General features: G+C 41.9%; 2 protein-coding genes and 1 long non-coding RNA gene across 11 annotated transcripts; 2 read left to right on the forward strand and 1 right to left on the reverse strand.

Annotated features, from left to right (window-relative positions):
- Positions 1 to 3,817: 3,817 nt before the first annotated feature.
- BAHCC1 (BAH domain and coiled-coil containing 1) lies at positions 3,818 to 131,139 on the reverse strand. Of its 7 annotated transcripts, none has more exons than XM_039346481.1 (29): positions 114,382 to 114,619; positions 112,452 to 113,006; positions 110,004 to 110,379; positions 53,092 to 53,271; positions 48,636 to 48,758; positions 46,544 to 48,226; positions 45,549 to 45,654; positions 44,972 to 45,180; positions 42,886 to 43,044; positions 42,539 to 42,747; positions 40,237 to 40,552; positions 37,650 to 38,333; positions 32,991 to 33,190; positions 31,250 to 31,386; positions 30,814 to 30,939; positions 20,766 to 20,880; positions 19,271 to 19,535; positions 17,774 to 17,965; positions 16,971 to 17,278; positions 16,600 to 16,701; positions 15,930 to 16,062; positions 15,432 to 15,546; positions 13,792 to 13,867; positions 11,726 to 11,834; positions 11,326 to 11,445; positions 10,244 to 10,411; positions 7,906 to 8,987; positions 6,174 to 6,410; positions 3,818 to 4,373 (listed from the first exon to the last, which is right to left on the reverse strand). In XM_039346481.1, exons 3-29 carry the CDS (start codon positions 110,167 to 110,169, stop codon positions 4,167 to 4,169), a joined length of 7,527 nt encoding a protein of 2,508 aa, XP_039202415.1. In that variant the 5' UTR covers positions 110,170 to 110,379; positions 112,452 to 113,006; positions 114,382 to 114,619; the 3' UTR covers positions 3,818 to 4,166. The 7 variants fall into 7 exon arrangements, with proteins under 7 accessions (XP_039202415.1, XP_039202406.1, XP_039202431.1 ...); XM_039346472.1 differs by having other exon boundaries at positions 110,004 to 112,218; XM_039346497.1 differs by lacking the exons at positions 112,452 to 113,006; positions 114,382 to 114,619 and adding an exon at positions 130,972 to 131,139.
- Positions 131,140 to 131,428: 289 nt separating this feature from the next.
- LOC120309368 lies at positions 131,429 to 138,529 on the forward strand. Of its 3 annotated transcripts, none has more exons than XM_039346538.1 (2): positions 131,429 to 131,557; positions 132,782 to 138,529. In XM_039346538.1, the coding sequence occupies exon 2, from the start codon at positions 136,255 to 136,257 to the stop codon at positions 137,455 to 137,457; it is 1,203 nt and encodes a 400-aa protein (XP_039202472.1). In that variant the 5' UTR covers positions 131,429 to 131,557; positions 132,782 to 136,254; the 3' UTR covers positions 137,458 to 138,529. The 3 variants fall into 3 exon arrangements, with proteins under 3 accessions (XP_039202472.1, XP_039202463.1, XP_039202479.1); XM_039346529.1 differs by lacking the exon at positions 131,429 to 131,557 and having other exon boundaries at positions 131,857 to 132,932; positions 134,221 to 138,529; XM_039346545.1 differs by lacking the exon at positions 131,429 to 131,557 and adding an exon at positions 131,857 to 132,137.
- Positions 138,530 to 149,097: 10,568 nt separating this feature from the next.
- Positions 149,098 to 194,595, forward strand: LOC120309385. The gene is made up of 3 exons (XR_005557075.1): positions 149,098 to 150,550; positions 190,082 to 190,140; positions 193,665 to 194,595. It is a non-coding gene; the product is annotated as an uncharacterized LOC120309385 (long non-coding RNA).
- Positions 194,596 to 288,358: the final 93,763 nt, after the last annotated feature.

The raw sequence follows: 288,358 nt of genomic DNA on the forward strand, positions 1-288,358 counted from the left end.
TTCGAAGTGGAAGAGGTGAAATGAATGTCAGGATGTGATTGAGGAGATAAGAGCAGTTTTTTTCATGATGACTTTAAGAAATTTGTGCATTTTGGCCTCTATCTCCGTGAATATAGCGTCCTGGTGAGTAATTTTTAAAACGGACAGAGCGGATTAAAGGATTTTCTTTTTACAGTTTAGGGCTTTATTTCTTTTTTTTTTAGTTAGGTTTTGGTTATTTCTCCTTTGTTCTTTTTTTTTTTTTGGTACGGAGAGAGGAATTAAGATGGCGTTTTGAAAGTGTCGGAGTTTCTTTTTTTCCCTCTTTAGTTTTTCTTTATTTTTAAAGGACTGGATTTTAATGATTTTGCTTTTGATATTTTTGCTTTTGGTACTGGATTTTTCCTTTGGCTTTTTTCTCTTTCTCTTTTTTGGATTTTTTTAAGGATTATGTTGGTGCTGTTTTTACGGATGCTACCTATTATCATATTTGGTGGTCGTGTAGAGAGATAAAAGCATTTTGGATTAAGATATGGTGGAATATCCAGAGAATTTTTAGAAGGAGGGTAAAATTTACTCCGCAATTATTTTTATTGGGTATAGTTACTGACTGTGATACAAAGGAGGTTATATTGATGTTAAATTTGATTACAGCTGCGAGGCTGTTAGTAGGACAATATTGGAAGAAGGAATCTTTGCCTACATTGCAGGAATGGTTTCTTAAAGTGTCTTATTTGGCGGAAATGGCAAAGATTTCGGCTTTTTTAAAGGAACAAACGCAAGAGAAATTTCTTGCTGTTTGGGATAAATGGATAAAATTTATACAATTTAAATTGGATATAAAAAAATATCATATAGCTTTTTCATAATTTTTATTTTTATATATATATATATATATGTTAATGCTATATTTTTTTTTCTTTTTCTTTCTTTTTTTCTATAAATATAATTTCTTAACTGTTTTTTTAATTAAGCCTATATCCTGCTTTGGGAAGCTCAGGGGGGGGAAGGGGGGGTGTTTGGGTGGGGGTTGGGGGAGGGGGTTTTTGTTGTATAATGTTTAGTTTTTTTTCTTTTTGTATATGTGGTTTTTTGTTATTGTATTGTTATGTTTTTCTTTGTAAAATTTATAAAACTTTTTAATAATAAAAAAAAGAAATTTGTGCATTTTGGAAGAATGTAGCGAATGGTGGTGATTATGTAGAGCAGTAAATACAGGTAGCAAAAGAGCTCACTTCAAAAATTATTTTTCTGTTTCTTATTAAAAGAGCTCTAAACTAAAATCATGAAGATGGAGGCATTTTCAGTCAATCCTCTAATGATTCTGTTTCAGGAGGATCCTGATGTGTTATGAATGCAGATCACTTTTTTTTCCCCGACAGCACGAGTCACAAGAATCTGTTGTTTACTGAATTGCAGTTGGGATGTGATGGTATGTGGAAGTGACCTTGGGAGATAGGAAGAAGCTCTTGTACAGAATTGTATTTCAGGGAGAGCTAAAATGGCTTACTTTACCAATGGATATCTTTAGCTGTGCAATCAACAGCATCAATTGATGAGCAGTTACTAAGAGTTTTATGAAATAAAAATTCATTCCAAGAGAATGAGAAAGGAGGGCAGGGGCAGAAATGAGATTATAAAAGCATCTACACTATGGGGGGGCAGAAGAGGATTCCTAATAGCGCATTTTAACTGCTGTAGAGCATACGGAATTTCAACAAGTAAATCTTTTGAGAAAAGGAATTGGTGGTTTTTTGCTTTGATTAAACGCAAATTTGATGAGAGAGAATAAACTCCTCCAGAAAGATTGAACAAATGGTCTGAATAACTTAACTGCAGTTAGAGCATAATAGTAAAGCTTGTCATGTAGCTAGAATAATCCAGAAATGGGTTAGAGAAAACTACTTTCTCTCTGCTCTTTTTTTTTTTTTTTTAAATGGATTTACTTTTGGGTACTCCTCACCTTAATCCAAGGGGTATTTTAAAGGATAAGGTGGACCTTAAGAAAACTTACTCAAGTACAGCGGTCCCCAACTTTTGTGGCTTGGTTGCTCAATGGGGGGGGGGGAACCGGGTTGCGCAAGAGGTGGGCTGGCATGCACATGCACACTGTTCAACTTGCGCAAGCGGTGGGCCGGCACACACACACATGCATGCACAGCTTGACTTATGCAAGTTGATCTGGGCACACACGTGTGTGTGTGTGTGTGTGTGTGTGTGTGTGTGTGTGCTGGCCCACTGCTCGCATGGGCCAGTTGCAAATAGGCCATGGCCTGGTAATGGGCTGTGGCCCATGGGTTGGGGACCCCTCCTCTAGTACATTTGTTTGCTAGTTTTCTAGTACATTTCACTTGCTGTTCAAAAGTAATAGTTCAGCTTGCAGTTTCTCATGAATCCATGTACAGTATAGGGATGAGTTACATATTTGTAGAGGAACAGAATAATTTGATCTGGATTTAGTGGAATATTTTTAAAGTCCAACCCACAAATAGGAAAATTATTAAAGCATAATGAGTTATGCATTCATCAAATTTACTAATCCAATATGCTGCAAGGAACGCTCATAATGAACTTTTCTGTGATTTATCTATGACCTGAACCTTATTCTGTATTATTAGAAAGGACACTGTGTGTGGCCTCCTGAATATTATTGGACCACAGAGCTCCTGTCAATCTTTATAACTCATCTTGCCAGCTAAGATGATGGGAATTGGAGTTCAATATCTGGAGAATCATATTGCTCACCTTTATCATACAGTTTGCTTAACACAAACCCTAAGCGTTTACAGCTACTGTCTCCTCCCCCTGAAACTACTGATCCATGATTGTCTAGAGTTATGTCATCCAAATGCCAGAGACTGACTACATCAGACATTCCGGTTACAGGTGCCACAACTTGTATTCAGGCAAGCTTAATTCTGAACCAACTTCGAACAGATGACTTGCCTGGAGTGGGAGAAAACCAGTTGTCACAAATAAGTGCATTTGCACTCAGCCTCATAATGTAGGATGGCATCTATATTTGTTGTATGTACATTCTGCTCCCACAGGGAGATAGTGTCAGGTAAACCAATGTGTAATAGCCACATTCTAACGGGGGGGGGAACTCATACATAACTCCCATTGAAATAAATTATAGAGTTGCTCACGCTAGTAGTTGATATTTGTGAGGATGTCTATTTCCCATTCAGACACCCCAGCAGGGCCTGCACAGAAAAGATCCTTTAATTAAATTGTATTTTATGTGACAGGTCAAGTGGTTTCTGCCCATAGAAGATAGGAAGTTTGCTTGTATTGAGTCAGAGACCATCGGGCCATCTCACTCAGCGTTGCTGACATAAGGTAGTGGCTTTCCAGGTTTTCAGTCAAAGTCAGAAATGCTATAGATCGAACTGAGATTTTTCTGCATGTATCGCGTGATCTGCGTCACTGAACTATGGCCATAAATCAAGCTAAATCTATTTCCCATCCCCAGATGGAGACCAGAATGCAAGATCCTGATTTTATAATAATATATATAATCTTCTCTTTAACAGGAGCATATTAACATCCGCAGACATAGTCAGAATATTTATCATTAGAATAACAATAATTAATAATAACAATAATAATAATAATAATAAAAAATGGTAGGAGAGAAAGAGTGAGGCAAGTCTATAGTACACAGTCCTGTGAGGACAGCATAGCCTTTTGGAGACTCCACTGCCGCATCGTTCAAGTGCCCCCTTCTATATTTACACACTTGCCTGGCGTCCACACCCCCAGCTAAGCTGGAGGGAAAACAGTGCATTGAACACAAAATTAAACCCATCGACCCTCACCTCCCACCCACCCCCTCCCCAAACCTGCCTTTATGGAAGTTTCCATAAAACTTCCCACCAGAAATACATTATTTACACATAAAATAAATAGAGCGGTAACCTGATTTGTGTTTGGCCTGCGGCAAACAGTCAGAGGTACTAGGGAAAGTATGGCTTGGATTCAACTCTGTACAGAACCATGTGGGGAGCCGGGATCAGCCTGCAACCCCGGCATGGCAAAGCCGGGCACCTTGCATATTTTCGGGCCTTGCATGCAACTGCCAGGAAGTCATATAAGGAGACTGGCCCCTTCCACTGTCCCTTGGCCCTTCTGCCCTCCCCTCTAGCCATTTTCTGGCCCTAGAGCAGTGGTCGTGTCCCACAGTTTCAGCACAGGACAGGCACGCCGTCTGCAGTCACAAGCCGGCCTGTAGTGGGGTCGTAACTTCCTGCCAGGTAGTAGAGATCTTGCCGATCCTGGTATTTCTTGCTCCGGGTCAGCTGCTCGTAGTGTTCACGTTCAACTACCTGGCACTTGTGAGAGATGGTCTGGACATCATTCTCGTCCTCATGGCACGACTGGTACAGCGCATTCTGCAGAAACCAGAAAGAGGCATGAAGGACTAAAAGGATAACGTGGCTTCCACTTTTAAGGGACAAAAATTCTCTACAAAGACAGCAATTCCCCAGCATAATGGAAATTCTCTACACAAATAGAATAGCAGACTTGTTGGATAAGGTCTGTTAAATCTCACAGTGGCCAATTAGGTACCTACTGGTAATTTGGCTATAGAGCATGAAGGGCTCTTGTTCCCTCAAAACTGGTCTTCAAAGCAAGCTGCCTCTATACTGCTGGACTAGCATGGCCAGTAGACACTGATAGTCTCTGTTATTTGGTTTTTCACCTCAAGTAGTGTCTGTCACATTATCTTATAGCGGTAATTTTTATCATTTGCCCATGCATTCTGTAAAGAATAAGGAACAGATATTGCAGGACTCTTACCAGAGGTTCCTTATTTTGAACTGTATTTGAAGGAGGCGGGTGGCTGAGGGCTGAACCTGCCACTATTTTTATTTTGTAGGATAATAGAGGAAAACTTCTCTTTCTCCCCTGTTTCCACGCCAAGCACAATCATATTCTCGGCTCATTTCCTCCTCCAATTTGTTTTCGTTTATAACATTCCAAACACTGAACATTTCCCTTATAAAAGAATTTGCAGAGTGATATGAAAATGGTTCCCATCCTACAAATCTTTTCTTGGTTGTGTCCCAGTTGAAAGCACTGACCAAATAAGCCAGGAAAACCAATCGGTTTGGGGTGTGTATTGATGTGCGCCTGTGGAGCTGGGGGAGTTTACCAATCTTGTCAAAGAATGCTGATGTTTTCTGGCTCCTGGCTTTTCCCTTGTAACATTATAATGTTGCGGTGTACAAAACAAAGGTAATGTAAGGAACAAAGGGAAAGGCAATAAATCCTGAAGTACTACCATGTTTCCCCGAAAATAAGACTCAACCGGAAAATAAGTCCTAGTATGATTTTTCAGGATGCTCGAAATATCAGCCCCGCCTAGCGGTGGGATTCAGCTGGTTCGCACCACTTTGGCAGAACCGGTAGCTAATTTTTTGTTGCCCAGGCCCAGGACGGACTTCCGGAAGCGGTATCCACACAGAGAACCGGTTGTTCACATATTTGAATGCCACCACTGGCCCCACCCCCAAAATAAGTTAAGATCGTCAGCCAGACGGCGAAAATAAGCCCTAACCGAAAAATAAGCCCTAGTGCGTCTTGTGGAGCAAACATTAATATAAGACCCGGTCTTATTTTCAGGGAAACATGGTAGCTCTATATACTTAGTTCCAACTGAATTTAAAATGAGTTACTCTCAGATGTACACAACTATAGGCTGAGTACAGTAAACTTAGAGATGCTGCTACCGAGGAAGAGATGACAGGTTCATTCCCCCTTAAGAGGTGTTTTCTATAGCTCCTTTTTGCACTTCTGTAACCTAGAGTTACAGAAGCTACTTCCTTTTTACAGGTGCCACAAAATCAACCAAGCAAACCCCAAAGAAACAAACAAACAAAACAAAACAAAAAACTGTGGCCAAGGCAAATGACTAATTCCACTAACTAAGCAGATCAAGGGATGATTTACTAATGAAAGCAGAGGTGTCCCTCTGAATTGTTATGGATCAACCACATCATCTGAGAGGAAGATTCAATAGTTGTTGTAGTCATTAAAGAAAGCCTGGTTAATTACTGCAAATCAGCCCGTGATCTCTCTACAGGTCCTGATTTCTGTTCTGCTCCAGCTCATTATGCCTTCTGATCCAGCACCAGGAGGACATTCCTGTTTGGCCACCCTCTGCCCCATTTGTTGGTCTCTTCCCTCACCTTGCCATCACTATGTCGCTTGCCCAGCTTCGTCTCCTCAGGATGGTAGAACCATTTTACTTTGACAACCATGTTGCTGCCCCAGGATTCCCACATGCTTTCAATGCGGCCAATGTAGGGCAGATGGGGTCGGCCAGCTGACAGGAAAACCGCACAGTCGCCAATGCGCAGCATCTCCTTGCCCCGTACAATTGCTTTGTAGAACAACTTCCGTGCTTTCCCCTTCATGCCACGGCGCTGTAGGACAGGGACAGAGCATGCAGAAGCAGAATAAGCAGTGGCCTGCGTGACACCCGGGATGCCCCTGCCTCTTGGCTGTAAGGCCTTTGGAAGAGATCCTCCAGGGAGTCTGTGGGTTGCCATGGAAACAAAGCTCTCCCAAGGAGAGCCTCGAGACAGCAATTGAGCTTAACTACAGCAAAACCAGCCTCTGCTACCAAGAGAGACCCCAATGCTTTTGCCTGAGGAGGCCCGAGAGAGGATAACCAAGGAAACACAAATGGGGTTGGCAAATGCCTTATACATCCTGTACTGCTGTCCTAAGGGGATTTACTGACATGGAGTGCAGCCCAGGAATAAGAATAAGCCTCCTAGAGCGTGTCTGGCACCTCACAGGAAATGGCCATGCTTTGGCTGTCCGAAAGACCCCGAAGGGGAGCCCACTGCATCTGCCCCAGCCAGGTACAGCTGCAACAAACAGCCTCCACTCTGGAGAAAAATGATTCAGGGGAGGCTGTTAGTTGGGAAAAAATAACCCTTTCCCATCCTACACTGGTAGCACATTTGCAGAATGTGGCCAGTATTAGAAATATCCTATTTAAAACAGGGAAGGCTACTGACTGTCAGCTGCTAAGCCACAGATCTTGTTAGAACAGTGGCTGCTTGGTTAAATATGTCAAAATAGGAACACCCCTCCCCCTTGCTCTCCTGCACATAGCTTTATTCCTTTTTGCATGCAATGAGTGAACAGACAAGCCTGGAAGTGCCAATTAACTATGATTTCCTTTTTGAAGGCTTCAGGACAAGCCATAAAATCATGGTCTGAAGATGTTTTCTCCAGCTCTGTAAAGGTTTCCATGAATAGGAGATTATAGCTGAAGGAAGAACGTCTTGGTTTGTTTTCTGCTCAAAAAGAGGTACAGAACAACTGATGCAGATATTCATTTGTATCTTGGACGCTCAGCAATTCTGGGGAACTGTGCAGCTGCTTTAAAGGCATGTGGATATGAGCACTTAAGTGCCTTCTTGCATATGTGCTCAGCACAATGCACAGCCCAAATATTCATAGAATAAGCAGGTTTGCTTGTTTTGACTGGGACATCCTGAACAAGTATGCTGAAGACTGCGGCATTAGCATTTCAACTAGTCAGCCTTAAAACAATGTGAAAACAGGAATTTACAGTTCTTTTGTCAACAACTAGAGAAAGGGAAATTGGTCTTTCCTTTCTGATCACCAACAGGAAGATAGTCTGAAGCTGGGAGGAAGCTTCCCAAGTTTAGCCTCCCCTCCTTTCAGAAATCACCGAGTGACTGGGATCAATAACCAAACGCATGAATCACTTCCTTCCAGCATTTCCTCCTAGCTCTGTCCCAAGAGTTCAGGCCAAAAACCTTCCAGAACTACCTTCAATAGTATCGTTTTCATTAGCAGACAGAGCAAATTCAAGCCATTTCCCCCAGCTTGCATTATATAGTCCAGACTCATCACACAGAATCCTGACATTTTCCATACCTGAGTGGGGTTCCCAGACCATTTCCAGAGCTGGCGGGCTGGCAGAAAAGCAGAGATCTTTGGCCGGTTTTCCACCGAGGGCAGCCGTTGCCGGCGGGAGAACTCTTTGGCTTTTGAGAAGCTCAGAGTTTCTTTGCGCCTGAGCTTGCTCTTGGCCCCAGCGCCAAAACACCTCTGCAAGGTGCTGCTCTTTGAGCGTAGGGCTTCAGACTGAGCCAGCAAGGCTGGAACTGGGTGTGTGAGACAGGTCTGCACAAGGAGCGTGGAGTCCTCGTCATCAGAGCTGTATGAAGAGTCCTCATTGTCGGATGAGCAGAGGCTAGAAGTGGAGCCAGAGCCAGAACTGGAGGAGGTGGATGATCCAGAAGATGAAGACGAGACTGAAAGCCGTGTCAGAAAGCGGGAGGGGACACTGCCTGCCAGATCATCCACCTCATCTTCGTCCATGTCTGAGTAAGAGCTGTGACAATCACTGTCGCAGTGCAGCCCATACTCAGTTTGACCAGTGTATTTGCGCAACGCCAGCCCCATAGGCAGTGTGCTCTTCTTCTCTTTGATCCCCAAGGCTGGGTGAACATAGCCATGGCCAGACAGGGACCCAAAGTCCTTGTCGCTCATCAGTAAGGCTTTGCAGTTTTTGTTTTTGGGTGACGTCACTCCCTCATGATCCAGCTTGACAAGATACTCACCACCAACTTTCCTACGCCCGGCCTTGCCCAGCTCAGTGTCCAACCGTTCAACCTTCTTGGCACGCAAAAGCTTCTGAGCACAGGGCAGAATCAGGCCAGAGCTTCCAAAAGCAGAGTAGGAGTTGGCAATGCGGCTGAAAGAGTCGGAGCCAAAGCCATTACCAAATATGGGGGCAGCAACACTGTGCACAGGGAAGAGCACCTCTTTGGCCCGCAGCTTTTTACTGCTCCCGTTGAGCTGGAAGAGGTTTTGCCGCATGGCTGTGCCTTTGCTGGATGTCTTGCGCTTGTTCTGGGTCACAGCCGTCCAACTTAGCAGAGAGTTGCTACGACGACTCAAGAACTGGTCTCCAGGCTGGGCTTTTGAACTTGAATGCAGCATATCAGATTTACCTGCAGGGAAAGGACAGTGTTATAAAAGTACCGGTGGAAACTGTCACCTGTGCTACGGAACTGGTTGAAATCTGTATATGGCCTTTCCTAAACAACTTCCTTCATTTCTTGTGGTTTGGAACTAGAAAAAACAGATTGCAGAAGAGGGAACCCAGAAGTTCTTAGGTCTGATCCTCACTTTTTCTCTCAGATCAAGCCCTGGATGTCCCTGATCTTTCAAATTCCATTTGAAACAAAAGATGTTACATTTCTGGAGGAAGAGTGAGTGTGCATGTGTGTATATATGTGACATAGAGAGAGAGAGAGACAGACAGACCTAGGTAGTAAAGTAACTATTTAAACCAAGAATTCTACATTCTACTGCAGATCATTCCAACTCCTTAGGATGTCTTAAATGGCCAACACAGGATGTATTACTTTCACCTTAAATGGATTTCATTTTCTCTTAATGATATGAGCTAAGGCTGACTGGTGCACCGATATATTATCAAATCTAGTACATGATCCCTGAATCCAGGCTGAAATTAGTGAAAATGTATAGAAAAGCAGCTGCTGAAGTAGCCATTATCAGAGGGCAAAGGAATGGTTTTGAACTGTTATGAAAAGAGGTTGGTTCAAGGCAGTTGTAATTTGAAAAACAGAGAGATGCTAGTGAACGGTTTATAGGGACTTGCATACATATTTTTCCTTGTAATTGATTATTTTCTCTTAAATGTGATCTAGACCATTTTTAATTATAGCTTTAATTTCCTTGCCTACGTTTTTTTTAGACATTTCCCATCAAGTTCTTGTGGCATAGTGAACAGAATCTTAAACCTGAGAGACACCTACGTTTGTATATTTTGTAATGCTGTAGGTTATTATGACTTTTCTATTTCATTGTTATAAAAAAATTATGTTTTTGCTAATGTTCAATTTTGTTTATTTAGTGATATTGTAATTTAGGGCTGTGGTCTTGTCTTTTTTGTTTGTTTTAATCAATATAGAGTATTATAAAAATGCATACGTAATGGAATGTTGAATTTTGCCTGACAATCCATTTTTACATTATATTTTTCACTTCCCTTCTTTTTAAATGAATGAGGATTTATTTTGAATCAGAGATGTATTTTTTGTCATCTCTGTAGGTTGGCAACTGAATATAGACATTTAAAAGACAATACCCAAATTTAAAATAAATATAAAATTCAGTCTCTGACCAGCCACGATTCTCAGTATAATCTTGAAAAAAAAAAATGCAAAAGAAACTAACTTACCAGTCTTTTCTTTGCTGATCATCTTTTTACTTGTGCTTGACTCAGAGACTTCACATCCCTCAGCACAAAGGCTTGGTGCTGATTCACTGGAATGGGGAACATCACTGGAAGACCTTCTGTTACGACGGCAGGAGGTGGAGACTAATAACGCAGGAGAAGGCTCTGTGCCTATGGAAGGATTAAGGTAGAAGTGTCATGGGCAGATTCAGATGAAAGATCACTATCTCATCTCATTTAGATTTCACTTTCCTCTGACTTCTGCTTTCAAGCATCTGCTTCTCTCCAGCTTAGAGTATGACGAAACTTTCTATGAGGCCACAAAAGATTAATGCTATAATAACTATATTGGTCAGTTATTAAGCTGCTCCTTGAGTTCTCCTGCTGCGCCCGATAAATACCAATATTGCTCTTGAAACTGCTCTTGACTCTCTTCGCCTCCCAAGCCTTCTACAGGTAGTCCTTGACTTACAACCATTTGTGTAGTGACTGTTCGAAGTTATGATGACACTTAAAAAGAGGGCACGATTAGTTCTTGCACTTATGACCATCGCAGCGTCCCTGCAATTATGTGATTGCAATCTGGATACCTGGCAGCCAGTTCAAATTTATAACGATTGCCTTGTCCTAGGATCACATTATCACCTTTTGCGATCTTCCCACCTGGCTTTTGACAAGCAAAGTCAAGGGGGAAAGGCAGCGGGGAAGGCCATAAGTCTGCTGTAGCAAAAAAGGTCATAAAATCACTTAACACGATGCCTCACTTAACATCCAGGCTTGGTTAATAATAAAACTTTGCGATCCCAGTTGTGGTTGTAAGTCAAGGACTGCCTGTACTTTGTCGATATCCACATTAGATTTCCCCACCTGAGATAGGCGAGGTCCTCCCCACCCCACTGCACAGAAAGTCAAGACACATTTTGTGCCCAAAGAATGGCTCTTAGAATCTTAGGTAATATTTCAATTTAATTTTTGAAGGCCCCCAGCAAAACAGTATCAACTGGAATCACTGGCAGATGGGTTCATGAGGGCTAGGAAACCCTGCTAACTATAATTCTAGCATTAATCCATTCAAGCACACTCACACTGGATTTTGAAGTCGGGTGGCAACATGCGGATATTAGACAACGAAATGTGGCCAGTGTCTCCATCATCAAATTCTACCAACACTGACTCCGCGTCTTCCTCTTCGTCACTTGAAGACCCTGTGGACAGAAGCCATGTTACCTTCCAGGCCAGTTTCACTGTAGGCCAGTGTTTCTCAACCTTGACCATTTTAAGGCATGTGGACTTCAACTCCCAGAATTCCACAGCCAGCAATGCTGGCTGTGGAATTCTGGGAGTTGAAGTCCACATGCCTTAAAATGGTCAAGGTTGAGAAACACTGCTGTAGGCACAGAAGAAGTCTGACCCCGTGATCTGGTTGCTTACAGTATACTTTTGCTTATTCCCCGTTACGAGGTTATTATTTACCAGCTTGCTCACCTCGGATGACATTGCCTGGGTAGAGGCAGCGAGACTTCTGGCTCCAATAAGCACAGACCCGTGTGCCAGGTGGAAGACTGCGACTTGACTGTGGCTGTACATCTAGAACCTGGAGATAAACAAAGGGCACGATTGGCATATACAGTAGAGCACCACCTTCTCAGACACTAAAGTATCAACCTTAGCTTATTTTATTTCATCACGCAATTATGGTTACAATTAAGCTTGAGCTCAACCAAGAAAAATTGCAGATTGCAATGGTTTTGTGCCTTCTTTTGGCATCTGCTCTTTTCTCATGGTCACCAAACAACTACTTTCACTTTTGCCTTTCCTGTTTTTCCAGCAAGAAGGCTTCTTGTTCTTCAAACCTAATGTTTTCCAAATATTTTATTGGGATAAATATGAATTAAGAGTATTTGACTTTTCTGTAACGGTATACAGTCTTGATTTTTATGTTTTATTTTGTGCCATGGCTTGATGTGCTCTGCGTAGGAACTTCTTGGCATTTGACTATATCTGACTGTAGAATTGTCTTCCGAAAGGCTGCATCTAGGAAATGAGAGGCCTGCATGTCCCTTTATACTTATATGCACAGTATGATTCACAAACGAATACACAGAAGTGTCCATGAATATCCTGCCCTCCAGAAACTCTGGCATGCCCCAAAAGTGCTTTTTCAAAAGGCAACTGGACTGTCTTGGTTTTTTTTTTTCCCCTTTGAAAACATTTTGCTTCTCATCCCAAAAGTTTCTTCAGTTCTGAGAAGTAAAACGTTTTCAAGGAAAAAAACAACAACGAAGAAAGTCCACTTGCCTTTTGGAAAAACACCTTTGGGACAACCATCATCTGGAGCAGTGTTTCCCAAACTTTACAATTTTAAGGCATGGGGACTTCAACTCCCAGAATTCCACACCAGCAACGCTGGCTGTGGAATTCTGGGAGTTGAAGTCCACATGCCTTAAAATTGTCAAGTTTGGGAAACACTGATCTGGAGGATTGAGAATCGCCACAGACATTCAAGGCACTGGAGGTAATTGCAACTCACATAGGCCCCATGATTGCTCCCACCAGCTGTGAGGTGCTGAAGGATCCATTCTAGAAGACAGGTCAATTAGTGCAACTTGATTCATTCACCTAAATATCGTTGTATTCTTCTCAGAATGTGTTCTTTTTTTTTTTTTCAACCTACCTAAATCTCTATTATCCGGAAGCCATGACCATTCCAAACTCTCTCTTTACAGGCAGTCCTCACTTCACGACCATTTATTTAGGCACCATTTGAAGTTACAATGCACAGGACAAAAGGCAGTAAAGTTCAGCCCTTAGTTAAGGCCGCTGCAGTGCCCTGTGTTCAAATTTGAGCGTTTGGCAGACTACTCACATTTATGACTACCGTGTGCCCTTCAACTCCTCTCAGACCCACCTATCTCTCTACATTTCTGCCCTTTTGGTTACCATGCACCCCACTGCTTACCCTGATACCCCCTGCTGCCCCCAACCGACCTTCACCATTTTCTGTATTTTTTGAAGAGATACAATCAGCCGTGAGGCATTGCAAAAGGCCAGCATCGGCCTTGGTCGAAATCAGATGGGGGCTGCAGATGACAGTGGTGGAGGATGGACAAAAGGGCAGAGATGGGGGGTAAATAGGCAGGTGGGGGAGCTGGAGTCAACCACAGCAGGGTGGTGGAACCTTGTCTGCTGAAGGGAACTCTCTGGGTCAAGCCAGAGAGAAAGCAAGGATGGAGCTGGCACTTCATGCAAGACAGAAGTGTGAAGTTCTTGCCTGACAGAACAAGGATTAACGCTACTAAGCAGTGCAGTCACATGATGTTTCACTTGGCCTAGTCCTGGAAATTCTGGTCCCAATTATAGTCATTAAATCAGGAGCAAGAAATACCTGGTGTAGTAAATCCATGCACATTTGCAAAAGAAAATTACACTTTCTGCCCCCTATCCCTCAAGTAAGTCTTGTAGGTATTACTCTTGGGAGTCCAGCTTCTCTCCCCCTGCCCATACCCACAGTCAGCCTGATTAATCACAGGCTCTAGTTTCCTGAGACTTACCGCCTCCTGCAACAGCTGCTCTTGGGAATAGATTCTCTGCCTATTCCCTCGCTCTCCCTCAATGACAATGCTGTAGCTGTGGAACAAATAAGAGACAAGCATTTATACAGATGATGATCTGAAGAGATAGAGGAGAAGCTAACTTGTTTAATTTTGATAGTTATTTAATGAGAAGCTCAATTCTTGGTGGGCAGGAGATAGTCTGTTGATCCTCCCTTTTGAACTAGCACAATACAAGAAGCAACAGGTGGAAACTAATCAAGGAGAGAAGCAACCTAGAACTAAGGAGAAACTTCCTTACAGTGAGAACAATTAATCAGTGGAACAGCCTGCCTCCAGAAGCAGTAAATGCTCCAACACTGGAAGTTTTTAAGAAGAGACTGGACAGCCATTTGTCCGAAATGGTGTAGGGTTTCCTGCCCGAGCAGGGGGTTGGACTAGATGACCTCCAAGGTCCCTTCCAACTTTACTATTACTAATTACTAAAAAAAAGTGCATGGTGCTGACTATTTAGTTCCCAGATTAGTAAGAGTGTTAGTATGTAAGTGTTTAAAAATTAAGAAGAAAGAAGTGTTACACCGCTCTACTCTCCAACGTGCTGAATAGTAACTCCCACTTCCCACCCTATAACTAAGAACACTAAATAATTTCATATATATATTTACTCATGCTTTTTGCCCCCAAGTTTCACAGAATTCAATAGGATTTATTTACAGGTAATACCCCCCCCAGTGTTTGAATATTTCCCATGAATCATACTTTCGATCAGAGGTCTCCAACCTTTCTTGGTTGGTGGACCGGAGGGAAAGGGATGGTAAGCATATTATGCACACATGCACATGCATACAAATGGGGCAGTGCTAGCGTCCGCATGACACTTGCTAGCACCACCCTGTTTTTGCCGTACAGCACCCCGTTTTTGCTGCGCGGCACCATTTTCCTACCAGCAGTGGCGCTAGTGTGAGTGGGGGTGCGCGCACTGGCCAGCCTGTTCTGTGGCCCGGTGACCAGCAGGCCACAGCCCTGTAGTGGGCTGCGGCCCACAGGCTGGGGACTCCTGCTTTAGATCCAGCAAAATGCTTTGACTTCCATGCATACTAGTTTCTTTTGATGAAGAAGAGTAATAGTTTCCTTAAGATCTTACAAGAAACTCATAAGGAAGAGGAATCAGGTTGCAAGACTTGGATTAATTACTGTAAGAAGAAAGTACCTGGGTTTCTTGTGATCAGTTACTGCAGTTCTTTATAAGCATTATAAAGATGTGGGAGAATAAGGGATAGAAGAGAAGGTCTTGGAATGCAAAAAAAGGAAATGCCTACAGTCCTAAGTGATAGATGCATTATACCAGTGGTTCTCAACCTTTCTAATGCCGCGACCCCATAATACAGTTCCCCATGTTGTGGTGACCCCCAACCACTTATACATCACCGGGTGCCAGGGGCGTGGCCAAAGGGGGGGAAAATGGCGGACAGCCTTGTTTGGCGACCCCCGTGAAATGGTCGTTCGACCCCAAATGGGGTCCCGACCCACAGATTGAGAATCACTGCATTATACAGTATCAACAGCAATGGAGCCAACTGAGCTTGAAAAATCTCTACGGTATCCTTTGCTATATTTATGCTTAGGCATCAGGTCCTTACATGTCAGGTGGCTGCAGACTCTTTACACTGCCAGCGTAGAGCAGACTGTCCTCTTTGGGGATAAGCACACGCAGTCCATCCTGAAGATCTTCTTTGAGGATGGTACAGGACTGGGCTGCAACCATAAGACAAAGCATGAATCTATGGTTAATTCTCTTCCTCATTTGTTTATATTTGGAAACTTCAGGCAGAGGTCAAAGCTTGAAGAATTCAAGCCTGAAGTAGGGACTACACGGCACCATCCAGGTTTGATCTGCACAACCCACTTCAATTTTCTGAGCTACCTTTATCTTGCCTTCAGAGTTCGCTTTAGGAGCTATACAATCCCACCATATTCCATCTGTAATGCTTCTTCTCATCATTATCCTTGTTTATTTTTGTTCTTGACCACTGCATTAAATGGCTAATAGTAGTTCTTTCACCTGGACCATACTAGGCCTTGTTAACTGCTCCCCCCCCCAAGGGTACTCTTTGGTCACGGTGTGTGCGGTGACTTACCAGAGGTCATATCTTCCTCCGTACCAGTGGGTGGCATCTCCTCCTCTTCAGAGAAGCTGCTATTGTCATCAAACTCAAAATGATCCTCAATGGCAAAACTTTCCATCAGCCGACTGACTGCCCGGCCTTTGCACTGCACAGCAAAGCAAAATATATTTCCTTGTTTTACAAAGGCATGCCTCTTATGCACAAGACGAAGGTTAAATTGGCTAGGCCAAGAATGGATTAAACAAGAATTGTTCTAGCCTCAATTCATTCTTAATCCACAGCATCACTCTGGTTTTTGACTGAAGGGCTTAGCTTGGAATAAAAGGAGCAGGATGCTATGCCAGCAATCTGTTCACATTGACGGTGGAGGGCCCCATGCACATGTATATTCTTATCTGAAAACTTCTACAAATGGGCTATTATTTTACACAGCCACACCCACACACCACATAAAGAACCCACTAGTAGAAGTTTTCAGATAAGAGAATTGAAATCTCATGAGATTTCAGGGATGAAATTGCTAAAATTTCGCAGACTATCTTAATACCGCTTTTCAAGGTACAATGGTGCCTGAAAAGTGCCCTGACCATCTGCTTGCCTTCTTTATTCTGGATAATAAAAGGTCAGCTGTATCTGACCTATCCAAGACCTGCACTACTGCAGGCATTTTCACATTTCCTACCTGCTTGCTGACCACCTTGTTCTTAACCTTAGACAGCTTCTTGCCCTTGCTGAGGATGGCCTTGGCATTGCGAGGAGAGAGGGTCAGTGCTCCATTTTTTCTCTGCCGAAAGAAAATGAGGATAAAATAATCAAATACAGCACTGCAGTGGACAAATGTTTAGCATACTGCCATGTAGCTAAGTTGTCGGTTACATCTGGAAAAAGACCCTTTCCTCTTCCTTAGTGGCCCTTTATGATATCATTTAAGTTCAGCCAAAAGATGGTTCTGTTGAGGAAGGTCTGCTGTTACCCGATGTACCCCTTGACTCCTCCCAAAACAGATCCTCACAATCCTTCTTACATTGAGGACCCCTTACTGCCCCGGCTTACTCTGAGGGCCGATTGCAGGACTTTGCTCTTGCGTGTGGCTTTCTTGAGGCGTTCGCTGCTGAGTTTTCCTGCATCGTCACGATTTGCAAATGAGCGGGCCTGGCTGCTGGAGAAGAGCCCCTCACCGGTGCTTGATGTTCCGGGTCCACAGTGAAATTCCTTGGCTTTGCTCTTTAGTTTTTTCTTGCTCGAATTCTCACAAGATCCCGCTCGGCATACCGGCACTTTTTCCAACCTCCCTAAGCCTGGCTTCACTGCCCGCCTCTTTATTTTCACTTGGCCTTCAGGACTGGGGATTCGACAGGGCCCTAGGAAGATCCAGAGATTATAGCAATGAAAAAAATTAGGCAAAGCAGAACAGTGCATAAGCCAATGCTTCTCTTTGCTTATGCAGATTGCACTTCAGGCAAACGTGACACAATTTAAGCTGATTTTGGGTAGAATCTTATCAATTAGCAATTTGTGAGATTGGCCAATGCTATCATTTTTTTTTAAAGAATTGTGGCTCAGCATGTAATAGCAGAATCTGCTTTTTAAAGAATCTAAATGCCCCTTGAGCTTAAAAGAAGGATGCAGTGTAACATAGAAACAGTTGGTTCCAGGAAGATCTTTCACTGCCATCTTGCTGTGCATATACCCTCAAACATAAATCAAACAAAATATTATGACAGGAGGTAGAAGGGCTGGATATAATTTCAGCCATTTCTTCATGACGTTCAGGAAGCTTCATTGCCCTTCCCTTCATCAGCTTGGATAGATTCAGCAATTCACCAAGAGAGCTTTCTTTCCATTCATTTCATTACCTAGCAATCCTTGCCTCTCCTTTTTCTTCTTGGCTTTCTGATTTGCCTCCATTTTCACCACAGAGGAAGGAGAAGGGCCAATTACAGGAGGGTTCACTGTTACATGGATGGGGGAGCTGTTGTCACTCAAGTTATCATCCCCACCACCATCACCACCACCGTCACTTTGATAGTCTCTGTGGTGATTGTCATCTGTAAATGAGAAGAAGAGTCAAGACAAATTGAGGCAAGAGGAAAAAAGAGGCCACTTCAAGAGGAGAAGAAGAGGATTCTGATACTTTGCTTCACCATTCTAACGTTATAAACCACTTATTTCTACCGTCAAAGTAAAACCAAGGCCGTCGCTGCATTCTTTCTAAGGTTAATATCTTAACACAGAGCTATCAAAAGGATTGAGGCTTTTCAAATCTCTCTCTGCTGGTAGTGTGACCCTCATATCAATGCACCACTTAGGACTCACTGGCTTTGGTTATTGCTGCAAGGCCTGGGGTGTAAGGATTTGGTAAAATTGTATTGGTATAGTGAGTAAAAATAACGGAGTAAAGGTTATTAAAAAAAAAATCCAGCCAACAATCCAAGAACTCTGAATATGTTTTGGCTGAGCTATTCCCTCCTTCGACGTCAGCCTCCCAACTGAACTGGCTATAAACCCCCCTTTCAATCCTGGCTTTTATATCCTGATTCTTGCCCCTTTGACAATGAGTCTTTGTTCTTTTGGCTTTGGGGAGTGGAAGCAGGATTTCTGTCTCAGCATTGCTTTCCTGATAAGATGCCCCAGGAGCTTCAGGGGAAGCCATAAGCCTGCAGTCAAACGAGAGCGGACATTGGCCCCATTAGAGGACATCATGTGCAGCTATTTTTAAATTCCAGCGTTTCCTCTGCTTGCCAGCAGGAAATATGCTATGTGGCAAGCTCCTCACCAGAGCTGAAGATAAGAGCTTTGTAGAAGGGTGGATTCGCCTGGGAACGGGCCTGGGAGAAGCTAATTGTACTTGCACTTCCTCAGTAGCACGGTGGAGAGACGAATACTTGGGAGGCCTGTTAAATGGTCTGGAGCTCAGAAAATATCCACTGGACACTAATCCCCTTTTTGCTATGCAGGTAAACATCATTTGTCCCAAGGCCCAAGTCCTTTTTCAGCAGCAACAGACAGAACATGCTCACAACTGCAGGGTTGCGAATAGCATTCTCTTGTTTCCCCATTATCATCTTTCCTTCCCAGGTGCCAAGTGATGCTCCCCTTCAATCTGAATGCCCGAAAGGTGCTTTTCTGAAAGTCAGCTGGACTTTCTTGGTTTTTCTTCCTTTGCTTTTCATCCAAGAAGCTTCTCCAGTTCAAGTAGCTTCTTCTTCTTGGATGGGAAATGAAACATTTTCAAGGGAGAAAAAAAACAAACAAACCAAGAAAGCTCAGTTGCCTTCTTGGAAAAGCACCTCTGATTCAACCGTGATCTGGAGGATTGAGATCTCCATAGACCTCCAGTCTTGAGTCTCTACCTGCTTCAGCATTTCCTGTGCTAGGCTTGGCCTCTGAGGGAGTGAGATCCTGCTGTGGGTATTTGGGAGGTGCTGCTTTGGAGCTCTTGGCTCGAGAAAGTTTCTTCTGGATACGGGTGCAAGGGATCGGCTCTTTCCGTCGGAAGGGACCAATGCTCGTGGGCAAGACTTTGCTTTTGACTTTCTGCTTGAGATGAGAGGCCTTGTGTACTACCGTGGAAGCCAACTTGCTCTGTGAACTGCTCTTCTTGCAACGCACTTTCTCCTGCAAAAAAAAAAGCAAAAAAGTAAAAACGTTACCGCTAGTAAAAAAAAAAGGCACAGTATACTTATTGCCTTTTATTTCTCTCTTGCTCAAGGAGGGAAATCTATGTTAGAATTGGGAACTTGGAAAGAATTGACTTTCTTGGTTTTTCTTATCTGACTCTTATCACCAATAGTGAGGATACTGGATACTACCTATAACAGTGGTGGCGAACCTATGGCACGGGTGCCAGAGGCGGCACTCAGAGCCCTCTCCGTGGGCACACCCATCGTCGCCCCAGTGCTAGGCCTTCAGCTGGGTTTTATAACACCTTTTTGCTTTAGGCCTCCAGAGCCGTGTGCAAAAAAAAAAAAAAAAAGTTCAATCAGTCAGTCAATTTCAACTTCTTGTGGGAAAAAAAATCTTGCAAAGTTGGAATTGATTGATTGAATTTTTTAGTCCCACCTAGTCTTCCATTACCATCGCAACCATGCCCACCCAATTGGCCACACCCACCCGGCAACCGACGATGCATAAGTGGGTTTTGGGTTGCAGTTTGGGCACTCGGTCTCTAAAAGGTTTGCCATCACTGACCTATAACTAATGGATAAAAATGGATACCTAATACAAAAAAACTCCACAAAAATAAAAATGGCTAACTAATAGATAAAATGGATACTACCTGTAACTGAATCTTGTTTAATGTTATCTCAATGAGATTCTGAAACTTACACCAACTGCTCTGTTGGCAAGAAAATTCTACCCTTATGGTCTTATTTGCATGCACCTGGTTTCTATTTTGTTTGCTGACAAGTAATGTTCATCTTTTTTTTTCTTTTTAAGGTAATAAAAGACTTGAAAACAATGACCAATGCTCCCTAAGCCTCGTGAGAAACTTAAGATCAAATGTTATTTTTATACTTCTACTTGTTTATTAATTGGGCTCCGCAAATTCTGAAGCCAGGTAAATAAGCATAACTCATTCTAGTAAACAGCAGGGGAGAGATGTGCCATAAAATGTAAGATGTAAAAGATGTGAATATTCCTCTCACATCTGTCAAAAGAGCATCTGCCCATCCAGCTTGGTTCATCTTAGGGCCCTAAATTCTCATAGCTGATGTGAATATCACCGTCTAATTGGTTTTAAAACCATGGAAAGAATATGGCTGTCTTGGTTTTCTAAAGGCAGCAAGTTATTTTGTCTCCAAATGCAGTGTAGACAGAAAGAGAAAGATATTAAGGTTTACTCACCTGGGAACTTTTGATGCCGCTGTAAGTTGTTTCTGATATTTTCCGTTTTTTCTTCTTGGGCTCCCCCTCAGCCCTCAGCTCTGTACACAGTACGGATAGGCTAGTTTTTACAGACCTGTGAATGAAAAAAGAACAGACAAGTTGGAGAAAGAAAGTTCATTTCAGATAGATGAGCAATAGAGAAGCCATACAGGCCCAGGATCTAAGCATTTTTGATAGAAACAGCCTCCAACAAACATACAGCATACCTGTAAAAAGACCTGATCTCTTTTAGTTCCATTTATCTAAACTTGTATATTTTAGGCTGCTAGATCATTATTTACAGCCAACCATGGCAAGCTGATAGATATGTTATGGGTATACATTAGATATTTACTCACACATCTTCTGGACCCAGGTTTCATTGTTGTGGGGGTCATATATCATGATTATTATTATTATGGTGATCTTTTACCTCCAACTAGATATATTTCCCCTTGTCTATGCATAGACTGATCATTCCTGAGATATCACTTCACATAAAGAAACACAAACCTCCCTGAGTATCAACATCCAAAGTCTAATGTTCATACAATAAAGCAGATCCAGACTACAAAATACAAATCCCCAAAAGTGGGATAACATGTTTTCAGCATAACAGTACAGTCGGCATAAACACTTCCTATATGGTATAAATCATGACTTTTATTTTGTAACTAATCCATTCTCTCTTTCTACTCTAATGAACTTTACAAATGGCTCAAATAGCCCTTCTTCAGAAATAAATAAATGCATCTGTTTGACTTGCCCTTTTTTCCATTTTCAGTTAGGCCTTGGAAAATGTTGCCATGTTTGACTCCTCCATTCTTCATTTACTGGCTTAACTCACAGTGAAGAGTGTTGTAAGTTCTGAATGAAGAAAGACTATTCAAACATGACAGCTCTTTCCAGGCCTAATTGTAAAAATGGAGACAGTAGCAATTAAACATGTGCATTAATTTATTTCTGAAGTTGGGTATTTGAAGCAAATTAGAAACCTGAGTGGTTTCTAAAAGTTCAGCAAACAAAGATGTTATATTTTATTTTAGAAGAAAATGAAACAATTAATATGAAGGAAGTAAGTTATGGTTATTGTTAGTGTGAAAACACACTATTCCATCTTATTTAAGAATTGGATATTGTATCTGCTTTACTATTCTTCACTGTAAAGTGTAATATCATTTGTAATAATTGTTTACATCTCCCTTGCATTGTTACTCTACAAGACTGTGATTTTTTGTTGTGAAAATACAAGGTATAAAAAGCTCAAGAAATATATTCCAACTCTACTATCGATACATCCGAGTGTACACTAAACACTAAGCTTTTGGTGAGTGCTAGACACTCACAAGATTTGGAAATCAAAGTATACTGTTACAGAAAAATGAAAAATATTTCCATAAATATTACCAAGTACTGTATGAGTTATAACTTGGCCTAATACTGTATTTCCTCCTCTTGGTAACGGAGATGTAGTTGGGCCCGTCCTGGATATCCTACGTAGACCTGAATCTCCTAGACTTTCTCTTTATACCAGAACACTACATAGGACAACATTTTGGAGGAAGATTACTATGGATGGGCACCCTACAATCAGTTCCTCAGTGATGATGACATTCTTTAGGTCAGGGATGGGGAACTATGGCCCTTTTATGACTTGTGGACTTCAATTCCCAGAATTCCTGAGCCAGCCATGCTGGCTCAGGAATTCAGGAAGTTGAAGTCCACAAGTCATAATTCCCCACCTCTGCTCTAGGTAAACTGTCAGAGGCAATATGCTACCTAAAAATCACTTTTGTAGGTAGTAATATTTCTGGCCCACTTGCCCATCTAGGCATCCTGCTTGCCTCTCATTTACTTTCTGGATGCATTCTCGAGCTGCTTCTCACTTACCCTTACATCTTTCACATACATCAACAGCCCATATATTTTTGGTCAGGAGGATACATTTGGCTTTAACAAGTTTACATGACCACCCCCAAATTATGTTAACATGTATTCACCTTGCACAGTGCACTGTAAGATGAAATTTGGAAGTTGCCTGATAAGAGCCAGCCCAAGAGAAGTTATCACCTGAGGCAAAAGTTAACAGAATAAGCCAAACACATTCCAATTGCACAGATGGGACTGGACGGGTACATACCGAACTGGTATTTCCTATCACACCTGAAGTTCCAGATCAATTGAAAAGTTCAAGGCAGGTGTTAGGGCATATTCTGTTCCATGCCTCAACAAGGGGAGGCTCCAGAGAGCTTAACTCTGCTAGCAGTAGGGCAAACTCTGGCCTTGATCCTCAGGAACGGAGAGTTTCTTTGTTGTAAACAAGGCTTACTGCATCAATATTCCCTGAAGGTTGTAGCACAGTATATGAAGGGAACAAGTTGGCAGGTGTAACTTTTTATGGCCTGGCGCCTTTCCCTTGAAGCCGCTGTCTTAAGGCTTGGTATTCATAAAGGTTCTTACTTCTTCTGACTTTCAAACACAGAACTCGACCCCTCTTCCTCCCATCTCTCAGGAGCAAGAGGGCACAGCAGGAATGCGCTGCCAAAACATCTGGCTTCTATTGAATTTTACTGCTTCCTCAGGAAGCAGCTTGGATGAAGATGGATTTGTGATAGCTGTGAAAAAAAAGGGAGAACAAATTTCTCCCCACACATATAAGAATAGCCAGAGTTACTAAACACTTATGCACAGGAATACATTTACTCCTTGCTTAATCAAGGCCCACAAGGCAGCTTGCCCATTTGTTTTGGAGAAAATTGGACATAAAAATTGGAGGGCACTAAAAAAAAAAAACCATAAAAAGCAGAGAGCATTGTATCATGCTGTATCCCAACCCTTTATATGAAGTACAAATAGATTTCCAGGATTTCCTGTGGCACATGGAGACTCAAACTAAACTGGACCACTGCTCTGTAATGGTAGATCCTTACCCGGATGACTGGTAAATTAAACTATCTTTTGAGAAGGAATCTAAAGCATATCCTCTTTATAGAGGCATATGCAGGCTCACACGGAGAAGATATTTCTAGGGGGACAGCCACACAGTGGTGAATTCTCTTGCTTGGAAGAGGCTAAACAGATCACAGAACATTGAACAAACCCTCCTTTACATATTTCTCTGTGGGGGAGGAGGAGAATATAGCATAATTATTGTGTATCCCTCCCACATGTCCCGTGGCTGCTCTACGAGAGGGAGGAGACATTCCTAGATTTCTCATGCCTTCCAGCAACTTTCTGGCTGCTGCTTTTGCTGCAACTCATTACTTCACTAGCTTCAGAGGGGGCTTTGGGACAATCACCTCTTTTAGCTGGGCTCATTGCATTTTACTTGAAAAGAGATTGCCACAAGAAGTGCAGGGCAGCGCTTGCTCAGACCACTCAAGTCACAACAGCAGAAGTATTGCTATATTTGGGGAAAGATGAATTTCCACTGAGGTGGTTGGAGAAGGGTGGTTTTTAGTGCTTAGAGCAAGGATGTCAAACTCGCAACGTCGAGTGACGTGTCGCAACGCATCGCGACTTTTTTTCCATTGCCGGCAATGGAGTGGGCGCAGTTTCACCATGATGCATCCGGCCCACTGGGCCGGCAGTTTGATACTCCTGGCTTAGAGGAATCAAGATTGTAGAAGCAGCACTGGAATGTGTGTGTTGCTTTAGATATGCAGTCTGGTATTGTGGATTGAAAATTTCCCCTAGTTTCATAGCACTGAAATCCATTAATTGATGAATAAGTACATGATACTCATTGGGCTATTTACTTCCTTCTCTTCTCTGAATACTATACATTTTTTTCTACAGAAAATGTGATGGGAAAGAATTGTAGAGAATTCTGGAAAAATAAGGAGCAGAGTAGGTTGTTGAAGAGAAGGAGGGTAGGCAGTTACAGCAAAGAGAATTATTACTGTGAGAAACAGTAAGTTATCTCATCTTGACCACTCAAAGCCATGTCTTTTTTCTTCGTTTTATACTGAACTTCTTTTGCAGATTACATGTGATATGAGTAGGAAGTCAGAGAACCCGATAGTTTTTCAGCATATATATTCCACACATACTGTATGTATATAGACAGTAGCTTGAATCTGGTTTGGTGCACTGTGCATTAATGAAGTGAAAAATTGTGCACTACAGAATCCAGTGACCTATATAAATCATGCAAATTGACCGTGTTTGTGTGATCTTATGCTGTATAATTTATTGAGGGGATATTGTTATTTTACGTAGATTTTCCGGTTTTGCTGGTCACGGGGAAGGGTGCAGAGCTATATAGCACACAGAAATCCAGTTTCTATAATCACTGCAAATCTTGTTTCTGGGATCACATGGTTTCAAGTCTATCTTTGCAACTTTAAGTACCAGAAAGTTGTTTGTGTACGTCAGGGGTGTCAAACTCGCAAAGTTACGTGAAGTGTCGTGGCATATCGCGACTTTTTTGCCATTGCCGGCAATGGGGTGGGAGTGGTTTCGCTATGATGCTTCCGGCTCAAGATATGAAAAATAAGATTTTGCCCTTCTGTGCTTTTACTGAGTCACAACGTACTCAAAGTTGTGTTCTTATTGGCAGCTGCCACATAGGCTCCTCATACCTGAAAAGGTCCAACATTCTCATTACTAGTACCTGCCTATGATTCCAGTTCCAAACTCTTCCTCTTTCTTCAGGGTCATTGTGTAGCCAGACCAGACTGGCTTGGTGGGATAAGATAGGAGTAAAATTAATCCCATCTGGAACATTGAAAGGAAAATGAAGGGATATGTGGCTTGATACTGAGAGAAAGAAAAGAAAAAAAGATCTCTAGGCAGCCACAGCTGATTGTACTAAGTTGCAATCAGTCCAGATAAGAAAGGGGAAGTAAAGAGAGGTAACTACTCCCAATGACAATAATTACGAGGAATTAATTTGGGACCTATGTGGGCTGAGTCACCTTCTGACATCTACTAAATGACTGACTTCACATTACTTTTGGCATCGCTCTCATAGGTGTCTTCCTGGCAGAGTAAATAGGAAGTGAATTAGCACTCTGAAGGCTTTGTCCCAGCTGCCATGACTGGCCGGCTGCCCATTCTGATCTCCAATCCTCCTCAACCCTAACTGCTCCACTCTAGCACCCAGGTTCCTAAGAAGTAGCCTCTTGTTTGCTCCAGCATGGGAATGCAGCCCAGGACTTGAAGCTGCACAAGCCCCGTCTTCCCAAGGCAACCTCTCTTGGGCCTTGACCCTGTACCCTCCACCTTTTGGCCCAGTCTTGACCTCAGAGCTGGTGCCAAATTCCAATTTGGCAGCCATCACAGGAAAGGAAGGAGGGAATTCCCTGGTTAAGCAAAGGCAGGGAGCGGAGCACCCCAAGGGCCATGGAGGGGAAAGAAAAAAATGGGCTGTCTTAGGAACAGCAAGCTATCCATAATGCCAAGCCCCCAGCCTTTGCACTTCAGCCTACTCTAAAGTAGGGAATTACCATGGCTCAAGGCCACAGCTCTGTTCTGGGGAGTGACTGGAGGGAGGCAAGCTTGGCAGATATCACTGCCTAGCGTGGGAAGTTCAAGAAACAGGAATGTTCTCGATAGGAAGGAGGCCAAGGGACCAGGCTTGCAGCTGCTCTGGAAACATGTGTTGCTTCAGTGAGGCCAAAAGCCTCCGCCCGACACAGGGTAGGGATGCCATGATGGCTAGGAGCCCTGCCTTGGCACTGGATCAAGGAATCCTGTGCCGTAGCTGTTTGCTCGGGCAGGTTTACAGGGCAGACATACAAATGTGCAAACGTAAAAGAGCAGAACAGGAAGCGGAGAGGATTACCACTCAGGTGAAGATTGAAGTCTCAAAGCAGTATACCTATGCCACTTGTTTTTTGGGAGCTATATGATTAAGGGACTTTTCTGTGATCTCTGACAAAGGGTCAGCTTGACAAGTGCTCACATGTGAGCATTCAGAGAAATGGCTGCATGAAGGTGTGCTTGCTTTATTGCCTTTTGGAAGGGCATTTTTTTGTGCTGAGCCCATTTAAAGCTGAGAGACTTTTGAAAAGAACAGAGGAGGTGATGCTTCAGACAGGCATAATCTCACTTGCAATTAATGCATGCAAAATAATCCGTAAGTCAAATTTTCTGAAAATTTTAAAAATAGGCTAAACAAATTGACTGGAGACCACAGCAGTGTGCAACACGTAATCCTATGCCCATCAGATGAATTGGACTACACTTCTCAGACAGGAGTACAGCCTTAAGGCTCATCTACATATCCCATTTTCCCTTGCTAACTGTTGGTGGAGGATACTTTTATATAGATTTAGATTTAAGGGTTGTTTTTTTAATCCTACCTTTATTATTTTTATAAATAACTCAAGGCAGAGAGCATACCTCTTTCTTCCTCCTATTTTGTCCACAATAACCACCTCAATAAGTGAGTTGGGCTGAGAGACAGTGACTGGCCTACCCAGCTGACTTCATGCCCAAGGTGGGACTGAAATCCAAGTCTCTTTTTTTAATGTGTGTGTACCTTCTTCTCAACCTTTCCTCAGCCTACCCCAAAGGCAGTTTTTGCTCAGTCTTTCTGTGCTCTCCTTCCAAACTTACTTTTTCTACTTCTGTGCAAGTCATGCCAAGCGGTCAGCCTGCTGTGAATTGTCAGGACTCTTCCTACTGTCAAACAACCATCTCTCCACTTCTCTTGCCAGCTCGCAGATGGCAGGCAAAGCAGGAAGAGAAGGAGGGAACACAGGTGTTTTTGGGGCGCCAATTCTTCTGGCATGAGAAACATTCACTTATCCTCACCCAAGAGAGAAGAGGAGGAAGTGTGTTGACTACTATCAGTTTCTATAAGAAAAGATTGGACAGCCATTTGTCCAGAATAGTATAAGATCTCCTCCATGGGCAGGGGGTTGGCCTAGAAGATCCCCAAGGTCCCCCCCCCCAACTCTGTTATTCTGTATTCAGTTCTCTGAACTTTGTGAGATCAGGAAATCACAGCAAAGAAACTGTTCTCCCTCACAACGTTTCACTTACAGTACTTCCCATTGCCCTGCCTCCTGGTGCCAAAAAGACATGCTCCCACCATGGAATGTCTGCTTTACCACAGAGATATCCCCTGCAGAATCACTTCTTCTTACACCTTCTTACACTTGCCCTGCTGCATAGCTTAGATGCCAGAGTTCCATAAGTGTGGGGAGTCGTGTTTTAACCAAATGTCCGGTGGCCTTTTGGAATTTTGTTAGGCAGACATCACTCTGATGTCCCGGTGCTCTACCATGACATTGGTTAAAATGATCCTTTTGTAGCCTCAACATTGCTGGCCCAAGCTCTCCAGAGGGTTACTGGCTGTACCCCGTGGGTGCCCTGTTCTATGATTCAGCAGCTCCTCTCCCCTACTTCAATATTACAGTGGTGAACGGGAGGGGAAGGGCACATTTTAAACATGTGTGCAGTGATACTTTTGAAGGCAAAGGGGAAAGCAGAGCTGTTATTCCCAACCACTGGGAATAGCTGCTTTGTCACCTGCCTGGGATGATAGGATGAGAAGTTCCACTTCTTGTCCTTCTTACCTCCACTCGGACTCTCACCCATGACATTTTATGGAAGATAGAAACAGGGACAGGTCTCTCTTCTCCAGCACTGCTTTTCTCACCATGGGCAAAAGGAGAAGTACGGATAGATAGGATGAAAGTGCGGGAAAGTTGCAGGAGAGAATGGGTTATTTGGTGTCAATGCCACCCATGGGATCAGAAAATAGATATCAGGAGACGCATAGGTCTTGTACAACCAGTAACTGGCATTAGAGGACATTGAGATAGTCCTTGTTTAGCAACTGCAGTGGGGGCCAGCAACTCGATTGTGAAGTGAAACATCACAACATTACAATTTTATTCAGCTTTCTTTCATTTTACAGACCTATGAAGGGGATAAGTGTGAGGAAGGTCGTAAAGTTACTTCATCCTAGCTGCAAATGGTCACTAAACGAGGTGATTGTTAAACGAGTACTAGCTACATTCCACATCTCACACCTTGAATCTCTCTTGTGGACACAACCCCTATTCCCCTTCACTCCTGAGGCAGAATTGGGTCCAAATGTGGTCAGCACTTCTTACAACCAGCATATTTTTGTGTTGGCTCCCATCCTAGATAATGGCACTTTAGTGCCGCTATACTAAACAGCGCTTGGAATGCTGTTCTGGAATCACAGAATCTCCTCTTTCAGCTTTTAAAGATTTGCTGGCAAATCCATCCTGGTGGGATGATTTTTTGGCTCGTACAGAAGTGGGGTTAAAATGCAAGGGAAAGGAAGCTTAGGGGAGCCAAAGCTGGGATCGTCTTCCCAATAAGCTAAAGAATGGATTTCCTTCTTATGTTTAATTTTGCATGAATCCGCACAGCTTTTCAAGGTTTGGAGCGAGAACAGGGATTCTCCTACTTTCCCCCCCCAGGATAATTCTACGTAAAGGACTGGGGTGGAGAGGAATGGGAGAAGGCACGCAAGTTCTCTAGTGAGTCCTGGAAGGTTTCCATGAGCCATATGGTGGAGCCATGTTGCAACCCAAAGCCAACACTAACTGCTTTTTTTCCCCCTGTAACCTTCACTACATTTGCTAATGTTTTGTGACATAAAACCTAGAGATTAATTTTTTTCTTCTGTCTTAATTGAAGGAACCATTTAGTACAGATTTAACTATTATTACCAAATCATCAGGATTGATGCAGCGCACACACGCGTGCTCCAATCATGTTTGGACTAGCTTGGAGGATTTATGCAAATGGGCCTGCCGGGAGAGGCAATTTGTAGCAGAGAAGGACAATTATACAGGGCCCGTGAGTGCGGGAATGACTGTGCCGGGCGGCTAATGGATAATCATAAAGCGCCAGCAGCAATGAACACCACTGCAGCGTGACCAATGACTTTATACAGCACAGATAAAGAGGCTTTTATGCAACACTGCCTTCCTTTTCAAAGAGGGGCAATTCTTCCCCCAGAGCAGTGCAGGAGGCAAGATAGACAGGAGGCAGGGGAGCACAGAGGAACAGGCATCTCTTTAGCCCTCTTATTCTTCCAGATCTGATGGCCACTATGATGGGTAAGGCCTTCCTCGTGTTTAGTGCTAAAGTGCAGTCACCTCTAGGGTGAAGGCAACAGTAATAGCCCAAAACAACAAGCAATGCTTTGATCACCACATATTCACTGAACATCACCACCACCACTTTTTCTCATGCCTCTACCCAGTGTGGTCTGTAATTACTATGCTACAAACAGAGATCTGGGAGGAAGAGTTCGCTTTTTATAGTGTACAAATACAAGAAAGCAGTATAAAGAAACATGCTATACAGCCTGTTTGATGTAAAAAAAAAAATAGGCTGAGGAAGAGAAAGAAAGAAAGAAAGAAAGAAAGAAAGAAAGAAAGAAGGAAGGAAGGAAGGAAGGAAGGAAGGAAGGAAGGAAGGAAGGAAGGAAGGAAGGAAGGAAGGAAGGAAGGGCTTCATTATGTGAAGTTTCCCTTTGCACATATTATGCTTCCCCAAAATTTAATTACAGATCCCCAGTGACATACATATACAAATGCAAACAGATTCACACTTTGTCTCATTCATACTGTCTAGCCTGGTAAATATATACAGAGCAAACACCTGTAAAGTGGATGGAGAGGAAATTTCTAAAAAGAAAATGAAGGATAGAAACAGGTGGCTAAAATCTTTCCTATCAAGACCCTTTTATCGTTGATGCCTCTCATTCCAGCTAATAATTCCAGATTTTGGGGCAGGGGAGAGAATCCCATGGTATTAGGATGAAAGGGAAGAGGGAATGAGGAGAACAGCGTTTGCTGCAACAAAAGTTCTACCTTTCTCCCATCCTGCTAATGGCCCGATAGTCCCATCTGTAGATTTATCCCTGCAGAAATGCACACAGAAGCACTTCCACTCATTATAACAACCACACAGACAGACCCTGCTTACAGCATCCACTGGATCCCTCAAGCTTTCAAGCAGACAAGCAATGTTGTACACATGTGCTTTCCCCAACCCCAAGCACCATAAATCATGCTAGATCACTCACTTGATCTTCCTGCTGTCACTCTTGCCCATGGAAACCTGTCGCAATGAACCGAGTGTGCTGGAGTGCTTGCGTTTCCTAGGCCGCCCCGGTCCCCGTCGAGCTGGACTCCGGGAACTCTCCTCTCGCCTATAGGTAATAACCATGTTGAACACAGAACAGAAGGGCAGGAATAGCCCTGCTCCCGTGTATGTTAAGGGTTTCTTTGGATGTGGGCACCAGTCTAATTTAGAGGACAGGGGAGGTTTGACTGAGGGGATCGTTTGGCCTTCAGATGCTACAGTAAACAGACCAAACCGTAGATTCAAAGTTATTTCACCCCCTTACCACTGACATTATTCCTGGCACCATTTTGCTTTACCCATATTCCTTTCTGGCAAGTAACTCAGGTGCTTATCCTAGAAGCCTACTGTGAAAACTAAAGAAAACAGACACTCACTCATGGTCATGCCGCCTCTGCAGTTTGGCCAATTCCCGCTGCTTCTCTTTGTAGCATCGCTGCAGTTCCGCTAGGCGCATGCGCATCTCCACTTCCTGTGTGTCCAAATTCTCAATTGCTGCTTTCAGAGGGCAAACCTTTGGGGAGAGAGAAAAGGCCATCTTAGCCACAGAGGAAAGCAAGAGGTGACAGGGCACATAACATGTTTTATTCACGTTGGTTATATGCCCTGAGACTTATCTGCACTCTTGAACTGAGGAAGCAAATTTAAAAGGCCAATTGGTTCTACTTATGTACTTGTAGGATGACGTTTAAGGTATTTTTGTGATCTTCACTCATATTCCAAGTGGGAGCCATTTTGGCCACCCAACATCTTCAACTACTAAGAAATGTAATTAAGACAAATTAATTTGAGGGGATTTCTGGAATTCAAAACAGAATTGTAACAAGAATATTTCCTGTTGAAATTTCTTCTTCCTCTTTTTTTTCCCTATAGTTGCTTAACTTTGATAATGATCTATCTCCTTGCTGCACATACCAAAAATACAGAGATCTTTAGAGATTTCCCATTCTCTTAAAGGACATTCTTATCATTTAGGAACTCAAGCAGAAGCAGTCCACAAAATACTGATGAACTGTATTCAGTTTTCAGAGTGCAAGTGGTCCTCGACTTATAACCTGGTTGCTTTATGATGGACCATCAAAAGCTACTTATGACCTCTTTTCATTGTTACAATGGGCACAAACTATCGCCCCACCCCTCCGCAGTTACACAATCACATTTTGAGCACTTTGCAGTTTACTTACTTTTCGGCAGTTTGCACCATTTTTTGCAACATTTTTTTTTACCAGTTTCTACTGTTTACTTCTGGTTTTTGGCAAAAAAAAAAAAAAAAAACTCCCATCAGGGGAAACTGATTTGGTTAATAACTGCGGCGTTCACTTAATAACTGCGGTGTTTGCATAACGACTACCGCAAAAACTGTCAAAAAAGTCAGGTCCACTCATATGATGCCTCAAGTTACAACTGCAACAATTTATGACCATAATTCACAGCTCAATTATTGTCATAAGGACTCTCTGTACCCAATCAGAAGCCTAGCATTCTAACCTCCATACACTCTACCTAGCCAACCTTCCCTATAAATATGATTATTAAAATTGGAGAGGCTGATACAGCAAAGGCTATCCTACAGAGTTGATTAAGATGAGCCTTAATAACTGTCCCTTAACCAAACAAATAAATAAAAACAGGAATAAAAAAATGCGCTCCAAGGTTTCAAAATCTTCTGCACGCAGTTTTGCTTGTAGAATACAGCAGTCTTGTTTAATTCTGTTGTCTCATCCAGAGGTTTCCAGAGCAAGCCACGCTTTTGTTAAGAATGATGAAACATGCATTGCAATGTCACTATAATGAATGTACAAAAGGGGAGGGATTTGCACTGTGCCATCATAATGAACATTTCACTGTTTCTCACCTTGCTACCTCCTCCCAAGAATGAGTCCTAAGAGACAAACTATGGCAGGCATGTCAAACTCGCAACGTCACATGACGTTGCGCAACGTTATCAGGCCGGATTTGTCATTGCTGGCAATGGGGTGGGCACGGCTTCCACGTGACTCGTTCAGCCCATGGGCCACCAGTTTGACACTCCTGAACTATGGCTACAGAAGTGGAATGCTCGCCGGTAATCTTTCAGTCTATCAGCTTTGTCATTCATTTGGAAGACAAGAGACTTACAGGCTTGGTTTTAGGGGTCCAGATGTATTTCCGTCGGGAGACCCGCATGCGAGGGCGCAGATTCACACATGGTGCGGCATCTGCCAGACTGAGAAGGTCAGGTGGGCTGCTCTCGAAGCCAGCAGCTTCAACAAGAGCCCAGGCAGCAGCAAGAGTAGCTAGACTTTGCAAATTGAAGGCTGCCAAGTCTTCATCCAGCACTGTGGAAAACAGAAAGATACAGTGGGAGACGATCAATTCTCATTCATAGAATAGGTTATTAATAAGTTATGAGCTTACATTTCCCACCTAGGGCTCTCAATCTTGTCACATAAAAGGAGCCATCGTATTCAGAGCTTCCAGACTAAATTTGCCTTCTTGGCCTGCTTCTACATACCTCCTCTATCTATCATATAACATTACTTAGTTACGGCCCCTTTTGCTGCTTAGCAGATCCTCGGATAGGAAGGAAAAAGGGCTCCTTTTCCCTTCCTATCCAAAGATGGGGCTCCGGCATGAGTCCGTAAGTTTGGAAGAGAAAACCTCTGGTCCCAGTGACCGGCCCAGATCGGATCCTGCAACATCATCCTGGGACACGTATATTCACCTTCATTTGTAGGAAGGAAAAAGGCAGAAATAGAAGAGGGAAAACTGAGAAGGGTGCAAACGAATAGGCCCCGTAGTAAAGAGGACCCTCAAAATATTTCAGCTGTATAATAAATACTTCATGTTGTAACATCTCTGAATTCTGGTGACTGGATGAAGGTATGTGTCTTGGGCTTCTTCTGTGTATATTTGGTGGCATCTCACAATCTAGCCCATCTCGTGAAAAGACTCTATCTTTCCTGGGAAGAAACACCAAGCTGCTTCCCCCCCCTTCCGTTATGAAGGCCTGAAAGAGAGCCATGATGTAGAAAAAGTTGGCTTGCAAGCTATGGTTATTTTAGAAAAGCACAAAGCTCCTCCCAAACCATAGCTTAAAACCACTGGGTCCCTATTTGTATCATTTATTTGCGGAACACATCTGACGTCCTTTCACACAGAGGGAAAGTTGTTACCGTAGGACAGTGGTGGCGAACCTATGGCACAGGTGCCAGAAGCGGCACTCAGAGCCCTCTCTGTGGGCACGCGCGCCGTCGCCCCAGTCCTAGGTCTTCAGCTGGGTTTTATAAAACCTTTTTGCTTTAGGCCTCTGCCGCCATGTGCAAAAAAAAAAAAAAAAGGTTCAATCAGTCAATTTCAACTTCTCGCAGGGAAAAAAAAGATCTTGCAAAGTTGGAATTGATTGATTGATTGAACTTTTTAGTCCCACCTAGTCTGCCGTTACCACTGCAGCCACGCCCAGCCCATGGGCCACACCCAGCCAATGGGCTACACCCACCCGGCACTCGACGATGCATAAGTGGGTTTTGGGTTGCAGTTTGGGCACTCAGTCTCTAAAAGGTTGGCCATCACTGCCATAGGATGTCACTTGTCCAAGCAGAAGGCCTGAGAAGCCCATTTGGGGCAACGAGCAAAATCTAGCATTGCCAGAATTTAAGGAAAAGGGGGCCTAATGGAAATAGCCTCAAAAGTAGAAGACATGTTCAGGATAGGGATAGCTGAAAGGGCCAGCCTGTGCATGAAGATATATAAGTGGAAAAAGGGTAACCGTGGACATGTATGTGTGTATTTTTTAAAAAAACACAACCTTGCAGTATGCATGTGCGGGTGTATCTCTTTAAAGACTCATTCAGTCATATACCTCTCCCACATGGGCTGTTGCTCTTTGTATACAAGTGCATCTGCTTGTGAAAGTGCCTGCACACACATATGAGAAGGTGCATAGGGGAGTCCTTGTATGCGGTTTTCCGTTCCACTGTGGGCAAGAACGGTTTTGGTGTGTGAGCAATAACCGTTGGTGTACAGATGAAAAGCACAGACGTCGCTTAGCCACAGGGGATGATAACCATCTGCATATGTGGGTTGGTGTAAACCTCGCCACTGGGGAGGCAGGAAGTAGGAGGCGTCTAACAGCAGCCGAAAGGTGTAGGGACAAAAAAGAAGGACTTTCACTACTCAAATGATATTGGAGGGTTGTGATTATTATTAGCATTGGCAAAACCCATTATTATTCATAAGCAGGGAATGTGAGATACTTCTCGAGAGTTGAGACATTCTGAAAACAGGAGACATCAAAATAAATCTGGTAACAGACCAGCCAAATATGCTATTCTCCAGCTTTCCAAGCATGCAAGGCCTCATAGTAATAGGCCAGCCTAGGATGCTTGTAATAGGCAAGCCCTCATCCCAAATTAATTCACAGTTCAAAATCCAACAAGGGAAATCCCCCGACCCTACTGCTTTCTATATTCAATATACAGTAATGAAGTCCAAGGCTCTTGCTTTCTAAGCTTTCAAAAGTAAGAGGCATGCTGATCATCAGCAAGGCCCAATCAAGTGCAACAATTCTAATACCTGCCCCGATTTCATTTGGTTGTTGGGCAATCCTCCAAATTCAGCCTCTAAGTGGGAATTTACTAGATTCCCTAATGCTGGTCTTAAGTAGCCTGATGAGCAATTCTCTCCTTGCTGGTGAATATTTTGAGAGGTGCACGCTTCCTCTATTGATTTGTGATACTTTCAAAGTTGTACGCATTTCGAAGAGTTTATACTGCCTTAACATGGTATATCTAAAACAATGATCTACATGGATTTATGTGCCATTTTTGTTTACATGCACTAATTCACAGCATTCAGTTATTCATAATGCCAGAGATTATGCAAGTGCTGGCTTGTAAGCCCAGCTGTGCTCAAAAGTCAGAGTGGGATAATAGTGTATCAGGGTGCACGATTCTAAGGAAGAATACAGTTCCTCTAAATCTAAAAAAAGTAGGGGATATTGAAGAGGAATAGCTCATGTCTGAATAGTTCACTTTATCTCCTAACCAATCTGGGACCTGATCATGATTAGGACAGGTGTGACACAATCTTTGGTCTATTTTTCTAAAAAGAGAAAGAGGAGATTCCTTCCTAACCAGTTATATACCTGAGAGCGATCTGCGATGAACAGATGTCTAATGAAGGGATCTAGAAACTATAGTTGTAGTAGAAGAAATACTTCATCAATGATGGATTGAGCTAGGTGACCTTTTGAGGACTTCCAATAAGAACTCATAGTGAACTGTCATCCCTAAAGGAGCGGGATGGCATGGCAGCAGACTGGTGGCCAGATAGCAGAACTGTGGCTGACAAAGTCTCTCTGGAGAAAGGAGAGGTAGTGAGATTGTCCACATGTATTCCAGACACCTGCTCCTTGTGAGTAGACTACAGGAGCCAAGGTTTTTATGGTTAGCTTGTGAATCAAGCAGCTGGGAGTTGAAGGATTTCAACCAAGCTCATAGCTATAATGTAGCCTATATGGACATATAGTTTTCCAGGCCTGATGTCTTTTGGAAATATTTCTTAATTGTTTTTCAATTATTAGGAACCTATTTATTTATTTATTTATTTTTATTGAAAATTTTTAAAATTTTACAAAAAAGTTCCCTTCCCCAAACCCTCCCAACCCACCCCAACCCTCCCCCAACCTTCCCAGAGCTGAATACAGGCTTAATTAAAATTCAAAAGAAAAAGTTTTAAACACAAAAAAATGAAAAACAATATGCAAAATTTTATCACAGGGTGAGTTTCCTTCAAATCTTAATATAAATTTAAGGATTTTTTTTTAAAAAACATTTTTGAATAAACAGCAGAAAGATTATTAGAATGTTGATTTTGGAAAGTTAGCGATGGACTAAGGGTCCAAATTTGAAATAAGATTTTGAAATTATTTATAAGAAATCTTCCTGTGAAAAAAATGCTGTTATTTTGAATTATTAAAAAACATGATAAGGTTGAATACTAGAGGAATCAGAAGGAACTATTTATTACAGCTATATTACAATTAAAGGAGAATAGTTTTCTCACTTCTCTTTCTTTTCTATTTTTATTTTTTTTTTACTTTTATGTTTCATTTGTATTGTTTGCTTTTTCAACTGTAATATTTAATAAAATTATTATTTTACAAAAAGGACTAGTGTTCTTTGTGATCCCCTCCTACTTTACAACTCTGGATGAGACTATTTGAGTGACACCTGATGAGAAGGGAGAACTATACATCATGCATGTGAATCTGGCATTTGATTAGCAGCTGGTCCATGAAACACTGAAAAGCTAATGGAAGGAAATAGGGGAATAGACCCTAGCATGTGTGCAAAACCATCTATTATATATATCCCAAGAGGACAAGCATGGACCTCTTTTTTCCAAGATCTGGGAAAAGATTCTAGAATTTCTAGCCCTGGTCCCTGGACAATCCTCACATCATGAGCAAATGTTCAACTTCCAGTTCGTTGTCATGTCTTCATACAGTATTCCTTTATCAATTCCCTGCTGACTAGTCAGGAGGCAGGATTAGGGTATGGGAAAAGGGAGCTTCTCATTCCTATGCTGACATTTGTTATTTGGCTCTGCCTTTGCCTTAGATGGGAAGTGCATTTTTTTTTTTTGGTTAAGTTGCCCTCATGAGCGGAAGAAGCCAGAAGTCTTCAGACACCAATAAAAAGAGGTGCCAAGAAAGAAGCAAATGCTGATTTTTCCACCTCCCTGCTCTGAGGTGGAGAGAAGGAATCAAGACAGGATGACCCATTGTTTCCTTACCTGAATCACAGTGCCGCTGACAGAGTTCCAGTTCAGCCAGCTCACTGAGCAGGGCAATGCCAGGAATCCCTGAGCTGCACGGAGAGGGCAAGGGAAGGGAAGCTGCAGAAGATGGGGATTCCAGGTCTGGGAGTTCACCCAAGTTGATGCCGGCAGCAATAAGGGCATCCAGGCCACACGGTGCTGCCTGTACATCAGTATGTGTGGATGGATCATCAGGTAAGATAGCATTACTCTCCACTTCCTGACAGTCAACTTCCAATGCTGCAACAGGACTCTCTTCCGTCGTCATCACTTCAGGGGAAGGTCCTGGCATGGCAGCATCTGAACTAGGCTCGTCCTGATGTTCTTTTTGGGTAGAATCCAAGTCATCTGAGCTATCCCTGACCAGCAGGGAGCAATTTGGGGTATCCTTAATCGTTTCAGTGGAGCTTGGTCTCTGGGGATGGACAAGTAGATGTGGAGGGTGAGCATGGGTGGGTTCCACTTCAGAGTCCCCAGTCCCACTGGGTGGGCTAGCTTCTGCCTCGCAGCGTGGCTCCTGCTCTGGTGGAAAGGTGCGTGACTGTTCAGGCTCAGCTGCTGTAGAAACAGTTTGCATAGTGTCAGGATCAGCTGGGTCCCGGGGAAATGGTGATGCATAGCCCAGACCAGCCACAGGGTAGGTATAACCAGGAGGAAGATCTACAAAGAGAAGAAGAATCCCGGAGTAAAGCATAGCAGGAGACTAGCTAATCCATAGCAAATATTAATAGTCTCAAATATAGAGTCCACAATGAGCAGTACCGCTTGACACAATATTCCTTTTTCTCTACGGACTGTACGATTACTCCCAAAAATTCTATATATCACACGATATATTCTGCAGAATTGTCTCCCGAAAAAGAAATGAAATGCTGAGATTGAGGGAAATTCAAGTTGAGAAAGGAAAATCCAAAAACAGGGACGAAAAGATGCTGAGGTCCTGATTATGAACAATGGAAATACTATGGTTTCTGAGCGTACAATACAAACAATATAGGCATCCTAGGTGTCCATACTCCATCTTGCAGTCATCCCCCCTATTGCTGCTCATGATCAGCTATGGGGGGAGTTTAAATATACTGCTGCTTCCTTAACATTCAACAACAGCAGGGAGCTACATGGAAGAGCAGTCTTCCATGTGTAAAAGTCCTTGTTCCTTTGCTAGTAATTGTTAGTAGCTGAAGTATATTTTGGTTCCAACTACCTTTGAAAGGTTCCATCTCCAGGTTCGAAGACTTTTATCATAGTTGTCCAACCCCCCAAACCTTCCTGTTTTCACTACATTTGTCAAGCATCTTTTTATAACAAGGGTATCAAACTCAATTTCATTGAGGGCCACATCAGCATTGTGGTTGCCCAGGGGGGGGGGTGGCCAGGGTGGGTGCGGCCTACTGGATGGGCATGGATGGAGTGGGTGTGGCCTACTGGGTGGGCATGGCCAGCTCTACATTGTTCGCATCAAGGGTGCCTTTTGGGGCCTGGGCAGGAGTGGGACAGATCTGAGGGTCTCGGGCAGAAGGGGCTGGGACCAGGGCAAGCACCAAGGCATGGTGCATTTCTTCATTCCTCACAAAGGGTGACACCTCCCCAGCATGCACCCAGGGGGTGGGGCCGACGCAGCAGGGGCTGGTTCCTCGCTGTTTCTAGACGGCCTTGTGGAGCTAAGACTGAATGAGTTTCAGCATAGATGGCCACCACAATTGTACATTGGCTCCCAGCCGGCCGCCCAGCCTCACTGTTTCCAGGATGGCTTCACAGGCCACATGAAAGCACTTAGCGGGCCACATCCGGCCCCTGGGCCTTGTGTTTGACATGTCTGCTCTATAACCACAAGAATTTGTATTTGCCCTATTTTAACAACCTGAAACAAGACAGTGCTATACTTTCCAGAATCCTTACTAGCAAGTCATCCTTTCTTCAGTGTGCTCTTAATTGAATTTAAACTGTTGGATTACAGAACTATACCAAATGTTTGCTAGACCCTTATTATTATCATTATATACAGAGCAAAGTGGAATCACCCAGCTGTCAGATCTTTAGCTGGAGTTGGTCTTCATATGCATCAACTTCTTCCCAAGAACCTAGGATGTCATAATGTATTGGCATAGCATATATGCAGATCCAAGCAGTGTGGCCTTGTACTTGTTGTGAATTGCACAGTCATCCAGAGGTTTAGTTTGGATTTAGTGTTTGTGTCCACCTGTCAATCCTTCTCAAGGACCCAGAACAGGTAGATGTTGTCATTTAATAATATTAAAGGTATTGCCTCAGGATGTAAGCTGTTTCAAGGAGAGCTGCCTTTTGCAATTGACTACTGATGATTTTGTCAATGCCAATGGTCTTCAAATCGTGCTCCAGAGGTGTATTATTAAGATTATGATTAATTTATTAGCTACCCAAATCTGATGGACTGAGTGACGTACCAAAAGTAGAAAAAAAACATGAAAACAGCTAAAGCATTCAACAGCTAGCCCAGATTAAAATAATCCAACAGATAGCAAAGCCAACAAAAAAGGGGCCATTTCTCATTCCAGTTCTCAGCCTGCCATGACTGAATCTCTACCTGGTTCCAGTGATTTAGGATAGTCCTGGGCTGGCCGCCCTTCAGGCTGCTTATCCTCAGTTTCAGGACCTGTAGAATTCTGGGAGGGCCCTGGACTTTCAGCAGGGGAGCGTGGCACCACAGCAGGGCAGACAGGTAAAGTGCAGGGACCCGGGCATTTGGGTGGATGGCAGCATGAGGAGCGCTTGACTGAGCAGGCAGCTGCTGGGGACAGGCCCTTCGGGGGAGCGTTTAAGGCAACTGCTTTGTGAGATGGTTTGAGTGGCTTTTCAGGACCCGGCAACTCTAGCTCTGGTGGAGGCTCTTCAGGCTTCCGCTATTAAGTAGATGATGGAAGAGAAAGAGATGGATAGTCAATAAGTATATCAATCAAGTACATCAATAAATAATGACACGGCAGCAATAAGCTCAATGGTTGTACTATTAGTGTGCATGTCTTAGACTTCCGTGTGGTTCCAACAACTTATGACTTCAGCATTGATTCATGGAGCATGTCACTGTGTACTCTTTCACTTTCTGTTTCTCGATATACCTTACACCAGTGGTTCTCAACCTGTGGGTCGGGACCCCATTTGGGGTCGAACGACCATTTCACGGGGGTCGCCAAACAACGCAGTCCGCCATTTTTTTCCCCTTTTCCTTAGCTGTGCTACTCCCTTTTATACTGGCCTTTGAATGGTGCTGCACCAGTTGAGTAGTCCTCGACTTACAACCGGTTGAGTAGTCCTCGACTTATGACCGGTTTTTTTTTGGGGGGGGGGGTGTCACGGCACTAAAAAGATTGAGAACCACTGCCTTACACAGTACCACAGTTGGTATCATAGACAATGTGCAATCCTATGCTTAGGCTGACTCGGTGGTCTTTTGGAGATTGTATCCCTCCAGTGCAGTAACAGGAAGAACAGTTTCAATGAGCTCAGCAGGGAATCAGATACATTTGAGAGGATGGCTAGCTTTATGTTTTCTACTCTTCTGTCTTGGACTGTGCATGCAGGAACTGAGACTGGGCTTATATGGTAAGTAAGTAGAGTTCTGCCTTAAAAGCATTCAGGTTCTGCAACAAAAAATTATGCAAATTCAATTAAGTAGGGAACTTTCTTCTCTAAAATGTTTCAATGGCTGCTACTCAAACACCTACATAGAGAGAAGAAGCCCTGTTCTCTGAACCTGGCAATTTTAATTAACCAGCTCTCTAACTAACATCCCCCATAATTTTTCAAGAATATCTTTTTGGAAATTGAATGAACCAAACATAAAATTGGATCCGAAGGGTCAACACAACATAGCCTACATTATTTTGTACTTGTTCAAAGCCTCAACACAAGGCCTTGACAGAAAGACTTTGGAGTCAGGAAGCAAGTTCTTCTTCCACATATGATGTTGGATTTCATCATTATCACAATCTCACAACTAGAAGCATGAGGAAGGTTAGCATGGATCTCTAGCCAATATCACTTCCCTTGAGATGAACTCAGGAGATTGCTTTCATTTGGGATCTGGCCAAGCACTATTGTTTGAAGCTTAGATGGGTTTTTTTCCATCACACCCAATTGGATAGAATGTAATTTCTCCATATATTCATCTTCTCTTGCACATAGGTGTTTTGTAAATGGCTAAATTACTTTAAACCAGTGGTTCTCAAACTGTGGGTCGGGACCCCATTTGGGGTCGAATGACCATTTCACGGGGGTCACCAAACCATGCTGTCAGCCATTTTTTTCCTTTTTCCCTAGCTGTCCTACTCCCTCTTATTGGTGGCCACACCCACTTGGGGGGGTCACCACAACATGGGGAACTGTATTATGGGGTCACGGCATTAGAAAGGTTGAGAATCACTGCTTTAAACAATCACCTTCCTGCAATGCATCTATGTGGGTCTGCATTATCCTGTGATCTGGACCACATGGAACAATCTATATTAAAGGAGCTTTATGATGTCTGGATTATTTTACAAAGGACAAGATTTGATCTCTGTTTGCCTATTTATTATTAATAGCTCCGGGCAGCAAACAACAAAAATCAGCAATACAAATATCAATAAAATTCAAAACGTATTACAGTTACGGCAGCACAACTGTATCAACATCCACAATGCCTAAAAATGGGCTCTCAACTTCCTAGCTGACAAAGTCCTGGGAAAAAGCCAGGTTTTGGATATCTTAAGGAAGATTGTCGGTCTAATTCCTACACCCTGATTATCCAGATGCTCATAAAGGTGGGGCAATTCGCTGTTTTTCCAACTTTCCAGTAAGAGTTACCAACAGGTGTGACATCAATAATGCCATCTTTTTCACATGCCTACCTGGCTGTGAGTGTGCCGCTGCACTTCCAAGGCCTGCGCTGCACGCTGTTGCTGTTGTTGCTGCTGCTGCTGCAAGGCATAGAGTTCTTGCTGACGCAGGAACTGAGAGCGGGAGTAGACAGGAAGTTGTCCTGTGTGCTGCAAGTGAGAACCAGGCCCCCGGCTAGGATACATGGATGGCCAGATAGTTGCCTGATCCATCACCTCAGCTGCAAAGAAGCATGAGAGATAATCAGAGGAGTAAACAAAGCCAGGAGGCACACCCATTGCCTCTTCTTACAGGAGAAGGACCTTTACCTTTAACCCAGGGAATATGCCACAGCTAATTGTCTCTGGCTTCCACTTACCCAGGGTGTGGGGGGCTCCATGGGCTGGCGGCTCTGAGGGCAGAATAACTAGCTGAGCAGGTGGCTCCTGTGACAGAGGGAAGACGGGTTGCATGGCACTGGGCATAGAAGGTGGGAAACCAGGTGGTAGGTTTTGATGCAAAGCAGGGTGCCCAATTCCTGGAATAAGTTAGGAAAGAAAACATTTTTCCTGACATGAGATAAAGTCCAATGTATTTGACCTATGTGTATAGCAATCTCACATTCTCCAGGGAAAGGAGTTTTACAAGGACACATTTTTGCTTGTTCACATTTCTCATTTAACTTTTCCTCCGTCATAGGTTGAGTGTAGATTCATCACATGGAACAACATAGATAACATATTGTTAATAGATTTTAGCGTCAGTTTCAATATGTATTTTTAACTTTTTATATTGTTTTTATTTTGACAAGCATGTTAATTGCTTTGAGTACTCACCAAAATAGGAAACAAGGTATCAAGCAATAAAGGGAGGGGTCTACGTTAAAATTGAGAATAGTTTTGCTATTTCCACCTGTCTTTCCCATGCAGTTAGCCTCTTCTTTCTTTCTTTCTTTCTTTCTTTCTTTCTTTCTTTCTTTCTTTCTTTCTTTCTTTCTTTCTTTCTTTCTCTTTCTTTCTTTCTTTCTTTCTTTCTTTCTTTCTTTCTTTCTTTCTTTCTTCGTTCCTTCCTACCTTCCTTTCCTCTCTCTCTCTCTCTCAAGATGGGCAAATATAGCAATAGTTTCTCCTATTTTGCTCCACAATTATCTACCCTGTGAAGAAATGAAGGCTATAAGACACCCAATAAGCTTCCAAAGCTAAGAGTGAACTACAGTCAGAGTCATCCCACTCCTAGTTTAACATCTTAACCATTTTACCACCCTGAGTTAAATCACTGGACAGAAATGAATACAAGAATCCAGAGGCTCATTCTGGAGTTTCTCTGCACGTTATACAATTCTATCTTGGAAATCATTTATGTCAGGTTCTTGCTGAACACTGATGGTATGGGATAAAGTATGATCCAAACATTATTGCAGATTAATTTCCATGTAGGTTTCTTGTAATACCTGGAATAGTGCAATTAGTCCAGTGGTTCTCAACCTGTGGGTCGCGACCCCATTTGGGGTCGAACGACCATTTCACGGGGGTCGCCAAACAACGTGATCCGCCATTTTTTTCTCAGCCGCCGCAGGGGGCGCTGCCGCGCATGCGTGCCATGCAGGGGCGGCGCATGGGGCGGTGCCACGCATGCGTGCTGCGCAGGGGGGGCGCCACGCATGCGTGCCACTCAGGGGGCGGCACTGCACATGCGTGCCGCACAGGGGGGGCGCCACACATGCGTGCCGCGCAGGGGGGGCGCCACACATGCGTGCCGCGCAGGGGGGGCGCCACACATGCGTGCCGCCTGCTCATGACCGGGGTCGCCGGTCTAAAAAGATTGAGAACCACTGAATTAGTCGGTCGGAATAGCAAAGTTGCCCTTGACCCCATTAGCCCTTGATCCCAATCATACCTATGTTTATAAGTTAAGGTCAATTTAGATCTCTTATTCAAGCAGAGCATGGGGAAAAGGCAGACTCGAAGCTTCTTCTTTATGGTTCCAACCCTTCATTACATTTTCGATATGTGATTGGTCAAAATCAGTGGCATGGATTTTCTCATCACAAGATACATGGAAACTTAATGTAAGATCTAAGATAGGTATAACAATAAAAGCAAAATACCTCTCACCCTCATAAAATTGGAAAATATTCAAAAATTCCAGCCCTTCCCATGTGTAACACTTGCTCTGTGCATTCTGCCCACTACAAAATGTCACCTCTGTTCTTGGCCACCTACAGATCGTTCCTCTCTGCAAAAAGGAGTAATAGGAGATTGGAAAATGTAAGGGATGGGATAGAACAAGACAGGTTTTTGAAGCAAAAAAAGGCACTAAGACTCTTTTGGGATTGAATTCTGTGGGAGGCTGGCTTAAAAGTGGTAGATCAGGAGTGAAGGACTTTCCTGATAAGTCAGAAATAAAAGAACAAGTCCATGAAGATAAAATTTCAGTTTTAGATACAGACTGTTTGCTTGACTCACCATAGGAGTGTCCACCCATCCAAAGTGAAGGGCTGCGTGTCCGTGGCAACCAATGTGCATGAGCAGGATGGGTATGGGCTGCTGGATCTCCTCCCAGTTGGCTGGTCTGCAATGAGGAACTGCCTGCAATCATCAGATGAGGGGTGAGGTCTCCAGGACAACTACTTGATGGGTGGATTCGGGCAAATTCCACAAGATCTTTGTTATCCCTGACAAGTACAGATAAAAGAAATGCAGGTCAGCTGGGATGAAGAGATCCCTTGGCCTGGCCAAGGAATTACAGTATAGACCATCGTCCAGTAATGTATAATTATCTTATAATCTTAGCCTTGGGAAATGGCTTGGATTGCAGAATAACAACAATGACAACAACAAACTGGCTCTCAGAAAGAAAGAGCCATCATTCGACAATTTTAATGCTAATTGAAAGATGGCAGTGATAGCATTTTTTTTCTGGGATGCAAGTAAGCTTTACTCAGTGCCCTTCACCAGCCTTCCCAGTCTAATTACAAATTATTACTAACCACTACCAAGACAATGTTTAATCCCCCTTCCCTTCTCCGGTAGTTGGGCTTACTGAAGCAGGAGATCTCTCCCCACAAGCCCCAAACGCTCCTCACACAGCCGGTTCCGTTCTTCCTCAGCATCTAGATCGATGACATGCATAGGCCTCGCGGCACCAGCTGTGAAAAACAGAACAGGGGAGCAGAGATTAATGTCAGATTCTGGCAAATGTTCAGGGATGGGAGTGGAAGGTTCCCCATTCTCTCCATATATATATTTGGAAGTGGCCCCTGGCAGATACCCCTCTGATTCACTGGCGTATAAGAAGGGGAAGTACAGCACTGTAACTCTTGCAAGATTCTATTACTACACCCTATCTCAATAAAAGTAATTCTAGTATTCCTGCTCTGGTTTACCCAGCAGAGCTGACAACAAAACCCAGGAAAAAGAGGAAGAAGATGCACTTGGAAATAGGCCCTACGACGTCCCTTTCACATTCATGTGTCCATTCTGCATCCAGATGGGATTTCCACAAGAGTGAAAATAGAGTCCAAGATCTAACTTCCCTTTCCAGCCAAAGTCTTTAGCTAAATTCAAGTGCTGGAGGGTTTAAATTCCAAAGTGGAAGGCCAGGAATGAGAGGGAAGGAGCTGGATATATTTAATATTTGGCTTCAGGCTGAATCCCATTTCATATGTTCACACAAAAGGGTGTTCTTGAATCAAGGGGGGCACACCACTGCCTAGTCTCACCCATGATAGGTCTCCCATTCCCCACTTCCCAATCTCCTGAAGCTAACCCCCCACCCCAGCCCTTTAATATACAAGGCAGAAGAGAGGATCCCTCTTCAATCATAAAAACCACAGAGCACTAATGGTACTTATGTTTTTTGGGGGGAGGAATAGGACAGGAAAAGGCACGCTTAAGCCAATGCTTGTGTCTCCTGTAGCAGAGAGCAGTGATAGAATTGTGAAAGGAAGCACAATGTATGTGCTTATGCCCCTCCTCCCAATCACATAGTTTTTAAGACATCAACTGCTTTTTACTTTATTCTCTAATGTTTGTTACCTTTGAGGCCCATGGCAGTCCGGCTCTGCCGACTGGAGCTAGATCCATAGGCTGGCTCTGGCCGACTTAATGTATCCTTTTGACGAGCCACAGCCACAGCAATGCCCACTGGAGGCTGACGCACCTCACCATCTCCGTGGCTGAGGTCATGGTCTCTGCTGCGGGCACAGTCTGAACGTTCCAGGTCCTGCTGTCCTTTGGTCCCCAGATGTTTGCCCCCATCCTGATGGGCACAGCTGGCCTTGAGGCTGCCCAGCCCCACATAAGGAGCCTTCTGGCCCACAATAAGTGCTTGGTTGCTGTATTTGAGCAAGTTTTTCATGGCTGACACTTCGTCAGGGGGGGTCTGCATTTCCTGCGTGAGCACAGAACCCTGGGTCATGAGTGCAGCCTGTTGGAGGCTGCTGCTAAAAGGGTCCAAGTAAGAGCCTTTTCTCTCCTCTGCCATGGACAAAGGAGGGCCCTGGCCCTGAACTGGCCACGGTGGCAAGTGGGGCCCACTGTAGCCCAGAGAGCTGAGCTCCATGGATTTGCGCTTGGATTCTGCATGAGTGCCTGCCTGCTCCATCTCTGTTTGCAAGTGCTGCTGGTGGCGGATGCGAGCTACTTTCTGGGTGCTGGAAACTGGCGGCTCCTTAGGGGCCTTGTCTAAAGTGCAGCAGGACTGGCTGAGTTTGCACAGCGTCTCTTGGGAGTTAGGTCGGGCACAATCTTGAGGTGGTATCATCTCAAAATGGCCACCCTTAGGTTGGTGAGGCAAGCTGCCAAAATGGCCGTCAGAACCAGTGCTATTCAGGTACTCCAGCCCTTTCAGGCGGGCATTGGGATTCTGGGGCCAGTCCAGCCTCCGCTCCACTTTGCCCTCAGCTTTGAGGTGAGAGAAAGGATGGTGCCCATAGGTAGGGGGGTGCTCTGGGCCCACCTCATGGGGGCGCTCTTTGCCCTCACAGGGCTCTGAAGGGACCTGAAAGGAGCGGCTCTTGTCAGTCAAGTGTCCTACCGAAGGCACAAAAGTGGCCCCGCTGATCCGTAGCTCCCGGCTCGCCTTGTCCTGCAGAGGACACATCCCATCTGGGCTGGAATGAAGCTGCAGGCAGGGGAAGCTGCCTGTTGTCGTGCTCAGGGCAGGGGGCCCAGCAGGCAGACTGGACGGGACAGTGTAGGAGACCGAATGGTGCAACATTTGTCTTCGCTCCAGGCACTCACTGTAGGACTGAGGAGGCTCATGGTGGCCCAGGTCCTTGGCACAACGGCTCTGGGCAACAGCATGGCGTGACAGAAGGCCTCCGCCACAACTGGGGAGGACAGCTTTGCCTGAATCACCATTCAGTACCTTGGAGCTCAGCAGGCACGAGGGCAGGTGTTTGGGCCGGTTGTCACAAGAGCCCCGCTGGAGAGCCCCTTCCTTGCAGTTTGTTTCTGGTGTCATAGGCATCACCAGCTTGTGCCGCTCCTTGGCCTCCTCTTCAGCCGCTCGCTCCTTGCTCTCACTCTTGGTGCCTTTCTCCTTCGACACCACACAGCGCTCATAGTCTTTGTGCCACTTCTGTCCATGCCCAACCTCCCGGTCTCGGCTGCAGGAGCCAATCGGATGCCCTGGTGCTGCCCGGGCAATGCTGGGGAAATTGTGATTGGTTGAAAGCAGTGTAGGTTGAGCCGGAAGGTTCCGCAGGTAGAAATTGTCTGCAGAAAGAGGGAAAGCGGTTAAGAAAATTCTCCCAGACAACAATGTGGCCTAGATCACAACATGCAACCATCACAGTCCTAAGAATAGCCCAGCAGCTCTAATTGCCCACGCCTTGTGGCACCAAGTCACGCTGGAAATAAAAGCTCTCCAGTTTGCAAAGGGACATTTACAAAGCAGTGACTGATCTAGTGAAATGTCAGGTGCCCACCCGCAAGTCTTAGTGGACTTGAAGCTGGCTATCAGATACACTTCAATTCCAGAAAAGTCAGTTTTGCCTCATTTCCTCTACCTTCTCTCCGCAGCTGCCCCCTAAATCTGTGTCCTTAGTAAGATAACAATTACACCATGGTTCTCCTGTCCCTTGAGGCAGAGTCAGAAATATCACATAGTCAAACCAATACTTGCCTTTCTGGCTTTCATAGAAACGATGCTGGCCATACAGGACATTGTTGTTTCCATGGTGATCCAAATGGCTCATGGGAAGAAAAGTGGATGCTAAGCTCCCAGAGAACCTCGGGTAACCTGGAGCTAAAACAAGAGGCATTGAGGAATGACAGGACCATGTCACATCACAACAGTCACAAAGCCAAGTCACTGGGCCTTAGTCTGATCTGTCTCTTTACATAGGTTGAAAGAGGATTGCTGGGGTGAATTCAAAGTCCTTTGTCAGATTATTACTTTGGCTATATTAGTCACTGCTAGGTTTCGCACAGTAGCCAGCTATGGGATGGACCATAGCTAACAGTGTTGGTACTGAACCAAAAAACTCTCTGATGCTAGTTTGACAGAAGTTTCTCACAAAGCATATCTGGCAAAAAAAAAAAAAAAAAGACGCCTGGAACAACAGCTACAAATGGAGGGAACAAAACCCATTATTCCCTGATTAAGAGCCATGGTGGCGCAGTGGTTAGAAAGCAATACTGCAGGCTAATTCTGCTGACTGCCAGCTGCCAGCAGTTCAAGTCTCATCGGCTTAAGATTGACTCAGCCTTCCATCCTTCTGAGGTTGGTAAAATGAGGACCCAGATTGTTGGGGGCAATAAGCTGACTGTGTAAAACACTTAGACAGGGCTGTAAAGGCACTGTGAAGTGGTATATAAGTCTAAGTGCTATTGCTATCATAAGAAACCCTTAATGGATATTGATCTCTGGCTTCTTTGTAAAATTGAGGAAGCAGCTCTTGAATATCAGCTCCAGGATTCTGTAGAAAATTGTGAAAGAAAAAACATAGGCCCGTGGTGACGAACCTGTGGCACAGGTGGCACAAAGAGCCCTCTCTGTGGGCACGCACGCCGTTGCCCCAGTCCTAGGCCTTCAGCTGGGTTTTATAAAACCTTTTCACTTTAGGCCTCCTACGCCGTGTGCAAAAAAAAAAAAAAAAGGTTCAATCAATCAATTTCAACTTCTCGTGGGAAAAACAAGATCTCGCAAAGTTGGAATTGATTGATTGAATTTTTTAGTCCCACCCAGTCTGCCGTTACCACCGCAGCCATGCCCACCCAATGCACCACACCCACTCAATGGGCCACGCCCACCCAGCACCCAATGATACATAAGTGGGTTTTGGGTTGCAGTTTGGGCACTCGGTCTCTAAAAGGTTCGCCATCACTGACATAGGCTAACGGGACTGGGGCTGTTATGCCGAATATATCAAAATTCTGCACCCGGATGACTAAAATTCTGCAGACACAATAATATTATGCTTAGCTATATATTTGCATCAATCTGCTGTTCTTGAAAACATCACATTCTCAAATAACCTTTTAATGCTTTGGTAAGGGTTGAAGTGAGGACAGCCTTATTAGCAAGGGTATGCACATGAGGGTGAAGAGCACCACAAGCAAAGAACAATAGAAGGACTGATGATCCTAATCTAGCCATTGCAGTTGCTGCTCTGAGTTCCTGGCATAGTCTAGAAATGGCTATGGTTAGAAAGTGGAAAGAATCTGGCTTGCATAATCTTATTCCATGCCTGGGTACTCTAGCAGAAACAGATTAAAATCTACATAACCACTGACACCACTGCCCTTATTAGAGTCTATCTTCTTGGCTTCCCACAGTCTAGTTCTAGTTCTAAGTCAAATGTTTCCAGTTTTTATTTGGAGAAAAACAAGGAATAGTAAAAAGAAAAACCTCTAAAATAGGTATTACTACAATTGCCCATTCTAGTCTCAAAAATAGGCTTTTGATCAGGGCTGTCCAGGGGAGGGGGCTTCCAAAAAAAATGTCAATATGGCAGCCTAGCTGCAACTGCACTATTAGAGCATCATCCCAGCATTAGAGGTGTGTTGTGTGTAAAGGGACTGAGACCACTCAGCCATTCCAAGACTTCCTGAGCAAGTTCAGGTCTAGTTGCTTCAGCAAAAAGAGGCAAGTCAGCTTCATACCCCAGTTTGCAAAAGTAGGGGAATTACTGATTTGCCTGGCACGGTAAAGATCAACACAACAAGGCTCATTTTAAAAAGGAACAAGCAAACAACAACAACAACAACAACCAGAACCCCTACAACCAAAAGGATAGGGAAAGGGTTGCTGCTATATCAGTTCAAAAAATGAAATTACCTCTTGCTGAACATTTTAAAAAGATACCAAATGATAGGACTGGCTTAAGAAAACAAAAAAAGAAAGAAAGGTTGATTGAGATTAGTAAAATTAAACTAGAAACAATAGAAATAATAATAATAATAATAATAATAATAATAATAAATTCCCCAAGAAACCTGTTATTTATTTCATTCATTTGAAGAACACTACATTATTGAGAGAGACTGGAAAATAGTATTACTTTTTAAAGATGCTGAATTATATTTTTTTTAAAAAAACATCACCTTGTCTTCCTAATAGTATGAAGCATGTAGAAAGAAAATGAATATATACCAAACGTGCCCAGGTGTACATGCTTGGATATGCATGTACATGCACATATATCCTCAACACAAAAAAGGTGCACTGCACAGATGAGCAATCAGACAGTGAGCATGATCCTCATCCTCTCGGAGATAGTATACTGTAGCTCAGGGGTAGTCAACCTTGGCTCTTTTATGACTCGTGGACTTCAACTCCCAGAATTCCTGAGCCAGCTAAGCTAAGCCAGCTAAGCTGGCTCAGGAATTCTGGGAATTGAAGTCCACGAGTCATAAAAGAGCCAAGGTTGACTACCCCTGCTGTAGCTGAATCCAGAGAAACAGCTCTTCCTCCCCTCACCCTCCCCTCCCATCATGACTCAGAGCTTCCCAGGCTAAAGGCCAAACAACGGCCATGAGGACAGGAGCATCAATCCAAGTCCTTCCTTCCTAGACAGGATGAAGGCAGCCTTCCCTAGCCCTGGCCTGCCGGACTAATCTCCCCAATAAGCGGGCTGCTCCCCATAGCTAGTAGCAATACTGCTCCACCCCCATTAGACCGGCTGCCCGTCAGCATCACGCTGACAGCATCGCCTGCACCCCGCCCCCAACAGACCCGACATGCCGGAAGCTAGCTGGCAGCCGTTCAAGCTAGCAGTCGGGCTGGCTGCCAGGGCACAGTGCCAGCAGCACCTTGCCGCTCACACTTTAACTTTCTGCATCTTGCAAGAAGGGAAAAGCGCTGGGGGAAGGGCACGACAAGAGGCTGCCACTGCAGGGGAGAGAAAGCACAAGTGCATTAAGAAAACTAAAAATAGTTGTGTGGCCACCAGCTCAGCACAGCGGGAAGGGCGGGAAGGGTGGGGGTTGTTGGGTGGGATTGGGGCGATCAGAAAGACCTGTGGCTTGGCAGTCCAAAGGGTGAGGGTGGGGAGGGAGGCAGGCTGCCTTAGGGATGAGTGGCATGGCTAAAGTAAATGGAGAAAAAGTTCCACTGATAAGCAGAGGGTGACATGACAACGTAACTGCATTTGGGGACAGCCTGAAGAACATTGGCTGAGCTGTGGAAAAGGAGGTTCGGGCCCAGAACAACCACAGGAAGGTTCAAGGGGGAAGTGAGGGCTGGCAACAGCGTGAGGGGTGGGGACAAGGCATCCATCTATCTATTGCATAGGTCAGACCTGCTGCACATTCATTCTCCAAGTCCAAACACTTGGCCCAAGGGTCCTCTAAGAAACAGGAGAGAGAAGAGAGAGCTTTTTGAAATACTTTCAGGGTTCCTGAAGCTAAAACAGAAAAGGAAAAAAAGAAAGTGCCTCAACAATAAAGGAGAAACTGCGGGTAATTCCCTGGATTCCCTAGCCAACCGACCCCCTCCCTCTCTGCAGTGTGCTGCCAGCATAAATCAGAAAAAACAGCTCTAAGTCCAGGCTGTGTGAAGTTAAATGGAGCTGTTTCCTGACATGACATGGTCAGGGGGATGGGGAAGAAAAGACTCCAAAATCAGAGGGTCTCTTACCCATCCACCATATCAAAATGCCTCAGGGTGCCGATTTGTCAAGTCATTTTTATTTCTACTTCAATCCACAGCTTTCCCTCATCCCGTCGTATCTTCTTCTTGCTATCTAACAACAGCCAGAATGCCAAGCAACTGAGAATTCTTACACCTGAATTCTCCTGTCTGCAGAGTCTTTTTTTCTAAGAAAACTGTAGAACAATGGGGAACTACCAGCATGCTTGTAGGGCAAATTAATGAGATCTCCTCTGCCACTGCAGATCGGGGCTATATATCTTCTATTATTCTACCTGCACAGAATATTGAAAAAGTTCAGCTGATTTAACAACTTTTAGACTGTGCCAGTGACGTGAAGACGGTCAGACAATATCTGCAGTATCAGGCATCTTAAGGTCTTGCACCTTCATACTCTGCCCATCTGTCTATTAAAGGGCACCTCTAAGAACACCCTTATTTAGAAATGATACCATCTCACCCAAGCGTCTCCACCAATCCTCCTTACCTTCATGTGAATGTGAGAACCAAATCTGAGAGGTGCCAGAGTGGGGGCCATGGAAGGGAGGTTCAGATGGGGAGGATGCCGGTCCTGAAGGATGCGGAGGTGCTGCTGAGCCCAAACTGCTGCTCAGAAAGCTGCCCATAAAGGATGAGGCAGGTGAGTTTCCCATCAACCCACTTCCTGCTGGGTGCACAAAGAAGGAAAGACAGTGTCAGCCTATAAATGGACGGATGATGCTTAGCAATCTCCTCGTAATTGTGCACATTTAATTCTGATTTTTAAAACCCTACTCCTGCAATATTTTGCAAATCAAATATATGAACATTCCTCTCTGAGCAAAAAATATATATAATAGCATCACTGATACTTTTGCTTAGAAGTCGCTGATTTCATTCGATCAAAAATTATGTTTGTTTCAGGCACTGGGTTAGCAGGAGGGGAAAAATACGTTCAGCAGATGTATAGCCCTCCTACATGCCCCCACACAGAGTCTCTAGAAGTATAAACAGTTTGCCACTCAATCTGGCAACTCTGAGGGGCACATATTATCTGGTTGCTGTTAGCTTTGGGGAAGGAGTTGGCATTAATATTAGGGCCCACTGAAGACCTCTCAGAGTCTCGAGCTGGCTAAATCTTCCAAGTGTGCCACATTCCCATTAAAGCAAAGGATAGAGGCGTCATTTTCTAGTAATAGCTGTACATACATACTTATCAGAAAACAAGTGATTGTACATATGTAAGTCCACTGAGACTAAAATGTGAGTAAGGAGCAAAGAACCCTTTAGAATACACGCCTGTAACCTTGTCAGCAATCACACTTCAACTCAACACCAGGCGTTTCAACACTAATGCATGAGTCCTGGAGGGCGGGCTAATGAGAACAACTCATGCACAAGCATATTGAGTTCTTCCACTGCCATTCCAGAATGAAAAAAAAATCAGTCCTGGGAAAATGAATTAGAGGGAACCAAGTTCTCCACAAGATATATTCAAAAATTACAAGTGCATCATAAACCTAAATGCAAAAAAAACAAACAAACACAAAGCCACAATATAAAAACTCTACATCACATACATGCCTCACAGAAATGGAGGGGGTGGTGGTGTCCCATCCTTCAATATTTTGAATTACTGAAACTCTTCACTTAAAGACAAAGAGTCTTCCAGATTTCTTGGCAAGTGGCCCTTGCCTGATTCCGTAGTTATTGTTTCAATCACTTATGTATCTTTTCAACATATTAATGAGATGCCTGACAATTAGTTCTGAAAGACAGCGGAGGCTGCAACACTATTGCTGTGCAAAGACATTTATTCTTCTGTGAGTAAGGTAAGGTGGGAACACTGAACTCATGTGAGATTGGCTAGTACCTTTGGGGAAGTGAATGAAGTTCGTGGAAAAGAATAAGTGATGTGATATACACCTGTATTACTTTACTCATGCAAGTAAACTGCCTATGAAAGGGTTTTGTTTTTTTTTCAGTTTGTGATTTTCAGAACAATCACAAACTAAGAAATATCTATAATTTACAGATGTCATCTGGGTCTCCAGCATCAATTAATCACTATTATATCTATCTTGTATAACAACAGCTGGAGGGAAAACTTTCCCCAATTTTTCTGTGCTTTCTTCACTTCTAATGTGCCATACTAGGTTAAAAACTTTCCAGACCCATAGTTATTAAAATATGTATTAAGTGTGAATGGGTATGTCCTAAGTTTGATATGGTTTCTATGACTTCAGCATCAGCACAACAAGCAGGCAGTGTTCTTTACATGCTGGGAACACCCCTAAATTTCTACTTGTCACAACGTTGTTAAAAATGTGTGACCCTGCTAAAAAGGGGGCTAAAACAGTTACCCTTGTGATTATATGAGGGGTCTTATAGAGGCTGCTAATAAAGCCCTGTACTATCTATGGCAATGGGCCTGGATTTTTAGTCATGATCCCTAGGTATTTGACGTGGGTGAGTGCCTGATGAAGCATCCAACTAAGAAGCAGGAAGTTCTCACTTTAAGCCAGCCCACGCTCCCTAGCTAATCCCACTGGGATGCCTGAGTGATGAGTATGGGGATGTGGTTTACACAGCATGGCCAAAGACACTCCCCACAGCTGGGCTGGAGATGGGAGCTTAGGCATTAGCTAGGAAAGTCCCTTTCTGGACACTATGAAGTGGTCAAGTCAAATCTGGAGGGCTCATATATGCCCAGGCTGGTGTTCCTGGAGCTCATTACCATAGGCTGAGCAAAGAGATAGTGAGAATCAAGAAGATTTCTCGGAAGCTGTAGAATCGGTTCTCTTGCAACAGCCAGCTTTTGTCAAGGAGCATTCAGACCTGAGGTCTTTACAACCCTCAAAAGAAAATGCAGCAGGCCTCCTTCATCCCAGCCCTCCTCTCCCCTTCATGTATGTAGTTCTCTATCTCTATCATTGCCTAACCTGTAAATTCCTTTATGACCTTATAATTATCTTTGTATCAATGTTCCCTCTAAAGCTGTGGCTTGAGTGCAGAGGCCGCTGCACACACTTGCATGCGGGACTTAAGTCTTCCACTCACTGTCATAGATGACACTCTAGGGCAGGGGTAGGCAACCTCGGCTCTTTTATGACTCATGGACTTCAACTCCCAGAATTCCTGAGCCAGCATAGCTGGCTCAGGAATTCTGGGAGTTGAAGTCCATGAGTCATAAAAAAGCCGAGGTTGTCTACCCCTGCTCTAGGGAAATATGTTTTTACAAATGGGTAAGCAGAGAAAGGAGAGAGAAAGGGGGAAAAAAGGCAAGGGATAGTGAGGAGAAGAAACTTCTCATCCAGCTTAGCGGAAATCTGCAGAGCCTTTGCCAACTTCCAGGCCCAAAAACGTATTGAGCAGCAGTGGGAAAGCAAAGGGGAAGAAGCAAAGGAGAAACAAAGGAGAGGGGCTTTGCCCCTGGGAGCTAGGCTGAAGCCAGCATTGCAGTAGATCCGTAATCTGTCATTTTTTAAAAGTTTTCCGTTTCAAAATAATAAATCAGGGATGAAATTGATTAAAACACAATATTAAACTCAGTTATGCCTGTTTAACTTACTTTTTAAATATCCTTTGTGCATTTTATACAACAATTAGATTTTGGGTTGAATCAAAATAGGTAACTTCATTTTTTTTTATAATTTGGAGAGCTTAAACATGCAAAGTATATAAAAACAATTAGCCGCCACCCTCTCCAGTCCAGGCTTGTTGTCTCCAACCCCCCCCCCATCCAGTCCAGGTTTGTCCAGGTCAACCCAATGGTTGCAGACAATACATCATAACTTGTACATCTGCTTCTTAGAGGAAGCATTGCTCTGGACATAGTTGACCCCTTTATATCCTGTCCCATGAAATTCAATCCACCATACATTCCCAAATCTAGTCTGCCCCTTGAAACGCAGCATTCTGTCTCTCACACACGCACACAGAGTGTAGTTTCATCCAGATATGTTGTCTATACATAGCCCAGGGGTAGGCAACCTTGGCTCTTTTATGACTTGTGGACTTCGACTCCCAGAATTCCTGAGTCAGCATGGGGAATTCTGGGAGTTGAAGTCCACAAGTCATAAAAGAGCCAAGGTTGCCTACCCCTGGCACAGCCTCTTATTCTCAAGTTGTCCAATAGCCATTGAGATATTGGTTGTGGCTCCCTTACAACCCCCCTGCACAGTACAGTACAAATAAAGGCAATGCAATTGCACCTGCACCACATGCTGGTTCTAATCCCACCTCAGTTATTAGCTACTGAGTGGTCCAGGGCAAAACAAACCTCACAACTCCCCCTACCCTGCCCTTGCAAAATTGGGCTGAAATAATGAAATAAGTGGAATTTTAAAAATACAGGAAAGGAATCAGAAAGGGCAATGGCTTTTAAGTGCCAAACACATCCTGGAAAATGGAGCATTGAATTCTCTCTCTCTCTCCCTCCCTCCCTCCCTCCCATCTCCACAACTAAGAGTGAATTTCAATTGTAAGTCATGAAAGACTTACGTTGAGGCACCCACATGACTGGACCAGATTTTATTATTGTTTTTAAAGCGGTCATTAAATGAATCATGTAGTTGTAAGTCTGAATCCATTTTTTCAATGGCTTTTTTTGGTCAGAAATCAGTAAAAAAAAAAACAGCACAAATCAACCGTCATGCGATGTCGTTAGTCGTAAATGTGAGCTGGTAGCCAAACACCCAAAATATAGTCATGTGGCTGGGGGGGGGGGGGAAGGCAGGGTGTAACATTTTACAATGGTCAGAAATGCTTTGCAAGCTATAAACCATCCCTTCTGAGGGCCAACTTCCAAGGGCCAATGGTTAAATGACTGTATGTTGAGGACAACCTGTGTCCCTATTTATTTCAGACCTACTATTCACATTCTTTACTGAAACACATTCCCCCTCTCCCCATAAGTCCTGCTGTGGTGCCTCATCACAGCTAGGTTATATGTGTTCCTGGGTAGGATGAGTATTGAATTCTGGGAGTGTATGCTATGTATGTGCTCCCAGCAGGGTCACATGAAGGCATGAAGGTCATCCCAGCTGCCCAACTAAAGCAAACAGGCCTTTATATTGGGCAGCAATGAAGCCAAAGCCAAGATCTCAGGAAGGAACTTAACAAAGAATTTCAAAAAGCTATTAGGAAAGACAAAACACAGTATTACAACAACATCTGAAAAGACACTGAAGAGGGAAACAGACATGGAAAAAAGAAGGAAGGTCTTCCAAAATTCCTCTTAACTCAGAAGGAGGTTTCAGCCTCCTATTGGTATGCTAAAGGATGCCAGTAGACATATAGTAACTAATCCCAAGGAGATCAAACGAAGATGAAAGGAATACATTGAAATTCCATACAGGAGAGATGTCAACATCCATGATACTTAAGAAGATGTTCTCTACTTACAAGTACCTCTAGTACTAGAAGATAAAGTTAGATCGGCCCTTTAACTAAGATTTAACAATCCTTCCATTCCCCACCATCCAGTCAGAGCTGAAGGAGCTTCTTGGATGAGAAGCAAAACGTCTTCAAAGAAAAACAAGAAAGTCTAGTTGCCTCTTGAAAAAGCACCTTTGGGACCCTTTAACTAATCTTTACTGAGTCAGAAGATTATAGGAATTGACGGAATACCTATAGAAATATGGTAAGCTCCAAGAAGAATCAGTAACGGTTCTAAGCAAACTATGCTAGCAAATTTGGCAAACCATAAAATGGTGAACATACTAGAAAAGGTTAATCTCCATGCCATTACCAAAGAAAAGAGAGGGAACTGGATATGCAAATTATGTTACACACACACACACACACACACACACACACACACACACACACACACGCAAAATAATACTTGGGATCATCCAACACAGATTAGAGCCCTACATGAAAAGAGAGATGCCAGATGTTTCAACTGGCTTTAGAAAAAGCTGAGGAACACAAGACATTACTGCCAATGCACAATGGGTAATTGAGAAAAACCAAAGAATACCAAAAATAAGTCAATATGTGCTTCATTGATTATAGGAAAGCTTTCAATTGGGTCATCATGAGAAAATGTGTAATGTGCTTGGAAAAAAGGGAATGTCTGAACTCCTCATTGTCCTCATATGAAAATTATACACTGGTCAGAAAGCCACAGAAAGTCTTGAAACAACCTGTTCCAGGTTATCAATGAAGTGATTCAAGGCTACATACTGTCTTCTTATTTATGAAGTTTATGTGTATAATACATATTTAGGATCATAGGACTGGATGAAAATGAGAAATTTTAAAACTGGATACAGAAACATTCATAACCCATGTTAGACTAATGACATGATTCTGGTGGGCGCCCAGAAGATGTAAATGGCCAGATCTTCATGGAGAAATTATTAGTATTACCTGGGATTATTTGAAATAATGCAGACAAACATTAACTTTAGAGTAAGCTTGATGTATTCTTATATCTGTAGCTGTACCAAAGAAAGTCAGAAATCATTCTTTCTCTTTTTTCTTCTTCTATTTCCTTCTCTGTACTTTTATTGTTTCCTGGGTCTTTTTTTTTATTTTCTATGTCTATTTGTTTATCTTTTATTTTTGTATTTTTTGAAAAATCAATAAAGTTATATAAAAAATTATTGATTTTCAAAAACACAAGGTCAAAATATAAACAGACAAGAAAAAAAGATTTGAAAAAGAAAAAAGATCAAGAGAGAGGGAAGAGGTGCAAAAAGAAAAATAGAAAAAAGAATGACTTCTGACATTCTTTGGTACAGATATGAATAAAAAAAAATGTAACAAACTCTTAAAACCTAGAATATATTTTAGAAAGTCAAGCAGATAAAATGCCATCCATAGAAAGGTAATAATGAAAGTATGTCAGAGAGGATAACAGGGCATAGGGATATGTTACAGTAATGTACTATCAAAATCCTGGCTCTTAAAAGAATAGAGAAATATCACTAAAGAAATGTTTATCTGCAGATATATTATTATTGTGTTTTTTCCCCAAACAAAAGTGGTTTCTGAGGTTTCCAGAGATGGAAGAATAGATTTGATTTGATTATAACTTCAGGAAGACACCCTGTAAAACAGGAGTGAACAAAGGATGGCTATTCCAAACTGAACATCTAGCGTAGAAACATAGCTTTAAAAAAATGCTGTAAATTAAATCTACAGCACCTGACTTATTCCACCTGAAGGCCAAAACACCAGTAAACACATACAGAGGGAGACATGCTTTTACATATGATTTAGGGAAAATGCCGTTTATGGAACTACAGCCAGATTGCAGGTTCAAGGTCAGCAGAGTAGAAATCTTCTTTCCTTACAATCTACCTGACATCTAGAGTAATGATGTAACAAACAGCAATCAAAAGCTTTCCCCATCATCTGGCTACAGAGAATATTTTTTGCATCCTCCTCTTCAAAAATCAGCTCTGTTTGCAGTCCTAATAGCCAATCAGATAATTGGCTGTCATGCAATCAGAGCTTGCCCACCCACTCGGCTCCCCAGTCTCAGACCACACAACATTCCACAGCCTACAGGTTTTTCTCTAACTGGTCAGTGTTGCTTCAGACAGCTGCAGCAGTTATTCTTTCTGTGCTGTTTCTCCCCCCCCCCCTTTTCCAGCTGTGTGGCATACTGATAATACTTGCAAGGCCAGGCTGTGTTGCTGAAAATAATCCTTCCCCCTTGCATTAGGCCTCACAAATCCTGATGCCATCTTGGGGCAGAACAGTTGCCCTTTCACGCTAATCTGCCAAGGAGACGGGATATATAGGAAGAAGGGGAACAGTTGCCGGTTCCAGACCAAGTCTATTCAAGAAGCCCGAGTGCAGCCTTTTGGCTTACATCTCCCTGAGAACTGAGCCCCGTGCCTCGTCTCTCTCACGCTTGCCAGCGTTTCCCAGCCTGTGAGTCACAAAATGCTGGCAAGCTCCTGCTCCCCTGACTCTGCAGCTGATCAGCCGCTCGCCAACTTCCCACTCCCTTCTCAAACTGCATCCTTCTTAGGCTGAGCCTCTCACACTCTACTGGAATGCTCATAAACTGGAGTCCAGATTTGGGCAACTCTATCCCCCTAATACGTTTGAGTATTCATAAGAGCAGTTCAGTTTGGGTGGGAAAATTTGTTGGTATAAATATGCTGCCCATCCTTAGGATGCCAGCTGGACCTTAGTAATGAAGTAGAATGATAGTTCTATCCATGTTGCAGGTAACAGCAGAGAGGTAGGGTAAGAAACAACTCCCTTTAGTAACAGTAACCTGCAGCAGATGAGAGCTATTTTGGTCTAGTGCAGGGGTAGGCAACCTTGGCTCTTTTATGACTCGTGGACTTCAACTCCCAGAATTCCTGAGCCAGCATGGCTCAGCTTGGAAACCTTTCCCTTTCCCCTCAGCATGGCTGGCTCAGGAATTCTGGGAGTTGAAGTCCACGAGTCATAAAAGAGCCAAGGTTGCCTACCCCTGGTCAAGTAGTTAAGGCATCAGGCTAGAAACCGAGAGACTCGGAATTCTAGTCCTGCCTTAGGTACAAAACCATCTGGGAGACTTTAGACCAGTCACTTTCTCTCAGCCCTATAAAGGAGACAATGGCAAACCACTTCTGAAACAAACTGCAGGGACTTGTCTCTCACGGGTGGTTAGTGGGCAATGCAGAAGAACCCTCTGCATTATCTTTTAATATTTGCTACTCCCAAGTTTTCAAAACTCCGCTGTCTCAAGAGGAGGAATAGGAAGGGTGATGCTGATAAGAAACAGCAACACCAAAACACAAAGGTTCTACAAATAAAGGCAATGTCTTGAATCCATTCATCCCTGAAAAAGACCTATGAAGGAGGATATGTAAAGAGGCACATGTGAAGCTCTACTGGAGATCCTATGCCCCTAATGGTACCACCATGTATGAGTGGTGATGAAGTGAATGGAGAACCTCTTCATTTATATGTACACACACACACACACACACACACACACACACACACACATGCACGCACGGACATTTCAAAGTTTCAAAAGAAAGAAAGAAAATATCTGGTTGGGTTGGCTTGCTGGGGACTCAAGTACAAATGTCCCATTTTTTTCTACATTGAGTAATGTGAATTGCTAACTGTTTGCATTCCAAACTCTTCTGGGATTCAGTACTTTAAGAAGAGAAGCACCAGTCAGTTAACAATGAGGACATTATACATTGCAATCTTTGACTATAAGGTTTGCCTGTATACTGTAGAATTTAGGTTTAGTCCTACTAAATTCACTATGCTTTATGTAGTGGATTCATTACAAGCTGTGGATAACACAGGCAGAGAGAAAGATGTCTATAAAAGAAACATGCCTTTAACTATACAAGAAAGGCTGAGAGAGCAACTATTTCCCAGGCTTCCCATTGCTTCAAAACTCTCTTGTGAGTGCCGGAAAACAGATCTCTGTGGGTTCTTCTCTTCAGGAGGTTTTACTCATCTCCGGCCACTGGAAGGCAGGAAAATTAATAATCTTGGCCTAATGAAATCCTCATAGTAGCAAACCAAGCCCCCAAATTCTTAGCAAGCAAACCATTAGGACTGGGAGCAATGCCATATAGCAGAGTCTGTGGAAAAACTGAGTTGCACTGTTTTCCTGGTCCTTCGAAGAGTAGTAGAAAATGGGAATTTCCACCTTTAAAAAGAAGAAATATCTATTTCCTTCTTTTCCCACTGGGCAGGAATTACTATAATCTCTTCCATAATGCCATTGCAGCAGCTGTCTCAAGGACAACAGAATATTTAAACCAATAGCCTCATAAAAGGAGGTCCAACTGTGTTCAACATTCTGTCCACTTTGTTGCATTTTCCTCCTCTTTGATGCACAGCATTCAGAGTTCAAGCTGAGGAGTGGAAGGGCTCTAGCTGGTTTGAAAACCCCAACTCCAAATCTAGGGTCAAACTACACATTATTTCAAAGCAAGGATGAAGAACCCTCATACTGTTCAAGTCCCAGCATCATCCCACTTTGCTGGTTCTGCTGGGAATTGTTTAGCACCAATTAGAAAGTCACAGTTTTTGCTGATTTCCCCCGCCCACCAATCTTTTTAGTGTAAAAGTAAGTGTAACAGAATCATAGGGATGCTTTGCTCCCACAAGATGATGCAATCCCAATTTAAGATGTGTGCGTGCAGTTTGCAGTGAACAATGCAGTTTGCAGTGAACAGACCACTTTTTGACATACTAAATTGCTGTGCTGCCATTGTAAGATGAGAATTAATATCTCCCTAGGCTGCACAATATGGATCAAATCCAATGCATATCATTTTGAGGGGAAAATGACAACTGGTAATTATCTTATTAAAGTAGCATATAGCTTGATCTCTATAGTTACAACTATTATGATTATTTAATGATGAAGAAAAAAAATAATTTGACAAATTTATGTTTACAGGTAGTCCTTATTAGCAACCACAATTAGGACCAGCAATTTGGGTGATATTTGGGTGATAAGTGAAGCGGTCACTAAACTGCAACTCTGTTTATAATCTTATCTCAGCTTTCCTTTGCTTTACAGACCTGCAAAGTTTGTGGGATTGGTTGTAACTGACAACAATTACTGTACAACAGCTGCTAAGCAAGGACTACCTGTGAGCGAAGCTTTCACTAGGTCCCATCAATCAATGGCATGCTTGATATCTTGTTCTTTTGAATCCTGATGTTGCAGACAGATTCCCCAAGCTAAGAAATAGCCCAGGTTACTACACAGGTTACTTACTCAAAAGCAAAACAGATGACAAAATAAAAGGAAAAACAAAGACTTATTTCATAATACAGTCAAAACCAACTTTCAAAATGGGTTCACCCTCAGTATTAAGTCATGAAGTGTTGAATAAGTCACATTGCATTAAGCCAGCCTTTCTCAATTTGGATGAGGAGTTCAGGGAACTGCAGCTGAGCAACAAGCTGGAGAAAGTTACACTAAGCTATAAACTAATGTTTTATAAACCACAATGGTTGGGTTACTATGCTAAGTTACAACCAAACAAGTCTTGGGATCCCTTAGCAGGGTGCATGACCCCACCCCTCAAGATTCCCAAGGTTACCCCCCCCTTTCTTCTTTTTGACTTGGTTTAATTGTAATACTACTCTTCATAGCAAACAACACTGAGCATTTCATGCTGCATGTGAACATGCTGTGCTGCCAAAAAGAGGTGCCCAAATCACACGAAATGTGGAATCTAGCTCAACTTTGGAAGAGGAAATTCAAATTTTCTTTTAAAAGGACCTGAAAAGACTGTAACATGAGTCATCGAGCCTGACCTGCATGTAGACAAGTTTCTATATACCAGAAGCAAAAAGCACTTTTTTTCTTTTGGATGAGAGAAAGATACCCCACCCAAGATTTAATTAAATTCACAAAGATACAAGATTGATTTCTGTTATAGGAGAGACAGGTTTTACTAACCATAAATTGTAGAGAGTCTTTTGACCCTGGAGGTTTGCAAATACACACACACACACACACACACACACACACACATACTGAGGGAGGGAGGGAAAAGATCTACAGTAAATGGAATAGAGCCAAGTGCCACTATCTGCCCACCGGTCAAGCTGGGAGCAGTTTTGTGGAATAAATACTAAGAGGGAGTGTTTCTCTTAAAAGTAGTCAAATTTAACAAAGCAACAGAACAGGACACATTCTCCCAAGAAGAAGCTGATTCAGGCAACCAGCTACACTTTGTAGCTAGCGGCCAAGGAAGAGAGCTTGCTCCCAGATATATTTTGTGTTTGGAAAAGCCCTGACTACCCAGCTTAGCAAGCCCTATGTCTGGCCTGCTTCGCTGGTTTGCAATGTATGCGTTAGGCTAACCACACCTAACAATTTCCCGTTGTGAATCAGCAGAGCCTCTATGTCAATTATAGTTAAATGAAAGCAAACAGCTCCAGATGGGATACTAGCCGGATACTTATTTCTACTCCTAGATTTTACTCTCCGGTTTCTTTCCATTTAAAACCTTTCCTACATCCCCGGATCCCAAAGTTAAGATGGGCCTTCTGTTTTTTCCCCCCCTCAAGACGTGAGACTGAAATATTCTTCCAGTCCAAAGCCACACAACCCCTTCTTCTTGAGTTGGTACTTCCTGAGTGGGGAAAATATGGGGAATGTTAAGAGAGGATCCTCTAAATAGATGAGTATGAAAAACATCTGTAACTTTGGGTGAGAAAGTGACACTACAAAGCCCTGATTCTGAGATTCAACACTCCTTTCATCAAACAACTTAGCCATCGTGTGTGAAAGGGCAGAGAACTATACCTGCCCAGGAGCCAAAGATTGTCGGTCTTTCTGTATGGCCAGATCAGTCAAGACTGAAGAATCATGGTCCAGGACTGGGCGTGGCAACTTTGGCTGACTGATCTGATTGGCCAGGAATACAGTCTCAACCCACTGCGTGGATTATCCATCTCCAGTGCTGGAGAAAGCTAGTTAATTGGCCGTGGGTTAGTGAAGCCTCTAGCAGCCAGATCCTCTTATTTTAAAGGTGCTACATCCCCATAATTCTTTACTCCATTTGCACGCGCACACACACACACACACACACACACACACACACACCTCTAGGTTGTTTACAATTGCAGATATTGTTGTTCCAGGGTCCTGTTTAGTTTGAAACTCATATATGGCAATCCTAATGAGACTTCAGAAGCAATACCACCACTGCAATTAGTGAACAAGGGGCTAAATCCAGGTTGGCCCCATTTATTCCATTTTACCAAGGCAACTAAATCGGTCCCAAGATCATCAGCTGAAGCAACATAGACCACATATTCTCCACAGAGCTGGTGTTGATTGCCATTACCACAGTAAATAATGTCTAGCATTGCTCTCCAGACCCATCAGGCTGCACAGCTCATTTTTCTGGACACCAACCTATCCATGATCCATTTTTTTTTTTTTTTTTTTAGTTCACAGCACATCTCCTTCACAAAAACGAAGTAGTAGACAACAGGTCTCCTGCTCAGACATCTGTGACTCACAGTATCTGGTGTGGGTTACATTACAACATATGGGGGAAGCAGAATGATTTCTGGATTCTTTTCAAGAATATTTAATCCTGTTCCTAGGTAGCCTAGAAAAGCTCCAATTTGACAACACATGGCAAAAGTATTACAAAATGGAAATACAAAATAAGTCATTGGGCCAACCTTTTGAGTGACAATTCATGCAGAAAAAGAACAAGAAATTCTGCTCTCTGATATTATATGGATCAAAACAGTTATTAAATGCAACTGCTGGTTTCAGACAACCCAAAAAAGCCATTCGTCTACAAGACTATGAAGTATTTACAACATATTTATGTTGTACTTTCTAAGTAATTCAAGGCAATAAACATACATAGTATTCCTTCCTCCTCCTGTTTTCCCCACAATAACCCTGAGGTGGGTTGGGCTGAGAGATGGTGGTGGGAGAGACACTGCAATGTGTAAACAAAAGCAGAAAGAACATACTGTAAAGGGGTGGAGGAAAATTTAAGACTTTTTTAAATCGCTTTAACTGTAATCTTCCTATTTTACATTATAAGTTGTCCTCTGTTATTTTGTATTTCCATGTACACATGCACAACTCACATGTCTCTAAACCAATTAAACATGAGGAACAATTTGTTTATTTGTTCACCAAAATGCAAAATGGAATGGCTATAAACAGCAAAGTTTCCATAGCTTCATTCATATTCAAAAGTGCTAAGCAAATCTTAAGGACTATTCTAAACGTTTACCCTGGCTTGAGACATCACAGTGGATCTGCAGGTTCAACGTGATAGATCTGACAAAACTCCATGGAGTTTGCATTCCAAACCAACTGTGACCTGAAAAGAAGCTGAAATAGAAGAAATCTCGAAACTTGAATAAAAGAAAGAAGATATTAGGTCCTCCTACATCCTTTTGGATCTGAAGGCAAAAAGGGACTTTGGAGTGCAAAGGAGGTGCTCCTGTAGCACTTGTCTGTAACTTCTTAAGCTCCTGTGGCTGCCTCTCTGCAGCTGTTATGCAACCTCAGGAAAAGCCATGTTTTGTTTAAAGGGTTGCAGACAGGTGCAACATGCATGCCCCTGCATGCTCTGAATTCCACAACCTTAGAAGATAGATGTGGGTGCGATGCAGGTCAGGGAGGGGGGGAGAAGACATTGCAATGTGTGAACAGAGCCAAGATGAATAAAGAAGAGGGGGTAAATGGGAAGATTTTTTTAAAAAAAAATTCTTTAGTGATAGCCCTGGTTCATGTTTACATTATAGTTTTCATCTGTCACCTCCACAAAATAACAAGAAACAGCACCGTGTATTTTCAGCAATCATGACCACAAAAAGCGCAATTAAAAGCCTCCAGCCTTGGGCCCACTGTTATGCACCCCACTTATAGAGTCAGTCCCCAAAACTACTTGGGCTTTTCCCATTCCATTGCTGGATTCATGGTTCAATATTGGAAGAAAAGAGAAGTGGTTGGAACGCGTAGTAGCATAATCCAGAATACAGATCAGAAGTTTTGCAAGGCATAACTGGAATAGCTGGGTAAGAGAGACTTCACCCAACCCCAGTCTTGGGAGTAGAGGGGAGACCTTTGCAGCTCCTCATCTGGTTTTAGTGGCGGGAGGAGGAAGATAAATTCTTAAAGATAAGCCTAGGGCCTAGGCCTACACAGCTTTGCTGGGAAAAGATGCAGCATCTAGAATAGGCTCAAAAAGAACTTCAGTCCTGGGTTCAATTGCAAAGACTCCTTCTTTGAGATTCAGGGCAGAGCCACCCTTTCTGCTTGTCCCCAGAATTGGCTACCACCACTTCTCAAGGGCAGGAATGGATAACATAACACTGACTCCCAGCACATTCTATCCATATTTTGAAGCTCCGGAGGCTGGAGCCCTTTAGAGTACCGTATATGCCGCCGTATTAGGCGACCCGGCGTATAAGACGACCCCCGTCTTTATAGCCGGGCCGCATTCCTAGAACGTCGTCTTATACGCCGGAAACTACCAGTATTTCCGGCGTATAAGACGACCCCCGTCTTTGGCGCCGATTTCAGCGCTCGCGGAAGTTGTCTTATACGCCGGCATTTATGGTAGATTATCTGAAATGTTTACTTTAGATCTAGTGTTGCCCCCCAGCTCCATTTGGTATCACCCCTGGTCCATCTTTTGCCTTCCAGCAGCTGATCACTGGCCCTTGTTGCCATTTTGTCCCAGGTTGCTGATTTTCTGCTGGATGACAGTTTGCTTTTTCATTTTTTTTGTTCACTCAGAGTTCATCCACTGATAGCTTGTTTATACCAATGATTTTTCCTCAATTACTTTTCCCATTGCCTCTAAAATCTTATCACTCCATTCAACCCTACACTGAAGTAAAAACAATCAACTAGGTCCTTCAATGGTCATACTTCAAACGGAGAAGAGAACTATCCTAGCCATATGGTCAATTTATTGCAATCCCAACCAGAATTTCTAAAGTTGGGATCGTCTATCAACTGAGAGAGAAGAAGAATTGCCATGGATTCCTAGATATTTTAATATATCAAGTCACTCCATATCTTCTCCGCCCCTCAAATTTAATAATTTATTTCTAACAGCCTGTGAACAATGCAAGCATTTCCCATGGGTTTTGTGCTTAGAGATTAAAAACATACTCCGCTTTTTCAAATACACAATTATTTCACATTTTTTTCCTGAAAATAGATTCACGGCCTAGGCCCTGGCTTACCCAGCTCATATAGGCTCTTCACTAGTTATTTATTCATTAATGTATTTAATTATTTAAATTTATATGCCACCCATCTCCCCAGAGATAGTTCTAGGTGGCTCACTATTATATTTAGTGCACATTTTTTGCCTCAAAGAAATGATGCGTGCTTGCATATCTCTTGTGTGCCCTCACAATGGCAAACTATCCACCTAAAAGCCTGTCCATGAACGTAAAACCAGAGGTGCAGCCAATTATAAATTATACCAATAATATATAAGCTAAATACATCTTACCTCTTGTAAATATATCTCATACAATCTCCTAGAAGTATATTTCAACAGTCCTCACTTTGTGATGTATTTGCTATTGTGAAATAAGCAGTTTTTTTTTTTTTTTGCATCAACTATTGGATTGCTCCAATTTTACACAATGAAGGGGACAGGCAAACTGACCCATTCACACCTAACCATCAAATGCAGAGCATGTATCAATAGAGAAGATTCACAGCTTTTTGAACACTGAAAAGTGTTCTCTCCCTGCTTCTTTAGAGAAGGGTGGCTCAGAATCAGGAATAACTTGCCACAGGGGTCTTTAATGAATTACTAGTACAGGTTCGTCTCCAGGCCTGCTTAATGAGGGCCTACGTGAAAAGGGACTACTTTTTCTCTTTTTCACAGCAAACTCTTTGGCCCCTAAGATCTGCCATAATGAGTCAGGGAATGGCTATGTAATACTGTGCTACTGGGTATAATGAAAGCAGAACTTGGCTCTAGCGTTATAGTTATTAATTTATTCTTTTTGGAGGAGATTTTAAGGAAGGAAGAGGCCCGAGAAACAGCCCTGTATTTCCAAGCAAGTAGAGAGGCCAGTTTGAAGCCAATTGCATGCTTTGAATATCAACTTTTATATATCAGAAAAATGTATCTTAAGAATGGTTAGTGCCTAAGTGCTTTTGAGTATATATGAAGTATAATTCTTTTCCCTTTGTAAAGGCAACCAGCATCAAAGTGCCTCTGAGTATTTCTTTAATTTGCATACATACACTGGAAGATTAGAATACCATTCATAGCACAATACTTTAGACTTAGGTTCACCAATCACGTTAAGCTATGTGTGTGAACCCAGCCACTGTGCTTAATAAACCATACTTTATGGCTTAGTATATTGTGTAAACCCAGCCAACTGTGCTCAGTTCAATACACCATGGTGGACTAAACTATGACTTACTACAAGCAAACCACGTCAAGGATCACATGACAGAAGTGTGTTTTGTTTCATACAATTTTGATAATGATGGAGGAGAAAAGCTAGTAAAATTCAGCCTAGTTTGTAGTCAAACCCATGAACCAGTTCTCTTAAAAAAGAGATTCATGGTTGGTTGTGAGATTTGAGAACTTAGGCATTAATTTAAAACATTTTTCTTCAACAGGAATACTTTACCTTCACAGAAAACTGCCTAAAAATAAGCATAGCTTTTGCCCTAAACATTTAATATACAAACAAAAAGGAAAAGGAAAAAGAGGTAATTATGGTGTTTAAAACTCACAACTTTAGCATTTTTAATTTAAGGTTTGACACACATTTGGGTGATTATTCAGACTTGCAATACCAAGGCATTATCTGCTTTATATATATTTAAATTGCTCCTTTCTATACTCCATGTAAAGAGTTCCTGACTTTGGGCTCAAAGGGCTGACATCCTCTGTCAAGTTCTTATATTAGCTGCATAATTAAATAAGTGATCCCAAGGCACTGGAAAATTAATTCGTGAATTCTTTGAAGACCAACTATTGCTAAATGAAAGATAGGGACAAAAGAGTGGATTACCAGTACTTTATGGAAAGTTACCAGTTTCAACTGGTAAGCGCTCGTGGTAATATGGTGCCTGTGCACACAAAAAGTAAGATCATCTCCTTCTACCAGCTGAAAAAAGGCAGGAACAAACTGGTTGATTTTCCACAATAGCATTACTTGGTAACTACTACCTCAGAAGTAAGGCATGGTTCTAGGCTTCATCTCTTGGCAAACGAGACATGTTAAAAGCTATCCAGCTTGCATTATGTATCCTTGGCATAGCTCAGCATCAGGATGCCCAAACTCTCTGCAGATACATCGCCAGCCAGCTGTGCTATGTGCCCAGTGTTGGATTGTGCAGCCAATTTCCTGCCTTCAAAGGCATGTGAGAAGTTTCTACCTTTCCAAAACAAACAAGCCATAAAGATTCCCCAGGCACCAACCTGCTCTCCCAATTGCTTTCCAATGAGACCCTTCTGTGTTTATATACCTGGCACTGTGAGAAAATACTTGAACACAATATAAACACTAACTGTCCAATTATGCCCCCTTTTCTGCTCTGGATTGGGGCTTTTGTCAGCTTCAGAACTCCTGTTTCTTTCCTTCCCAGCCTGTGAATCTCCTCTGAGAGGATGTCTTAAGCAAGATCTATAATCAATGCCCAGCTTAATAGTCGACACTGGCAAGCCTAAGAGAAAAATAGCCTCAAACTGGCCTGAATTACAGGTAATTAATTGTAATTGGATATAAACTCTCACTGAGTCTTTTCAGACTGTATACAGGTTAGTGTAGAATTTTGATGTGTGTATTTCAAAATTCCCCCCAGCCACATTAAGAGATGCGAAAGAAGTGTGACATGTTGAACCAAATCCATCAGCTCCTTCCATAACATAGGAGTACTTGGTCTTATAATAACATCACAATCCAATTTTAGAAAAGTGAATTGGCACCGGGATCAGGTTTCACACTATTGCTTCTCTAGTATCCATTTTGGTAACTCCTGCTCTGGGTCAGCATGACCTGTGGCCTGAAGTCAGTTCAAAATTGTGTAATACAAATATTCAAATTCTCCAATCTGAATAATATAAATCAATCTGAATACATTCACTGATTGGTCAAATTCTTCTTCCAGGGGTTTCCCTTTTCAGAGGATATGAAAACTATTCAACAAGAAGCTCAAGGCAGCAATGGGGGCACAGGAGAATGGAGAGAGAAAAGCACTGAAATGGCAAACAGGTAGTCAGCAAGATAAAGAGAATGATAAAAAGGGGCTCACTCTTCATACTAAGGGTGAAATTTTATTTGCTTGTTTGCAATGAAGCATATTTTGGGATCCTGACCATGTGTTTTTGTTCACTAAGCCATGGTTAAGCAAATCACAGTTTGTTGAAACGTGTCACCCCCAACCTTACAGTTAAGGAAAAGAATACTCAAACTTTGAAGTTTGGGTTTTAAACTTAGCTCAAACTTTAAAGCTTTGGCACTTGCTGACTAACTCCAGTAATTATTTTGTTTTTTGCAAATTCACCAGACACAGCCCATTAGCTACAGTATTTGCAGCAATTGCCAAAGCTAGAATTTGATTTAAGAAGATAGATAAGGCTGCTAATCCGATGGCACTTTCCTGGGTCTCTTCCACATTATACACAAAGGAGTTTGTTTTCAGGGAAGTATGTTTAGCATTGCTCAGAGTTTCTCAAGATATCAAACACAAAAGTTCACATGAACATGAGAGACGAAGGTAATCAGAATATGTGCATATTGATTGTCACTCTTTCATCCTCAGGGTTTTTGTCTCTTCAACAGCTGAAGTTTAAAAATGTAGCAGATAGTATTTTCTATCAAGGAAACACAATGGTGGTAGAAACAGTTACGAGCTGAATTTCTACCTACAACTACTGAGTTTATTAACTGGACACCCCCAAACTGGAAAAGACAGGTCAGAGTTAGCTACATTTTTTTCCCCCTCCTCCTCTCAACTTCCTGTTTCTTTAAGCATTCTCTCCTCAGGAAATTGCAAAACGTAGCATCAATACCTACACAAAATTGCACCTCAATGGGAATCTCCACTGGACTGTGGTTCCAGCTTTTCCCAAATTTTCACCCATTCCCCTGTCAGACAGCCAGAAAACTACTTCTGGACAGTCTAGCAATCCCTAGAGCAGGTTCCTCCCTCTTAAGCTAAATGTTCCCTGTAATTGAGTACAGGGGAACTGCATGGGTAAAGTAACAGTGGGGAAGAGATGACCAAGGAGGCCAAAAGGCAGAAAGGACATTATGCAAACTCACTATGAGGTGGGCCAAGGGAGCCCCAGTAGAACACTTAGCTGGAGTCTGTCTTAAAATCTCTCCCTAATTTCATAATGGATGCAAGACTGAAGCCAGCAGTAAGGTACTCCCTGCCTTATACAGGAAGTTGCTATTTGGGTAAAAGTTTGTTGTGTTGGGTGCAGACACTTGTTTTATATACGCAACACTTCTTTAATCAAACGGATGGCATCTCCAGGAATTGCTTAGAACAGGGTGAGCTCTGAAAAAAAAAAATCTAATCATTTAATGTTAGTCTGTGGTAGCAGATGCCAAGGCTATGAAAAGTTTACCGGAAAATAAAACATATTTGTCAGAATCTAGATCATTTTTAGGGCTTGGGAAAGAGATAATTTCAAATCCTAGCTCCTTCATAAAGTTTTCTGGGTAAGCCACTTTCTGACTTAGGACAGCTGACACCAGGGTTTCTAAAAACTTTGCAGTACTGCAACACTTTAAAATAGCAAATGAATTTGTGCAACATCCCCTGCGGCCCATAACCCTAAATATAAAATGAATGATTTCATTGAGGTTGTGTTTGAGCAAGAAATAAATATACTACGTACATTTAATCATTATTTTTAATCTATATATCACAAGGATTCTTCAACTTTGCAATACTGTAACTGTGGCCTTGCGCAGGCAAATTGAGTAGCAAAGCTCTCAGCAAGGTTTAACAATGCTTCTTCTTTAAGTGTGCAAGCCTGACCAGTTTTTTTTTTTTTTAAATCTGATACCTGCCTCTTTGCAACAATGGGAAAGCTTGAGGATGGAGGCTCAGAGTAGACAGGCGACAATACAGGTAGTCCTCGACTTACGATCACAACTGAGCCCAAATTTTCTGTTGCTAAGTGAGATCATTGTTAAGTGAATTTTGCCCCATTTTACGACTTTTCTTCCCACAGTTGTTAAGTGAATCAGTGCAGTTGTTAAGTTAGTAACGCCACTGTTAAATGAATCTGGCTTTCCCATTGACTTTGCTGGTCAGAAATTCGCAAAAGGTGATCCCCATGACCTCAGGACACTGCAATCCTCATAAATGTGGACTAGTTGCCAAGTTTCTGACTTTTGATCATGTGACCATGGGGATGCTGCAGTGGTCGTTAAGTGTGAAGAACGGTCATTAAATCAAGTTTTTCAGTGCCATGTAACTTCAAATATTCCCTAAATCAGTGGTTCTCAACCTGTGGGTCGGGACCCCATTTGGGGTCGAACAACCATTTCACGGGGGTCGCCAAACAACACAGTCCACCATTTTTTCCCCCTTTTCCTTAGCTGTGCTACTCCCTTTTATTCTATTGGCTTTTGAAAGCCAATAGAATAGACTCTCTTGAATAGAGTCTAATTCTATTGGCTTTCAAAAGCCAATAGGAATTGTCCAGGCTGTCTCTGCCCTGCTGAGCCCGCCAAAAGTCCCATTCTGCAAACGGTGTTGCAAGTTGTCTGCAGCGAAGGCGAGCTGTCTGGAAGTTTCCACCCCTCCCTGCTGAGCAACTACTAAAAATGTAAGTAAAAGAGGGCCAGGGGTGGGAGGTGGGAGGCCGGCGGGCACAGGGAGGGTTGTTGGCACGCGTGGGGCCCGGCGGGTGCCTTACCTCCCTTGGGCTGGGCCAGCTGGTGGCCCAGCCGGTGGTCGGCCTGCGCCATCTCTGCCGCTTGCCAGCCATGCCTCGGCTGGCGCAGGGGGCGGCACCACGCATGCGCGGCGCTCCCGGGCAAGGAAAGTCCTTGACTTACGACCGGTTGGGTAGTCCTCAACTTACGACCGGTTGGGTAGTCCTCGACTTACGACCGGTTGGGGTCGCGGCATTAAAAAGGTTGAGAACCACTGCCCTAAATGAACAGTTGTAAATCAAGGACTACCTGTACAAAGTGGGTAGAGCAAAAATGTTCTGAGTTCTTCTTTTTAGGTTGGAGAGTTAAATTCTTTGCAAATTGTTTTCGATTTCAGAGGCATTCAAGGTCTTCTCAAGGGCTATTTTAACCTTTTTGAAACTGCAAAAATGCTAAATAAGTAAAAATGTGTGCAAGGCCATCTGGGTTCAAATTTGTAATTTTAATAGAGAAAGGGTTTTACAAAAAACATTTTCCCTAATGAAGGATGCCCCTGTCTTACTTTTACCTGTCTCCTTGAAGGACCCTGACTTTACAATTCTGAGACAGCTGGCTATTTAAAAGAGCCCAGTTACCATGCAAAAATGTGGCCGCATCAGGATAAGAAGTCAGAAAATAACAAGAAGAAAGACTGGAATAATTCAGCAGAGTGGCAACAGCTGGACAGGGCTATTTGTGGCCAGAGATAGTAGAGACAGAGCATCACAAAGGACATAAACTGAACTCCACCAAGGAGCCAGAAAGTTAACCCAGGTGCTAGCAAAGGAACCAGAGCCCTGAACACTGGCAAGATTGAGCAGACCAGAGCACAAATTCATTATAACCAGCAAGATGTTCAAAAGGCCAAGATACGGGCTTCTTAGAGGCCAGGGAGATTAAATTTCAATGAAAGGCAGACCAGAGCATCTGCCACCTCTAAGAGCCATCAGAAAGGCACAAAACAGCAACTACAGCCTTCCAGGAACAGCTAAGGAGAGACAGATCCAGCTGTCTGTCCAACCTCCAGGCATTTTAGTCATGCAAATGGCTGTGACGGGGCTTGAGCAAGGGAGAGCTCAAGGATAGCATCTGCCTTGGGTTTTATCCGTATGGTATGTTGTTTTTCTTTTTTTGGTCTACTTGTTTGCTTTTTGTTTTTTCTGGACTCTGCCCAGAGTCCTTCAGGATTAGGGTAGATTGTAAGTATTGTTAAAGGAAAAAAATAAACAAATGCAGTTCCGGCAATTGAACTTTGAAAGCAGCAGAAGACAACAGCTCATAATGGAATGCACATTAATGGGATATGGACTAAGTCCTTCACCAAGTCATAGCAAGGATGAATAGCAGCCATGACCCATCTGGAGAGAGGCTATAAAAACTGGGCCAATCCTTTATATACTGTAGTTTCTAAACACACGAAAACTTAGCTTATTGCTTCAAACTGAAAGGCCACCATCCACTAGATCAGCGGTTCTCAACCTATGGGTCGCGACCCCATTTGGGGTCGAACGACCATTTTACGGGGGTCGCCAAACAATGCGATCCGCCATTTCCCCCCTCAGGGGGTGCCGCCACGCATGTGCGCCACGCATGGGGGCTGCCGCCGCGCATGTGCGCCGCGCATGGGGCGCGCCGCGCATGTGCGCTGTGCATGCGCACCACACATGGGCGCTCAGCGTGCATGCACGGCGCGCATGCGGGCGGCGGCGTGCATGCGCAGCGCGTCCGTGTGACGGGGGTCGCCGTCACACAAAGGTTGAGAACCGCTGCACTAGATATATAGAATATGCAGTGATTATTTGAGAGATATTGTAGTGTCAAAGAAGAAAACATGAAGAATATTCCAAGGAAGACTAAAATATGAAACGTACCGTACTTAGGGAAGAAAACAGATGCCTGTCCACAATACCAATCTGCCCTTATAGAGAAAGCAAGGTGAGGAGATTCAGAGTGAGCTATAATGAATTTGTCTATTGAGATGAAGTTACTGCAATGAAGAAGGACGTCTTTCAAGAGAGCAAGTAGTTAAGATAAGTGGCCATTAGATTGAAAATGTTGAAAGATAAGCATTGATAAATCCTACAATACATTTCAGGTCAGACTAGGAGTGGAGGGGAGTGGGTACATGTGGAACAAACCTTTCATAAAATGCTTCAGCAATGAGTCCAAATGTAAGATTCCTCTCTAGGAAAAGCCATATTATGGCAATGTTGTGAAGTAAGCATCTTGAGAGGGGGGAAAAAGAATGTAATAGGTATTGTAAATTGTAAGATCAAAATACTCCCACTCAGCAAAAGTGAGGAAGCAATACCATTTGGTTGCAAATGTCTTTCTCATAGAAAGTTTCCTCATCTGCAACAAAGCATTGCCTACAATACTGAAGGTGGAGATAGTCTAGCAGTGAATCATCCACACAAGGAATTTTAAAGTCTGCAGGAATCAGCTCTTTGAGGTAGGCCAGGTCAGGAAAGAGAATAACTGGAACTAAACTTACATTGATACAGGCTATCTTGAAAGCAGGGGGCACAATGGCTCAGTGATTAAAGACGCTGAGTTGTCAGTTGGAAAGCTGACAGCCCAGGTTTGAGAACTAAGCACCATGTGACGGGGCAAGCTCCCGTCCACCTACCTGTTCCCAAGCATGCAAATGCAAGTAGATAAATAGGTACCACTTAGGTAAGAAGGTAACAGCATTCTGGCACCTTTGGCATATATTGCTGCTGGCCACATGACCACAGACAACTGCTACATAGTTTCTTCAAGGTAATACCTATGACTCTCCAGAGGATGAGGGATCCAAACTTCAGCACAGAGAATACAAGTTCAAAACCACTAAAGGAGATTTGGCCTCGTATAAAGGAAATAAGGAAAAATGGTTTTGGCAAGGTATGTTACCAGAATGCCATTCATATTGTCCCTCTGGAGCTTCATGGCATCTTGGTCAGGAGGCTGAAATGGAAATTTGAAGGAGCAGGCATGCCTAACGGAAGAGGAACACATCCCTTGGATTGAACCCAGAGCCATTTTTGCTGCAGTACTGCTGCTCAGTCAGCTGTTGCTGGCCATGAAGACATTCGTAGCCAGAACACTCCACTTGCAAAAAAATATGAACCACTCATGGGAAGTGGATGACAAAGCTCAAGTAACTTCTACATGTTGTGGTCATGTTATCTTGTGGCCTTGTAGCGAAATGGGTGGCAAATAAATTTAATACATAAAAATAATGTGATCGCTATCTTTTTCAAATATACATTCATGTATGTAAGCAGATTTATGGGAAGCTTTTCAAATGTTAAAGATGCTGAGATAATGTTGAACTATATACCAAAGTTTTGGAATTTGACTGTTTATCAGGAATTATGTTTGTATCGAACCAGGGAATGACTGAAAAGAATGAATAGAAATGTGGTATTGTTCCAGATGCCAAGGGATGGTTGCCAGAAATACGTGATTTGCTTGTTTTGAAAAAGGCAATATTTTTTACTATCAAGGGATGCACAGAAATGTGCATTACTATGACAGATTTTGTGGTATCTTACAATAATATTTTGAACTGGTCATATTATAATAGTGAATTCATTAGCAAACCGGTGACTATTGACAGGTTAAAAAAAAAAGTAATTTCCAGCAGATTGCCCTTCCCAGCAAGTTGAATTACCACCAAAGGAGTTGTCCACACAGCACACCAATTCCAAAAATATTTCCTGTGATTTAACAAAGGAGTCGGTCTCCCACTATCATGATTATTGACTTATCCTGTAAGCGTAATATTTTCTGATAGTATATTCAATATAGTAGGAAATCCTTGAATGCCCGAAGTGCCTTAAATACACCCAGAAGCAAAACCTCATTGATGTGAACAACAACTCAGTAATACACCATACATCCCAAATCCAAAGGGATTGACAATGAACTTGGCAATCTGCTATAGTTGCATTGGTAGTAATCATTACGGATTGAGATGGTGAAACAATAATGGTATTCTCTCTATTGTTCATAACAGTTTGCTAAATTTTACAATGCTCTCCATCAGGTGCAGTCACCAAAGATTAATGTCAACTGGTGCCAAAAACAGGAACCATAACTGGCATAGGTACATCTAAAGGCAACTTTATTGTGGTAGCCAATATATAGCTCAGCAATTAAAAATCCCCAAATTTACCTAGCACCAAGAAAAGACCAGCTGAATTAGCATCTATCTGGATCACTAGGGTCTTATTCCAAGAAAGATAGGTTCTCTTTCTTTTGATATCTAGGTCCATGTCAATTAATTTGATATCTTGCAGAGGAGTGTAGGACTCTTGGTAGATGAATATACTGGAAGTAATATTCTCTTAAAACTTTTTTTTTCAGGATCGGCCTATAAATCTAGGCCTATCTGCAAGCCAAGAGTTCTTGATGATTCTTGGCAAAACTGTGCCTAAGATTCATAACTAGCAATCAATTAGCCAGGTAATGACATATACCATTCTATATACACTCTATAAATTAACTTTATAGGGTAAGTAACATCAGAGGGGAGAAGTTTCCTGTCATAAATGCAACCTATTGTTGTTTGATCCATTTAACAAAGAAACTGAGCAGAATGAAGGAAAGGAATTAAAAAGATCCATTAATAGACAGCATTAGAGAAAAGACATAACATGCTATTGTTGCAGTAAGTGAAAACAAAACAGGAGCTATGCTTAATGCATGCATGATAAAAAAAAAATAAGGTTTGGCTCCCACTAAATTTTGGAAACTCTGAAAATAACACAGAAGCCACAGATTTGGACTCCTTGTTCCATTCAAATTATGTGTGAATTAATAATTCATGGCCATTGTGAAAATCCTGATCCAAGTCATTTGGGGCCCAACGCATATCAAAAGCTACATATTAGATCTGGTTATAATCTCAGGCAAGTGTGACATGACCAGTTGGTGGAGGACAGGTACTGGATTCCAGAGGACGCTTGCAGTTTCTTCCTGAGAATTTGGTGTGCAGTTTGACTGAGCCCTTAGTCTCAACCTGGAATGGACACGTAACAAGGCTGTGACTGCTTCTATGCCAGTGATGGCGAACCTTTTAGAGACCGAGTGCCCAAACTGCAACCTAAAACCCACTTATGCATCGTCGGGTGCCGGGTGGCCCATTGGGTGGGTGTGGCTCATTGGGTGGGCATGGCTGTGGTGGTAACGGCAGACTGGGTGGGACTAAAAAGTTCAATCAATCAATTCCAACTTTGCAAGTTATTATTTTTCCCTGCAAGAAGTTTTAATTGATTGAACCTCTTTTTTTTTTTTTTTTTGCACATTGCGGCAGAGGCCTAAAGCGAAAAGGTTTTAGAAACCCAGCTGAAGGCCTAGGACTGGGGCGATGGCGCGCGTGCCCACAGAGAGGGCTCTGAGTGCCGCCTCTGGCACCCGTGCCATAGGTTCGCCACCACTGGACTATGCAATCTCTCTCCATGTTTGATCCCAGAAGCCTCCTTGTTTCCCCAAGTCGCTCTGAGTGATGAAATGGCAAAATAAATGGCTGGAATCTTGTTGGAGGAATATAAACAGTGATGAAAAATTGGTATCGCAATCATCATCATCACCATTGTCTATCCACTGCCGGATGAAGGCCTCTTCTGCATGTTTCCAACCAGTATGGTTTTGAGCCAGTTGGGCCTGCAATACTTGCTGATGTCATCGCTCTATCTTGTTTTAAGTCTCATTCGTGGATGCTTTTTATCAAGTGGGATCCATTCTATTACTGCCTTGGTCCATCTGCCATCAGTTCTTCTTGCTATGTGACCAGCCCATTTCCATTTCAATTCTTTTACTCTTTTGATGGCATCAAAATTGGTATAAAACTTCTTATTGGGGACTTCATTCTAGAGATGAGAAGAAGAAAACATTTCTCCCGTTTTGCTGCATCTACAGCAGTGGTTCTCAACCTTTTTAATGCCGCGACCCCCAACCGGTCATAAGTCAAGGACTACTCAACCGGTCGTAAGTTGAGGACTACTCAACTGGTGCAGCACCGTTTGCAGAATGGGACTTTTAGCGGGCTCAGCAGGGCAGAGACAGCCTGGACAATTCCTATTGGCTTTTGAAAGCCAATAGAATTAGACTCTATTCAAGAGAGTCTATTCTATTGGCTTTCAAAAGCCAATAGAATAAAAGGGAGTAGCACAGCTAAGGAAAAGGGGGAAAAAATGGCGGACTGCGTTGTTTGGCGACCCCCGTGAAATGGGGTCCCGACCCACAGGTTGAGAACCACTGATCTACAGAAAGCCATCTAGCAGCTCTTTTAGGGTGACCTGAAAAGTGTGACTTTTTATCTGCTTTCCCTCTGGAATAGCTTTCCCCCTAAAGATTCATACCACCCCTATTGTTCTCCTTCCAGCAAGGCTTGAAAAGCTGGCTTTTCCCCCAGGCCTTGGGTTAGAATGAGCAGAGGGGTCCTTAGAGAAAGCGAATACAAGAGCTTGGTTGTGGGTTGTTCCCTCCTACATTTTTTCTCTTTGATAAACTGTTTCTATATTCAGGTTTTACTGCTGTTTACTCTCTGGAGCAAGGGTGGGCAACTATGGCAACTTTATGACCTGTGGAGCCATAATGGCTCAGGAATTCTGGGAGTTGAAGTCTGCAGGTTATAAAGTTGCCATAGTTATCCACCCCTGGTCTAGAGCCTGGTGGCTTTATACATATTATTTATAGATAAATATTTTAAAATTATTATTTCAGAAATTGGATATCTTAAATAATCAGTAGCACTGACTCACAGTAACAACCTCCACCATGAGATACTACGGGATTCCGTGACCTCATTTCTGCTTTAGAATCATCATTCTGCTATACATTTTTTTATCCCTTAAGACTAAAAGCATGCATGGGTTACACTACCTTTTAATGTTATAATTAGTCTGTTGAATCATCATCCCATGACTGGGAAGAGAAAAATACATGCCTAGTCAAAAAGGGTCAACCTATTCTGAATGGATACAAGAAATTCCCCAAATCATACATATGGTGACAAGTGTATCAAAATATTTGCTTTATAAAGTTGCAGAAAGACTTGTGCTTTTAAAAATGAATTTGACATATGATTCCTATTCCCCAGGACTCAATTTCCCATCTGTAAAATCACATTAAATATACTTCGGTTGTGAGCTTTGTTGAAAAGATTAGCTCTTATGAAGGCAACTGGCTCTGTGTTACACAGCAAAGTACTGTATTTTTATTTAAACACCCGCACCACATGTTTGAATTTATGAATTTAATTCCTAAATTCAGTCATCCATATAATTAACTTGCATCAGAGATATTCCTATTTCAATTTTACAGAGAGAAAAACTGAGGCTTGCTTAGAAACAAGTCAGTCCATAGCTTCATGGACTGGAATCCAAATCTTACCAATCAAAAGTTTTGCTTAGGTAAATCCTCATGTATCTTTCCAGTAGTTTTAAACTACAATAAATGTCTCTTGAAATAGGGCAAGACACCCTTCTGGCTATACAAGATAACTTTTCAATAAGTGCAGACTTAGGGAACCAAGTGATAGGAATGCAACAGAAGGAATGGCGTCCACAAAAGAGTGGCCTTGTAGATAGAATGAACAGGTTTGAAGCCTAATTGCTGTGCTATGTTGATTCAATCTCTATATCTATGTTGGACACTCAGAAGTACAGGTAGTCCTTGACTTACAACAACTGACTCCAAAATTTCTATTGCTAAGCAGGACAGCTGCAACCTTTCTTGCCACAGCTGTTTAGTGAATCATTGCAGTTGTTAAGTTAGTAACACACTTGTTAAGTGAATCTGGCTTCCCTATTTAGTTGGGTTTATCAGAAGGTCACACAAGGTGATCACTTGACCCCGGGACACTGCAACCCTCATAGATTCGTGCCGGTGGTCAAGGGTCTGAATCTTGATCACGTGACCATGGGGATGCTGCGATGGTCATGTAAAAAATGATCATAAGTCATTTTTTTCAGTGCCGTTGTAACTTCGAACAGTCGCTAAACAAATGGCTGTAAGTCAAAGAGTATTTGTACGGTCTTTTCAACCCACATACTATGAAAATCCCAAAAGGCCGTTTTATTATTGAAAGCATGCATGGAAAACTAGACTAGAGAAAAGGAGAGAGAAGAGAAACACAGGAAATAAATGAAAAGGCCAGTGGGCTCAATTGACTGTAGATTACTTTGGATTTTTTTTTTTTTTGAAAAAAAAAAAACATAATGACTGGGGCGGGGGTGGGGAAAGGGGTGGGAACAGTATCAATGTTAGGGAATGCAGTTCATTTCCACAGCTTTCTCAAATGATAACACTATATTTTATTGAGACAATCTCTCTAAAGTTTTGGCCCTAAAAGTGTGAAATGGCCTGCAGCGACACCAGCAATCTGCCAGCTCCCTTTGCAAACAGTTTAGCAGGTGCAGTAATAGGAATGGAAAATCCAACAGTTACAAATTAGCACCCAAGTCGCATTGCAAGACAGGCTAGGAACTCTCCCCCCCCCAAACCTCCCCCAACTCATAAGATCTTCTAAAGAATTTCCTTTTAAGCAAGCCTTTACCAATGTAATCTTACCCTGTCTTGCTTAATCAATCATCCTGTCTCATAAAGTCCTTTGACAAGCTGAAATACCAGAGAAACATCCACTTCATCACTTTATGCAAATAGAAGAAATCTCACTTGGCCTCTACAAATATTGATTATGCCTCCTAATTTATAGCAAAATAATAATGACAACAATGATTACAGTGATAATAATAATGAAAAAAATAAAATTAGAAGAAACAGGGGGAGGGGACCAAGAGAGAAACAAACATGGAGCCAGGATAGCAAGGCAAAGAGAGAATGAGATAGCGAAAACAGTTGGCAACTAGAAAGTAAATTGCAACCTAATGCATACTTTTACAATAAATTATTCTCTTTTTCTAATCAAATTAGAAAAAGAGAAAAACACAAATGTGGGAAGAGAAGAGAATCTCTTTTCAGACATTTTAACTCAACAGCACCCAACCCAGTAAGGTAAAATAAGCGTTGATATACAAAGGGAAACTACTTTTCTTCTGGCTGGCCATCAGTATTCAGAAATACTGTATTCTGTACACCAGAAAGTATTCCTACTTTCTGCAAGAGCAAATTTACATAAGTGAACAAAGGTACATATAATGGGGACTAGGGCAAATCGTAACTCATAAATTGATTGTTTACTTATTCATCTGAGTAAACCAAGGCTTGGTTTCTTTTCCTTTTTTAGCTGGCAGACTTCCAAAGCACGTTCAATGGCAATCCATCACAAGATATAACTTCAGTACCTCTCTAGGAGCTGTGAAAAGAGGCATGGTATACAAACCCGCTTGTCTATATGGTGGATCTGGCCCCATGCATGTATTTATCAATATACGCAGTGCTTTTTTTCTAAAAAAAAAAAAAAAAAGGTGCAGGAACTCACACATGTCATACAACCCGCCTTGCCTACCCTACAAGGTTCCATCCAAAAAAGGTGCCGGAACTCCGTTCTGGGCGTTCTATGAGAAAAAAAAGCCCTGTCACATTCCTTTCCAATTTCAGATGTAACTTTGCAAAAAATTTAAATGGTAGATTTAAAATACAGTTTATAAATAATTGTTTCTTGTAATAGAGCTGGTCTCTCAAACTCAGAGCCAAATCCATTTTTTGCAGCTTGGAAGTCCTGTACTTTATAGGTACTGAAGATGCAGCCCAGGTGCGGAGAGCGTGTAGATATGCAGGCAGTCCAGGAAGAAAGAGACATGGCAGCTTGCATAAAATTATCTATTTTGCTAAATTTCATTATTGGTTAATTATGTGACTATTGGAGTTCTAGGTAAAGATAATTGGAGATCCTACCTGGGCTCTAATTGAGATGACATGATGTGGCAATACCTCATTAAAACTGTGGTTAGCAATATTTATTTACTACATTTCTGTACTATCAATAGCTAAAGTTCTTTTCATAAAATATCCAAGCGTATGATATCCTGTTTTAAAATGACTTGCAGAAGAAAACCAAAGTAAAATCCATTGTTTTAGAGAGCTTTAAATAGCACAGAAAGCCCTTTTCTTTTTTTCAAACTGAAAACCTAAAAGCCCTAATTTAAAACAAAATCTTCACGACTGTGGTGTCACACAATCTTTCCAGGGACTGTATTGTGAAAATAAGATGCTGTTAGTGAAAATATCCTTTCCATTTGTGAGGGGCCTATCGATACAACCCCCTGTAAAAAGTCTTTATCACACTAGGTTAAAATGCTTCGTGATGCTAGAATATAAGAATACATAATTACTATTATGGTTACAGTATAATACACAAATCTATAACCAGGAATACAGGCAATCCTTGATTTATGATCACAATTGGAACTAGAAATTCTGTTGCTAAATCAAAACAGTTAAATGAATTATGTTTGATTTTAGGATCTTTTTTTTTTTGCCACTGTTGTTCAGCAAACCACTGCAGTTGCTAAGTGAATCACATTGGTTAAGCAAATCAAGCTTCTCCCATTGGCTCGCTTGTCAAAAACCAGCTGGGAAATAGTGATCATATGGCCCCAGAATGCTGTCATAGTTCCATGCCAATTATCAAGCACCCAAATTTTGATCATATGACCATGGGGATGCTGCAATGGTCATAAATGCGAGGAACAGCATTACATCATTTTTTTTCAGTGCCATTACAACTTTGAATAGTCACTAAATGAATGCCTGTAAGTCAAGGACTACCTGTACAAATGACTGTCTTATGTTGGTTGAAACATATTTTGCTACCTGCCCAGTCCTACTCCTACCTACTCTGGCAATTGTTCTGTTCAAGCAGAGATTGTACCTATTCTCTGACTTCCGATCCTTTAAAATGGAAGTGACAGGTTGAAGCAGGCATCTTTGGCAGACAACATATGTACATCTGATCACAGAGCTGTAGTCTCTTCCCATATTGGCCAAGACTGGGAACATTTTTCAAATGACCGACTTAAAACTTTGGGAACAGCCACAAAATGCCAAAGCATAAGTCTCAAACATGGAATAGGATGGAATTATATGATGTGTTACAGCTTAAAGAGTGCTACAAGATTTGGGGGAAAGTTTAGGGGGTGAAAATGGGTACCATGGAAAGGGAAATCACAATCTGCCTATCATAATTTACCACTGTGTATCTAACCAGAAACTTCATGACAAAATCTGAAAGACCAATATAAACATAGCCCATCAGCACACCACTGATATCCCTGAATGACAAACCAATTTCTTTTTAGTAAAATATTTTAACACTGTCCCAACTACTTCCTTAGAACAGAAAAAAAATTGCTCTAAAATCCCACACCACCTACCTACCCATCTTCTTTCTCCCTCTCTTGAATCACTCCAAAACACACATAACTACTCTTATCTTCTCAATCACAGGACACTGCACCCCATTCAACCACCATGTAAACATAACCCCCTTTGTCTATCCACCCCATCCAGACTGCTCCCCAGATGCTCCTCATTAGCTTCTCCAATTGCCTGCTTAACTCCTTCTAGCTCCCCTTTGGTCTTTCCTCTAGCTCAGTGGCTCTCAACCTTTTTAATGCCGCGACCCCCCAACTGGTCATAAGTCGAGGACTACTCAACCGGTCGTAAGTCGAGGACTACTCAACTGGTGCAGCACCGTTTGCAGAATGGGACTTTTGGCGGGCTCAGCAGGGTAGAGACAGCCTGGACAATTCCTATTGGCTTTTGAAAGCCAATAGAATTAGACTCTATTCAAGAGAGTCTATTCTATTGGCTTTCAAAAGCCAATAGAATAAAAGGGAGTAGCACAGCTAAGGAAAAGGGGAAAAAAATGGCGGACTGCGTTGTTTGGTGACCCCTGTGAAATGGTCATTCGACCCCAAATGGGGTCCTGACTCACAGGTTGAGAACCACTGCTCTAGCTGCTTTACTGCTTTCCCCAGCCTTATCTATATCTGGTTTATTCAATCCCATTGTGACTTGGCCTATGGGTATCCCCAACCCTCTCCAGTTCCTCCAGATTCCCTCCATTTTCCCTAATGCTCCAAATCTCTTTCTCCAGTCTTCAATGACCCTCATCCATCAACCCTCTCCTCTTTCTTAACTTATATTATGTGGGGGCCCAGAGACACTTCAAGGGAAGCAAATGGGGGGTGTTAATGTGATGATTGGCAGGCAAAGTTTTGCTACTTCCCAGCTGCTCAGTTATTAGTTTTATTGTTGTAAAATGATTTTTTAAAATAAACTAAATCAGATAAAAAAGTATAGTAGTCTTTGGTGGGTATCCATGAAAATCACAGGTTTTCAGAAACATAATTAAACAGCTGAGTTTAATGCAACCTGTGTATTTGCAGCCCAGGCAGATAAGCTTTGCTTGGTGTCCTTGTTATACTGCTGACCTGTGCTAAGCCTTCTGTGCACAAAGTCAGACTAGCTGTGACTCTTCATCAGCAACCCTGCTTCTTCACAGGAGGATGGCAACAGAAAAGGGCACTTGATCCTTGGAGGGAAGAGAAGCCACACTGAGGAACAAGAAGTGGAGAGACCAAGCACTGACTAGATTTCACTACAGATCACCTTATTAATATGGTGACAAAGAAAACCTCTTCGCACATGTTCAGAAGAATCTCATTATTTCTTTGCATATTCCACTGAGCTTTTGCCTCAGTTTTGGTCACAAATCAAACCAAGTCCCTATTCAATTTAGATGCTGACGTAGTTGAGTGTTTTGAACCTTCCTTGCCCACATTAAAAATTCACAGTACCACAGGTTGGTATTGGCTGCAGTGAACATGCAGCAAAGGTAAAACAATTCCAGTAAAGACCCTTTTATGTCCAGAATCTTTAAGACATACAATGCCAGGAGACAGACGTTCTTATCGGTCCCAAAAAGTAGGCTATCTCACTAAAGGTTTTCAAGAAGAGATTGGACAGCCATTTGTCTGAAATAGCAATAGCGCTTGGGGTCTTATATACCGCTTGGTCTTAAATACTGTTACACTGTGCTTTACAACACTCTCTGAGCAATTTATAATTATCAGCATATTGCCCCCAACCATCTGATTCTTTATTTTACCAACCTCGTAAAGATGGAAGGCTGAGTCAATCTTGAGCCCCATCAGGATCAAACTCCTGGCAGTGGGCAGAGTCAGCCTGCAATACTGCATTCTAAACACTGCGCCACCACAGCTCTTGAAATGGTATAAGTCTCCCGTTTGAGGAGGTTGCACTAGAAGACCTCCAAGGTCCTTTCCAACTTTGTTATTCTTCCAGTTGGCCACTTGGCCCAGCACTTCAAGTTGCAATGGAGGGATTAATTCCAAGCTGCCTTCAAGATCTTTCCTGCAGGGACTCTTGTCCCCAAGGATGCATCCTCAGAGGGGGACCCACTTAGCAGCTCCTTTAATGAATGGCCTGCTACAAGTAGGGACAATGTGGGATCTTTATCATGTCAGTGACCCTTGCTGAGACCTTTGGCCTGCTCCTATTCCCAGTCTGGTTTTAGTTCCTTCCTCAGATAGTATACGGCATGACTCCGGTCCCCTCCCTTGGCAGTTCTCATCTCCAAAGAGAGCTATATCCACTTCAGCAGGGAATAGCTTCTAACAGACGTTTGGCTGTCTAGATAGATTTAAAGATTTAGACCTCTGAGGATTATTTTGATTTTCAGTATAATTACATGGGTCTAACTGGCTGCTGGCCAGCAAGGAGCAGAGGGCTCAGCCAATACCTCTCTTCTTAAAATAAACTCCCAGAGAACCTTTGGGACAGAAGGAAATGCAGACATATTCTCCTGGTGCCACTTCTAAAATCTCAGGCAAAGAAAGCCAAAGACAAAACACCAGCTTGGGTAATGTCTCATGATATTTCCTTTCAAATATGCAGCAACTGGAGATCTAATTAACTATTCCGAACTTTCCCTACCATTGCTGCAAGATACCAATGTTGCGTTTTCCCCTCAATGTTGCTGAAATCAAGAACTACACCCGATATTAAGCAAGAAGATTTCTGCTTGCTATAAGCTGGACTTTCCCTTGCTCTCTCTCCCCCCCCCCCCAAGGCTGCTGCCAAATTGTGCTGGAAAGTCCCCTGGTCCTGTCACGAAAATGGGGGAGGATACCCAAGTGGTGCAAAGAAATGTGTAAACTGTAAGTTAGAGGAAAATGGCTATAGGCCCAATAACGTTTAACCTGCAATCACGTATTTTATAGCTGTGGCCATTATAGGCATTGCTGCAGGCTTATTCTTGCTGAAATGTTATTTTTCTGTGCATGTTTCTGTGTTTATTAAAGATATTCAAAACTGTTTGCTGTGCTTAGATGCAAAATTCACTCTGTGAAACAAGCGTTAATGCCTTTGCAAACTGAAAACAGCCACTGTATGACATGGCTGTATTGTATTGCCTTGTGCATTCCCACAATACAGACCAGGAAAGTGAAATGGATTTTAAAAGTTTGTTTTTGATCTTCTTTCACTTTCATCATCAGAAGTTCTAATCCCATTTTTTTTTTAAAAAAAAATGAAATTTATTCCTCCACTTCAATCCCAAAAGTGTCTTTTATGCAGGACTGGATAAATAATTTTTCTGTTTTTTGTTTCTATTCTGTTTTCTGCTAGGACCTCCTTTTTAAACATTTAGCAAATAGGAAATAAATTCAACAGAATTCTCCCTGTATTATAATTTAAGTTTAATCCATATTGTTATGGCTCTAAATAAATGCTGTAATGTTGAAATGCAGTTCAATTTTGCTTGACAGAATGCCAGAAGCACAATTAAAATGTTATCCAATGGGTAATCACAACCTAGTCTGTACGTTATAAGTGCCACTTGCAATCTGTCGCCTTTTGACAGAGAAGGAGAGGGAATGAAGGAGCGGGAGAGAAAAAGAAAAAATGTGGTGGATATATCTAATCCATGGCAAGGGCTAAAAACCTAAAAAGTACATTGTAAACTTCAATAGGGCAGAAATTACTATTCTGTACTGAATTTGTGTAGCAATAAGCTGAACTAAATAATTGGGGTGTTTTTTTTCAAATGCTGTACCTTCTCAATGTTCATGATGACATGAAAGAAACGAAGTTGGGTAGCACTCACAGACACCTCTATCACTTCATATATATTTTTGGAGTTTTTAAAACCTGTTTCAGTTCAGTAAGTCAAAAGATCTGCTTATAAAATCAATACAGTATAGATAATAATAATAATAGTAAAGTTGGAAGGGACCTTGGAGGTCATCTAGTCCAACCCCCTGCTTAGGCAGGAAACCCTACACCATTTCAGACAAATGGCCGTCCAGTCTCTTCTTGAAAACTTCCAGTGTTGGAGCATTCACCGCTTCTGGAGGCAGGTTGTTCCACTGGTTAACTGTTCTAACTGTCAGGAAGTTTCTCCTTAGTTCTAGGTTGCTTCTCTCCTTCATTAGTTTCCATCCGTTGCTTCTTGTCCTGCCCTCAGGCGCCTTGGAAAATAGCTTGATTCCCTCTTCTTTGTGGCAGCCCCTGAGATATTGGAACACTGCTATCATGTCCCCCCTCGTCCTTCTCTTCATTGAACTAGACATACCCAATTCCAGCAACCGTTCTTTATATGTTTTAGCCTCCAGTTCCCTAATCATCTTTGTTGCTCTTCTCTGTACTCTTTCTAGAGTCTCAACATCTTTTTTACATGGTGGTGATCAAAATTGGATGCAGTATTCCAAGTGTGGCCTTACCAAGGCATTGTAAAGTGGTATTAACACTTCACGTGATCTTGATTCTATCCCTCTGTTAATGCAGCCTAGCTCTTGTGTTGGCCTTTTTGGCAGCTGCAGCACACTGCTGGCTCATATTTAGGTGATTGTCCACTAGGACTCCGAGGTCCCTCTCACAGTTACTACTATTTAAAATTGGTATAGACTTCCAACTTGAGAATCTTCAACTTAAACAATCCAAGGAGCAAGACTACCATCAATGAATTAATATGTGGGACTGTCATCAAACTAAGTCTACTTTGTGATGGATCATGTTCCTGTTTCTGCTAAATGGATGTGTAGTGCTGTGACTGAGAGGTGAAGCTGTAATCTTGAGTGGTGTCCATAAGAACATTAAGTAGTTTGGTCATCATGCAATGATGTTATCTAGTATTATTTGAAAACCTTACAATATTTGGATACAGAGAAATAATCAGCTCTCTAATTCAATTATATGAATTTTCCTAAATTAGAGGAAAGATGGTAAAGCTCTGCAATATTTCAGATCTGATTCAAAAATATTATTTGGAGCATATGGAGGCACACACGCTTTAAAGCAGCTATGTCTTTTCTTAGGATCACAAGTTATTTATGAAGGGCAGCCACATGATCTTAGATTAAGACACAGCTCCTTTAAAGAGTTGAAAACAGGGGCCCACATGAGTTTTTACACAAGCCAAAGTATTTTTTCATAGCTGTTATCAAGTGCTACATAATTAACTATACTGTAGTTATTTTTTCTATTGAAAAATAAGCAGTGTACTTAGTCCTAGATTAAGATTGAAATCAAAACAAAGTTTAACATTCCACCTCACCCATTTGTCTCCTCTAGATATATTTAGATGCCTTGTGTAACATCCTTATAGATGTGAAAAGATTTTTCTCTGTGGCATTGACTTTTAAAGATTGGTGCAATCATGGGAGTTTGCAAAACCTACCCAAAAAGTTTTAAGCTCTGTATTTATATTGCTAAACATTAATGAAAAATGTTACCAGAATAACAATATCTTTATTGTTCTTTTATTAATAATATTAATTTGACTATTAAAAGAGCGAAAGTAAAAAGGCACACAGGTATTCCTCAACTTACAACAGTTCATTTAATGACCGTTCAGAGCTACAACAGCACTGAAAAAGTGACTTATGACCATTTTTTACACTTATGACAGTTGCAGCATCCATATGGTCATGTGATCAAAATTCAGAAGCTTGGCAGCTGAGTCATATTTATGATGGTTGCAGTGTCCCGGGTTCATGTGATCTGCTTTTGTGACCTTCTGACAAGCAAAGTCAATGGGGAAGCTGGTTTCACTTAACAACCAAGTTATTAACAACTGCAGTGATTCACTTAACAACTGTGGTGAGAAAGGTCATAAATTGAGGCAAAACTCACTCAACAAATGTCTCACTTAACAGCAGAAATTTTGGGCTCAATTGTGGTTGTAAATTGAGGACTACCTGTACTTCTTTCCATTTGTTTCAATCTGATCTAATTAGATAGATGGATGGTTTGTAGTTTACAAAATAAAAAATAAATATATTTTTAGTGATACTTTGCAACCTAAATCTAAGAAAAATGGGCTTGCTATAGAATTGCAATAGAAGATATGCTGCAATCCATATGTTAGCAAAGTTATATCATCATCATCATCATCATCATCACTACTGTTATCATTGTCATTACTGTGATTATGATTATTATATGCTTTTCCTCCTAGGGGAATGAAGAGGAATTCTTTAATATCCCAGAGGCTTCTCAAAATAAAGGAAACAAACCACATCTTCAATTGAGAAATAAAACTAATTATATTAATGTTTATTCAAGAACGAGGGCAACTGATAGACAAAGCAAACATCTAAGAGACACTGCAATTATGCATGTTGAAAAATGTAAACCTTTAGAGGAAGAATATATAAATTGCCAATAGGTTTTGCAAGACCTAGAGATGGGCGGCTGAAACAGGCCATATCGGAAGATGGCTGGCAACTCATGGATCAAGAACTGGGACCCTGGGAGTCACCAGGACATTTTGAAAACTCTGGAGCCTCTACTGCTGAAAGCCAGAAAAGTGAAATTTAGCACTCTACAGAATTTTTAAAAGTTTAGTTGCTTAGATTTTTGTTTTTAATAAGGCTCATCTTGCAAACTTCAGATCATTCTCACGGCTCTTCTTTGTATAAACAAACGCAGGTTTCCAGGAATAAACTGCATGTGTGCACATACACATGTGTGCACCTGCCTTAAACAGAGCCTTTGTTTTAGCAGTCAGTTAAGCAGTGCTTAGGCTCAAATGTTTGGGTTGCATATTATAATGATAATTATGCAGCATCCAACCTTTATTTCACCTTGCAATAGGGTATCATACCTGATGAAAATAGAGGATGTTCCTCCTGTATCTATGAAGTTTTCTTATATGGGTTTCAGCTCGTGATTGTTCCCTCTTCACCCTAGGTGGTATAATTCACACTCTGCAAGGCCAAGTGTAAAGTACTGTTACTGTGATGCTGGCAAGTTTCACACCTCCTTAACAGCACTGTAAGCCAGCACAAAAAGGGAAGGCACAAGGTCCAAAATCTTTTTGACCTTCTGTCTCCATTCTTTTTGTGAGTCTACCCACCCTCCCCCCAAGAATAATTCTGAATCAAGACAGATGTTATCTTGGGTTTTAGCAAATCAGTACTACATCCATTTATTTTCATAAGTAATGGAAATGCACAAGAAAGGCGCCATCCTCAGGGGAGGATGAATGTAACCACCCATTATCGCCTACAAATTTGATCTATCTGGCAAGATATTAGGGGAAATGGAGATTGTTTACGTGACTGAAAGGGAGAGATTGCTAGGTCAAACCCATGTAGAGCCCCCTGCAGCATTTTCTCTATAAAGCATTTGGGATGTTACTAGACTTTCTGAGGGTAGGATGGTGTTCCAGTGCTATAGTCTCTCTCCCTTGCTAAGACCAGCAGAAATAAAGCCATCTATACAAAATAAACTAACCCATTAACATGGGTGTACATGCATGTACATAAAATTTGAAATCTAGCTCTTGGTGATACATTTTGGTGTCCCCATTGCCCCAACTTGGCACCTTTGAGGTGGGAGTTGCAGTTCCCAGAATTTGCAGTTAGCCTGGCCAGGGTTGTGGACCTAACAGTCACAGCTTCTAGAGCCCATTCTGTCTATGCTGTCCAGCAATTCTGGCTGATTACTCTGGAAGCTGCATTCATATCCTGGAATGGACCAGATACAGGAAGGCTACTGTTGCTAAATGCTGTCAATGGTCATATCTTCTCTTTGTTTATATTCATTGCTGCCTGCAAACTAACAGTATAAGCCAAAGATAGCCAACTGGCAACCCAAAGATGCCTGAGGAAATTTATCTCTCTCTTACGGTTCTGCTAGCATGAGAATCAAGTTATAGTCAACTGTTTCTTCCTGCCTGTTTTCATGGACAGTCAGACCACAAATTGAGAGAGAGATAATAAACATCGAGACCCCATTTTGGTAATGTGGTAGCCTTTGAAAATGTAAAAGTTGGCCACCCTCAGTAGGGACTACAAGCAAATTGGATTCTCACTATTTTATTGAGCTGTACAAGACAATTGGATAGTGTATGCCAAATGCAATTATGTTTATGTGTTTGACTCACTGTTCATTTGAAATCAAATGCCAAATTCTTCAATATTTCAGTGTCACTTTCTCATTGGGTAACTTGACATCGGGCGAACTTTCTGAGAAGCATGGGTTCTAGACTTGAAATAAACCGTGCAATTCACAGAATAACTAGCACTCCAGGAGGCTTCCAAACTTTTAAACAGAATGTCAGAGTTGGAAGGGACCTTGGAGGTCTTCTAGTCCAACCGCCTTGCTCAGGCAGGAAACCCTATACCATTTCAGACAAATGGCTGTCCAGTCTCTTCTTAAAAACTTCCAGTCTTGGAGCACCCATAATGGTGTCTGTTCCACCTCGAGTAAGGACCTCTCGGAAGCTTGAAATCAGGACACTTTTAGCAGCTGAAATCTAACCTCTGTGAAATGCTTTCAAAGAAATGGCTCATCCACAAAAGAGGTACTTAATTGCAGGGGGGGGGAAACCTTGCTTTCTCCCCTCCCACCCCCAAATCAAAGTCTCACATGGGTAAGGGAAAAAAGGGGAATGGCTATAAGGAATTACCAAAACAGACCATACGTAAAAAAACCAAATTTATAGGTGTATGCTTTCCAACCACCAGTAAGGTAAATATTGATTTTATTGTATAAATCAACTTCAACTTTAAGAAGGGAGATTCTTCATTGCTGTGTTGTTTGATTACATGCAGGTAGGTAACCAGATTTGGAACAGGGATATGTAATTGTGAAAGAATACAGATACAAATTAATTAGAAGAAAACACTGGTAATATTGAAAACAGAGGGAATAAAAAAGAAATCAGATTTTTTTTTCCCTCCTGAAATACTTAATGGTTCAGAAAAACTATATAGCCATGTGCATAATATTATGAAATCTGCTACCTGCATTTTTAGATATTTCTTTTCCTTTAGCACAGTGGTTCTCAACCTGTGGGTTGGGAACCCATTTGGGGTCGAACGACCATTTCACGGGGGTCGCCAAACAATGCAGTCCGCCTTTTTTTCCCCTTTTCCTTAGCTGTGCTACTCCCTTTTATTCTATTGCCTTTTGAAAGCCAATAGAATAGACTCTCTTGAATAGAGTCTAATTCTATTGGCTTTCAAAAGTCAATAGGAATTGTCCAAGCTGTCTCTGCCCTGCTGAGCCCGCCAAAAGTCCCATTCTGCAAACGGTGCTGCACCAGTTGAGTAGTCCTCGACTTACGACCGGTTGGGGGTCGCGGCATTAAAAAGGTTGAGAATCAGGATCAATCCTTCCTTCCTTCCTCCCTTTTTTTAACCAGTTTCCCAGATTCAACAGAATCTTGCTACAGTTGATTCAAGAAATTAACCATACTTTGAAATATAATAATGATGCTGAGTGTAGATAGGAATGGAATATGCGTAGTACAATAAGCTATAGCAGTGGTGGCAAACCTATGGCACGCGTGCCAGAGGTGGCACTCAGAGCCCTCTCTGTGGGCACACGTGCCGTTGCCCCAGCAGAGTTCACCAGAGTAGCAGGCACATGGCGTTTGGAAGCACAGGGCAGGAAGTGAGCAAGCAAGCGGCGGTGGCCTCTCAGGGATGCCCCAGAGATGGCAAGGGACTGGCCCCGGCCACCCAGTCTGCTGTGACCACTGCAGCCATGCCCACCCAGTGGGCCACGCCCCCCATCCACCCCTGAGGGCACCACAATGCTGATGCAGCCGTGGCACTTTGCGATAAATAAGTGGGTTTTGGGTTGCAGTTTGGGCACTTGGTCTCTAAAAGGTTCACCATTACTGAGCTATAGGGTAAATTTGCAATTGCTCTTAATTTGCCTTAATATGGGGACTTTTATCCTTGTTTTAAGCAGGCATATTCTTTAACATATATAGTTAGTTGCATTTTAACTTGGCACTTCTTTGAAGAGAAGGGATTACTGCAGTGATAAGGCTTAGAATGAGCAGAACTGCAAGTGGTCCTTAACATTTCTATCGCTAAGCAAGATATTTAAAGTGAGTTTTGCCCCGTTTTATGACTTTTCTTGCCACAGCTATTAAGTGAATCACTGCAGTTGTTAAGTTACTAACACAATTGTTAAGTATTGACTTTGCTTATCGGAAGGTCGCAAAAGGTGATCCCATGATACCCCTCCCCCCCAGGGCACTGCAACCCTCATAAATATGAGCCAGTTGCCAAACATCCGACTTTTGATCTCATGACTGTGGGGATGCAGAAATAGTTGTAAGTATGAAAACGGTCATAAGTAACTTTGAATAGTCATTAAACGACTGATTGAAAATTGAGGACATACACACAGAGGCACAGACAGACACAGAAAGACACACACACACACACACACACACACACACACACACACACACCTGGCTAAGATTTGAAGAGCCAAAAAGAAAAAGAATCTGGAAACACATTCCTTTTCCCTCTTCAGGGAAAAGATAGTCTTATATCTAAATAAACTGGCATATGAGTTGTTTGGGAGGAGTTTTACTTTTAAAGGTATCTAAAAATAGATAAACAAATAGTACATTTGATTTCATCATCATAACAGGCACTACAACTGAATATGCCAAATTTAGATTATGTCATGTGGATTAGCAAAAGAGAACGGCTTTTCATTTAATTTAAATACGTTTAATTTAAATAGTAAATATTATATTTATTTAAATTTACCCTGACGTTTTTTTTTTTTTGTTCTTTGCTGGGGAGAAGGAGGTGAAAGAATAAAAAGGAGCTTTTCCGTCCCAATTTTCCAGAAGCGTAACATCTTTACAAGCAGACAGAATCTCCCTATCAGCAATATCTACATGGGATGAGAGTGGTTGTTTTTCAGGTTAGACTTTTCCAATCTGGTACCTTCCAGAAATAAATTGGACCACATCCCCCATCATTCTCTCTCCAAATGGTTGTTGACTATGTACGCTGGGAATTATGGGAGATAAGAGTCCAAAAGAGAGAGTATCCGATAGGCGAATTCAAACAAAAAAATTCAGTGGAAATGTTGATTGTTTGCCTTTTAAAGGTTTATGATCCATGTTTTATATTTATTTTCTTTATTTTTGTTTTAAGGATATAACAAAGTAGGTATATATAAGTGAGGGAGGGATAATTTACCTGTTTGCTGCTGGCACATGTATGCATGTCCAAAAACTCTGATCAAGCATGTACCAAACAATTGCATCTTATATTCATTCAAAACTGAGCATGTCGTTCAAATGCTACTAAGTATGAATTAAATAATGTTTGCCTATTTCCAATTTATAAATTTAAGGAGCAACTTAAAAAAGCAGACCGTAAGTCAGTGATCTGGGCAACTTAATTTGATCCTGGTAAGCAGGCAACCTATCTCCTTGAAAATAATGCCTTTCCCTTTATGACTCTAAGCTTATGCATTTGCAAAAGATGCGAATATCAGATGCTTGCGTGTTTTGCAGAATGGAATAGGAGAAAAGCAAATAACATGCATTTTTATAAAAACAGCTAAGGAGATAAAATTAAGGTCCAGGTTTTTTTAAAGGTTCAAACAGCAGACAAAATAATCTAATCACAAACATACAATTGCACAGAATGTTATCCCTGTTTTTTTTTTCAATTTTCGTTTTATTTCAAAAGATGAATAGAAAAAAAGTAGTGTATCTGAAACTGCCCTTTAAAATATTCAAGGAAATTAGCAGCCCTTCTATGAATCTCTTTGGTTACTACAGGCCCACGTTGGATAGAAAAAATAATCTCATTTAAGGTTGTGAAACAACTTAATCTCTTCTATCTTCAATTTATACAAGACCATCCCAAGTTCAGTGAATGGTGATTTTCAAGTCTATAATGCAGTTCAAAAAAAGAGAGACGGTGAGACAGATTATGAATCTTACCCTAGAAGTCACTTCTTCTGCCTGATGTTAAGTGACTGTGCATAGGACCGAATCCTGAATCTTAGCAAGTTTTTTTATCTATATCTATATCTATCTATCTATCTATCTATAAAATATGTATATTTTATTTCACTGTTAAGATACTTGCATCAGTTTGAATGGCACTATTTCAAATACTAACTTTTGAAATTAAGCCCTGATATGGATTCAAGACCCTACAGTACTCTCAGCTCTACATTTAATTTCAGAATAATCAGAAGCTAAATTTTGGGTTATCTAAGTCTTTTCTAGCTATGGAAATGTCCTCAACTGCATTGTCCATCAAAAAAGGGCATAGGAGATTAAGAAGCTCAGTGGGCACTACTCAACTATTTTTGTGGAATTTTAGGACATAAGCTCTTCTTAATAAAATAGTCGTTTTGCTCCAACGTCTAGTTTCCTTAGGTGGCCAGCTAGGACATTGCAAATGATAATGGCATACTTCATTCTTGCTCCTAAGCAGTTGGTATCGAGAGATCTGTGCCACCAATACCACACTGGAAACCTATATGGTAAACACCAGGCATGCTCAGAAGATTTTGGAGCTTATTCTTCATTGAATGGGAACATCGTGACCATATCCTATCAAAGCCATTCCCACAGAGTATCTTTGCCATACAAGCTTTTCATTGTTGCTCAGCATGGAAGAAGGTATCTTGTGTATCCAGACATCCATCAGAGGCCTTGGCAATATACTTCAGGAACCCATTCCTCACACCTCTCCCTCTCCTTCTCTTCCCCCTCAGCACAGAAGAAAGGATCAAGGGAAATCTGCCTGCCAAAGATGAGTTCACCCGTTTTCAGGAGACAGCTGAGTCAGCCCTCACAGAAATGAGCTGTCATAAATATGCTTCTGAAAAGTACATTTTAAAAATGCTGCAATACCAGGATGTTTTAATATTTAATTAGACTATCACCACACTGCACATGGGCTCTTCTCGTTGCCTCACTGGGTGCACGGATGCATCTGTGTCTATCTTCTCACAATAACAAACAAGACCCACACAATGTGAAGTTGAATCTGAACCACACTTCAGAAGTGTTGCAGAAGGCAGATATCCCCAGTGTTTAGGCAAGACTGTTGTGTTCTGTTCTGTTCTGTCTCTCTTTTGCCAGAGCATTTATCTAACTCAGGCTTCTTCTGAGTTTTTAGTACTCAAGTAGCCTTGTAGTAGTATAAACCTCCAATCCTCGGGTTTCTTCATGTGCAAGCATAGCCCTGGGATATGGCATTGTTTTGAGAAGTTATCTATCACTGTTGCCTGTACTAGGGGAAAGAAAAAAACCCTTTGGGGTGGTGATAACTTCTTTCTGGTTCAAAGGTATGCACATGACATGGTCTGCTACTTCTCAGAGCCCAATCACAAAATCTGCCTAGAAATTAATATGATTTTTTTTTTAAAAAAGAGTCTTCCTTTTAAAGTTACTTGGCGTTTGTTCCTTTTAAAGCTATGTTCCCTTCAGTTTAACTCTGAGGTATTCTTGGTGGAATAAGTGATTTTTCAACTGCAGCTGATAAAGTTGAGTTTAAAACCTAACTTGTTAAAGCCAATATTTTGTTTCCTAAAAGCTCTGGGAAGAAGCAAAACAATTAGGAGAAATCCAGTCCTTATCTCTCATGTTTAATGTACTGGGGATACTTCCTCTGAAAGTGGCACCTCCAATTAATTATCACAGGTAATAGATAGCAATCCCTAAATCAGTCTTCATCACAACCTAGGTTGCACCAAATATTTTGGGTCTACAATTCCCATCAGCCGCCCTATGAAAGTTTAACCAATTATTAAGAGTAGTGGAAACAATTGTCTAAAACGCCTAGGGCAACTCAAGCTGAGGAAGGCTGCCTGCTATTTCCCTCAAGCATTGCTTGTTCATGTTAAATTCCTTACCTGGTTCTTATTTAGAGCAGAATGCACAGAGGATATTTGCTCATGACTTCATCACTGCCCACTTCAATTACTGTAATTTGCTCTAGTTGGGATTGGCCTTGAAGACCACCTGGAATTTTCAGCTGACTATGAAGTTACAAGCGCCTCTATGTTTTTATTTTAATGATTTAACATAATGCATTATTATGGTTCATTGCACAGTCAGCCAGATGTTCAGACTGGATTGGGCATTTTTGTCCACCCATCAAGTCCTTCCCAAGGACCTGGGATAGGCAGATGTTTATTATTATTTTAATATGTGTGAGCCACGTAGAATCCATCAGAACTGAGGCAGGGATAAACGGCACAAACAAACAAACAAACTTCCATCAGATGAATTTCAACAATTGAGATGCATGCTCTCTCCTTCCATATTTTCATCCCTTTAATCACTGCAAAGAAGCTTCCACATGCCCTACTTACATTAAGAATATGCAGCTGCAGAAATTAATAATTTTTACCCCAGAGTAATGGGAGTAACTCATCTCCCCTCATCCATCACATGTTTTTAATGAAATCGATTTGAGGTACCAAAGCTACCTTCCTTCCCTTTATTTTAACAAGCAACGGAATGTTTCAGGAGCAAGTTATACAAATACGAAAGTATCTGTTATTAAATTAACAATTGTTTATTATAAACATTTTAATAATGTATTGCTTATTCTGCTTCACTGTCTCTTTACTGTAGGCAAACATACTGCTTCAGATAATAGATAGACTCATGGAAGGGATGGGAAACATTTCGCTGGGCAAATGCTGCACTTATCATAACTTTAGGTTGCAAAGTGAGCAAGGCACATCACAGATAAAAGTAGGTTGGGGGGAGGGGACCATCTTAAAACTGAGAAGTGTCAGCTTTAGGTTTCATGGGTTTCTCCAGCTTAAAATGTTAGGGAACTGTACTTTGTTTTTTTTTTAAAAAAAAAACTGGACGCTAAGTCCATTAAGCAGATTCTGGTGCAAAAAGCATTTATCTGAATGTCTAAATCATGGTTGTCCCAAAGGTGCTTTTTCCACCAAGATAATTCCTCATCCAGAAATTTGATTCAAGTGCTTAAACCCAGTGGAGGTCATCTCTTTTCACACAAAGTTCAACACCCTGTTGTCCAAAATATTTTTCCTTTCAGCAGCATAGCATAGGATGGGAGAAGTCATTTTTAATTACTACTGTTAAACTGGGAGCCCAAACTGCTTTTCACAGCCACCCAGAGATTTACCAACAGATCCACATTTACCTTCTGCAGCCTCTATTGTAATCAAATGCAGCTGCTTGGACTTTCGTTATGATAATGACTCCATTTTGCAACCAAACCTTGATCATCTGAGCTGTCTGTTGCTAAATTAATGGCTTTTTTGGAACAAAGCCATAGGCTTTATCTTCAACCAAATTTTAGAAGATAGCAATGAGCACATAAAAAATTATTCCTACCTATCCCACTAACCTCTAGCAGAAGCAAGCAAACAGCAAAATGTCTCAGATTTAAATAATAAAACCAACAAACAGGCAAAATTACACAAGTGTAATTCTACAAGGTTTCTGTTTCTGAGTGTTCTGCTTTCCTTCAGCCTGACATGTGCCTTTCCTTCCCTCAGCCACCCTTACTCTCATCCTTTTTATAATCTTCAGAAGAAGTGCCACTAATAAGGAGAAGACAAGTAAAATCTCAAATCTGTTTTAACTTTCACACACATCTATTTTCTCTCCCTTTAGTGTGTGTGTGGGGGGGGAATGAAGTATACAATTATTTTCCAGGGGAATCTGCTCTACCACAAGAGGCAAGGAGATATCAATATGGGAAAGAAGTAGAAGAGGAGAAAAATAGACGGGTGTGTGTTTTGGGGGAAAGCTCCTGCCAGGATGATAAATAGCTAACTGAAACTCCAAGCTTGCTCCATAAACAATGATGGGTGATCATCTCACACTGCAGCTAGCTGGTTTTAACTTGGAGTGTATGCACGTTTCAGCCCATGCTTCTGTTACAGCTAAGATGAAATCTTAAAAGGATTTTTTAAAAAGTTTAAATACAGCTTACCTCAAGGTCTATTCACTCCCACCCAGAACTGCTTTTGTTTTCTTTTACCATGTTCAATGGCCTTGCATCGGAGACACAACTGCACTGCACTATAAAAGAGAGATAAAGGGATCCTACCTCCCTGAACCACCGCTTGTCTCTAGGGACAAGGACCCTCTGTTGCTGTTCAAAGTCTTCTAAAATTAAACGTCACAACTCTGCCTCTCAATATTTCAGAGCAGGATGCAATCCCACCAGTTTCAGTCTTGTCAGTTTCCCTATAACATCATCATCTCACTATCCATTTCAGGAGCTTCTAATTCTAGTCTGGAATTCAATCTATTGAAGGGGAGTCATTAGGAACTTTGGCCCTGAATGCAACCATCCAATGGGCAAAATAAATAAACAATTTACCAGAAACATTTAGCCAAAATAGTGCTGACATGATCTTCTTTTTGTCCAGCAATTTGCTTACACACGTTGAGATTGCCTGTATAAAACTCCCATTGCTTCTTATGCAAGCCTCTTCTCAGCAAAGCAATTTGCTGCTTTATCCACAAGTATTATTTATTATCAAATCGAGCAGAAAGCATTGTTGAATGTACAGAATAAGAGTACTTACTGTACATGGTATTATGTACAGAAGCATCCTATTTATCTGTGTGCTCTGGAGGACATCCAAATTTAAGGATAATAGTTTTGTTAAAATGGATAAATAGATTATAAAGGATAAAAGTTTTGTTAAAATGGAGCAATGTACCATCTATTGTGAGATTTGACAATCCTGAGTCTCAGCTTTGAAAATGGAGATGTTCTCTTTACTGCACAAATAAAAATACATAAAAGGGATAAAATTCATTTGGGCTACTTTGTACATTAAGCATCCAATTCCTAGGATTCTGCTATTACCTGGTCTTTCTTACTGATATGTTTATACAGAGCACTGAAATGACATTCTAGAGTAAAGGCAGACGCCCCTATAAGAGTATCAGAAGAAATCTATAGTAAATTTTAATTTATCCCAACTAAAGTTTAACAGCCTCAAGGCTTCTGTCTTTATATGATATCCCTCTATCTATAAGGTGATTGTGGGCTTTTTGTAATAGCCCTTTTTAGACACTTGAGAGAATTTTAATTGCTCAAAGGCTTTAGTACTAGTATGTGCTATTACTATGACATTCTAATTAGACGCATCAGCTATTTCAACTGTTTTAAAAGAATAATCAAAACTTGGCCCTGTAGATCTAGAAGCCTAAAAAGTGTCTTGTTCGCTATTTTTACAAACTTTCTGAAGGAAAAATATCAGGAGAAAAGTTATATTGGCCATAAGCGTCTCAGGAGTATACCCATTGTTATATGCTAATGTTCTCAGCATTTAAGATTACAGCTACATGCAAGCCTTGAATTTTACCTCTATCTGCAAACTCTGAAACCATGATATGCAATATTTTCATGTTTGGCTTAAATATATCTTTCATAGGGAAAATTCTTTGCTGTTTAGCCCAGAGTCCTAATGTTCATCTTTCTGGCTTGCATCCAAGTTGGTATCCCCTGATTTATAGAAGACTTTTGCACACTGGCTTTTGCAGCTGAATGGCTGCAGGGGGAATCACCCAAAAAAAAACATGCCTCTCTTCCACTGCTCTCTGCTAAATCAGAGCATTCCATCAGCAGAGGAACACTATAAATATCACCTATATACCATCCCATCTACAGGCTGTACCAGCCCAATCTACAGTATTCTCTGATAATATGATCTGAATGCATCAACATTAATGGAAATTTCTTAGGTATTACACAAATCAATAACTCACAAATTAAAGAAATTCAGTTCAAAATACTGCATGTACAGTTTACTTTTGAGTGGGGGAGAACTAGGGATTTTGATTGTAGTGGGAAATGACTGGATGAGTAAACAAATAGCATTACTGCACTAAGAATCCTTAAACTACTGTATTCAGACTTGTTTATTTTTAATGTTCTCCAAGTATGAAATAGAGCATGAAGACAACTATCTTCTTCTAAAGCAGTGGTTCTCAACCTGTGGGTCGGGACCCCATTTGGGGTCGAACGACCATTTCACGGGGGTCGCCAAACAACGCAGTCCGCCATTGTTTTTCCCCCTTTTCCTTAGCTGTGCTACTCCCTTTTATTCTATTGGCTTTTGAAAGCCAATAGAATAGACTCTCTTGAATAGAGTCTAATTCTATTGGCTTTCAAAAGCCAATAGGAATTGTCCAGGCTGTCTCTGCCCTGCTGAGCCCTCCAAAAGTCCCATTCTGCAAACGGTGCTGCACCAGTTGAGTAGTCCTCGACTTACGACTGGTTGAGTAGTCCTCGATTTACGACCGGTTGGGGGTCGCGGCATTAAAAAGGTTGAGAACCACTGTTCTAAAGGTATACAATTAAGTTGTGGGTGATTCTGACCAGTTCCTCTAATTTCACTTTGATCCAATATTCACATCTCTGGTCTGAAATCAGTTAAGTGCTTAATATTTCACAGAAACAGAAACTCACAGTTTCGCTTATACACATATCTACACACACTCAGAAGAGTTATAAATCATATGCCAATTTGCACTCCTGATTCCAATAATGTTCTATGAGTTTATGTATACAAATGTAAGGGAAAAATTGCATGGTTTGTAGTAACCCCTGAAGTACACATCAACAATGAACAAAGCTAGGAAAAGTAAGCAATTTTGCATCCTCAGGTGTCTGAGTGACTCGAAGCTCCTCTAAGTAGGTACATCTTTATTACATAAATGGAATTCTGCCAACCACAGACTTTTTCTTGTCCAAGGCAGATAGATTATTGTCTCCCATGCAGTAGTTTCAAGACTTCTTATCAAGATATTTCTCCCTCTTGCGTGTGAACACACAGAAAATTCCACGAATTACCACAAATACCTTTCTGATGTTCACCTGTAAGTCAAAACTTACCGATGGTTTTATTTTATTATTTATTGGGAATTATTGGTGTTAATTCTATCAATCTAATTTAAGTATTACGAGCCACACTTTAAATGCCAGTCTCCCTTGCACATTGCACAAACCATTTTACCAGCTTGTTTTACATACCAAAGGCAAAACATTGAAAAGAATGCAACTGTGTTACATGGTAAAACTAAAATAATAGGGAAGCAGCATTCACAACAGGACTGCCCTCTTTATCTCATGCATGCATGGATATATGCAGGCGCACACACGTGTACAACCCACACAAGGACAATCCATAGAATCAACTTAGTACATTCAATAATCTCAATACTTTTTGGTTTTAAAAGAACCCATCTTGAAAAATCTGTTCTTAAAATGGAGGAAAAGGAAAATGTTGATTCTTGGCTCTGAAACCCCTGGTTTAAAGTGCAAAGAGCATTTTTGTGAATGGGTATTGCATAGAGAAATGAAGGGTAAGGAGAGATGCTGTGCTTTCACATTATTTATGCGTGCAGTCTGCGTTAATGGCATATGCAAGTTGACAGCATACATCCTATCAACTTGCTGAAGTGTATCTTGATTGTTCAAACACACTCTTAAAGGTGTCCGATCATTTATCAAATTAAAATAACTGTGCTGTGTTCCAAAGGGCTTGGAATATCTAAATTGTACACCAGCATTCCTGGTACCCCTTACATTTCTACATTTCACAACAAATCTTACTTTCTGAAGCAATCAAGAAGCAAGGCAGATTTGTATGGCTGGAGTGAAGAAAATAGAAGAGAGGAAGGAAGGAAGGAAGGAAGGAAGGAAGGAAGGAAGGAAGGGAGACTTCCTCCCCTCACAATCATGTTGGTCCAGAAATATGCTATTTCATGATTCCGATTTGGGATTGATTTTTGTTGTTGGTATTGTTCTTCTCTATGTCACAAATTTCAATACAAATCTATTAATCCAGCATGAAATGATGGACTCCAGAAGGCTGACCAATTAAATTTAGACTTATGAAAAGTCATAAATAGCTTGGTAGCTAGTGAACTACAATTTTTATTAATCTGAACAATGTTCCTGTAAGAAGTAAGTAGAATCTTTCCCATGAATGGCCCTTATGTAATTTATTTAACTTTGTGAACCTTGGCAAAATATTTTTAGATCTTTCTGTTCTAGGATTTGGCATTTCTTTCTTCTTTAATATAAAAGGAAGTGTGACTTTCTGAAATGATATTTTTAGGCTTCTGCTTGTTATTTTAAAGTCTTCTTCGATTTGGATTTACATATGTTGAGCAGCCTCTGCGCAAGGCTAGATCTGTTTTGAAGATGCAGTCGTGTAAATTTTGCACTGGAACAATTGCTTTGCACATGGAAATACAGCTATGCCCCTAAATTAGCACACATGGATTAGTTGCTACTGTGGGGGGGGGGGAAATCTTTTATATGAATAATTAGACAACGGAGCTAATCCCAATGGAATAATGTACATTTAAAAAATGAACTTTAATTTCTGTGTTTGCACATGCATGCAGTCATTCATGTACAACCACAACTGCCTTGTGTAACCATGTGCGCCTTGCCATTCTTGTGCAAAAGATCAGCACTGGCAGTTTCTAGTTATTATCTCTGCACTGCCTTTCAGACACTTGTCGTTTATAAGCAAAGATGGTTAGAGTCTTTAGAACACACCTTTGAATATTAACTCCTTTAGTACCTATTCAGCGATGGCAACTATGTTGCAGAAACAGTGATTGGTGTCATAATGAAGTAATTATTAAATTTTGCTTTTGTTTTAAGAGATGTGGGGGCCAAGGAGGAAGAGATAATTTGGAATGGGGAGGGAGAATCCTTTTTAGACCCTCCCTCTCTTTAAAATCCCTGGTCACTCCCCCTATTCCATTTAATAATAAAACTAAATCTATTTACAATTCTAGTACTCTTTAAAGTGCCCCCTCCCAAGCCTAGAATTATTGTGTCCATTTTCATTTAAACAAAATGCCTGAGATCTTTTGCCAGGCTTACCAAACTACGTCCACCCTGAACAATTATTACTTTTTCTTCTTTTTAGTTAACTGGGATGACACTATTGTTTACATTTATAGATGGGCAAGTTATCTCAAATATTTCCTATTTAATACCAAAAAAACCCCCACCCTTAACAATGTGTATATACATAGTTGGTGAGATGGAATAGTTTTTAGATTTTCTTCTACTATCTTTCTTTGGTAAGATTCTTGCTTGCATATAAAAGAATCAACAGCAATGACAAAATCCGAACAGCTTCAGGCAGGAATAATGATGAATAATACTGCTAATATACACCCCCCCCTTTCTTTCTTTAAAATTTTCACAGCTTTGACTTTGGACCATCTGTATGGGAGATGCATGTGTGTGCACGCACTACGGCACACAAATCTAATGCACAAAAAAATAATGAGACAAAACATTTTAATTGCACCTTTTGTGACAAGGTTACTAAAACAGCACTTTACCATAAAATTTCTACAGTGGGATTATAAAACTATCAGCACTCTGCTATAAGAAAAACAATTTGCTGAACATTAAAAGCTAACTTCAAAAATTCAAGGTCTCTATGGCCACTTTTAAAACAGAAACTGTTCAGGGGTAAGGACAGGAAGGGTACAAGTTATCTCCATAAAGAGACAATTGTAGGGAGGAGGAATACATGCTTGATCAATAAAGGTATGCCTTGTGGAATTTTGTCTGAGAAGACGTAAAAATTAAGTCCTTTCTTGTAGAGCACGTTGCGTTCCAGTCTCTTCCCAGTGGATTTGCTTTATATCTGGCCTTCTGGAGCTCTGCTTTTAACATGTTTTGTTTCTTTTACTTCCTAAAAATGTTTGTTGGTATCCACAATGTAGGTTACAAATCGTTCCCAACTATTTTCTTTAACAGCTATCCTTTGCATTTTTTAATATATCATGACTCCCTTGAATCAGGGCCTTCTATGTTTCTTCATTATATTAATCTAAGTTACACAGATCGTACACATTAAGTTTAGGAGACATTCGTCAACCACTTTTTATATAACAACAAGCATAGAACAATATTTAAATATGGCTGCAATTCAGTATAACCTTAGTCTACATATTCACATATTTCAAAGTCTGGTTCTGGAGAGGACTTTCCCATATTATAATTGTGCATCAATGTCAAGATATCATCAATAATTCATTCTATTTATTGTCAGCTTGCTTCTTTGATGTAAAAGAAAAATGTGTTCAACTAAGCACACGTTCTATAAATATAAAAAAATGATCACAGTAACAATTTTAAAAATAATATTTCTAATTATGAGCCTAGTAAAATACTCATATTTAAAACACACATAGTGGAAGAAAAAATAGAAAGCATAAAAAAGATCAATAGAAGGATTTCAAATAGCTTGAAAGCACAAGGCGTGTTGAATCCAAAGTACGGAAGAAAAGCAGAGTGATTGACACAAATCATACTCTTCATCCAATTTGCCCAGGTTTGCATTTTAAAATGTCTTTCTGTTGTTGCTGAATGCAACAGGTTTCTTTAAAGATTTCACTCTAATGAGCATCTTCTCCTTTGTATGGAGTAGGTAAGTATGTAAAAGAAAGGTAGGTTAAAAAAAATTAAAACTTCTAAAACCCTACAGAATTATGATTCATTCATTTTAAATAAAGCCCAAAGTATGTGTAGCTCATTGCAATTGTTAGTTTTTAAAAAATCTCATTATGCTAAAATTAATTAATAATTTGCAGCTAGATATGCCATTTAAAAAATAATAATAAATGTCTGCACTCCTGTTTGATCATTTTTATCCATTCTGGTTTACCTCGTGCCATTCTTTTTAATCCATATACTAATTGTAATCCCATTAAAGCAGATATAATTTTATTACCATTCATAGTTTGTCAAGCTAGCAATAAGGATAGCTGCTACTGAGTTTAGAGAAAAATAAAAACTGTCACACATTTTCCTCTTCTGATGTTTAAAGGAACTTGTAAACAAAGCTTAAGTGGCTGTGTGTGGTTTTGTAAATCTAAGATTAAATCCATACTTCCATAAATATATATTCCATAAACAGTCTGTACGCTCAAATGAAGGTACATACTATATATTCAGAGCTGGCCACAACATTTGAAAAAATCAACCATATGAGAAAACTCTTAAGGACAGAAACACATATAGTGTGTGGATTAAATAGAGAAGCTAGTTAAGTTACACTAGAAACGTTACACATAAAATGTTTCTAACGTCAAATTATTTACTTCAGATAAGTCTTTTAAAAAATCAAAAACAAATGCAGCAAGCCTAGGTCAGCTTTAGTGAAAACACAATGAATGGAAGACATTCTGAAGCATAGACAGAATCTTGTAAATTTCAAAACCTCTCATTATTCAGCATCTATTACTTTTATTACAGTTTGTCCATTCCCGCTTTGGGGTGTATGGAGGGGGGGAATGACTAGTTACTATTGTTTGGATTTTTGCATACTGATATATAAACCTTATTCTAAATCGTAAATATACCATTCTGCTTTCCAAATGCCTCCTTTTGCTTCCCAAAACCTTGCTTCCAAAAAAGATCTTAAACCAGGGATGGGCAACTTGAAATCCTGAAATGCTCTAGCATATGACTGTCCCATTTTATGCATGTTCTCACTAATGTTCTGGAGCCAACACCAGCTATTTTGTACATCCTCCTTGTCCCAAACAATTAATTGATTAAAAATGGATGCCATGGATGATCTCTGAAGAACCTGGCACATACCACCTCTCCCTGATTTTTCTTGCCAAACATTGTGTCTTCAGCAAGATACCACGAGAGCACTTGTTAAAACTAACACATGCACTGCAAACCCATTCTCACCCTGACACTTCAGGGCTTTATATAGAAACAGGATTTTTTAGTCTTATACCACTAGCTCCATTAATGCTCACCCTATACATACAGCTACCCCTAGTCTGAAAGAGCAAGGGGGGGAGGGTGCTCACCTTTCCCAAGCAAATAACAAGCAGGAGTGGGGGGTGAGAGAAAGTGCCTTGTTGATGCAAAAGAATTTCGTAAGGACGTTAATGCAAAAAAGAAAAAGAAAAAAGGGGGTTCACTCCGTTCTCTTTCAGCCTTCTATTAAGGGGCATGTGTTAGAGGGAGGAAAGTGGAATAGCCTTTATTTGAGCCTTCTCCGACTAAAAAAGAAAAACTCCATCAAGAGAGGGACATTAGTATTTTGCTCCTTGCCAAAATGAAATATTCAGATTTGCCAAAAATATGATGTCGTCTTCTTCTCACACATGCCCCAAAACAAAGCTACGTGTGTCCCGGGAATTCTGGGTCAGAAAGGGTCACCTCCGTTGCACTTCTCAACACCCCATTTCGCAAAGCCCCCTGAAAAGAGTGGGGAGGCACGGTTTCCTCCTTCCCCTTCTCTCTTACCCTCCCGAGCCCAGGAAATCTCTCCAGTAGGCAGGCGAGGATCCACTCACGAGGATCCGCTAATGCAGGCCTGGGGACGAATTCTCCCCCGCATGCTGAGACTCTCAGAAATTATCTGCTAATGCATTGTCCGAGAGCGAAGAAAAAATAAATAAAATTAAATAAAATTAAAATAAAATAAAATTGAAATAAAATGACTAAGCCGTTAAAATAAGGTAGCAAAGGGGGGCATTTGGAAAGCAGAAGTAAAACCGTTCCTGTTTTTATTCCTCCCTTCGCAACAACCAATGCAAAGATCGATCTGCTGCATTCATTCTCTCTCTCTCTCTCTCTCTCTCTCTCACACACACACACACACACACACACTATCCTTTTCTTCCTGGGGGGGGGAAGGCAGCTCAATCGGGTGCCCCTCCCTCGTCCCTCCGGAGTCGGGGCGCCCGAGCTTCCCCGCAGCTCTCCAAGGCCCCCTCAGATCCCCTCCGCTCCTTTCACCGCGGCGCTCCGCGCTGACCTGTGTGCGTAGCCATGGAGATGGGCGAGGGGAAGTATTTCCCGGGCTGGAAGTGTCCTCCGTGCTGCACCGAGTTGTGCCCGGCGGAAGCGAGGCGGCTGGAGCTGTTGCGATGGCCCCTCTCGGCCAGGAGGGGAGGCGGAGGCGCGAACTCCCGGCCATCCATACCGGGGCTGCACTCCCACAACCGGAGCCCCGGCAGGAAAGGGGCTGCGAGACTGGGCCTTGCAGCGGGCGAAGATTCGCCCCCTCCCCGGGAAAGGGAAATCTGCAGGCCGCAGACGCGGGGAAGGAAGGGCTCCCCTCAACACGAGGCTAATCGTATTCCTCCAAGAGGCCTCCGCTTCTCGTGGCACCGGCGATCTGGCCTCATTCTCTGCAAGGCAAAGGGAGAAGAGAAGATCAAGCGGGTGAGGAAGGCATCGGCGCTGGACAGATTGGATTAACCGCGGGCAACAGTACCTGAGGGCGCGAAGCAGCGACCCCGTCCTAGAAGCCCCGCTGATGCGTTCCCCCCCCCCCTAAAACTGAGGCCGTGGAAACGAAACCCCCTTCCGGACGGGCGCGCCGCCTTGTTTGCCGCCTGCCTCCCTTTGTCGAACGAAGCAACTGGTTCTTATGGGTTACATGGCGACAACCAGATTTAAAACAAATACCTCGTACTCTTTTCAAAAATCTACGTGGAAAATAGAAAATGCAACATGCTGCGCTTCCAGGCCTTGTACTTTTTATTACAACGGCAGGGAAGTGGGAAGATTTTCAGATAAAGCGAGGCCAGTAAGATGAAAACAGGAGCGGTGCCTCCAGTATAATGGGGGTGGGGTGGGGGGAGGTGGCTGGAGGAGAAAAAAGCTCTAAGTTTTCTTATTTGTTGTAGTTCTGTTCAACTATGGTATTTATTATTTTGAACTGCTCAATGTTCTCCTATGATTACTTTAATCATTTCCTTGCTAGACAAACTAAATCTTCAAATTGATAGTTTTAAAAATGTTATGTTAGGATTAGGGGAGTGTCTTTCAGTTGCCCCTATGTTAAGTGTGATTACATATGTACAGGTGGAAGGAATGGGGATTATCCTTGGTTTGCTGGCTTCCCAGTTTACAAACCAGTTGCCTTGATGCAATCCAAAAGAACGTGTTCCTTGCCTTGCGTAGATCCCAGATGAGGGAAAAAGAGCTCACTGGGCTTCAATTACTCAAGCTCAGAAATAAATATTTCACTGCGGACACTTGAGTGGCAAAGTCCTGCATTCCTCTTTCAAGGGCAGGAGTTTAAATTCTACAACTGTATTCTTAGACAAAACAGTTATGTAAGGTTCTTCCTGTACATTCATTCCATTTACACATAAGGGGTTTCTGGCTTAGACCCAATGTGTGTAACATTAGGCCAAGAGGAAGGAGGGGGAATAAAAAGATCTCACTACCCCCCCTTTTCCCCCCCTTCAGACTTGTGCTGCACTGAAAGATATCGCACTAGCTTCTGGAAATAAAATATGTGCATCTCCCATATAAAAAACCTTATTGAGCTATCAATGGAGATCTAATACTTCCACAGGGGGAAAGAGGGGTACCCAAATTATTTCTTCCTTTACAGTGAGGTTCATCCTATGTATCTGTTGTTATAGAGAACAATGTCTGAAGGATCCACAACCCATTGAACCCATGCTGAATTCAACTCCATACTGAACATGCTTACTGATTAACAATCTGGGAGAAAGGGAAAACACATTTGCTTACCTTAATGTGTCATGATTGGAACAATGAAACAATATTTTTTATTTACTGAACACTATTTTAAATGGTTAGATATAAAGCTTTTAATTCTTAACATTGCTTGACTACTTGGTGTTTGATTTAATCTATAACTGAAAACAAGGTATTAAATGACTACGTATTTGCACAGCGGATAAGATTACACATGCACACATACACATGTGTGTATGTGCACACACCTACATAAAATAGAAAAAAATATATAGAGTTTTCTATTGTAAGTAAATGGAACCACTACGCACAAAAACAGAACAGTTTATTACTGGAAATTTTAATCATCTGCATATTACCAATATTTTATATTTTGCAGTTAGGGTAATTATAAGAAAAAAGTATATTCTTATCACCTTCCACCCACCCTGCTTAACATTAAAAATCTTCCCAGAGAAGCAGCAGTAAAAAAATAATGGACTGGAGGGAGGGGGTCGTGGAAGAGTTGAAGCCTGGAAGACAAAAGCGAAATTAGCAACTTCAGCAAGTTTTGAATTCGATACATCAATATGAAGGGAACATGGTTACTTTACCTCCCCTCCCCCTTATATTTTTTTATATTTGCATATTTAAGGGGGGGGAACTGTATCAGACAGAAACATAGCAGCAGATTGGAAATCCTGATTATAGGTCCAGGGAAAGTTTTAGCATCAGCGTTCCAGGAACAGCACTTGCTACCACGTACCGTGCAAAGGATTTGTTCTAAGGTCGGGTCCATTTTGGCTATTGCTAGAGCCGAAACAGGAAAAGTCAAATCAACCTTTCTCCAAACCGGTAAACGGGCTGGTGTGCAGCGGGAAGGCCTCCGGATCCAGTCATCAAAACCAGGAAGGAGATCTGCCTTCGATCTTCCTTGGCTTCCCTTCGGCGCGGCCGAAACCAAAGACGATTCTTTACAAGCAGGAGGACGCGTCGCCGAAAAGAGCGAGGTACGTTACTTTAAAATCAATAGCCGAGCTCGGACTTCCAAAGGAACAAAAGGACGGTGTAAATTTGCACGATTCGGCTCCAGCGAGCTACGCCCCCTCCCTTGTTTTGTTTTAATTGGGGCAAGGAAGGAAACGGGGGGGGGGGTGTTTGAGAGAATAGAATAATCCAGCGGTATGTTCTCTGGTCAATTGAACTGAGTCGCCGAGGTTTTGCGCGGACTAGAAATACGTTCTACTCTCCAAAGAGATGGACGAAGAAAGAAACTGAAGATCCGGCAGAGTTCAAACGCTTCGGCGCACTGCTCTCGGGCCTTGTCGGAAAAAACAAAAAGGGTGAGGAAGCTTCTGCCGTGCTAAGTCTTTCTCTAGCCCATCGAAGATCTCTCGAGAGCGGCAGCCATCAAAAGGCTCTGCCGCTGCTACAACCCGAAGGCTTCCAGCAGGCGACAGCATGCTAAAAAACCTCAGAGATCTCTCCCAAATTGTGGGATTTTTCTCTCCCACCTAAACGCATTTGGAACAATTTCATTTTGCTTAGATATTCAATTGCTTGGTTCCCCCAGAATCGTTTTTTTTTTATTTTACAAAGTAATAATGATCATTTTTATTAATGAAAAGAAAGCGAGGCTGAAGTTGTTTCGATATATTGAGCTGAGCAATAAGGCAACCACCCAAAGCATTTGGGTCATTTTAAAATCAAACGATTATCGCAACCATTGCGCACAGGCAGAGAGACTGAGAGAAAAAGGAAGGCGAGAAACAAAAGCGTGTCACTGAATTATTCAGTTTCGAGAAACCTTTTCCGTCCGTGAAAAATCAAGCACGGTTCACCGTTTTAAACTGAACCCAAACAAACAAGACGGATTTTCTTCTTTTTTTAATTTTAAAAAAAATCCTTATGAGGCATCTTAACGGCATGTTTGTCTCCACGGCAAAATACCATACTGTACGGAAGATAAGTATACATGCGCACACCCTGGCTTGTAAATAAATAAAAATGCGTATTTTCTTTGTTTTCATTTTTCGTTTAATTTAGAATCCTGAGGAATTCAAGTATTTTCTGACGCAGATAATCTTGAACATGCAGCAGGAAGGAATCAAATTCACAAAGAACTTCTATTATGATTCATTTTAAAGAAAAATGGAGGCTACAAATTTATATGAATTCCTTTTGCCACAATGCCTATTTGCCACAATGCCCATTTGTTTTCCTTGCAAAGCAACCATTTACAGTTCCATTTTTAAAAAAGAGCGGACAAACTGATTAGAATTTCAGGTAAAAAATATGGGAAAAATCATAATGTTGTTAGCACTACACGGAGCAGTGCACAAAATTTCCAGAAAATAGAAACCATTTAAAAAAAACACACCAGTATGGATATATCTCATAAGTTTGCATTTCGTTAGAAACAATATACATTTCCTTTCCCAAAGGAAGGGTTATTTTTTTGTTTAAAAAAAAAAGGTTCAATTTTGTTGAGGAATGGATACAATTGTTACATTTTTCAATCGCCAGGTATTTGCATTGCTTTATTTTATATATATATATATATATATATATATATATATATATATATATATATATAAAAGAACTGACCATTGTGAAGGTATCCATATTAACAATAAATCATAATTTATCAACAAATCATGAACGTTCAAAATGCTAAATAAATTTTAGTTACTTACTGGAGGGAGGGGTGTTCCTTTGCACAGAGGGAACGCAATACAATTAAATCAGTGAGTGGGATTTTGTTGTATTCCTATTGGTATTTGCACTGTGCTGACTGTTGCACTGTAAATGCACTGCTCCTTGCAGAAAGGAAAAAAGACCCTGTCGCGAGCTTCAGCTTCTCCAGCCTCGCATCTCAGTCCTACAAGCAACTCTCCCTGCATACTAATAAGCTCGTGCCACTCACTCAGGGTGAGCACGCTCGCTGATTGGACGCCTTGTCCTCCACGGTAATAAGCTCGTGCCACTCTCTCTGCGTAAACAGGCTTCCCAATAGGTTGGCGTGGGGCCAGGGAACTGCCAATCAGAGAACAGCAGGACTACTACTCAATCCAATGGCGCCTAATTCAAGTCCCTACAGTTGCGCAGCTCCCCTCGCGCAGCTTCCCTTTGCTTAGCTGAATGGAAATGCGTAGCAATGCGAAGCGAGAGGGAGAAGGGGGGGGAGAGAGAAAGAGAAAAATAGAGAGAGAGCGAGAGAGAGAAAAGCTTTGCAGAATGGGAAGCTAGGGAGTCCCACCAGAAAGCTGCTTCAGCTCGTAGGCAGGCACTCACGCCAATCAGCTGGGTAGCGAGGGATACTTTTTGGTACTCCTTTTGCTTTGATAAATTGGACGATGCGCTACAACTGCAAAACTGGGAAATCACAGCACTGTACAGATCAGGACGTCAGAGACTGCGTTGCCTGCCCTCCGGCAGCTTTTAAGAGTTACTTGACAAACGAAATACCAAGAGATTTAGAATGATTTAGGTCCTAAGTATGCTCTTATAGTTCATTGCGTCTTCACCGCCTGTGGATTTGTCTTTAAACAATTCGAATAGGAGAATCACTTTGCCCGCATTTTGCAAACTCAGGAAAGTCCCTTTGCTAGGTTCTTGCTCACAAACACGTGCACAACCCTTTTGTGGTTTATCAAAACTGGAGATTTGTTTGTAATCCGGTTGTTCTTTCCTTTTCCTTTTTGTCTCCCACGCTTCACATTTCCATTAAGACTCCCTGCTCACCTCTATCCCCGCCGTTTGCACCAAGATATGCTGTCTCGGTAAATTGCCACTTTTCTTGTAAATAGGTCAGTCATATACACATTTCCTACCTATATGATACCATCACTCCCAAGGCCTATTTTAATGCAGAAACCACACTACATAAAGCCTTCAAACGACTTTGTACCGGCAATTGAGAGGTTAACCGCAGAGGCATTAGTTTCTCTCCCACCCCTTTCAGTCTTTCCTTCCCCACTTCCAGGAGACGCCTTGATTGGTTGGCAGTCTCCCAGCCCGCTGTCCATCACCCAGTGTAAACAAGGCGCTGATTGGCTGCTCGCCAGTCCGCACTGGGCTGCCTGAAAAAAGCAATTACTGGCCCCGCGGTTTGCAGGGGGCCCGGGGCTGATTTGATGAAAGGAGATAAGCTGGGGACTGTTTCCAGCGCGCGCACACACTCAATGCACTCCCCCCATTCCCCGAGGCAGAGCCCACCGTCCCTTGAGCCAAAAGAAGGTCAAAGAGTGGAGAGGATCAAAAGGAGTAAAGAAAAGGGGAAACGGACTGAGTCCCCATTAGCGATTTTGAAAGTAAAGCCATTCATTCAAGCAGGTTTGGTGCATCGGTCACCGGAGGGATGGGGGGAGGGGCGAACTGATCAGCGGGAGGATTCTCGGTGGTGCAGCCACGAAGGATGGGGAGAAAAGCTAGGAAATGTCTCGCTGTTAAATGGGACAAGGAAGGGAAGGCTGCAAGAGAATGCCGAGGAAGCCGCAAGCCGACCAAGCTGCCTTCTCAGTCTGGATGGAACACGACGCTACGGAAAAGTCGATTTCATATTCCCCGATATGTGTAACCTCGGTCCAGAGCTTCACAAATTTCAGACAGAGGAGCAAACTGGATCCATCTTGAGTGTGCAAAACTCTACGCCTCCGGGAGAACCTCCCGCTTTGGCACAGGCGGAATCTATAGCGAAGCTAACCGGGAGAAATGTCAGTTCCATTGATCGAACGAGGTTGAAGGACGTGTGTGTGTGTGTGTGTGTGTGTGTGTGCGCGCGCGCGCGCCCACACAATGCCATGGCAGCGGCTCGAAGGCTCAGAATTCTCTCCAGCCCCCCCCCCCCATACTCGTGATTACGATTATTTAAAAAAAAATTAAAAAGGAGCCTAATTGATTTAAAAATGCAGAATAAATCAAAATAACCTGTAAGAGATATTAGATTACAATGGAGCTATTCATTAACCGGAGGGGTGAATTAAATTAAAAAGCAGCGAGTGAATATGTGTGTGTATACTCTGTGCTTATGTCAATGCCTCAGTTAGAGGAGAGAAAACTTGCATGATGACGATGATGGGTTTACTGAAACCATGCACCCATTGAATATCCAGAGGGGAAAAAATTATTCCAATGTCCCAACCCACTATGTGCTGATAAAATACTCAGTTTGGATCAGCATCTTCGAAGTGATGGTGAGAGTTTTTGGTTATTAACACTATTGCTGCTCTTTATAACACATTGTTAATGGATCAATTATTGTAAGTAACTTAGATGCATATAAGCATCTACAGTTTGCAGTCTTGTCCACAAGCCAGACAGAGGGTTCAAACAAGATGAAACCCCAAACATGCTAGGCCCGGTTACTTTCCAGATATTTTAGATATAAAATTTACATGGAGACCGAGAAACATAGACTTTCTGTTAATAAATATATATTCCAAAAAAGAAATTACAAGCACATAAAAACTGAATTTTAAAAAAGTAGGCAGGGGAGTATATAATTCTGAAAGGAACCCTATTTGTGGCCAGAGGGAAAGATGAGGGAGGGAGTATTTCCTTGAAATGGGAGTTGAGGCTGTTGAATTGGTCTCATAAAAAGTGAAAGCCGAGAGAGGGAAGAACTGAAAGCAAAGGCACTTTTCAACTCATCCATTCTGTGGGGAACACAAGGCCCTATCAAAAGACCTACAGGTTCAAAGCAGAGATTTGAAAGAGAAAAAGGTCCTTCTGCAGGCTGAAATTAAAATGGGGAAAAAGACTACACTTGCAGCAGCAAATCTGACACACACACACGCATGCACGCACGGACATATATATGCATAATACATACAGGAGAGAACGATAAAGCTGTGTGTCTGTGTAGGCGTGCGGTGGCCTCCGAAAGACTTCAACCTGCAGACGATCTTGCTGTTTATCTAGGCTCACCGCCAGAACATCGGCTGGTAGGCGTGGGAAGGGGTCAGAAGGGATTCAGTTGGATCTGTCTGCAAGGCAGAATGGGCCTTACCCCCCCAAAAAAAGCTGTAATGCCTGGATTACATCCCCACATTGGGACAGGATCTAAAAAAAACTGTGAAGCAACTTTCGATTCATGCAGATTCTTCTGGGGGATAGAAGCAATGGTGAGACAGAACTTGTCTGCCTAAATGATCCTAGGTCCTAAATTCTCAAATTACAAACCCAAAAGAAGAACAGGGATCGGGAGTTTTCATCTGGTCCTGCTGACTTAAAATGTTCCTTTAATATGCACTGCATTTCCATCACTGGATTGTCTTTCTGCTCCCCCTTAAATTTCTCACTCGGCAGCGAGAAATTTCTCGCTCAGATGGGCAATGGCTTCCTAGTCAAACCAGTCTCTCACACTGACCTCACCGCCATTTCCCTGGACAGAGAGCCCTTCAGTTTCCTTACATTGGCCCCACTAGGACAAGCCAGTGTGATGTGTCTGCAAGGCAGAGTGGGCCTTGGTACGAGAAATCCTTGCTGGTTTCCAGGTTTGGAGTCTTAAAAAGACTTAAGGAAGACTTGCAGTTCCATGTCTTTCCCATGCAAAAGAAGAAATACCACCTCAGGGTACTCTGTCTTTTGCAATGGAAGAAAATTAGCTCTGTTCAGACATTATAGACACAAATTGCAACACGTGAACAAGGGTGACCCTCTTGATCATAAATATATTTCCCTGGGGTAAGTAAGGCTGGCTACTTTGGTCTGGATTTATTTATTTTTATTTATTTAATAGGGATTATTAAATTATTTATTTGTAATCTTGGAAAGCTACACAACAGCAAGATCCCCATCCTATTTACCAAGAAATAAATGCTGACTGGCCAGGAATCCCTTCCCAGCATAGCAAAACTGTAGTGCCAATGTCACTCCAGAAGAAGTCACTTGTTTTAGTTAGGTTTAGGACCACAATCGTAAGAAGTCAAAATTAAGTCTAAGGTGCTTTGAAATCTAGGTAACCTTCTTCCAGGCAGATGTAGCCATGTTTGTAAAAGTGGCAATTTCCCTGTGATGGTGAAACAACAAATCCTATCGCCTTCAGTGGGTTTTCTCCATATAAAGGCTGTAGGATCAAATACTGTTCAGGCACATTCACAAAAGCCAAACCTTTAGCTTTGAAAAGGATAGATTTCTGGGCCTAGTGCACAGAACTGCTCCTCTTGGTAAACTTTCAGCAGGACCACTGTTCCAGGAGAGGATTTCCTCCACTGTTTGAGGTGTGTGTTTATTATCATTTTGTTTGTTTGTTTGTTTCAAAGTGCAGAGGGAGACAGGTGAAAGTTGAGGTGCAGGAACAAGGGTAGTTCCAGATTTATTTTGTTGTAGGTTAGGGCCAGGAGAGAAATGGTTTAGGGGGTGTTTGTTCTTTCAGGTGGTGTTTGGTTGTGAGTGCACCAGGTCTCTGCAAAAGCAGCAGTTGCCCTGCAGTGGCAAATGGATGGAAGGGTAATTAATGCAAAGTGACTGATTGCTCTTGAAGAAGGCTGGTCCAGCAAAGGGGATTGTCCCTGGTCACTGAAGCGTCCAGTGATTGACAGTCTCTTTTCCATCTCTCAGCCTAGGGCGAAGGACCTCAGTGCTGCATATTATCACTGGTTTAAGCCCAGAATGGCAAAATCTCAAGACTGTTTGAAAGCTTGCTTTTATTTTGATTTTAAGATGACTATATTCAGTCTAATTATTATTGGACTAGGGAATTAAGTATTATTTTGTTTGAAAATTAAAAACAAATGGCAAGGTCCCAAATTAAGAAATAGGAGTAGGGGAGAGAAAAAGAGAGAAACAAAGCATAGCCAAGTAAGGCAGAGGTGGACCTTGGGGCAGATGAACGCAGCTGAAGATAAAGGAAATGGGGGGAACTGGCCTTGGGTTGGTTTAATGTATAAATAAATTAGCTTAACCCTTTTAAATTTTGGATTAAAAAATATCTTTGGATATTTCCTTTTTTTAAAAAAATGAAGATTAAAAATCCCATTCCTCAATTTATTCTTCACATTAAAAAAAATGAAAGCAGACTTTAAATTCCATGGCTATTGATTATGTCCTATATTTTGAATATCAACTTCTTTTGGTTCTGCAGTCCTGTTTTTTTTTTTTTGTTAAAATGTTATTTCTTTCTTTCCTTTCTTTCTTTCCTTCTTTCTTTTTTTCTTCCTTCCTTCCTTCCTTCCTTCCTTCCTTCCTTTCTTTCTTTCTTTCTTTCTTTTCTTCCGCCAGTTGTTAAAACAAATAATTTTAGACAGGAGTGGTTTTATAAACCAAGGGTCTGTTGGCAAATTACCAGTAATTCATATTCTGCCTGCTCACTTACACAAAACTGGTGATGGGGAGGTTTCTTCCTTCCTTCCTTTTTTTTTTTTTTTTTTTTTTAAGGCAATCGTTTTGTATTCCTGAAGTGAATGGTACCACCCGGAGGGAGGGAGGCAGGCAGGGAAACTCCATCAAGCTTTTTGATAGGCCCAGAGACATTGTCAGCAAAGGTTAGATCTTTTCCCTTTCCACTATTTTTTAAAATCTGTCCGTGGGTAACAAATGTTTTTAATTTAACTGAAGCAGAGCATCAGTATCTCTATGGCTTGCTCTGTAAGAGGCAGAAGATAATGCAGTTGGAAATAAATATTTAGAGTCGCATTCATCTCCTGATTCAACTCTACCTTCCGGTGTGTGTATATGTGTATGTGTGTGCACAAATGATTTGTTCACACACACCCCTTAAGCCATGCTTGTTTAGGGGTTTGCAGTGTTTAACGGGCAGATGGGGGAAGTTAAAAATATACGGGTTCAGGGAAAAGCACTGAGAGTCCTGGATTCTAGGTCACAAAAGCTGGTCTGGGCTCTTCTTGGGGGGCTCTTCTTGCTCTGTCCTCCTACCGCGCTGCAGGAATCAGTTTTCATTTGGTCAGTGGGTGCTTACTCAGAAGTAAGGCTTGCATAAGTTTGGCTTGCAGTTTAGTCTGTCTCAGGCCTCAATTCCTAGTGCTAGTCTGAACTTTGCTTACCTCAGAGGATAAAGATCAAGAAGATTTGATTCACCTCCTACGGCTAGATTGAAAAGCCAAGCTCTCCATCTCCCCCCCCCCCAGCCCTTCTTGCTAGAATCAAGGCTCAGTCAGCAAAATCCCGTCTGTCTTTTAGAAAGTGCTTGGATTCTAGGGGGAACTAGACTAGAACTGGCTAAAGAAAAGGCTCTGCTAAACCACTGTTTTCAGCCATAACAGGCAGCCTATTAAAACAACACTCTGGAAATGGAATGGAATGGGTTATGGAGTCGTGTGAAGCACATTCCCTGAAAGGCAAAGGCGACGCAAGCTGCCTTTCAGTTCTGTTTGAATCTAGGCAACACCTATTTGCAAGATTCGGGTTTGGTCAGCAAACCATGTTCCCCCCCCCCCCAAGGAATGATTGCAGGCTTCCAAACTCCATCAGCGCCCTGGAGTATCTGGCCATTTCATCCTCAACCTACAATTTAAAATGATAATATGTAACTGCGTTGGATTTGTCCCCTGGCTAGCAACAATTCTAGTGGATGTTCTTTGGGAACAGGAATTTGCCTGCCCTCTTTGTAAGGGTATTCACTTTCCACATTATTCAGGATTAAGTTCAAGCTATATTTTCCTATTTTGGTAAATATTTACTCAGTGACCAATTTATACCTTCCATGTTGTAACTAAAAGTACAGGGAATTAGATTCACCTCAACTCCAGCTTTTAAGCAAGGTGGCCTGGAAGAAAATAACAGAATCTCTTCTTAATTTTGCTCAAAGTAGCCAACATGGAAACATTCTTTTCATGTCTAAATGAATATGCAATCATTTTAAATTCTCAGACCTCAGCTAACCTTCACACTCTAGGGAAGTGTGTTAAAATATTGCAATTTAATATTCTTCCATCTGGAAAAATGGTGTGTGTGTGTGAGAGAGAGAGAGAAAGAGAGAGAAAGAGCGCGAGAGGGGGGGGGGAAGAGGCAGCAGCAGCCAGGGCGGGAGTTTCCTCCCCCCCCATGTTAAATAAAATTATGGATTAACACAGCACGCTAAATAATTGCCTAATAAGGGCTAGGAAACGCAAATCTTTACATTTGGGTAATTGTATATTGGACGCCTCGCTTAATACAATCGTTTGGGTCGGGTTCATTGTTCCATGTGCTGTTTGGTCAAGGAGCAAATTAGAAACAATTTCTTGGCTTGGAAGAGTTACTCTTCATTCTTGTAGCACATACAACGTTCCCTGGAAATTGGGAGGAAGTGGCCAGGAGGGGGAAATCCATTCAGTCCATACTCGGGAGAAATGTCCAAAGCGAACTGTGTTCTGGCTGGTCCTAGTCTAAATTTACACGTGCCTGTACCTAGGGGAGCTTTGCGTTATAGCGAAAGAAGTGCAGGCTTGCGGCCATGCCTCCAGGCAGTTGCCGAGTCCGGCTGAGATCAGGCCAGATCTAGTCTGCTTTCCTCGTTCCATCAAGCAACAAGAAGTCGGTTAAAGCAAGGGACGACCTCGCGATCCCCTGCCCCCCCCCACGCCGCACGCCCGATACTTTTCCTAAAGGGGGAAGGGAACCGAGCACGTGCTACGTCTTTGCTGCCAACAGCGGCCGTGCAAACACGTCCTGTTTCCGACGACTACTGGACAGACAACTCCTGGCCGATACAAAAGGTGGGAAAAGAAGGGAAAACATCTCTCCTTCCCCTCCCCCGGCCCCATTTTAGCCAGATCCACTTCGATCCAAATTGCTTCGAACGGGAGCGAAGCTGGAGGGTGGGAGGGAGGGAGCGGAGCAGAGGAAAGGAGAACGAAGAGAACCGCTCTTCCCACGGCGTAGCAATAAGCTTCGCCAGGCTTTGAACCCCGCAGAGCTTGACCCACTTTCCTCGCAGACCTCGGCAAGGGTGCTTTCTGTTTTGTTTTGTAACAGGACCTTGGCGGGCTTTACCCGGAAAGGGCTCTAGTCTAGGGGATCGGAGAGGTCGCCTCACACGCCATTGGGCCTAAAGGTGATCGGCCTTCCCCGGCGTGAAAGTCCAGGCTTCTTCTTCCTTGCTTCGTTCCACGGGCCGAAAACTGCCGCTCTTTTTTTTTCCGGGAGGAGAAAAAAAAAGGGGGAGGGGGGTTGGGACTTCAAGTTAAGGGACGCTTTGTGAGCTCCCCGAGAGCAAGAAAAACTCTAATGCTGCTGTTGCGGTTAAAAAGATAAAACTCCCCTTTAGGACAGGGTGGGGACGGTTTTTCTAACAAAACACCTTTAGCTTCAGACAAGCACCTTTTTACTGACTGCACCAGTTCAGGAAATCTTTCTCTTTCCTCCTGCAGCCCCGGAACACCCTTCACCCGCCATTAAGGGTCGCTTCAGCTCCTCATCCAATTTTCCAGGGAGACTGTTAACTGGCCAGGTCTCCTTTGGGGAATTTCCTCTTGTGCAAACCAAGACAGAAAGTGGAGCTGCTGACTGTTCTTTCTTATCCTAGTTCCTCCCCCTTCCCTCAAAAAGTCCGCTTACTAACTTCCACAGAATAAATACCCAAACCATGTAGTCAGGAGCCAATTCTTTTGATTCCTGACTTTTCTTTTTATGTTTATTGAAGTTCCACCAACTTTCAGCAAAGGGAGGTTAAATTAAAAGCGTGGGTTCTCCTCCCTTGATCTCCTCCTGTAGTCTAAATTGTTCAATTGTCATTACTACGATCATCTTATTATACACTACTACTCTTATCATCATCATCTTCATCTTGCAAAGAAGGGCTGCAGGTTTTTTTTATTGCCTGAAAAACATTATTTCTCTGGCATTCCAAACTGACCTCCACGTGGGATGCCAACAGGATAGATCATTTTGTTTAATCTTGTTTCCACCCTATTATTCCCTCAAAGGAAAGCGGCAAGAGCCAAGAACCGTTCAAGAGGCTTCTGTTCCCAGTGGCTTTTTCTCCACGTTTCCCAAGTCCAGTATCAACGCAAGCAGAGAATGAAAACCTTTTTAGAATTCCTCTAAATTCTATAATAGGAATTTTATAATTAGTAATAAAATAATAATAATTGTGCGTGATCAACCTTACTACAATTATATTCCAGGATGAAATCTGAAAAAGTTAGCTGGTACACGATGGAAGTCTTAGCAGCAACAAAGAGATGTTTAAAGCAAATTTTTGTGTACCTTGATCTGGACAGTCCAATCAAAGTAATAAAGGAAGAGGAAAGATGTGAGAACCATTTTTTTCTACCAATCCAACCCAATCAAGATATTTAATTGGTTAAATTCTTATTTCTCCATCTCCCAAGACAGATGCATTTATCTTTTTGTGTTTTTTTGCAGAAAGGTATTTAGGAGGAAGCAAGATGCTTTTTGTCCTGATCAGGGAAGGGAATACTCGCCCAGATTATGTACAAAGAGTAACTGACAAATTTGTTAATCATAGAAATCTAAACATAAAAGTTTATGCTGACAAGCCAATATTGCAAAGAGTTTTACTACACATTTTATACAACAAAGAGTGATTTTCCGCAAAAAAGGGGTTTTTATTCAGACAATGACCACTGATAATTACCAAGGATTTGTTTTGCACATATCTTATGAACATATGTTTATGCCACCAGTCCTCATTACAATTTCCACTGTGATTTTTTCCCTTGAAACGTGCGCATTTATTAGTCACAAACCTAGCAGAGTTTATTAATTATACTCAGACTTTCACACACACTAGTGCACACATGCAGCACACGCACGCACATACACTTGATGGGGTGAGATGTAACCAGTGGATCTAGTGTACATTTCTCTGGCCCAGCCTTTCTCCCCCAAAACAATATTTTTTAAAAGTATCCAAGAGCTTTCAATCCCCTAAACCTTTAGTTAAAGCCCTGTTAAAAGCAGAATTGTAATTTGTAGTTAAATATATCCCAGTGTGTTCACACACTGAAAGTATAATTGAATGTGTTTGTTGTGTGAGGTTATCAAGAAACTAGCCCATCTGGGTTAAATTAAAGCAAGCTTAATAAATGGTGCCAGGCCTAGCCAAATCTCTTTCACTCTTTCTTTCCATTCTGGGGACTGGATGAAGAACATTTTTATTCCAGGCCTGGACTTTTTCTGCAAATTGGAAGTAGACTAGTATTTGGAGCAACCATTATTCGAAGGAAATTATGAACATCATTTTCAGAGGTGAAATAAGCTCCCTTTCTCAGAATTTTGGGGAACAATAGAGAACCCCTGAACCTTTTCATGAGGTGTACTGCCAATGAAATAGATATTCACACACAGACACACACACAAACTTTTCTCTGGGCTCCTCACCTGCAAATATAGAAATGTTCATACTCATCACGCTCGTCATCCACCATCCTCTTTATAGCCAAGAGACAACATAATCCAAACAAGATTTAGGAACAGGGTATGGTGTGTGTGTGTACATGTGTAGGGGGATAAATGTGTGTGTGGTGTGTGTGTGTGAATGAATGAGAGGCCCTTTTCCCACAAACATGTTGTGACATGTCAAAAGGGTGCCTGTTTTGATAAACACATAATTAGTGCCAGGATGTGTGTGCGCAGCTGGGTAGAAAGGCATAACTTAGATAATAGCCATGGCAGCACATATCCAATCGGAGCGGATTTACAAAACGGAACTTTTAAAGCGATCATTAAAGCCTCTTTGGCTGAATTGGGGGTGAGCTAGTTTGGGTAATGGGGTGGGGGGAGAGAAGCATAGAGGCAAATGTGCAGCATATGTGAGTGCTTGCACACACACAGAGAGATCGAAATGTGAAATAAGTGTAAAAATACGTGGGGAAATTTGGGTGTTTGTGCAAGGGAAAAACTAAGGGAGGGAGAAATACTTGATTTCAGGAGGTGCTGCTGGGAAGGGTAACCAGCCTTTTTCTCCCTCTGCCTTGTTCCCTTTGGGATTAACTGGGGAGGGGGAGGGGGAGGGGAAGAAGGTGGCTGTTGGTGCTTAACTACTTTTATTGTTGTGTAAAGTGAAGGCCCAGAGGTGAAACTGTGTGCTTTGTGTGTGTGTGTGTGTGTGTGTGTGTGTGAAAGAGAGGGGGGAAGGGGGGAGAGTTATGGCAAGACAACCACTTCCCCAGCCCAGCTGCTTTGCTTCTGTGTAGCAGGCAAAATCTCCACCACTTCTGGTTTTGTGGAGGATCCGGAACTTTTCCAAATCCTTCCAGTCCAGCAGTCCCTCAACCAAAGTCCCAGACCACAAAGGAATGGAACAAACTTTTAAGCTTCCTAGAACTCTCCATCCCTTTGCAAAAGGGCATCCTTTTTTTTTTTTCACCTCCATCTTTTTCCAGAGTCCAAAGTCACCAACCAAGTGGAAGAAGATGTGGTAGGTGAAGTTCCTGGAGATGGCCCTCACCCACTGCTCTGTAAAGGACTGGTCAATCTTATTCCTTGTTTGGACCCCACTCTCTGTTCCTGGCTGGGCTTGCTAAGGAACAAGGTTAACAAATGAGTTCTAACAGGTTCTAATAGGATAAGACTCAAGGAAAGGAGACCCCAGGACAGAATGTCCCGTCTCTTTTCCCCCACCCCACTCTGCTTAAATGGCAGAGTTGGGAAATATGTAGACTCAGCTCCACTTTGGAGAGATTATCTCTTATGAGGGGCCCATAAAGGAGGATCCGTCACTCAGGGCCCAGAGGAAACAGGAAGAAGCTGGCCAAGAGTTTGGACCAGACTACTACTTCTGACAACATATCTCTGCTTTTTGCTTCCCCCCCCCCCCAACCTTTTCAACCCAAGCAACTTTTAGCTGGCTTAACTTCAGGCCCCCAAAATGGGAAAAGGCCTGAAGGTTTTGCAACCAATTGCTGGTGAAAGGCAAAAAGTTCATAGAATGCAGCCCTGGTGGAACACATTACCGCTTCTCAAAGTTCTAAGCTTTTCTTATATTCTTTCTCTAAAGATCCAGAATTCAGTGGAAAGAGAGACATTTCTGAGGGCTTTGCCACATCGTGCATCTTCCCCTCCTGCTAATGAAATGTTGGTCTAGTTCTCTGACTCGCCATTCATACACCACCATTCGTACACCATTGTTATTCTAGCCATTACACTGCATCATGTAAATCTCAGTGAGGGGAGGGGATTTTTAATTTTGCACGTTTCTCTACTTCAAAAAGATCAAGACCAGGTTTTGCAAATGACTTTTCCCTATTCTCTACCCCCTTTTCCCTCCCAACCCCGAGGGAGGAGGAAAGTTATCCATAATATCCGCCTTGGCCCCCTCCCTCTTTTAAACCTCAGGTAATAAATGAATGAAATATTGCCTGTAATTAACCCAAGAGAGCCAGGTTCCATCCAATGCTTAGGACAGAGAGCGATTATGATTTTTTTAAAAAAATTCTTCTCTCTCCTCATAGATACAGAACAGAAACTACGTTTTACATCCTCCGTTTGAAGAACTCTACAGTAATGAAACGTGGAGGAAGAAGCCGTAGCAAGGGGAGTATAAGAATCAGGGAAAGAAGAAAGGCAAAATTTGATCCTTTAGGAATAGAAGGCTCCTTTTTGATTTAAGTTTCTTACGAACTTTCCTCCCTTTGCGCCCCCCCAAAAAGCTTTTTTGAGTTTCCTGTGGCAAAGGGGCGGGAAAAAAAAAAAAAGAATCCCTGCTCTCGCCGGACTCAGAAAGAGCACGAAAAGGCAGGGAAATTCGTCAGTTCCAAGGCTGGCTTTTGTGCTTTCGCTTTGGCCTCTACAGACAAAACAAATCCCCGCCTGTCTTCGCGAGGGAGTTCCTGCGGTCGAAGAACCAACCCCGCCGACTGCGACTCCCGCTCCACGCGAGGTGGAAGCCTCTCTCTCTTTCTTTCCCACGCCCCGCCAGAAACCCCCTCCGGGTGCCGCTCGGGCCTTTGACCCAGCACTTAAACCAAACGGGCGCCTCCGTTGGACCGGCCCGAAGCAAAAGAAGCCCGCTGCCTCGTTTCCCCTTGACGCAAAGGCGGCAGAGGAAGTCCGCCTGAACTCCCGGAGCGGCAGAGCCCCTCACAAGCCGGAGAGGAAGTCGCTTGCAGCGGATCCGGAGCACGTTCTCCGCCAGCCATCTTCCTTGCCTTCTTCCCGGTCCGCTCCACGCCCTCCTTTATCCGCTTAATCTCCTCCGGGAAGGGAACCCGCCTTTTCTCTTCAGCTTTTCGGGCTCGAGGCGTTCAAGGAGCAAAAGGTCCGCGGGTAGGTCGGGGAGAAGAGGAGCCAGAGCGGGCAGGCCTGCCGGGGGGGAACTTACCCAGCGCCGCCTTCCTGAATGGGAAGGGCCGTCCGTCTCAAGCGGAGAGGGATCCCTTCCCACACCCACCCACCCATCCATCGGCAGGCCTTTTCCCCATTTTGAAAAAAAGAAAAAGAACCAAAAACCGGAGAACGATCTCCTGATCGCCCTTGAGGACCACATTGTTATCAAAGCATGGGAGGGAGGGGGAAGGAGGAGACGAAGCCCTTGTCACGGTTTCTTGGGGAAAAGGCGGCGAAATGGAGCCCCCCCCCCCCAGAGGAAGAGCAGCAGGCAAGAGAGACCCTTCCTGGGTTCCCCAATATTCTCGGCGCCCTGGTTTAAGGCACCCGGGCGATCAAGGCGCTCGGGAGCGCTGGGCTGCCGCGCGGGCCATAAAGAGGCAGAATAAGAAAGGAGGGAGGGCGGCCTTCGGATCATGAGACCGACCTAGAGATCCGGGGGTCTCCCCAAAGGGCAGGAGCGGTCCGCGAAAGACGGACCAGCGGGTTGCTCTAAGGGACTCTGGGCGAGATGCTTTTCTCTTCCGGCCGCACCTAAAGCTCGAGACGAGCCAGGCTTGCTCTTTCGCTACTACCTCTTTTTGTTAACGGAAAGTCAATGCCTTTAATTAAAAAACGTTAAATAAATCCATCTCTTTACTAGCACAAATATACTTTCTGTACCGAGTTTGCAAAAGATATCGACAGAAACTCGAGCGGCAGGGTCCGGAGATAGTTTGATTTCACAGAAGGGAGGAGGGATGGGGAGCAAGAAACAATGTTTTTTTAATCGCATCTATATATCAGGTTCATTAAAAAGAGAACGACTCTCTCCTTTTAAAATAAATTTTCTTTGTATATTTTGTATTTTCATAGGGCAGTCTTAATGCATGTTTATTCAAAAACAAGACTTACTGTCTAAAATAAGGCTTAAACCAGGATCAATGTGCTATGACTTACGTGTAAAACTGCCCACTTACACAGAAGTAAATGCATTCACTCATGAGTAATCAAAATTCACAACTGTACATTGCCAATTGCTCTTCTTTCTAGTGGAAAACGAAGTAGCGATATTTAAATTAAGCAGATGAGAGTTAGCCATTTGTTTTTTGTGATTCTAGTAAACTGGCAAATGGGTTTGAAAAGATTTTTGCAGGTAGCTTAAGCGGACAATTTGAATTATAGAAAGAAAAATGCAGCTGTGGATGACTTCTTGTTTGATGCAAAGGCCATTTTTAAATATCTTTTCTGTAAGTTGCAGTGTGGCAAATTCTTTTGCATTTGAGCTGCAATTTTTATGATTTTTTCAGAAAGCAAGTAGGTTGTGTCAAATTTTATTAGAGCAATTTGAGATTTCCAGGATAAGAAGCTTTGAAAAGTAGAAAAACATGGACTCTTAAATTTGTAATTCAATTTTAAAAAAAATCCAATGCTCTATCCAGCAGTCTGAAGTTTTTTTATTTCAGAATTGAAAAAAAAAGGGTAATGCTTAATTATTTGCAAAGGACTTTGATTTGATGGAAGCCTGCAAAAATGTGGGTAAATTTTCAGCCACCAAATATTGAATATATTTACAAATGAGATGATATCCAGTAGGAAAAGATCTATGAAGTTTCATAACTTCTTTTAAAATTGCTTAAAAAGGAAAGAATTAGTACGTGGATTCTTCCTTCTCTTTAAGTACAGTGGTATTACTTAAAAGAAATAAATTTAGTTTTCTTCAGGTAGTACATTTTCAGGATAGTATTAAAGTCAAAATGGGATCTTGGAATAAATACAAAACAAACTGTGATAGTACTATATTATTCTTTTGTTTTTGTTTTCTTTATAAAACATTTTTTGCTTGGAAAGAGGAATTTAGCTAATGATGTGGGTTTTCAACGATAAAGTGCAAGAACCTTAAGTTACAGGAAAAGAGATAAATGCAAAAATCGCCCTAGGAATGGACTTGCTGTAACAAAACAGCCTGCAATGTGGGGTGGAAGGAAAAGGCGACATTTTTCCCACTTCAGAACTAAATCGGCGCAAATGGCGCCTCCTAATAAAAAGGAATATCAAGAAAGACAACACGCCAAAAGAAAAAGAGGAAGAAGAACAATTCACGCATGCAAACAACAGGCACGGGCGCCGCAAAATTACTTACAGGTCGCTGCTTTCCTGGGTCAACGTTCCGTTTAACACGCCACAGACACCAAACAATCCAAAAGAAAAACCGACCTCACGGCAAAAAAGTCAGGGCACCCAACCCGAGCCATGGGTGAAAAAAACGCCGTCTTAGGATATGGGTGAGAGAAGTACACGCGCGCGCCTACTACATTAGAAATTGGCTTTTCTTCCCTTCGGCTCCCCTTTCCCGGAGCTTCCCTTGGCCTTCTCTGCCTCTGGAAAGCGGAAATTGAGGACGGCTTTTGCATGTGTGTGCCGAGATCCCAGTTCCCCCATCCCTCCTCCTCTCCCTCCCTCCCCCGGCCGCCGGGGTGTTTGAGAATCTGGTTTTACGACGATGGCCCCGGCTCTGCCGCTATTATGAATTTCGTCTTTGGTCGGTAGTATTTTGCTCCAGCTTCAAGGTCCCCCTACCTGCCCATGTGGAGTAAATCCATTCAATTAGGGCACCAAGACGGAGCTGGAGGCTCTATAATCACAAATTTATGGCCGGATGACGTGCCTCTCTCTCTCCCACAATGGAGCCCAGTGACATTAAACAGAAAATTGATGAGAGAGAAGCGAAATCTAATCTCTTCTTCCCACTTCTTCCACGCCGATGCTGCCAGCCTGCCTTGCCCCCCACCCCACCCCCTTGTTTGCAGAGGGAAAGGCGGGGTGCTGCCGGGGATGGGGAGAAAGGCTTTTCTCTCGCTCTTGGGGGCGAGAAGGGGAGCGGGATAGTTGAGGCTTCCTCCCGACCCCAATCCCCGGCATTTCTTCCTCGCCCGTTCGCGATCCCTCCACTACACAACAGAGGCGAGCGTTGGGCTAGCTGAGATGGGGATCACCCGAGTTCCAATATTCTCTTTCTTTCCCCCCCCCCGCCCTCCCTCGGGTCGAGGCCAGCGGAGGCTCTGAGGACTTACCCGGTTGGGCTCGCGCTTTTTAGTACGGAGTTGCATTTTCTTCCCGGGCAAGAGATAGGGGAAGGGGCGTCGGGGTCGCCCGCTTTCCCAAAGCGAAAAGCCCGGGTGTCCGCGGCTAGGCCACGCTTTGGGGGGAGCCGAAAGGAAAAGGAAGCCTTCCCGGGCAAAGCAGGCAGTCGGGGGGCTGCATTTTCAGCCCGGCTGCATTCCGCCGCCTTTGAAGAGAGGAGCTCCCTCGGCGTCCAACCCGCACGCCCGGCACAGCAAGAGGGGGAAGTGGGGGGGCGGGCGGGGAGTCCTGGCAGGATCTCTTGGAATCGAGACAAAGTAACGTCCCTGTTGCAGCTGCGAACGGCGCGGGGGAGGGGAGGAAATCCCGGCTCCTCCGCGTTCCAAACCAGAGGAGGAAACCGAGATTCGCAGTGCTCGGGCCACTTCCCCAAAGTGGGGCCGCCCGCGCGGGGCTTGCTCCCAGCCCGGGTCTACTGCCGCGCCGCTGCCGCCGCAGCCTTCCGATGCAGAAGCCCTCCGGTCTGCCGCTCCGGCCGCCGGCTCCTCTCCATTGCCTCGCTCGCTAGCCCGCAATGTAAACCACCTACGACAGCGGGGGAGGTGGGCACGCCGGGAGGGAGAAGGACACTGTCCAGAGCTTTGCTATTTACTTTCAACTTTTGGGTTTTGTTTTTTTTTTTTTAGGTGTGCGTGTCTCTCTTTCTTCCCCCTCAGGCTCTTCTCCACCCCCTCCTCCACCCCCCTTTTCCCAATCTCAGCGTCCTTGTCTGGAACAAGTTTACAACTCCGCTGCTCTTCCCGCACCTCAGACATAATAGCCACCGAGATGGATCTGGCCTTCTCGCTGAGTTTGCATTTTTCAAAGGAGCTCCCGGGTCTTCCCTCCCCTCCCCCCTCCCCTTCTTTCTGTTTAAGCTTGGGAGGTCACTGACCTCACGAGGGTGGAGTGGGGGGGACAACCGGCAGGGGAGCGCGTGTAGCGTCACAATCCTGGCCTCTTTTAGATCTGCCTTTCATCTCCCTCATTCTCAACACGCGCGCGCGCGCACACGCGCTCGCGCGCTTGCTGAAGGAAAGAAATAGTTCGGTAACAGATCTTTCCCTTGCATTATACTGTATATTAAGGGCAACCTTCCCCAACGGGGGGCCCCCAGGTATGTTTGGAGGATAGCAATAAACATGCTGGCTTATGGGAAACATAGTCCTGACATATTTAGATGGCACTGGGTTGAAAAAAGCTGACTCATAACACTCTTGCCTTATGCTTTGTATTAGTCTCCTAAGCTTCTCTTTTCCACACAATGTTTTCGTGTGGAAGAGGTGACCAATACTTTCTTTGCCTTTGAAAAACCCGTATATGATACATTTTTTTTCTTCCATTCAATCATATCCGATTCTCCAAAACTGCCTGCAGTTTTCTGGGCTAGATCTTCTTCAGAAGCGACCATTGCTTTGTTCCTGGGGCAGAGAGAAAGTGACTGCCCCAAGGTCAGCTACATGGCCTTGTGCCTAAAATGGGATTAGAACTCACAGTCTCCAGGTTTCTAGCCTGGCACCTTAACCACTAGACCTTTGTTATAATGTCATGACATATGTCTGTTCTTTTCACTAGAAAAGTCCCATCATAAAGATACAATGCTACAAGTGGTAGGGAAGCCTCCACAACTAAAGGGAAAGAGTTTCAATTAAACTCAGTTCCTGGCAATTTCAAAAACATGTCCGGGCTGTCTTCTGGCACACAAGACAGAAATGGTTTGTGGTTCGTTCTTCCATGATGTTTTGCAACTTTCCAATCTAGACAACAGCTATGGAATTCACAGATGATTCCCTACATACATGGATTGGACTGCAATGGCCAAAAACCACTATTGGCAGCTGCACTTCACCATGTCTGAATTGTGCCTAGTTGCAGAAGAGAATTACAGAAAGGACCCTTCATATTGTACAGGGTAAGAAGACTCTCAACGAGGAACATCATTTAAAAAGTTGGGGTTCCTATTTGGATAACTTGCTGCTCCAGATGCATAGTGTTAAAAATTCTGACTTGGTTTATACACGGTGCTAAACCATACTTTAACCATCTTTTGTGGCAAAGAGCACCACTGGCAAGCTTCATATGACATATTAAACCAAGTTATTCATTTTTTGCTAAGGGATTGATTGGGCCTTTGAATGGAGGGCTGAAGGCCACATTCCAAAAAGGAGTGGGTGGAAACATGACAACTAAATTTGATTTGATTGAAAATTCAAAACAGCTCCTCAGATTGCTATCTAGTCATCTGTTTGATCATTTCCCTCTTCTGTCACATTCTGGAGGTCTCAAGGAGTGCACCCAAGGTTCAAGGGGGCATGTAGCTAGGGGCTTCAAATTGCCTGCTCTTTTGCTAAGTAATATACTGTGACTTTCCAACTACAATACCTTAAGTCAAAACTAGCTATAATATGGTTTAGCAGAAAATGTAAACCCAATCTGTATTTGCTTAATTTCTTAGACTGTGCTCCTGCTTGAAAAAAAGATTGATAGTTCTCTATCCCTTTTAACCTTCTCACTTCTTTTCATGCCTAGACAAAGAACTATTTATTCTTATGGGAGAAGCCCCCTACACAAAGCCTGTGGTTAGTTGGTTACCTGCTGAGAAGCCTGAGTAGACAAGGTTTATCTTTCCTTTCTTGAAAGGCCTCCTCCACTGAATTCTTTCCATACAATAGCATAACCTGGTGAACCTAGTTAGTGCCTTTAACATTCCATTACCAAGTGCTTAGGAAGGTGGGTTCAGTCTTTAGATGCTTTCCTGATTTGTTAGCTTAGCCTGTTACATCAGATGTGGAATTTTGCCCTGATTGGGCCTGGCAACAATCAATATCCTCAAAGTAGCTGGCTTACATTTATCTACCATGTTTGATCAAACTTTGGGGATAATAGGGCTCTGCAAATCTAAAAAAAGTTCTGCAGGCCTCATGTGAGCACAATCCCTCTGTTTTTAATAAAAGATTTTGTTTAGGCTTGTGTGAGAGCCTGGGAAAAGATGTGGCTGCTTTAAGAATAGTATTAATGAACTGAGTCATTAAAGCAATATCATTTTTTCCAGTAAGTAATTGTACTTGTGCAAGATGTGGAGCAGGGTGTTGTTGTTTTTTTAATTACTTTTGAAGTGTCCTCAGTCTAGAGGATATGCTTAGAATAAAGGACAAAAGAAGGAGAGCCAGTATAACGGCATTCAAATGATCTCTCTTCAGCTATCCTTCCTCCACTGAAGTCCAAGCAGATTCTGAAACCCCTGCATTGATGCAAGCAAGTATGTAATTAATTTTGGTACGCTGACTGTATTGATTTTATTTGGAACTCTCTGTAGGTGATTGTTGCATTCCTTTATTTTTTCAGTATTTTCCCTCAATGGCCTTTGGCTATCTAGAGACAGCTTCATTGGTTTAAAAAGGAACTGTTCCTAAAAAAGTTTCCCCATGTGCAGGACTACATACTTACCTAGGACCTTCAACATGGCAGTGTTAAAGAGCTATTTCCCAAGCTGCACAGGGTGGCAGGAAAGGCTGCCGTTATAAACATTTACTACTGCACTTCCAACCCTAACTTGGCCTTGGCAATGAAGCAGAATAGGGGTTCTGTCCACAACAGAAATAGGGATGTGTGTTTGTGTGAAACACTGCCTGTAGTACCAGTTTTGGGGAGCAGAAGATCCATGGGTCTTCTTCAGTTAAATCTCCAGCCTATGGAGATTGTTCCATGCAAGTTGGGAATAACATCAAATAAGCCATTCTACCCCACTTACCTCCCCCTGCTTTTCCTACCCCATGGCAAGAGGAGCATGAGGAGGAAGAAAAGGGGGAAATGGGTTTTTCTCCAGCATGATGACTGAAGAATCCACCAATGGGTTATTATTTCAGTCCTCCTGCCCAATCAGACCAAGTTGTCAAGTTGTTACGCCTCCTCATTATCTGGGACCTCCCAGTTTCATCTTGGTCTTTCGCCCATGAGGACGTGATAACTTGACTCTCAGTCGTTTGGAGCAGGTCAGACTAGATATTATTATTCCATTGGTGGATCCTTTTTTGAGATTTGGAAAAAATTAGTGGAGATTATTACCTCTCTAGAAAATCTGAATCCCTTTCCCCTTCCCTTCAGGGCTAGTGTAGCACTCCTCTCCAGGACTGGGGGGAGTGGTTTCCCTTCCCTGAATTCAGCAGTTTGCTGAACTATCCCAAAACTTTACCTAATAGAAGCGGGAGGAGTTTCCCTTCATTGTAGTGAGGGGAGGATTGAATATTCACACTCCCCTAGCAAGAGCACATGTTTCTGGCTGGTGGCTGCCATTTTGAAGCCTCATGGCTTCTTCTCTGACCGGGTCCGGTCAGGGATTCCTATAGCAGCCGCCATTTTGAATCCGTGGAGCACAGCTTTGCCGAAGTTCTTTTCAGCCGAAGCACAGCTGTTTGGCTTGATTAGAGCAAGCAACAGGGGGAATTTTGTCCGGCCTTTTTGTTTGCCCTCTGGCTGACGCTGGAGAAGAGGAAGCCTTGTTTACAGCGGCGATCTGTTTTTGTGTCTAACAGCTGTTAGGCACGATTTCCCAAACTGATCTCTTCATTACAGAAAAGCCTAGAAACTTGCTTCCTTACCTTTTGGGTACGCTTTGACTATTTTAAGAGCCTCAATTCTTCTTCTCCTCCTCCTCCCCTCCTTCCTTCCTCACGGAGCTCAGGGCGTCCGCCATTTTTAAGGCATATTCCCACAGGGAAACGCCCATTCACACGCTGGCCAGGATGCCACTTTGTGATTGTTAAACAACTTGCTGCAGTTATATTTTTGTTCTACATAGTTTCACTGGTATAATTACATAGATTTTGCATATACCTTTGCATCATTTGCATTAACTTTGTCCTTGAGCTTAAGTGTTTCAGAAATTATCATTCCTATTGAGGAAATCTATTATCAACAAGAGTGTGGAATCAGCAGAAGCAACGGTCCTTCAGGCCCTGCTTGCCATATTGCCTATATCTGCCTCTCTGCATCTAGTGGTTGCTTCAAGATCCTGACCATTGCCACTATTGTGGGACACATGTGATTTCGTCACCAACTTGATCTCAGGTCCTTTGCCGGGTGACGAGCGCTTCTGTGCCAAGCGTGAGTTCAGGTTAGCCAGTGGGCCGACTCACGCTAATCCATGTGAAGTCAGTCCCTCTTCAAGGGGGCTCCTGACGTCCTTGCAGAACGAGTCAGTCCCAGAGTCACCTCTGGGTTGCATCTCGACTGATATGGCAGAAACCACTGAGTCACAACCTTTGGACATTGACAACAACCCCATCCAAATTGAGCTGGCACCCGAGGTGCCTGGAGGTAAGGCCAAAGCCAAATCGAAGTACGGCAGGAAGACTAGCAAGGCAAGCGGTAAGCAGGCTGACCGTACACACAGAGCCCCGGAGAAGCAATTCTCCCGGGCCCAACACATGTCTGCTGAAAGAGATCATACACTGTCAAACTCTACACCACCTGACATGGGAGCGCCCCTACCATCCACATCGAGAGCTTGGTCACCTGAGAATGTGCTTCAGCAGGTCTCGACTCAGACCTTTGGTCAGGGAGGACCACCTCTGTTTGGGGAGGACCTTGATTTGCCTGGCCCGTCAACAGCACCCATCGCTGCTATCACACCATCTGCTGTGGGGTTACGGCCTCCGCTAGAGCAGTCCTTCTCTGACCACCTCCAAGTGTGGATATTACAGGCTGTGTTCCAAGCCATGGCGTCTGCAGGTCAACAGGAGGCTTCTCCCATTCCAGGGCCTTCTTCTGCACCGACCACCTTCGCACGACCTCCACTGGATTGGTCAGGTATGGTCTCCCCATCCCATTCTCCTGAATCTGACTCTTCAAATGTTTTGGATTATGAGGGAGATAGGGACGGTTGGTCGGATTGTGAGGAACCTACTCATGAATCTCAGCCCATGACGGAGCTCTTCAATGCTTCGCTGTTTCCTTCATTGCTGCACAGAGCCTGTGCAGCGGGCAAGCTTTCCTCCAATCCGGTTCCAACCCCTCAGCCTTCCTCTGATCAGGACGCTAATCCCCTGTTTGCCGTGCCTGTAGACGAACACCTACAAATTCTCTGTCCCCTATTATTCCTCAAAAATATTCAGGGGCAGTGGGAGTCACCGGCTACTCAACCGACCCAGGGAACGGCTGAGCACAAGATAGTGGATGTGGCTAAGAATTTGGCAGATTTATTGGAGGTACCAAAAGTAGATGAGTCACTAGCTCCACTTTTTTTGACTGCCAGTCTCCCGACAGATGTCTTGGACGCCCTTAAGGCGGAAGATAAAAAATCTGAGATGGCCTTACGTAAGGTCCATTTGGCATCTGCATGGGCTGCAAAGGCGGCAACTGCCACTTCTTTCTTTGCCAGGATTTCGATTACCTGGCTTCGTCAGTTGCAGGACAGGATTCCGTTGGAAGAGATCTGAATCCATCAGGATTTAACTAAGCTAATAGCCACATCCGAGTATATGGCGGATGTCTCCCTATATTCGGCCAAGCACTCAGCCCGAGCAATGGCTTCCAGCGTAGTTGCTAGGCTTCTATGGCTCAAAAACTGGAGGGCTGAGAGCAAACATAAGTGGCATGCGGCCACTGCCCCCTTCACGGGTGGCAAATTATTTGGGGAGGCCCTAACACCATATCTCATTGAAAACAAACAAAAACAAAAGGTTATTTCTCATTTGGCAAGGAGAACTAACAGACACTTCCTCCCTTACAGTCGCCGGCAGTCCTTTCAGACTGGGACCGCAACGGAGTCTTCACAATCATACCGACCCCCAACCCCTAAGATTGAGCGCTTCTTTGACAGGGCAAGCTATAGGGACAGAACCCGGTACCAACCCCAAAACAAACAGTCCTTTCGTGGCAGAGGGGGTCGCCCCTTCCATCTCTCCAAGTGACTCAGAGGGGACTCCCCCCATTGGCGGCAGACTTCTGTGAGTCTGTGACAGGTAACCATTCCTAGGGTACTAGAATATTTGATGGAGGGCATCAAAAAGGGGTTGGTGCCCAACACTATCCGCAGACAGTTAGTGGCACTTTTCTCTGTGCTCTTGTGGGACTCCTCAGAGTCCTTATGAAGGCACCCTGCCATACGGTCGTTCCTCAAGGGAGTCACTAATAGTAGACCCCCTGTGGTTCATAGATATCCTTCTTGGAACTTGCTTCCGGTTCTTCAGGCACTAACCTCACCTCCCTTTGAACCACTTAAAACGTGTTCCTTACGACACTTGTCACTCAAAGTCTCCTTCCTGATTGCAATTACTTCGTCTAGGCACATTTCGGAATTGGCTGCCTTGTCGGTCAGGAAGGATCTGTGCATGTTTCATGAGAACAGGGTGGTTCTCCGGCTAGACCCTTCATTTATTCCAAAAATAAATATAGTATTCCATAAAGCACAAGAGGTCATTCTTCCAGATTTCTGTCCTCCTCCATCACATGAATTGGAATGGCAATGGCACACCCTTGATGTAAGGAGAGCCTTACGACGTTATATCATGTGCACGGCGCCTTTTCGTAAATCTGAAACCCTGTTTGTGTCCTTTCAGCCTTCTTCAATGGGTCAAAAAGTGTCAGCTTCCACCATAGGTAGGTGGATCAGGGCCTGTATCGCAAGCGCCTACGTCTCACTTGCCTTGCCTGTTCCTCCTCATGTGACCACTCACTCCACCCGCAGTGCTGCCACAACTGTGGCGTGGGCAACCCAGGCGTCCATTGAGGACATTTGCAGGGCGGCGACTTGGTCCTCGCCATCATCTTTCATTAGACATTACCGTCTAGACAAATTTGTGTCGGCTGAGGCCGCTTTTGGTAGGCGTATTTTACAACAAGTAATCACACCATCTGGGGGTCTGGCCCCAACTGACTCCCACCCTTAGGAACTCCGGAAGTTTTGGTATGTCCCATTGGTGGATTCTTCAGTCATCATGCTGGAGAAGGAGCGTTGGCTTACCTGAACGCCTTTTCTCAGCATGATGATGAAGAATCCACGCCCTCCCTTTTAGAAGTCAGTCAGGTCTGGGTTGGGCACTTGTTATTGTAGGTTTTTTTTCCTATTACCTGCTTAAGAGTCATCACGTCTAACTGTTGTCATTGGTTATGCTGTCGATGAAACTGGAAGGTCCCAGATAATGAGGAGGTGTGACAACTTGACAACTTGGTCTGATTGGACAGGAGGACTGAAATAACCCATTGGTGGATTCTTCATCATCATGCTGAGAAAAGGCGTTCAGGTAAGCCAACGCTCCTTTTTTTAATGCCAGACCTTCCAGCACCAAAAGATGGGCTTTCTTCATGTTTACTTACAGAAAAGTCACTCTCCATCTTCACTTTGCTTCCCCAGACACTTCTCCATTTACATCTCCATAGAGTTGGATTTGAAGAAGGAATGGCTCACTCCCTCCTTAAGAAGTCATTGCTAGATGCAGTAGGATATTTTTTTATTTGGTCTTCAACTGTCCTACTTAGGGAACACTATTAAGAGGGTGGTAGGACCCAAGCGCTGAGTAACAGGATGAGCCCCAGCTCCTGCCCACCTAACAGTTTGAAAGCATGCAAATGCAAGTAGATTAATAGGTACCACTTTGATGGAAACAGCATTCCATGTGCCTTTGGTGTATAGCCACATGACCACAGAAAATGTCTTTGGACAATACTGGCTCCCTAGGTCAAAAAAAGGCGATGGGCACCACACCCTAGAGACAGACATGACTGGGCAGGCAAATCTTTTTTCTTTAAGTTTGAAGCTCCAGAAGGTCTGGAAAAGGTAGATTATCTAAATCCATTTCAACTGGTTTGCAGGCAGCATTGAGCATTGAGACAGCATTGTCTGCACTTACGAATGATTTCTGGTCAAGTCAGGATGGGAATGGTGCATCTGTCTTTGCCCCCTTCATCAATCTTTTACTGGCCTTTGATACCACTGATAATAATATCTCTCTGGACCAGGTTAGGGGGTTGGGAGTGGGGGCAGTCTTACAGTGGTTGTTCTTACTTTGAAGCCAATAATACTTGGTGTTGGTGTTACATTGCAGGATGCCTCAAGGTTTGCCTCTCTCCCAACTCATCTGGGTGAGGCCATTCATTGGCACAGTTTGAAGCATCAACAATATGCTGATGATACAAGGCTGTATATCTCAGCCCCGGGCCTTGCAAATGATGCTGGTTCCTTCCTGCTTCGGGATGGGACCAGTTTTCATTTAATCCTAGCAAGACTGAGTGGCTGGAGGTTTAGGAGTTCTCCAGAACTGAGCATTTTTCATCTCTGACTCTGGATGGGGCAGTTCTCATTTACAGTTTAGAGATCCGCTTGGATTGATCGCTCCTACTCAAGGAGTGAGTGGCAGCCATGGCCCCCGAGGCATCTGCATAAATCCATCGCATATGCCAGTTGTGCCTGTTTATGGATCAGGAGGTTCTGCTCATGATCAGCCATGCCTTATTCACCTCCCAGTTGGATTTTTGCAATGTGCTCTACACGGGGCTGCCTTTGAAGAGCTTTCAGAAGCTGCAGTTGATCCAGAATGATGTGATATGGGCAGTTTTGGGCACACCCAGTATGATCAGATAACACCACTGCTTTGTGAGATGCGCTAGTAGGCTTCCAGGTACAATTCCATGTACTGGTTGTCACCTATAAAATTCCGTGGGGCCACCTGTCTCCAATTGCCTCTGAGCCCCCATCAGATCCAGCAGGGTGTCCATGGTCTGAGTCATCTAATGGGAACCAGGAAGCCTGCTCTAGGAAGCCTCCCCCATGAGATTCAAGTGGCTGTGACCTTGTTAGCCTTTTGGAAGGCCTTGAAGCCTGGCTTTTCTCTCAAGTGTGGGGGGCAGTGTGTTAGTTGAGCCTGGTATGTATTGTGATGAGTTGTGAGACAGCTTATTAGGAGCTTTGGTGGCATTTTATTGTTTTATTTTGTATTGCTATCTTATGCTTTATGTGCTGTTGGTGGCCCACGGTCACAAGACTGAGATGGGAATCATAGACATTCTTTATACAAATACAAGGTAGCATAATTATATTATCCTGGAAACCCCTTCCAGGAAGGAAGGAAGCAAAAAGCCAGTGAGTTTTTCAATTATCCCATCTCATAATTTGTAATCAAGGCATTCTACTGATATGATCTTTTTCTATAAATGTTAAAAATAAAGTGGGATTAATAATGTAAACAGGGATGTTTCGACCAGCCTAATTTTGCAGTCAAATAAAACTTTGGAAAATTGAGTGCAATAGCTCTTGCAACCAATGCAGCACCCTTTGGTAGTCACTTGTCTTCTGCAGTTTGAATATTTTACTTCAATTGCATTTGGATCCATGTATTTCAAAAGCCCATATGGAGTTCCATTAAAATCGATTTGCCTTGAGGTCTGCTAAATCTGTGAAATTCCATAAGAATATCCCTGGCATAAGTGAATTTGATCACTGAGGCAGCTAGATCAGTACTACCAGGAATTGTTGTATGGAATCCAGCATGGCTGGCTCAGGAATTCTGGGAGTTGAAGTCCACGAGTCATAAAAGAGCCAAGGTTGCCTATCCCCTGGCCTAGTGTATGAATATATCAAACGATGAGGGACTGGACTGACATATTGAGCTAAAAATTTGATAGTTTTTTTCTTTACTCAGAAAGGCTGCTAGCCAACAACAATAAGACAAAGTTATGGCAGGCAAGCAGCCTGGTTGAGGTGGGTGCTGTCAAAGCTATACTGTGCTTATGGGATGTAGCAGTGTAACTTGATTCCCCTGCCATAGTAAGGGAATCAAAGGCAGTTTTAAAGAATAACAGAATAACAGAGTTGGAAAGGACTTTGGGGTCTTCTAGTTCAGTCCCCTGCTCAAGCAGAGAACCCTATACCATTTCCAACAAATGGCTGTCCAATCTCTTCTTGAAAACCTCCAGTGATAGAGCACCTACAACTTCTGAAGGCAACTTGTTCCACTGGTTAATTGATCTCACTGTCAAGAAATGTCTTCTTAGTTCTAGGTTGCTTCTCTCTTTGATTAGTTTCCATCCATTGCTCCTTGAGAATAGGTTGATTCCCTCTTCTTTGTGGCAGCTGCTTAGATATTGGAAGACTGCTGTCACATCACCCCTAGTCCTTCTTTTCATTAAACTAGACATACCCAATTTCTGCAACCATTCTTCATATGTTTTAATCTCCAGTCTCCTAATCATCTTTTTTGCTCTTCTCTGCACTGTTTCTAGTGTCTCAACGTTTTTTTCCTGCAAACCAAATAGCATCCAGCCATTAGATCGGTTGCCTGTTTTGGCCTGTAGAAACAGTGAGATGTTAAGTCACTGACGGACCCAAATAGATGAGTGGGGAACATCTAGAATAGAATAGAGTAGAGTAGAGTACAGTAGAGTAGAGTAGAGTAGAGTAGAGTAGAGTAGAGTAGAGTAGAGTAGAGTAGAGTAGAATAATAACTTTATTGTCACTTTGAAGGTACACTAATCGGCATACATTAAAATGAAATTTTGTTACATACAGCTTTCAAAGGGTCACCACCTCCAATGTACATTGCATAAATATGACAAAAATAAATACATACATACATAATTATGCATATACCCACATATAGACACAGAGAAACAACACAATATAGTTCAGGTTATGTATACATATACATGGTGAGAAAAATAAATCTTGCGAGTTTACCAGACGGATGGCATAGGGAACAAAGCTGTTACAGAATCTGGTCATCCTGCTAGAAATACTTCGAAACCTCCTCCCAAAGGGGAGCAACAGAAACAGACCGTGAAGTGGGTGTGTGGAGTCTCTAACAATGCTTCAAGCTCGCTTGTAAGTATCCTGAATAACAGGGAGCGAGCTTCCTATGATCTTCTCGGCTGTCCTTACCAATCTCTGTATGGACTTTCTATCTGAGGCTCTGCTGCCACCAAACCAGGCAGTGGTGCGGTTTGGTAAAATGCTTTCAATCGTGCCTTTGTAAAAAGTGGCCAGAACAGAAGGAGAGAGATGTGCTCTCCTCATCCGATACAGGAAATGCAGACTCTGGTTTGCACGCTTCACTAAAGATGAGGTGTGGAGAGACCAATTCAGATTGTTAGTTATCTGCACCCCCAGATACTTAATACTATTGACCACCTCCACAGCTGCATCCTGGATACTGAATGGAGTAAGACTATGCCAGCTCTTTCTGAAATCTACAATGATCTCCTTTGTTTTATCAACATTTAGAACCAGGTTACTTTTATTGCACCAATCCACCAGAGCCTTCACCTCTTCTCTATAAGCATCTTCATTGTCATCCAATCCCTCAGCATTGCTGATCCCTACTCCTCAGCAGTTTATACCATTTCTCATGTTGGCTGAATTCTTTGGAGGGTTGCCCATTTCCCATTCTGTTCTGATACCAAATCAGCAAATTATTTTGATCTTGACAAGTCTCAATTCACGTATGAGTCATCAGGGTTTTGTTTCCCTCCAGTTTTAAATCACAATTACATTGCTATTATCTATGCTGTGTATCTACGTCTTCTATTTTACTCCTCCCTCCCTCTCTTCTTTCCTTCCTTTTACATTTGTTCTGACCGATACAGGAACTTAAGGCAACTTACATAGGATTCTCTTCTGCTATGTTCTCCTGTCCTGCAGGGAAGGCTGAAAGAGAATGACTGGCTGAAAATCACTTAATGATCAGAAACTGGATCTTAACTGTTACACGATGGTTTGGAGCATCTAAACATTTCAAGCAAAACGAAAATGCTCCTATCACTTCCATTTGTTGATTTTCATAATGGCTAACAACATGATGATTTAATGTGGTGTAGGATTTTTGTCTTTAAAAAAAGACAAAATGTTTCATTAAGGGTTGTGATGTTAGGCAAGGAAAGATAATATCCTCTTATTTATCATCCTTTAACATCATGCCTTCTTGCATAACTTCTCTGCGATGCATTTGACAATCATTCTTGTCTTATCTTTCACATGCTATTTATGCTGCAGGACATCTTTTCTGAGTCTCCACCCAATTTTTTTTCTTTTAAAAAGCCCTTTTTGGAATTTACTTAATGCTCACCATTTCTCACATAATTCTGGGTAGCTCTTTATGGCCATTTTGGCTGAGCTGTTTACCAATCCAGTTGGACTGTGGCTAGTATGCATAATGTTTTCTGGAGCCTGAAAATGTTACACAAGTGCCACTGTTTAATCTCAGCTGAAGCTAAATCAAATTCATGTTCTGCTAAGCACAATGAGTTAAACAGCATTGAAATCACCTTATTTCCATTTAGATGTGACCTGAATTAATCCAGATAGCGCTTAAGATTAATATATGAACTTCCCAAGAAAAGGGGAAAAAAACGCTGAATCATTTATTTGAATTTCTTGTCTGGACAGTTTTTCTTTAGATACTAAGTTTCTAAGAAGATGGATTTAAGAGTTTATAACAATTCCCTACTTTCCCCCAAAATCTACAGGTGGTATGAGATGAGAGTTGTCAGGCGCAAGCAATAAGATCCATAAGTGAAAGGCTCCAGTTGACTACTTTATTGTATTGTACCTATACTACAAGAATCTCCCCAGACTGCTCACCTTTCCTTGGGGACAAACAAACAAGGTTCCATGGAGCTTGGGGGAGGGATCAGTTTCTTGTGGCCGCGCAACAACTCAAGGCTAATTCCCTGCTTGATCCTTGCCCCTTAGCTGGCTAGGAATTTCCCAACATCAGTAAAGGAACTAGAAATTTGAAAACTTCGATAGAATATTGGAAGGTAGTAGAACATTGTCCTTTTCTTTCCTCATTGCTGGGAGTCATTTACAGATCCAAGGCAGATTAAATGCAAATTTTCCTATTGCGTGCTGTTCAGATGTGTTGGGTTCCCAGAGACCATATCAACTGGGAATGTTGGAAATAGTAGTCCAGCCTTACCTGGAGGGCACTGAGTAGGAATGCTAGATAAGAATGTGCTTCATAGATTAGTGAGAACTAATTTTAAATATGCTTCTTGCATCTGATGATGTGTAGTCCATAAAAATGTATGTGATAATGAGTTTTTTAATTTTAAGGTATGACTAAATTCTTCGTTGTTTGGTTGCAAAGGGCTAAGCTGGCTATCTCTCTAAAAAAAAGTTCAAATCCTTGTTCAACTGAAAAGATTACTAGACTTGAAATAATGATCCAAATACTGGTAGCAACCAACAAAATATGTTTTGTAGAAATGCTATTGGTAAAATATTTCTAAATTGCTTTTTTTCTGAAAAATAAAGATATGGTTTACTTAAAATATACTTTTGGTTTCAAGTTAAAATCACTACTCCTAGGTTCTGTCTTAATGTTAGAGCTGGACAGGTTTCAGGTTTGTTACACTGACTATATTGTGCTTAACGAATACTAAGGTTTATCAATCAGTCAGGAGAAATAGAAATAAATTAGATTAAGCAAGCATAGCTTTGAGCGTATTCAGAGCCTTGAGATTTATTTTACCACCAGTACTGAACTGAGCTTACCTCGTAAATGTGCCTCTCTAGTTACCATAAAGTCTGTTTCAGCAGTCTAATTTGGATGTGAAGGTTATTGTATTGTGTTTATTTTCAGCTGAAAATGGCCCAACTACTACAAATCATGCAAAAATTTACAAATAAGAGTGAAATTTACTTCTCCCCACACCTTTATTCCATTATATAATTGAGTTCCTCTGAACCTACTTCTGGTAGGATCATATTCTTTTGACTTGTGGGTGAAGTGCTAGAGCAGGGGTCTTCAAATTTGGCCCTTTTATGATTTGTGGACTTCAACTCCCAGAATTCCTCAGCCAGACATACTGGCTGAGAGAAGTCCACAAATCATAAAAGGGCCAAGTTTGAAGACCCCTGTGCTAGAACATAAAGGCTTCATTGACAATCCTAAGCCTAAATTGGATCTTCTGCGTCCCAACTTTATTTCTACATATTACATACAAACAGTGGGATTAACACAGAAGGCTTGATCTATGCTGACAGAGCAGCTGGACCCTCCACTTATAATATCTCTGCCAGCATAGATCAAGCCTTCTGTGTTAATCCCACATCTTCATCTACATCAACTCCAAACTCTAGCTTGTTATACACATGTGGGTTGGTGGTGTATTTGGGGTGCCAGGATTTTTGTTGGTCGTGGTTTTCATGCATTTATTATTGTATTATTGCTTGTAAATCACATGAGGTTGAATTACATAAGATTGACGGTTTATAAATCAATGGATTCATTGATTGATTTCAATAGCGCAAAGCAATGGCTGAATGAAAATCAGAGGTAGGGTGCATAAGAAAAGATGCTTCGTTCTAAGCAGCTCTCATTTGAGAGTTGCTGCAGTAAACTCCTCCTTCCACGAGAGGCATTTTCTGATCTGCCATGGCATGTAGGGAATCTTCCCCTTGTTGCTTTGCATTTCCATCAAAGGGTGAGAAAACCAGTCCTTTTGAGAGAATCCTCCCCATGTAAGTTGTACAGAAGAGTTACAGGAGTAGGCCAACCCTGCCTTTGGTGGATGGCCAATAAAGATCTGCAGCAAGCTTCACTGGGCACCTCTCTTGATGCCCGTACAGAAAAACCTGCACAGTTCCTCAGGCTTTTAATCCATCCTCTACAAAACATGCCTGCCATTGGGGCTCATTTACAATTGTGCTGTTTTTCTACTGCTGCATTTTACAATTGTATTCTTGTGGGCTCTGAATTTTTTTTTTAAAAAAAATGCTTTAATTTTCATTGTAGATATTTATTGGCAAATTCTATCTTCATCTCAGCTTATTGTAATATTAAATATGTGAAAGTGGACAGAGAAACTTAGTGTTGGGTAGATATAACTTGTGGCCTCTGGACTGCCTTCTTTTTTTCCAAAAACCTCAAGTCCAGCTTCCAAAGACTTCCCAAACCTTATTTTACTTATTTATTACACAAATGTGCATGTCAATTAATTCTAGGCCAATATAGACTCAAAATGTAAAATTTTCTTACTTTAAAATAAACAGAAATTAAAACAACAATGAACCCAACACTGAGCAAAATGAAAACTGATCTGTGCATTCGTATTAGGTTCAGAATGAGTGATCTAACAAGGTAGCCTTTTCCACCTTCCTAACTTGTTATTCCACTGTGATTTTAATGTGGCAGAAGGAAAAATAATCAACATCTGATTGGAGAGCAATCTCCTTAACAATATTTAACTTATTGAAATATATAAATGAAATGAAATCAAATGTTCCAAAGGTGCTTTTTCAAAAGGCAACCGGACTTTGTTTGTTGTACCTTGAAGATGGTTCGCTTCTCATCCAAGAAGCTTCTTCAGTTCTGATTGAATGGTGGAGAATGGAAGGATTTATATTCCTTGCAGTCATCTGATTGTTAGCATTCTCTCTGAGAGGCATTCAGGCCACATGGAAGTGTATCTGTGCCCTCGGGGTTACCTGAATAGTGCACATGGAAGTGGAACCTTCTTGGAACTGCTGAAAGGACTGTACTGTAGATAGGTGGTGTCAGATCCTTCCCCCTCTGTTGAGAGAGGGTTGTTCAATCTACTGTCTACCAACTTCAAGGAAAAACAAAGAAAGTCCAATTGTCTTTTGAAAAACACCTTTGAGACAACCATGTCCTGAGAATCTCCATAGACAAATCAAATGTCATTTCATCTCCGGCATTTCCACTGATTTCTAGAGTGTGGTCCCAGCATATCCCTCCAGGGCTGAGCTGAGGCTTCAGTCCAGTATAAAGCCACCTGATGAATAGCTTTATTTTACACATAGCCTGTTGCCAAATTAAAATCTTTATGCAACACACTAAGGTTCATTAACTTTAGAATATTTTTCTTTTTCCTTCCTAGTTTCTCATATGGTGCAGAACACTGCTGACAACTTATTTTTATTGATAATTCTTTTATTTGCACGTTTCTTTTCTCTTTTTTAAGTGAACTCCTGCAGGTGATTCTTGCTAGAAAGATAAATGGATAGGAAGATTGCCTGTGAGTGAAAGGGCAAGGGGAGAAAGAGTCTGGTAAAGCTGGAAAAGGGATGGTGGAAATCCTATTTGACAATAGGAAGGACAAGAAAGTGGTGTTCCTGCCTTGGGAAGGACACCAGCAGTAACAGGCAAAGTCTGAAAACATGATCGTGCCCTTTGTCTCGTTCCTGTATTTCAAAACCCAAATTGTAAAAGAAGCATCCAAGCATTAAGTGAAGACAATACACTTAAAAAGGCTAAATTTGTACAGCATATTCAAGTTGCAAAATACAGTAGGTGACACTGGGGAAGTCATGCCAGTGATCAGAACCAAGCTGCCCTCTAGGCAGTAATCACCCTGTTTGTGAATTAAGCTGGTACCCTTTTCCTATTTCCTTGTCTTGTTGAACCCTTGCTGTTCAACAGGTTGGAAGGTTGTCAAAATGTGTACTTTCAGAATCTTTCTAGCAGTGGCAAGCGTAAGGCTCACAAAGATGAACAAACCTCCGGTGAGTTTTGGGACTGGCACTTTTATGCCTACATTAGATAGAAATGCCCCTTCTTCATTGTGAAACACAGCATTTCTGGAGGCAAGCTTTTAATCTTTCAAGGTTGCATTTATTCTTCTCACTTAGATATATGTCCCTGTTATTCTGATCTCTGACGAAGAATCTGATTTTCTGAAGGAAAGTTGGAACTTTTGCAGACATAATTACTGAAGGCAGGACTACTGTGTGCCCTTAATAATTTCTCCCCCACCGCCTTGCTATCCTCTTCCCACACCCTGCACTATCCAGCTGGTGTTCTCCCTTCATATTTGCTTTCAATCATCTCAGCCTTGTCATAATATTGGAATTCTGCAAATCTCTTAAACATATTAATTAGCTGGAATTAGGCAAGTCATTTCCGCACTGCTTCAATTCCTTATTTGTTAAAGTAGGAACAGATAAAAATCTAAGGATATTTTAAGGAGAAAGGACAGGACAAACTGAGCAATGCCTTACCTAAAGGCAACCTGATATATCCTTACCTAGGGGCCAGACAAGAGTTAGGAGGTAGTCAACCTTGGCTCTTTTATGACTCGTGGACTTGAACTCCCATGGCTGGCTCAGGAATTCTGGGAGTTGAAGTCCACGAGTCATAAAAGAGCCAAGGTTAACTACCCCTGGGGTAAATTGTGAGGCTATGAATCCTAAGCACATTCATAGCCTTACATACTTGAAAGTGCCTTTTGCTGAACTTAGAGGGTCTCACATCCTGATTTAGAATTGGCCCACTAATATGCTAAAATGAATGTGCTCGAAGCAACTGTGGCAATGACAGCATCTTTACTGACAGCATCTTTACCCTGCGAGAGGCTGCTTCATTCCCATTGAATCAAGCAGCCAGACTGTACCTAGATACACTGTTAGTGTTTATAACTTAATGCTGCATTTGGCCCGTCAAAACTTTCCATTGCTATGAAGATGATCCTCATGGCTGAGTTTTCCAGTCAGCCAGAGCAATTTTTCCAGGTCTCCAAGTGGTGCCCTCGCACAGTGAGGAATAAGTCCTCTTCTGCTGGGTCTTCTCTTGCATACAGCCCTAACCCTTTCCTTATCTCAGTGTTGTTCACTGTCCTTTTTAAGCGTTTCTTGCCGATACGTGCAAGCTGAGTTTGGCAGCCTCTGTGATCTGAGTTCTGGAACAAGGGTTGTGGCCCCAAATGGGGGTCAGAAGAAGAAAAAAAGAACCGACTTAACGCCTATTAGCCACTACCATTGTATCAGATGTGTTAATAATCGGGTTTGCTAATGCAATTGCTACCACGACGGGAAAATCCGACTGGAAAATGTATTAGAGCAATTATCCCTCTTACTACCTCAGCCTGGTGTAGCATTAATATTCAATTTTGATGTGGAAGTCCTATTATGTTAATGACTTTTGTGACAAAAGTCGTTAATGTAAGACTTTTTCCTGAACAGCACAGCGTTAGCTAGGTTGAATAGCAACGTGACATTGGGTAAGTCTAATAAGATAAAACAGAAACATTCCATCGGTGCCCTGCACAGTTTCTTAACGTATTCCAAAAATGCTAGCGAGAGCTGCCTTACCTTGCTGCAATGGGGAATGATATACACTACAAAGTCAATAATTCGACAAGACTCTGCCTTGTCTAGTGAGAGCTCCGGTTCCTCAAAACCACAGCCTGTTATTAGCATCTCAAATAAAAGCCTGTGGCAAAGGCAGTTTGTTGCAGCTCTATGATTATAGAAATAGCCTGTCCAGTTGTACTACAGGGCTGTTTAATTTGGTGTCCCTTGGAGCAAGGCTTGCAAGCTGCACCTCATTACAAGACATATCAAGCTGTTTCCTTCACCCCCAATTTCTGAGCCTCCTGCCTAAGTGTGCTGTTCTAAATTACAGGTGTTCCAAAAGCTGAATGAGGAAAGGAAGTCACGGAGAAGGAAACTTTGCAGATAGCTCTGAACTACATGTCAGGTTGACCTACTAGTCACGGCCCACCATTCATTTTGCACAGACCTGCCAATGGAGCCCAGCACCATGGATGGATTTTCCCCTCTCAAAAACTGCTACCGAGGTAGGTATAGGGTGGGACTAGAGCTACACTGATGGGCTTCATCATCCTGAATAGACAAAGCCAAACTCTTGAGGAAGTGGAAACTTCTCAAGATTTAAACAATGCTTCTCCAAGTATCGGAAGTCAGACTACTTTCTGAAGCAATAAGGGCTGAGAATTCTCCCAGGCTCTCTGTTTTGAGTGGAAGTGGGTTTGCATATATCAATTGCTGCAACATAGATGCAAGAGGTTGGAAAACTGAATTTGGTTCTTAATATTTAGTGATGGTGAAGACCACCTTTATGGAAACATTGGTCATCTTTCCTTCATCAGTTGTGACCCACTTGATGCCAACAGATGTTTACAATCATCAAGATCATCCAGAGTCAGTTTCATCCAGTGGTTAAGGATCAGAAATTCCGGGAGTTGGTCCACATATCTTAAAGTTGTCAAGGTTGAGAAACACTACATTACAGTGTAAGCCTTATCAGAATAAATGAGAAATATGCAAGGTGTCTCAATCATAGGGTTGTTGGGTTTTTTTTGCCTATTCTTTTGAACTAGTCTAGACTGCAGAACCTATTGGTAGAATGAAGGCCATGCTATCTGATCAGCAGGAATATTCTACTTGAACCAATTGTTACTTCAGTTTGTAATCCCAGCCTCTAAGAAACTCAGGTTTCCTTACTAGAGTTAGTTTTTGGTGATCCTATGTAGCAGCATGTGCCAACTTGGGCATTCTCTAAGTATGTTGACTTCAACCCCTAGAATTCCCAGCTATCATGATGTCTGTGGTAAGAATTCTGGAAGCTGAAGTTCATATATCTAAAGGATACCTAGGCTATGGAAGTCTGTTACACTTTGTAGTTTGGAAGCCACTTGGGAATAGCTTACTGAAAAAAAAATTCTTAAGAATTTTAATTGCAATAAAGGAAGAGAAGGTACAAGGATAGTGGAAACAGCCATTATATTTCTAGAAGCCTATGGAGATTCTCAGTCATCTAGGTCATGGTTGTCCAAAGGTGCTTTTCAAAAGGCAACTGGACTTTATTTTTCTTTGAAGATTTTTTTTGTTTTTATCATCCAAGATGTTTTTTTTTGTTGTTGTTGTTGTTCTTCTCATCCAAGAAAAAGCTTCTTGGATGAGAAGTGAAACATATTCAAGGAAAAACAAAGTCCAGTTGCCTTTTGAAAAAGCACCTTTGGGGTATATTTCTATGACCAACAACAATGCTGCCAAAATGATGCTACATGAGCAGTGATATCACCTTGCAAATGTCACCATTATATACTCATAAGAATGTCGGTCACTGCAATTGTGTCATTGTCATTTTATGATTTGTCTCCCTCACCCCCTTGAACACCCATGTGACTTTCCCTTTCAATTACTGGTCCCAATGAGAGTTAGCAGTGAGCAATCAATGCAGAACATGGCTCATAGACTCCCTTCTAGCCATTCCTTTAAATGTTGGTGGCACCAATGCTGAACAACAGTGTTGCCATTTTGCCTTTGCAGTTTATATGTGACAGCCAGCCTGCCCGGCTGGCTGGCTGAGCAGATCAAAGATCTTGTTGTCTCCTCAACATCAGAGCTACAGTCCTCATCTGATGTGCAAATGTAATGAAACAGGGAACAAATCATTGTGAAGTCTCCTGCCACCTCCCCCCACTGCCTGGCTATCTTTCCTTATAGTATGCTTCACTGTGCATCTTTCCAGACATTTTAAAGGTCAGTGTCACCCATGCAGGTCTGGGAAAGTTCTGAGCGGTGTGGTAGAGCGAGGATAATGTCCCCAATTCATTATTCTGACTCAGGCCCTTTTCACTTCAGCACTGAACCAATTTCCCCCCTCACCCCCCCAGTGCATAAGTCTCTCCTGTTCCTGCCTCTTCTTCATCTTCGGGGTTCTCCTTCCCCCACCCCCACCCCCAAGAAACAAATCAGATATGTGTAGTCGGTAAGATGAAGTGCTCTCTGCTAATGTCTACCGAGGATTCTGCCTAGAGGGCTTTGGCAAAGTGACTGCGCTGAAGATGCTCCAAAGCAAAAGAACATAAATGAGTTTAAGAGACACCTTGATTTATTTCTGGAGTGGAGCCAGAGGGTGAGCTGGGAACTGGGAACTGGGAACTTAGGCATCTGGTGGGAGCTGAAAGGGGGGGGGCATTAAAGACTGGGGAGGGACAGATGGTAGCATTTTTCTTTCTTTTTTTCAAAAGTATGTTTTCTTCATGATTGGAGTGGAGTGGGTGGGGTAGGGGTGGGGGTGGGGGGAAGCACCAGCAACAATTAGCCACAAGCCTCCTTTGACCTACTTGAGTCTCTTTATTCGCTTGTCTGGGTTTTCCCCCCAATATTATCCCAAGACGATATCCATCCAGCTGGAGGCCAACCAATTCTGCAGACCAGTCCCTGCTTTTAGCTACTGCTGGGATTGCCTGCTGCATAAAGGTCAGCCAGCCAAGTAGGCAGCCTGGGTTCTCCTGAAGGAGGGGAGAAGAATGTGGGCTAACACCAAACTAACCAGGCATGTGTTGGATCCCATTTTTCTCTCCAGTGCACCCAGAAATGCTCAGAAGAACTTTGGTTTTGTGGGGACAGAGCTCTGTCTGTCTGCCTGTCTGTCTGCCTACCTACCTACCTACCTATCACTTTTATTATTTTTACAAATAACTCAGTGTGGTGAACATATCCAGCACACCTTCCTCCTCCTATTTTCCCCACAACAACAACCCTGTGAGGTGGATTGGGCCGAAAGAGAATGACTGACCCAAGATCACACAGCTGGCTTTCATGGCTAAGATGGAACTAGAATTCTCTGTCTCCTGGTTTCTAGCCTGGTGCCTTAAGTATGAGAAACAATCGTAAATCATTTTTTTAGTGCTGTTGTAACTTTGAATGGTCACTAAATGAACTGTTGTAAGTTGAGGACTACCTGTATTGAAATTCTTGGGAAAAGGACAGTGGGTGGACATTTGGACCAGAGCCAAACAGTACTGTTTACTGGTAGCTACTGATATCCTGCCTGTTCTGGAACAGCTCTACATAATGAAAGCTAAATGAGTCAGCTGAATAACAATGAGATGCACTTGGTCTCTTGCAAGTGTGACCTCACTCTGCTTTTCCAGCCATATAAGTGGAGGCCTAACATACTTTGACATCTGGATGGTCTATTTCTCAAGCAATTGTGGGGAACACTCCATAACCTATTGCCTAGTCCTAGTACAGAAGATTGACTTAAAGAAGCAAAAGGGTTGGAAGATGTTGGCTTTTTTGGGATCTTTATCTCCAACACTGAAGTTGTAACTGAGTCATCCACTCCAATGGAACTGCTTCCTAATATTTCTTCAAATAAGCAAGGGAGGGGGGGATACAGAATTTCCATAGCTCTCTTCCTATTAGTGTGCAGATATTTTTTTTACAGTAATAGCTTGCAAACTCCTACCAGTGAACAAATGAACATCAAGAAAAGATAAATTGTACACATAAAGTCTGCATAGACCTGTTAGCAAGAGATGTTTATTGTTCTTAAAATGAACTGGTGAAATCAAACCCACCCACCCACAATTAAGCTATAAGAGGCCAAATATTTAAACTACTCTTTCCCCCCTCCTCCAATATTCAAAACAATATATAGCAAAATTGAGTTGACTCTCTGCTTTACAAAAAAGTGGGAGAGGGGGAAGGACAAAAAAGAGCCTTAGGAAGGATTGGGCAGATAATAGTACTGACATTTGGAACAAAGAATTGCACTCCTTCTTGTGAAGGAAATTTCTATAAGGGAACCACTTCTCCAAAGTGACTCCAAGAAAGGGCAGAATTTAATTTTCCTCGGTTTGTTTCATTTAGAGACAGAATTTTTAAAAAAACAATAAATATAATCTTGACATGGTAGGGAAGAATTCACCCAAGTGGGCTGCCAGCTCAAGTTGATAGGCAACTTCAACGGTCTCTTCTTTTTCCTTCTTTCTTAAATCAGATGAATAGAATAGAATAGAATAGAATAGAATAGAATAGAATAGAATAGAATAGAATAGAATAGAATAGAATAACTTTTACTTTAAATGTACACTAATCAGCATACATTAAAATGAAATTTCATCGCATTCAGCTCTCAGATTTGAACTGAACAACCCTTCACTTACAGGAATATTCTTTTTTTTTTTTTAAGGATAAATGGATTCCTTGCCTACTATTACTCCACAGAGGATGTTACACATACTGACTAATTCTTGGGATGGGATATATGAGATCTAGCGCCTCAGGTTTTCTTGACTGTGTTCAGAACCAGAATTCTGGCTGAACATTTCCCTTTCCTAACCCCATTACTGTTTCTGGATTCCAAGACCCAGCTCTTCTCATCATCAGAAGTTCACATGTTGAGAAGGCGAAAGCAAAGATGTAATATGGGTGAACAGGCAACAGGCTGGGGGAGGAGGCAGTCTTTCCAGATCTTGGCCAGACTCTCAGATGGGAGAATATTAAATCAGTTTAAGACATGGTTTTCTCTTTCACTACTAAAACCTAGGGAGGGAGGGAGGGAGGGAGCAGATGCAAATCGCTTTCCTCCTCATTCCTACCAGTCCAACTTGCTACCCTCAGGTGCACTGAGATTCTAAGTGGTTCTGAGCTCCAAGCTCTTTTGAGACAAGACATAAGACTGGGTTGCGGATACATGTAAATAGCGATATTTAACATTATGATGCTGCTGCTGAAACTGATAGTTGGAATATCTGTAAATTACCATGTTATCATAGAGTATCGACCAGTAGGATGTTTTTGCATTATAAAATAAGTTGTTTTTTTAAAAGAGCAATTATTCTATTTTTTTAAAAAAATCTTACATTCAGTGGGAAATATCTTAGGGAAATTACGGTATGTTACACTGTATGCTGTTGTAGACTAGAGTGTATTGTATTATATTATTGTACGTTATTTGTTATGTTTTATATTTTGTACACTGCCAAGAATCCCTTAGGATTGAGGCAGTCAGTAAAACTTATAAATAAGGGAAGAAGGCAAGGAAGGAAAGACTAGGCTCAGGGACCCAGATTCAAGTCTACCCTCAGAAACAAGGGCTTATTGGATGATCTTGGATCAGGCGTATGTCATAGGGTTGTTGCTTCTCTGAGTTTCTGGACAAAAGGTGAGAACGAACACATAGTTTAATCTGTTTATCTTTTATTCTAAATAAATCTAACTTAAATGCATGCATGGCAACAGGTGGATCTATAAGATTATTTCTGTTTCTTACACCAACAAGGTTGTTCTTCTCTAACATGGAAAGAATGGTGAAATATGGAAAAAGCTAGGTTCCAATTGGAATATTATAGCAATGGAGTGTATGAAATATCAGCAATTTTGATGAATTTATGCAAATGAGTATTACAACAGTAGTATAGATGGAAGTAATAACAACCAAATAAATAAGCACATTCCATATTGGTTAGTCAGTGCACTGGTGGTTGCATGTTAGATGGTTGCATGTTAGAGCAGTGGCAATGTGATCTGGAGTTGGGAGAGGTTGCCATCAGTCCCTTGTCATGGACAGATTGCTCCCTATTAACCATGGAATTTTCTGCCCAGAGGATTATCTGGGTCTTGGCAGGTGGGGTTCAGCCTTGCGTATAGCACTGAGATGGCATTGATCACGTTTGTTAATGATCTCTGGCAAGCTCTGGATGAGGTAGTATATCCATCTCTGATCTTCTGGCAGCTTTTTGTATCATCACTCATGGTATTTTTCTGGACCAGTTTAGGGGTGGGTGAGAGAAGAGGCACTGTTCTTTGTTCTTCTTTTTTCCTCTAAAGCCTGTTCCTAACAGTGTTGTTGGGGAAGAGAAGTCCAGTCCTAGGCCTCTGCTTTGCAGGGTGCCTCGGTGCTTGACTTTCTCCCTACTTCTTTTTAACATCTACTGTATATGAAACTGTTGGATGAAGTCATCCATCAACATCGAGTTAAGCCCAATCAGTACTGTATGCGGATTATAGTTAGTTTTACATCCTGGGCCCTGGACGAGTCAAGTGATGCTGCCAGGATGCCTTCCCAAGTCCTGGAGATTGTGTGGGTCTGGATAGGGAAGAAGTAGCTTTGGTTCACTCATGAATGACTGTGGGTTTTAGGGTCCCCTGGATCTAATGACTTTCCATTGTTAACCCTGAATGGAGTTACATTCCCCCACTCATGAGTTGGTGCACAATATGGGCTCATGCCTCCATCTTAAGCAGCAGTTAACAGTTGTATTTCATAGAAATGCAGCTTGTGTGTCAGTTGCTCCCATTCTTAGATCAGGAGATGCTGTTCATGGACACTCCCAACTTATTCTCCTTCTAAATGAACTATTGCAACATACTCTATTTTCAGCTGCCCTTGGAGATGTTTGGAAGCTTCAGCTGGTCCAAAATTCAGTGGCACATGCAATTAGGAATGCATTGTGGTATGCCCATGTGTCATCACTGCTATGGAGTTGCAGAGGTTTCCAGCAGACTTCCAGAAGCAATTCAAAGTGTTGGTTGTCATTTTTAAAGACCTACATGGCATGCAATCATATTACTTCTAGAACTGCCTCTGCCTATTTCTGCCCACACACCTGATCTGGCTTGCTCTATGTACCATCTACGGTGTAAACAATGCCACCTAGCAGGTCCGCAAAAGTGTGTCTTCTCTGTCATGTCATCGGATGTGTGGAATGGCCTCCTTGTTGAAGTAGGGACAGCTGTACTCTATTGGCCTTTTGTGAAGGCCTGGCTTTTTCCTCAGGCATTGTTAGTTGCTCATTTGGAAGTTATGGCATTGATATATGTGTCCAGTAGTTTGTGTTTTTATTGAGCCCACAAGAGTTTTTGTTGTTTTTTGTTTCAGTGTGATTCTCTGTTTTTGGGTGTGCATTGCCTAGAATTTCTTGGATAGATGGTCACCATATAAATTGAAATAACAAATAAAAATAAGCTGTGAATTGCATTAGAGATTAAGAATAATTGCTATCCTATATTACCAAAATTACAATGAAGAGGGGGACAGCTTATTCTCCAAAGCACCTAAAGGCAGGACAAGAAGCAATGGATGGAAACTAATCAAGGAGGAAACCAACCTAGAACCAAGGAGAAATTTCCTAACAGTGGGAACAATTAATCAGTGGAATGGCTTGCCTCCAGAAGTTGTGGCTGCTCCAACACTGGAGGTCTTTAAGAAGAGATTGGACAACCATTTGTCTGAAATGGTATAGAGTCTCCTTCTTGAGCAAGGGGTTGGACTACAAGATCTCCAAGGTCCCTTCCAACTCTGTTATTCTATAAAAATGTTTCTGCAACCATTTTAAACCAGTGTGCCCTAGCCAGCCACCATTCTATGAATGCTATGAATGTAGTTAAAACTACCTAAAGAACAATTCTCAGCATCCCTGTTTTAAAGTGTGTTGGAAGAAGAAATTATGATAGTTAAATCAGTTCCATGCTACTTTAACATGTGTTATTTTAAATTTGCAATGTAGAAGTGACCACAGTCAGGCCATGTAATGTCCATTCACCAGCATTCTCCTGGAAACAATTAGAGATAAAACAAAGCACAATCAATCAAGGAAAAATTCTCCAAGGACACCAGTTTTAAAGCTTTTGTCTTAGAAGCTCACTTTGAAATCAGAATGTTTTTAAGAACTGATTGTGAATTCCTTGAGGGCTGGGCTGTTTGTCTGAATTCCCATTGCTTTGTATCACATGCTACCCTTCACATCTGCCTCTGATCATGCTCATAAAATAAGGTTCTATAAGGAAACACAGCTGCATCATTGTATTTTGTTGCATAAGAATAAATGACAAACACTTCACAAGGAGCGGCCTAGAATCAGCGTCCTTATCTTTTAATAAGTTTGTGGAAATTACTCACTCTGATCCTTTCATGAGGTTCTGCAGAGAGACTGATTCATTGTTCTTAAGTACTCCTTGCTTAAAATGTGAAGGGATGGGCCTCCTGCATGTTTAATAAACAGCTAAAAAACCTTTTGAATTTTGAGAGTATAGTTTGGGTGCTCTTCCAAGATAGTTGCCAGGATAGTGTGGCCCATCACAGATGTCCCATCTCCTAGAAGGCAAACTGTTGAAGATGCTTCTCATGCTCCTTTCTAAAATCCAGACAACACTTCCTTCCACCCCAGATAACTTTTTTTTGTGGGGGGGGAGGAGGGTACAGGGCCCCACTCCAACCAGAACACTGGATAAAAAGCACCCACCATTTTGTTCTTTAAAAAGCCAGCGGGTCTCAATAATAAAAAAAAAGCATTCTTTCACAGCATGCCTATTATATATATTTTAAATTAATCACTTCTTGAAATAAATTAAACTAGAAAGCCCACAGAGCATCAAGGGAGGTGTCTTTGGGCATATTAGCTATTCTTGCTTTAATTATCTAGAAGGTGGGCTAAACCTAAGCTGTCGTGGCTTCTGGGACTAGTATGCTCCACCCTGACATTGAACATTGTCTGAATAGTTGTACACCCACATGTACACATGCAAAATTCAAAAAGGCAGGTTTTTCTACAGTGCAAAGAAAGCTATTTTATGTGCAACAGCAACACAAAGCCTTTTTTTAATATACTCATATCAGTAGAAATCATATTTTATACTTTGCCGGAAGCAAAAACATAATACTTTTTCCATGACAGAAAACTCAGATACAATCTCCCATTTATTACATCACCTTTCCTGCATTCAATATCAGGTATAAACACATGCAGAAACTCTTGAAGCACATAGAAACAGAATGGGTTCATCTATCATGTTAGTTTAAGAGTAGAAGCCCCAATTAACTGGTTTCACTGATTACATTAAGCAAGAAACCACAGGTGTTGAGTTACCACACCAACCTGAACAATACGTGATCTAAAAACCAACCAACCTTATGGCCTAGAACACTATGTGAAATCAGAGAGACCGTGTCCCAAAGGTGCTTTTTCCAAAAGGCAACTGGACTTTCTTGGTTTTTTTTTTTCCTTTGAAAACATTTCACTTCTCATCTAAGAAGCTTCTTCAGTTGTTGGATAAGAAGCAAAACGTTTTCAAAAAAAAAAGCAACTCAAGAAAGTCCAGTTGCCTTTTGGGAAAAGCACTTTGGGGACAACCAGGACATGAATGATTGAGGCTCTCCATAGACATTCAGAGAGACTGTTTTTCTCCCTCGGAGAGGAAGGGAGAAGATCACACAACACACCTGAGCAAGTCAGTTGGCAACCTGAATGGTGCCAGTAAAGGTTTTCTCTGCGGACTTTGGAATCCCTTAGATCAGTGGTGGTGAACTTATAGCACAGGTGCCAGAGGCGGCACTCAGAGCCTTCTCTGTGGGCACGTACGCTGTCGCCCGAGTCCTAGGCCTTCAGCTGGGTTTTATAAAACCGTTTCGCTTTAGGCCTCTGCCGCCGTGTGCAAAAAAAAAAAAAAAAAAGGTGCAATCAGTCAATTTCAACTTCTCACAGAAAAAAAAAGATCTTGCAAAGTTGGAATTGATTGATTGCACTTTTTAGTCCCATCCAGTCTGCCGTTACCATTGTAGCCACGCCCGCCCAATGGGCCACGCCCACCCGACACCCGACGATGCATAAGTGGGTTTTGGGTTGCAGTTTGGGCACTCGGTCTCTAAAAAGTTCGCCATCAATGCCTTAGACTGGGGATGTCCAACCTTGGCAACGTTAAAATCTGTGGACTTCAACTCCCAGAATTCCCCAGCCAGCGTTGCTGGGAATTGAAGTTCAGGAGTCTGAAAAGTTGCCAGAGTTAGACACCTCTGCATTAGAGAAACTACCAGGATTATGGCAAGGTATCACAGCAATTATAACTCAACATTTATTGAATGCACCAAGTTACTTATTCTTGTCTACAGGGAATTATTTAGCAGCACCATTTTTTTACAGTGAGTAAAGATCACATCCCAAAATTCTTTCTTCCACGTTTTTGCTCTAGAGCTCAGTCCTTCTCTTCCTCTATTTGCCCTGAGATCTGACCTCATCAAAACCAACTTCTTCAAGAATGAGGAGAACTACAAAGACCTCACATGGCCTGGGCCACAATAAAAGGGCATGTACCCTAAGGTACAGATTTGCAGGGCAAGATCAACCCTGGGTGGCAACTTTTAGCTAGTTCTCAAGGTGTGGAATATCTCTTCATTTCCACAGAGCTGTAAGAATCACAACTGCCTTTAGCTTATCCCCAAAGTAGCTTATATGCTACAACATGCTTTATAAGAACATCTGCAGGGCATTGAATTAGCTGGAATTTTTATACCTCCAAAGTTCACTGCTTTTCAGAAGCAGGGGATTTGGACCCAGTTTACTGCATCTTCTTCCTCCCTGTTATTGCTTTATCAGGTTTACAGAGCAAAAATGAAAAGTAAGTTTTTCTTTATTAATATTTTCCTCTTGATTACATTTAACAACCACTATTGACTAACCTCCATGAATAAAACAACCATTTCAATATGTTATCCCAGGAAAGGGTAACTAGATGTGTTCTAATGTTTTCAACTTGAATCCTGTACAAATCTCAGCTGGTATATTGTAGCCAATGGCAAGGATTGTAGAATTGTAGTCCAAACCATGCGGTGCCTGATCTGTAAGTATTATATTAATATATGCATTAATATATAATGCTTAAATTAAAAAGCGGCATTGGTGGGTGAGGGAAGAGAGAATTAAAAGGGAAAGCCTCTCGCTCTCTCTCTCCCAGAGAGAGACGTTTTGGGGTTCTATAATCTCCCAGGATTTGAAATCGACGCCTGACATTAGAAGCATCATTTTAAAAAGCACAATAAAGAATGTTCTTCCTGCGTTAACTCACAAAGTTCAGACAGCCCCAGGAGCTGTTGATACAGTTTTACAGAGGAATTATTGAGTCTGTCATTTGTACTTCTATAACTGTCTAGTTTGGTACAGCAATCAAACAGGGCAGATACAGACTCAAATGGATAGTTAAAATTGCAGAAAGAACGATTGCAACCAGTCTGCCTTCCATAAAAAACCTGTATATTGTGTGGGTCAGAAGGAGAACTGAAAATATATCTACAGTTATATATCCCTCACATCCTGGACATAAACTGTTTCAGCTCCTTCTCTCGGGACTCCACTATAGGGCATTGCATGCCAAAACAATTAGAGACAGGGACACTTTCTTCTTCCCGCATGCCATCCCTCTGCTAACACCTAATTCTACACAGGACTGTCTAATGCAGGGGTAGTCAGCCTTGGCTCTTTTATGACTCGTGGACTTCAATTCCCAGAATTCCTGAGCCAGCTTAGCTAGCTCAGGAATTCTGGGAGTTGAAGTCCACGAGTCATGAAAGAGCCAAGGTTGACTACCCCTGGTCTAATGCCTATGTATATTTACCCATTTGACTGAAGTATTATTATAAACCTTCTTCTTTACCCTTTTATTTGTATTATTATTATAAATAGTATTACTCTGTTGCTTTGCATGTAGACTGAGAGCTTCTGCACTGGAGACAAATTCCATGTGGGTCTAATCACACTTGGCCAAATAAAGCATTCTAATTCTAATTCTCTGATACCACATACAAACAAGTGAACAAAATTAAACTAGACAGCTTGAAAGTTCTTTTTTGCCTTCTCATTTTGGAAAAAAAAAAGAGTGATTGAAATTGTGGCAGAGAATATCTATCAGCCGCCTTCTTCCTTGGCTGTATCCCAGGTGCTGTGTCCATAGGTATTGATATAAGTTTAGATTCCACTTCCTGGGGAGATATCCATTCCAGTTGAGTATGTCACATGATAGGAATATGTTCACATATATGTGAGGACTTGAGCCATTCTGGATCATGGAAAGTTTTTTTTTCAGAAAATGCCCCAAAACTGTCTTCTTTAAGCAGACAGGAACATATCCCACCCCCAGGGAAGCACTGATTACCTCCCCTAACTGTGAACTCAGGAAGGGAGGGCCAGGAAGGGCAAAGAACAAGCAAGTAAATGGTAGTCATCATCTCTCAGAAAGCAATCCATATGAACAAGACAAGTGGTTGCCAAGGTTATTTCTTGTGATCTGGCTCAATATTAGAATCTGAGTGCAGGATTATCTGATCAACTATCCAGAGAATTATGAAAATGACTGACAGTAAGCTTCAACTGTTCTAAAGTGTCTTGATGGATGAAATGCTACACAGTATGGAAAAGCATCACCTGCTGGGCGGACCCAATGGAGGCAGTAAAATAACCACTTTGCTGCATCTTCTGCCACCAAGCAGGATACCAAATGGATCTTAAGATGAGCTGCCCCCTGTATTTGGTTTTACCTTGAGACTTCTTCCCCTTCTATTCCACCTGCTTCGTTGCGCTCAGCTCTCTGGAAAGCCAAGATGTCAATTTAGCTCTATTGTAGGGAAGAGAACTTGTAGGAGCATCAACATCAGTTGCCTGGCCATCTCCCTGTCCTATAAGATGGGCCAGGTTTTGACTAGTATCACTGACAAATGAGGCAAGAAACTCCCCAGGAAGCATCCAGCTCCATCAAGGCTTGGGGCTGACCATTTTAATCAGTGTACTACCCTATCAGAGATATAGAATAGCTGTTTGTCTAAAGCAGTGGTTCTCAAACTGTGGGTCGGGACCCCATTTGGGGGTCAAACGACCATTTCACGGGGGTCGCCAAACAACACAGTCCGCCATTTTTTCCCCCTTTTCCTATTCTATTGAAAGCCAATAGAATAGACTCTCTTGAATAGAGTCTAATTCTATTGGCTTTCCAAAGCCAATAGGAATTGTCCAGGCTGTCTCTGCCCTCTGAGCTCGCCAAAAGTCCCATTTTGCAAACGGTACTGCACCAGTTGAGTAGTCCTCGACTTATGACCAGTTGGGAGTCGCGGCATTAAAAAGGTTGAGAACCACTGGTCTAAAGGTCATCAATATTATTGGTGAGAAGGAGGTAACTCAGATGGAGACTGAGAAAGAAGAGTTTATAGCATTCTTGACTGTGAAACCTAAGAGTAGCATAGCACTGAGATCAACTGTCTTTTTCTCCTGTTTGCGTTGAAGATGTATCCATAAAGATGGAGTAAAGATGGATCTTTCCATAAGGAAAGATCAAAAGGGGGAGGGTGCTGTGGGAGACAGTGCTGTAGATTCCATTTATTCTAGAGTTAAAACAAGTAAATGCAAATAAATCTTATTGCAATGTAGGCTATTGAGAGGGAATGCAAGTAATAGGTGTCCTGTCCTTTCCCCTCCCCAGTTTAAGAACCTGTTGGCTATCTGAAAAATGACCTGCCTATCTCCCCTCTTCTACCAGCTTTCATATTTCCATCTCTGGGAGGTTAAGCACAGCCACTTCCTTCAGTCTTTTCTCATCAGAGCTTTTTATCACTTTTGCATCTGCCCAAGAAAGCCCTTCTAGCTTGTCAACACTCTGGAATTCTACAAGAATTGAGAGTGTCACTAGATGTATTCAGAAACACTTTATGTGAAGCAACATCCCCACACCATTTTTCCAATGAGCTGTGCCCATATCTCTGCTCTATCTGACGAGTATCCTAAGAGGAGAACCTTCCCAATGAGACTCTACTTATTTGCTGCTGAATGTCACCTTGTGCCCACTGCATGAGGCCGGCAATAAAGCAGCACTCGGATCCTGCCAGTTCTGAGAAACTCTGCTTCCATGGCACTTGTAAATCCAACTTGATTTTCATTGCTTCAGCCCACACTTAAAGGCATGTTCACCAACACTTGGCATTTTTATGGGGGAGGCTGCTTGCTATGCTCCCCTCAGTTCATCTCCCATTTCAGTAACCTTGGGAAAAACCAACAAAGACACAATGCACCCATGTTTTGCAAAATACACCAGGTGTTCATTTCTCTTTTGCTACTAAAGGAAGAAGAGTTGCTAGGGTGTGAGAGAGATGCACTAAAAATGGGCAGACCTTTGATGGTTCTGATGCAGCTATCAGTTTGAGGTTTTTGGACCATACCCTGCAGACACCCATGTTTGCTAGTTGTTTTGAGGAAGCATTAAAGATTGGGGTGGTGGTAGTTAAGGAGAGAGACAATGATCAGCCAAGCAATGTGTTTGGACACCATGGGGAAAAGGTGAGTTGACTTTGTTTCTCCCCAAATACATATTGCAAACGGAAGTGATGATGATACAACAGAGCTGTAGCTTAGGGTTGCCAACATTTACACAATGGCATTTTTTTTGCAGTCATGTTGAAATGTAATTTTAGTGTGACTTTCCAAGCAATGTATTAACTTTCTTATTTATGCTTATTTGTTATTGTCAATTACTTTCTTTGCAACCACTTTGCTTAATGATCAAATCATCAGTCCCATTTGTGGTTGCTAAACAAGGACTACCTGTAGCAACCCTGCTTGGATCCAACACCACTAAGAATCAGGGCTAGAGAGCTTCAAAGCCCAATGTGCAGGCACATTGGTAGAAAACTGGTGACGCTAGCCAATGACTGGCATAATCACAATTGGTAGGGAACTTATGGAGAAAGGCTGCAGTGGAGAACAAGTTAGAACCCCTCACATGCATCCAGACTTTCTCATCTTGTTCAGCCCCGCTCCTCCCATCTTCCTTCTACATCTGACCCTTTTGACAGAGGAACAATCAACAAATTGTAAAAGTGAAACCCGGTTCCTTTTAAACTCAAGCTTAGTGCCATGCCCAAAAAAAAAAAAAAGGTTATATTTCCTGAACTGAATCATACCAATAAAATCCAGCATCAAAGCAACTCTGACATGAGCATCTGGTTCTTTAGGGCAGGAGGAGAGTCATTCGGACAACCTTGTAGAGAAGTCCAGTATTATTTCCCCTTTTTTCTTTGACAAATTTCTCTTTAGGAGACACTTTTGCCTGTACTGTTGACTTGATTTTAGCAGCAACGTATTTGTGATATATTCATGTTAAAAGAGGGGAGGGGGGAAAGTACCGTGTTTTCCCCAAAATAAGACCCAAGAAGAAAATAAGCCCTAGCATGATTTTTCAGGACGCTCCTAATATAAGCCCCACCCCAAAAATAAGCTCCAGTTAAGATTGTCAGCCAGACAGATGCATTTAGTACCATATTTCCCCGAAAATAAGACCTAACTGGAAAATATGCTCTAATGCATCTTTTGGAGCAGAAATTAATATAAGACCCGATCTTATATTATATTTTAGTTTTTATCCCAGAGCTGTAACCATATTAAATACCACTGTATAGTGCAACATTGAAGTACAATATTAGGGGCAGCACAATGGTAAATAGAATATGAAGGATGTGTATATAATGTATGTTCTTATTTGTGGTTTTTACTTGTGTGTAGTGTGCACTGTGGACAGCACTTAATTTCGTTGTGAGTTACACAATGACAATAAAGATATTCCTATTCTATTCTATTCTATTCTATTCTATTCTATTCTATTCTATTCTATTCTATTCTATTCTATTCTATTCTATTCCATTCCATTCCATTCCATTCCATTCCATTAAACATGGGTAACAAGAGGGAAAACTGAGAATAGATACCTAACCTGTGCTGATAGCAGTGTCATAGTTATTATGAGATAAAAACAAATAGCTACAATAAATACCTTAAAATAATCTTTAAATATATTGATCTTTTTTTTAAGTAATGTGTCTAATATTTATCATGATCACAAATGGGCAATTTGGATTTTGATTGCTCTAAATATGAAATTGGGTTTGGACACTGCAGCCAACTGAAACTATTTGATTAGGATTCAAAATTAATACAGGTAGTCCTCGACTTACATCCATTCATTTAGCAACAGTTCAAAGTTACAATGGCACTGGAAAAAGTAACTTATGAGCATTTTTCACACTTGCAAACATTGCAGCGTTCCCTGTGGTCACATGACACTTGGCAACTGGTTTATATTTATGATGGTCTCAGTGTCCAGGGGTCCATGTGATCCCCTTTTGTCACCTTCTGACAAGCAAATTCAATGGGGAAGTCACTCAACAACCCAGTTACTAAGTTAACAACTTCAGTGCTTCACTTAACAACTGTGCCAAGAAAAATCATAAAAATGGGACAAAACTCACTTGTCTTGCTTAGCAACCATAATTTTGGGCTCAGCTGCGATCATAAGTTAAGGACTACCTGTGCATTAAAATCCTGCAGTAATAGCAGCTAAACCAGTTCATGAAAACAGAATTCTTTCTATAGATTAAGGCTCACATTGCAGGACTGGAGGGTTCCTGAGCCTTTAAGGGCAATGCAGATATTCAGCTGCTTAAGCTTTTCTAATATGGAAAAATCTATACAACAGGTTAGGGCAGCCTGGTTGTCTTTGACTGAGTTCCAAAGAGCTAGAGTGTTGCCAGATCTAGTTAGTTCTTGGATAAGAAACCACCAAGAAATCCTAGGATTAGAATGGACTAGAGTGGGAAGTGAAAATAAAAGAAATTCTGGAAAGAAAATAATCCAAAACTACTTCTATACTGTTGTCAAGAAAACAACATGGATTTATTTCTCCATGCAGTTAGCAGGAATTGAGGTTGTTCCAAAGGAGACTTTATTTTCTCTAGGCAAATACATAGTATACATTTATTTTGTATACTTTTGCCCCTTGTTGGTTCACACCAATAATAAAATATAATCAAATATAAAACATAATTATGGCAAAAGCTTTACCTGCTTATATCCTACCTTACTTCTTCTCTGAACAGCCTCTGTTTGGGAAGAAGGGGTGAGCCAAGGCTCCAAACACACCACATTTCCTATTCCTATCTGAAACTTGCCGGGCAAAAATATCCAAATCATAGTTATCGGTCCCCAGACCTAGGCAGAGTGCGGTAAGATGCATTGTATAGCTGTTTAAATAATATCAATTTGCATGTAGTGCAACATTATGCTAGTATTTTTGTTTCAGTTAAAGCGGATTTCTAAATTCATGTTCAGTTTACTAGGCTTGCGAAATCAGAGGGATCAATTGATGAGTGTGCAAAAAAAATATAAGAACTGCTAGGAAATACCAGGTTGAGGATTTCAGGACAGAACAATATACTTTGTGGAAGTTGCCTAAGTGTGGCAAATAAGCTGTGCTGATAGAAGTTAGTTAGAGGTTGAGCAAAAATAGCAACCAGAACAGTCAGGCTGTGGTTAGCCAGCCTGAATTTCTATGATTATTATAGGAGAAGTAGCAGCTTAGAAATTTAGCTGGTTATACCTTCTTCTAGAAGGAGAACAAGTTTCTCTCTCTCTTTCTAAGGAAGATGACAAGGGTCCAGACAATACTTGTAGAATGGATCCTTCTTCTTGGTTGGTGAAAACCCTCAGGGAGAAACAAGAGATTGGGTGAGGGTGGTGATTAATGTATCCTCAGGAGAGGGACTGGTACCACTTGTCTTAAAAGAAGTAGCTGTGTATCTCCTCCTCAAAAAGCCATCACTTTGCCCAACTATTTTGGACTCTACTGTACTCTACGGAATAAAAGCCATTTGTCAACCGTTCCTGCTTGCTGGCTTCTTTTCCTGGGCTCCAGGGAGGACGTCTTGACATCTACTAGCCCAGTGGTTCTCAACCTTTCTAATGCTGTGACCCCATAATACAGTTCCCCATGTTGTGGTGACCCCCAACCACTTATACATCACCGGGTGCCAGGGGCGTGGCCAAAGAAAAGGGGGAAAAAATGGCGGACAGCCTTGTTTGGCGACCCCCGTGAAATGGTCATTCGACCCCAAATGGGGTCCCGACCCACAGGTTGAGAACCACTGTACTAGCCAGTCTCCAACTTCCCATTTTTCAGAAAGTTGGAAGAGAAGATGGAGGGCTTGCAAAGAACACTAGATAAAGCAAATTATTTGGATTATAATGATATGAACCATAGTCTGCTTCTTCTGGCTTTCTTCAAGTGTTGGGAGTAAATGGCACTACTATTCTGGAATGGTTGTCCTCCTTCCTAAGTGGTAGTTCTGGTAGGGAAGAAAGGCTGAATCCTTGAACACTCCATTGAGGAGTGCAGTATAGCTCAACTTCTCTCCCCTTCTGTTTTGCATCTACCTAATCTGATCCATGAAATTACTTGGAGAGGAAATTCATAATTAACATGGGATTAATTATCCCCAGTTTGACTTTTTGAGAATGGTTGCACCACTATCTCTTTCAGGACAGGCGACACCATCCCTTTCCTAAATATGCATTAATTACTGCCTTATCCAGCTTCCTGTTAGATCTATGAAGTCCTTCACCAACCACGAAGGATAGTATACAATGGTGGAGCTGATGTTGCAGAAAACCCTGCCATCTTCCTCAAAAAGACAGACCCTTGTTTTCCCTTGAGAAGAAGTAAAACCAGTTAAGTGCTGAAGCTGCTTCTTCTCATACACTAATCATAGAGATTAAACTAACCACAGATTGGCCATTGTTCCCCTTTGTTATTTTTTGCTCTAGTCTTCCAGATCAGCCTCTCACTACATGAAACCACTGGGAGAGAAAATCCACTGGTATGAGATTAGGTATCATCAATATGTTGTTGTTATCCAGTTGTACATCTTGACTCCACTGAATAGGAGATGCAGCAGAGGCCCTATCCTAGTATCTGAAAGTTGTGAGATTGTGGATGGAACAAATGTAGGCTTAACCTCAGCAAGAAAGAAAGGCTGTGGGTATGGAAACTAATAACAACAACAAAAAGCTCATTAGAACAAAACAATGGTTTAGAGCAGGGGTCCCCAAGCCCCAGTCCCGTGGACTGGTACGGGGCCATGGCATGCCAGCAACCGGTCTGCACAAACAAGCAAAGCCCCATCTGCGAGATGCAGGCAGCACACAAAACCACACACCCTCCAGTCCGCGGAAAAACCTCTCTCCATGGAACTGGTCCCTGGTGCCCAAAAGGTTGGGGACCTCTGGTTTACGGGAAAGAACAAAATGCAGAACTTCTCAAAGTTCACAAACATTTGGTATATAGGTTAGCCTTTCTTTCTTAATTTAGTGGTTTTGATTGGGCCTTCTTCCTTTTCTTGCTTGCAAAATCATTAGAGAAGGAATAAAACCAGTTTCAGATATAGATTTTCCTTGCCTGCTGGAGTATCACATGGACAGTTCCTAATATTTCAACCCATCACAACTAACCTGATAGAGGAGTAAAATCTAAGTAACAGTACTAAGTACTGACAAGAAAATATGATTGAACTCAGTGGAATGTTTTCATCTGCTGTGCTGCTTCTCCAAGTCACAATTAATGCCAGATTATTCTAAAGTTGTATTTTGAAGAGCTCCAATAATTTATAGCCAGCTTTCAACTTTCAAATTTCAGTGTTCCGTAGAACAAAATAAACACATCCTGGTGGTGTGTTTTTGTATTCTCCTGCTCAAGCAGAGTATTATAGGCTCCAGGTAGACTGGCTTGACTTTCAATGGCCAAAGCCACAGAAAATTGTAGGGACAGAGAACAATCCTGAAGGGTGTTCCTTAATCCATTCCTTTAGCATTTCTCCTTGATAAAGAATGCTTATTATTCTATTTGGAAAAAGAAAGGTGGGTCCTTGGGAACACTGCCATAGCATAACTGGCCTTCCTTAATAGTAAGGACTATATAATTTACAGCCTTTTATTTTCTTTTTTCAAAACACAAATACCAGATTACACAAAGAGATATTTTGCCACTGTTATTAGAGCAGACCCAGAAGAATAGGTAGAGAGGCATTTCTTCCAGAAAGATGCAAAGCATAACTTGTGAGAGCAAGAAGAATTTTATGGTTTTTACTTTTGCTGCAAAGAAGCTAGGGAGGATTTCAAATCATGAGATTGTTTTTCTTCCACAAAGAAATAAATATGTGGTGGACATGGGTCTAGATCAGAAGTATTTAATTTTTTTATATTTATTTGAGGTTATTGCTCTCACCATTGTATTCCTTCTGGCCCTGCTGGATGATATGGATCCATCCAAAATATCTGCTAAGTGTCAGGCTGCTGATTCACAGGCTACTCCATCATTGTATCTGTAGCTGCACCTATATGTCCACTTATTTATTTAAAATATCCCACTGAATTCAATTAGCCTCCTACTTGAGCATATAAATATAGGATTGCTCTAAAATATTTTTTTAAATGAGCATAATTCCCTTAATGACTTTTAAAAACCATAGTGGACTAAGAAATGTTTTAACCAAACGATTAACCACAAAGCGTTTTAAGCAAATAGCAATTAAAAGATCAGGAGGTGAAATGCCGCTTAGTGTTAAAATGCTTGAGGACAGAGAGGTAGAATGTTTTAAAGCTCTATATTAAAGGTGGGGTGTTTTTTTTTTCATTAACCTGCTATTGTACAGGCATTTTAATAACATCAAAATACAGATAAAGAAGATATTTTGATGCAAATTAAAAGACTGATGGAATATGCTGATAAAATAGCAGACAGGTAGTCAGTTACAATGGGATGAAGGGCAGCAGATGCAATGTAACAGGCTCTGCCCCCCCACCCCACCCCCACTCCAGAGGGTCTGGCATATATCAAAACCACCTATCTTTAAAACTACAGAAAAGTGCTAAGGCTGCTCAGGCAACAGAGTCTGTGGACTGGCCTGATATTCCCACTATGCCGCAAAAATATTTTTTTCTGTTCCCCCCCACTAAAGGAAAGGAAAGGAAAGGAAAGGAAAGGAAAGGAAAAGAAACTTGATGGATATGTGATCAATGATAACCTTACCTAGATGACTTGGAAAAGGTGAACGGATAAAGTATGGCAATTCCAAAAGAGATGTCTAATGGAAGCATTCCTAGAGCTACAGGGAGTAAAGGATCTTGTGTATCCCATCAACGAGGAGGTATCCACTGGCAGGATCTAGGAGAGGGGCCTTCTCAGCCCAGAGATGAGGCAAGCCCACCCTTTTCCAGTTTTCCAAAAGAGTCTTAAATCCTGATTTTGTCAATTAGTATGAGGGTCTAAAAGTTTGATGCAGCTCTGGGGATGGCTGGTGGCCTGAGAACACTTCCACTGCCTTGTTAATCTCCTAGCCTTTGAATTTTAATCTGATTCTATTTGTAAATTTTACCTTGTTTTTAATCCTATTTTTAAGCTATGTTTTTATTTGTGTATTTATGGTTTAATTATCTTGTTCTAAACTGCCCAGAGTCACTTAAGTGAGATCAGTGAGGTAGAACTGAATGAATGAATGAATGAATGAATGAATGAATGAATGAATGAATACCACTGATCATCAGTGCTATTCCCTTTTCCCCTTACAGGGGAACAGTATGCATTGATTTCACAGGATGGTTGGCTACATACTGAATAAAAACAGCAACATAAAGCATGTGCAAGGCAATGTGTTGCAAATATCCAATACACTCTCCTCCTCCTCCTGTTTTCTCCACAACAACCCTGTGAGGTCGGTTAGGCTGAGAGAGAATGACTGGCCCAAGGTCATCCAGCTGTCTTTCATAACTATGGCCTCCCAGTCTTAATCACCAACTGGTGTATGCATGATGCAAGCACAAAAAATAGTCCTAGGGATTTATATTCCTATAGCATCCTTATCAAGCTTTACTACCTTAGGATAGGTCTGGAGTAACAGACTTCCAAGAGTTCAAGAAATGCATCTCACAATTCTAGCAAAATAGGAGATGTGAACTTAGATATTCTGTTCCCAATAGAAAGGGCTGTCCATAATTCTGTTTTAGTCCCCCCAGTCATCAACAGGAGCAAAATAAATTATACAAAATAATAAAATGCTGCAAATCTACTTAATTATGCAGAGTGCCAAAGTATACCCAAACTGGTTTTAAAGTCTCTAGATGTTGCAATATTTTTAATCTTTGAGATTCAATTGTGGGGAAAAAAATATCTGGAAATTTATATACCCGCTTTCTCCCATCTAATATCATCTCAATGTATTGGATGACAATTTCCTTTATCAGTTGCTGGGATGTCAGAAGCTGTAGACCAACATATCTGAAGGGCATGTTTAAATTACTATTATTACTCTTAGTTCTTTCAATCCATGCGTGCACGCAATCATGAGAACTTGCAGCCTAACAGAAATATGGCATATAGACCTTTCAGACAGTTTTATGATAAAAAAAAACCAAAACCCTTCTCTTGCTTGCTCCTGTGCAACTTCAGCCACACTTCCTGGAAGATTATCTTCAAAGGAACATGGAGAAGATAGGATCTGACTAAACATATAAACTTCATTTCCTTGGAAAATAAAGAAGAGCGATAACTTGTTGGTTTGGACTATCTTAATGAAAGACTTGGAGAGTAAAGTAGAGGCCAAGTAGGAAATAACTTAGAGCCAAAAAAGAGATAGTTAAGTCCTCAGGCTATAAAATGGCATGTCTCCGGAAGGGTTCTCATGAAAGGGAAATAAAGCATACAATAGAACTATGGTCTCAATATTAGAAGTGAAGCCACATTATTAGTCACGGAAAGGATTAAGAACAAAGCTGACACTTATATGTTTTGGATACATAATGTAAAGCAGTGGTTCTCAACCTGTGGGTCGGGACACCATTTGGGGTCGAACGACCATTTCACGGGCGTCGCCAAACCACGCAGTCCACCATTTTTTCCCCCTTTTCCTTAGCTGTGCTACTCCCTTTTATTCTATTGGCTTTTGAAAGCCAATAGAATAGACTCTCTTGAATAGAGTCTAATTCTATTGGCTTTCAAAAGCCAATAGGAATTATCCAGGCTGTCTCTGCCCTGCTGAGTCCGACAAAAGTCCCATTCTGCAAACGGTGCTGCACCAGTTGAGTAGTCCTTGACTTATGACCGGTTGAGTAGTCCTCGACTTACGACCGGTTGGGGGTCGCGGCATTAAAAAGGTTGAGAACCACTGATGTAAAGGCATGTATCACTGGAGAAAGGCCCTCATGTTGGGCAACTGGAAAAGGGACCACAGAACACAAAGTAGTGAGATAATCTCACTGATGACACAAGCATGAGCTCAGGAGAACTCAGACAGAAAATCCTAATGAAATAATATGCATTGGGTCATGAAAAGTCAGAAGTAATTGAGTGATGCAAGAGCAAAACTGGAACTGCTGCAGTAAGATGGATGGTCACAGATGGCAGACAACAGACAGAAAAACTTCTAATACCTTGTTGCCGTTTTGTGGATATCGGGATTTTGGTAGGCCACATTTGGTAGCTCAAATCAAAAGGGCAGGGAGCAGAGGAATGTGACTTGAGTGGTTACTCCAGTTGGTGGGATTACCCTGGGGGGGGGGAGACAAACTCCTGATCCTGCTCTCTTATTCCCCATCTGCATTTATCATCACTGCAGACATTATCTTGTCCAACATCAAAAGCTCCCCCCCATTTGTCGAGGGACTCAACAGAGGGCCTTTTCTTCTCTTTGCCATTGGGCAATTTCCTCCCTTCAGTCTCAAGGGCAGTTTTTGCCCCCCAGTGAAATACAAAAAGTGCTGACACAGGGCCTTTGTATCTCTTCTGCTTTTCAAATTGGGCTATCTTTTATTTCCATTGATTGGAGCCCTCCCCCCAACTTCTCCCCACCCCAGTCCTATGTATTGCAAGAAAAGACTACTGCAAAAGGCGAAGAAGTCCTGGTCTTGCTCTGTTCATAGGACAGAGCGGCCTGTGAGATTTAATTAAACAGAATGACACCCGAGGCCCTCTGTAAGAAGGCTTTGTTGCAACTCCAGGGAAGGGCAAGCAATGCACTGCAGTCCAGTTATTGACTGACCAAAGATATAGGAAGTGTTCTCTCCCTACAGACTGATGTTTCTGTTTCACAGCCAGCTTGGCTCCTTCATTTCTACAGCTCGAAATCCAATTCCCTTCAAATTCAAAGGACTGAGCTTTTGACTAATCTATCTACTCTCAAAAAATTGTCCTGATGGGTAGAATTCTGCTAGTTTAGTCCAGCATATTTGATAGGACATTAACAGAGAGATAGAATCTAGATGACATCAAGTGTTAGTACCACTTTATAATGCCTTAGTAAGACCACACTTGGAATACTGCATCCAGTTTTGGTCACCACGATATAAAAAAAGATGTTGAGACTCTAGAAAGAGTACAGAGAAGAGCAAAGAAGATGATTAGGAGACTGGAGACTAAAACATATGAAGAATGGGTGCAGGAATTGGTTATGTCTAGTTTAATGAAGAGAAGGATGAGGGGTGACATGATAGCAGTCTTCCATTATTTGAGGGGCTGTCACAAGGAAGAGGGGGACAACCTATACTCCAAAGCACCTGAACAAAAAGCAGTGGATGGAAACTAATCAAGGAGAAAACCAACCTAGAACTAAGGAGAAATTTCCTAACAGTGAGAACAATTAATCAGTGGAACGATTTGCCTCCAGAAGTTGTGGGTGCTCCAACACTGGAGGTCTTTAAGAAGAGATTGGACAGCTATCTGTCTGAAATTGTATAGGGTCTCCTGCTTGAGCAGAGGGTTGAACTAGAAGACCTCCAAGGTCTACTCCAACCCTCTTTTCTATTATTAGATTGGAACAGGCTCATCTACTATACAGCACTATGGCCCATGAGCTCCCTTCCTTATTTGCTTGGAAGTCAGCCTCATTAAACTCAGTGGGATTTGCTTCTCAGTAGGCACCTCTACATTTGGCAAATCATAAAGGCTTTCAGTGGCTGCAGCTCATGATGGCTCTTTGTCACTCCCAACATTGGAGGTATGGCTATTTCCTTGTTGCTGGAGAAGATAGGTGGGAGGGGTGCTTCACTCATTTGTGTTTGTGGGCATCTGGAGGCATCTGGCTGGGGAGCAGGAAATTGAATGCTGGACTAGATTGCTCTGATCCAGCAGAGCTCTTCTTTAGAATCTTCTCTGCAGAAATAAATATACTTTTCTGTGCCGCACGCTATAAGGAGATTTCAAAGGTCAGCCTGTTATATAGGGGCACAGTGGAGAAACTCACAGAATGAGAAGATTGGTGCAACCCTTGCTAGTTCATCCTCCCCTCTTGCTGTGGTAAATGGTAACTTCCTTCACAATTATTAATAATTGTTAATTATCAATCTTTTTTTCTTACAATTTATAACCTGTGTAGACAGTGGAACAGCATGCAACAATACCAAATGTCCTCAGCTCTTGTCTATAACTGACTAAAAGACATGACCAAGCACTTATAAGTAAAAAAAATTCTGCAATGCTACAGATTTAAAGATTCAAAGCTTTCTTTCTTTCTTTGTCTCATTCCAATGACTCATCTCTTTGCTAAGCATTTGCAGCAGACACCTAAAAGAGACTTAATCTAATCACCTTAGCCTATTGGTTGCCCAGCTGGAACAACTACCGTCTCTCTGGAGTTTTCCGTGAAAATACGGCTTAGTCTTCATAGTTGAAAATTGAGAGCCACTGGCCTCTGCCGCTTCTGGAATTCCAGTGGCCCCATCCAGCTGCAGCTTGCATGGCTGAGTTACGCTGAGGCTGAGTTTCTCAATAAGCCAGATCTGCTTCCTTCGTTCTGAGTTTCATTTTCTTTCAGAAAAGCAAACCACCCCTTTTGAAACAAACAAGCTCAATTCTTCAATAAATACCTTCACCTGGAAATAAGCTGGTTAAACTGTATTGCCCAAGATAAGATTGGTCTTAACTCTCATCTCCATGGCTGCTTGGTACAATATCTGCCAGGCTCTTCTTTGCCTACATGAATGCAAGATCTGCCCAAGAGGCTTTTCTGTCTCCTTAAGTGCAAATCATATGTCTGAACTATCCACCTGTTTAGACTGAGGCTGTCGTCTCACACCTGTTTTTTTATTTTTATTTATGCAAACAAAAAGATTTCTCCACCAGCACCACTGTAGTCTGACATATCCCAAGACACCAGTTTGGAGAAATCTGGGCCAATGGTTATTATCACTGAAAGATTATTGAATGCTATTTTGCAGGAGTGGAGGGAATATGGAAACGGGAACATGTTAGCTGCACATGAGTGTAGGGGATAGATAGAGGGAATAGAAGCGGGTTTCCCACATAGGCTGGACCACCTGTGGATGAGCAAGTTAAACCACTTCCGGCCCTTGGGCTAATTTTAAAACTCACTTGCAAGACGATCATATACGTGTCCTCCTTTTGCTGTCCCTTATCGGAAAGAGGAAGGGTATCACAAAGAAAGGGAAAAGGGATGTCTTAGAGCAGGGGTCTTCAAACTTGGCCGTTTTATGACTTGTGGACTTCAACTCCCAGAATTCCTCATCCAGGCACGCTGGCTGAGGAATTCTGGGAGTTCAAGTCCACAAGTCATAAAAGGGCCAAGTTTGAAGACCCCTGTCTTAGAAAGATAACGAGTGTGTCCTTCAATTGAAAAAGGGGTTCCCTTCAACTTAGAAGATCTCTCATAAGATCTCGTTGCTCACCATACTGTACACCTTTCAGAACCAGTGGTGGATTTAGAAATTATGCCCGCTTCTATACATGCACATGTGCCTACCTGCCCACACAAAACCAGGCTCTCTTTGCTTTCTAGTGTTTAAAGATGGAATGGTTGTTTTGTGAGTGTGTCTGTGTAAACTGGCAGCCTCAAATTCTAAAACATCTGAGTCTTCCACTGTAGATGAACGTTTCTTGTTTTAATGCTTTCTTATGACACAGTCTCCTATAAAGCACTGTGGATCGGGGAGACAATTGTAGTCCACAGTCATGTTTCTTGAGATGGGTGCCAAGATAAATATGATAGATGGATAGATGAGAGAGAGACATAGGCAGAGACCATAGTGTATCTCTCTTATCAGAAAGTTACATTTTTAGGTAAAAGGAATGTTCAAACATGTGATTCTCCAAATGGAGCCTCAACAAGTACAGTCCTTCCCTCCTCCTGAAAGTGTATCATTTCCTTCTGCTAAAGGTCCCAACAAAGTGCTTATCCCCAGTTCCTGAGTGATCATATTCAAAGAAAGGAATTCAATGTCAGATGCAAAATACTATGATTTTTCACACATTGCTAAGATGTGTAGTAGATACAATAGATTTCAAAATTTATTCCAGTAATGGAGTTTATCAGAATTTAATTGGAAAGAGAAAGCAAAGGAGATAAGAAAACAAATTTAGGACAAGTCCAACGACAGCTACAATGGTGGAACAGGGTAGATATTATAAATCAGGTTTGATGGGAGCAATATCATAATTGGCCTGGATATTCCATGGCTCCCCAAAGTGAAACTGATATTTTGTTACTGTCTTTTGGAAATGAAGTGTGCAAATATTCAAACAACACAAGTCTCTTTAGTTCAATGTTTCTCAACTTTGACAACTTGAAGAAGTATTGACTTCAACTCCCAGAATTCTCCAGACACCTTATCTGTCTGGGGAATTCTGTGAGTTGAAGTTCATACATCTTCAAGTTGCCAAGATTAAGAAGCACTGCTTTAGTCTGTACCACAAATTCTCTTTAAATATTGACATTGGAAAGCTTCTGTAAAATTCTTCTACAGCTGAATCTAGTTCATCAGAAATCATTTAGAATAGAATTCTTTATTGGTCAAGTGTGGTTGAATATACAAGAATTTGTCTCCAGTGCATAAGCTCTCAGTGTACATAAAGCAACAAGTGATAAATCATGATCATAATCAACATAAAAATACATTCATCATAATCATAAGATACAACACTTAATGATAATCATAGGATATTAAATAAGCAAAGAACATAAATCATACTAGGATACTAAATAAAACAATATAAATTGTAAGATACAAGCAACAGAGTTATAGTCATAAGAAGATAAGGAGATAGGTAATAGGAAAGATGAGGAGAATAATAGTAATACAGCCTTACTAAGTAGTTTGACAGAGTTGTAGGAATTAGTTGTTTAGCAGAGTGATGGCATGGGGAAAAAAACTGTCCTTATATCTAGTCATTCTGCTGTGCAATGTCCTATAGCAGGTATGTCAAACTGCCGGCCCGCAGGCTGGATGCGTCATGCCGAAACTGCGCCCACCCCATTGCTGGCAATGGGGAAAAAGTCACAATACATTGCGCGATGTCACATGACGTCGCGAGTTTGACAGCCTGCCCTATAGCGTCGTCTTGAGGGAAGAAGTTGAAACAGTTTGTCCAGGATTCGAGGGGTCTGTAGATATTTTCATAGCCCTCTTTCTGGCTCATGCAGATCCTCAGTGGAAGGTAGGCTGGTAGCAATTGTTTTTCTGCAGTTCTAACTATCTGTTGACGTTTGTGTCTGTCTTGTTTGGTTGCAGTGCCAAACCAGATGGTTATAGAGGTGCAAATGACAGACTCAGTAATTCCTTTGTAGAGCTGTATCAGCAGCTCCTTGGGCAGTCTGAGCTTTCTGAGTGGCGCAGAAAGAACATTCTTTGTTGTGCTTTTTTGATGACATTTTTGATGTTAGGTGCCATTTTAAATCTTGAGATATTATAGAACCTAGAAACTTGAAAGTCTCTATTGTTGATAGTGTGTTGTCTAGTATTGTAAGAGATGGTAGATTAGGAGGGTTTCTCCTAAAATCTACTATCATTTCTATAGTTTTGAGTGTGTTCAGTTCAAGATTCCGGCTGTACCAAAAGGCTAATTGTTCAACTTCCCATCTGTGTGCAGATTTGTAGTTGTCTCGAATGAGACCAATCACTGTTGTATCATCTGCAAACTTCAGTACTTTTAACAGAGGGATCCTTTGAGATGCAGTCATTTGTATATAGACAGAAGAGAGCACACAGCCCTGGGGGTCCCCTGTGCTAATTGTACAGGTATCTGATGTGATTTTGCCTAGCTTTACCTGCTGCTTCCTGTTAAAAAGCTTATGATCCACTTACAAGCATGGTCAGGCACGGCGAGCTGAATCAGTTTAGTTAGAAGAATATCTGGAATGATGATATTGAATGCCGAGCTGAAGTTTACAAAAAGGGCCCTTGCATAGGTCCTTGGGGATTCAACTTGTTGTAGGATGTAGTGCAGAGCTACATTAACAAATTTGTTATATTAACAAATAATGAATCATTTATCGCCACCAGTATAAGATCTGCAAGTCTTCTCTTTCAAAAGTAATTAAGATTGTGCTGATGACGGCTGCACAAAACAAGGAAACACACCACCAAGGATTTCTAAATTTCTGTATGAAAACTTGTCTAGGATGGAGGAACCACAGAAGATGGGTATGGAATGTTTTGCACATTAAATATACTCGATATATGCTGAAATATTGGAGAGTGTCAAAACCTGAAAAAAAAAATGTAAACCGCAACACATGAAGAAAAATAGAACTCCATCTCAACAGACTCCAGATAGAAAACTGGGTTTCCTGCAGTGTAATGTATAAATCGGCCCTTAATGGCTGCAAGTAGAGTGCTAAAGCTTGCAATAGCAAATAAAAGATGTGTGTGCGCGTCTGTGTGTATTTGTATGCCTTAAGATGCCTGTCATTAGCACAGCCTCTGGGAAAAATTACAGCAGGAAAGCTATTTGTCATTCTCTCTGGAGTTGTCCAGAAGCTCCTTTGGGTTCAGATTAAAGGAAGTGACCCTTATGTGGATCAGGAAGCCCCGTTCCAAGGGAAGCAAATTTCCATATATGACTGGAACTTGGCAGTGTGGAGTGGTGCTCTCTCTTTGACAAACAGACCAATCTGGAGCTCTGAAGGGGATTTGAAAAGTCAAACACAGGAGTCAGACGTCAGCTGTAATGGCAAAAATTACATTGCCCTTCACCTTTTAAAGAAAGGACTCCTTTCAAACAGCAGTAACTTCCAGGATCTGGTCTACAAAGAATTATTTCATATATTAACTTTACCGTAGACATGCTACAATGATAGGCAGGTGCATGAAATGTGCAGCTGCTCAGGGGATTTTTCCTGAGATTGTAGCATTCAGGATGTAGTGCTGTTTGCCAACAGCAGGAAAAATGTGGAAATGAATGTTCAGAAAAAGTGGAAACAAGCAGCATTTCCTCAGCTTTGAATAAACGGAAATTCATACTGGAGAGCAGCTTCATGTAGATCCCAGCCTCTTGGCCTCAAATCCCACAGGATTGGAAAGTGTTGGATGCTTTTTGGCAGGAATAGCCAACACTCCAGATGATAAGCTTAAGAGACAGACTTGAAATTGGGCGCTATATAACAAAATGCAATTCAATGGTGAAAAAAGTAAGGTTCTACATGTAGGCAAGAAAAACCAAACACACAGGTATAGTACAGGGGGTACCTTGCTCAATAGTAGTAACTGTGAGAGGGACCTCGGAGTCCTAGTGGACAATCACTTAAATATGAGCTAGCAGTGTGCTGCAGCTGCCAAAAAAGCCAACACAGTGCTAGGCTGCATTAACAGAGGGATAGAATCAAGATCATGTGAAGTGTTAATACCACTTTACAATGCCTTGGTAAGGCCACACTTGGAATACTGCATCCACTTTTGATCACCACAATGTAAAAAAGATGTTGAGACTCTAGAGAGTACAGAGAAGAGCAACAAAGATGATTAGGGGACTGGAGGCTAAAACATATAAGGAACGGTTGCTGGGATTGGGTATGTCTACTTTAATGAAGAGAAGGACGAGGGGGGACATGATAGCAGTGTTCCAATATCTCAAGGGTTACCACAAAGAAGAGGGAGTCAAGCTATTCTTCAAAGCACCTGAAGGCAGGACAAGAAGCAACAGATGGAAACTAACCAAAGAAAGAAGCAACCTAGAACTAAGGAGAAATTTCCTGACAGAACGAATAATCAATGGAACAACCTGCCTCCAGAAGTTGTGAATGCTCCAACACTGGAAGTTTTTTAAGAAGAGACTGGACAGCCATTTGTCTGAAATGATATAGGCTTTCCAGCCAGAGCAAGGGGTTGGACTAGAGGGAATCATCATCATCATCATCATCATCATCATCATCACCATCATCATCTTTTATTCATTAAATATGAACCTCAGTCAACTGAACATTCAAATTGGCTGGTGCTGATGGTTGACACGGGTTGCTACCAGCATCGTAGGTATCAACCAGGTACCTCCTTAAAATGTAAGATGTTCCGAGTAGCGCAGTTTTTTGTAGCATTGCTGGAGTTATTGCAGGAAGCTGCAGTTTCTTGATGTATTTTGCGAAGTTTTTGGACATAATTCCCAGTGCCCCGATGACAATGGGTATCACTGTTACACGTCTCATCCATAATCATGCAGTTTTGATGGTCAGGTTGCGATATTTCATAATTTTTTCCAGTTCTTTTTCTTCCACTCTGGCATCTCCTGGTACAGCAGTATCAATCAGCTGTACGCCTTGGTTCTCTACAATTGTGATATCTGGCATGCTGTGTTCCAAAAGGCGATCTGTCTGTATTTGAAAGTCCCACAAGGTCTTCACCCTCTCATTCTCAACACCTTTTCCCACCCTTTGACTCTACACTTTTTCCCATGACTTTTCAGACACATGCAATTGTGTCCGTATTTTTTACATAATGCCCAGTGGATTAATTTAGCAACTCGGTCATGTCTTAATCCATTATTAATCCATTATAATCCATTATAAACTATCATCATCATCATCATCATGCACAGTATATTAAAGTCCAGGGATGATTTAGGACATGTTCCTACTTGGATTATGACAAAGATGGTGGCTTCTTCCTGCTCCCTAAAAAGAAGACAATTGAGTCATTGGTTGAATTTTATTGCAAATCCCCATGGACCTTTTCACAGGAGTTTAGTTTGTGTACCATAGAGATGGCAAGCTGTAGAGCAGTGGTTCTTAACCTTTTTGAACAAATCGCCCCCTTGAGCCAATGAGAAAGTTGTCATCGCCCACCTTCCCCAACATAACCTCTCAATCACAACATAGGAAATAATTCTTCAATTTATGCAAACACTTTTTTTGTTTTCTTTAAAATTGTCATCAGGACATATTGATGCAAATAATTTATTTCCAGTCTTTTTCCCATATCTCCCATATTCTGGCCAATGGCGTGCCACTGTATGGGTAGAGGCTGCTGCGCAATGCGCATGAAGATAAGCGATGCATATTCACATATGTACGGCATTCTGTACTGAAGCTAGCTGGAAGAACATTTGAAAACACAATTCAATCCACTAATAGCGAGCGAATTGATGTTTTTGTACGACAGATATACAGCCATTCACTGTTCGAAAAAGTCTCAAAAGTGTCCCCAAAACTTCTCGCTCCATCGCCCCCATATCGCCCCCTTTTCATTCCTTTGCCCCCGCATCTCCCCTTTTCGTTCCATCGCCCCCCTGAAAAATGAAATCGCCCCTTGGGGGGCAATATCACCCAGGTTAAGAACCACTGCTGTAGGGTATATACAGTTTTCTTAAACTGGGGCTCAGCCTCTTCTGCCTTCTCTAATACTAAGCCCTATTACGCGCAACCTGAGAATATTCAGCTAAAGTAGGGTTTTCACCCTTAAACTTCAATGAAGCCTAGCCTAAACCCAAACCCTAATTTCATCCTTACTGTAATGGAAATATCTATATACTAACCCTTGCCCAAGGACTTAATCTCAACCACACTATTAACCCTACTGTGACCATTAAAAACTCTCCCTGAAGCAAATCCTTGAACTAAATTTAATAACAAGCCAAATGAATCTTAGCTAACCCAATATTAATAGGAATATTTACATAATCCTAGACTCAGCACACATTTCCAACTACAATCTAAATCTAATTCTATCACTAAGCATAAAATCTGTTTCCTAGGCCTAATTACAATAAATTTATCCTCGATCAAGCTTAACACTAGCTTAATGTCACCCTAATGCCAATATTCAAATATTAAGTTTAATCCTAAACAGAATTCCCTTCTAGCCATAATATAAATCTAACCCAAACTTGCCCTGGTGTCAATCAACATTAAATTAATCAATTAAACCCTTAACCAAATACTGTAACCTATCAGATTATATATTTGTATTGCTTTGAGAGTGTTCAGATGCCCTCAAAGACCTACTCTAAAATTAAGTGAAGAATTAACTTTAGAAAAAATTGTTATGGTCTGTGGTAATTTTACACTGAAGTTACAATTTGGATTAAGTGCTGGCCTAAGCATTGGGTTAACTATTAGTTCAGCATTAGAGTGAAGTTTGGGTTACAGTTAAATTTCTTTAATATCTACAGCACAGGTGTCAAACTTACGACATCATGTGACCTGTCGCGATGTATCGTGGCTTTTTTCCCATTGATGGCAATGGGGTGGGCGCGGTTTTGGCCGTTTGACACCCCTGATCTATAGCAAAATTTAGAGTGAGGGCTAGCTTTAGTCAATAATTTATGTGATTAGTAATAGCCTTAGGTTTATATTATGCTTGGGATATTTAGGAGAGGAGTCAAGATTAGGGAATATATATTTCATTTAGGTTAAGATGTCTTAACATCCATGATAAGATTTATTGTGAAGGTTACCATTAGGAAGTAACTTTTAGAGTTAGTGGAGTTCTTGGATTTGGAACAAATACTGGTATAAGGGTTGGATGAAACCTTTGCTTTGGCATAAAGCTACAGTTAGAATTAGAGTTAGGGCTATGGTTCAGCTACATTAATATTTAAGATTGTGCTTAGCGGGATGCTTAGAGTAAAGATGAACCTCAATGAAGCCTATCCATAACTTAACTTCACCTAATGCCAATAACAATATTTACTCTAGCCCTAACCCAGCATTCATTTCCAAATGTAACATAAACTCAACCATACCACTATCCATAAAATTTCACCTTCATTCTAACCATCACTCTAAATGTTAAGAGTATACCACAGTGAAGCCTAAACTAACCTTAAATTCATTATAATGGCACTACAAATATTTTTCCTAAGCCTTACCACAGGACTCGTTCCCAGATATAACACAAACCTAAGACCACAGCTAACCATAAAACTCACCTTAATGCTAATTCTTACATAAACCTTTTGCATATATATTAAGAAATTGTAGCCTGAATCCTAACTTCACTCTAATGTCAACAGAAATATATCCCCCAATCTCATTCAATGTGAACAGGAACAGAAACCTAAAACTACCACTAACCACACAGACATATACAAAAATCACCTAATGTTATTTCTCATGGTAAATTTGGATTCAGATCTCAAGGAAGCCTAACCCAATCTAAACTTGCCCTAATTTCAGTTCAAAGATGAACCTTAACCCTAACTCCAGTGCTCATTCCCAACTGTAATATAAACCTAAGCCAGTGATGGCGAACCTTTTAGAGACCGAGTGCCCAAACTGCAACCTAAAGCCTACTTATGTATTGTCGAGTGCCGAGTGGTGTGGCCCATTGGCTGGGCGTGGCCAATTGGCTGGGCGTGGCCAATTGGCTGGGCATGGCTGCAGTTGTAACGGCAGAACTGAGTGGGACTAAAAAGTTCAATCAATCAATTCCAACTTTGCGAGTTCTTTTTTTTCCCGTGAGAAGTTGAAATTGATTGATTGAACCTCTTTTTTTTTTTTGCACATGGCAGTGGAGGCCTAAAGCAAAAAGGTTTTAGAAACCCAGCTGAAGGCCTAGGACTGGGGCAATGGCGCGTGTGCCCACAGAGAGGGCTCTGAGTGCCGCCTCTGGCACCCGTGCCATAGGTTCGCCACCACTGACCTAAGCTATTCTAACCATTCAAATATACTCTCGGATACCAAAAGTTGGGTTCAGGAAATAGGGGTGCTCTGTCATTGAACTGCCTCCTTATATACCTAAAAGACGGACTGGAGTGACTGTTTTCGTGTGATCAAAGATAAATGTGGTTTGCCAAATTGTGCTGTATAATTTTTAAAAAAATATATAGCTGCTTTTTATCTTTTATTATTTGTTTTCCTTTTTTGTAACATTAAACATAACATTAAAAAAAATGCTATCCTTAATACTAGATCATACCTAAATCCACCAGGAAAGCTGTACCTAATCCTGAATTCATTCTATCACCTCCACAAATATTAAACCCACAATCTTTGCTAACTGTAACATAAATCCAAGTCACTGCTAAGCAGAAAAGTTCATTCCTAGTGGTAACCCTGACACCAATTATAGTCCTGATTTAACCTTAACACCACCTTCACCCCAAAATAGTACCCCTAACCATAATCCCATCCCTCATTCCCAATCTAAGCCTACCACAAAGCAAAAAAACTCATTCTAATACTAACCCTCACCTCATTTTTTTTATTGACCAGAAGGAAGCCTACATAAATATCTACTGTCTGGAAGATGAATCATGGCGATTGGACTTTTTTCTTGTTGGTTCGAAACTTTTCACTGCTTATCCAAGTAGTTCCTTCAGTATGAAACAGCAAAAAAAGAAGCTGAGTTGCCATGACTCAACTTCTAGACAACTCTACCTGGATGACTGAGAATCTCCATCAGCATAAATGCCTACCATTTGCCTAACAGGAGAGGATGGACTAGAAGACCTTCAAAGTCCCTTCCAACTCTATGATTCTAGAATTCTATGATTTTAATGGAAATAAAAATATATCCTAACCATCATCTCAACTAGTTTGTTTATAGTTGATGGACTACTGAATAACAGAATAACAGAATTGTCCCAACTCTGTTATTCTGTTATTCAATAGCCCATCACAGAGATTAAGATTGGCTGACCTCACAGGAATGATAGGAAAAACCTTCCTATTGTTATAGAAAACGGTGTGGGTCCAAAAATAAAATAGAGGCAGATGTTTAGTGTTGTTGGAAAGTGGGACCAAGGGCTGGATCTGGATGAGAAAGATTTTTCTTCATCATGACTGAAACATTTGAATAGGGACAAACCAGTATGAATCATCTATCACTAAAGAAAAATAAAGAAAAGCTGAATATCAGGATTGAGGATATTTGTGGAAACTTAATTTCCTGTATTCATGTAGTTCTTATCCAAATCTTATGATATTTACTAAAGCCACAAGAAAACAATATTAGAAAAGACCAAGTTGGTGAGTTGCTAGTCTACAAGCCTTTTAGAAAGAGAGCCATTTCAGTCAGAGGTAGCAAAAAACTCAAGAGAAGTCTAGCAGCACCTTTTCTGACTAACAAATGTTATTAATAGCTTTTGTGATGTTCCTCTGATAAAATAAGCTGTAACTCATGAAAGCTTATGCTTTTTAATTACATTCATTAAACGGAAAAGATGCTGCCAGATTTCTCCTGGTTTTGGGGTTCAAATGTAGAGATTGTTTGGCTTATGCATTTAAACTAGGACTTACAACACAAGGGACAGAGATTAGTGCTTCACTTGCTTTCCCAGAAACTACCAATCCGAAGATTCTTTGTGCATTGGAAGGAGAAATACGGTAGAAGGAAGACAGCTGATTGAAACTATAAAGGTCTATAATGATCAAGAATTGTTATTCCAGGGACAGTGGGAGCTAGTACTGCTGATTTACTACTCCACTATATGTCCATATATCAGTAAATGTCAAATTTATCCCCATTCCATGATGTTTATAGAAGTGTTTCTCAACCTTGGCAGCTTTTGGATGGGTGGACTTCAATTCCCAGAATTCCCCAGCCAGTCATGCATCTGAAAGCTGCCAAGGTTGAGAACACTGGCCTGAAAGTTTTTATATTATTATTTGTCCTTCCTCCAAAGCATCACCAATTCATCCCAGTGCTACTGCATCCTTGTCCCCACCAGTTATGGCTTATAAGCACTGTCAACATGGAAGTCGGATCTTTCAGCCTTGGGTTGCACTGGTGCCAACAAACTAATGAGCTACCCAACTCTTTGAAGAGTGGAAGGGTTATGCTCTACATCTAGCAGTTTGTTTATTTATTTAGTAAACATATATGCCACCTACCTCACCTAGAGTTGATTCTAGTCAGCAGTACAACCATACAAAAACAAAACAAAACCTTAGCACAAAACAATGCATAATAACACTATAACTGGTTTAAAATTAACAAGATGGGAAGGAAGGAAGCATGATGCACATAGGGAGGAAGTAGGTTCTTATCTTTAAGGTGACCAACTTTTTTACAACAAAAAGGAGGACACGAATAAATTGAAGAAAAAAATATCGTAAATAAAAGAAACATTGTATTTATTGCAACAATAATACAGAATACACTATAATACGATAAATGCATAATAAAAACCATTTGTAACAATAACGTTTTATATTGTAATTATGCTTACATGCCTATTAATTATTTAAATGAGCACTTTTCCATTGAATGAATATTTTTTGTCAATGTATCATCTTCTAACAATATATTGGAAATATCTGAACAAGAAATATCCTTCATATTGAATTTTACGGCAAGTGCTGCAGCTAGAGTATCAACATTCAATCTCGATTTCTCACTTGTCCAAAAATCTACACAGCTGGATTGCGTGGGGATGGGCGGCGGAGGCAGGTGTTGTGAGCCAGGTGCTCCAGGACAGCCATGTAGGTGCGCAGGGTGAGGTGGTGGCAGCACAGGTCAGCACTGCATAGACCACCAGCTGGTGCAGCCCATGGAAGGTCAACTGCCCGCCATGCCCCCGCCCATAACTGCCCCGCCAGCACCACTGCCTTGCCATGGAGAGGCGGCCTTGCGGCTCGCAAAGCACCAGCAGAGCCAGCTCTGGCCCTGCAGCCGCCCCCCAGCACTACTGCCCACCCTGTGCATCCCTGTAGAGCCGGCCCCATGGCTCGCAAAGGCAAAGCACCAGCCGTGCCGGCTCTGGCCCTGCAGCTACCACCCCCCAGCCGCCCCCCAGCACCACCGCCCACCCTGCACATCCCGGTAGAGCCGGCCACACAGCTTGCAAAGGCAAAGCACCAGCCGTGCCGGCTCCGGCCCTGCAGCCACCCCCCCAGCCGCCCCCCCAGTACCACTGCCCACCCTGCACATCCCCGTAGAGCCGTCCCCGCAGCTTGCAAAGCACCAGCCGTGCTGGCTCCGGCCCTGCAGCCACCCCCCAGCCGCCCCCCAGCACCACTGCCTACCCTGTGCATCCCTGTGTAGAATCGAACAGGGAAGATCAAGAGAAACTTACCGCTCCAGTCTCCTCCAGCTATCTGCAGAACTAAGTAGGAGATGGTGTAGTTGGGTAGCAGTGAGGGGTGCAAAGTTCCTGCAACTTGCACGTGCAAAGTTTGCCACCTGGGTGTTTTGGCGCACTCAGCAGCAATTCCTATTGGCTTTTGAAAGCCAATGGGGGAGTAGCACAGCTCAGGCAAAAGTTGAAAAAAAATATCAAAAAATGGTCCCGGAACGCCTTCTGAGCGTTCTATGAGGAAAAGAAAGCCCTGCAGATAAGTCTTCAAATATAGAAAAAGAGGACATTTAGGAAGACATTTTCGAGGGAGGACAGAACTCCCAAAAGGAGGACTGTCCTCCCAAAAGGAGGATGGTATATGGAAAAGGAGGACATTTAGGAGGACACTTTTTGAGGGAGGACAGAACTCCAAAAAGGAGGACTGTCCTTCCAAAAGGAGGACGGTTGGTCACCTTATTATCTTAGTTCATTAACCAACTTCAGAATGACAGGCCCCATTGGGTGAAGTTTGCTTCACTTTGTTCTCAGGAGAAAGAGTTGCTAGGAAGAGAAGCATATAGCAGGTCAGTTTGGAGAAACAAGCATGCAAACACCCCAAAACTTTGTGGTCAGGAACTGCAGGAGGATTTTTTTTTTTTTTTTTTTGCAGCAGATACCGGTAGTAACCAGTATTGTGTGAAAGTATCAAAGTGCCCAATAACAGCAAATGCAAAATTTTTCCTCAGTGTGCTTGACTGCTATAAATGCAAATCACTAAGTCAGAAGCATTGACAAGTCAAACCAAAAGAACTAAAAAAGAAAAAAAAATCTAGCCACTTTGTCTATGTAAAGTTGCAATGGGAAATTGAAGATGAAAAACATGCTAGAAGTGAACTATAATGTGAACTTATGTGTTTTTAATTGTTATTAGGAGGATGAACCAATAGGAGCGTCTGGCCTTCAAAGCTTTTCCAAGATGCATTCTAAAACTTTATAAACCAGTCAGTTGTTTAAGGGCCCCATTTTAGGCAAAGTGTTGCAGCACAATTTGTGAAATGCAAAGAAAATCTAAATTCAGGATTACAATGTGAACATTTATAACTCATGAGATTGGATTTATGGGAATGGATCATTGTATAAGTAATAGGACAGGCTATTTTTCTTCTGTTTAAGTCAGTTTTGGTTATGGATTTCTAGATGCATGGTAGTATTCCAGTTGTGCTCTGCAAATTTCTATTGGAATCCTTTAGTCTACTTGAAGCAGAAAGCTGGAGTAGATCATCAAATTTTTTTCCAGGTGCATAGATTATTAATTTGATTTCATGTAGTGGCTAGGAGCCAAAATCTGCAATCTTCAGAAAACTTTCCCCTACTATGAGTGAGATTCTTCTTTTAGTCAACTTGAGTAATTTGAGGAAATGAATGTAACAGAGTAATATATGTTTTATACAAACGTAGAAATAAAAAGAGGTATGATTGTACATCTATATTCGTGGGCTGAAATGAAAGTACAGCTTTATTTGCTCTTGCCTAATTAGCATCTTCTTTTATCCCACATTAAAGACACATATTATCAATGAGAAATCAAGAACTTGGTAAATTTAATTGCATGGAGAAGACATCAGGAATGAGAAAAGCCATTTGTAACATGAAGAAACAACTAATTTCTCTGCTTGTTTCTTAGCACTGATTAAATACAAAACTATTTCAATTATCTTCAGATACCTTCCAGATTGATGGTATGGCTGCGAATGATGGCAACTGTAGTCCTTCACATTTGGTAAGCAACAGTTAATGCATTTCAGGTATTGGATCTGTTAAGAGGCAGAATTTGATTCCAGCATGGATATAAAGTGTTTATTAGGACTACCTATTCATTTACTTTGATTGCTAATACTTTAATTTTTTTCTCCTTTGATCTCAAAGACTAGGCTCAGGTAATTTAATTGCAGCAGGAAAAAACTTGTTTTCATGCCTTGAAATTCAGTCATCCTTGGGATATTTCCTTCTAGTGGCTTCTTCATATAATTCTCTTCTTTCAATAGTAGAAGTATAACCTCCCCACCCAATATTTTAACCAGTGGACACAGTGGAATTTTGAAAGCACAAATGCGAACAATGATTGCTAGGGTGGATTGGTTGCCCACATGATACAACATGTGAAGATCAGATGAAGCAGAAAGCTCAGTGGCAGCTCAGTGAAGTCTGTATGGGCAGTTTTGGAAATATACAGCTAGCAACAGGAAAAATAGATTAAACAGAAAGGCAGCATGCTTTAAACAGAGGACCAGAGTTCTGAAGTCATTGCAACTTGCCCATGTTGCACGTGCCCACAGAAGGCCTAGGACTGGGGCAACGGCGCACGTGCCCACACGTGCCTCTGTGTGCCACCTCTGGCACCCGTGCCATAGGTTCGCCACCACTGTCATAGTGGATTCTCTAGCATGTTAAAAGATCCTTTTGCTAAATACACAAAAAAACCTGCAGCAAATCTTTGGAAAACATACATTAAACAGAGACCGACTTTGGGGACCAACTTGTCAGAGCTTACAAAGAGATGGGCTGTAGAGAATTAGAAAGTCCAATGATTCTGATGCTGAGTTTACTAAGAACCAAGGTTAAAAGACTGAATGGATAGCACAACTGGCCTAGAGGTTTGTATCTGGCACAATGCCACTGCTACCAAGTAGGATTAAACATTATTTGACCTGGCCAAATGCTGGTCTCTCCACCTACTGGAAAAGTAGCTAAAGACTAGCTGTTACTTCTCCTGGAACTGATTCGGCTTGCCCAAAACAAAGAGTCATTTTTCTTTGGTTGCTCCTGGTCAGCTTCACCCCACTTTCCATTGTGTTTACTTGGAAAAAGCAATGTTTAGTGATGCTTACAACCACTGGGTATTATATACTGCACTGTCACTTCCATGTTTACCCCAGTGTCTGCACCACTGGGCTGGCAATTGCTAGCTGACGCCAGGGCCCTAGGGCTGCAATATTTCCTTAATGACACCTTGCGAGCTTGTCGATACAGAAATGGAAATATATGTTTTTAATGAGATGCAACCTCATGCTGGGTCACAGGTCACCTCCTTTGGGGTTGACCCAGCAAAGCTGCTTTTCATTGTCAAACATGTCAGAAGAGTGTCACCAACTTAACCTCTCAAGACAAGTGGGTCAGATTTTGAGGCTCGCCACTGGGGCCTCCTTCCTTTCTGGCTGATAACAAGGTCTGCCCCATTGTGAGTTTCTCTGGTGACTAGAAGCTGCAGCATTCATTGGCAGGGTGGGACCTTTCTTTTTTCATGGACATTCATTTGTGCTTTCTATGGAAGCCTGACTACAAGAATTCATTTTCCCCCTTTCTGCCCTCGTGCCCTTACCCTATTTTCAACTTCCCAACATGCATTATGAAGAAGGCTGATGAGAACTGCCACATTTTGCCCCTCTCTCCAGTCACCCATCCTGAGACTCTAATGAAGAAGTTTGGGGTCTGAAAGAGCCCATGCTGGCAAGTGAATATTTAGTAAAATAATACCAGAAACCATTTAAATTGGGGGTTAGGTTTTAAGATTAGCTGTTGATGTTTTAAAAACTACCAAGCCTCAACTTGAGTAACTTTTGCTAGTGTTCAGCTTTTACACCCATTTCTTCTTGCCCCTTTCTGCAACCTTTTTCTATTTTTCAGATAGCATTCAAGTCTCTAAGTTGAGGCATTCATTTAAAACTGTTTAGAATTTTAAAAAAGCTGGATTAAGTCTACCTTCCTGTCAGTACATGAGTTTAGATGTGATACACTAGCAGAAAAAGTTATTCAACTTGTTGAAATGCCCGAAGCCTCTTACTAAAATGATATAAAAATGCTGTAAAACAAAATTGTTTAAGCAGCAAGTTTGGATATTTCCTGAGCAGTTTTTCATACTGCATATATACATTGAGCTAAGGCATATGTGAGTTGTTGGAATTTTGTTTTAGTATAAAATATAGACTCGGTTATTGTGGTTTGTAAATCTATTGCTTATGACTTAGCATATAACTTGGTATCTTCTTGAAGAAACTTGAAGAAACCCTGATTTAAACAAACTGCATGAAATCACCTTGTGATTAACACATTAATTAGCAAAATTAATGATGTCTTGCATGAGTTCCAGACTTACAGTACTTGAAAGTAATACTCTTATAGTCCAGTAACAGGCATCCTTTTGAGCTGATGAGCACATTTTGTGGGTGCTCTCACAAAATGGCTCCAGGCAGGGGATTTTGTGAATTCCTAAAATGATGGATAGGCATGACTAGTCACAAATATTCATTCACAAGAAGGAAAACCAGTCCAATTTTTGTACCTTTTCTTTCTTTCTGGACAGCTGGTCACAACTGGAAACAAAAGAATGAGCTGTAACTGCCCACCATTTTATTTTCTAAGAATTCCTACTGGGCGATGTGGAAACCAGAGTAATTATCATAAATAATGATGATGGAGGGTTGGCACTTTATGTTGCAACTTGCCCATTTTGCACATTATTATTTTAATTAAAAGAAACCAAAACATTAAAAAGTCAGTGGGGATAGAGCGCTTGGCAGGCACCATAGGAGACGTTTGTGACCATAGCAGCTTCCTTAGATACCGCATTTCTTATCCCTCCTATGGCACACTATTTGCATTTTCCAAGCAATCAAAATTTTAAAAGCTGAAAAACATGCAAACTGCTCTTCTTGCTAATCTGACTTCCTAATCAGAATGGCATGGGGTATTTTTTCAAATGCTCTACTGAAATCAAAATATGGTAGATCTAAAGCATTCCCGCTATTTACTAAAGAAACTATTTGGTCCATATAAGGTTAGTCTTGCAAGGCTTATTTTTAATATATCCATGTTGATTTCCAGTAATTGACATATTATTTACAAAGTATTTTCTAGTAAATCCCTGATCCCCTTCTCCAATCTTCTCCGTATGGCACCTGATCTCTGGAATTTCTTCAAAATAGCGCTTTGTCCAGACCATCACCAAATGCCTCCAATAACCCAAAGTGCTATTAATCTGTATTTGGAGATTTAAATAATTCAGGATAAATAGGCATTCTTTGACCAGATATTCTGGGACCATTCTTCTCTCATTCCAACTTCAATCTTGTCCTTTCATATTTTGCTTTTCACAATTGTCTGGGGGAACTTGGACCCCATTGTCAGAAAAGACTGAGCCAAAATGGGACTTGAATAGTTCTGCCTGTTCATTGTTAGGTCTTAGAATTTTGCCAACTTCACTAAGCAGCTGGTATAATGATTCTTTTCTCTTTCTTTTATTTTCAGTGTGAAGAAGCTCATTTTATTCTCAGCATCCACCAACCTCAGCTCATTTTGAGCATTAGCCTTTTGGATACCATCTCTATCATTCCAATTTATCTGTTTATACCACTATCCACCCTGTGTGTATTATTTTTGGTTTTTAGATTTCCACTGTGTATGTGTATGTGTAACTACATTGGCTTCTTCTGCTATCCTCTACTTTTTTCCTTATTCAAATTTCTTGTCGCTCTGTTTCTAGAATCACCTTTTCAAGGAAACTCCTACACATGGTGAGTTCCCCCCCCCCAATAGCTTCTTTTGCAATGGAAGCTTAATTAGAACTACTCCCAAGTTTATTAAAATTCACCGTCTTGAAATTCAAAATACATGTTTCATTAGCCTGAGTTTTATTTTTCCTTAAAATCAAGCACTCCAGCACTTCATAGTTAATGTACTTCTACTTCCACTTCCACAACTAAGCCTTTTGTACCACTTAAAGGTAAAGGTTTCCCCTGTCCAGTTGTGTCTGACTCTAGGGGGCAATACTCATCTCTGTTGCTTAGCCAAGGGCATTGTCCAAAGAAATTCTGTGGGTCATGTGGCCAGCATGACTATATGCCAAGGTGCACGGATTGTTGTTACCTTCCCATTGAAGTGGTACTTACTTATCTACTCTCATTTGCATGCTTTCAAACTGCTACCGTGTTTCTCTGAAAGTAAGGCTTACACCAAAAATAAGCCTAGCTTGATTTTTGGGGGTGGGCCTAATATAAGCCCTACCTCAAAAATAAGCCCTAGTTTTGGGGCGAGGAAAACACCTAAAAATCAAGCTAGGGCAGGGGGGGGGAATGGAACTGCCCCACCTGCCCCGCACCCACTTATCTTGCAGCCAAGCCTCTCCTTGTCAGCCCACTTCTTCTTCTGAGGCCTCTTCTGCAGCCATACCTGCATTTCTCAGTTACAGGGCTTTCCAGAAGGCCTGTGCAGCCAAGAACTGAGCTATGGATTCAATCCGTAGCTCGGTTCTGCAAGACCTCAGCAGCCGAGCACCAAACTATGGATTGAATCCATAGCTCAATATTCGGCTGCTTGCCTTTTGGAAAGGCCTGACTGCAAAATGCAGGCCCAAATGCAGCTGCAAAACTTCAGCCCCAGAAGAAGTGGACCGGCTGGGTAGGGCTGTCAGTGCCAGAGGTGAGGTAAGACCTAACCTGAAAAATAAGACCTGGTGCCTCTTTCGGAGGCAAAAAAAAAAAAGACCTAGTCTTATTTTCAGGGAAACATGGTAGATGGGCAGGAGCTGAGGCAAGTAGCAAAAGTTCATTTTGTCACATGGTACTCAAGTCTTGAACCCCTGGCTGTCAGTTTTCCAGCAGACAAGCTCAGTCTCTTTAACCACTGAGCGATCATGGCCTTATTGTTGTACACTCATATGGAGTCAAAAATAAATTATTTTCTTGTGCCTTCTTGTACCCTCTGAAAGAGAAATTAGTTAGCAAGACAAACCAGAAATTCTTAGAATTTCTTGGATGGAGTTTGTTTTCAGCTTTGGGATGGTTAAAGTACCCCAATATTAGATCTTGATTTCTTTATGAAAAATCTGTAGTTTGTTTTGGAAAGCATTATCCACCGCTTCCCCATAGTTAGGTGGGTGATAGTCCTACCTACTGTATTGCTTATTTTAACCTTATGTTCTCAACAATGTCTTCAAATTCATTCACCTGGATTTCTGAGCTAGTGAGAATACTTTTAATGTTCAGTGTAGTTCCCCTGGTTTTTCTTTCATTTCTGTTTCCTTTGAACAAATGTTATCCTTTGATCATGATCCTCAAACCCTGTGAGTCATCTTGTTGAGTCGCCTTTATTTATTTCATTAATTTAACAGTATTCATAAGCCATCTCAATCTCATATAAATTCTAGACTATATATATATATATATATATATATATATATATATATGTTTTCTGAGGTTTTCACGGGTGTTTGTATGTAGGTCTTTGGTTGTTCGGGTTTTCTCCCGCGTAAAATTGGAAGTCATTCATCTCATCTCCAGAACAAAACGCTTAGCTGACGAACAACACCTAAAAACCGAACTACACACTCTCACCAATGTACTAACATCCAATGGATTCCAAAGAAATAAGATTACAAACCTAATCCAAAAAGAAACCCCCACTAAAATCCAAGACGAAGAACAAGAAAACGGCAAAGCCCTCCTCCCATACATAAAAGGCACCACAGACAGAATCAGTAAGATCCTCCATAAACACAACATCAAAACAGCATTCTGCACAAAGAGAAAAATATCCACCATCCTTAGAAACCCCAAAGATAAAATTGACTTAGAAAATCAAGGAGTATATGAAATCCCATGCACTGCTTGTCCCAACACATACATCGGACAAACCAACAGAAGAATAAGTGCACGCATTGAAGAACATAAGAACTCAGTCAAAAAAGAGGAACCAACATCTTCCCTGGTCCAACACCTTAAAGCCACAGGACATGAAATTGACTTAAAAATACCAGAACCATTGCCAAAAGTGAACATTTTAATAACAGAATAATCAGAGAAGCCATCGAGATAGAAAAACACCCACACAGCATGAACAAGCGAGATGATACCTCCCGCCTACCAGCCATTTGGAAACCCGCCCTTATTGACAAACGACTCCCTAACACAAAAAATGATACCAGACCCACACTCACAAAAACCACACAGGATGTCACCACCACACATCCACGCAAAAAGCAAACCCAAAGCCACACCGATGATGAGGCACGACCACAAACCAGAAGCCAGACCACAGCTGCATCATTAGCCACTTTAAACCCCTCCAATCCATACATGAAGCAAACTGACACCCTCCATGAAGATGAGGCACGACCACGAACGCGAAGCCAAAAAATAGCAAGGCAGCCCAAAATCTTAAACCCCTCTGCAACTCAGACTAACCTGAGCACAACCAAACAGAACACTCCCCCAGCCAATCAGAGCACAGCCAAGCCCCACAGCCAGCCAATCAGAGCACAGCCACGCCCCTAACCAATCAGAACACACCTCCACCCAATCAGAACACAGCCAAGCTCCCACCCAATCAGTTCATACCCCCACTGGCAGTTAAAAGGAAGAAACAGCTAAGACCACACATTGCTGCTCGAAGCACGAAGCTGAAAACACCAGCCTGAAGATGACGAATGGGACTTCGTCGAAACGTCGCCAAGACACTTCCAATTTTACGCGGGAGAAAACCCGAACAACCAAAGACCTACATATATATATATATATATATATATATATATATATATATATATATATATATATATATATAGAGAGAGAGAGAGAGAGAGAGAGAGAGAGAGATGAGGGGGGATATACGATGAAAATCAAAACAGTTGAAATAATGATAACAATCAGCTAACTATAATTATTGCCCAAACAAAACTAAAGGCTAAAAGCTCACCGCAATAATACTAATTAATTGCTTTCTGAAAGCAAGAAGAATTGTGGGCTGTACAGGTACAAATTTTGTTTAGTTTCTGTTTTCATTTACAACAGCACTGAAAAAATTGATTTATGACCATTTTCACACTTATGACTGTTGCAACATCCCCATGGTCATGTGATCAAAATTCAGATGCTTGGCAACTACCTCATATTTATGATGGTTGCAGTTTCCTGGGGTGACGTAATCATTTTCTGACAAGCAAAGTCAATAGGGAAGCCAGATTCACTTAACAACCGTGTTACTAATTTAACAACTGCAATGGTTCACTTAGCAACTGTGGCAATAAAGATTGTAAACTGGGCCAAAACTCACAACTGTCTTGCTTACCAATAGAAATTTGGAGCTCAGTTGTGATCCTAAGTCACCGGCTACCTATATTTCAAACCATGACAAAATGTTCCATACAGTAAGGACCATTATTTTTTCCGGTCATTCTTCAGCCTGTTGAATTTTGCTGTTCGCTTACTCATAATGCCCTAGGCCAAACTTCAAAAACCCTCTGCGAGTAATTATGTTTGCTTTCTGACAAGAATTATCTGTCTTTTCCTCAGAAGTCTGAAGAGTGAGGACAAAAAGGAGAGAGAGAAAAGGAGGCTTTATAGAGAAAGGTGGTGCCTCAGTTTAACTTTAGCTCCACCTGTCAGCCACTCTGTCATCATATCCAACTGATATACAGTCCCTAATAAAAAAATCCCCCAAACAATGTGATCTTTAATTTAAATGTTACTAATATTAACATTTGAACTGTTTTTTTTTTTTTTGTTAAGTTAGGGTCTTGAAATGGAGACTAAGTGGGCAACCAAGAGTGGAACAGAGTGAAATCTCTGTTTGATTCCAACATATTCTAGATGAAGAATATTCTCAAATGCATCCTTAAGTCCCTGAGATAGCTAGATCACAAGCAGTATGGAGGTATTAAAGTGAAAGCCAGTATTTAAATTGTGCCTGAACTCAGTTGGCAACCAGTGCAGGTCTTTTAGAGTACAGAGTACAGAGAAGAGCAACAAAGATGATTAGGGGACTGAAGGCTGAAGCAAATAAGGAACGGCTGTTGGAATTGGGTATGTCTAGTTTAATGAAGAGAAGGACAAGGGGGGACATGATAGCAGTGTTCCAATATCTCAGGGGCTGCCACAAAGAAGAGGGAGTCAAGCTATTCTCCAAGGCGCCTGAAGGCAGGACAAGAAGCAATGGATGGAAACTAACCAAAGAGAGAAGCAACCTAGAACTAAGGAGAAATTTCCTGTCAGTTAGAACAATTAATCAGTGGAACAACCTGCTCCAGCACTGGAAGTTTTTAACAAGAGACTGGACAGCCATTTGTCTGAAATAATATAGGTTTCCTGCCTGAACAGGGGGTTGGACTAGATGATCTCCAAGGTCCCTTCCAACATCATCATCATCATCATCATCATTATTAGTTTGTTTATTTTAACATGGATATGCATCTTCTGTATGTAGAACTGGTGGGATGAGGTTGCAATTGTCATAAAAACACAAACATGCAGATCTTCTAAGGTTTAAGTTTTCCATACAAATACCCATGGCCAGTATTGATCTAAAGTGTGTTGTATCTGTGGGCTGTTAAACCCATTTTGGCATATATTTGTACCTTAATCTTCCTCTAGTGTTTCAGTCCTGGGTGTAAAATTACAGTAGATGGAAGATAACAGCTGCCCTACACATAGTGGGGTTTCCGGCTGAGCATGTACCTAAATCCACAGGGGTTAATTCCTACTTGTCATAGGAATTAAGGACTGGGTGGATTCTATAACCAGCTATAAAAATTTTGAAGCACAAAGTTTCATGTTGCAATCTATCTAAAATGTCTGTTGCTTTGTCATGGGACTTGGAGGAAATGTGATCTGTTGACTTGGAACCTGGCGTGGAAGCCACGCTTGAAGGCCCTCTGGCTACCAACAACTGACCTTTGTTTTCTAGAAGAGTACATCACAATGGACCATCATTCTTACTTCTAGTCAGACTGAATCTCTGTACTAGTTCTAACAGACCAGTCTTTATAGCGAAACACCTTTTTAAAAATGTCAGTGTGTGATTTCTCATAAATTAAACTGATTTAGAATTCACTGCAGTTTATAAAACACTTTCAGTTTCATTGTTACTTTGCACAAGTCAATTAATGCTGTAATCTAATGGCCATCTGGGTTGCTTTTATTCCTCCATTGCTCTGATTCACACGTTAGGCTATGATGTGTAAACTTAGCCACCATAGCTTCATTAACAGGCTACCATTACATAAAACTGCAGTTTGGCATAATGTGTGTAACCTACCCACTGAATATCCCTTGCAGCTTCTAACAATAGTTGCGTCAAGTATTATTAGTCCCCCAACTGGACAACAGACTGAGCAGACTTAAATTCTTGGCATTTAAACAAATGAGGCCCAGAAGAACTTTTAAAAAAAGATAACAAATTGTACAGATGACATATAAGTCATAGTCAAGCAGGTTAAGCATGTTTAGATGATTAACCAACTTCCTTTGTCTAATCAATCATCAATACTATTACAGTGGCATGGTAGATCTGCAGCCTTTACTGAGTAATCAATTAAGACCACAGTCCTGTGCAGACCTGCTGTACCTACAAGCCCCAATGCACCCCCACTTAAATGAATATGCAGGTAGATAACTTTCTGAGATACAGAAGGGAATGCAAGATAATTTACAATTTAATAAACAAGCCTACCACTTACTGGCGGAGGAAAAGGCCACCATCAATCTCTTCTTTTAAATTCCCTGCTACAGTATTACATCAGAGGCAAAGCAAGCCTGAGAAAATAAACAGACAAACCTTTAGCTAGTGCTCCTGTGATTATAATTGTCCTGCATTGATTAATCAAGTAAAGCTTTACTTGTGCATTCTATATAATAATTACAGCGATTAAAAACTTGCAGCACAAAGAATATCATTTCTTGCAAAGGAGAGGGATTTCTTTTCCCCCCAGCTGGTTAAAGCACTTTTTAATGATTTGTTATTTGATTCATTGTTGTGTTTGGGATTTTGTTTTGTTTTATAAATAAACTTAGTGACCTGGCCTTCTCTTTTGCCTTTCTGTCTTGGGGACTTAAATAGAGGCCGATACCACTTGCATTGTATTTCTAACATTCACCACTGCGGATGAGTCTTACTTTCTACATTCATTCAAAGTCTTTTTCCTTCTGAAATCTGCAACTGTCCTGTCCATGCGGCAGCAGCAGTGGGTTGCCGGAGGATGTGGCGTGGTTGGTTGGTTGCAAAAGTCACGGTGAGATGCAGCAGGAAGTTATGATGCTCTAGCAGGTGGCAGGTTGCCATGGCTGGGGACCGTTTGGATGTCACCGCAATTGTGGTGGCTGCTGAGGGGCGTGGTGAATTGTGGTGCCTGTGATGTGGTGTTGGCACACAGGCTGGGCTCCTGCAGAAGGCTGGGGATTGTTGCTGTGGTTGGTGGCTGCTGCTGCCACCCCTGCCTTGTTGCTTGGAGGAATATTGAAGAATCTTTCCTCACTGCCAATGGGAACAAGGCACTCGTTTCGTTTTCAGAGTGTCAGTGTCCGAGAGGATCGATGGGAACACTGTGTTACAAGTGGGGAGGAGGGGGCTGGCTGTCAACCATTGTAAATCTCTGCTCCACTTGCACAGATCGCTTGCTAGAAGGAATGACAACGCAGCATGCAGTGTGGAGAATCGATGCAGCCAAACAAGACGTCAGCGTGCATAAGTCTTGATCAGAGTTCTTTCCTAGGTGCCTTTTGAACATGCTCAGCTCTTTGGAGACATTTGTTGCCCTTTTCCTCTGGCTTTAGAAACTAGCTCTATCTGCAAGGCTTATGGAAGCCCTTGCTTTTCAGCTGGATGGCAGACAAATCAGAAAGAAAGGTTGAGATGATTCCTTTGGTGCTCATGCTTTGTTCCAACTGCCGGAGGATTTAGAAGGCTGAGTAAGCACGGCCTGGGAACAGCAGAAGACATACAAGCTAGCAATGCTAACAACAGAGGAATATCTGCCATAGCTTTGGAATCCCTTCCTCTCCAGAAAACACTTAGCAGCTAATAGCTTAGAACAGCGGCCCCCAACTTTTTGGGCACCATGGGCCGGTTCCCTGGAGAAAGATTTTTCCGGGGGCATGTTTTTTTGTGCTGCCTGCATCCCACGGATAAGGTTTTGCTAAGTTGCGCAGGCCGGTTGCTGGCATGTCACAGACCAGTTCCTATCTATGAACCAGGCGTTGGGGACCCTTGGCTTAGAACACACTGGTTAAGGCTAAAGATATATTTCAAGGTGATTTTAGATAACAGCAGCCATACTGCCCATTTATTACACTGTTTGCCACTAGTGACAGGGCCATGTCAGGCCTAGTGCAATGGCCATTTTCCATAGGGTGCAGTTCAAGACAAATATTTAACCTTCAGATTCCTACTTTGGAAGGCTGTGATACGGTAGCCCTCCTGCGGGTTTGTCTCACGGCGTGGTTAGCTGAATTCAGTGCGTGTGCCCTTTGTAAGTCATGTGGCTGCTGGATCTTTGGAGGGTCAGATTTCAAGCTTGTTGGGTTCAATTTCTTGCTGAGTTCTGGAATCCAGGAACCAGAACCCGATGCAAAGTTTGTACGCTCAGCGCTACATTATTCTGAAGCCTTTTGAATCTCAAACTGGGGAATTGCTTGGCAGTCCTTTCATACAGGAAAATGGCTTCTTTCATTTCAGCAACATAATTTACAATGGTGTAGGGGAAATAATCTTTTTCATGGTTAAACATTAGATGAGAAGCCAGACAAGTGCTGATGTAATCTACTTTCTGCCCACCTATGCAATTGCATTTTTGAGGCAGCAGGATGGGTGGGAAAATGTCAGATCCTGTAGGGAAACATGACACTTAACATAATGGAGAGTGCCGCCTCTTTTTTGTTGTTTTTGTTTTCATTTTTTTAATTTAATACCTAAGTATCAGATTATTAATAGAGGAAAGTTCTTGGGCAGGTATCTTCTTCATCTTTACTCTGCTAAAGATGAAATATAGTACAGTCAGTATATTTGCTAACAGTCCTTTCTAGAATGATTTAGCAGCCTATCTTCAATAATTGTGCAGATGAATTCATATCTAGATACAGAAGGCTCTGTTTAGGCAGAATGTTCATACCCCATAGAAGCTAGCCATTTGATCATTGGCCAGTATCATATACTTCCATGAGCTCCACAAAGTATTATAATGGGGATTACATCAGATAATCCTTGTTTAGTGACCACAGTTGGACCAGCAACTTGCTCATTAAGTAAGTAAGTGAAACTGTAACTGCTTATGATTCGACTTCAGCTTTCCTTGGCTTTACAGAACTGTTAAGGTCATAAATGTGAGGATTGGTTGTGAAGTTACTTTTTCATCACTATTGTAACTGTGAATGGTGGCTAAACAAGGTAGTCACTAAATGAGGATTACTTGTGTCTTGAAACTCCACATAGTACTTGTTGAGTCCTCGAGTCAACGGCGAATGAATACAGCACATTCTGTAATTCCAACAGCCCTTTATTTCAGTAGTTCTCTCTCCGTCACAGCTCTGAGGCTCGCAGGCCTCTCTGACTCTTTTAATAGAATCCCCGGGCAAAAAATTAACATTCTGGCGCGCTTCCACGCCTCGCGCATGCGCGCGAAGCCGGCGCCACTCACTCTGGTCCCAGGCAGCATGCAACTGCCCGGGACCGTTGCAACGTCCCGAGCCTGCCTTTGCAGGCTCGGGACACAACACCCCTTTCCCCCCGGATGAGACTTATTAACTATATAGGTAGTTATACGCGACTTCAACATGAGCGTGGTGTGCCAACCCAAGAACCTGCACATCTGTTGCAGCTGTTCACTAGCCACACCACAGAATGGTACCAGGCTATTGTTTTGGAATTAATTGCCCAATACTCACACTCCCAGTTTTCCAACAACAGCAGGCACCCTCTCACTTTCCTTGCTTTGACAGCAGGGTTACAAAGTCCTCAAGATACTTGGGAGATCTTTTTACTCTCTGTGACCTCCTCAGGTTCTGAGAACCCCCTACTTCCTCTTTTGCAGAAGATGGAGTGGAGTTGCCCCCTCTTTCAAACCCTGGTGGTCCCTGTGAACTGTGTCCAGTTGCCTGGTCTGCTTGCTTGCCCACCGGGCTCGTCAGACCAGGACTTTGCTCCCCCCTGAACCTGGTTGACCTGCCTAACTATAGGCTCTCTGGCTCCTCTGTATGCCTGCCAATGTTTGGCATTTCTGTAGAACTTTCCAAGTCCACAATGGACCTATCAAGGGAATGCATCCCTTCACTCCCAAGCCCCGTAGCAGGATTGTCTGGGGTTTCTGCAGTGTCCCAATACTCAGTTGCCCCCAATCTATGCCAGAGGTGCTAGAATCAGGATTTGCCTCTCTGACTACCTCCCTATGTGAAGACTTCCTTTTGGAAGCAGTAGCAGTACTGGGCCAGCTTGACTGTTTGTGTGCCAGTTCTCTTGCAATGTTTGGGTTATTTGGATGCTCCCAGTTATTCTCCCTGACTGGAGTGCTGAATGGTAGTTGTGAATGATGAGTATGCCCCCTGGGTGACTCCCTGGCTGGAGTAGGCACTGGTGCCTGTATTATTTTTTGTTCCCCTGAATTTCTGTTTGGAACACTTGCGGAACCCTGGAACAGATCTTCGGCCTCTCCGTTTGGCCCCGGCTGCTGCCAACACCCTTCCCTTTGCCCATAGTGGTCCCCCTCCCCCCCCCTGGAGAAAGCCCAGGAGTTGCAGAGGGTAAGTCCAGTCTCATACACAGCTGATCGATATGCCACCGAAGGACACGACCGTCGTCCAAGGAAACCTCATAGGACAATGGACCAGTGACCTTGCATACTACGGCAGGAACCCACAAGTGACCGGGCCCATAGTTCCAGGTCCATACTGGGGCACCCACTTGCAGACACCACGGTGCCCTGGGTTGGGTGACCTTACGAGGCAGTCTGTCCGGGTGCAACCTGTCAAGTTTGGTGATCAGTTTGCGCCCCCAACGGAGTTCAGCTGGGCTCTTCCCAGTGAAAGTGGAAGGTGTGGTGCAGTAAGCAAGAAAGTCTGCCAACCTGTGGTGCCAGTCCCCGTAGATCAGTTTCTTCAAAGCATCCTTGGTGATGCGAACCATCTGCTCAGCCATACCGTTGGTGGAAGGGTGGAATGGTGCAGAGGTGGCATGACGAATCATGTTGGCCTGCAAGAAAGCCTGAAACTCGAAAGAAGTGAATTGAGGACCATTGTCAGATACCAGGACATCAGGGAGCCCACGTGCAGCAAAAATCCCTCTCAGTACTTGAATGGTCTTGGCAGCAGTGGTGGAAGAGACAGGTACAACCTCAAGCCACTTTGAATAGCTGTCAACAAGGACCAAGAAGAATTGACCCTGAAAGGGCCTAGCGTAATCTACGTGCACCCTAGACCAAGGTGACTGTGTTTCCTCCCATCTATGTACAGGAGCCTGAGGCATTTCAGGGCGTGAGCGCTGACACAAGTGGCATCCATGCACTTGAGCCTCTATCTCCCTATCTAACTCTGGCCACCATAAATGGCTACGCGCAAGTGCCTTCATCCTGACAATGCCAGGATGACCCTCATGAAGAGAAGCCAAGACCCTAGGTCTCATTGAGGTAGGAATAACAACTCTGCTGCCCCACAACAGACAACCCTGAAAAGTGGATAACTCATGCTTCTTGAGCCAGAAACTCTGAAACTCAGTACCTGGACAACTCTCAGGCCATCCAGACAAAACCCAGGACAATACACGAGTGAGTGTGAGATCCGTGGCTGATTCGGCAGCCATATCCCTGGCATTTAAGGGAGACTCAGGCAACGCCTGAATGGAAAGAATGTTGATGGCAGGGGCAGGGTCAGCCTCTACCATTTGTAAAGGTAATCTACTGATGCCATCAGCATGGCCCATTTTCTTGCCAGGTTTGTGAATCAGTGAAAAGTCATAGGCTGACAGAAAGATGGACCATCTCAGCATTCTAGGGGAAATGATATGGGGAGTTTGTTTGTTTGTAGTAAACAACCCCAACAGAGGCTTATGGTCAGTATAGACCATGAAGTGTCTACCATATAGAAAATCATGGAATTTTTTAATTCCAGCAACAATGGCCAAGGCTTCTCTTACCTGATTTACTCTAAAGTAATTTTCTACTCTGGCAACATAAGACTCCCATCTTTCTGGGTGAGTGACATCGAATTCAGACAGTCTCCCTATCTTCGCCATTCTTGCTTCTATGTTAGGAAGGGGTCTATCAGCCAGCTTACCTCCAGCGACGCTGTACTGGCAGGCCAGGTGCTGAATTTAACGCCGTCTTCCTCTCTCCAGGACTCTTGGGGTAAGCTTACAATTCTTCTTTTTTGTTTTTGTAAGCCATCCCATCCTTGTCGCCAGCGTTGAGTCCTTGAGTCAACGGCGAATGAATACAGCACATTCTGTAATTCCAACAGCCCTTTATTTCAGTAGTTCTCTCTCCGTCACAGTTCTGAGGCTCGCAGGCCTCTCTTACTCCTTTAATAGAATCCCCGGGCAAAAAGGCAACATTCTGGCGCGCTTCCGCACCTCACGCATGTGCGCGAAGCCGGCGCCACTCAGTCTGGTCCTGGGCAGCTTGCAACTGCCCGGGACCATTGCAACGTCCCGAGCCTGCCTTTGCAGGCTCAGGACACAACAGTACTGGACTATCTTCTCTTAAGATAGCCTTATTATCTTAAGATAGTCTTATTATACTATATAAAATAAGCAATAGCACACTCTCTAATTTTTTATAGCGTTTGTTTTACAGATTTTCAAAGCTGTGTAAGAATTTACATTCAGTATTTTAGATGAGCAAAATTCTTTGGTGGCACCTTATAAAACACTTCCATCCGATAGTGAAAAGTTCTATTGCCTATCACTGATGTCTAATGTTAGTTTAGACATCACCACAAACTTGCAATTTGCTACTGAGAGCTAAGCCAATGAGATACGATGAAAAGAGAGTAACAGTTACCAGGGCCTCAGATAAATTGAATTTATTATGACATTATTATTTATTTTATGACATTATCCTTCTCTTCACCCATCAAAACATAGCATTTTATTTATTTATTTATTTATGAGACTTATATACCGCTTTAAGTGCAAGCACTCTCTAAGCGGTGTACACCAGTAAGCAATGTGTATGTGTATATATATATATATATATATATATATATATATATATATATATACGATTAAAAAGGTTAAAAATATGAACCCTGGGAATATTCATAGTGAAGATATAAAATGAACACCAGGGTAATAAAAACTGTAAAAGTTTTTAATAAATTAAAACTATAAAAGTTTTAAAAAGCGCCAAGCTTTCGCCGTCACCTGCCGGCATCCTCAGGGCTGGCGCGCCAGAGAATGAGAAGGTCTGTTATAGGCGTGTCAAGGTTTGCGCCCGGCTCCTTGATCTTGTTATCGGGCCTAATTGGTTCAGCCGTGTGCAATTAACCTGTACTTCTTTTCTCTTTTTGGTTGCATTTTTATCCTCATCCATTTCCAATTCTCCCAACTCCGAATTAGCTAGATGGCAATTCCAGTTATTTCGGTTGCCTTTATGTTCTGACCTCCCCTCAGGCTCAGGTAGTGCACATTCCACATTCCTTTCTCCACCGTATCTTGTCCGGTTGTTACTTATAGAATCGCATTCATTTCCGGTCTCAATACTTTCGTTTTTAATGTGTCCGTCATCCTGGTGATCTCGTAAGTTGCTAGGGGTCCGGTGCAGCGTGGGGGGGGTATTCCGCAAGGTGGAGGGATCGTCCCTTATTCGTTGTCATGCCCAGCTGTCTTGTGCGTGTCCTACTCCGAGTACTCAGTCCAGGGGGTGTGTGCACAGCAATCAAGCCGCGTCCCTCCTGGTTGCAGCGCTCTTCCTCAGTTCTCCCCTTTTTTACGCTGTTCAAAGCATTCGCGTGTGTTCCATGGGAGTCTTCAGGATCGTCGGGTAGGGGGTGTGACGGCTCGATCTCCCGCACCCTTGCAACCAAAGCAACCGGAATTGCCATCTAGCTAATCCGGAGTTGGGAGAATTGGAGATGGATGGGGATAAAAATGCAACCAAAAAGAGAAAAGAAGTACAGGTTAATTACACACGGCTGAACCAATTAGGCCCGATAACAAGATCAAGGAGCCGGGCGCAAACCTCGACACGCCTATAAAAGACCTTCTCATTCTCTGGCGCGCCAGCCCTGAGGATGCCGGCAGGTGACGGTGAAAGCTTGGCGCTTTTTAAAACTTTTATAGTTTTAATTTATTAAAAACTTTTACAGTTTTTATTACCCTGGTGTTCATTTTATATCTTCACTATATATATATATATATATATATATATATATATTCACATTGCCCCCAACAATCTGGGTCCTCATTTTACCTACCCCGGAAGGATGGAAGGCTGAGTCAACCTTAAGGCGGTGAGATTTGAACCACTGATCTGCTGAACACAGTCAGCTAAAGTGGCCTGCAGTACTACACTCTAACTGCTGTGCCACCTCGGCTCTTTTTTTTAAAGGTAATTGTTCAATTTTCAAGGAATATTTTACTGATATCCTCAAATATTTATGTGTAAAGTTAAAATTATAAGTATAGGCAATATAACACAGCCATTACAATATGGGAATGGTACTGATGGCCACAATGTTCCCTGTGTAATTCAGGAGATTCCTTGCTACTTATATAAACCCTACATAACCCAGAGCTTTAGTCAAACCCCCGTTTTGAATACTGTTTCCCGTTTTGGAGACCTCACTTAAAAAAAGATATAAGATTGAACGAGTCCAGAGATGGGCAACAAAAGTGATACACGGTCCGAGGGACAAAACATAACAGGAGAGATTGTGGGAACTGAATATGTACACCCTGGAGGACAGAAGAGAAAGGGGGGGCATGATTGAAACCTTTAAATATAATAAGGATGTGAATAAGGTTCTAGAAGGCAGCATTTTCAATATTAAACAAAAATCATAATCTCAGACCTGCAAATAGAAACAGAACGACTGTGGCAAAAGAAAGCAAAGGTAGCACCAATAGTAATAGGCTCCTTGGGTGTAATTCCAAAATAACTGAAGCACCACTTGAACTCCATCAGCACTGACAAATTCACCATTAATCAATTGCAAAAGGCAGCTTTACTCAGAGACGATACCTCTAACCACATCAAATATCCACATCTGCCTATCCCAGGTCCTTGGGAACGACTCGATAGTGGATTAAAATGCCAAACCCATTTAGCTGACTGTGCGACAGACCATAAAATAATAGATGAATAAATTAAAAAGAAAAAAATAAAACTCAAGGGGCAGACCAGATAGACCATTAAGTCTTTTTTCCGCCCTCAATTTTCTAGGTTTACTATATTTGCAATATGCCTTTCCCAGACTCAGTCTGAGAGAAGAGAATGCCCACCGACAGTCCCCACCTATTGCGAAGGGCAGCAGGAGGGGCCACTGCAACCAGCATTCTCTTTCTTCCCCCCCTTTTCTCTTTACAAACAACAAAATATAAAGTACATTTTTTCTTTTTTCTTAACAATACTATGCCCTATATCTCTTACATTTATTTACGTTACTTCTCATACTTTTTTATTCCTCAATTCTAACCAATTGTAATACATGTCCCATATCTCATAAAATTCTGTAACTTCTTTGTCCTTTATTTCTAAGGTAAGTTTGTTCATCTCAGCACAATCTAATATCTTGCGTATAATCATTGCATTTGTTGGTATGTTTTCCCTTTTCCAGCATTGCGCATATGCAATGCATGCTGCAGTTATTATATGTATAATGATGTATTGAAATTGTTTTTCCATTTTTGGATTGATTATGCCTGATAGAAATATTTCGGGTTTAAGTTCAATTTGTTGTTTTGTTATTTCCTGTATCCATCTCCTTATCTGCTCCCAATAGATCTTTGCTTTGGGGCATTGCCACCACATATGGTAAAATGTTCCTTCTTTATTTTTGCATTTCCAACAATCCGGATTCATATTTTTATATATCTTGGACAATCTCGCCAGTGCTAAATGCCATCTGTAGAACATTTTATATTGGTTTTCTTTGTATGCAGCTGACAGCGTTAGTTTGTAATTTCTATTCCATATTCTTTCCCATTCATTTAATTCTATATTTCTACCTATATTTCATGCCCATGCTATCATTGGACCCTTTACTATTTCTTCTTCCAATTCAACTTCTAATAAGAGTTTGTAGGTTTTTGTTAAAAATTTTCCTCCCTTGTTTGCCAGTATTTTGTCCAATTGCTGTGGTATCCAACTTATTCCATACTCTTCCATGTCTTTGCTATATTTTGATTGTATCTGTATATATGGCCACCAAACAATAGTTATTCCCTGTTCTTTTAATTCATCTCTTGATCTTAGCTTCCCTTGGTTATCTAATAATTCTTTGTACCTTATCATCTTTGTTTTATCCAGTGTGTTTGGGTGAATCATTGCCTCCATTGGTGAGATCCAAATTGGAATTTTCGTATAATATTTTTTTTTAACTTTTTCCCATGTCCAAATTAATGCATCCCTTATCTGATGCCGATAAAAGCATGTGTGGGATTTCTTATCTTTTCCCCATAAAAACGCATGTCATCCAGCCTGTAAATCATGACTTTCAATTGTTAAAACCCTTTTGTTTTCTAAGTTTATCCAATCGCTGATCCAAAGCAACCCCACTGCTTGGTAATAGATTTCCCATTTTGGGAGCCCAAGGCCACCTCTACTTCTACTGTCCTGTAACGCTTTAACATTTATTCATGCATTTTTACCTAACCATATAAATTTATTAATCATTTTGTTTAATTCGTCAAAAAAATTTCCCCCCAATTTTATTGGAACTGTTTGAAATAGATATAACAATTTTGGTAGGATATTCATCTAAATCACCCAAATCCTTCCTAACAATGTTAATTGTAATTTCCCCCGAATCTCTAAATCTTTTTGTATTTGTAGTATCCATTTTTTATAATTATCTTCTTTTATTGAAGAACATCTTATGGTGAGCCAAATTCCTAAATATTTAATCTTTTTTACAATTTGCAACTCCAAATTTTCTTCTAATCCCCTTTTTTGTTTTTCAGTTAAATTTTTTACTAATATTTTAGTCTTTTCTTTGTTTATTTTTAGTCCCGCTACCATTCCATATTTTTCTATTTCATTCATTAGAATATTACCTCTTTCTAATGGTTCCTCTATAAAAAACACCAAATCGTCTGCAAGTGCCTGTGTCTTGTATTCTTCTGTTTTAACCTTTAGTCCTTTTATCTCTTTGTTGTTTCTAATTTGAGTTAATAGCACTTCTAACATTAGAATAAAAAGTAGAGGTGACATTGGACATCCCTGTCTTACTCCTTTATTAATTTCTACCTTCTCTGTATTCTGTATTCCAGCAATGGAACTAAGAATGGCAGTACAAAAACAAAAAAATAATAAAGCCCTGGGGCCAGATGATCTACCAGGGGAAGTATATAAGACTCTTTATGAAGATCTGGAAATGATATTATTAGATGTATATAATGATGTATTGGAGAAAGCCAAATTACCAGACTCCTGGACAGAAGCCAACATAACTTTTATTCCAAAAGAAGATACGGATCCTAAACAAATAAAAAATTATAGATCAGTCTCGTTGTTGAATTCGGATTATAAAATTTTTACTACAATAATTGCGGAACGACTAAAAATAATACTAAATCAAATAATACATTCGGATCAAAATGGTTTTTTACCTACCAGACAAATTAGGAACAACACAAGAACGGTGTTAAATGTCCTGGAATATTATGAAGCACACCTCGAAAAACAGGCTGCATTAGTATTTTTAGATGCTCAGAAGGCATTTGATAACCTTAATTGGCAGTTTATGTTCCAACAGATAGAAGATATGAAATTTGGAGAGAAGTTTGAACAAATGATAAAGTCAATATACAAAATACAAAAGGCTAGAATAATAATAAATGGGGCAACAAGCATTCTCTGTGGGGGCTCCCCCTCCTTTGAATAGCTTGTACCATCCCCCAAAGGAAGGTCAATTTTACTTGTGATCTTCCAAAATCTCTTGAAGTCTTGGTTGTTCTGAAAAGTGTTCAGAAACTGATTGGCCCAGATATGCCAAACTTAGTTACTTTTATTTTAACAGTGGATATTTAATGAATTGTTTGTAAAAACACTTTGCAGTGATACGTTGATATGTAGAAGAGTTCGGTCCTATGTTGTTGTTGTTGTTAATTGCGAAGTCGTGTCCGACGCATCGCGACCCCATGGACAACGTTCCTCCAGGTCTTCCTGTCCTCTACCATCTTCTGGAGTCCATTTAAGTTCACACCTACTGCTTCAGTGACTCCATCCAGCCATCTCATTCTCTGTCGTCCCCTTCTTCTATTGCCCTCAATCTTTCCCAGCATTAGGCCCTTTTCCAGTGAGTCCTTCCTTCTCATTAGGTGGCCAAAGTATTTGAGTTTCAACTTCAGGATCTGGCCTTCTAAAGTGCAGTCAGGGTTGATCTCTTCTAGGACTGCAGGAGTCTTCTCCAGCACCATAGTTCAAAGGCCTCAATTCTTTGGCGCTCAGCCTTTCTTATGGTCCAACTTTCACAGCCATACATTGCAACTGGGAAAACCATGGCCTGGACTATACGCACTTTTGTTGGCAGGGTGATGTCTCTGCTTTTTAGTATGCTGTCTAGATTTGCCATAGCTTTCCTCCCCAGGAGCAAGCGTCTTTTAATTTCTTGGCTGCAGTCCCCATCTGAGGTGATCTTTGAGCCCAGAAAAATAAAATCTGTCACTACCTCCATTTCTTCCCCATCTATTTGCCAGGAATTGAGAGGGCCGGATGCCATGATTTTGGTTTTCTTAATGTTGAGTTTCAAGCCAACTTTTGCACTCTCCTTCTTCACCCGCATCAAGAGGCTCTTTAGTTCCTCTTCACTTTCTGCCATTAGAGTGGTATCATCTGCATATCTTAGGTTGTTGATATTTCTCCCGGCAATCTTAATTCCAACTTTTGATTCATCTAGCCCTGCCTTTCTCATGATGTGCTCTGCATATAAGTTAAATAGGCAGGGTGACAGTATACAGCCTTGCCGGACTCCTTTTCCAATTTTGAACCAATCAGTGGTTCCGTGTCCAGTTCTCACTGTTGCTTCTTGGCCCGCATATAAGTTTCTCAAGAGACAAATGAGATGGTCTGGTACTCCCATCTCTTTAAGAACTTGCCACAATTTGTTGTGATCCACACAATCAAAGGCTTTTGCATAGTCAATGAAGCAGAAGTAGATGTTTTTCTGGAACTCCCTAGCTTTCTCCATGATCCAGCATATGTTGGCAATTTGATCTCTAGTTCCTCTGCCTCTTCGAAATCCTGCCTGTACTTCTGGTAATTCTCGATCCACATACTGCTGGAGTCTAGCTTGTAGGATTTTAAGCATAACTTTACTAGCATGTGAAATGAGTGCAATGGTGCGATAGTTTGAACATTCTTTGGCATTGCCTTTCTTTGGAATTGGAATGTAAACTGACCTTTTCCAATCCTGTGGCCACTGTTGAGTTTTCCAAATTTGCTGGCAAATTGAGTGTAGCACTTTTACTGCATCGTCTTTTAAGATTTTGAATAGCTCAGCTGGAATACTGTCACCTCCACTAGCTTTGTTGTTGCTCAGATTTTCTAAGGCCCATTTCACTTCACATTCTAGGATGTCTGGTTCGAGGTCAGTGACCACCTCATTGTGGTTATCTGGGATGTTAAGCTCATTCTTGTATAGTTCTTCTGTGTAGTTTTGCCATCTCTTCTTAATCTCTTCTGCCTCTGTTAAGTCTCTGCCATTTTGGTCCTTTATCATGCCCATCTTTGCATGAAATGTTCCCTTCATATCTCCAATTTTCTTGAAGAGATCTCTGGTCCTCCCTATTCTGTTGTTTTCTTCTATTTCTTTGCACTGTTCATTTAAGAAGGCATTCTTATCTCTTCTAGCTATTCTCTGGAATTCTGCATTCAATTGGGTGTATCTTTCTCTTTCTCCTTTGCCTTTCGCTTCCCTTCTTTCCTCAGCTATTTGCAAAGCTTCCTCAGACAGCCATTTTGCTTTCTTGCATTTCTTTTTCTTTGGGATGGTTTTAGTTGCTACCTCTTGTACAATGTTGCGAACTTCCATCCATAGTTCTTCAGGCACTCTGTCTATCAGATCTAATTCCTTAAATCTATTTGTCACCTCTACTGTATATTCATCAGGAATATGATTTAGTTCATACCTGAGTGGCCTAGTGCTTTTCCCTACTTTTTTCAATTTAAGCCTAAATTTTGCAACGAGAAGCTCATGATCTGAGCCACAGTCAGCTCCTGGTCTTGTTTTTACTGACTGTATAGAGCTTCTCCATCTTTGGCTGCAGAGCACATAGTCAATCTGATTTCTATGTTGACCGCCTGGTGATGTCCATGTGTAGAGCCATCTCTTGGATTGTTGGAAAAGAGTGTTTGTTATGACCATCGTATTCTCTTGACAAAATTCTATTAGCCTGTGTCCTGCTTCATTTTGTACTCCAAGGCCAAACCTGCCTGTTATTCCGGTTATCTTTTGGCTTCCTACCTTAGCATTCCAATCCCCCATGATGATAAGGACATCATTTTTTGGTGTTAATTCTATAAGGTGCTGTAGGGCTTCATAAAACTGGTCAATTTCATCCTCTTCAGCACCAGTGGTTGGAGCATAGATTTGGACTATTGTGATATTGAATGGTTTGCCTTGGATTCGAATTGAGATCATTCTGTCATGTTGGGGATTGTATCCCAGTATTGCTTTTCCTATTCTTTTATTGACTATGAAGGCTACTCCATTTCTTCTGAGGGATTCTTGCCCACAGTAGTATACCTGATGGTCACCTGAGTTAAATTCACCCATTCCTGTCCATTTTAGTTCGCTGATTCCTAAGATGTCGATGTTCAGTCTTATCATCTCTTTTTTGACTATGTCTAGCTTGCCTTGATTCATGGATCTTACATTCCAGGTTCCTATGGAGAAAAAATCTTTACAGCATTGGTCCTATAGCTTAGATCAAATGTTTTCTGTAGTTTTGGAAACCCTCCAGTGTATGTGTGAACATGCCCAAGGGTACGTTTCAAGATGGAACCACTTCATGGTCTACTAATTTACATTTAATTTATGTGGGAGCATAACAATAATAATTACTGTGGAACATCCTTGTTAGCACCACAGTGATGACTAATGCTCCCCGCCATGTAAGTTTACTTGCATGTCATTCCATGTGTTTTAAGAGATGTGAGAAATCTTCAGAAAACAATGAGGAATTGGGAAATATTATTCTCTCCTTCCTCCTTTTAGAAAACAACAGATAAAAGTCTTAGCAATATCTGCTTTCTCTTCAAGTTCCAGGAACCCTGATGTCCTCCATATGTTTTGGGTACAATCCTCGCAATTCCTTCCTTTTGGTCATGCAGCCTTGGGTTTACAGGAGTCAAAAGGCACCTGGTTGCCCACTTTTCTTGTTAATACTAGTTTCCCATATGGAACAGTTAAATCTGAGATGATCAGATGGAAAAAGGGGAAAGGGCTCCCTGCAGCTTTAATATTTGCACACAACAGGGGATTTTAGCCAGCACAGCTACCCATGGGCTAAAATCTCTTCTGGTTCACAAAAATATTAAAAGTGCATGAGCCCGTCTTCTCTTTTGTTTCTGCCTTCCACCTTTTGATCCAATGTAGAAGCTATTTAAGGGCATTGTGGAATTTGTGCAAAAACACTCAATGCTAAAATAAAGTGATCTAATTTGAACGGCTGTGCTCTGCAATGGTTTCCAGGCAAATTAAGGCTGACACAGCACTTCAATGTATTCGTGTAGGGTTGCCCTCTGAGGGCTGCCAAACTTTGGATAATCATTAAGGGCTGCAAAGAGAAAGGGAAAACACTAGCCCTTGGCTGTCCCCTTATGGTCAACTGGATTGTTGCAGTCCAGACGACCTAATTTATGCCCATTAACCAGGAAAGATGAACATGGTCTGAGGTAAGTGAGGCCTGGTGAAGACCAAACGGAGCTTACAGAATTTAATAACTGAGAAATGGTAAATAAAGCAGAAAAAAGCAGATTGTATGGGATTTTAACCTGTTACCTGTCACAGAGGGGCTATCCATAATCATACATCCCCACTAAACCATAATGTGGCTTATTTGTTTTGGGTTCAGCATGCTGTATGAATGCAACAGATGTCAAAGGGATACTAAGGATCCACCACTAAGAGCTTTCTACTGGTGGGCATAGAAATCATGAATTCATGATTGCAGACAGCAACCTAGGCAGGACTGCAATGTATATCTGGGAATCAATGCTATATGATATGCAACTATTCTTAGCTATGAGGTGTTCACACCTGGAATGACACTGGAAAAGGGCAGGTTTTGCAACTTCAACTCAGTGTTGAAGGCATGAACTGGTCTCTGCAGTCTTCTTGTCAATATTTCAAAAGTGGTTTGCTGCCATTACCTTCAACCCAAGGTTGAGAGTGTCTCACCCAAGGTCACCCAGTTGGCTTTGTACCAAAGATGGGACTAGAATTCAGTCTCCTAGTTTCTAACTTGGTGCCTTAACCACAATATCAAACCTGTTCTCTGATTGGAACAGAAAGTAGCTAAATTAAAAGGTGCAGGTGAAAGTACAATAGCAATAAGTATTTTAAGGTTATAGTTTTCTCATCAGAATTCACAAACGTAGGTAAAATTGCCTTAGTATTCCAAATCCACCATTCATGTTTACCTTCCTTCTCAGGAGTACTATTTGCCCTATTTTGTCTTGTTTTTCCTTACCAAGCTGACATTTTTCCTTGCCTTTACTGTCTTCCAAATTTGGTTCAGTTGAGTGAACAAGTCTATGACATTATGGCAGAAATATCCATGATGTTCCAACATGAAAGGAACAAAAACATTGTTAACAGCTAGTGAGTCCCAGAAGCCATGATGATGTTATACAAAAAAAATTCAGAAGTTTCTATTATAAGCTATAGATTAACACAAGTATGAGCCAGGGCCAAATATTACAACACAAGTTCTCCAGTTGACTCTTCCAGCCAGTTAATCATGCTCTCTTCTGGGAATCTCTCTTCATCCACCCCAACTAACACTTAGCATTTTGTGGCTGCCACTGAGCATGCACAGAGTCCTCACTTTCTCCCAAGCTTGATGATAATTCCTTTCTTATGTGTGCCTGAGCCTTGGCTTCACAAAGCTCAAGATTCAGAGAATATACTATACTACTAGTAGCCTATAAAAAAGCTAAAATGCTTTGTTCAATACAACTTGAATTTTTATTATGAAATGGCAAAAGCTACAAGTTACATCTTACAGCTTGGATAAGGTGCTATTGGACAAATGCTGTTATCCAAGGTGGCTTCTGCAGATGGGGCAGAAATAGGATACTGACTGGTAGGTGGTCAGTTTATCTTTAGACTCTGACTGAAAACAACAATAGCTGATGTGGTTAATGATAAAGGGGTGAGGAGAGCAGCAATCAAACAATCTCCAAGATCACATTGTTGTTGTTGCTGTTAATTGCGAAGTCGTGTCTGACCCATCGGGACCCCATAGACAACGTTCCTCCAGGTCTTCCTGTCCTCTACCATCTTCTGGAGTCCATTTAAATTCACATCTACTGCTTCAGTGACTCCATCCAGCCACCTCATTCTCTGTCGTCCCTTTCTTCTATTGTCCTCAATCTTTCCCAGCATTAGGCCCTTCTCCAGTGAGTCCTTCCTTCTCATTAGGTGGCCAAAGTATTTGAGTTTCTACTTCAGGATCTGGCCTTCTAAAGAGCAGTCGGGGTGATCCTCATCTCTAAAAAAAATGCCTGGTATAAGAATCAAGGTGAATTAACCTACTAGTATTTTTGATAAAGAGTTAAATGGTCCCAGGACCAGATTTTGCACATTTGAGCCATTTCGACTGAACTTAATAAAAATACCTAAACACAAATTTTTGTATACTCTCCTTGGTTTGGGCACTTTCAGATTTACCCTTTAACTCAGAGATGCTCCAGGTCAATTTCTTCCCAGCTTCCAATGGAAACACTGGAATTTTTTTGGAACCCGGATTCAGCCTATTTCCTGCTAGCATTTTTCGGCTCTTTTCAATGGTGTGGAGACTTTGCTGCCTATGCAAATACGAACGTTAAATAAAAGCATCAGACAAAACTATCCACGGGATGGGAGCTTCGTGACGCTTTTTTCCCCTTCTTAGGAGTCAGCTAAAAACCACGCGGCCCTCCCCCGTCACCCTCCTCGGTTTTTGAGGTAGGTGTGGCGAGCAGCCCTAGGGAGGAACGGGGGAAAGGAAGCCTGGGAAGGCCTCGGCTGCAGGGACGGGAGCTGCGATGAAAAGCGCGGCAGCAATCCAATTCACACCCCCCCAATGGAAAACAACGACATGAGCGGCATATAAATTTAATAAATAACTTCCGGACTCCTGGCAGCCGCTTCCCACTCAGAGGGCAAACCCGAGGCTAAAGGCTGCTCCAGAGCGAGGGCCCTTGCATTTATTTTCTCGCTGTCCTTTGTAGAGGATGCCTCGTTAAATGGCTCTCCTCCCAGCCGCGAGTTCTCAAATATTTACACATACGGCGGACGTGCCACACCCCGCCTGGGTCTGAGCAGCTCTCGGCAGAAAGGGGACGGCGCGTTCGGGCACCTATAAAGAAAGACCGCGGTTTACCTTTCCTGGACGAACGTCTGAATTCCTTGAGAGTTTTATGTCCCCCGCCCCTCCCGCATCTAGCAGGACGAGACAAGCTGCTGCAAAGACTTTCCCCTCTCCCCTCCTCCTTTTGCCCCCCCCCCGTCTGCCGACGGACGCTCCCCGGGTGAACCTGTCCTGCGGTTACACTGACAGCCGGGCAGGAACAGGAAGCGAGCATTGTATAAACTGGGTCGCCTTTCAAGTCCTGACAAATTCCGCAAACAAACCGAGCGCTGTGCAAACACGTGGTTCGCTGGCTGGAAACTGGCTGGTTTTGCCGGCTCTTTTCTCGCATTCCCAGGCGGGCCGGTTGGCGCGGCTGTTGGGCTGCGGGCGCCCGTGGCTTTGGCGTCCAGCGCCTCCCCACAGGTGCGAAGTCGTCCCGGGAGACTCCCGCTCTCTCCGCTTCCCTAGTGGCTAACGTTGGAGCGGGGCCAAGCGGAGGGCCGATCGGGATGGTGGCGGCGGCGGCGGCAGTCTCTTGGCCGAGCCAGAGAGCCTGCAGGACGCGCCGCGGCCGACAGGAGCGGATCCGCTGCAAATGGGAAGCTGCTTTTCCCCAGACGCTCCAAATGGTTAGCCGCGGTTTACCAGCCTCCCCGCTGCGCTTTAGTGCTCCTAAAACAACGCTGAGGGAGAGAGCTTCTGTCGCTTGGTAGGCCGCTTTTGGACCGCTCGTGGGCTCCCAGCTTTTGCAGCGCTCTTATATTCGTCAGGTGAAGCTTGGTGATAGCACTATTTCTGCTTGACCAAAGAGGCCGGGGAGTGAAGGGCAGTTACTCAAGGCCCCATAATGAATGCGCGGAAGAGGTGGGGTTTGAGAGCTCAAAGTCGACTTATCCATCGGGGTGTGTGGGTGACTATTGTCTTAGGTGCAGATCATATCTGCAGAGCTTTCCAAGATGCTTCCAGACCAGGCTTTTATTTGGCAATCCACTCTTTTAGTCTTGGGATTGTGCTTAACTGCAGGAGCTGGCCCCTTCCCTCTTTTGCTTTCTTAGCAGTTCTTTTCCCCTCTTCTCCTTACCACTGAGAAACCATTAAAGAGGGAATGGCAGAATAAGCTGTACAGTGTGTCTTGACTGGTAGTGCTACGAACCATCCCTCCACCAGATCCTCAAATGGAAGCAGTCCTCAAGCCATCCATGGACCCCTTCTGCATTTCTTTGGAGGCGGACCTGGCTGTAAAACACACACACACTTCCAACTGTAAACTACCTACTTGTGAACAGTTAATGAAAAACAGAGAGCTGGACTACATGTGTTGCCTTGCTTCAGCCTTTATAACCCTTTCCTTTCCAACTGATTCCAGCTGTTCACTCACAGCTGCTGCAGCCAGACACTTTTGAATCTGACATTGCATGCTTTAGTTTTCTTCTGCAGGCCAGGATATCATTGATTGTTCCTTATGTCCTGTAACACTGCAAAGACGAGGCTTATTACTAAATTGATGAAGAAGCAAAGACTATAGGAAACATCCTTGGGAAGTCCTTAGCTAACTGGGCTGACCAAAAAATGCCAGGCCCATTGTTGTTTTATCTTAGCTTGTTTTCAGTAATTGCTGGCTTTCTAACTCTTATCCCCCCATTTACTGAAATTCATCATCTAACAGTTGATCCATCATCAGGGCCTAGCTTGTAGTAACTTGACTATATGAGACCCAACAGTTGGAGAGAAACTATTCATATGTCTTTTGTTCTTGCTGAACTTGATACAAGGTGTCATTGGAAAGACAAAACAAAACAAACAAACAAAAAACATCCTGGTTGCTTTACTGGAGAGAATCCATAGATGAAAGGCACATCAATACAGTTGTCACAGTATCTAGAGAAAAGCTAAACCTCAAATGGTGTGCCTTTTAATTTGCAAAGAACCTCTGATTGGCATGTCTGCCTTCTGTCAAATCAGAGTATTGTTCTCATACTTTATTGCTACCTTCTGAAATAAGGGAAGTGGCTTTTTTCAGGTTGGACTCTTTCCCTGCCCTACTTAGATATGTCAGAGATTGGATTGTTCTGGGATCTGCTGAATGTAAAGCTTGTCCTCTAGCATAGAGCCAACGACCTTCCTTATGTGATATGTGATTATCGAGATTCATACTCTGTTTTACAGCACTAATCAGGGCGCAAACTTCTTTTTCTGCAAGGACCTTGATCTGCATTCCTGCTGGCAACCAGAGAGTCTCAAACTTGAGCTGAAAACTCCTTCCTTAAATTTTTATTCTGCAGCTTTAATCTCTGCTTAACCTCAAGGAGAGCAGAGGCTGGTACATGTTCCTTCAGATATTGCTGTGGTGAATCAGTGCAGGCATGTTGGCAGACACACCTGTCTAGGACAAATGAAGACATAGAGGAGCAAAGCTAAAGTAAAGCCAAGTGTTAACCAAGTCAAAAGGGATGAAAAAAAAAAAGCATAATGAGGAAATGGTAACAGCTGAAATGACATCATGATTCTAGGCTAAACCATATGTACTGAAGGTTGCTAGCTGTGAAACATGAGGTATGAAACGACCAGGGTAGAATGGCTGGCTTTTATTGTGGTGTCCTGCCAGGCTATTGGCTTTAGCACTTTTGACATAAAGCAGAAATCTTGAGTGATAATTAATCCATATTCATGACCCTATGAATTTTTGCTGCACAGTGTCTTAAAGTGACAGGAATTACATTCAGTAAAGAGAGGAAGAATTTTCCTATTTCTCCTTCTTTCCTTTAGTTCCAGCCTATGTTGAATCCCCAATGCACAGAAGCAAAGGACTGCTCCTCTCCTGGCCTCGGTGCTAATCCTGAGAAAGGTCTTATTAAAAGCCAATTCAGTTTGGCCCAGCAGGCTGGCCCCTCTCAAGCTTAGTGCTTGGAAGCTGAGTGATGTCAGAGAACAGGAAGCAAAAAATATAGGGAAAAGAAGAAGAAAGACTTTCAGGGAGAAACGGAGATCTCTGTTCTTTGATTCTGTCCCTCCTTCCCCTCCTTCTGTGTGGCTGATCAAAGAGTCTGATTGTACGCAATAGCAACGGGAGAACAGCCTCATCTTGCAGCTTGTTTGGGATGGGAGGGAGGATGCAGGAAATGGGACAACACAGAAGACTGTGCAGCAGCTGAACTCGTGTGCAAAAAGTAAGGAAAAACAATTAAAGAATGAATTTATACCTTATCCATGCAGGGCCCTTATAATCATAGATATCAATTCTTTCCTGTGTCTGCTGCTAAATTATAGTGTTTTGCTTACAGCCCCTGAAAAACACTACTCCTCAGCTACCAGAGATCAAAGCACGAATCACTACTTCCTTTTATTCGTGGAGGACTGAGGCAGGGGAGTCAAGAAACAGGTCTGAGTGGAAATTCTGTCCCCAGAAGACTTGGACTATCTTCTCCACCTGGTCAGGTCTCCACCTGTGATATTCAACTTTTAAAAATCGAGGTTGGAAGGAATTCAGAAGCAAAAAATGTAGAAGAAATAGTTGAATATTTGGAATGAATTATCAGTAGACAAAACTGAAAGGAAGCTCTGGAGAACAAAAGTTTGAGATGGCACGTTATAAAAATTAATGCCTTTCCCAACTGTTCTTACTATACTATGATAATTGCAGTGCTATTATTCAATTGTAGCCAAAGCACCAGATGTTTCATTCCTAAAACAAACCATAGAGTTAAAAAGGGCATCAAATATATATTTGAGAGAGAAAACCCTTATTGCTCCAGAATATTGGGTCCCTGAAAGTTTGTAGCCAATAATCTCTGAGGAAAAAAATGTTTACCATTGTCTGACTCATTCTGTACATTGTACTATCAGAATTGGTTTCTAAATGTTTACCTAATGTTGTTTTCATTATAATTTGAACATACTGTTTCAGGTCTATCTTCTGGAACAACAGGAATAAATTTGCTTTATCTTCATGAGAGCTCTTTCAATATTTGAAGATGGCTATCTGCTGGTTTTGCTTTATCTTTTCTCCAGATTAAATATACCCATCTCCTCCCACCTTTCTTTGTAAGGCATGCCAGTTTTTTTTTCTTCTGGCATTCCTATTGTAATAGTGCATCTGTTGCTATCACAAATAGCATATGGAATATGGTTTTATAGTTATAAACATTGACAGGTTAGTAGTCATAATAAAATTATTCCATCATCAATACGTCAATTCTATTATATATATGGTTTTCAAAAGGTTCTCCACCAATATACCTCTTAGATATCATATCAGGGAACATATAAAAAAGAGGATTCTAGATGTTCGGCTTGTTATGGCCATTTGGTTGCATTAGAAATAAGATTCTAGATTAGCTGTGACTCAGCAATGAATTTTCTTGTATGGATTCAAACTTGCTGTTTCTCTGTTATCTGCCTCATTATTTAGCAAATATTTGGCTCCCCTATATTTTTAAATTTAACTTTTGAACATAGAGTTTGTCTCAGCTAAAATGCATGGTCCTAGCAGAGTAAGTGCATTGTGATGTCTGTTACCAAAAAAGAAGGGAAAAGGCATCCTCAAGAATATTTGAAGACACATATGCTGTACATTACTTACACTCTTATGGCCACGTCCTCATTTTGTGGGAAAGTTCCAAACACAGGCAGTCCTCAACTTACGACCGCAATGGAGCCCAAAAATTCCGTTGCTAAGCAGGACAGTTGTTAGTTGCCCCATTTTATGGGGCAATTATTAACTTAATACTGTTAAATTAGTGACACAGTTGTAAGTGAATGGCTTCTCCATTGACTTTACTTATCAGACAGTTGCAAAAGGTGATCACATGACCTTGGGACACTGCAACTATCATAAATACATGCCAGTTGCCAAATGTCTGAATTTTGATCACATGGCCACAGAGAGGCTGCAATGGTCCTAAGTGTGAAAAATGGCCAGAAGTCACAATTTTCATTGCTGTTGTAACTTTGAACGGTCACTAAAATAATGGTTGTAAGTTAAGGACTACCTGTATTTGTGTGTGAGAGAGAGAAATATATTAGGAATTACATCTTCCCAATTGTTCACATGTTCCCTTCTGAACAACTGTGAAGACTTAGCTATTTTATGAAGCTTTGGGCAGAGGTCCACTCTAGCTACCCCTCTGAATGACAGACCAGTTTTATTTGTATCTTGGCTATTAATTCCCAGTTTTTACACAATCACTTTTGCAAGGTGTATTTTTAATCTGTCTCATTTTAACCCAAATCAGAAATGTGGGGAGACATGAATACATCAGAGGAAGTTTGAATACCTTGTATCTGCTGTAAGTAAAATAAAGTAAATAATAAAATCATCAGTAAAGTAATTCTTATGCTCAGATTTCGGGAAAACATTGTGGTTGTTTAACTGGGAATTTTAGGAACAGGGTGGGCAACATGAAGACACATTTTGTACTCTCTTCCATACATGCTGTTTGTTATTGTTTTTGCCTCAGAAATAGGTGCCTTATAAATTAAGTAGTTGAGCAGGATATCCTTGAGGCCTATCTCTGTAGCTTGCTCTCTACAGAGAATCTGCATCAGGACTGTGTTTCCACTAGCAAACAAAACAACCTGCTACTTAAACGTAGCGTCTGAAGTAGAAAATGTAGTACCAAGCATTTTCCATTTTCATGAGCCTTTTCAGACTGTAGTTTTGTTGTGCATGGTTGGAACATATCCCACAGGAGATGCTGAGCAGCGTGCGCACACACATACACACACGGCTTTTCCAAGACTGTTTAGCCATTTGCCTTTGGTTCTAGAATGACCTGTAATGAGGAAAAAAACAACAATACAAGCAACTTGCATTGCAGGTGCATATCTGATCACGCGCAGTGAGTTTGATTTCAGAATAGATGTGTATGGATCACACTGGCTGAGAATTCTAGGACTTGGAGGCTTAGCACATCTGGATGATAAAGGCAATGCCAGCTGTAGGTAGGCCTCACCCGTAGCCTTTCATTCTGTCAGGCCGCTTGAAAGTTTAATGGAGTAGAATTGGTTTTCCTTGTAGTTGTTATAACAGCAACTGTGGACTACAAAGGGGGACCTAATTTTGTTTGTTCCCTGCAGCTGAGAAAACCAGATATTTCTTTGTTCTCTGTGTGTTGCAGAAGTAGATTGTTTTACACATCTGAAGCTGCCGGTAATCCTCAACATACCTTTTGTTTAGTGACCATTCGAAGTTACAACGGCACTGAAAAAAGTGACTTATGACCATTTTTCACATTTACCACCATTGCAGCATCCCTGTGGTTACGTGATCAAAATTCAGATGCTTGGCAACTGGCTCGTATTTATGATGGTTGCAGTGTCCGGGGTCATGTGATCTCCTTTTGCGATCTTCTGACAAGGAAGGTCAATGGGGAAGCCAGATGCACTTAACAGCTGTATTACTAACTTAATAACTGCAGTGATTCATTATGGAAAGAACAGTCGTAAAATGGAGCAAAATGTACTTAATAACTGTCTCACTGAGCAAGATATTTTAAGCTCAATTGCGGTCATAAGTTGAGGACTCCTTTACAAATTCACTTTAGACAATGAAAATGATAACCTTAAAGCACCCTGCATTTTAAAATGATGTATTTTTAGTATTCAATAAATATATGTCTTCATTTCCAGACAAATAAAAGAGTTTTGGTCTTAATTTTCCTGGTTTTAAGAAATCTAAAATGCATAGAAAATTTGCAAAAAAGACTTCCATAATGATTTTTTTTTTTAAAGGGAAAAAAGAGCACACGGTCCTTACCCTGACTGCACAGTAGCCCACGGTTGGATAAAAGCTCAGAATTTCCTTTTACTTTTGAACTGCCAATTGTCAAGACAAAAGAGGCTTGTGTGGAATATAAATGGCAGCCAAAACCTCTCAAACACCTCTGCTGAGCTGAAAGAGTTAATCCTGGCACCCACCCCATTCCTCTGCCAGGGAATAGCTCCATTAATTGAGCAGGCCTCCCCTGTGTGATCCATCACCGAAGGGGAAATATGGGACGGATGGGGGGTAATAACAACAAAGTCTCGGCTAATTTGGGAAAATTGCTCTGATTTGGGAAAATTGCAGTGTTTTCCCCCAGGTGATTGATGAGCTTTGGAGAAAGGAGGTTTTTGAGCCAGGTGCCTGTTTGTGTGGCATTCACTGCTGGCTTCCTTCCACTGCCTCTCATCATGCTGAGTTGGCAGGGCCAAGGCAAGGCTGCTCAGAAGCCAGAGAGACTTCGACATCATTTCTGGAAAAGGCTTCACGCACCGGAATTGTCTTTCAGACTTGGTTGGGCATTGCCTCTCTGGCCTCTGAGCTATTTCCAAAGTTGACAGTCCTTACCGTCTTTGAGATGTCAAGAGTTTGCCATTTGGAGCTCCTGGAAAGCAACCAGGCTTCTTGAAGGCCATAGCTCTTCACGGCCGATTTATGGCCGAGTATTTTCTATCAATATTCTGGCTGGGTCTGGAACGGTTCCCTCAGCTGTGGATTCACATACACACTGCACAGACCTACAGCTTCTCCCCTCAGCTTCTCCTCTGACTGAAGAAAACTTGGAAGCAGGCAAGAGATTATAGGTAGACTTCAACTTACAAGCATTCATTTAGTGACCATTCAAAGATACAGTGGCACTGGAAAAGTGACTTATGACCATTTTTCACACTTACAACCATTGTGGCATTCCCATGATTACATAATCAAAATTTGGACGCTTGGCAACTGACTCGTATTTATGACGGTTGCAGTGTCCTGGGGACATTTGATCACTTTTTGCCACCTTCTGACAAGCAAAGTCAATGGGGAAGCCAGATTTACATAACAACCGTGTTACTAGCTTAACAACTGCAGTGGTTCACTTAACAGCTGTGGCATGAAAGGTCATAACATGGGGCAAATCTCACTTAACAACTGTCTTGCCTAGCAGCAGAAATGTTGGGCTTTATTGTGGTTGTAAGTCAAGGACTACCTGTACCAAGCTCAGTGTTTCAAATTTCACTGAGGGAGATAGTGCAGATGTTATCTCCACCAAGATTCAGGGGCCAGTCCTTGGTCAGGTTCAGAGTTAAACTGTGAATAACCTTTGTTCAATGCATGTCTCGGATTATATATTTGTCTCTCTCTTCTCCCCCCTCCACTTAATAGCAGCTCAGCAGGAAGCTTATGAATACCATTTGAGTTGGATAAGGTACTTCAGTTGGTCAGAGCGAGAATGTGTAAATGAGCTGCACAGTGGATTTCAGGTCCACATTTCTGGCTATAATTTGTGCCCTCTTCTTGTACTCACACAGTAGGAGCTCGGAGACCATGCGGTGTAATAACCTGGGAGAGCTCCAGTCTAAATCCCAATCTTGAGTTCACTTGGTAGCCTTGAACAAGTCACTCTCAGTTCTTAATACGCCTCCATGTTTTCAGCTGTATGGATTTTTGAAGTGGTATCAATGATTGAGATGACATAGGTGAGGGGTGCTGAATTAGGGATTGGGACATTCAGAAGCAAAGTGTGGTTCACCTAAGCCTCAAAAGAAATGGGAGAGAGGGGGGGGGGGAGGGAGAGAGAGAGAGAGAGAGGGAAGCCACTTATTCACGTGGTGGTAATCATGGGGAAATCAGTGAAATATGGAGACTTCTTTATGATACACCCTTTTTTTTAATTTGCAGGATGGTAACGGAGAGGCAGTTGGCTTTTCTTCATGTTGGCAGAAATGATTTCACCACGTCATTTACTCTTTATGGGACAACAATGAAGGATAAACCAGAGAGATGAAATTAAGACCCAGAGAAAAGCAGATTGGAGCTGTAAGAGAAGATACAATACAGTCCTGGTTTAGCTCTCTGTAAGAAAAATGTTTTTGGATCACTTCCAACAGCACCTGGGCATTGAATATTATAGTCATCGAGCTTGAAATTTCGAAAAGCACATGACAACACTGTCTACCTTAGTCCCTAAAAATACCCTAGAGCAGGGGTATCAAACTGCCGGCCCGTGAGCTGGACGCATCACGCGGAAACCGCACCCACCCCATTGCCAGCAATGGCAAAACCGTCCCGGTACGTTGCATGACGTCACATGACATCGCGAGTTTGACATGTCTGCCCTAGAGCAACTGAAGTTTAAAGAAATAGTGGAGAAGGTGGAAGCCCCCGGGATGGCTCATTTCCTTTCCATTTCCATTTTGCTGTTTCTTTTAATATGGTTCTCTTAATTCTTTCATGTTACTTTATCTCACTTCCTGAACCATCTGTTGGTTTCAGCTGTTTCTCACATTGTGCTTGAAATTCTCTCCCCACAAACTTTTCTATACTTTGGGGAGAAGCACATAACGGTAGAACTAAAAAGATACAATTGAGGTCTCATAGAAGTTATCAGGCAAATATTCCTGTTCTAATCCTGGCAGAATGATGCTCCAGAAATAAAAAAGAATCATAGAATCCAAAGAATAGAATAGAATAGAATAGAATAGAATAGAATAGAATAGAATAGAATAGAATAGAATAGAATAGAATAGAATAGCTTTATTGGTCAAGTGTGACTAGACACACAAGAAATTTATCTCCTGTGCATAAGCTCAGTGAACATGCAAAATAACTGTGTAATAATAATCATAATAATGATACTAATAAGAGAAGGTAGTAGAAAAGATGAGAAGGATAATAGTAATGCAGCCATACTACATGGGTAAATTAACTATAAGACAGTACTGTGGGAAAAGTAATAAAGGAAAGTAATAATCCCCAGAACTAGTTAAATCAGTCATTTTAATCTTGTAAGAAATAGCTCCCCCCCTTTTTTTTGCACAATCGTCCCCCCAAAACAGGGGAGTTTAAACTCAGGATATTGAACCTGTTTTAAAAAAAGATGAAACCTCCCATCAACAGGCAGAACTCTAATGATAGAAAATTGGGTCTATCTCAGTAAATGTTTTCACCCTTTATAGAATGCCATCAAGTTACCAGGAAATCTTCTTAAGTCCTTGAGTATAGATAGTCTCTGACTTACAACCATTTGTTTAGCGACTGTTTATTTATTTTATTTATTTATTTTTAAAATTTATAAACCGCCCCACTCCTGCAGGACTCCGGGCGGCTAACAATAAAAACACCATATAACATGACAAAACAAACAATACAATAACAGTCATCCAGGGGTCGGATTTTATAAACCCCAGGCCTGCTGGAAAAGCCAGGTCTTAAGCAGCTTGCAGAAAACCAACAAGGTGGGAGCGGTCCTAATCTCCGGGGGGAGCTGGTTCCAAGACGTGGGCGCCATCACAGAGAAAGCCCTCCCCCGCGGCCCCGCCAAATGGCACTGCTTGGCCGACGGGACTTGAAGGAGGCCCAGCCTGTGGGATCTAACCGGACGAAGGGAACTATGAGGTAGTAGGTGGTCTTGCAAGTAGCCTGGCCCTGAGCCATATAGAGCTTTAAAGGTAATAACCAACACCTTGAATTGGACCCGGAGACCAATAGGCAACCAGTGCAGCTCATGGAGCATAGGTGTAACGTGGGTGTACCGAGGAGCAACCACTATCACTCGCACGGCTGCATTCTGGACTAACTGTAGTCTCCAAATACTTTTCAAGGGTAGCCCCATGTAGAGCGCGTTGCAGTAGTCCAGACATGAGGTGACAAGGGCATGAGTGACTGTAAGGAGAGCCTCCCAGTCCGGGTAGGGTCGCAACTGGTGCAACAGACGAACTTGTGCAAAGGTCCTCCCAGCCACAGCCGTCAAATGATGTTCCAATTTCAGCTGTGGATCAAGGAGGACACCCAAGTTGCGAACGCGCTCCGAAGGGGGTATATTTTCCCCTGCTAGAGTCAACACTGGACAGTTAATATGATCCTTGGGAGGCAACATCCAAAGCCACTCAGTCTTGTCAGGATTGAGCTTGAGTCTGTTAACCCCCATCCAGACCCTCACGGCTTCAAGGCAATGGCCCATCACATCAGCCGCTTCACTGAGAGAGCTCAGGGAAGAGATATATAGCTGGGTATCATCAGCATACTGATGAAACCTCACCCCGTGCTGTCTGATGATCTCACCCAGCGGCTTCATGTAAATGTTAAATAGGAGGGGGGAGAGGACCGACCCTTGCGGCACGCCACATTCAAGGGGCCTCGGGGTTGACCTCTGCCCCCCCACCAGTACCAATTGCGACCGGCCAGAGAGGTAGGAGGAGAACCACCTTTAAACGGTGCCTCCCACTCCCACCCCTTCAAGTCGTCGCAAAAGGATACCATGATCGATGGTATCAAAAGCTGCTGAGAGGTCAAGTAGCACCAAGACAGAGGAATAACCCGTCTCAGGCCCACCAGAGATCATCCATCAGCGCGACCAAAGCAGTTTCTGTGCTGAAGCCGGGCCTGAAGCCAGATTTTTTTTTTTATTGAAAATTTTTGAAAGTTTTTACAAATAAGGAGAAAAGAAAAAAATAAAAAATAAAAAACAAAAAAACAACCCTACCCAACCACCCCAACCCTCCCAGTCCATCCTCCCCACCTTCCCAGAGCTGAATATAGGCTTGATTAAAATTTCTAAAAATCTTTAAAAAATTTAAAAAAATATAAACCTTTAATATATCTAAATACATTACCTAAGCTTATAAGATAATTAACAATAATATATATGTAAAAAAAACATAGATATTAAAAAAGAGAAAAATATTACTTAAAAAGAAAGAGAATAAAAGAGAAAAGAAAGAAGAAAAGATATATATATATAAAAAAGAAGTAAAATAAGATGAGATAAAAATAAAAAATATAAGGAAAGAAGAAAAAAAATACAATCTATAAAATATTAAGATTTATATATAGGTTATTGAAAAACTAAGTAATATTTTTTTATATCCAACTTATATTGTATAAAATCTATCCATTTTTCCCATACCGCAAAAAACTTCTCTTGCGATTGATCCTTTAAAAAAGCCGAAATCTTTGCCATTTCCGCCAAATAAGAAACTTTAAAAAACCATTCTTGCAAGGTAGGCAAAGATTCCTTCTTCCAGTATTGCCCTACTAACAACCTTGCGGCTGTGATTAAATTTAACATCAGTATAACCTCCTTAACATCACAATCAGTAACAATACCCAACAAAAACAATTGTGGGGTAAATTTTACCCTCCTTCTAAAAATTCTTTGAATATTCCACCATATCTTAATCCAAAAAGCTTTTATATTTTTACACGACCACCAAATATGATAATAAGTAGCATCCAAACAACCACATCTCCAACATTTAGGCTGTAAGTCAGGATACATACGAGACATTTTTTGTGGATCAAGGTGCCATCTATAAAACATTTTGTAAAAATTCTCCCTTAAGTTCTGGGCTTGTGTAAATTTAACATTCCTCACCCAGATGGTTTCCCAGGTATCTAGTAGAACTGGTTCACCAAAATTTTGTGCCCATTTAATCATACATTCTTTAATTAGTTCTGGTTCTGAATCCAGTTCTACTAGCACCCCATAGATTCTCTTAATATGAGTTCGTCTTTGGTCTTTTACTTGTTTAAAAAGATTTTCATCTTCTCTAAGCAAACCCATATTACGATCTATCTTCCATCTATCCACTATTTGTCTGTACTGAAACCATGAATATGTAATATTTTCATGTGCTAAATCTTCCAAAGATTTTAAGTGCCAATTTTTACCATCCCATCTGAGTAATTGTGCATAAGAAACACTATCCATCTTAACTCCTCTCCTTATCCCCTCTATCGCATGCCAAGGTATAGCCCATAATGGTATTTTAAAATCACTTTTATAATATTTCCTCCAAACCCGAAGTAAAGAAATCCTTATAATATGAGATTTAAAAACCCGGTCAACTTTTTTATTAAAAATTAAATAGGCATGCCATCCAAAAAGTAAATCCCAACCCTCCAAGTGGAGTATTTCTACATTTGTTAAATTAACCCAGTCACTAAGTAATGTTAAAGCCACAGCATCATAATACAATTTCAAATTCGGTACCTTGAGTCCACCTCTCTCACGAATATCTTGCATAATTTTAAACTTTACTCTTGGTTTTTTCCCTGCCCAAATAAATTTATTGATACCTTTCTGCCATTCATTTAAGTTAATCTCATTCTTTAAGATAGGTATCATTTGAAATAAAAAGAGAAACTTTGGCAGGACATTCATTTTAATCACCGCAATTCTTCCCATAAGAGATAACTGCAACTTCTCCCAATTTTTCAAGTCTCTTTGTACCCTGACCCACAACCTTTCATAATTATTTTTATACAACTCTGCGTTAGAAACAGATAAAGTGACCCCCAAATATTTTATCTTATCAACAACTTCAAAATCTGTCAAGTTAACCAAAGTCTGCTTATCCAAATTAGTCATATTTTTGGGTAATATTTTAGTCTTATTATTATTGATTTTAAATCCCGAAACCCGTCCATATTGGTGAATCAATTGTAACAACTCTACTACAGAATAGGTAGGTTGAGACAAGGTAACCACCAAGTCATCTGCAAAAGCTCTTAGTTTATATTCTTTTTTATTAATTTCTATTCCTTTTATTTCCTGGGATTCTCGAACTTTAATCAACAGAATTTCCAAAGTTAAAACAAACAGTAGTGGTGACAATGGACATCCCTGTCTTGTCCCTTTTTCTATTGTGAAAACCTCTGACAAGCCCCCGTTAACTATAAGTTGTGCCGTTTGTTTTTGATATATAGCACCAAGAGCTTGTAAAAATTTTTCTCCAAAATTCATATCCTCAATTAATCTTAACATAAACTGCCAATTCAATTGGTCAAAGGCTTTTTCAGCATCTAAAAATATCAGTCCTGCGGAAACTTGGTTGTTCTTATCTAAGTATTCTAGTAAGTTAATAACGTTATTCTTCATATATCTACCAGTTATAAAACCCGTTTGGTCCTTATGTATAAGCTGGTGGAAAACCCTCATAAGCCTATTGGCTAAGATTTTTGCAAGGCCTGAAGCCAGATTGAAAAGGGTCTAGGTAATCCGCTTCATCCAGAGACCGTCAGAGCTGGAGCGCCACCACTCTCTCTACAACCTTCCCCAAAAAGGGGAGATTGGAGACTGGGCGGAAGTTATTTAAGTCAGCCGGGTCCAGGGTAGGCTTCTTGAGAAGGGGCCTCACAACCGCTTCCTTCAAGGATTGCTAAAGTTACAAAAACACTGAAAAAGTGACTTATGACCGTTACAGCATTCCTGTGGTCACATGATCAAAATCTGGATTCTTGGTTTGTATTTATGACGGCTACAATGTCCCAGGGATCACGTGATTCCCTTTTGCGACCTTCTGACAAGCAAAGTCAATGGGGAAGCCAGATTCACTTTACAACCCTGTTACTAACTTCACAACTGCAGTGATTCACTTAACAACTACGGTACGAAAGGTCATAAAATGGGGCAAAACTCACCGGTAACAACTATCTCGCCTAGCAACAGAAATGTTGGGGTCAGTTGTGGCCGTAAGTCGAGGACTACCTGCATTTTGCTTAATTGCACTAAGCAGTGGTCCTTCTTTCCAGACAGACTGTATTTCAGTTACTCTCGTCGTTCTATAAAGAATGAAGGAACAAAAAGAAGGACTTGCTAAATGATATCCAAGCAAAGACCTTCGTCTGTGCAAACAACTTTTATCTGTATGCTCTGCGCCAAGATAGTTCTCCAGCAGGCATTATGGAATTAATTTTATTGCATTTATTTTGAATTATACATATGTGAGTGACTGTTGCCTCCACTGTTTTTCCTGTATACATTTGGAACATTCTTCCTTCCTGGAGGTGAGGCTCTCCTGATTTAAAACGTCTGAAGATCTGCCGACTTGCTTGAGCCTGGCTCATAGAAGAGCATGCAATCTTAGAGCTGGTTAAGGCCTTGAAGCCCCTCCCGCCCCCCCCCACATCTTTTAAACTTTAATTATTCTGTTCCTGTTTTAACTGACTCCTAGTGGGATATAATACTTATGTGGTTTTTATTAATTTAATTGTACATGACTCAGAATCACTCTGAGTGAGATGGACAGTTTCTACATTTGATATACGCATGCATGCATGGAAGAATGAATGAATGAATGAAATATGCCCATTTCTAGTAAATGACTTCTATCTGGCAATTTTGCATCATTGGTTTAAAAAGATAAAATTTTCATCAAATGTCATGAAAGCCTTCCCCGTGTGCCTGACTGCAGTCTGCATGGCTGCATAGCTTCTTCTTGTGCTTCAGGATTAGAAACACCTTCCTTCCTATTGGACTGAAAGGAGAAGCTCTTGGTGAAGTGGCTAAGTACATCTCAGTTGCATAAACTAGGATGGTACAGGAAGCTCAGCATGGCTAGTGGCAGCCGGTAATAATTAGCTTTTATCAGGGAATCCTTGGAAGGCATAGTCCATCAGAGTCTAAATTATCCTCCTCCTAGATCATAACAGACCTATATCTAGCAGTCATCAAGTCAGCCACCAAATCTTTGCAGGGATGTAACTCTTTTTCTCTAGGGAACACAACAAAAAACAGCTGAAGATATGAAGGACATGACAGAGGTGAGCTATTCTGAGGCTGTTACGTCTAATGGGCTGTTTTCATCAATGCTGTTTTCTTCTTTGTTATCCAGGTATCTTCATCCATCTTCAGATCTGTCTCTGTTTTCATTTGCCCATCTGTCAAAGACTAATTGGATCTGCTTTTTCTCATTTAGGCTAGATCCTGCATAGTCAAGACTGCCTCTCACACTTTCCTTCACCTTTTCAAAGGATTTATGCTTCCAACATCATGTATTCAGACTTCAGCAGATGGACTGATTATGAGTGTGTGTTACTCCAGTAAGAAAATATTCAGACCACTTAAATCGCCAGGGCTCAACAAAAATTAGAGAGTTTTGGATTATTCATCATCACTGAAAAGAATAAGAGTAGGCTTTGGTTTAGTCCTAACATGGCTTCTATATGATGTTGTAGAAACTCCTCTATATTAGGAAATGCTCTTGTATCAGCCATTGTTCTGGAGCACAATTGACCTCACTGGCAATGAGAACCAAATAGGTGGTATTAAATCTGTAGGGCAGAGGAAAAGTTCTAGAGAATTCAGAAGGTTACATAGCTTTTTGTTTGTCTGTTTGTTAAATTGATGGGCTTTAATAAAGACTTCACTGCTATGGCTTTGGGATGTGTTGTACCCTTATGGGCATAAGTTTAGATGTTCTATGGAGAATCTTCTTCAAATGTCTCTGTTAAAGGCTCACAAGGGAGAGTTCATTTTTAGTTTTAGAAGCCCACTGAGGGAATGATCTCCCCAGAGACTTGTCTGGAACCCGCCCCACTATTTTTTTTAGTGAATGCCAGGCTGAGATAATTTTCCCACATATTTTTTATGATAGCAATTTACCTTTGGAATGTGTTTACATTATAGTGGGAGTGTGGTTTTAATTATATTTTGTTGTACTTTTGATGTTTTTATTACTTTGAAAAGTTTTGTGATCCAGTCTTGTTATTGGATGAATTAAAAATATGTTGCTTTTCTGCAGTGCACTATTTCAAACTGCAGATAGGAAATAAAATATTGAATGTTCACCCATGTCATAGACCCTCTAGAGTTTTGCACAATAAACATGTTAGGAGAAAAGATACTTCTCCGCGACATGTTAATTTTCTTGGCATAGGGACTGTTTTATGTGGGAAATATTCAGATTTATGAAAGTCCCGCTTGTATTCTTAAAAAATGATACAGCTAAGCAGTAGATATATGGATTGCTTTCCTGTTTTGGAACATAGGAAACTGCCATATACCATGTACCCTCTTTCATAATACTAGAACCCAGCTGTCAGCCAATAAAGTTGAATGGTGGGAAATTAAGGGCAGAAAACAGGAAATATTCTTCACACAGCATACTGTATAGTTAAAATGAGCCATTTGTTTTCATGAGATACAGTGAAGGCTGCCAACTTGGGCTTAAATGGAACTAGACAGATTAATGACAGTTAAGACTATTAATGGATACTAGTCATGTTGGCTATATATTAAATCCAGTAATGGAGTTGCTGAATTCAGTTGCCAGAGAAGATGGCTGGAAGGGTGCTGCTAAGCTCATGTCCTATTTGCAAGCTTCTCTTGCTAGATCTTACAGGTATCTGGCCATTTTAGGAACAGAATGTTGGTCTAGAGAATGTGTTCATTGGTTCCCAAGTCTTCAAACTTGGCCCTTTTATGACTTGTGGACTTCAACTCCCAGAATTCCTCAGCCAGTTTGAAGACCCCTGCTCTTATGCTTCCTGGAAAAAATTTCCCCAGAGTGCAGGTTGATAGTTTTCCACCTCAACCACTTGCTCCCAGATCATGGCAATGATATGTAAGGTATGGCTTCTCCATTGACTTAGGAGTCTGTCCATGAGGGAACATATTGGTTTTAGCTCTTCATGTGTATATGGCTCTTGTACCTGTGAAGCCAAGCTATCTGGATAACTTTGGTTCTAAAAGAGAGATCCTGACATATATTTCCTCAAAAGCAAAAAGCATTCCGAACAGGAATAGCATTCTGAATAAAGGAGCTAGTAAAACTGAGCTTAAAATGAAATCCTAGTTTCAAATATGGAAATACTTTGCACTGTTGCCACTTTATTTAATTAACTTACACATTTGAATTTTGTCCACATCCTGGCTTAGTGCTAAAGCCAGGAAATATTTAAACGGATTATTATTAAATTTACCTGTGATATATTATTTAGGTAGGAAGATAAGCTGAAGGTTCTGCTTTGATACCTGTTTCATGAAAGAATAAGGGATGACTCAGTTGTGGAGACAAAAATAACCAAGAACTGAAGTATAATATATAGTGAGTTTCGAGCTCCAAAAACTTAATCACATTGTTGCCTAGGATAATAGTAGCAACATACTATGTGCTAGAAAGTGGAAAGGTGAAGGAGATTGGAGAGCATCAAAATAGTTTCTACAAATGCAGTATTGCCCACAGTCTTGCTGGTCCTGTGTTGTGGGCTTCTAGTTTGAGCTACAAGAAAGCAAATTCGCACAGTTTCAGCCAAGGGATATTCCTTATCCTTAAGGAAAAAAAAAACAGGATCAAGCCAAGTATTTTGAAAGCATACAAATTGTATAAAGAGCTAATTTGAATTTCATAATTATTAGCTTATAAACATCAGTCCGTCTATGGGAAAAGAAGGATGCTTCCAAGTTAATGCAACTGTGTTGAATAGTAACATGCTTCAAAAATAATACTATGAAATTTACTGTAAATTTAGTAAATTTACATAAAAGTCATTGCCTACCTACTAATTATTCTGACTTTGATACAGGATTTTTTATTTCTGCAAGACCCTCTCTGGATAAGTAGGCTCCATTTCTTTTTGCTTATGTTTATCTCAGTGTTAGATGTATAACACATAGATAAATTTCTATTTCACCTTTCCTTAAGGAGTTCAAAGAGCTTATGTGATGATCTTCTTTCAGATTATCCCCACAGCAATTGTGATCTGCCCAGAGACAACCAGTGCATTTCCATGGCTAGAGATATCCTTGGGATTCTTTTTCTCCTTAGTCTGGCACCTTGACTACCATATCTATCAGCTCACTTTCTTTCCTAAATGTTTTCAATACACAAAATGAATGTGAGATATGATATTAGTAGCGAATGGGTTTGCATTGTCTTCAATAATTCCCTCAGCTGGCTAATCAAATAAGAAAATCATGAACTTTTATCAAGTGCAAGTTCCTTAGACCGCTATTTTACTTCTTCCTCGTCTGAGTACACTGAATAAGACTGCAGATTTCCATAAAGTGTCCCTAAATGTCATTCTTTTGATAGCAAGTATTTGCCTTTTCAAAAAGATCAACCCAGAGTGGCTTATTTCTGCCCTAGAAGCAAATTACTAAATTCATGGAAATGATTCAACAACTTTTTAAACAGTTTTCCCCTTAGTTCTGTTAAGTGTTGTACAGATTCACATTTTTGTAAGTCACCATGATTAAACAAATTTGGCATTGGGGATGTTGAGAAAAGGGGAAGGCATTAAGCCAGTAAGTTTCATTATGTATTTACATAAAGCTTTCCTGCAGCATGTTTTGGTGAGTGTACAATTCTGGGGATTTCAGAAAGGATATTACAGATCAAGAACTGCTATTAAAAAGGGTGACTAAAATGCCAGCGAGGGTGGGGAGGGAGACACATATCTTCTTCACAATAAAAAATGGCTGGAGTCACCAAAAAAGAAAGAAAGAAAAAAAGAAAAAAAAGAGAAAAGAAAAACACAGAAAGGACAGAGAAAAGAAGTCTGGTTTTTTTGTAATAATATTTTAGTGTGATTCCTAGCAATACACTTAGATGTTAGGCTGGGTATAATGACTTGGAATTACATGAGTTTTGCACTACAAGGAAAAGGACAAATTGGAACCAACTCTCTCTCTCTCCCCCCCCCCTCCATTCTGTGAATTTTGTATTGCTACATTCAAGCAACAGATTCCTCCAGAAGGATATCTGGGATTTGGGTGGGTGAAAATTATGGGCTCTTTCATCTCCTTATAATATGAATAGGAACCAGATTTTTATGAAATGATCCTCTTTTACAGTCGTCTAAAGCCCTCCACTATTATGTATTGCCCTTCTGTTCATACTACTTGCCAGATACTGTTGAAACATTCTTGTACCACATAAAATGACCATAGAACAACTTCTTTGTGCATTATTTAAGATTCGCTGGGGGGAAAAAAACCCTGAAAGAAGCATTAACATTGAAGTAAATGGAATAGTTGACCTTACACTATCAATAGTAATTCAGACCAGAACCTTTGAATTTGAACCAGTTTCTTCACGGTTGTATTGAGTCTGTTCAAGACAAATAATACAGAAAGCTCAAGCAATTTTCTGATTGCTATTCAGGTGCTATACAGACAGATTAAACCTACATGGTTTACCAGCATGGTGCTATAGACACAGCCTTTAATACCTGTCAGGTCCTATGCCCAAGATGATAATTTTGATTTTTTTTTTTAAAAAAAGATTGGTTTATTTATTAAAATTAATTGGCAAGCTGGCATGTTGTAAATCCAAGTACAGGCAGTCCTTGACTTACAGCAATTCGTTTAGTGACTGTTCAGAATTACAATGGCACTGAAAAAAGTAACTTATGACCGCTTTTCACATTATGACCATTGCAGCATGCCCACAGTCACATAACCAAAATTCAGATACTTGGCAATTGACTCATATTTATGACGGTTGCAGTGTCCCCGGATCAGGTGAACACCTTTTGTGACCTTCTGGAAAGCAAAGTCAATGGGGAAACCAGATTCACTTAACAACCATGTTACTGACTGAACATGTGCAGTGATTCACTTAACAACTATGGCAAGAAAGGTCACAAAATGGGGCAACACTCACTTAACAAGTCTCACTTAGCATTAGAACGTTTGGGCTGAATTGTGGTTATAAGTTGAGGACTACCTGTACAGTACCAATCTCCAGCATCATAATTATTTCTATGTATTAAAAATGAACAGTATTCTATATAGGTATTCTATGTATTGGACCCCAGATGGGCCCCGTAGTCATTTTTACAAGGAAATGATTGGGTGACTCTAGCCCAGTGTTTCTCAACCTTGACAATTTTAAGGCATGTGGACTTCAACTCCCAGAATTCCACAGCCAGCATTGCTGGCTGTGGAATTCTGGGAGTTGAAGTCCACATGCCTTAAAATTGTCAAGGTTGAGAAAACACTGCTCTAGCCCAATGCTCTGTTTGGAAGGGTGCATAACACTCACTCCCTACAAAACACATAGACAGAGTGATTGATCTGGTAGAAACTTCAAAGACAAGCTTCAAAGGACATTATTTTTGGAAAAAGGATCCTTACATATTATCTTCAAATAACCAGTGTTTTTTATAATTAACTGTTTCCACCATAGCACCCATTTGGTGAATAGGCAAATGGGCAAGATTTTCTCCTGGCATCCATTTTGTTTGAGTGTCATAGCATGCTGGTCCCAGCTGCAAAAATTAAAGGCACCTGGCTGGCTCAGGAATAATGGGAGTTGGTCCACAGGTTGTAAAGAGGCTATAGTTGCCCACACTTGGTTTAGCAGGATGTGTTTAAGTTACCCTCCCATAAAATGAGCAATTCTATTAAACCGGATGTGTGGACAGGAACAACAAAAAAAATGACTTTATTTCAGTTTATGATCTTGCCTTGCCTGCATGGTCTTACTCCCCCAAATCAGCTAAATCACCCTTGCACATCAATAGTTTGGGTTTGCTTGCTTTTGTAAAAAAAAAAAAAAGCTTTCAAATCACAAAAGAACATACGAATAACTATAATCATTAACCCTAATAGCTGCATTGATTGGCATTCTTTAGAAAGTTAAGCAGTATAGCAAGTCAGTAAGACTAAACTTTTACAAAAAAAGAAAAGGCAAATGAAAAATAATTACTATTCAGTGCAAGGTAAATTCCACAAGACAAGTATTTCAATGATACAGAAATAAAATGGAAGATGCCTTGCTCATTCTTTGAAGGTAGAGCCGCCTCATGAAGAATTCAAAAGATTATCTGAGTATCTGGACATTTTCCTTAAGGATGGAGAACTCATTTCTCCTGGTTATGGCTCCCCAACTGTTACTGATTTACATTTCTAGCAGCACCACCAGCAAGATGGATAACACAGAGTGAGGAATGCTGGGTGTCATAGTTCAGTGGCACCTGGAGGGCTACAGGTAAAGGTAAGTGCTTCTTAAGATATACAGGTCCCAGGTTGTGCAAAACTTTAAATGATAAACTCAGCTATTGTCTGCATATGGATGTAATCTACACTAGAACACCAAATGTTGGAAAATAATAACAAGGCAAAAATAGAGAACTTTTGGTCCTCCAGATGTTGCAAATCTCTGGTCAATATGGCCTGAGTGAGGGATGTTATGTAGCAAAAATATATTCCTCAGCTCTGCAAGAGGGAATAATTATCAAGATAATCTGTTTATTTCTATACTTTTCAATTTTCACCTGACTAGTAGCTGGTAGGAAACCAAATGCTGGTTTGTAAATGTTTTTTCATGTGATTGTGATTGACTCATATTTATGACGGTTGCAGTGTGTCTGGCTATCACCTTTTGCAACCTTCTGGCAAGCAAAGTCAATGGGGAAGCCAGATTCACTTAACAACCATGTTACTGACTGAATCCTCAACATTCTTAAACAAGAAAGTGGTATCCTTATGTCAAACCTGAAGTGAGCCATAGTGCACCGCTGAGTCTCTGTGTAGAGCAAGGCTCTCCAAAGTTGTCAACTTTGTGGACTTCAATTCCCAGAATTCCTCAGGAATGTAGAGCAAGACAGAGAAGGCAAGGTTGAAATTTAAAATAGGCAACATAAAGGAAAAACTAAGCCAGGAATCCTGTTGTCTTTGGGTCAAAAAGTGGGAGATAAAATCGGAGATAGGAAACTACAGGAGTTGTAAATCAACTTGAGGTTTGAGTAAGCGCCAGGAAGAGGCTAAAGATCAGGAAGGCAGCTGGAACAAAGAGCAAGACAAGGAGCCAGAGAAGAACCTGGAACTGACATGTGAAGCAAATGCTTTGTGGCTTTCACACTCTTAACCAGAAGAGTCCTAACATTATACAAACAACATTTCTTGCAGCCCAACCTCACACAATGACCTTTGGTAAAGGCATGGAGCCAATCCGGATGTTGAATCTCATGTTTGTGTTGCGACTGGCCAAAGACGAAGTCCAGCTTCTGAACATGAGTGCAAGTACAGTTGCTCGTTTCCATTAATTTGGCTGATGCAAATCTAAACAAGATTTCCCATACACTGCTGAAGTTGAATTGCTTCCAAGTATGGTCACCCTGTTGGCTGGGAATTACCATAGGAGAGTTGTGTTCCAACACATCTGGAGAGAATGCCAGGTTGAGGAAGGCTACTGTGACACATATTAACCTTTAAGCATTTTTCATTTCATTGCAACACATTCAACAAGCAGTTGGGATCCCAGCTGAGATTGAATTTAGAAATGAAAAGTCAGTACACTAAACTAATAATTTTAAAAACTTCGGTAGCAAGAGAGTGGCACATTCTGGAATCAATTACCTTTCTGCAGGAAAAGTCAGCATAATGAAATCAACCTATATATAGTAGAGGTACTTGACTTACAACCATCCACTTAGTAACCGTTTAAAGTTATAGCAGCACTAGAAAAACCGACTTATGATAGTTTTCACACATAGGAACGTTGCAGCATCCCCGTGGTCATGTGATCAAAATTCAGACGCAAGGCAACTGGCATGTACTTATGACTGTTGCAGTGTCCCGGGATCATGTGATCATCTTTTGCAACCTTCTGACAAGAAAAGTCAGTGGGGAAGCCAGATTCACTTAACAACCATGTTATTACCTTAACAACTGCAATGATTGACTTAACAACTGTGGCAAACAAGGTCATGAAATGGGGCAAAACTCACTTAACAACTATCTTGCTTAATAACGGAAAATTGGGGCTCAATTGTGGTCCTAAGTCAAGGATTACCTGTATCTAATATTTAGGATCTGCTTCTCTTATTTGAGGGAATGTGGTACCCTTCTAAGCCTTCTACCTGAAGACAAAAAGAAAGCAGGAACAACACTTTCTTTCCGGATCCCAGGGGTAGGTTCTTTGAACGAATCATGTTGGTTTCAAGGAAGACCATTCAAAAATGCATACCTATAAAACCCTTTAAATCTGAAGCAAGAACAAAGAAACTAGCTCACTTAGAGAGAAGGTAAGGAAAGCCTGGTTAGCTCTTCACTGAAGTTTAGACTCAGGTCACGCTTGATATTTTTGATATATAACTTAAGCAATCTTGTACAAAAGTGTCTCAAGGAAGTTAACACTTGCAGAGGTCAAGGATAACAATATAAGCCAGTAAGCAGCCTGAGTCGGCCATGGAGGCAGAATAAATAGCCCACCTGGGAAAGATATATGAGAAGGTGCTCCTGTTTTGGGAGACAGTGGAAGAGAATAAATACTTGGCATAGCGTGACAGGCGCCCTCTGTTTTGATGCAAGAAAAATACTTGAGCAGCGGACTGTGTGAAGAAGAAGCGTACTCCATAAAACTTGTACTGTAATGGTACTGTTAGGTGCTGGAAGACTTTTTATTGTTTTTGCTGCAATAAGCTAGGATGGTTACACCTTTGGAAAAGGTTCTCAAGATTAAGGTGTATCAAGCCAGCTTTTCCCAACAGGGTTCCTTTCAAATGCATTTCACTGTAAGAACATCCCGCAACACCTTCCTGATTATTCGTCCAGAGGGTAGCAGGCTGTAGAAAACTGTGCCTGGAGGCCAATTCAGATATCACATTATGTTTTTTTTTCCAGCAAAATATTAAAAGAACATATGGGCTTCCCTGAGACGTATTTTCTGGATTCTAGATTATAAGAGTTGTTTTATCTAACAAGGACATGTTTCCTGAAATTGGGAAATTGCTGCTACAAGCAATAGAGATCTGCCACATAATTTGTGCAACTTCTCCTTTGGGAATGGTTAAATGCCCTCTTTGCTCCAGAAGGAGAAATTATGCCTGAACCAACTGTTGAATAATCAAAATAGTTGCTACCCTGCACAATCCCAGTATTCCTGCATGAAAGATAGAGCCAGTCGTGTCCGACCCATCGCGACCCCATGGACAACGTTCCTCCAGGTCTTCCTGTCCTCTACCATCTTCTGGAGTCCATTTAAGTTCACACCTACTGCTTCAGTGACTCCATCCAGCCATCTCATTCTCTGTCGTCCCTTCTTCTATTGCCCTCAATCTTTCCCAGCATTAGGCTCTTCTCCAGTGAGTCCTTCCTTCTCATTAGGTGGCCAAAGTATTTGAGTTTCAACTTCAGGATCTGGCCTTCTAAAGAGCAGTCGGGGTTGATCTCTTCTAGGACTGACCGGTTTGAACGCCTTGCAGTCCAAGGGACTCGCAGGAGTCTTCTCCAGCACCATAGTTCAAAGGCCTCAATTCTTTTGCGCTCAGCCTTTCTTATGGTCCAACTTTCACAGCCATACATTGCAACTGGGAAAACCATGGCCTGGACTATACGCACTTTTGTTGGCAGGGTGATGTCTCTGCTTTTTAGTATGCTGTCTAGATTTGCCATAGCTTTCCTCCCCAGGAGCAAGCGTCTTTTAATTTCTTGGCTGCAGTCCCCATCTGAGGTGATCTTGGAGCCCAGAAAAATAAAATCTGTCACTACCTCCATTTCTTCCCCATCTATTTGCCAGGAATTGAGAGGGCCGGATGCCATGATTTTGGTTTTCTTAATGTTGAGTTTCAAGCCAACTTTTGCACTCTCCTTCTTCACCCGCATCAAGAGGCTCTTTAGTTCCTCTTCACTTTCTGCCATTAGAGTGGTATCATCTGCATATCTTAGGTTGTTGATATTTCTCCCGGCAATCTTAATTCCAACTTTTGATTCATCTAGCTCTGCCTTTCTCATGATGTGCTCTGCATATAAGTTAAATAGGCAGGGCGACAGTATACAGCCTTGCCGGACTCCTTTTCCAATTTTGAACCAATCAGTGGTTCCGTGTTCGGTTCTCACTGTTGCTTCTTGACCCGCATATAGGTTTCTCAGGAGACAAATGAGATGGTCTGGTACTCCCATCTCTTTAAGAACTTGCCACAATTTGTTGTGATCCACACAATCAAAGGCTTTTGCATAGTCAATGAAGCAGAAGTAGATGTTTTTCTGGAACTCCCTAGCTTTCTCCATGATCCAGCGTATGTTGGCAATTTGATCTCTAGTTCCTCTGCCTCTTCGAAATCCTGCCTGTACTTCTGGTAGTTCTCGATCCACATACTGCTGGAGTCTAGCTTGTAGGATTTTAAGCATAACTTTACTAGCATGTGAAATGAGTGCAATGGTGCGATAGTTTGAACATTCTTTGGCATTGCCTTTCTTTGGAATTGGAATGTAAACTGACCTTTTCCAATCCTGTGGCCACTGTTGAGTTTTCCAAATTTGCTGGCAAAGTGAGTGTAGCACTTTTACTGCACCGATATATATTAATATTAACATTAAAAATGAAATTACTCCAACATTAAGTAGCTGTCATAGGATTTCCCTTCCTTTTGATGTTTAATTGTCCTTATTCTAGCACTGATGGTGTTGCCTAGTTTGGGTAATGAAATGTCTGCAAGAAAACAACCAGGCTCAGAAAGCATCAAGGACCTAGATTTTTTTTTTTTTTTAAAAAAAATAGGGTTAAATGTTTTAAAAATTCTGCGTCCTTGATGCTTTCTGAGCTTGGTTGTTTTCTTGCAGACATTTCATTATCCAAACTAGATAACATCATCAGTGCTAGAATAAGGACAATTAAACATCAAATGGGGAAATCCTATAATGGCCATTTAATGTTGGCGTATTACACATGGGGGGGACTCTCAAGGGACCAGCTGGTCCCATGATTGGGTGATACTCTGTGCCCCCCCCCACTCACAGAGAAGGCCAAGAAATTGGGGGCTTTCCTCAATCTGGTGGCAGGATGTTCCACAAAGTGGTGGCAGCGACAATTAAGGCTCTCCTTCTAGACCCCGCCAGTTTCTAATTGCAATAAACTGCCAAAGGTTATGCATGTGAGATGGTCATGGGCAGCTACATCAATTGGAAAGGAGAGGAGGCAGGGATAAGTGGTAAGTTACTTTAGATAAGTGAATCTCAATGCAGGTAGTAACTTACAACCAGTTGCTTAGTGACCATTCAAAGTTACAATGGCACCGAAAAAAGGGATTTATGGCTGTTTTCCACACACAACTATGGCCGCATCCGCACAGCCATGTGATCGAAATTCGGACAGTTGGCAACTGGTTCATATTTATGACAGTTGCTGTATCCTGGGGGGGGGTCATGTGATCCCCTTTTGCGACCTTCTGACAGGCAAAGTCAATGGGGGAAGCCAGATTCATTTAACAACTGTGTTACTAACTAAGCAATGGTGGTGATTCACTTAACAGCTGTGGCAAGAAAGGTCATAAAATGGAAGAAAACACATTCAACAGCTGTCTTACATAGCAATGGATATTTTGTGCTCAATCGCCGTCATAAATCGAGGATTACCTGTATTATGAAAAGAAAGGAAAGTTTTAGATACTACCCTGTTATTCTTGTATTTTTTCTTCCCGGTGAAGAAAGTTGATTGTGATATTTCTGCTTGTGGGTAATAATAAACCTGATCATCATGCTTTGCGTGCCAGATAGCAAAATGTTTTTCCCCCACCCAACTGGGGATAGGATATTCAATCTGTGGGTTGACTCACTTCATTATTCTTTTACTTTGAATAGCCCCCTTCCTCATAAAATTAATAAGAGTGTGGGTGGAGATTGCCAAACAGGATCTGTTTAATGGCCTTTTAACATTCATTTCGATGCAAATTGTTTGGGATGGGTTCGACCTACAGGGGTTTGGCCCAACCCAAAGATTCCGAGATTATTTCAGTACATGCAAATGGGGGGGGGGAGAATAAGTGAGATGAAGCTAGCTATCCAGTTAGAACATTGAGCTTTTTGTTTTAAAGATCCTTTCAGAAAGATAAATAACATAAAAGGCCAAGAAGCAAATTACTGCCTTATTTTTTTTCCCAGTCATTCAGAACAGCCATCCCCAACTAGAGGCCTTCCAGATGTATTGGCCTACAACCCTCATCATCCCCTGCCACTCTGGCCAATGACTACGCTGGCTGGTAGGGATAGGAATTGTAGTCCATTATTCTGTAGGGTGCAAGGCTGAACCATGACAAAATTAGTAATTCAAACAAAGTGATCTTAAACAAGCGGCTAATACGTTAAAATTTCCTCATGTTGGAAATGTCTTTATCTGCTTGTAGGATTGGTACTGACAGCCACACACACGTGTACACACACACACACACACACAAGTGTATGTGCATGTGTATCTATCCCCATAGTATTTCAGTCTGTTGACTTTGGCAACTTTTTCTGAACAATCCATCAATGCAACCCTAAAAATACTGAACTGATTAAAAACTTTCGTTCAAATGCCAAGGGAGATATTACGGGCTTTCATCCATAGCAAGTCTGGGGTATGCTATGATCTAGAGGCTAGGAGGTGTGAAATGACCCACTCTGTATCCCAAACTACAATGTGCTACGGTTTCCAGAAGAATAATTGTGTTTGCTGCTTGCAGCAAAAAACATCAAATGCTATGGCACCTTTGCAAAATAGCAAATTTATACAGTATATCCAAGATTGCGCTGGTGATGTAGTAAACAGTAAGAAAGAACACTTTCTTACTTCTCCTCCTTCCTAAATATTGAAGGAACTCTACATCCCAGGGTACAGAAGACGCTGGCAGATGTGATTTCAGAACCACTGAATGAAATTTTTGAAAGCTCCTGGAGCACAGGGGAACTAACTAGAGGACTGGAAAAGAGCTGATGTGATCTCAGTCTTCAAAAAGAGAAAAAAGTAGATCCCGGAAATACAGACCAATCGGCTTGACATTGATACTGGCAATCAAGCAGCAAATTTGTGACTACCTAGAAATGAACAAGGTGATTAATAGAAGCCTGCATAGGTTCATTAAGAACAGGTCATGCCAAATAAATCTCATTGCCTACTTTGATAGAATGACTAAATTAGTGGACCAAGGAAATGCTGTGGATATAGCACACTTGGATTTCAGTAAGGCATTTGATAAATTAGATCACAGACTACTTCTTGGTAAGGCTGAACAATGTGAGATAGATAGTAGCACTAGAAGATGGATCTGCAGTTGGCTGGTCCTCAACGGCATTACTTCTGTGTGGAGGAAAGCATGCAATGGCGCAGGTTGAGGCTTAGTACTCTTGAACATTTTCATAAATGATCTAGATGAGAAGACTGAAGAGGCATTCATCAAATTTACGGTTGACACAAAGTTGGGGAAATTGCTAACACTTTGGAAGACTGAAGATTCAGAAGAGTTGAGCATTGGGCCGTATCCAACAAGACACAATTCAGCGGAGAGCAAAATAAGGTTTTACACTTAGGCCCAGAAAAACCAACTGCATAGATAAGGGATAGGCAATACCTAGCTCAGGGGTCGGAACCTAAAATGGTGAAAGAGCCACTTGGACCCGTTCCCCTCACAAAAAAACAAAAAAACCTGGGAGCCGCAAAATGTGCGCATGCACGCTCGCAGGCACATACATGCGCACACACATAATGGGGCTTGATTGAAGAGTGGAGCCTAAGGTGACACATGCACTGGCCCTGCCCGCGTCCAACTCTGGTATGGACGGCTCTGCCATCCTGGCTTCTCCTCCCTTCAGAAAAGACTGCTCTCCCCCCCCCCATCGCTGAAGCAGTAAGCTTGCCTTGGGCACAGCGGGGCTGCTGGAGGCTGAGGCCCCCAAAGGCATGGATCAGGCTATCTTCCATAGTGGCGGGAAGGCGACCGCGGGAGCAACAGCCTGCTCATCTCCCCTGGTGGTGGCAGCGGTAACTGTGGAGCCGTCTGGTGGGGTTTACATGGCCCTACACATGACTGAGATAGGCAGCGCTGCCCTGCTTCACCCTGCCCTCATTTCACTGGAGCAGAATTGAGGTCGAGCCGGCTGAAAGTGATGCCTTGGACTACCCCTCTGAGGACGGCGCTTTGGAGGAAGGCCGGAGCGCAGCACACTTGCCAAAGAACTAGTCAGCCCCACTAACTAACATGTGAACCCCACGCTAAGAACGGCCCTGCCTAAACTAAACTCAATCGGACAGGAAGGTTCCAATCCAATGGAGGCTCCTGCAAAGTCAGCTCAGTCATTGGGATCACGCAGTTCAGTGGGCTTCGCCCCCCCCAAGCTATTAATTCAGAACCAGGCAGCGCTTGACTTGCAATCGGTTGCACAAAACAGGTGGATAGGATTGCAGCCAACAATAGTAGGACGTTAGAGCCACCAACTCTGGTCTCCACCCAGGCAGGCGGGCGAGCGAAACCCCAAAACCTTTTGCATTCCTTTGCAAAGAGAAGACGCCAGTGGCGCATGGCCTGGGGGGGGGGAGACAGCTCCAGAGGGAGGCAGCCACGCAGCCAGAAGCCAGCGGTCCCAATGGAGCGGCACAGAAGATGTACTGGTTGGTGTGAGAGGCTCCAGCGTTGCCGGTGAGCAAGGCCTGACGTCCGCAGCCCAGTTCCGCAGCCCGACGACCAGCTGGACCAGCTTTCACTACTTCTTTGAAAACGAACGCAAAAGGTTTCGGGGTTTTGCTCGCCGCTTAGTTCGTGCTGCCCAACGTCTGCCTGCCTGCCTGCCTGCTTGCAGGCCACTGTGCTCCTTCCCTGAAGTATGCAATTGCTCAGAGCCCGTCCCAAAAAATGCTGCTTCCCTGGCAGGAGCTGAGTTTGCAAGCCTTGTTGGCAAGCTGGGAAAACCGAAGATCCAGAGGGTTCCCTCCTGCTGCAGAGTTGCAGTGCCTGGCCCCGGGCTGACGGGGGAGGGGGCGGGGGGTATCTGGGGCCTAAAAAGTCCTCCAGGACAGGCTCAGTGCCGGCCCTCTTTCCCCGGCCACAGGAGAAGGGGAGGCGCAGGATCTCCACCCGGGTGGGCAGGTGAGCAAAACCCCAAAAGCAGGAGGGAACCCTCCAGACCTTCGGTTTTCCTGGCTTGCCAACGAGGCTTGCAAACTCGGCTCCTGCCAGGGAAGCAGCACCTTTTGGGATGGGCTCTGAGCAATTGCATGCTTTGGGGGAGGAGCATAGCAGCCTGCCGGCAGGCAGGCAGGCAGACGCTGGGCAGCACGAACTAAGCGGCGAGCAAAACCCCAAAACCTTTTGCATTTGTTTGCAAAGAAGCAGTGAAAGCCGGTCCAGCTGGTCGTCGGGGTGCGGAACTGGGCTGCGGATGCCAGGCCTTGCTCACCGGCAATGCTGGAGCCTCCCACACCAACCAGTAGGTCTTCCGTGCTGCTCCGCTGGGACTGCCGGCTTCTGGCTGCGTGGCTGCCTCCCTCCAGAGCTATCTTTCCCCCCCAGGCCATGCGCCACCGGCGTCTTCTCTTTGCAAAGGAACGCAAAAGGTTTCAGGGTTTCGCTCGCCCGCCCGTCCGGGTGGAGACCAGAGTTGGCGGCTCTAATGTCCTTCTATTGTTGGCTGCAATCTTATCCACCTGTTTTGTCCAACCGATTGCAAGACGCTGGGCAGCACAAACTAAGCGGCGGCAGGAGGGACGCGGGGCCTTGGCTTGTTGCTTATCAAGACCGTGCTCAGTTCGTGCTGCCCAGTGTCTTGTTCTGCCACCGCTCAGGCCCTTTTTGGCCGCTGGAAACATGCCGCATTAGCTGGCACCGGAGGGGGTGGTCCCATGGCAACGCTGTCAGTCCGGGCCGTGCGCCACCAGTGTCTCCGGTCCTGAACCGCGAGCCGCAGGAAATATCCGGCCCAAGTTGTCCACTGCAAGGATGCCCCGGCCATGGCAGCGCTGCCAAACCGCTTTCTATGCCGCTGGCGTCCCCGGGCTGGAGCAGTGAAAGCCGATCCAGTTGGTCGTCGGGGTGCGGAACCGGGCCGCGGAGGCCAAGCCTTACTCACTGGCAATGCTGGAGCTTCCCACGCCGACCGGTAGGTCTTCCATGCCACTCCGCTCGAACCGCCGGCTTCTTCCTACAGGGCTGTCTCCCTCCAGAGCTGTCTTGCCCCCCTCCTGTCTATGTCGAGCCCATGGCGAACAGTGTCCCACAAACCAAAGAAGTTGAACCAATTTCGTGAGAAGTTTGAATTGATTGGTTCAACTTTTTTAGTCTTTTTTTTGGCACTGCACGTGGCTGGGAGCTGCAGGAGACGGCTGAAAGAGCCACATGCGGCTCCGGAGCCGCGGGTTGCTGCCCCATTACCTAGCTCAATAGTAATGCCTGAGAGGGATCTAGGTGTCCTGGTGGACCAGCACTTAGGTATGAGACAGCAATGTGCTGCAGCTGCCAAAAAACCCCGAACACAGACCTATGCTGCATCAACAAAGGATCACATCAAGATCAAGGGAAGTGACAGTACCACTTTATACTGTACCACTGAGTCCATATTTAGAATACTGCATCCAGTTCTGCTTACCACAATACAAAAAAGATGCCGAGGTCCTAAAAAGAGTGCAGAGCAACAAAGTTGATTAGGGGCCTGGAGGCTAAATCCTATGAATAGCGGCTATGGAACTATGTATGTTTAGCTTAAGGAAGAGAAGACTGACAACAGTCTTCCAATACCTGAAGGTCTGCCACAAGGGAGAGGGCATCAATTTATTCTCCATGGTACCTGAGGACAAGAAGCAATGGGTAGAATTTGTCAGAGGCAAATCCAATACGATAATAAGAATTTCCTGATAGTAGGAACTATTACGTAATGGAACAGCTTGCGTCCTGGAGTTGTGGAAGATCCATCATTGGAGGTTTTCAAGAAAAGATTGGAAAACAATTTGGCTGACATGACATGGCAGGGATTGAATTAGAAAACCTAAATATATAAAACAGGATCTCCCTAATAACTTACAGGATCTTCTTAGCATCATCCAGCCATTCCTTGTGCTGACATCAGAAATGAGGATGGATTTGATATCCTTCAATGAGAGTTTGGTGATATTAGAAAATGCTTGTGAGAAAAGAGTCTTCACCAGTATTTGATTGTACTAAAAATTGGGGTCCTCATTTCCAAATGTTTTCTCCATTTTCTATATCCTGAGAGTGATTTAGAATTTCTTTAGAATTTCTTAAGTGCAGTTTTTGTGCTTAGTTTATTGTTACAATAAACTACTGTAAGGTAGTCCTCAACGTATGACCACAATGGAGCCCAAAATTTCCATTGCTAAGCAAGACAGTTGTTAAGTGAGTTGTGCCCCATTTTAAGACCTTTTTGCCACAATTGTTAAGTGAATTATATGTTTGTTAAGTGAATCTGGCTTCCTGCATTGACTTTGCTTGTCGTTAAGTCGGCTGGGAAGGTTACAAATAGTGATCACATGACCCCGGGACAGTGCAACTCTCATCAATACATGCCAGTTGTCAAGCACACGATTTCTGATTGTTGTGTGACCATGGGGATGCTGCAATTGTTGTTAAGTGTGAAAAATGGTCATAAGTCACTCTTTTCAGTGCTGTTGTAACTTTGAACAGTCACTAAACAAATGGTTGTAAGTTGAGGACTACATGTTACTGCTAATGGATATTGGTTCCCTCCCACCTTATTATGCATCTGTTCCTCATTCTGCAGCCCCCTGGCTGTCCTCTAATTTCCCAAAGGCCCATGCAGAGTTTCCTTGAAAAGCTTTTTCTGGAGATCCAGTTGGGACCTGGAAAGCCAGAAAGGCTGCAAAACACTCTGCACTCTCTGTTTTTCTCTGTTCTCTCGAAGTTTTTCATCATGGGATGAAAAACAGGATATATTTACATACCACCCAGACACTTTGTAAGTAGAATAAACGCAGTAATCTCATATCCTACCCATAAGGATGTCACTGGGGTTTTTTTTTTTGTCCTTCTCTTTTGAATTTATTTTTAAAGCAATTTATTTTCTATCAAATTACATGAGCTTGAACAAAATTTAAAGAGTAGTATTTTGGCACAGCTAGATCTGTATCACCCTTAATAATTATTTGGAGGATGTTCACTCTCAAGAAGGCAATTGTTATTGTCTAAGACTTCCTTCATCTGATGAAGGGGTCTGTGGTATATTAATGCTTATGCCATAATGTATTTGTTACTCATTACTAGACTGCAAGAGATTTAATGATTTGTCATCTCTTGCCACATCCAGGGAATATCTACACTGGTTTCGATATCTTATTTATAGATTTTTGGTGGCATGTTTTAAAATGCAGCGACACCACGTTTTTCCAGGGGTGGGAAAATACTTCAAGTTCCAAAGAACGAGTATCAAGTATTTAGCCAGCAGCCCCGTACAAACCTGAGAAAATATTTAAATACTTAGGAAACACCAGCCAATAGCTAATCTCCAAAGTGACAAACTGTCTGGAATTGTTTTGCCACTTCTGATGCTTCCAGTGCTTAATTTCTAAAATAAGAGGCAGCTGCTGTGTGGATTGCAGAATGTATAGCCAATGATACGTTTTGTGTATATAGCTGTACATATAGACAGTAATGATACACCCAACAGCAGATGTTGAACAAGTATAGCCAAAGACAGTTTAAGATGTTCTGGTGCCGGAGGCAGAAAATCCTAATCACCATTCCCACTAGTATAAAATAAAACATAGACACTGAATATTTGCTGCTCCTTAATGATATTCAAGATACTCCTCTGAGACCAGCCACAGTGCCTTGCATGGCTGCAGCTCTAACTACTCTTAAGCTGTCCAGATGAATCTCAATCTGATCATCCTATTGGTATTATTTCAGCACAGAATTATGGAAGTTAAAGTCCAACGCATCAGGTTTGGGGTGGGGAGAGGAGGGCTTGAACTCTGGATTAACACAATCAGGGATAACAGTGCTGTGACCCAATTTCCTTCTGCTGTAAATAGTTGGAATAACTGCTTTATGGTTGACTTCCCAAATCGTGTGCCTCAGATCTGCTTCAAGGGCTAACTCCAAACTACTCAACCCCGGGGAAACTCTGAACTTAGCATGAGCACCCCAAGAAAACATGTGTAAAGGTAATCACAATATGGACATAACTGGAGTTAAGATAGGTGGTCTCTGCTTACCGAAGGATAACAGTACGGAGTCAATATCACTCTGTCAACAGCATCAAGCTTTGTTCTCTTTCCCACTCTGAGGCATGTACTGTATACAGGAAGTAGGTCTTCACATGGCTGGACAACTGGCTTCATGCCTTCTGCGGATAATTAAAGAGCAAAACTCAGACTGATTAACTGTGGATTCCTTGGAATGCTTCCGTATACTTGGTCTCCTTTCTCCTGTCCTCCCTCTTCGTTGTTAATTGCAGTATAAGCAATTTGGGATCCAAATATACGTCATCCTTTATGACATCTGATGCCACGATCAAAAGAGTCAGGCAATCCTTCACATTTTTACTAAATTGAATTTAGTGGGTGTTACTTCCAGGAAAGTGTAAAGGACTGTAGTCTGAACAGCGCCTTTTGCTTTTGAAGGAACATGATCAAATCCCTTTGTCTCCAGGGAGGTTTATTCCAAGATGTGTTGGCATCAAACTGCAACCATTCCCTGCCCTTCATTTTATATGGAACTGGCTGAAAACAGCATTTGAATGTCAGATAAAATCTAGACAGTATTGATTCAGCAGCACCCATATGGTCCAAAGCCAGCCTACTGCCAAGTGCTTGGTTTATGGCCTTGTGTTTGTAGCAACTGTACAGATATTCCTCAACTTACAACCACTCAGTGACCATTCAAAGATACAACAGCAGTGGAAAAAAATGACTTATGACTGTTTTTCACACTTATGACTGTTGCACTTCCTGATGGTCACGTGATAAAATTTGGATGCTTGGCAACTGGCTCATATTTATGACAGTCACAGGGACTCAGGATCACGTGATCACCTTTTGCAACATTCTGACAGGCAAAGTCAATGGGGAAGCCAGATTCACTTACCATGTTACTAATTTAACAACTGCAGTGAGTCACTTAACAACTAGGAAAAAAAGGTCGTAAAATGGGGCAAAACTCACTTAAAAGCTGTCTTGCTTAGCAACAGAAATTTTGGGCTCAATTCTGATTGTAAATCGAGGACTACCTGTACCATGGCTTTCTTCCTTGGGCATTTTTGAGGTTCACATAGCATATAGAAATAGAGGCCCCAAATAACACCTTATCACAGAAGGAGTGGTTTACTGGCTATAGAGCAGGCATGTCAACCTTGTGACGCCATGTGATGTCGCACGACTTTCCCCCCATTGCTGGCAATGGGGTGGGCGCAGTTTCAGCGTGATGCATCCAACCCGCAGGCCAGTAGTTTAACATGTTTGCTATAGAGAATAGAAATGGAAGTCAAGCTGATTTTTGGGAAAGAACCACCCCCCTTGACCTGAGGTTGTCATTTGCTTATTAAACACATGTTCTTTTCTTGAAAGCAGAATGGAAGTACTTTACTGTTGCCCTTTTCAATTGCATAGTCTAGCCAGAAGTCCTGGGATTGCCAAAAGAGCTTTCCATTTATGTACTGATCACACCAGCACTGCTCAGCTCCAGAAAAATTGACAAGATGCTGCTTTCTGATGAGGCTACCCTAAATTAATTCCAGTCCCATGAATCCTTATTTAGAAGTAAATGCTAGTGAAACCTAGTCCAGCTTACTGTTTAATTAGTGAAAGTCATGTTCTATAGGACTTAATGGGATTTACTTCTCAATAAATATGCTCGGATTTCTTTTGATAGATTTACTGAAAGTGAAGCAGAATTACTGCAATACCGTTTCTTTGGATTTTGCATCATATAAATCAGTGATGGCGAACCTTTTAGAGACCGAGTGCCCAAACTGCAACACAAAACCCACGTATGCATCATTGGGTGCCGGGTGGGTGTGGCCCATTGGGTGGGCGTGGCTGCGGTGGTAACAGCAGACAGGGTGGGACTAAAAAGTTCAATCAATCAATTCCAACTTTGCAAGATCTTTCCCCCCCACCCCAGAAGTTGAAATTGACTGATTGATTGAACTTTTTTTTTTTTGTACACAGCAGCGGAGGCCTAAAGCAAAAAGGTTTTATAAAACCTAGCTGAAGACCTAGGACTGGAGCGACAGCACGTGTGCCCACAGAGAGGGCTCTGAGTGCCGCCTCTGGCACCCGTGCCATAGGTTCGCCACCACTGATATAAACACTTTAATATATCATTTTTTAATCTATTTCTTGTTTTTAAAAATGTCATAACGTGAACATAAAAAGCAAGGAAGTATTCACTTCTTGATATTTTGCTTATCACAGCAAATAAAATTATATACTTTTATTCAGATGCTTTTAAAAAGTTTTAGGCACTGGAGGTTTTTAAGAAGAGACGGGACAACCACTTGACTAACAGGATATAGGGTCTCCTGTATGAGCAGGGATTGGACTAGAAGACCTCAAGGCCCCTTTCAACTCTGCTATTGTTTGTAAAAGAGGAACTCTCATCAATTGCACTCAGAATGTTTTAATGCTTCTTTTTTTTCCTGCTTAAGGCTATACATTTATGCCCATTTAGTAGGGAATAATTCCCATTGAAACTAATCAGATCTACTTCTGAGCAAGCATTAACAGTATTTCACTGTTTAAGAAACTGCTATATTTAAAACCATTAAGGGGTTGCACTACCTGGTTGCAACACACATACAACTCCTAGAATATGCTGATAGATTAAACTGGAAATATTACCCAGTCTTTAACTAGTAATGTTAGGGAACCAGCTTGATTTGGATTTGACCCTTCAAAATAAAAAGCCAGCGTGCGTTTTCTCCGCTTTGATCCGTCCGGAGGGGTACAACCGAGGGCTGGAAGGTCGCTCTGGGGAGAGCCCCCCCCCGGTATTACTTTTGTAACCCGGCGGTGTGGCCTTTTTTAAGAGACGCATTTGAAATATCAATCATACGCTTCCCCTTGAAACGCTCACAGATCGCAAGGCCTGTTTAAACATTATTGCCCCAGACAGACAGACGGACGGCCTAATAGTTCCGTGGATGAGTTGAGTTTGAAAGGCCAGTATAAATAAGCAAAGCGCGGCAGATTTCAGTCCCGCTAGTAAGGGCATCCCCGAGCGCAAGCTGGAATTTCAGAGCACGCACACCCAGGCAGGGCTGATCGCTGATTGGCTCAAACGCCGGGCCTCCCCCCCCCTCGATCCTCCCTCAGCAAACAAAGAGCGAGTCATTCAAGGGAGGTGAAACGTCTCCCTGATTGGCCCAGCGCCGGAATGGGTGAGAAAAAGCGCGGCTGCGGGGATTTAAGGTGGACGCCCGTCCCGGGCTCCGAGCCTGAGGTTCGGTTGGGTCTGCTTTACGGTGGGGGAAGCGTCGCGGAGTCCCGAGCTCGGATTCCCCGGCAGGCAAAAGAAGAACGCGCGTTGCTAAGAGTTCCCGCGGGCAGGCACGGAATTGCGGACCTGAGCGAAGCCGTCCCCCCTTAAGAGAACTGCGGCAGCGTCCCCATTGATTAAACCTCCAGCAAGGGGGAAGGGCAGGTCCAGGAGGCAGTTTCCAGCAAAGGCCTCCCCCCCTCCCTCTGGATCTTCCTCCTTCCCTCCCTCTCCCGCCTGCCTGCCCGCCCCGGGCGCTCCTTCCCGCAGATCTGTGGCTGCTTCTCTCGTTTCGTTGTCCCTGGGGGTGAGACCCGAAGCAGAGGCGGGCCGCGAAGGCTCTCGAGCAGCGTCCAATGCAGATCATTATTTATTATGATCTATTATATGCACATAGTCGAAAGATAATTCTTCTCCTTTTGCCCTGAAGAAGCCGGCGTGGATCCCGAGCTCTGCAGTGTGATGCAGCCGCCGAGGACAGAAGCAAAAAAAAAAAAAAAAAAAAAGACCCGGGAAGCCGGGGAGGGGGAAGGGAGGAGAGGGAACGCGAAGGGAACGAGAAGCAAGAAGTCATGGACGAGATAGGGGGAGCGTCGCGAGGCAGAGGCGGAGGACAAGCTGGCAGGGATCTGCTCGAAAGAACTTTTGATTTGGGCTGAGGAGGCGACGAGAGAGCTTGGGAGGAATGGCGACGCTTTGGAGAGGCGCGGAGGAATCGTCTCTTGGTCGCGTCTGAAATGGAGAGGCCGCTTGAAAGCAGGAGGGCTGCTTTGGGGAACCCCTTCTCGGCTTGCGGTAACCTGCACCTTCCCCCCCCCCCCCAAGATATCGGCTTTGCCGCCACAGGGGTTAGGACCGACTTAGGAGCGCTGGTGTTGGGACTGCTCGAGAGCAGCTCCGCGATTGGGGAACGGAGGAACTAAGATCCGGCAAGCGAAACAGGAACCGTTCTGGATCCCGCGGCCGGCCCTGCAATTGAAAGCCGCGGAGGAAGCTGGCATGCCCGGATGTACGAAGGAGAGGGGGACTGCACGAACACGTGGCGATGGGAAGGGAGAGGGTCGGATCAGATCTAATTATCTGCGCGGCTTCCAATTCGGCTCTCGCCACTCCCAACTGGAGCTGCAGAATATTTTAGCCGGAGGCTATATACTCCAACGAGAAAGCAGCCCTTTCTGCTCGAAGCTTGCGGAGCGAATCCGCGCTGAATTTGCATGTTTTCTTGGGGCCGGGCGGGTGGGGAAAGGGTAGGTGACCGCCCCCACCTCGTGCAGATTTCACCCCGCCTTTCCTGAACCTCTTTGTGTTAATAGCTCTTGGGGGGGGGAGGGGAATGGGCCTGGCGCTCTGGATTTGCAGGTACGTGGTTTTATTTCTTTCTGCCTGTCATCATCTACACTTTAATTATCTATTTAAATGTTAAAAAATACATTTTAAGAAGACCCCTTCATAAAACAAAGTTGGGGGCTCCAAACCTTAAGGTTTCTACCCAAGGTCTTAATAATACGAGTCGGTATGGCCATCGTAATGCAAAACAATACAGTTTTCTCTAATCCCGCCGTGACGTTAGGATTATATTCAAATGCAAAATCGAGCCCATTAAAATTGCAAGAAGTTAGTAGGCATCGGTAACCAGAATTGTAAAATTTTTGCTACTGGTGATCGAAAATATTTTTGACAGTTTTTAAAATCTTATACAACTTTGTATAAGACTGGTTTAGAAGAAGTTTTTTTTTTGCCATCCATATCTGGACATTGTATGTTTATCTTAAGTATGTAAATATATATAAGAAATCCCTAAATGCTGGTTTTGGAATTTTGCCTGGCCAAATTTTGAACCATATTTTCAGTTTCTGCATTGCTGGTTATGCTAACAAGATATAAATAAATAACATTTAGATGAGTGGACATTTTGATCTTTTTGTTTCCCCCACTTTCCCTTAGAAATGATTAAAATAAAAACAAGAGTAAAGAGTGCTGTCTGTGTGATTAACAAAAGCAAAAATATTTGCAAGATGGAGGTTTAATTCAAATAGTTCTCTAAATAGGCTCAGTTTATTAATGTATTAAATATAAAACCAGTTTCCTTAAATTGTCCAGAAGCAATTTAATGAGAGGATGGTATTCTAGATAACCTAGAAAGTTAATTGAAAGTACATTGGTCTGGAAAGGGATATAATTTTCTGTAGGACTATTAGTTAATTTTTTATACTTGGTAATAAGTGAGTTGAAAGAAAATATTGTGTAGATATTCCATTTTTTTAAAAAAACCCCAACAGAATAGTTAGTATTTATATGCAGTGCATTTATCCATCTCACTTTTTGTCTTTGGAATCTGCCCACAATTGGCTTCCAGATTTTTTGAATAAAAATGGTAATTGTATGGTCAGCAACGGTAACACAATTTACAAATATTTCACCCTATCTATTTTATTTTTTGGATATATTCAAGGGATAGTCTTTCCTAATGGCAAGGAAAAATCTCGTGTATTTATTTCAGTTTGAAATTCACCAATACTTAATGTTACTAGAATTCTTCAGTGTTTGTAAATTGGAACCAGGCAGTGTACTAAAATTAAAATGTACATTACCACAAAATAAAAACATTTCAATTATAACACGGTATTAGCTAAACATGTTAAAATAAAAATATTTTATTGCACCAGAATTGACCAGGCCATGTTCAGATTTAATTCTTTATGCAGGTTAAAACCTCATTTTAAGTACAAAACTGTTAAAGAGTGGAAATTGTTTCTTTTTTAACTAACACATTAAAAAAATTGCTTATTTTTATTTTAGTTTTATTGGTTTTCATCCCTTTCTGAATTTAAAAATATACATTTAAGAGCTGCACCTTCAATTCTAAACAGTTTCTGGTGAGTGAAGCCTCCCTCCCAATGCCCCCCTCCCTTCAGTAACAATTGCTTCTCAGGAATAGAGCATGTATAGAATCCAATCACAGAGATAAAACCAGTTAAAAACTTGATTGGAATTTTTTTCCAGTTTTAAGATGGGATTGTAGATATTTTTTTAAAAAAATATACTATTTTTGACCCAGAATGTAAATGAAGCTAATGTTCTTTGCTTTGTTTTGTTCAAATGATAGCTCTGTGCTTCCCACACTTTTATTTCCCCCTGAAAGGTAATACATTTTCTATGTCCTTTTAACTGAGGGGAATACATATAAAATTTTGCTTTCTGTGGCAACTTTGTCCTAGCTCTTCAGAACCATGGATGGGACTTCCTTGTTCGACAAACATTTTTTTTGAATTAAGAAAAGGTGTTTCTGTACCATCCTCCCTTTTGTTTGTGCTAGTCTCTGCTTTCCATTTATCAGCCCATGTAATTTGCAAAATTTTTGTACTGGGATTATTCTTTAGGAAATGGAGATTTTTGCTTGCCTGTCTTTGGCTAGTAAGTGCTTTTCTTTTATGGATTTTCTTGACTCTGCGGTTAATGTTGCCTACTATCCTGGGCTCAGGATCTTGCTTCCCCCCCCAATTAAATTTACCTCTATTTAAATTTATTTTGATCATCATCCCTTTTTTACCCCAATTATATAGGGCCAGGATTGTTTCCAGAAGCCCAAGTTTAGTTTTTTGTAACTGGGTGTTAGACTTCTTCAGTATGGCGATTGTCTGCCTCCCTGTCCCCCCACCCCCACCCCGTTCTCTTTTTGCCTCACTTTTTCTTAAGGCTTGAGTTGGAAGTAGCAGTGTAAAAAAATAATTAGATGAAAATAAAAGATTAGACTAGGAAATCAGGCAGGGCTTTAGGAGGATAAAACACTGGGGACATTAGCCACACATTAATAAATCTCCCAAGATCTGACAAAAGCTACATCCAGCAGACAACCCACCCCCTTTCCACCTCCTCTCCTTCATAGAGAAAGTTTGGATCTGCTATATAATTATTTTTGCGCTTATTCCTTGATCTGGAGCTTCTGGACAGGGTTCCATTGGGTTGTAAATTTCTTTTCTGTATTTCTAAATTTCTTTTGAGAGATATTAACTATGGATGTATTTGGATATTGTTTTTTTCTTCCTTTTTTTCCAGAAATTGATTAAAAAAAGCCTGGTCCCAAATTAGAATTCTTTTTTATCTATTCAAATATGGGGGGGGGCTATTTCTCTTCTCTCCCCCCCATTATCTTCTATATTCCCTGGCTCTTTTAGGCTTTCAGAATTCCAAGATACTTTTGTTTTCAGGGGTCTTCTACCCGTCCAGCCAGTAAATGAATTTTTAAATTGGTCCCCTTTTTTCTCTGCAGTCCGGATGCTCCGTTGGTAGTCACACTTACATCGCCATGTGGTTTCACATTCCTAGGTCCGGAAAATTATTTGCACCTTTGTTGTGGGTGAAGATCCCTGTATTCCAGCCGTTTTGCAACTGATTTGTGTGTTGTGAGTGTGTGTGTGTGTGTGTGTGTGTGTGTGTGTGTGAGAGAGAGAGAGAGAGAGAGAGAGAGACTGACTAAATGGATGCTGAGGTATTGGGAAGCTGAGTTCCAAATTAATCACAGAACATCGGTTGTGAGGGGCTGGAATAATTTCGTATCTTATGTTTTCTCATGTTATTGTTCCCAGTTTATGACCTTTTCATGCTGTTAAAAGAGACGTCTTGCCACATTTAATTTTGGTTCCAATGAGATATGGGGGGGGGAGGGAGGCCGGCGTTTTTAAGTAATTTGATAAACCATCCAGTAACAAATACGAACAGGGAGGGAGGATTCGGCGGTGGGGGTGGGGGGGGAGAGACTCGACTGCTTCAGGTAAGAGTTTTTCTTTATAACCTGAATTTACAATGAAAGCATTCTCCTTTATGGATATAATAGATTAGATTTCACAACTTAATTCAGCGGAATGGTAGCGTTTAAAGATCTCCGGCTGATTTTATTACACTGAGCCAAATTGGATGTTTGTGCTTTTAAAGGGAAAACGGTTGTGACATGAAGATATATATTTTAAAGCAAGAAAGGTAGGTGGAGGTGGGGAAAGAGAAATCGAGGGGCCCCTATTTTCAGGACGCAGCCCGCTCCGAAGGCGGCGGAGCGGGCGAGACACTGACCTGTATCCGGGCGGGTGGAGTGAAATTAACCCGAGTTTTCTAAGTGGGTCGTGAAACTGACCAGCCGCTGCCCAGCGCCCCAATCCAGCGGGAGAAATTTAGTGGTTATCCTGGTCTTTAATTCCCCCCTTTTAAAGAGACGTGGAAGGTGGCAATCCCATTTTAAATGGCGTGGAAGCATAGTGCCTTATTAGGAAAGCCAGACAGCCTTTTGTAAAAAGTCATTGTCCTGAGGTTTCGAAAATAGCAGATGTGCCTGTTCTTATTTTTCATAGTAGAAGCGTGCAGAAAAGAACTGTTCTCTCCATGCCTCATTTACGTTTCCCAGACAGAAAGACCTTTTTTTAAAAGAATCCGAGAAGAGAGCAGCAAACGAGTTCTTTCGGTCTCTTTCTCCGTTTCCACCTCAGCTCGGTTGGGAGGTGGGGAAACCTTCAGGCTTGGGAATTTTCAAAAAGACCGGCCTAGTGTTTCAACTAACGTTTATTTGCACGGTTGTGTGGATTTTCCTAATCTTTCGTCGAGGAGGAAAGTCTTAAAATAATGAAGAGGGAGGAATCATTAAAAAAAAAAACCAGTTGAAAAAGCTGCAAGATGGAATATTTTTGCACTCAGTGGTTTTTGAGAGCAATGTCTGAATCGATCTCGTTCGAATTAATGGGAACAAGATCGTTTGACACGGGTTTTAAAGTTCCTTTTGCACTAGATTTGGTGCAAATCTTGCCCCACGGCCCATCCCTCTTCCGATCACCACAGAACCGCTAGGCCAAGTACCACGAGGCCGACAGACTTGATGCACCGTTCCCTCCCCCCCCCTTCTCTCACACACACAAACACAATTTCCTTCCCCCTCCTTTGCAAACAAAGGCTCGGAATCAGAGAAAGTAAGAGTTCGAGTCCCTTTCGCTTGGCTCCATCTCGGCTGTAAGGCAGAAACTGCGGAGTAAAAAACAGCGCGGAACCAGCGCTAAGCGCAACGGTGACCTCAGCCGAAGCGCCGCTCCCGCTAGGAAGGAAACCACTCTCCCCAGCTGCTTTCCCGGCTCTCCCCGAAAGGCCCTACAGCCTGTTTCCAACGGTAGCCGGCCAGATGCTTCCGAGAAGCCCCCAAAGGAAGCCGCGGAGGAAACCGGCTTTTCTGGAGGAGGTGGGGAGCTTTGGTCTAACGATGTGACCCGGCACTCTTTCCTCCCCCCTCCTCCCTCTGGGCTCAGCGCGCCGGCTCTGTCCGACTTCGCCGACTGGGTGTACTGGGGCTTTTTCCCGCCGTGCCCCTCGAGGGCTTGTCCGAGTCACTTCTGCCGCCTTGCCACTCTTCGGGCGCGCCTGGCCTCCGACGCCGCGGGAGAGCGGACTATTGTCTGCTTGAGCGACGAGCCCGCCGAGGGACGCCCCGCCAGGTCTTGATCTGTAGCCCGGAGGCAGCGACGAGCGCCTGAGCAGCCGCGCGCGGAGCCCAAGCCTCGCCTCTTCAAAGGGTCCTGCGGCTGGGAAAGGAGAGGCGGAAGAGATCTCCGCGGCCGCACTGGAAAGGAACCGGCGTATTCTCCGAGAAAACGCCCCGCCCGGCCAGGCACAAGGCCTTCGTGCTCGTGGGACCGACTCCACGCGCTTTCTTGCTCTCGGTTCGGCTGCGCGGTCGCCGGTTCCCTTTCCCCCCTAACAGGCGAAGAACCGATTGGAGCTGTTTTATGCCCCTATTGAGGTGAACGAACCTGAACACCGATTTTTCGGGGTGTGCTAAATTTTACTCGCCACAAAGCGCGGCTCCTAAACACTTCGTAGAAAGTTAGCCATAGACTGCCCTTAACTGAAAAGCAGAACTCAGATGCGATGTTATTTATTGTCCGTGCCTGGTAAAGGGCAACCCGCTTGATATGAGATCACACAAAACAAGAATGTTTCCCACTCACCGTCTTCTACAATTCAGATACTTTTGGAGCTCCAGTGAAGCTGCCTTTATTTCTCAATTTCCCACCGTTTGGTTTCCATAGGCGATTAAAATCTTAAAATGTTGCCTTTTCCTGGGGGGGGGGGAGGGGAATAGATTTTTTTTTTAATTTGATGACACTGCAATAAATAACCCTACTGGAGGACATTTAGGTACAGAACATGCAAGTAGTATGGTGTGTTCATAGAGAAGATTGCAACTTTGTTAAGAATTTGCAGATCCCGCAGGAAAGTTTACATGTATGCAGTGTGCAGTTACAGATTCATGCTGATGCTGAGCTCTTTACAACATATAAAGTAGAGTTGGAAGCTGGGGTGGGAGGGAAGGGCAGAAGGGAGGGGAGCACAGAGCCAGGAGAGGCTTCCTGGCAGATTTGCACTGGAGAGATGCTGTTAAGCTCCCCGCTGGAGGGTCCTATCAGTTGCCTGCCTGCCTGCCTTGCGGTCCTACTGAATGAAGTCAAGAAGGAAGGTGGATGCTTGGTGCTTCATAACAAGCCTGATGGGCTCCAGATTCTGCTGAAACCTGGAGGGATCCTGAATGACCGCTGAGTCGCCTATTCAGGGTCTTCCAAGAACTTTTTGCCGTCCTTCTCCCAGTCTATTTGTGGTGCTCCGAAAGGCCTATCTTTTAGATTCTGCCCTCAGACGTAGACACACATAACAAAAGCTCCTTTAAAAAAATAAAAACTGGTCAACTCTCTGAGGCCTCAGGATTCTAACCTCCCTCAAGGAGCTAAGGCTCCTGCTGCTGTTTCTTAGCAGGATTGGAGGAAGAAGGACTCAAGTCTTAGCCAGGGCAGAGCCATTCCTGTGCTGGAGAGGGGAAAGCCCAAGAGCTTTTTATTGGCTAGGCCAGCAGAAGGCCACTGCTTCAGTTGGCTTTCATAGCCCCCTTCCCAGGACACATCCTGAGCTGAGGCGCCAGTTCTAAACATACAAAGAAACTAAACTGCTGCCTTTTTAAAAGAAATCCACCACTTTATATCTTATCTTGAACATGAAGAAAAATATCTCTGGAAAAAAAAAAAACAGCGCTTTAAAATTCTTTTGCGGCCCAATTCCAAAGACCACGCCCTTTCTTTCTTGTCATGGTTTGAAGAAGAAGCGAAAGAGACCGCTACTTTCCTGGTTAATAAAAATAAATGTCAATTTTTTTTTCATTGTAAAGACGTTGTCTCTCTCCCCCTCCATCCCGGTTATAAGCAGGCTTGATTAATTTGAATAATTTCATTTTGAGATTAGCATTAGCCATTGTAATTGGCTCTTGGTTCTTCAGGTTTTCACAGCTCTTCTTTGTGGATACAATTTCTAAATCTATCCTAAATATACGCAATGTTATTCTGCTTAGTCAATCTCGGCATATATTATTTGGTGGTTTTTTTTAACCTTCCCTTTATTATTTTTATATTTAAATTTCTTTGAGTATTGGAAAATTATGTGGGGTAGCCAGATATTTAAACTTCAGAAAAAGTCTTAGATTATATATATATATGCTATCTTTCACTATATCTTTTTAAAGGTAAAAAGATATTCTGCATCTTTCCTAGCCCAGTATTTGGTTCTCCCAGCTCTGTTTTAGTTTGTTGCTTGAAGCACAAAATTTTATAACGAATGTGTAGACCAAATTTCACTAGGATATAATTATAATTTCATTGTGATGCACAGGTACAGTTGAGACATTGGGAGACTTCTCTTTACATGGGCAGTTTTTATTATTTAATAAAATAATATTAAAGTGATTAATTTGAGAACATCCACAAAGCAGGAGATTTCAGGCCAGGCATCCAGAGTGATCATGTAGCAAAAACCTACATGGACCTTCCAGTTTCTAACACTAGGATGCCCCTCTTTATGCTGCAATGAAATTTTAAAATAGCCTGCTTAATGGAATTTAATAACTACTTCCAGTGTGGTTGAGTGAATGAAAAGTGTACATGTGACTGTGGGAAAAGGCAGAGGCTACTACACAATGTGGTACCCATGCCTGTTTTGAGCCCAACCCATTCAAAGCATGCAGTTCCAAGATTCCTGCAATAAATCTGATCTTTGGTTCAAATAGATTCCCAATTCTCACCCTTGCCAATTAGCAGGGAATACAGTATTCCTCTTGTTTTGAATAGGCTTTGATGTAAATCCTACTTCATTTATTTTTTCTCTGAATTGCTCCTAAATTATCTCAAAATTTCCCACCTATAAACAGGGAGTCATCTTCCAATCAGAGTTTTCTCAAGCTAAAGAAAGTTGCACATGGGGACCTGAGAGTTATGTACAATCACAGGGGTACATGGAAGGGCAGACTGGAGAAATTATTAATACTCGCTATGTAAATCAATGGGGCTTAACTTCTAATGAATATTTTTATAGTAGCTTTCTAAAAATATTAATGCAACCTTTCTTAAATTCTGATTCGGCTGCAACCTAAAACAGTGCATCCCTATGTTCATATTCCCCTTCACCCCAGTAAACTAGTGTTACACTGAAGTTAGTAATATTCCAAAGCCTGAGTTTTTGTCATTTCAAAACAGGACTCCCTTCTCGGCTGTTTGTGACCCCCTGAAGGTTCCCAACACATTTGCTAATGCAAATGTCATTGAAAATGCTTAGAGGAGGAAAACCATGCAAGATACGGTGTTACCACAGCAAATGAGGAACACACACACATGATTATTTTAAACTTGCAATGGAATATACTTAAATTTTATTTGCCTAAGCACACTGTACTTTATATAATGTGTCGGGGTATGATAGAAACTTCACAGCAAACACTATTGGCATCTTCAGCAGAAGAGTGACAATAGCTTCCGACAGAGGCCTCAATATCCCTGGCCCATAACCCTGCACTCAGACGTACCCGCCCACCCATAGTTATCCCATCTTCTGGTTAAACAGGTTTGGCAGGCTTTTGAAACAAAATAACAACTTGCTCTTTTTCTTTTAGAAGCAAAAGTTCCCATCCCTGAAATGGTCCCTCCCTTTGGGGAAAAGGGGGAGAAAAAAAACACCACAGCTAACCCATTTCCAGCTGCAGTTGAGGATGGTATCTAGATGCATCAGTAGAAAAACAACTTAGTGCTTTTCATTGTAGCTCCACCAAAAGAGGTCCGCCAGAAATGGCTGCTTCAATTTGAGGCTTCAGTTCTGGTTGATCAAAACCAGCAGGCCAAGCCCTGATTGCTTACCATCCATCTTACGCAACTTCCATGTCCTGCAAATGTGTTCCCAATTTGTTTTCCTGGCTGCAAATTGTGGGCTTTGAAGTTTAAACGCAAGGAGGCGAGAGGATGCTCTAGAGTTGTCCCTCCAGTTCTGTCTTTAGTACACAGGTGGAAGCATCAGCCCTTGGATCTAGGAAGGTTCACTTCAGCAGATTAAATGGGTCACTAGAAGTTTAGTTTCTGGATGAGGCAAAATCCCAGCCATCCTTTTGGAGTATAAAATAGAATAAGATGCATGTCTTTAGACAAGACAAGCTGATTAAAAAAAAAAAAAAATAAGAAAGCTCCCTTTTCTTTGTAAGGCCAAACTGGGATGAACCTTGAACATGCGAACCTTAGTATCAAGGCGAAAATGATTTCGTTTGCAAATGGCTTCCAGACCTGGCCTTAATTAAATCATCTGGGCTCCTGGACTGAGAAATCCAGAGTTGGCCTCACCTCCAGCCACCCTAATCTTGCCACCTTATAATGCCACCCTGCTCTGCCATTTGACTTTAGAGTTTGCCCCGGTGTTCTGGATATAGGCTCATTCCTTTTTATTTGAAAGTGTGGGGACAGAATCCTTGGGGTAGGTTGCTACGCAGTGAAGCCCAAAGCTTGATGAAATGGCATATCTACCTGAGGAGTGCACCTGTTTCAAGCAGCTGAGCATCCTAAATGGATATGCACAATAGACTTGCCTGCACATTTTCTTTCATTGCACACCTGTTTCTGTTTCACTTAGCTAGGTTGCAGCCAATTTTCAATGCGCTTGCCTTCCTTCTTAACCCTTTCTGAGGCATACAGGCTTTGGAAGTGCAAAGACCAGCCCAAAACGTTTCGCTGTCTAAGAAGGCAAAAGAAATGTGCTTTCCCCCACCTCCATTCTGTGTCTCAAAGCTGATTAGTTAGATTTTATTTCAGCACTGACTATAGGACAGAGAGTCCACTGTATCTTCCATTTGCAGATTCTATCAAGGAATGTAAGGGGAGCATTCCAGTGCCTGGCTACGTTTTTCAAGCTGCTCTCTGACACAAGTGCTAATAATGGTTTATTATGATTTCTAGACACTGATTTCTAGTTCCACTGACTGGGACTTCTTCAGAAAATCATTTTCCTCTTCCTTCACTCTCCTCTGAGGAGCAGATCTGTTCACCAGATTTCCAAGTCACATGGGAAACTGGGTCCACATCACTGCAAGAGGCAAAGCATCTAGAGCAGTGATGGCGAACTTTTTAGAGACCAAGTGCGCGTGCCAACAGAGAGGGCTCTGCGTGCCACCTGTGGCACGCGTGCCATAGGTTCGCCACCACAGATCTAGAGGGCCACATGAGTGCCAAAAAAAAAATATAATAAAATGGCTTGGTGAGAAAGTGGCTTAAAGATTTGGTGTCCTTTGCTTAATCCATTGAATAACACAATTCTTGGGCCGCACAGGCAATGGAAGATGCCTCAGAGTAGAGTTGAAATATAGAGAGATCTTGTAAGGAAAATGACCCTGGGATGGGAGCAAAATCCTCCTCCCAACGAAACGCAGCCTTGGTTTTTTTCTCTTTCTTGCAACAACTTAAGTAACTGGGGGGGGGGGCAACTGTGCCACTTGGCATCACTTAAGGTTTTATTATTTCCAGCTAATATATCCCTTCCATTACTGATTGATATCAGAGACAGTCTGTATTATGTGCCCCCTCTGTATTTGTAAAAATAGAATAAGTTTTTGCCACTCTTTGGGCATTAGTGAGAAGTTTGCAGCACAAGGTGCAGGTGACAGCTATGTCCCTTTTTAGACCACCACTCAAACTCCCCGACTTCATGCCTCAAAAGCAATAAATAGATTTAACTACTGTATTTTAAAATCTGCACAAAAAAGAAAAAATCAGAAAATGTTCAAATGTGTCATTTCTTATACCCCGAATTAATACCTACCCTCACAAAGGCATTTCCATCCCTAATGCAGAAATTTATTTATCTGGCATTTTTTTCCCAAGGCAGTGATTTCAAAATGCATTTTAGATCCATTAAAAACCAACAAATTAGTGAATGCCTTGGTTTGAGTTTTGGACTACCCTTGGTAGTGTATAGGACAGTGGTGGTGAGCCTATGGCACACGTGCCAGAGGTGGCACTCAGAGCCCTCTCTGTGGGCATGTACACCGTCACCCCAGCCCCACCTCCCCCTGTGGCCCCCTCCTCACCAGCAGCCCCCGGAGAGCCGCTCCCGGGCGCGGCCCGCACAGAGCAGTTCAGCCAAGGACATGGCAGCCAGGCAGCAGGGACAAGACTCCACCCTCGCACCCGTCACGCACAGATGATGCTGCAGGGCACGGGCAGAGGGTGTGGCCGCCGTGGCACTGCAAGGCTGCCTGGGCGAACTGCGGCGGGCCATGGAGGCAGTAGGAGGCCCTGCGGGCGGGCAGGATGGGAGCGGGTGGGTGGCAGAGTGGGGGTGGATGGGCGGCAGGCAGCAGAGCGGGGCAGGCAGGGGGGGCGGGCTGGTTTTGGGGCACTCGGTGTCTAAAAGGTTCGCCATCACTGGTATAGGATATCCAAAACCAAGTATAGGTAGTTCTTGACTTACAATCATAGTGACTGTTCATAGTTATAACGGCACTGAAAAAAGTGACTTATGACAGTTTTTCACACAACCATTGGTGCGTCCCTCATGGTCATATGATCAAAATTCAGATGCTTGGCAACTGGCATGTATTGGTGATTGCATAAGGACTACCTGTAACAATTTTAAATAGATAAAATATATTTTAAAAATGTCAAATCTTACAAAATTGACTGCTGTGTATATTTATTTTGGATTGGTTTTTTTATTGTTTTACATTTTTGTTATTGTTTAATTGTTTTTATAGCTTTGGATCTGTAAGCTGGCCAGAGTCATTGACTGAGATGGGCAGCTATAGAAATTGCATGAATAAAATGAATGAATAAACAAATATTGACATTTTGGTCAGAGTGTTTAAAAAAATGGAACAATTAAAGAATGTAGGTCAATTGACAAAGATGTGTTTTTAAAGCCGTCTTCAAGGCACACATTATCTACTGGGGAATGGATCTCACAGATGCAGCATAATCAAAGGGAAAGCTTGACCCCATCTATTCCTCCGGTCAGGAGGACAACAATCCATGGAAGGAGAGCTTCCCTGAGTGGATCTTAGTGGGTGGTTAAGTATCTTGCAGGAGAAAGGATCCTTTTAGATGTTCTGGGCCCAAGCTGTTTAGGACTGTAAGAGCAGTAAGCAACATTCATATTGTACCTGGAAACAAATGGTCAGCCAAGGTAAGGATTTCAAAATGGCTGTCACATGGTCTTTAGGGACTATTTTCAGACACCAAGTTAGCTCTAGCATTTCCATCTGTTGAAATTTCTGAAAGACATATAGAGGACATAATTGAAATCAACCCGGGAGGTTATCAGTAAATGAATCTCTGGTTTTAGGCCATTATTATCTAGGATTGGAGGCAGCTGTGTATAAGTTATAAAAAGTGCTTCTGGCCTCAGAGTAGAAGGGTGAAGTGTAGGACCATCATCTAGAACATGTCAGAACATTCACAGTTATAGCCCACCACTAGAATTATTTTTGTCTTATCTAGATTTCTTTTCTTTGGTCCAGCCCGCAACCATTTAGGAATTTGATATCACTAGCACACTGATAAGTTAACCCATTTCAAAAAACTATGTGGGGTTAGATATGGTAATCACTTGAATAGAGGAATCACCAGGATAGTCAAGGCTATGCTATGAAGCTAAAAAATGGGAAGGAGACAACAGGAAATCATTTTATTTATTGCCAAGAAAACTACATATCTATATTCAGTAAGCTACCATTAGTCCACATGGATCTGAAGTACTTTTATTAGCATAACGTTATCCAACCAAACTCCAAAAACTAATAGGAGAAGCAGCAGCAGCCATACTACTACTAAGAGGAGAAATAAAAATAATAATAGTTGAATAGTCTCCAAATGTGCCCTCACTATGGATATAGGATATTTATTTCAACAAGCGTCTATGTAACTAGCATAACTGTCCTCAATACACTGCTTGGAAAAGGCACTTCACTGGCAAATATATTTCTGTAAATAAATAAGTAATTTAACTCTCTCTTCATTTCTTCCTTCTGTGCAGTGATCCAATACCCAACTGCCAGCTTTCCCCGCGGCCCCAGCTCTCATCTTTGATAGTATTTCTGAAATACAGTTATTAAGTGGGCTGGCTAATATTAATTTTAAATATTTATTTGTTATGCTCAAGATGTTTCATTTTTACCCTGCCAGGAACACTAACCACAACCCTGCAAAGTAGGTCAGAATTATTACTCCTCTATTGTACTATGAGCTTGCAAAATAGAAGCTTGCTGGAGAGACAAATTAAAGGTTGTGATATTTGAAAGTTCTTCATTTTTTTACATCACTGGAGGTTCAGTATGAATTAGTCATTGGAGAAAACATAGTCCTGACTCAAGCTCATGAGAAACTGAAGCTAAAAGATGGGTATTACCTATCAAACAGTGAAGAAAATGCCCAATTAACCATATGACCATCCAAAGAACTGATCTTAACACAACTTCTAGATGGAGCTGGCAAAAAAAAAAAAAACCTTACATCTGCCATGGCTTAAGATTTTTGTTTTTAAAATGAGAAATTCTTCCTTTTGCTAGAAATATACCTCATTGCCAAATTCTAATCTTATGATTTCTGGGGATGAAATGGCAAACTGAAGACAGCTCCACTAAAACTGGAAATGATGATCACGATGGAATGAAAACCCAGCAAATAGACCAGCTCTTTGTAATTCCTCTATGGACATGGAGAGGACTTGCGATCACCCACAAGTACTCCAGATAATTGTTCTTCATGAGGAGAAAACAGGAGACAAAACAGAGACAAAGAAAAAATAAAAAGAAGTGAAGTTTGTTAAAAGCAAAAGGAAGGAATATAAAGTTGGTTTATTTGTTGAGGGTTAAAATGAACATGTTGCTATCTCTGGTTACCCTTAATGAAGGTTTTGCTGATCTGAACAAGAAGGCTTTAAAGAGTTGTTTATAGATGAGATATGGGAAGAAGAGGTTGTATATAAAGAGAAAGTGATAAGTTACTAAAATTATGTATACTTATTGTTATGAAAGGGGAAGTCATTCTTTATACATCATTCCTTCCTTCCTTCCTTCCTGCCTGCCTGCCTGCCTGCCTGCCTGCCTGCCTGCCTGCCAACATATTTAACACATCTTCCTCCTCCTATCCCACAACAACAATCCTGTGAGATGGATTGGGCTGAAAGAAAGTGACTGGCCCAAGATCACCAGCGGGCTTTCATAGCTAAAGCAGGACTAGACCTCACAGTTTCCTGGTTTCTAGCCTGGTGCCTTAATCACTAGATCAAACTGACTCTCTTATTTACTATATCCTTGTTTTTTCTTTTCTATTTCTCTTTCTGGGTTTTTTCTTTTCTTCACTTTCTATTTTTGATTTTTTTTAAAAAAAATGTATTAGCTTTTATCTTTTTAATTGTGATGTTTAATAAAATTACTAACAAACTAATTTAAATCTTATTTACAACCCAATATGAAGTATACCATACCATTATTTGCAAAATAAGCACGCAAACACTTTAAAAATGAAGACTGAATTGTATTCACAAGCCTTTCATGAAGTCCACATCCTAAAATTTCCCATTTCAGAGTAGTGAGGTAGACAAGTGTGTTTAGCATACCCAAGCCAAATTCTGCCCTAGGATCAGACAATAACAGAGCTGACAGGGTAAATTTTACTATCTGAGAACTTGTGGTAAATAAGCTACCCTGCCAGAGTGTGCTTGTGCAGAGCATGTGGAGAGAGAACTTTTTCCAGACCACCTGAAAAAGATTCCCCACAGACAACACTATCTCTGCATTCTTTCAGTTAAAATAATTGCTCCAATATAAATGGAAAGGGATATAATGCCTTCCTTACTTCATTGTTTATTTATTATCTGGTAATTATTTGTTCAACATATGTTCCCCTTTCCTCCAGGAATGCAAACCAAATTTCCCCCCAAAACAATCCTGTAAATGAATCAGGGTTGTGAAAGAGCAGTCAAAATTAAGTCAACCGGTCAGTTTCCACTGCTGAGGGTGAACTCAAACATGGCCCTTTCCCCCCACCCCACCCCAGCCTATTATCCAGAGCATCCTTTATCTGAATTGGCTTGTCATCTTTTTTACAACACACTCATAAATCTGACATAATAAAGAAAAGTCACATTATTTTGGCCCCTCTGTTTGTAGTTTGTATGTGACCTCATTGCATCCCTTGTCCTCTGGGACTCCCAGCAAGATTTTTCTTTCCCTTTGAGCTTCACCCATCTGCAGGCTACCTGCAAGCACCCAGACATTCTTGCAAGCCTGGCTTTATCTCAGCCACCCAGCTCTTCCTTCAAAGGAAAGGCAATAATGATCAAACTCAACACAGGGCATTCCTGAAAACGTTCCTTGGGAAGGCAACTGCGCTTCAGCTGCCTGTCTGTCCTTTTCTCCAAACAGGGAAGCAGAAGGCACTCCACGCTAGGTAAGCGCAGAGTGCTTTGTGTCGGTTTATAGAAGAGAATAGTAGCTGCCTCTTTTATTCTGCAAGGAGACTTCTTCTGTGTGAAAAAAACAAAAAACAAAACTGAGAATGGTGGCTTCTCATCTTTCCTGGCAGAGAGAAAAGGAAGACGGTCAATCCTTAAACTTGACCCTGACATCACCCATCAAATTTAAGTAGGTTAGAGATTGGGCCTGGCTCTTGGATTGGATCAAATCTCTATCCTTGTTATGGCTGAGATAGAGAGGCTGAGACTCCAAAAGGATGCAAGAGAAAGGGAGGAAGATAAGAAGGAAAGCAGAAAGAAAGAAAGAAAGAAAGAAAGAAAGAAAGAAAGAAAGAAAGAAAGAAAGAAAGAAAGAAAGAAAGAAAGGAGAGAGGCAGGAAGGAAGGAAGGAAGGAAGGAAAGAAGGAAGGAAGGAAGGTTTCCTCTTTTGTACTTCTCACCCCTTTTCCTTTGGGTGATCCAACTAAGGATATCCAACTAAAGAAAACTGTGCATGGAAACAAAAAAAGGAACCGAGCATATGATTTGTGTGCAAAAAGTCCCAGGTTCAAACTTCGGCATTTCTAGTAAAAAAAAGATGAGTTGTCAAATAATGAGGAACATACTTGCCTAAATCTCTGGTGGGCCACATGTCCCTTGCACATGGCCACTGCTTTTACTTCCTCAACCCTCAGGAACAATTTTAGGTTAATCCTTAGTCCTCTGTTCTTCTGCTGACCTAAAATCTGGGAACGGAGAGGTAAAAATATCAATAAATAACTGTTTCACTCCAACTACTGCCTATCTTGATGTTTAAAAAAAACTCCATATAAAAAGGAAATAACATCCGTAGCCACCACCATGTCCTAGCTTATGTAGAGTGTATATGTCTGGACACATTTACCAAAAGCAGTTGATCTCTGTTGCCCTCAAGCCAGGATTTCCCATGAATGAAGTGTAAAGCCTAGGTAGGAGGTGGGAGTGGAGTTAGGCAGTTTTCTCCAGTGGCGACATGGACTGCCCAGAAGATCACTGGAATCGCAGCATTTGAAAGTGTTATGAAAGAAAATGCTAGCTTTACTTCTATTTCAGCTGCACTACAGCTGAGCTGGAAATAAATTAGTTTGGAAATCGAACATGAGCGATATCGTAGATCTGGAGTTACTTGCAAACTGGGAGAAATGCTTGTGTTGGTCCCCTTAGTAAGTTAGAAGAGAAATACTGATCTTAATAGGCAGAGTTCTGCCAGTCTAATCCAGGTAGAAAGCGTCTTCTCATCTTCCTTAGTGAATGGACCGCAGATCAAAAGTTGCTATCCAATACATCATCTGTCCACATTGCCTTGCCTTTCAGCTAGATCAGGGGTAGGCAACCTTGGCTCTTTTATGACTCGTGGACTTCAACTCCCAGAATTCCTGAGTCAGCTAAGAACCAAGGTTGCCTACCCCTGAGCTAGATGCACACTTAAAAAAAATTTTTTTTTCATTACAAAGACTTGCAAGTCAGAGCATAACAAATTAACCTGAATGCAGTCTAATATGGGTGTAGATCCTTTGGAAGACCATGACAGCGAAAGACACCATACAGCAGACAAGACAATCCAGTTAAACATATTGAAACCACAAGACTAGATTAAAATACCAAGGCCAGACGTGGCCTTCTGGCCTAACTTATTCTAAAGCGATGCCTCCAGGTGTATCTGTCTTTAGCTGTTGCAACCATCCCATGTGGAATTATGAAGTATTGCATCCAGCACATTTAGAGCAGAGGTCCCCAGCCTTTTCGGCACCTGAGACCGGTTCCATGGAGAAAGATTTTTCCATGGACTTGAGAGTGCGTGGTTTTCTGTGCTGCCTGTATTCCACAGATGGGTCTTTGCTTGTTTGTGCGGACTGGTTGCTGGCATGCTGTGGCCCGGTACCAGTCCACGGACCGGGGGTTGGGGACCCCTTATCAGAGAACATCAGGTTGGGAAAGGTTGTTCTAGAGTGCCAGTTTGAGGACTGCCTACTACAATATCATAAAGAATATGAACAAAGAGCATTTGAGCAAATGCTCCTTTTTTAAAAAAAAAAAAAAACCCTGGAAAATAGACTTCCATCTCCCTTCTTACAACAGATGTTAGGGGCAGTAAGTTGGAAGCATGTTTTCAAAGCACAATACTCCTTTCTTCTATGCTGAAGGAAACCAAGCAGCATGCACATTCTTCTCCATGACAGGTGACAGTTCCTTTTCTACCTCTTTTTTTATGTGTGACCAGTCTGCCACTTGCCATGCACCTAAATGGGTTAACAAGGGACCTCCCACTTTGGAGAGTGAGATGGGCTGCATATAAATTAATAATAATAATGACCATAAAATAGAGCAAGTAATAGAAAATGTGGAAGCTAAAGTGCTCTTGGACTTTAGAATTCTGCACCTGCCACGTAACACCCTAGACATAACAATTGTCAATAAAAAAGACAGAAAAAGTCTGGCTAGTGGTTGTGACAGTACCTGGAGACAGCAAGAAAGAAGAGAATGAACTGGAAAAGATAACAAAACACAAAGACCCACAAATAGAAATAGAATGGCTGTGGCAAAAGAAAACAAAAATAGTACCAATAGTAATAGGCACTTGGGTGCAATCCCAAAATAACTGGAGCAACACTCGAACACCATCAGGATTGACAAAATCATCATCATCAGTCAATTGCAAAAGGAAGTTTTACTAGGAACAGCTTACTTTCTATGACCTATGACAATACCTCTAACACCACCAAACAACAACATCTGCCTAAACCAGGTCCTTAGAAAGGACTCGACAGGTGGACAAAAATGCCAAATCTAGTCTGAACATATGGTTGACTGTGGAATGAACCAGAATAATGATTATTTTATCAGTGAAGAAAATGATGTTCCGAAGGCCCTTGGGGAGTAGAAGACTGTGAAAGGCGGCAGAACTTTTTAATTGACCCATAAAAAAGTAGACTAGGCACAAGACTATCCCCTGGATTTTCCCCACCCACCCAACAAACTGCAGTTTTTCAGAATGGGACAATTCACCATGCCCAACTTGCCATGGCCATCTTGCTGCGGGACAACTTGCCCAAACAATTCCGCAGGGGATAACTCAACACAATAAATGTTATCCGCTACTGTTTCTTCAATATTATTTGCATTTTTGTCAAGGGATATAATGCCAAAGAAACAATGGTAGATAACATTTATTGTGTAGAGTTATCCCGCGTGGAATTGTCATTGACGAATCGTCCTGCAGCGAGATGGCAGCAGTGAGTTGGCTGTGGCGAGTTGTCCTAGACCACAAGTCATAAAAGAGCCAAGGTTGCCTACCCCTGTCCTAGACCCACATTTTTGTCCCTGTTTGTCCCTGTCAGTCCCTGCTGGCATATCTCATGTGTGTTTGCAACATACTAAATCTAAGTTGATATTAGAAACTGTCTTATATATATCTGTGTCTGTATTTAGATGGCTCTTCGCATTTATTTTTGAAAAAATGCAATGGGGAATCCCCAATGTGTTGTCCCATTTCCCGTAGTCTGTCTTCTACATACAGAGATCTTTTTTTTTTCCATTGAAAAAGAGGCATTGGGATTTTTTGCTTATTTCTCTGAGAGTATGTGAATTTCATTGGGTGGCATTTATGGATGGACTTTCCCCCCAGTGTGAGATGGCAGATGCTATTGATGCTTTTGCACTCACCTCTCCATCCTTCTGCATCAAGGTTCGGAAAACCCCTACAGGAGGAGCTCCTTCTGCCAGTCTTCCTTGGGGATATCTGTGGGGATCCTCAGTAAATCCAGGTCATAGTTGTCTCAAAGGTGCTTTTTTCTTCAAAAGGCAACTGGACTTTGTTTTTTTCCTGGAGTAAGAAGAAGAAAACGTTCCGTTTCTCATCCAAGAAGCGTCATCAGTTCTGATGGCGAGGGGGGGGGGGGAATGGAAGGATAGGTGCTGACAATTTCTGGCCTGGATGATGATGAAATGATGGTGTCAGGATCAACCGCAATGGTAGAACTTGGTGTTTTCCACTCCACATTTTCTTCTTCTTCTTTGAAATCATATTTTCGCAAACCATTTCTTTTCTGTCACACTGAGAATGGTTAGGAAACATAGAGCCGAAGTTTCCAGCATGGCACTAATAATGTCACATCTCCAGTCTATTCTGTCAAATGGGGAGTAATTACAGCATTAAGCGCTTTTTCAGGTTTCCGCGGAGATGGGGAAATAGTTTTAAGCTCTGATAATTTCAAAGACAGCTCCCTTGACACAGAAAGGACATCCAGCAAGTTCAAAGCTCAAACTTGATTCAAATTCCCACCTGCCCTCAGGGTTTATCCTGGCCCCATCAAAGAGGCGGAAGGGAATGGCTTAGGAGGGTTATGTACAAGTGCCTCTTTGCCTCATGACGAGAGCTAGATTGGGGGTGTGTATTCCAAACACTGTTTGTTGTGGTTTCATTTTTTTATAGGTAGCAATGTTACCAACACATGGCAAACAATTACTTTCTTTTAAAAGGTAAAGCAAAGCAAAATGATTTATGCCATTGGCATGCATAACTACTTCCTTAATTGTCAGACAAGGTACTGGGCAGAAAAAGAGTTGCTGCTGAGGAATAATTTATGAAGTCTGAAATGTTGGGTGGATGTTGGAGGTTTGGGGGTGGAGAAGGGGGAGGAAGAATAAGCATTTCGGCCTTGATCTGCCAAGACTAGCCCTGCTATTAGATGGGCTACTTCAACCACTGAGCTTTGAGGGTTATGAAAGCCCCACATTTGTTCATATTTTAATTCATTGGGGCGGGGAGAACGGATAGAAGAAAGTGCTTGTCTTCTGCCCCTGGTAACTCAACTCAAACTGCTTTGGATCCCCCAGTACCCTAATTAGCAAGGTGGGGAAGTTGTTTGTTACCCCTACTTTAATCTTGGAAGCTGTCTCTCCAGACTAAGTGCTCTCCCCAAAATAGGGAGTGCCACAAATCATTCCCTAACATTAATGAGCCTTATGAAATTGTTCTTTATTCCTCCAGACTCAGGGCTGGTTTAAAGGCTTCTTTTGTTACTTCACTTTGGTGAATTAATTTTTTTTTCCCCAGGAAAACAAGAACAAACCTAACCCACCCACATTAGAACCAAATAACATGCTGTAGCAAATGAGTATTAGCTCTGTTTTTTTTCTTTTTTCTTTTTTGTTAGTTACTTTGGTTCAAGTGGTCAGTCCCTCCAGTTTAATGCACAGTGCTTAACTTTTTATAGAACATGTTATTTATTTTATAGAAAACCCCCTCATTTCTTGATTTGCAGGTTCCTCCTATGTTTTTGAGGTAGACAGGCGGCAGGGTGGTGGTGTACCTTTTCAAAAGGCTTTGTATGTTTTTCGTTCTCCCCCCCTCCTGTTTGGATTGTTTGAGCATTGCGATATAGGGGCACTGTCTGAAGATTTGGAACACATGTCTGTTTTAAAGACCCTTTTTCCAAACAGCAATCAGCATGGTTAAAAATTAAACAAGCCGCTCAACCTTGTTGAGGCTGGTCTTGGAAGGTGAGCAGAGATAACCGGGCTGGGTAGTTACCATTGGATCAACTCCGCTCCTTTTGCAAAGACTCTTTGTTTGGATGTTAAACATTACAGAACTTGGCCCCTTTGTGGGAGAATCTTTGCAGAGATACAAGGCCTCTGGATGCTCTTCATGTTGACATTTCTAAGTCCCGAGGGCAGGAGGATGTCCATCCTAGCAGGGAAAAATAAGGGAGGATTCTCCTCCTTCCCCTCCCCCCCCACTCCAAGGTTAATCATTCCCCCCTCCCCCCCACTCCAAAGACTCGTGATGCAGAGTTGGCTTTCTTTTTTTTTGGAAAACTTAAGCTATGCCTCTTGAACATTATATAACTTTACACAGTATGAGATTGCATCCTTTGTTTAATTGCTCCTAAGCTCCACGGTCTGTTATTTATTTATTAAACACATTTATATGGATGCTGTATGGTGACTCCGAGTGGCTTACCCCATTAAAATTCCACAATATAAAGCCCTTAATCCCCTAAACCAGTGATGGCGAACCTTTTAGAGACTGAGTGCCCAAACTGCAACCCAAAACCCACTTATGCATCCTCGAGTGCTGGGTGGGTGTGGCCAATTGGGCGGGCATGGCCAATTGGGTGGGCATGGCTGCGGTGGTAACAGCAGACTGGGTGGGACTAAAAAGTTCAATCAATCAATTCCAACTTTGAGAGATCTTTTTTTGGGGGGGGAGAAGTTGAAATTGACTGATTGAACTTTTTTTTTTTTTGCACACGGCAGCAGAGGCCTAAAGCGAAAGGGTTTTATAAAACCCAGCTGAAGGCCTAGGACTGGGACGATGGCGTGCGTGCCCACAGAGAGGACTCTGCGTGCCACCTCTGGCACCCATGCCATAGGTTTGCCACCACTGCCCTAAACATTAAAACGTGGGTTAGGGTTGTTTTTTTCTTCTCCCCAAACTTTCCAAAGATAAGATGGAGTTGGAGGACGAAGATTGGGGAGGTTGACTTTTTTTTAAGTTTTTAATCTCCCAACATCTGCAAGATCTTCCTGATCATAATCAGTGCCAAGGCAAGTACTTGCATTCTCTGTCTTGACTGGCTGGGAAAAACAGCACCATGAAGAAACAAAACCCACTGCATTGCTTATTCTCTGTATAGCATCATATATATATATGTATGTATGTAGGTCTTTGGTTGTTTGGGTTTTCTCCCGTGTAAAATTGGAAGTGTCTTGGCGACGTTTCGACGAAGTCCCATTCGTCATCTTCAGGCTGGTGTTTTCAGCTTCGTGCTTTGAGCAGCAATGTGTGGTCTTAGCTGTTTCTTCCTTTTAACTGCCAGTGGGGTTATGAACTGATTGGGTGGGAGCTTGGCTGTGTTCTGATTGGGTGGAGGTGTGTTCTGAATGGTTAGGGGCTTGGCTGTGCTCTGATTGGCTAGGGGAGTGTTCTGTTTGGTTTTGCTCAGGTTAGTCTGAGTTGCAGAGGGGTTTGAGATTTTGGGCTGCCTTGCTATTTTTTGGCTTCGCGTTCGTGGTCGTGCTTCCTCTTCATGGAGGGTGTCATTTTGCTTCATGTATGGATTGGAGGGGTTTAAAGTGGTTTAAAGGTGTTTAAAGGGGTTTAAAGTATGTATGTATATTATACATATACATACGTACGTACGTACGTACGTATGTATGTATGTATGTATGTATATGTATATGTATATGTATATATATGGGGGAATCATTTTCCTGCAGAAAATAGAAGTGAGAGATCACATCATTCAAGAACGCTACCCCTTGATTCTGTCAACCCTGCCAAAGGCATGATTTCCATATGCTTCATTGGACACAGACTCTATCAAGAGGACATCTTGTATAACATCTTGTGTATTGTATTGCATCAAATGTAATATATCTAGTTTATTATGTTGAATGCATTGGACATAATGTACCGGACATAAAGCTGAACATGATCGGTTTGTGATGGAATGGGTACAACTGTACATTGTGGAGTATAATGCGCTTCTTGTATTTGGTTATGCGGATTAGACCTGTCATGTTTAGAACCTGATTTAATATATCTATAAGCAGTAGGCACAGCCTCTGTGCGAAACAGCAGATGTCATGAAATAGGAACCACTAAAGACTTCCTCTCTATATTTGGCTGTTTATGTCAGCATTCCAACAATTGGAGGTTTGGGGATTGTTCCTTAGCAATGAAAAGGCGGGGGGGGGGGGTTACATTGTATAAAAAATTAAATTAAATTAAAAAAACCAAAAAATAATTAGCCCAGTTTACCAACAGGAAAGTAGGCTTGACACACACACAGCTGGCCCTGGAATGAGAGGAATATCGGCAGAACGAGAGGATTGTCTTTCCTGGCTCTGGTGAGTCACCAGGCCTAGTGTAGCTTCATGTTCACACAATACATATTTTGCTGGCCAAGACAATCGGTGGGTGCAAACAAGTACATGATGCACTTGACAGAGCAAGAGAAAGAGTGAAGCCTCTTTATAGCTGAGCTTAACTCCTTGGTGCCTTCATGACATGCACCATTAAGAATCTTCGTGAGATTGTTTGCAGAGGTGGAACAAGCATTTGTGACTTCTGCTTGTTGGATTTTAGTGCAATGGAATATTAAGAATGGCAAAATAGATTTCCATTTCCAAATCAGACCAAAGATAACCAAGAAGGGGTGTTTTGTGTGTAGAAAGATTGTGAGTTCATTTCATTTCTGCTGCTCAAAGTAAGCCTCTGTATTCAGTGACTGCTGTGAGACCCACAGCTCTGTCATTCTAAATGTGCATTTTTATAAACTGCTGGATTAAGTCTGCCCTTTCTTGGTTTACAAGGAAGTAGTGTCTGATGGGAGAGCTGAGAGTTCCTTTGGTGTAGTCGCAGCGGTAGGCAACCTTGGTTGTTTTATGACTTGTGGACTTCAACTCCCAGAATTCCTGAGCCAACTCCCAGGAATTCTGGGAGTTGAAGTCCTCAAGTCATAAATGAGCCAAGGTTCCCCACCCCCGTGCTAGACCAAGCAACCTCCCAGCTTAACCCCCATCTTAGTCTAATGCTTGAGGTCAAGTCTTTATGGCTCTCCAGAAAGCCAAAAGAATAAGGATCACTCAGGCCTCAGGTGGGAAGCTATTCTAAAAAATGGGGATGGTCACCCAGAAGTGGTGTTACTTGGGTGAACCTGGTGCTGCTGTATTCTGGACCAGTTGCAAATTCTGGCTGGTCTTCCAGGTTCCCATGTAGAGGACCTCAAGTGGTCCTATTCTTGCTCCAATATCCTAAAGTCCCAACTACACTCCTTGTTTTGTTTTTCACAAGTGTGATGGCATCTTCTAATAAAGTCCATACATTGATCTTGGGCATGTGCTTGGCCCATTTCAACCGATGTATCTGTTATAAAAATGTTTGCTAGTGTCTGTGCTTTAGTTTTATTTTAAAAAAAATCCTGGTGCTGCCTAATCACCACTCTTTTATATAACTAGATGTCCTATACAGAGCCCGTTCTCTCATTTTTCTAATAATGGCCATAAATTTATTTACATTTCCAGTATGCCAGGTACGTGACTAGAAATGCATTGCATTTTCTAAGATGTGCTGAAGAAACGAACTGAACTTTAGTCTTTGAGTAATTAAGGCCCTCTGAAACAGCTCTTCATTAATGGTTGTTATGCAATAAAAATAAGAGAACTATTCTTATTTGTGATATAAAAATGCCATTTCTTTTCATTTAAGTTGGAAAATCTTTAGTGAGTTTGTTCAGGGGCTCTGGCAGTCATCTTCCTAACACCAGGAGAATGGTGTGCATTGAGAAAGAAATGAGGAACAGAAAGACACTGCAGCAGCCTGAGCTTGCTATGGATAGCTTTCTTCTCATTCCTTAGGAAGACAACACTTGCTGAATCAAAAAGAAAGGAGAAGGTCTCACATGTACGCACAGTGTCTCGACCCTGATGACAAAATAAGGAGAAAAAAGATCATAGACATTGCTATTCCGGGTGGAAACCTTGAAATGTAGAGGCCAGCAACTTTTTTGAGTCACAGTTTTAAATAATTCTAAAATGCAGATAGAGATAGGAAAGACTGGAGGCTGGAAACTGTTGCAGTCAGTGCAGATGGTATACGTCAACTGAGGATGGTTTGTTGTCTTTCTCTCCTCCCACCCTACAAAACTGTTCATTCAAGACATATTTGCTAAAATAGCTGGAGGTCAAGAGAGGGAGATTTCACAGGAGGCTTATGCTAGACTAGTTTAAATATTGACATCTCTGACACTGCCATGGCACAATCTATACAGGTTTTGAAGCAGACATCACATTCTAACACTGGCTGCCATGCAACCTATAGGAATGGGGAAGAGCTGCTCTTTGTGGAAAACGGGGTTTCCTTGCACTCATGACACCACTCCCCAGCTCTTTGATTTAGCAGAGAGAGAGAGAGAGAGAGAGAGAGAGAGAGAGAGAGAGAGAGAGAGAGAGAGAGAAAATTCTTTACCAGCTGCTCAGTAGAGATGGCAAAATGGTACTAGGCAGATCTACACAGCTTCTGTTTTGCTAGTCCCTTCCAAATAGACAGTATATTTTCAGGCAAATTGAAAAGGATGGACTGCATTTCAAGATTGATGGATGAGGCAATTGATTATTGTTTGATTATGTGCCATCAAGGCTACGATGATTCCAGCAAGCAGTAAGATAGCTTTTTTCTGTGGTAATCTGTCCCTAACCTGATCCAAGGGCATCCATTGCTACTTACTGCTGGTTGTCCTCTTCTTTTCTTTCCTTCCATCTTTCATAGCATTAGAGCTGGGTCTTCACATGATGTATCTAAAGCAGGATAATTTGAGCCTGGTCATTTGTGCCTTAAGGGGGAACTTTGAGTTGATCCACCAATTTGGTTGTCCATGGCATTCTCAAGAGTCTTCGCCAAACCCAAAGTTAAAAAACACCAATACTATTCCTACCCTACTTCTTCAAAGTCCAACTTTTGCTTCTACAGAATGTGACAGGGAACACCATGGATTGCATGATTCTGAGCTTTGTAGGTATAGATTCAGAACAGCATCTGAATATCTTCTCCAAGGCCTTCATGGATGGCCCACCAAGAAGTAGTCTGCAGCATATTTTTTTGACTCTCTTGTTCCTTTATTGTTAGTAGTTGATCCTAAAAGGCAGAAACTATCTACCATTTCAAAATCTCCCTTGCGAATTATACATATTATATTCAGTTTGGTTTTGTTCCTATTTAATTTTAGTCCCCTTTTTTCACTTGTGTCTTATGACTTTTATTATTGGAACTTGTAGATCCTTTGCATTTTCAGCTATCAGACTAATGTCATCAGCTTAGTGCAGGTTATTGATGTTTTTTCGTCCACTTTTAAAATCATGCCCATCTTCTTCCAATCCAGTTTTTAATATATATTCAGAATAATCAGGGGGAAAGTATACAGCCCTGTCTCACTCTTTTGTCAACCTGCAGCCAGTTTGGTTTGCCACATTCGATCCGTACTTTGGCTTCCTGACCTATCTATAGGTTTTGCATGAGGACAATGAGATGGTCTGGGATTTCCATTTCTCTAAGCACATTTCACAGCTTGACATGATCAATGGGATATCAATAAAGCACATACGGACTTCTTTTTGGAATTTTGGGGATTTCTCGGTTATCCATCATGCATCCACAATAATGTCTTATGTTTCTGGGTCTTTTCTAAAGCCAGCTTGGACATTTAGTATCTCTTTTTCCATGTATGGTTCTAATCTGCAGGAAGTTTCTAATGCATGGATGTTTCTATTTTGCTAGTGTCAGAAGTAAGTCTTCATCCTGGTTCATCCAAGCGGGGATAAATAAGCAACATGGCGACTACTTTGGGAAGAAGGTTACAGTTTATTGAAGAAGCAGAAAAAAAGGAAGAGCAGAGGAGAAGAAAGAGGAGTTGAGCACATGGGCAGTAGGTTTTTATACCCCCTCTAACCTTGCTTGGAATAGTTTCCTGTTCCTGTGGCATGAACCTTGAGGCTATTTCTGAATGTTTTTCTAGGCCTTGATATCTGTGGTTTAATCCTATTATCATATCCTGCTTCCCAGGTGATGGGGCTAATGACTCCTAGAGTTTGGGTGGAGCATGCAGATTTTCTCTTTGTCTTCTTGAGTACTCTGGCTTCAACTTTTTGATGGTTTTACATCTGCACTTGTATGGGGCTAGCTCTTGCTTGGGGCAGAGAGATAGATTTGGGGCCAGGTTTGGTTTTAAAAAATCCTTTTGAGGAAAAATATATTTTCCTGCCCTTTTAATATTTCCTTCTCTGGGCTAACTTCCCTCACTAGCATGTGAATTAAAGATATTGTATAATAGTTTGCCCACTCTGTTAGCTCTCTCTCTCTCTCTTTGGTATCATAATGTAGACTAATCACTTCCAATCTGTTGGTCATTATATTGTTTTCCAGATTTGTTGACATAGTTTGGTTATAACCTTCACTGATTTTTCTTCAGTTACCTGTGAATATCTATGGGTTCCTATAGCTTTCACACTTGGTAAGGATTAGAATGCTGATCTAGCTTAATCTTTTTGTACTAGAAGTTCTTGTCTTCTTCTAAGTATCATGAATATCTTCTAGGTGTCATGGATGTTGACATCTTTACTGTACATTATATTCCTTCCGTTTTTAATTGATCTACTTTGAACCAGTTAATATTTGTCCACTGGAATTCTTTAGCTAACCAGTTTGAGACTGGAACTTCCTTGGAAGACTTTCTTTGTGGAAAAATGTATCTGTTTCCATATTCAATGTCTTTACAGATGTTGTTCTAATTCTGCTTCTTTCTTCTTTCTTCCAACAGCTTTCTGAGACTCCTTGTTAAGTTTCTTTCTAAGATGTTTATCTTTCTTGGCTTTGGCTTCTCTTTGTGGCAATTTCCACAATTTGCTTTGAATCTGGTATGCTTTTTTCCCCCTTCAGCTTTGACAGTCTCTTTTCACGTTCATTCTAAACAACTTCTTTAAGTTCACTCCATAGTTCTCCTAGCTCACTATCGATGAGTTCCAAAGTGATTCCTGATGTTTTCCTTGAAATAGGTGGGTATATATTCAAGATCATATTGTGGAAACCGGTTGTCTTCCCAATGGAGCTTTGGCTCCACTTGGAATTTGCACATGAGGAGTTTATGAGCTGTTCAAAAGTCAGCATCTGGCCATGTCTTTGATGCTATAAACGAGGACCTTCCCTCCTACTGGCAATAATACAATAATTTGATTCATATATACTCCATTGAGTGATGTCTACATATACAGGCAATATTTTGGTTGTTTGAAGATAATGTTAGCATGAAGAAATCTCTAGAGTGGCAGAAATTAGTAAGTCATTCTATTTCATTTCAGTTTTCTCAGCCTTATAATACAATGGCCTTTTTCTCCTTAATTTTTCCAGTACTGGAATTCCAGTCTCAATTCACAAAAGGTATACCTTGCTTGCATGTTCTATCCATTTCAAATTGAACTTGATCATAAAACTCATCAGCCTTCTCTTCTTCTGTGTTAGTAACTGGAGCGTAAACCTGGATTATTGTCATGTTAAAGGGTGCCCATGAAGTCTAATTGATTTATTTGATCATTGATTGCATGAAATGCATGAAATGCTTTTGCTATACCTTCTCAACTATAAAAGCAATGCAGTTCCTTCTTTAGTTTTTATGTCCTGAAAAATAAACAGCAGGATCTTCTGAAAGTGTCCAATTCCATCCATTTCAACTCACTGATGTCTAAGATGTCAATGTATATAGTCATTTCATTTCAGCTTTCACTGTGTTGAGCTTCTTCATGTTTATGCTCCTTATGTTCCATGTTCCCACTATACAATAATTCTAACTTTGCAGCTTTTTCTGTAAAGAAAGTTTCTATCAGTAACTATTTATCTCAAAGGCTTCAATCTAGCTGTGTCATAAATAGATCAATAGATCCTCAGCTCTTCCTCACTCGGATGTTGGGTGCCATTCAACTTGAAAGGCACTATATGATCAATCATTTTATATTTTCTAATCTGTGTGATTTTCTTTGTAAAAATACAGAAGTGGTTTACTATTGCCTTCTTCTATGCAGTATGAATGGATGCCTTTGCCATTGTCACTAAACTGATCATTTGGGATGAATTGGGATGAACTTCATTTTGGGAATACATACTCTCCACATATACTCTAGGACAGAGATCTTCAGACTTGGTCCTTTTATGACTTGTGGACTTCAACTTTCAGAATTCCTCAGCCAGCATGCCTGGCTGAAGAATTCTGGGAGCTGAAGTCCACAAGTCATAAAAAGGCCAAGTTTGAAGACTCCTGCTCTAAGAATTCTTCACCCATCCCTCCTCAGAACATCATGTGATATATACAATGAAGTATTCAAACTTCCAGTCTAGATTCATAATACTTATGGTAGATAATATCTATGATAGATAATATCTATCACCCAGAATTATCCATTTGAGAAATCCTGAAGAAGTGGTAAAATACCAAATAGCTAGAAAGAGCCGAGGTGGCGCAGCAGTTAGAGTGCAGTACTGCAGGCCACTTTAGCTGACTGTGTTCAGCAGGTCAGCGGTTCAAATCTCACCAGCTCAAGGTTGACTCAGCCTTCCATCCTTCCAAGGTAGGTAAAATGAGGACCCAGATTGTTGGGGGCAATATAAATATATACATACATTGCTTACTGGTGTACACCGCTTAGAGAGTGCTTGCACTTAAAGCGGTATATAAGTCCCATAAATAAATAAATAAATAAATAAAGGAGCAACTGTTGATACTATTTTCAAAAAGAGACAAAAAGAAGGTCTGGAATTAGTCAGATTGACATCAGTTCTTGGGGGAATTTTAAAATAGGCTATAAAATGATGAAACTGTAAACAGTTTGAAAGCAGTGTAGCGATTTCTAGAAGTCAACATTTGTTAAAAACAACTCTTGTCAGTTTAGCATCTCATTTTTTAATTGTTCTGCATTTCTGTAATATATTGTGGGGATGCTGTAGAGATATAATACCTTAATTTCAGCAAGGATTTGACAGAATACCCTGTGAAATTCTGATTTAAAAAATAAGAAAGATCATGGCTCAGCTCAACATCTGATGATGGCACCCATGCAGTTTTCTTGGCAGCATTATGCAAGTAATTTGCAATTGTCCTTTGCTTGGGTGGTTTATAACGTATTAGTCTAGCCAATCTTCTGAGGCTAATATTCCGATTAACACGTTATTAAATATAAATTATGAAGGATAACACTTAGGTGGATATACAGTGGCCCAGAAGACCCCATGCTCAAAGAATATATATGTATGCATATGTATGTAAATGTACAAATGATAAATGTGAATGTAAATGATATATGTAAATGATAAAAATCTAATAACAATAACTGTTATAGAAGAAAACATGCCTTGGATGATTATGCAAAAGACAGCCAAGAATAAACAGCAATGCAGGTTAAAAATTGGAACCAACTAAATGTATAGGTAAAAAAGTGAATATCAGAATAATATAATTAAAAACATGAAGAAAATTCTGACAAGTAAAAGCATCAAATGATCAAGTTCTACAGAAGATTGAGGGGAAAGTACCGTAGTTAAAGACAAAACCTTTCAATGGCTTATACTGTATTGACCCTACCAGCTAATCTTGCAAATGGTTTCCCCAAAACACTTTATTCCATCTACAAATATTATGTTGAAATGAAATAAAGTTGAATAATTAAGCCAGGAAATCTTTTTATAGTTAAAGAAGTCAACTAAGAGCACAAACTTAAAGTTGTTCAGAGTGCATTCCAATATCTATAAATGCAGTGCAGTATTGCTATAATACAGTATTGTAATTCATTACTACAAGGATAGAGAAAGTGGACTGCTTGCAGAGAGAAAGGTTTTCCTTGACTAATAGCAGGTGATTGTAATGGCTGCAGGGTGTGGGGGAACCACAAACTGATGCACTCACAGCAGAATAGATGAGGTTTTACATTCACAGCTCTAAAGCCCTCTTCTTTATTGGGCACATTTTTGAAACAGAGTTGTTGTTATTGGTAGGGAAACTATGTAAAACCTGAAGCGGATGCTGTTATTTTCCTTCCTACTGAAAGCAATGGCTACAAAAACACAATAAATATTATGTGCATCAGTAGATGAGAACACAAATAAAAATAAGAGGCTCTCCTGTCCTTAATTTTATCTGGTAGTTACTCTGGCAACTTATGAAACTGAAATAAACTTACATATTTCTGTCCAGTGTGCATGTGTGCGCATAATGTATTGGAGTAT

This window comes from Crotalus tigris, unplaced genomic scaffold, assembly GCF_016545835.1.
Source record: "Crotalus tigris isolate CLP2741 ecotype Arizona unplaced genomic scaffold, ASM1654583v1 scf7180000017551.9496454, whole genome shotgun sequence".
NCBI lineage: Eukaryota > Metazoa > Chordata > Lepidosauria > Squamata > Viperidae > Crotalus > Crotalus tigris.

Coding starts and splice junctions, on each gene's coding strand:
- LOC120309368 (XM_039346538.1), top strand. CDS start 136,255: ATGGCAGAAACCACTGAGTCACAACCTTTGGACATTGACAACAACCCC.
- BAHCC1 (XM_039346497.1), bottom strand. CDS start 110,169: ATGGATGGCCGGGAGTTCGCGCCTCCGCCTCCCCTCCTGGCCGAGAGG. Junction 45,181..45,548: donor GGGAGAGATCTCCTGCTTCA/GTAAGCCCAACT, acceptor TGTACTTGTCAG/GGATAACAAAGATCTTGTGG. Junction 16,063..16,599: donor ACAAGGTGGTCAGCAAGCAG/GTAGGAAATGTG, acceptor TTTGCTGTGCAG/TGCAAAGGCCGGGCAGTCAG.